General features: G+C 44.1%; 6 protein-coding genes and 1 pseudogene across 12 annotated transcripts; 4 read left to right on the top strand and 3 right to left on the bottom strand.

The window, feature by feature from the left end:
- The first annotated feature begins 1,360 nt into the window (after positions 1 to 1,360).
- Positions 1,361 to 32,917, top strand: GCK (glucokinase). Of its 2 annotated transcripts, XM_061592366.1 has the most exons (10): positions 1,362 to 1,682; positions 11,467 to 11,629; positions 15,139 to 15,293; positions 17,891 to 18,010; positions 19,559 to 19,654; positions 21,044 to 21,143; positions 23,418 to 23,601; positions 24,573 to 24,728; positions 26,372 to 26,605; positions 30,962 to 32,917. In XM_061592366.1, the coding sequence occupies exons 1-10, from the start codon at positions 1,620 to 1,622 to the stop codon at positions 31,104 to 31,106; spliced, it is 1,416 nt and encodes a 471-aa protein (XP_061448350.1). In that variant the 5' UTR covers positions 1,362 to 1,619; the 3' UTR covers positions 31,107 to 32,917. The 2 variants fall into 2 exon arrangements, with proteins under 2 accessions (XP_061448351.1, XP_061448350.1); XM_061592367.1 differs by lacking the exon at positions 26,372 to 26,605 and having other exon boundaries at positions 1,361 to 1,682.
- A 3,586-nt stretch (positions 32,918 to 36,503) lies between these two features.
- MYL7 (myosin light chain 7) lies at positions 36,504 to 45,352 on the top strand. The gene is made up of 6 exons (XM_061592514.1): positions 36,504 to 36,608; positions 38,233 to 38,308; positions 41,039 to 41,143; positions 42,527 to 42,605; positions 43,135 to 43,183; positions 45,251 to 45,352. Exons 1-6 carry the CDS (start codon positions 36,573 to 36,575, stop codon positions 45,350 to 45,352), a joined length of 447 nt encoding a protein of 148 aa, XP_061448498.1. The 5' UTR covers positions 36,504 to 36,572.
- An 8,923-nt stretch (positions 45,353 to 54,275) lies between these two features.
- POLD2 (DNA polymerase delta 2, accessory subunit) lies at positions 54,276 to 85,806 on the top strand. The gene is made up of 11 exons (XM_061593479.1): positions 54,276 to 54,385; positions 56,521 to 56,785; positions 62,643 to 62,764; positions 69,380 to 69,503; positions 71,062 to 71,176; positions 73,532 to 73,730; positions 75,793 to 75,873; positions 78,161 to 78,318; positions 78,977 to 79,104; positions 81,561 to 81,662; positions 85,439 to 85,806. Exons 2-11 carry the CDS (start codon positions 56,566 to 56,568, stop codon positions 85,606 to 85,608), a joined length of 1,419 nt encoding a protein of 472 aa, XP_061449463.1. The 5' UTR covers positions 54,276 to 54,385; positions 56,521 to 56,565; the 3' UTR covers positions 85,609 to 85,806.
- An 11-nt stretch (positions 85,807 to 85,817) lies between these two features.
- AEBP1 (AE binding protein 1) lies at positions 85,818 to 172,345 on the bottom strand. Of its 3 annotated transcripts, none has more exons than XM_061593477.1 (23): positions 172,249 to 172,345; positions 146,827 to 148,169; positions 130,816 to 131,211; positions 128,553 to 128,618; positions 127,998 to 128,069; positions 126,035 to 126,106; positions 122,392 to 122,478; positions 120,416 to 120,493; positions 118,359 to 118,454; positions 116,915 to 117,001; positions 114,497 to 114,568; positions 113,068 to 113,177; positions 106,162 to 106,301; positions 105,196 to 105,280; positions 102,720 to 102,864; positions 101,749 to 101,840; positions 99,027 to 99,150; positions 95,076 to 95,272; positions 93,606 to 93,785; positions 92,114 to 92,453; positions 90,093 to 90,232; positions 89,087 to 89,186; positions 85,818 to 88,059 (listed from the first exon to the last, which is right to left on the bottom strand). In XM_061593477.1, exons 2-23 carry the CDS (start codon positions 147,086 to 147,088, stop codon positions 87,428 to 87,430), a joined length of 3,573 nt encoding a protein of 1,190 aa, XP_061449461.1. In that variant the 5' UTR covers positions 147,089 to 148,169; positions 172,249 to 172,345; the 3' UTR covers positions 85,818 to 87,427. The 3 variants fall into 3 exon arrangements, with proteins under 3 accessions (XP_061449461.1, XP_061449459.1, XP_061449460.1); XM_061593475.1 differs by having other exon boundaries at positions 120,416 to 120,496; XM_061593476.1 differs by having other exon boundaries at positions 120,416 to 120,496; positions 172,288 to 172,323.
- Positions 172,346 to 203,175: 30,830 nt separating this feature from the next.
- CAPG (capping actin protein, gelsolin like) lies at positions 203,176 to 218,626 on the top strand. 4 transcript variants are annotated; one of them, XM_061592567.1, is made up of 10 exons: positions 203,176 to 203,380; positions 207,098 to 207,135; positions 208,142 to 208,314; positions 211,195 to 211,349; positions 212,217 to 212,384; positions 213,243 to 213,392; positions 214,626 to 214,718; positions 215,496 to 215,628; positions 215,917 to 216,005; positions 218,464 to 218,626. In XM_061592567.1, the coding sequence occupies exons 2-10, from the start codon at positions 207,113 to 207,115 to the stop codon at positions 218,527 to 218,529; spliced, it is 1,050 nt and encodes a 349-aa protein (XP_061448551.1). In that variant the 5' UTR covers positions 203,176 to 203,380; positions 207,098 to 207,112; the 3' UTR covers positions 218,530 to 218,626. The 4 variants fall into 4 exon arrangements, with proteins under 4 accessions (XP_061448551.1, XP_061448552.1, XP_061448553.1 ...); XM_061592568.1 differs by having other exon boundaries at positions 207,101 to 207,135; XM_061592569.1 differs by having other exon boundaries at positions 203,176 to 203,363.
- On the bottom strand, positions 218,144 to 218,262 carry LOC133368891 (5S ribosomal RNA; annotated as a pseudogene).
- Positions 218,627 to 223,177: 4,551 nt separating the features above from the next.
- LOC133368430 (matrix metalloproteinase-17-like) lies at positions 223,178 to 240,831 on the bottom strand. Its single transcript, XM_061592664.1, has 10 exons — positions 240,640 to 240,831; positions 238,418 to 238,550; positions 235,937 to 236,105; positions 233,594 to 233,877; positions 231,542 to 231,718; positions 228,056 to 228,146; positions 226,095 to 226,177; positions 225,048 to 225,200; positions 224,293 to 224,550; positions 223,178 to 223,496 (listed from the first exon to the last, which is right to left on the bottom strand). Exons 1-10 carry the CDS (start codon positions 240,829 to 240,831, stop codon positions 223,198 to 223,200), a joined length of 1,839 nt encoding a protein of 612 aa, XP_061448648.1. The 3' UTR covers positions 223,178 to 223,197.
- Between the last annotated feature and the right edge of the window lie 18,755 nt (positions 240,832 to 259,586).

Here is a 259,586-nt window from a genome sequence, read left to right on the forward strand (position 1 = left end):
AACAAACCTGTGAGGTAGGTTAGGCTAAGGGACAGTGGTCAGCTCAAGGTCACCCAGTGAGTTTTGTAGCCAAGTGGGGATTTGAACCTGGATATCTTCCCAGTCCTAATCCAATGCTCAGGGGATCTGCAGGAGTGGTCAGTTAAAAAAAACAACCAGTTGTAGTCAATGCTAGTTGTACTCGCAGTAGACCTGTTGAAATTAATGGACATAACCAACCTAGGTCCATCAATTTCAATGGGTCTGTGCTAGGGATCGGTGAGAATTTAGATTCAGTTCACATTTCATACCGATTTATCAAATTCACACTTTCTGAAACAATATGAGAACACAGGCCATCCTTTGAAATGCACAGTTATTTGAATTTTGCAATGTAGTCTGCCAATCAATGTTTACAAAAATGCATATATGCAGGGAAGGTGTGCATAAAAATAAATATATGAGTGAAAATAACATGCAAATATGAATTACATAACGAGAAATGGCTTGCAAAAATGTGTACATTAGTCAAAACTGCCTAAAACTTGTTTATTAGGATAAAACACTGGAGAATTTTCATGAGGATTTTTTAAAAAAAATCTATATATATTAGGGATGGAAAGATCTGTCAGTTTCTCATTTTTCCAATGTTAAATTCAGTTCTCTACATTTTTTTTAAATCCTCCTGAAAATTCTCCACCATTTTAGTGCAAATTTCCCCAAATAAGCACATTTTTGTAGGCAGTTTGACAAAGGTATGCATTTTTGCAAGCCATTTCTCATCATTTCATGCCTTTCTGCATGTTACTTTCACTCATGTATTCATTTCTAGGCACACTTTCCCCTAATACATGTATTTTTGTAAATATTGCTTAATTGGCAAACTGCATCCCAAAATTCTAATAAATGCGAATTTCGAAGGATGGCTGTGTTTCGGTGCTCATATCGTTTTGAAAATTGCAAATTTGATAAATTCTGCTTGAAATGCAAACTGAATCGAAATGCTTGGAGGTCCATAAACACCCTTTCGGCATCACAGCAGGGAACCTGTGGGAGCAGTTATTTTTTTTTAAATGAACTGAACTGAAATTGTTTTTTAAAAAATTAAGAAATAGAGGGTCCTACATAAAACCTTTTGGCATCATAGCTTCACACTGAGGGATTCATAGGAACGGCTGGATGCAGGTTGCTGGGCTGCAGACAAGCTACCCCTGCTCTCCCTTACCACAACATCACATGACCAAAATCAGCCACAGGTTACTTGGTATGCTGTCACGCCTGACATCTTGTGGCTTTTCGAGACACAACTGAAGCCATCCAGAATTCCTAAGAGGACTAAAGTCTGAGGCACTTGGAATGCCCTTCCACCGTTTGCATCATTTTCGTTAGCGTTGCTGAGCACTGGCCTTCATTTTTCTCTGCTGGGCAGAGTTGCTGGATCTACTTCCTCTACTGGTGAACCTTTAATCTTTTTGGATTGGAAACGTTGCCCTCAATATCAACAACGCTCAGCCTTGAGCTTAAGCAAACACACAACAAAAAAGAGACAGGAGACTCAGTCTGTCTTGTCAGCTTCAGACCAGGTGGCCGACTGCAGACAGGCAGCGAGCAGGTTTCCTCAGGGAGGAAACCCAGAATCAATGGACAATTTGGAGGGTTCACAGTTGTCAGTGATGAAGAAAGTATTTGACAGCTTGCAACTGGTAAGAGCTGCGCAGCACTCTCTGCTGAGATCTTTTCCCAATAGTCTTCTGCTATGTTTTAAAAAATGATTACTAGGTAGACCATTCTCTGTGTTTCTAATCGCTTCCTTAATTTAAGGTTCTCTGGGGGGAAATGCCAGTTTGTTTAGTGTACAACTCCCCCTTCCCCACAAAGCCCAAGCCTCTTATATCCCTCATCTTGATTCTGTTGCTAATCCCTGCCAGTTTCTCTGTGCTTCCTTTGCAAAAGGAGAGTTAAGAAAATTTTGGAAATATAGGAATATCTGTGGCTATGGGCTAAAGTCAGAGGAAGTAGCCACGACACACGGGGTGTCTCAGGTCATGGCAGAATTCTTCAGGCAAATGCCCAGATTAGTGGCATAGGAATAATGCACAAATATGCAGTCAGTCCATACCATCTGCACTGTACGGTCCCCACAAGTCAGTGTGATTGCAAGCTCAGCAGTGCCTGTGTTGAGTGCCCTCAGCATCAGGTTGTGCTCTTCCCAATGGGGGCTTAATATTGTAAAAAGGTTCTTCAGATATTGCATATGGATAATTGGCAATAGGGTTTTTTTTACTTACTGTTTTTTCCCCAGAAAGTGTAAATTCAGATTAATCAGAATAAAATATGGTTGGTGTTTTGATGGCAATGATGTTGTGTGGATGCTGCAAAAAATTTGTATGCATGAGGAGCACCCATCCCATAATAAAACCCTTCTGGAAGCACCCATTGATTCTGATTTTAAAAGGGCAATTTATTCTACATCCCTTCCTCTTGCTTCCTTTTGTTTTGAACCTGTGGGAACTGGGCATACAGGCACAGTGTATGTTTGCAATGAGCCAGAACGGGCCATGTTTCCATTTGTGTTGTGTTAGCCACTTAAGAATGAATGTTAGGGAGTATTCATCAACCATGCAGCTGTCCCTTTCCTGTACTACAACATTCAGAACTGATCATCATCAGAGACTGGATACTTGAGTGGGGAAAGTATTGCCTCAGGCTCAAAGTGTCTTAAAAGCTCAGAAACCTAAACGTTTTACTTCCCATTTTAAAGTTGTGAAATGGATTCTTACAGCTTCATGTAATGAAGAATAAAGCAGATGCAATTATTATTACTATTATTGGGCTGTATCCATTGAATTTAATCTCTGAGCAGAGGTTACTTGTTTGTTGTTACTGTTTGTTGTTGTTGTTGTTGTTAATACCGCCTTTCATTTTGAGAAGAAATACCAAGATAGTTCACAGGCATCACTGCTGATGTCTGAAATGGTGATAATAATGATAATAATAGCATACATATCTCTTTAGAGCATGACTGGGAAATCTCCAGCCCAGATGTTGTTAGGCCAGGGATGTAGTCATCCAGGGTCTCAGGGGTCTTTTTTGGGAGCAGGGCATCCTGCATCCTATGAGCAAATCAGCATTAAAGGGCTGTGTGTTATCCACTGAGAAGAGTCTTCTAACATGCTTCCTTGTCCTTTACTGCTGTTTGGAGCCAATCTGAGCGAAAAGAGGTGAGTCAGCCACTGACAAGACTCTTCTCAGTAGCTAACACTTTCCCATTTCATGCTGATTGGCTCCTAGGGATGTTTGTTGCTGTGGGAGAAGGCATATAACAAGGATCTCATTCTCAAGCCAACAGCAAACAAACAAACAAAAAACTACCAAAGCCCGGAACGACCCTTTTTCGGGCCTTCTGCCAGTTTCCACTGGAACCCCTTCCGCCAGACTGGGCTTCCCGGTGGACCCTTGGCTGAGCAGGAAGCTGTCCCAGCTCCACTGCGGCTGAGCCAGGGTGAGGGGCTTTTGCTGGCAGGCCCAGTGGAGCCCGGTAGAGTCGGGACCCTGCCAGCTCAGCCAGGGGTCCACCACATCCAACTCCCCTCAGCCCAGTGTAAATATGAGTTGGATTGTGCCCTTATTTGGATGGTTTTTAGTTCAACTCTTTCATCTCTCTAACAAGCATGTTTTCCATGTGCACAGTAATCAGATGAATAGTGGGCAGATGAACTTATCACAGATCACCACATGCTCAAAATACATTTAAAACACATTCAACACACACTGAAAGCATGTTATGGCCCTCAAAGAATCATGGAAACTGTAGTTTGTTAAGGGAGCTGGGAAGTTGTAGCTCTATGAGGGTAAAACCACAGTTCCCAGAATTCTCTGAGAGAAATCATATGCTTTAAATGTGCATTAAATGTATGGTGTGGATCTGCCCACATCATTTTATCAACACCTTAATTTTTTTAACCCATCTTTGAATTAGTGCTAAGCTGGGGGGGGGGGTTCCAGCTTTTGAAAAATATTTAAATATTCATGAAATAGTACTTATATGAAAGAGTATTATGGTGCTATAATGCTAATTTTAAAAATAACTTTAAAACAAACACAAAAGTATTTCAGACCAATGCCATTTGAGCTATCTGGGACTACACACGTCTGATCAACATTTCTAATCCAAAACAAATGTTAAACGGTTCATGTTTAACTTGACCATTTCATAGGCAGTAATGGGCAATCATGCTTCAGTTGGTAAGCTCCTCTTCCTGACCGGTCATGTCTGCTGGTGTGGATGAAGCATCACAAGATACACAAACAGAAAAAGTGCATATCCCCAACAATTTGTATTGCAGTTTTACTTGTAGTTTACAGCAGAAGAGCAATGAACAGTAGCGCTAGGAGCCTCCCCATCTGGAAGCAGCCAAAGCTAGCTTTGGAAATGTGTGTGTCAATGTCATCTCAATTTCAGCTATCCAGTGCAGAACACAGAAGCAGATGGGGAACTGCTGAGCAAAGCTGAGGTCAAGTTGACAGGGATTTCACAGTGACAGTGACCCAGATCTTAAGACATAATTTAACATTTTTGTCTGAATCAACCCACAGAGGAAGACAAATACAGGAGATATACAGACATGCTATTTCACACAGAAAGTACTCACAATTCTTAGCTAGTCTGTCCTACGTTTCATTAGTATCAGCCTGTGCTAAGCGCATTATGTGTATGCACAGGACTAAACCAAGCTTTGGGTATGTCACCACATGACATGCCCCGAAACAGTATGAGGGACCCGTCAGAAGCCAAATCTAAGCAGGATTCAGTCTGAAGATGTGCATGCATAGCACATCGCTAGTTCAGCAGAGATTAATAAGGGCAGGTAGTTAGCAAGGAGGACTGATTGACAACAGTGGCTTCCTTGGATTGAGGTCGTCTTATGACTAGACATCAGGCGTGGTCTTCCAAGGAAGTGCCATGTAGCTCAGTGCTGAAGGTCCCAAGTTCAGTTCCTGGCATCTTCGTTTAAAAGGTTCTTGCTGTAGGTGATAGAAAGATCCCTGCCTAAATCTCTGGAGAACCACTGCCAATCAGAGTAGACAGAACTAGGCTGGAAGGACAAACAGCCTGGCCCAGTCAGTTTAAGGCAATTTCCAGTGTTCTTTTTCTAAATATACCCAGTCCAATCACCCCCATTTAAAAGAAAGAAAAAAGAAGGGGATTAGAAAAGTGGGAGAGGAAAATAGAAATAAATAGAGAAGGGAGAAAAGAGGGAGAGAAGAAGAAAGGAAGACTCAGGAGGGAACAGGGGTATAGTTGCTCAGGGTCTCGGGAGGGCTTAGACCCCTTACTTTTGGGGGGAGCAACGTCCCAATCAGGTCCCTATGTCTCCATTGTCCTACAAGCCAATCAGCATTAAAGGGGGAGTGTACTAGCCACTGAGAAGGGTTTTCTAATATACTTCCTTGTCTTTTCCTGTTGATTGGAGCCAATCAGAGTGAAAGGAGGTGAGTCGGCCACTGTGAAGACTCTTTTCAGTAGTTAGTGCTCTCCCCTTTCATATGTTTATATACCGCTTAATACTAAGATCCAGCAAAGTTCTTATATCCTGGAGACTACAGTTTGGCTGCATACACACCATACATTTAAAGCACATTAACCACCCCCAAAGAATCCAAGAATGACAGTTTGTTAAGGATGTTGGGAATTGTAGCTCTCTGTGGAGGAGTAAACTACAGTTCCTAGGATTCTGTTGGGGAAGCCATGTGCTTTAAATGTACTTTGAATGTATGATGTGTGTATGCAGCCATAGTTAAGTGTGCTGGGAATTATAGCTCTGTAAGGGGGAAACTACAGTTCCAGGATTCATTGGGAGAAGCCATGTGCTTTAAATATGCTTTAAAAGTATGCTGTGTAGTAGTACACAAAGGTCTCACTCTTTTGCACCCATGTGCTATGTCTGAAAGAAAGGCAAAACTCCCTTAGGAAAACGTAGCATGATATGCAGTTAGCAAGTGTTGCTAATACTAATGGAACTAAGATGCCTAGGAATGAATGTGAAAACATTCCTTTTACGCAAGGTTTTGGATGACACCATCCTGGAGGTAATGAAAGGTCGTATGCTAAGTGACCTAACTGACCCCATCCCCTGGCCTTTTGGCTACCAAAAAATTAAAATTCCAAAACTAGTGTCAATATTGAGAGTTGAACTATATTTAGTTCCAGTTGATCAAGGTTTTAACAAGCAAGCCAGTCAATAAAATCCCCCTTTTTAGATCTGGCATCTAACCAGAAACTAAAAATAGAAAACCAAGGTCTTTTTGTTGCTAATTTAGGAACACACACGGGACCTAGATTTAGAGGAAAAGAAGGTGGGGTAATGGTTTAAATCCACATATCTGAGCTGCAATTCTTGGAACTGTGTGCGGACTCAGAGAGTGCATAAGGACAGAGTCTTCCAGATGCTATGCTGACTTACTCCTTATGAACTATCCTGTTTGGTAACACATATAGTTGTGCATAGCATCAGTGAGTATATGCAGGCAAACAAGAGAGGTAAAAAACCTTGAACACACTTGCACATTCTTAAATGCAGATAAAGCATAATCTTATATTTGGTAATGCTGGATGTTTTGTGTGTGTTGTTATTATTGCAAACCATTTATTATAGTGATATTCCTCTAAAACACAGGGTTGCATCTCACTAAGTTATACTCAAAGTAGACCCATTGAAATTAATGCACCTACATTAGTCATATCATGTATGTTAACCTCGGATCTATTCTAAGTAGGACCAGCATTGGCTACAACCCATCTGAAACCCCTAGCTCAGTGTTGTCTACACAGACTAGGGTTGCCAGGTTCAGGGCCTGAGACTGATCCTGTATCTTTAGGAGAAGAGAAAGTCAGCCAAGTCCAGGTGTTCTTGCAACACTGTAATGGGAAAAACCACAAGGTGGAATTCTCCCTTCCCCCTGCACAACTTTTAAAGATACAGAAGACCTCTTGGTTGCCAGGCCCAGCAGGGGGAAGGGAGAATTCCACCTTGTGGTTTTTCCCATTATGGTGTTGCAAGAACACCTGCACTTGGCTGACTTTCTCTTCTCCTAAAGATACAGGATCAGTCTCAGGTCCTGAGCCTGGCAACCCTAGGTAGGAGTCTTTCCCAGCCTGACCTGGAGGTTCCAGGGATTGAATCTGGAACCTTTTGTGTGCAAAGCATGTGCTCTACCAATGATCTTAGGAACATAAGAGCCCTGCTGGATCAGGCCAATGCCCATCTAGTCCAGCATCCTAAGAACATAAGAACATAAGAAGAGCCTGCTGGATCAGGCCAGTGGCCCATCTAGTCCAGCATCCTGTTCTCACAGTGACCAACCAGGTGCCTGGGGGAAGCCCGCAAGCAGGACCCGAGTGCAAGATCACTCTCCCCTCCTGAGGCTTCCGGCAACTGGTTTTCAGAAGCATGCTGCCTCTGACTAGGGTGGCACAGCACAGTCATCACGGCTAGTAGCCATTGATAGCCCTGTCCTCCATGAATTTGTCTAATCTTCTTTTAAAGCCATCCAAGCTGGTGGCCATTACTGCATCTTGTGGGAGCAAATTCCATAGTTTAACTATGTGCTGAGTAAAGAAGTACTTCCTTTTGTCTGTCCTGAATCTTCCAACATTCAGCTTCTTTGAATGTCCACGAGTTCTAGTATTATGAGAGAGGAAGAAGAACTTTTCTCTATCCACTTTCTCAATGCCATGCATAATTTTATATACTTCTATCATGTCTCCTCTGACCCACCTTTTCTCTAAACTAAAAAGCCCCAAATGCTACAACCTTTCCTCGTAAGGGAGTCGCTCCATCCCCTTGATCATTCTGGTTGCCCTCTTCTGAACCTTTTCCAACTCTAGAATATCCTGTTTGAGATGAGGCGACCAGAACTGTACACAGTATTCCAAATGCGGCCGCACCATAGATTTATACAACGGCATTATGATATCGGCTGTTTTATTTTCAGTACCTTTCCTAATTATCGCTAGCATGGAATTTGCCTTTTTCACAGCTGCCGCACACTGGGTCGACATTTTCATTGTGCTGTCCACTACAACCCCGAGGTCTCTCTCCTGGTCGGTCACCGCCAGTTCAGACCCCATGAGCGTATATGTGAAATTCAGATTTTTTGCTCCAATATGCATAATTTTACACTTGTTTATATTGAATTGCATTTGCCATTTTTCCGCCCATTCACTCAGTTTGGAGAGGTCTTTTTGGAGCTCTTCGCAATCCCTTTTTGTTTTAACAACCCTGAACAATTTAGTGTCGTCAGCAAACTTGGCCACTTCACTGCTCACTCCTAATTCTAGGTCATTAATGAACAAGTTGAAAAGTACAGGTCCCAATACCGATCCTTGAGGGACTCCACTTTCTACAGCCCTCCATTGGGAGAACTGTCCGTTTATTCCTACTCTCTGCTTTCTGCTTCTTAACCAATTCCTTATCCACAAGAGGACCTCTCCTCTTATTCCATGACTGCTAAGCTTCCTCAGAAGCCTTTGGTGAGGTACCTTGTCAAACGCTTTTTGAAAGTCTAAGTACACTATGTCCACTGGATCACCTCTATCTATATGCTTGTTGACACTCTCAAAGAATTCTAATAGGTTACTGAGACAGGACTTTCCCTTGCAGAAGCCATGCTGGCTCTGCTTCAGCAAGGCTTGTTCTTCTATGTGCTTAGTTAATCTAGCTTTAATTATACTTTCTACCAGTTTTCCAGGGACAGAAGTTAAGCTAACTTGCCTGTAATTTCCGGGATCCCCTCTGGATCCCTTTTTGAAGATTGGCGTTACATTTGCCACTTTCCAGTCCTCAGGCACGGAGGAGGACCCAAGGGACAAGTTACATATTTTAGTTAGCAGATCAGCAATTTCACCTTTGAGTTCTTTGAGAACTCTCGGGTGGATGCCATCCGGGCCCGGTGATTTGTCAGTTTTTATATTGTCCATTAAGCTTAGAACTTCCTCTCTCGTTACCACTATTTGTCTCAGTTCCTCAGAATCCCTTCTTTCCTGTTCTCGCAGTAGCCAATCAGATGACTATGAGAAGCCTGAAAGCAGGGCTTGAGCGCAACAGCATTCTCCCCACTTGTGATTCCCAGCAGCTGGTATTCAGAGGCATATGGACCCTGACTGAACATAGCCACTGTGGCTAGTAGCCATTGATCTTCAGAGCAGGAAGTGGGTCTGAGTAATTCCTTGGGGGAAGGCTGAGTATACGCATATGCCATTTTGACCAGACCCCGTATGATTGTTAATGGCAATTAAATTAACTGAATTGTTTTTACAATCTAGTATGCTGTTGGTTGTAGTTTGTGTTATTATGTGGTCTTTTATTTCATAACATCTAATATTATGTTTCGTATTTGTGGTCAGTTGACTGTAAATAAAGATTTGACTTGACACACATGCACACTAGGGATGTCAATTTTAGTTCTCTCAGTTTCTCATTTTTCTAATCTTAAATTCAGTTCTCCACATTTCTGCAGCAATTTACATTGTTTTTTTAAAAAATCCTCATGAAAATTCCTTAGCATTTTAGTGCATACTTTCCACAATAAATACATTTTTGTATGCAGCTCTGACTAATGTACACATTTTTGCAAGCAAATTTATCTTAATATAATGCATTTTTGTATGTTATTTTCACCAATATATTCATTTTGTGCATACTTTCCCCTAACGTATACATTTTTGTAAACATTGCTTGGTTGGCGAACTGCATTGCAAAATTTGGATAAGTGCAAATTTCAAAGGATGGCTGTGTTTCACTTTTTATATTGTTTCAGAAAGTGCAAATTTGATAAATTCGGCTTTAAATGTAAACTGAATCAAATTTCACCACCATCCCTAATGCGCACATGCACATTCACATCACACCAACTGGAAGCTGGCTTGAGCTAGTAAGAAGACGCTTTATGCCATCTCAAACCATTGGTCCATGTAGCTCAGTACAGAAAGATACACTATGGATAAGGAACCTGTGCCTCTCCAGTTGTTGGAGTATAACATCCCTGACCACTGGCCATGCTGGCTCGGGCTGATGGACATTGACCACCATCTGAAAGGCCACAGGTTCAGCAGTTTCTCAGCCTACCTGGAAATGCCAGGAATTGAAGCTGTGACCTTCTGCATGCAAAACATGCTTTACCACTGAATTACATCTCTTCCCCAAAGAACTTAGATCAGTATACATGGATTGTTTGTATTCTCACAAACAGTTCTGAGAGCTGGTGAAGCTCAGAGATAGTGACTGACTCATGGCCTCCCAGTAAACTTTGTGGCTAAATCACAAACTGAGGTTTGATCTACCCAGTAAAATACAAAAGTGATTTACTATGGGCAGGCACCAGACAATAAAGGTTGTCTCTGGGAACAGTTGGAGAAAATGTAATTGCATCTTACAAGCACAATCCTATGCATGTCTACTCAGACGTTAGCCCTATTGAATTTAATGGGACTTACTCCCAGATAAATGTTATAGGATTATAGCCTTATTGAGCAATCCTATGTATCTTTACTCAAAAGTAAACTCTATTTAGTTCAAAAGGGCTTACTCCTGAGTAAGTTGGTATAGGATTGCAGACTTAATTACATTTTGGTTCCTGTGGGGACATGGAAAACTGTATTAGTGCTATTTTGTGATGTAGGAAATAATTTTTTAAAAATGAAAGGGATGAGCACTGAACAGTTAAGCTGTAATGAAGAGATTACTACATCAGTGATGTTGCTGTGCTGCTAAACAAGAAGCCATAAAATGGGCAGAAGCTGCAAGGAGGAAGCTACAATAAAGTAGTACAATAAAGGCACAATAGCCTTGAAAATCCTCAGCAGAGTGTTGCAAATCTACTAGACCGGACAGTCTAGTGCTGCACTTTCTTTTCAGACTAGAAAAAAAAATCACCACAATCAGGTCTGAAAGCACTGGGATGCCAAGGGCAAGCAATGCCAGGGACTGGATTCTCCGTTAAAAAATATATGAGTGAACACAGAAATTCCAGACTGAACTGCAACCCCAATCTCTATGACTATGGAAGCTGCTGTCCTTTACTATCCTAGGGGCTATAGGACAGATAAAAAGTTAGCTAAAGTCTGAGAAGTGACGGCATTTTTAGATCAGCAGAAATGCTGGCATGTTGATTTCTGTGTAAACAACCAGTGGAGGCCACTGGTGATAGGTATATAGCACACTGACCTTTCATTCATGAGGACATTCAGATAATTCCTTACATAATTCTAGCAGAAATTTAGTTTTGGGCAAGAGCTAAAGGAATCACTGTAGCATGAATGGTGGCATCAAAGTCGCAAATGTATCAGAGAAGGAAGGGCAACTCAACAAAAATATCTTCTGCATTTTTGAAAGAATTTGAAGGATGTATAAATGAGGAGGAAAGTGCCCCATTTTCACACCACTTCCCCGCCTTCTTGGACATTTCCTTGGGTCTCCTGTCTTGTAGGTGGAGCAGATCCTCTCAGAATTCCAGCTACAGGAACAGGATCTGAAGAAGGTGATGCATCGGATGGAGAAGGAAATGGACCGGGGGTTGAAGCTGGAGACACATGAGGAAGCCTCTGTAAAGATGCTCCCCACTTACGTACGCTCTACACCTGAGGGATCAGGTAAGCAACGATGGAAAGAAAATGGTGGTGGTGTAATTGATGTGACTAAGAAGTATATTCCATAAACCCACCAGCTGAAGACCAGTGTATTAGTACAGGGTGGAGAACCTGTGGCCTTCCAGAGATGTTGTTAAACTCAACTCCCATAGTCCCAGGAAACAGCCAACATGTCTGATGGTCCAGGATGATGGGAGTTGTAGCCCAACAGCATCTAAGTGGCCATCACTGTACTTAGTAAGGAGATGTGGCTCACCAGGTAGGACAGAGCTGCTGTGCTTGCATCTTGGCAGGTGGGTCCCTGTTGCTTACCAGGAGAGAGAGGGCATGGCAGTGAGGAGGTTCACACAGTGCAAATGCATTGGCAGGAGCGTCAGATTGACTCTGCCAGTGCAATTGCACTGCGCCAACCTCCCCGCTGCCTCCATTCTCCTTCCTGGAAAGCAACAGTGAGTGACCCACCTGCTAGAAAGCCATCGTATAGTGGATCCCTTACTCCTATAGGTTTGAGAAGGCTATTGTCAAAGTTAGACTGCTATTGTAACAACGAAGGCCTGCAAATCAATTACAGGAAAACAAAAATAATGGTTTTCGGCAAGAGATATCAAAAGCATAAATGGTCTATTGGGAACCATCCAATAGACCAATGTAGATCATTTAAGTATCTTGGAATTAACTTTCAAGACACCTTAGCTTGGAAAACTCATTTGTCAGCCATTAAATTGTCGGCCGCTAAAGCGATAGGATCCTTATTAAAATTTTATAGGACGGAGGGGGGGCATATGGTGGCCCCAGTTCTAAAAATTTTTCAAAATAAGATTTTGCCCCAGATTACATATGGGGCGCCAATTTGGGGTTGGTCAGTACCTTCCTTTTCTGTGTTAGATGCTATCCAAAATAATTTCATTAGACGTCTTTTAAATCTTCCGCCGGGTACTCCATCTGCGATTTTGAGAGCCGAAACTGGTTCACTCCCAGTTAGCGCTTATATACATAAATCTTTATTATGCTACTGGGCTAATTTAGCAAACTCGTCTTCAAGGATACTGGTAAGATCTTGTTTTGATGTGGCAGTAGTGAGTAACTACTGGTCCTCCAAATTTCGGTTGGTCCTTTCACAATATCATATTTCCATACATACAATTTCTGAGCTTTATAGGTATAATATACATGACCATATAGTGAATCATTGCATGTGGCTGGACGGCTTGTCAATTTTAAACTCGAAGTTTTCTAGATGGTACAGTTCACTTAATTCTGATCATAAACTGGCAAGTTATTTAACATATCAATTCCCGGTAAAATTAAGATATTCATTTACTGCGTTGAGATTTCAAACTATGACAACTGCATGGTTAGCAGGGCGTTATCAACATACCTCATATGAACAACGCTTATGTATATGCCAAACCGGGAAAGTGGAAGATCTATCTCATTATTTATTTGATTGCCCGATCTACTCCCATCCTAGAGCTGTGTTCCTTAATATCTTAATAAATCGCCAAGGGCCTGGCTTTGACAATCATTTTATTCCATTTCTTTTAGGAGATAATGATTATAGGATTTCTTATTATGTGGCTAGATTTGCCTTCGCTGCTCAAAACTTGAGGGCTAAATATTTAACTACAATGGATTTACAGGCTGCTTAAGGCTTACTGGTTTTAATGTCCTATTTGGTTTTATTTTCCATTGCAAATTTTAATTGTGATGTTATTGCTCTGTTGGTGTTTTACTTTGTATGTATGTTGCGATGGCCTAAGGCCTGCAATAAAGTGATGATGATGGTGATGATAGTGGATCTACCTCATCTGATGAGCCACTGCTGCTAACACATCTTCTGAATTTGGACACCCTGACTCTGATCCAATGTTTGCCATAACTGGGCAGTTCCCATTATAGCTTGTTCACCCCTTAGTATAATATACTGGTTGTTAAACTGCAGATTAAGCATTTGCATCAGTATTGTAAGCTATGCATGAATATTGCTAAACAAAGCATCTTATTTAACTTTGTCCCTCCCACACCCAACTTTATCAAGCAAAACATCCTATCTTCCTCACTTTTTACTAGCAGGCTATACTTGTTAACCAGGTGGCTCAAGATATAGGAAACGGGCTGGGGAGTTCCCTGTTACTTAATCACTGTTTCTGATAGGGTGTAATCATTTCAGTCTGTCTGAGACATGGGCAAACAGCTGGCAAACATTCTCTTTTGTTGATAAGTGCATTGATTGTTTTAAGGGCCAAATTGCATGTAATACAGTAGATCATGAGTGGATCTCATGGTAATTTGTTTGTTGAAACATCTGAGTAGCTTGGAGAGCTGCTAATTTTAACAGGGAAATGGTACTTCAGTGGGTGTGTTAACTCTTTCCCCCTTTTCTTTGATCAAAATCACCCCTCCCCCAAAAACCTGCTGTTAGTCTCAGGGGTGTGTGGTGAAGACAGATACCCGTACAATACCTGCTTCCCACCCACTGTGGGCAGGTCTAATAGCAGCTTGACTGTGAAAGTGTGGAACTCTACTTACTTATGAGCTGTTGTTAACCAGGGGAAAAAATTAACCAATTTTCTCTCTTGCAAATATTCTTTCAACATGTGTAGGGGCCAGGGGTGGGGTTGCACATACTAACTCTAATGCTGACACCTGATCTTCACATAGCAGGGAAAGGAAACCTGTGGCTGTGCAGATGTTGGCCTCCAGCTCCCATAATCCCCAGCTAGCATAGCCAATGGCTGTAGTCCAATATCATTTGGAGGGCCACAGATTCTGTATCCTTGATATAGAGTCTAAGCTCTGTGGGACTTATTTCAAGTTCTGAGTAAACATTTATAGAATTATCCTCTGAATATCTTTAAGAATATCCTCAACAATACTCAAGTCTTGTGAAATGACTAAGTTGACCCTTTCAAGAATGATTTAGGCTGTGTACCCAATGTATTTTTAAATCACTCCCCCAAAGAATTCTGGGAACTCTAGTCTGTTAAGGGTGATGGGAATTGTGTCTCTGTGAAGGATAAACTACAGTTCCCAGAATTCATGTGGAGAAAATGTGCTTTACATGTATGGCGTGCATGCAGCCATAGTGGTCAAGAGGATAGGTTAGTGTGTTTTTATTTCTGAAGCCTGCAGTTTTAAGTCTCATGACTGATGATGATTATTAAAATTTCTATCCCGTTCTTCCTTCCAAAGGAGGAATGGACAGCTACTTCCACTTAGTGGGTGGCTAATTCTTTTGGCCTGGATGAGGTTAAAACAAAATCAACAGATTTTGAAGGTTAAAAAACCAAAGAAGGTCAAAACAAACTTTTTCTTATGCCTTTATCTTTAGGAGACAGAAACAAGGCAGACACCCCATCACCATGGGCTAGAAAGGGAGGCACTCCGACATTAATCACCCTGTCTCTTAATTACAATCTTGCCGTTGAGTTCTTCTAGGAGCTGTGTACAAGGCAGCCAGTCCAGATGGTTTTCCAAAGGCAAAACTGACATGTCACCCTCTGGGATTGCAGAGGTTGGCGATTTCCTGTCTTTGGATCTGGGGGGCACCAATTTGCGAGTCATGCTGGTAAAAGTGGGGGAAGGTGAAGAAAGACAATGGAATGTGAAGACAAACCACCAAATGTATTCTATACCAGAGGATGCCATGACAGGGACAGCTGAAATGGTGAGTCAGATGAGAAGGTCAAATTAACCTAGTTATGTGTCGCATCATTTTTCTTAGGTATTCAGAAATGGGAGTTTGCCCTTGGGAGGGAGGGAGGAAAGCCCCATCATCAGAGGAAGTGTGGTCCACAGGGCAAAATGTTCAGATCCCCTCAAATGATGGCTATTTCCATTCAGAAGATTACAGAAAAGTCTCCCGATGTTTTGTAGCTGTGCTGGACAATTTGCATTCCCTTTGTCTAATCCCAAACTGTGATCCAATATTGCAAGGCAAATTCACAGCCGACTCCATGCATCCTCCATGAGTCCCTATTCTTGTGATTTTAATATTTTTAAATTGTTTTTAACATTGATGTTAAATGTTGATGCCATGCACCAAGTACATGTTGCAGAATAGAACACCCCCCCCCAAAAAGTCACTACTAGTCTGGAGGGACCCTCAGTTTCCAAAGCCTACGTAGTATTTGTATGAGTTATAACATAGAGGGTAGAGTGCCATCTAGTGGGAGGGAAAATTGATGGGACCAGCATCTTAAATAAGGTAACCCCACTTATCTGGGACACTGGAGTAAGCCCCATTAAATTCAACAGGACTTACTTATGAGAAGGCATGGCTAGGATTGAAGTGCAAGTTTGACTGCAAGAAGGGGAGAGTGCTTTAATCAAGGGACCCAATCTTCCTTTGCAAAGCTTCCTTGTTAACTATTTTTTTGTTTTTAACCTGTGGATAGAAAACCACCACCGCACCCTGCAAAAACGGGACTATCAGGTCTTCTGCTTTCCATTACGACACGTTTCGCCCATGTGTTCCATTCTGAGAAACTTTGGGTGGTGTTCAGTGGAAGTCAACAGAATCATCAGAATACTTTTTTGCTGTCTTTATATTGCTGGATTTGATAGTTTTCAATTGTTCTGTTACTTTTCTTGTATTTTAAATAAGTTGCGTGCTGCTTTGGGGACCAAAAAGTGTCATAAAAATACAAAAATAACAGCAACAGAGAGCTGACTATGAAGTCTCTGATGTTTTGTTCTCTGTGTGGCATTTTTAGGGGAAATATGTCCTTGGGAATGTTGCCTTGCATGTTAGCTAGGGATGGGGAGGTATTTGGTTTGGTTTGCATATTAATTTATTTATTATTATGTTTATATTTTCCTCCAAGGAGCTCAAGGTGGCGTACATGGGAGCAGGGTGCCAGCAGGTCCCCTTTGTCTTCAGAATCCTCTGAGCCAATCAACATGAAAGGGGAGTGTATTAGCCACTGAGAAGAGTCTTCTAACATGCTTCCTTGTACTTTCCTGCTGATTTGACCCAATCAGAGTGAAAGGAGATGAGTCAGCCACTGACAAGACTCTTTGCAGTAGCTAACACTCTCGCCTTACATGTGGATTAGCTCCTAGGGACGTCTGTTGTTGTGGCAGAAGGCATTAACAAGAATCACATTCTCAGCGAAAAAAGAGAGTGTGTGGCTGTGAAAGGACCCTGCACTTCTGAATTTGCCACTGCACTACTGCCTCCCTCTCCCTTATCCTCACAACAACCTTGTGAGGTATGTTAGGTTGAAAGACTGTGAATGAACCCCTCTAATTTGCAATTTCCATAAAATACACAAACCAAAACAGAGCTATCCATCGAAATTCACACTTTTCCAAATTCAGTTCTCCAACCAAATAAGAACATAAGAAGAGCCTGCTGGATCAGGCCAGTGGCCCATCTAGTCCAGCATCGTGTTCACACAGTATACAATCAGTGTACAAAAATGCATGTGTTTGGGGAAAGTGTGGCTAAAATGCATACATTAATGAAAATAAGACCAAAAATGCATTTTATTGAGGGGAAATTGTTTGCAAAAATGTGTATATTAAGCAAGACGGTATACAAAATGTGTAAAATAGCAGAAATGTGCACTAGATGGCTGAGGATTTTCATGAGGCTTTTCTAAAAAATGAATAAATAAATGGCAAACTCATGTGGAAATATGGAGAACAGAACTTAAGAGTAGGGATGGGAGAGATTCAGTTCACATTTCAAGCCACATCTAACAAATTCGCACTTTCTGAAACAATATGAGAACTGAAACACAGTCATCCTTCGAAGTTCACACGTATTTGAATGTTGTGATGCAGATTGCCAACCAATGTTTACAAAAATGCATGTATTAGGGGAAAGTGCGTATTAAAGTGACTATTTGGGTGAAAATAACATACCTAAATTCATCATATGATGAGAAATTGCTTGAAAAAAATGTGTACATGAGACAAAACTGCCTACAAATATGTGTTTGTTAGGAGAACACACTAAAATGCTGGAAATTTTCATTAGGATTTTAAAAAAATCACAGATTGCTGCAAAAATGTGGAGAACTGAATTTAAGACTGGAAAAATGAGAAATTGAGAACTGAAATTGACAGATTTTTTCATCCCTACCTAAGAGTGGAAGAATTAAACACTAAGAAAAACCAGAATTGACAGATTCATCCATTCCTATACGTTACTCAAGAACTTCATTGGGGAAGGTTGCTATCGAAGGCAGATTGCTGGGCATTTTTTCCTTCCATTCTTGAAAACAGCAATGGGTTTTTTTTGTGTTTCTTCCCCAGCTCTTTGATTACATCTCAGAATGCATCTCTGATTTCCTAGACAAACACCAGATGAAGCACAGAAAGTTACCTCTGGGCTTCACGTTTTCCTTCCCTGTTCGACACGAAGACCTTGACAAGGTGGGATTTCAGAAGTGGATCCCTTCAGTGGTGTTTCTTTTTTCCTGCATGTGTTGCTCATTTATCACAGTAGGCCATAGAATGTAAGAGAGCAGGTGGTTCCTTCTCTTGCAGCATTATAACAATATGGAGCCTCAAGTCAGAGGTGATGCTCAGAGGAAAGCCTGCAAAGAAAAATGCTGTGGCAGTTTAGAAGATGATCAATTACTCTGTGCTGTCATATTAGATCTTCCGTGTTGGGGGCAGAGATGTCTGGATCCAATGGCTCCTTGGGGATACTGGTAGTGTGGTGATATGTGTGTGTGGGTCCACCTCCTCCTGCTCCTCCTCCAAGGAGGCCCCAGATTCCAGGTGTGGGCAGGGCTGAATCCTGGCACCATTACAGGAGTAAGCTAGAATAACACTAAGGCTACATTCACACCATAAAGTTATTCTGCTATTATTCCGCTTTAAACAGTCATGGCTTCCCCCAAAGAATCTTGGGAACTGTAGTTTGTGAAGGGTGCTGAGAGTTGTTAGGAGTCTCCTATTCTCCCCACAGAGTTACAATCGCAGACTGGTTTAACAGTTAGTCCCACTTCCCAGAGAACTGTGCTAATTGTAACTGTATGAGGGGGAAAGGGATCTCCTAACTACTCTCAGCAACCTTCACAAACTACGCTTCCTAGGATCCTTTGGGGGAAGCCATGCCTGTATAGAATAACAGTGGGATAGATGTATGGTGTGAATGTCATCTAAGAGATCTGGATGGCAGCCCACTGTGACCTCCTGGGCAATAGTACTGCTGCTGTTAGTCCACAGTAGGGTACCACAGGCTTGCATATGTAAGTCATCCATATGGCTCAGTCAAGTTAAACAAAGCATTCCTGAGGCTGATTTTATTTTATACTAGCAGCCATTTACCGGGCATTGCTCAAGAATGATAAGAACCCTCCCCCCAAAAAAATCAATGCAGTTTGGAAATCAATAGTTAAAATCATTGCACTTTTGAAAGGTCAGTCCACCACCTTGGTTTAAAATGGCACCCAACTGTATACAAACATAGACAAAAATCTGCTCCTTGATTTCAGGAATTATTCATGCGTTACGTTGGTTGTGTTATTTTAAGAGGTGTCCTACTGCATAGCAAGTGAACAACTTTCCAAAACATATAGTAGTATCAGTGAGGTCACATCCACACCACACATTTAAATTATTCTTACACCACTTTAACAGTCATGACTTCCTGGCAACTGTAGTCTGTTAAGGGTGCTAGGAACTGTAGCTCTGTGAGGGGTAAACTACAATTTGAGGGTTTCTTCGGGGAAAACCATAAGATGTATAATTGTGCTTGAAATGTATGGTGTGGATGTGACCGGACAGTTGTTTGCAATAATTCCAGATTCTGGGTGAGTGCTTGTCCATGTCTGTCTGTCTGTCTCCCAATTGCTATGGTTCTGTGCCCTTGCACAGATTTTTTTAAAAACCACATTGGAGATCATTTTAGCCTAAGATATTATGCTCATTTTGGAACGTCTGGTCTGATGCTTTCCCTCTCTTGGTGAATAGGGGATCCTGTTGAACTGGACTAAAGGCTTCAAAGCATCAGGAGCTGAAGGAAACAACGTAGTTGGGCTTTTGAGAGATGCTATCAAACGGCGAGGGGTGAGATGGAAATAAGTTTATGCTGTTCAGTACATTACTTCTCCTTGATTGCTTAGCAGAATGTAGGAAGCTGCCTTATACCAGGCCAGTCTATTTGCCCATCTAACTCAGTCAATGGCATCACTAGCGGGGTGCGGGGAGTGCGGACTGCATCCGGGTGACACTGTGAGGGGGGTGAAACCCAGAGCCACCCTGTCACGGGGCAGGGTGCCCACGCCGTTGCCCGGCAAAGGAGCCGAGAAGCTCTCCGGGTCGGCGTCGGAGCAGCCAACTCCTCCTCGGAGGCAGGCAGGCGGGTGGGTGAGACCGGGAGCAGCTCGGCGGGGTGAGGGAGGCGCGCCAGCATTCCCAGGCACCAGGTGACACCAACCCTAGTGACGCCACTGAACTCAGTGTTGTATGCTCTGACTGGCAGCATTTCAACAGGGTCTCAGGCAGAAGGTGTTTCCCATCACGTGCTACCTGATCCTTTTAATGAAGCCTTGGCAAAGGCAAGGGTGTTGTTAGGTACTTAAAGGACTCAGGGCACAGGCTCATGATGCAAATCTGCATATGCATATGGTTAAGGGCCGTAACTCATCAGGAGAGCATCTGCAGAAGGTCCCAAGGTTCAATCCTCAGCATCTCCAGGTAGGGCCAGGAGTGAAAGACCCTGCCTGAAATCCTGGAGAGATGCTGCCAGTCAGTCTTGGCAATATCTAGGTAGATGGGTCCACAAAGGCATCTTCCATGTGTTCCTGTGCAATGTATATGTATAGATACTTCTGAGCAAATTAAAATGGTGGGTGGATGGGGTCTCACTAGCACTATGCTCTGGGCTAGGAGTGGGGAAACATTTTGGCTTGGGGGGATCTTTATCTATCTGGTCCCACCTCCGCAGGTCAACTTTGACAGGAGGGCAGGACAATGGCTGTGCAGGTAGGAATGGAAGCACTGCAATACATTGCCTCCAACCTCCAGACTTGTTCCGGAATGATACTGCGGTCAATGGTATCAAAAGGCACAGAAACATCAAGGAGAATCATCAGAAGTAGCATCTCATCTGTCTCTATTCCATTAAAAGACCAAGGCTGTTTCAGTACTCTGCTTAGGCCTGAAGCCAGAGTGAAATGGGTCTAGTTAGTCTCAGGGTACCATCAGACACATTTCTCTTGTGCAAAGCATCAGAGAGGGTTCAAGAAGACAGTTTTAAGTTCTCAAGCCAAGTTTAGATGTTAATTGTTCTACCTTTCTTTTATGTGTTTTATCCATGGCCGTGTTTCTTAGTTCCAGCTCTCCCAGAGTATTTGTTATTATGGTATTCTATTGTGGGATTGTATGTGCTTCTTTTTGTTGGGTTTCTTCTCCTGAGGAGCTTTTGATCATAGTGCCTCTTTCAACCCTGTGTAGGACTTTGAAATTGATGTGGTTGCAATGGTCAATGACACAGTGGCAACAATGATATCCTGCTACTATGAGGATCATCGATGTGAAGTTGGCATGATAGTAGGTAAGTCACTGGTCTTTAATATACTTCACCTTGGGTGCAACTGCTGCAAAGTGGAGTGTTGATCCTTGTTTATCCATATTTGGTACAGCTTTATATGGAACATAGGAATGTACATTACAGGTCAGACTATTTGTACAATCTAGTCCAGTATTGTCTACTCTGACTGGTAGCAGCTCTCCAGGCTGTCAGGCAGAGACTTATTCCCATCACTTGCAACCTGATCCTTTCAACTGAAGATTCTGGGAATTGAACCTGGAACCTTCTACATGCAAGGTAGCTGCTCTGCCACTGAACTGTGGTTTCTCCCCAAGGCCATTGTTTGTAACATTTTGGACATTGTAACTATTAGTATTGATAATGGCCTTAGATATCAGCGGATGGGGCGAAATTGAAAAGATGCTACGAGAATACATTTTATATCACTACACCACATTTATCAACACAAGCTTCCATACTGACATCATTTCTTGTTAATTTACTTCCAACATTGGAGAAGGTTTTAAAGATAGGTATTTAAATATGCAGTTGTATGATTAAGGCATAAATGGTCCTGTTTCAGTTGATTAAGTATTGGGTAGGGGACAAAGGGGTGTTTCAATCGTGCCTGGTGGCTCCATGTCAGTGGGACAGTGGAATCTTCTCTAGATTTTAGTCCAAATTTTCAAGGAGCTGTCCAAGGTGCTCAGCACCTCTTACAGCTGTCTGAAAGTTCAGACTAAAACCTGGAGCAGATTCCACTGCTCCACTGTCATAGAGCTACCAACCGCCACTGGGGTGTTTATGCATAGGAAGTCAATGAGTGCTTATGTACAAGAGGCAAAACTACTCTTTGCACTACTGCCTTCTGCAATGTGATTGCAAAATCCCTACATGGGTTAGAACATACAACTGAATATTGCTAACATTTACATGTGACATAAATAGTACAGCTCAATATCTGGTTAAAAAAGAGGCAAGCCCAAGATATTTTGCTGTATGAAGCAAAGGACAAGATGGTGCCTTCTTTTATTCCATGTACAGAAGTTAAATGGACTGGTAGTTGAGTCTCATTTGAACACTGGAGACGAAACAGCATCCTCCACTTATACCTAAGGACAGCAGGCTGGCTTAGAGTGTTTTAGCAGGCTGTGTGTAGGGAAAGGGGGAAACATATGATTCAGTTTGCATTCAAAGGTGAACCTACCAAGTTTGCACTTTCCAAAACAATATGTGAGCCGAAACACAGACATCCTTTGAAATTCGCACTTCTCTGAATTTTGCAGTGCCGTTCTCCAGCCAAGTCGTGTGTTCAAAAATCCATATACTCACGTTGTGTGTGCATGAAAATGCATATGTAAGGGAAAATAGCATACAGCAATGCATTATATTAGGAGAAATTACTTTGCAAAAATGTATATTGGACAAAATTGGATACAAAAATGTGTATATAAGGAGAAATGTGCACTACAATGTGATGAAGTTTCATGAGGACTTTTTAAAAAAAAAATCACAAACTGATGTGGAAAACTCAGCTTAAGATTGGAAAAATGAGAAATGGAGAGAAACTAATATTGACAGATTCTCCCATCTTCCAGTACCTCACTGCCACTTCCCTATCATCTGCCACCTAAGGCGGCTGCTTCACTCTGTCTAATGGTAGGGCTGGCCCTGGATTAAAAGTTATGTAGTCATTCATAGTTCATTCTCTTTCAGTACATAGCTTTCAGTTGGATTCCTGCTGCCCTACTTAGTAAAGAGCTGTAGCATGTTTTACTCCGTATTAATTCAATTGCATCTTCAGATATTATGCTGTGATGCTGATGCCCACAATATTTCAGATATCTCTGATAAATAAAAGAGCATAGCAAGATTGTCTCTGCACACAAGATATTGAATGCATAGCTTAGGGTGCCGATTTAGATATTCGGAATGATGCAGGGGGAAGGGTTTAAAACCCTCTCGCCCAGCACAACTGCTACAATCAAAATTAGAGTCCCCAGCTGCAGTTTTGAAGATTTGGTTTTTAAAATTTACAATATCCAATTATTGATATTTCACATAATGTTATATCTGTTTGACCCCTGCTGGAAAACCCACAGAGAACAACAGTGAAAGTTGTTGTTATTACTGTTATTTGAACTGCTTCCTATGAAGCATCACTAAGCAATTTCTCAATACAATAAAAACATTTACAACATAATTGCATCTAAAAACAGTTAATTGCTAAAGTTTACTCTATGACATTTGTGCAGTGCCCGAACATGGTGAATTTTCTCTCTATTTCCATTCTGCCAGGCACAGGCTGTAACGCTTGCTACATGGAAGAGATGGAGAATGTAGAGCTAGTAGAAGGGGATGAAGGTCGGATGTGTGTGAACACCGAATGGGGAGCCTTTGGGGAATCAGGAGAGCTGGATGAATTCCTCCTGGAGTATGATCGTGTGGTGGATGAGACCTCGCTTAACCCCGGTCAGCAGCTGTAAGGAATCTGACTGATAAAATTAACATAATTGCTTATTGTTTTCGTTGGTTTCACACTTCTCTTGTTTGATGAGAGAGAGAGAGGATGCATTTGAGCCATCCCCAACCTGGTGCCTCCAGATGTTGTTGGATTCCAACTACCATCAGTCCCAGTCAGCATGGCCACTGGTAAGGGATGATGGTTATTGGAATCCAAAACATCGTGAGGACACCAGGCTGAGGAAGCCTGGTCTAGCCCTATTAGCCAGGCACAGCTCTTCCTTCCTTCCTTCCTTCCTTCCTTCCTTCCTTCCTTCCTTCCTTCCTTCCTTCCTTCCTTCCTTCCTTCCTTCCTTCCTTCCTTCCTTCCTTCCTTCCTTCCTTCCTTCTATATCCTACCTTTCCTCCCCAAAGGCAGCATGAATCAAGTGCAATCACAGGGGAAATTCCATATGAGAAACTTGACTTCTGTTAGCACTAAATTTAAGCATTCGTGGAAATCAGTTGGCATGCATGTCAAACACTGGAGAATCTCTTGGGATGGGAACATGACTTGAAATTGAGGGATAGGGGCTACATTTCATCCCTGGAGTTCCTTTCTTGTCTCTGCAGCAGCACAAAAGGCCTGAGTAAAGGATGTATCATAGTTGTGAGATCCTCGGAGATGCAGCTGACTCATACTCTCCTGCACATATTTGCTGCTGAGAAAAAATGTGCAGAGTCCAGCAAAGAAGGAGAGGTGGTTGTTTTTCCTGCAGCTCAGAGAAAATAGCTTCTATTGCTGAGCAATCAATCTTGAAATGCGACAGCGTTTTGCTAAAACAAGCCACAATTATTTCATCTAACAAGTCCTGTCATCTATCCAAATGACATGTAGACACAGTCACACACCAATGAACTAATATCCCTTTCCGTCTCTCTCTCTCTCACACACACACACGCACACCCCTATGTCCTACTACACCAATTGACCTCTCTCCCTTTCCCCAGGTATGAGAAGATCATAGGAGGGAAATACATGGGAGAGATTGTACGGTTGGTGCTGCTGAAACTAGTTAATGAAAACTTGCTGTTCAATGGAGAAGCGACAGAGAAGCTGAAAACCAGAGGCTCTTTTGAAACTCGTTTTATCTCACAAATTGAAAGGTAGCGTATTTCTTTTCTTTCTTTTTTTACAGTTAAACATTCGTAAGACTTTCCAAGGACAAGAAAAACCATGCACAAACACAATCAAGCCTGATTTCTGAACACAGAATACTGGATAGTATCAGTGTATCTGTTAGGAGTGAAAATTAGCAATGTTCATTTGTTTAAGCAGTTTTAAAATAGCTTGCATTTCCCCCCCTTTAAACGCTTTGCAGTTTTGTGTGCTGCTTTTTACCCCATCCCATTTTGCCACACAAGCCAAAAGGTGACTTTCTTTTCTATTTGCTGTTGTGGGACTTTAGATGGAAGTCTGGAGTTCTTTTGAGTCTGTCCTTATAATAACACAAATGCCTACCTAAGCCAGCACAAAAGGCCTGTTCAGCACAGGCGTATGTGAGGCATGGTGGTAAGGAGTGTTGTCCAGAAGAGCAAAGAAGACAGAGGCACGGAAACATACCAGACATTAGATACCATTGCTTCAATAGACAGCATTTTCTTTCTTTCTTTTTCTTTTATTACACACTTGGTAAGAAATGTTGGGTAAAACAAAATTTGAGATATTTGTGTTTTTTAACCTGCCCAGAGCTGGGGTCAAGGAGTAGGCATTGTAGGGCATTACCGCTGCCCTCATCCCTGCAAGGGGCCCGTTTGCAGTCTCTGGAGCCTCCTTGCCCTGCTGCTGCTCGTCCTTGCCACTTGTTCACTTGCCCTCTCTAAGCATCCCAGAGATAACAGAATGAAGAGATGAAGAAGCCTCTTCCACTTCTTTCTGGGCAGTTATGTAGACGGAGGCCAGAGGAAGAAGGCTAGTGAGTGGGCAAGAGGTTCCTCTCATAATCACCCCAGATAAATGTGTCAATTAATTTGCACCTCACGCCAAATTGCACCCAATTTACATTCACTGGTGAAACTCCTCCTGTGGCGTAATTTAAACCAATCTCCACTATGGTGATTGTAACATGTGCCTAGGAATGAACAGATCTGTCAATTACGGTTCTCTCAGTTTCTCATTTTTCCAATCTTAAATTCAGTTCTCCATATTTCAGCACCAATTTGCTTTTTTTAATAAAAAAAGTCCTCATGAAAATTCTTCAGCATTTTAGTGTGAATTTCTTCTACTAAACACATATTTTATGTAGTTTTGACTAGTGTACACATTTTGCAAGTAATTTCTCATAATATAATGCGTTTTTGTATGTTATTTTCACTAAAATATTCATTTTATGCACATTTCCCCCTAATATATGCATTTTTAAATATTCTTTGGATGGGGAACTCCATCGCAAAATTTGGATAAGTGTGAATGTTGACGGATAGCTCTGTTTCAGTTCTCACAGTTGATAGATTCATCTTTAAATGAAAACTTAATTGAATTCCTCTCCCATCCCTTCATGTGCCTCACCAGAACTTGCTCTCCTTCTGCCAGAAGGTGAGCAAATTGCACTAGGATCTGGTCCACAGCCACCATGTCCCCCATCCCCCCCGTGTTATGCAAGCATAATTTTAATCACTTATATGAGATGAAGTATATAGATTAGCTTTGGCCTCCTCCTTCCGATTTTCCATTGATCCCTGGGGTGAGAAACAATGCCAGCCACCTCCTTGAGAGCAGAAGTAAGAGCTCTTGTGCTTGTCGTTCCCAGTGACCCTGGTGACCGTAAACAGATTTACAACATCCTGACATCCTTTGGGCTATTGCCCTCTGTAACAGACTGTGACATTGCCCGTATGGTATGTGAGAGAGTTTCCACGCGGGCTGCAGAGATGTGCTCAGCCGGGCTGGCTGGCGTCATTAATCGCATGAGACACAGCCGGAGTGAGGACACGTTGAAGATCACAGTGGGCATCGACGGTTCTGTCTACAAGTTCCACCCCAGGTGAGGCCTATGAAGCTGTGGCAGCATGAGTCTTTTAGAGAAACATGGACCTTCTGAATGATTCACCAACAGATGTTGAACTATCAGCCTGCTTCATCACAGTTCAAGGACACATTCTAGCAGAAATGGAATTATCTGTCAGTTTCGGTTCCCTCAGTTTCTCCTTTTTCTAATCTTAAATTCAGTTCCCCACATTTCTGCGGCAATTTGTGATTGTTTTTAATCCTCATGAGGCAGTAGTAGTAGAAACTTTATTGTACATAGCCAAAGGCCTTAACAATATATACAAGTATTGGTTAAAAGGCCCTTCTGATCAGAGCACATGTTAAAAATAAAACATTCGTTACAAGACATTCATTAAAAAAGAAGAAACACTCGGACCTTAGGGTAAGATTTTATATTACCACTAAATTCTTAATGTAGCGGTCCCTCAACTTCTTGGCTGCCAGTGCAAACTGGGCTACCAAGTATGTGATAAATAAATATTTATCGGCTAAAAGTTCCACAACCACTTCTTGGGGCGTTCGATCGGAAAGCAGCCAAATAATATATGATAGATATTTCCCCCTGGGGTCCAAATACAGGGGGCAATTTCTCCTTTTTCTAATCTTAAATTCAGTTCCCCACATTGCTGAAGCAATCTATGATTTCTTTTAATCCTCATTAAAATTATTTGGCATTTTAGTTCAAATTTATGCAGTTTTGAATAATGTACACATTTCTTTTACTAATGTACACGTTTATCCTAACAGAATGCAATTTAACAAGAAAAAGAAAAGCATCCTAAAAGCAGTTAAAAACATTCCGAAAACACAATTTAATTAAAAATGCTCTAAAACACAGGTTGAAATATTCTAGAACACAGTTAAAATATTCTAAGTTAAAAGTGTTATTTCATCGGTGATCTTTGGGTTGCCTGGAACAGCCCCCTTCAGCCATCAACAGGAATGTTTTCAAATTCCTCCCGAAATTCAGTAGTAATGGAGAGAGATGCAGCTCACTATTATTGGCTGTTCTGTGATGCTTTCCCAGTGTTACCACTTTATAGCCATCTGGAGGGGCTACTGTCTATAGGGCAACAGAAGCAGGAGAACCCTTCTACCTCCAGAACATTTGTGGTATGAAAATTTCCAGGATTGCAGCAGGAAGTTATGGGACATGAACTGATTGGAAACAAAACAGTAGGCCCATCCCAAGACTTTGTGCAGGCGCAAACAGGGCTGAAACCAGAATTGCATAGAATTGCCCTGAGATCATCATTGTAAGAAACGTGGTTTTAGCGTGGTTTTCCTTAAGGGAAAAACCCCCTATGAGACCCCAAAAATGGTCTCCTGTGGAAGACCCACGACAGAGACAAGTGTGAATCAGTTTTAAAAGCTTTTATTTTCGTACTTGCAAGGACGGGTGTCCTACCAGAAGGCAGACACACCCAAATGACATTGGTACAAATCTTTTATCCCCTAGCCCGATGCTTCATGCCCTCCCCTGTTTTCCCCATTGGTCAGGTACTTCCAGGGTTCACAGCCTATCAGATCCGCCTGTCCCTGTCACATGAAACTCCTCCCCTGTTTACATCTCCCACTCCTCAGTTTTAGGCTACCTTATACCCTTATTTATTATTTCCCATATATGGTATTTTACTTCCCTCCCCTCCTCATTAACTAAGCATAAAAACTCCCTTTACATCAAACAAAGCAATGAAGGGCTAAAAACATCAGCTGAATTAGTCAAGTGTAAATCCCCTGTCTATTTTAAAGTGGAACTTGACCACAAACTGTCTGTTCTGGCTGCTTTGTTTGAACTTCAGACAGATGTCCTATTCTAAGAAAAAAAGCCCCTTTTCTCTATCTACGTTCTCCAGCTTCTATAGAATTATCTACTGCAAACAGTCTATTAACCTATTAACCATTTATTCTTAACAATAAAAATCACACATTTTATTTATCCTTAGAATATTCTGAAAAAGCAACATATTATATGCATTTCCCACATCATGAGCGCAAAACATGATGAATGCTAAAAGAAAGAACAAAGGAAAGAGTGTCTGGATGGGCCCATACAGTATAGCAGTGCTACATGACACATAAATGTGTCATTTAAACCCTGGTGGCTGCTTTTTCTAGGGAAAAGCAGCTTCAAAATAAAAGCCTGCCCGGGGAGGGGTTGGGGGAGGGAAAGGGTGATTCACTCTTCCCCCACCTACTGTTTTTATGCTGCAACTCCCCTCAGTTGCTTCCTCCTACAGGGGGTTCCAGATGTGTGTTTCCCTTTGCAAATAAATTCCTGGACCTCTCAGGGGCAGGGATGCATTTGGGGAGGGGGGAGTTACAGCGGAAAAGCAGCTGGCAGAGAAAAGGCTAAGGGTGCATTTGCGTATAAGATTTAGTTTGACTTTCGTACAATCTGTTTGAAGGGATCGCCAAAGACATATGATGATGGCATCTCTGGAGGGAGGGGACGGGTGGCAGAGAAATTTGCCCGTGTTTTTATTAGGCCTCATATAATAGGATTGTCATTCATTAAGTAGCATCGTGCTGTGGCAGTAACAAAGTTCATGCTGCTAAGACAGGAGGTTAGAGACAATAGCTGGAAAAGGAAACTCCCTGAGTTTATATTCAGAGCCCAGACTGAAGCTTAAGCCTGCGGACTGGGCTCTTAGACACCATGACGGGCACGTCCGCATGACGTGGCAGCATTCAGCACTGGAAACATGGAAGGAATCCCTTTAAAGAAGGGGCACAACCCTCACTGGACATCAGCATTGATGTATAACCACACACACACACACATATTGATTTGTTGGGGGAGAAATGGACCATAGTGCAGTGGGAGAGCATCCACTTTGCATGCAGGTAAGGCTGGAAGAGACCCCTGTTTGAGGATGCTTCCAGATGACCTGTTTATTGAGCATTGATCCTGATTTGTTTGCAGGGAGGTTAGACAATGTGTCAAACAAGTGTTATCCAACACTTTTCAGTGCATTTTCCCATCACTTTCCTTAACAAAAAAGTCCAATCTTTGGAGTTGTTTCACAAGCCCTTCCAATCAACTGTCATTACGCAACTTGAATTTGCCAGTATGTGACTGAGGCTATTTTTGAGTGGCATTCGGTCTAGAAGAGCCCTGACATGCTGGAGAGCTGCTGCCAGTCAGTGTAGACAATACTGAGCTAGATGGACCAATGGTCTGACTCAGTATAAAGCAGCTAATTATATTCACTATGTTCCTAGTTTACAACAGTTCCTGCCAGCTAGATGCTGTTTGCCCAGATCCCTGCTTCCTGCACACACCAGCAAAGGAAAAAAAGCATTCATTATTTTATTTATTTATTTGGTGAGATCTACCTACTGCTGGGGTTGAGTGCAGGTGGACCTTGCTGAGGTACCGGGGCCCCAGCAGCTGCCCTAAAATGCCAAGTGCTGACTCCAGGTCTGCTTGGCGGAGGGCATGAGAGGGCCTCCGGAGAAGATAATCGAGGTCCATAGGGATGGGAGAGGAGAAATCCCAGGCTATGGTCTGAAGGCACATGAGGCCAGCACCCTGCTGAAGCTAAGCAGGGTCAGGTCTGGTCAGTGCCTGGATGGGAGACCACCTGGGAACCATATGTAAGCTGCCTTGGGTTTTTATCATGAAAAGAAAGGCGGGGTATCAATGTAACAATTGCTTACTTAATTAATTAAAATTCTATTTGCATTTAAAAGATAAACATACCGAATTCACACTTTCATAAGCAAGATCTTTCAAAATTAGCACTTGTCCAAATTTTGCCATGCAATTGTCCAGTCAAGTAATGTGTACAAAAATGCATATATTAAAGTATTCATTAAAAAAAAGCATATGTGTATATTAGGCGAAATTGAATACAAATATTTGCACTAAATTTGCACTAAAATGCTGATGAATTTTCATGAGGACTTAAAAAAAACGCAAACTGATGTGGAAATGCGGAAAACTAAATTTAGGACTGCAAAAACAAGAAACTGAGAGAACCAAAACTGATACATTTGCCCATCCCTAAGGTCCAGGCAGACTGATTTGAAAGAGAGGCGATCCTTCAGGCACAATACCTTCCTTCTCAATCTGGAGGGCCAGTGTGGTGTAGTGCTTAGAGTGTCGGACTGGGACCTGAGAGACCAGGGTTCAAATCCCTGCATGGCCACAAAGTTCACTGGGTGACCTGGGGCCAGTCAATGTCTCTCAGTTTACCCCATCCTCACAAGTTTGTGATGATAAAATTGGGAGGGGAAGAACCATGTTTGTATAGCGCCTTGAGCTCCTTGGAGGAAATACGGGATATAAACATAGTAATAAATCATCTCTCTCTCTTTTTCTCTGTCTCTCTCCTTTTTCACCCAGCTTCAAAGATCGGTTCCATGCAACAGTCAGGCAACTTACACCAGGCTGCGACATCACCTTCTTGCAGTCAGAGGAAGGCAGTGGCAGGGGAGCAGCTCTCGTCTCGGCGGTAGCCTGCAAGATGGCCTGCATGATCAGCCACTGAAATGGCACTGGCAAAGGACCACAAAAGAGAAGCCCCCTACCTGGGAAGTGCCCCCTACCTGGGAAGTGCCCCCTCCATCTAGTGCCAGGCTGAGTTGTTTTAGGGTGTGCCAAAGAGCAGGACCAGCAGAAGGAAGGTTTTCGTGGGAGGCGGGGGAGGGAACGGAGCAATGTTGGGTTCTTCCGAACCTCTGCCTGTACACACAACATCATAACCATGGAAAACCACTCTCTCTCCTTTCTGTCCTTAAAACCTTCTCCTCTACCGCAAGCTCTGGGGAGGGATTCAATGTATGCCATCAGCAGCTTCATATAGTTCAGTGGGGGGTTGGTGGTGGTGGTGGCAGCAGGCTGAGACAAGAAGTCAGGAGGAGAATAAGTTTTGCTCTCTTTTTTTTTCTTTGCTCAAGAAGCAGGGATCTGGGCAAAATGAGCATCTCCAAATGGCATGTTTGGCACAAAATCTTGTAAAGTACTGTTTCTTCCTCAATAAATCAGGTTCAGAGGGGACTCAAAAGTGATAAAAGTTGCCCTTGTCAGCCGCTCGTGGCAGAATATGATCACCATTGGCAGGGAAGGAAATTGAGTAGACATGTTCTCCATCACTGCCCTCTGGTTTCGAAGATACACAGACAGTTTCACTGGCTGTTCCTCCATGTGAATGTACACATCAGCTTGAGCCCAAACTGGTATCCTCGCAAGCAGAAAAGCCCATGTGAAAAATAAGGTTTTCATTTTATTTCTGATCCTTTCCAGCTTCTCCAGATTTAGGATATCAGGCATGAATCAGAGCTTGCAATCTGGTCTAAATACCCACTGCCAGTTCAGTACAACACAGATATATATCTGAGACAATCACGTCTTTTAAGAATTAGTCATCATTAATACAGAGGGCGCTTGCAACTGAGCAGGGCCTAAGAGAGCAAGAGAAGACCACAAACCATTTTATGACAAGAGAGTGACCTGTTTTGGTGACACCTCACCTTGCCTCGATTCCACTCCTTTCAGTTCCCTAATTCTAGAAACCAAGAAATATGCATACCACAATGCTCCCTTCACAAATCCAGGATTCTCAGACAATAGATCTAAAAGGGAGAATGGATGCACACAAGTGTAATTTCCTTCTTCATATGCCCAGATAGGTTAGTATTTGGGTCAGGAGAAAGTGAGAGTGACAATATTTGCTGGAACACTCCCCACCTATCTGTGATCAGCCCACTTGTGTGCATGGGACCCCCCCCCAAAAAAAGTGTTAAATCTGTCACAGTGTGGAAGGTAAGTTGCAAATCCATGTGTGTCTTGAAGGAGAAAAGTAACAATTGGGCGGTGCCAAACAGATTTAATCTGGAAGCTCCTGAGATTCACCGAAGGCTGGTTCACATGTTACCATGGAGTAAAGCAAATGAAAAACTACAATTGCTCCATACAATGCTACAGTATAAAGATAAAAGATTTTAAAATCTCTGCTATAGGAGTACACACTTGTGTGTTGAGATCTGTACAATGCACCTCTGTTTCCCTAGCATGCTCAAAATGCGGGAAGTTGAGCTGGCACCCACAGATGTGTGATATCCTTTGCACATGACATCCGTACAGAGGCCCACACATTCTGTTTTTAAAATGTAACATCTGGGACATCCCTTAGCTGCGGAAAGGTTCATCCCCCTGATCCTGATTTCAGCTCATACAGTTGTTTAACCCAGATTCTCTTCCCACTATCATAATATTGTCTATTTCATACTTTTTTTGGTCTTTTTCTCTCTCTCCTGCTATCCTGCTTATGGATCCAGGGGCCCTTTTATATTAAAAATAAGAAGAATAAAAAATTTAAACCTTTGTAAAACTTGCCCGTTGCATTTCTTCTGTTTATCAAACCTCGTTCATGCGTTACAGTTTTGGAGTACAGTACACTGTAGAACAGAGAACAGGAACCTGTGGCCCTCCAGGTATTCTGATGGTCCTCTCCTACCCAATTTTAACCTCACAACAACCCTATGAGGTAGGTTAGGCTGAGAGACAGTGACTAACCCAAGGTCACCCAGTGAGCTTCACGGCCAAGTGGGGATTTGAACCCTGGCTTCCCACATCCCAGTCCAACACTCTAACAACTACACCACACTGGCTCTTATCAGTGTAACTGATACAGAATTGGTATAATTGGTCTGAATGCCTGGCTGCCGTAAGTGTTCTAAAAAGTGGCAATGAATCTGTATGCCCTTTTTCATGATGTTGTCTTGATTTGGTATGAGTTCTAGCCCCAGAACCTTTATTGTAGAGAATGCAGAGTTTTAGTTAATGCAGTTCAGCCCATCATGCCATAGCAGTTGAAAAAGCTTCACCTTCCAGAATTGTACTTCTGCGTAAGTACACACATCAAAAAGCCCTGTCTCACCCAGAAGCAAACTTTCAGGGAGCACAAGCCAAGTGTAGAACAGCAGCAACAAACGTCTCCTGCTCCAAAAGATTCATTTTGAAATTAGCAATGTATTTTAATTTCAGGATTTATAGGGCCTAAATAGACTCCAAAATGATGTCAGAATGCCCCATCCATGTATCCTCTGTACATATAAATTCCTGTTCTTTGGCAATGTTTAAATGCCCCCTTCTAACTATAAACCAGCTTTGTGGATGTACATGAGCAGCCAAGACAAAGGAAGAGAGATGATGAGCCTTCACATCCTCTTACAAAGTAACATATGAATTTTGGGTCTAAATCTCCCTTAAACAGAAATCAACACACTTCATGGGACTGGAGCCAATTAAAAGGGGGTGGGAGAATGTATCACTGGTCATGCTGAAGCCAATGGATTTAGGTGTTTGGGTTGCTGGAATATATCTTATTTCTATGATAGTGTCACATGGTAAAGAATAGGAATGGGGAAAAATTCAATTGAGTTTGCATTTAAAGGAGAATTTACTTAATTTGCACTTTTGAAGACAATATGTGAACCAAAACATAGCCACCCTTTGAAAATCTTATGTCTCCGAATTTTGCAATGCAGTTCTCCAGCAAAGTGAAGCGGATAAAGAGGCATCTACTAGGGTAAAGTGTTCATAAAAATGCATATGTTAATGAATACAACATACAAAAATGAGCTATAGCAGGGGAAATTGCTTTGCAAAAATAGGCAAAATTGCATTCAGCGCTCTGTAAATTAAGAAAAATTTGCACTAAAATGCTGATGCATTTTCATGAGGACCTTAAAAAAAAAATCATAAACTGATGTGGAAATTTGATGAACTGAACTTAACGATTGGAAAAATGTGAAACCAAGAGAAACCAAAACGGACAGATTCGCTCATCCCTAGCACGGCAAAAAGAAAAGAGGTCACACATACACAGGCCTAAATAATGATCATCCTGACACTACTGCACAGAGAAAGAATATGGAAGGCTCCATTTAGAACACTCAGCTCAGGAGCGCCTGCTTCCTCGATCAGCAAATCCTACAACACACTATGCCATCCAGACCTTATCAGTTCTCATGGTATCAACCCTGGGGACTGCCAAGTTTGGCTCTCTCCTGCTACCAGGCTCCTGATTTAGCTCACCAAGTGATAAGTCTGTGGATATAGTCTGAGCTGACGTTTGACGCCATCCAGACCTTCTTTGTTCTTCAGGAAGACATCCAGAATGGTGAGTACCTGGCATCTCTCTCTCTTTCTCTCTCTCTCTCTGCTTTGCAAATTCTTTGTAGCAATGGGTATTTGGGTGATTGTGCATAAAGGCTGAACTGTTTCTCTGTCCCACTCCCACGGGGGTGGGAAATAAGCTAAGTGAAGCATACAGTATGTTCATCCTTCCATAGGAGAGAGAGCAATGGTTCAACCTATATGCTAACCAAAAGGACTGGAGAAAGGGGCTTGTGGACTGGGAAGATCTAAAATACACGTGGTGACAGTGAACATTCATTTTCATTCAGAGTGATACAGCTTTGGAGAAGCAGAAGCAACTGTACCAAAACAATAATCAAATTGAACACCACACAGGTTGTCTTGTTAAGAATCAAGAATGTATTGGATGTGATAGGGCCCTGCACAAGTGCTTCATCAACTGTTTCTATTTACCAAGGACAATCCTTTTCTGGTACCTGTCCCTGGTAGCCCACTGTCCTGCTTGTGTCCTGTTTTGCCTTTTGGGAAGATATTGCAGGATACCTGCTTTTAAAATTAAATTAGTGTGTGTATACATTTGCACCAAATATCTCTAGGTTTCACCTCCCTCTCACAGTTCTCTGAATAGGCTGGTGGATTAGATGGTTCTTCACCAGGGATGGGGAATCTGTGGCCCTCTAGATGTTGTTGGATTCATCAGCCCGAGCCAGCAAGGCCCATGGTCAGTTATGATGGGAGCTGTAGTCCAACAACATCTGGAGGGTTACAGGTTTCCCATCCCTAATCTAAATACTTGCAGACAGACCCACATGCCAGGACACTGCTCCATCTCCCACCCTTTACTCCTCCTTTTGATTTAACACTTATTGTTAATTGTTGCTAAAGTTACAGTTCTAAACACACTTACTAGAGAAAGCCCCACTGAACCCAGTTATTCTGAGTTAATATGCATCTGATTGCACTGTAAGTGTTTTTGATCTACAGCAATCCTGTTACAACTACAATCTGATCCACTATGGGGTTAAACATTCTATTGAAAATTCTTAAGTTTGTATGTGTGTGTTTTAAATAAGTAAGTGTTATAGTTCGCTAACATGCTCAGCTTCAGAAGTCAGTGCAGGACAGGCTACAGCAGAATAAATAAATGCAATGGACAGTTAGTAAATCTAAAAATTCCTTGATTTGACCTGTGTCATCGATACTGACCCCACTCCAACTCTCCAAGTCTGCTAAGTTTGGTTAAACATAATAAGCATTATGATTGACATAGTCCTAATGTGTCAGGCATATTAGACCCAGGGCTTGTCTGACCATTTGGCAGAGTGAGACAGCTAGCCTCAGTAAGCAGGTTTGGGGGTGCCATGAGAAGACTGAAAATTGTTGCAGTTATTTCATTTATCACATTTTTCCCACCGTGGAAACCCTCTGGGATTTTCTGCCTCTTCAACCACCAACATTTCTTATTCTAGCATATCACAAGTGCACTGACACACACACACCAGACCTGTGTCTTGAAGCACATTTTGCAGGTTTCATCACTAATAATGCATTCATGGTGGTTTTATACTCTGTTTGATTAGCTGTGCTGCGGTACTTCCCATCCAAAAGAGCTCCAAATCAACTTTAATTGTGCAACCAGAATTTGCTGATTTGTGACTGAATCCCACCTAAAACTAGTGACAGTCTGGAAGCTCCCAAGGGCCCCTTCATTCTCATTGGTTGGGGGCCAGGGCAGCAAGAGCTCTGGTGCTATTGTAATTGGCTTCTTTTCTTTCAGGCCAGCAGAAAAGCCGGGACCAGAAGCAAAGCTTCTGCAAAGCATGCTCAGCGGGGCTCTTCCAATGTTTTCTCCATGTTTGAGCAGTCGCAGATCCAGGAGTTCAAGGAGGTGAGGGGCTCACAGACTGTTTTCCCGTTCAGCCAAGGAAATGAATTCAAGCTGGCATCCAGTGGGAATGCCACTGAAAGGTGGACTCTGAAGGTTGGATCCAGGTTAAGGCTGCCATCCTATACCCACTTCTTTGAGAATTAGTCTACACTGACTGGCAGCAACTCTCCAAGGCATGATGGGAGTCTTTCCCAGCTGACAACCTGGAGAGGTTGGGGATTGAAACTGGACAGTTCTGCATTCAAAACTCTTCCACTGAGCTACAGTGGGAAAGAGATGGGGGATCTCTTTGGGTCGGTTGTTTGCACGATGTAGAACTCTGGAAGATCAGTGCTCTAAATTGCCGCCACAAGTACAAGAGGCTCCCCCTGCAGTCTAGGAATGGGGGAGAAATTGGGTTCAGTTTGCATTTAAAGGCAAACTTACCTAATGCTCACTTCCTGAAACAATATGTGAACCAAATACAGCTCCCCTTCACAATTCTCACTGCTCCAAATTTTGCAATGAAGTTCTCTGCCAAGCAAACTGTAAAAAAAAGAAAAGAAAGCATTTACTAGAGTAAAATGTGCATCAAAATACATGTTTGTGAAAATAACATACAAAAATGCATTATACTTAGAAAGAAATTGCTTGCAAAAATGTGTCCATTAGGCAAAACTGCAATTAAAAAGTGTACATTACAATTCACATTAAAATGCTGGAGAATTTTCATGGTTTGGAAAAAAAAGAATAAATCACAAACAGATGTGGAAATGTGGAGACCTTAGAAATGAGAAATTGAGAAAAGCCAAAACTGACAGATTTGCACATCTCTACTGCGGACAGTCGCCCTTCAACTGCCCCTGCATAGACCTGTAAAATCACTTAAATCATCTGGGGAAATTCTACTTGTGGCATCGCACCCTACAGCATATCATAGGGTGGTGATCTGAAAACTGGCATTTCCTCGTATTTCCACTGTACTATGGAATGACCATGTCCTTCTATCATATGTGGGCAGGAACCATCAGTTGCTTCAGATGCCTTGTACAGACATATCTTTTTTGCCCAGGCTTTCCCTGACCCATAAGACTAGACTCTGTTTTACAGATTGGATTTCTTGAATTCCTCTTTTTATTTGTATTCCTTCACATAGCTCGTGGTGAAACTACGGAATTTGCTCCCACAGGAAGCAGTGATGGCCACCAACTTGGATGGCTTTACAAGAGGATTAGACAAATTCATGGAGGATAAGGCTATCAATGACTAATAAGCTTTCAGGTCCTGCTAGCAAGCTGACCATAGGCATCACTGATGGTGGGGAGAATGAGCTAGCCAATGCAGATTTTGTCGAGCCGATGTAGATTTTAAGGTTTGAATTATAGGCTCAGAAAATGCAAAAGAAAAGGAAAAACTGATTTGTATAACTTGTGAAAATAGGCAGAGTGGCTGCTCAGCTCATGAAGCAGCACAATCCGTTTCCCCTGCTCTAGAGAGATAACAGCAAGGCTGGACATGTGGTTCAATTAAAGGTGAATAGGAGGGGGACTGGAACATATTTGTGTGAGTGTGTATGTTATTATAGTGGCAGAAAGGAATTAGATGAGAGAGAAAGAGGATTTAACTTTACTTGTCTTTTCCCAAGGCATTCAGCTGCATTGACCAGAATCGAGATGGCATTATCAGTAAATCAGACTTGAAAGAGACGTATGCTCAACTGGGTGAGTGTCTCCAGTGGTTATATACTTGCACTCTGCACAAGCACAGGGGATTCTTCTCTATCAGACAATTAACAAGCACAAGGAAAAACAAGTAGCCAGGCCCAGAGTAAGGGTTTTGAGGGCCTAAGGGTAGTAGGGTGGATGGGCCTAAGTACTGTTTATTTATTTCAGCTATTTATATCCCAATTAATCACCAAAGTTTCTAAGATTACACAAAGCGTACAGCAGATAAAATCAATTAAAATTAATCATACAAACAGAAAACTTGTTTAAAATGCCTGTTGAAATAGAACGGTCTTCGTCAAGTGCCTGAACAGGGAAGGGGCCTGTCTGACCTCAGCTGGGATGGAGTTCCACATAAATGGGCCCACAGTACTGAATACATGGCTCCTGGTGGATGTGAGCCGTGCATCTGAGTCATCATGGGGGACCACTGTGTATGCACTAGATATAAACTTCAGATGCAAATTATTCTCTAAACCAGGGGTTCCCAAACTTTGGTCTATGGACTACTTGTGGTCTGTGACCTTCATTCAGGTGGTCTGTGGCATGTTGGTGGATCTGTGGTTGAAGACAGAAGAAAGCACATCCATTGTATTAAATATTCATATTGATTTTTAATTGTATTTTTATTGCTGCTTTTATTTCTTATATAGTATTTCATTGTTACCATTTGAACTCTGTGGAGTGCAAGTCGCAATACAATAAAATACAATATTTAAGAAATAGAATAAGCAATAAAATACAATTAAAAATTATATTGTGTCTAGCATAGCACATTACAATTGCTACAACAGGCAAAAAGAATCATTAAGTTGTCCACTGAGACCCTCAGCAATTTTCAAGGGGTCTCAAGTTTGGGAACCACTGCACTACAAATATTTTTTCCTTATTTTCCTGGCTTTGGCTCTCGCAAAGTCATGAAAGATGTTGTTCCTCCAAGGGGCTCAAGATGGCACACACGCATGGATTTCTCCCCCCTCCACCATCCTGTCAACAACAGCCCTGTGGGGGAGATAAGACTAAGGGGGACAGAGTCACTGTCCCAAGGTCATCTAGTATGAGCTTCACGGCTGAGCTGGGAAACTGAGGGCATAACAAAAAAACAGAAACCTGAGAGTCTAAAGCTATAGCCTTATTTGCCTAAATCATGATAATTCAGCCCTGCAGGTGGCTGTGCCATGGCTGTGCCATGGTATGAGATGCTCAAATTGAAAAGACAGTTTACTAGCTTCTAACAGAGATTCTCTCCTCCTGAGCTGGCAAGCTGGATCCAGTTAAACAATTCTCTACTCTTTTAGCCATGAAAGCTTTCTGAAAATGTAAACTCTCCAGCTAGGGATACTAGGTGGTCTCGTAATGTGGAAAGTGACATTATAAAAGACTTAAGATCTACTAGTGAAGGCCTAGAATATAGGAACCTGCTTTATATCTGCTCAATTTGTCCCTCTAGCACAACATTGCCTATATTCTCACTAGCACGAGCTCTCTAAGGTCTCAGGCAGAGAGAAATTTTCTCCATCGCCATCTTCACCATTTAAAAACAAGAAAGGAAAGTACAAACTGGACATGTCAGAGATGGACCCTGAGACTTCCTACCTGCAGAACATGAATTCTGTTACCAAGCTATGGTGCCTCATTGCCTCAGGTTCGTTCCTTGAAGACAGTCTTCTCCAGGCTGGTGCCTTCCAGAAGTTTTAGAGTTCATCTCTCATTACTGGCACTGAAGTCGAAAACCTTTGGAGGACACCATACCAAGTTGGGGCTGCTTTAGGGAAGCTAAGGTTGCTGTCTACTAGGAGCAAATTTTAAAACAGGAAAGGGTTGTCATTCAGTGGTAGAGCATCTGCTGACACCCCCAAGTTCAACCACCAGCATTACCAGGTAGGTCTGGGAGAGACCCTTTCCTGGAACCTTGGAGAGCCGCTGCTAGTCAGTGCAGACAATACTGAGCTAGATGGACCAATGGTTTAACTCAAGATAAGGCAGTTTCCTATGTCTGAAAATTCACAATGACCTTCCTAATGGAATGCAGCAGGGAAAGAGCCCATCTGCTAATCTGCAGAGCTGCTGGTGACATAGCACGCGTGTTATTTCTGGAGCCCAGAGCACTTCACTATTCTTCAGCTCCAGATGGTGTCATTTTTGATAAACAGCTCGTCAGTTTCAGAAGAGGCCTTTGCAGTACATAGGGGGATGGTGGTGGCAGTGATTGTGGTGTTGGTGTTGCGTGGGCAGTGTACAGTTTCAATTTTGGAGAGCTGCTCCTTCTAGCCCAGAAAAAGAAGCCCACAAACTAAAAAATGCCAGTGGCAAAGATGTTTAAGGGAAGGCATGTATTCAAATGGCATGATCTCCAAAGTGGATACTCTGGGAAAGTCTGTTGAATGTAGTACTGGGCCAATATTGCTGCCCGAGCTTTTGGGGAGGGGCATTCATAGGGGAAGGGGCAAAAATGATATGCCTCCAAAGACAGGGTGGTGGTGGATGAAATTTCCCCCAAGGTTTCAGTGTGGGGATGTTTGGCTTATCTTGGGAACTAGACCAGTCTTGTCTACCTACTGTCCTCTACATGTTGCTGGACTATGACTACCATCGTCCATACTGAAAGCAGGAATGCGTATATAACTGCCTGGAGGCCATCATTAGCACCAATCTTCATGAACGCACAATAAAAAGGACATTTTGGAGTGTCCCATGGAGTTTACTGGGGCCCTGCTTTCTCTATAGGGAAACTGAACGTGAAGGATGAAGAACTGGAAGAGATGCTGAAGGAAGGGAAAGGGCCGATTAACTTCACTGTCTTCTTAACACTCTTTGGGGAGAAACTGAATGGTGAGTTGCTGCTGCCATGGCCAAGGACCTTGTTCACTAACCCTCAGGCTAGCTCTTGCTTTGGGCCAAAACTCCTGAACATACTGCGATAAGTGACAAGAAAACTGATTTATCTCTAAGGATGCTTCCAGTCTGTCACTACCTTCAGGTGGGATTCAATCATATAACAACAAATTCAGGTTGTGCAAGCAGGATTTGAGCACAATAACATTCTCCCCCCAAAGGCGAAACTCTTTTATATGCTTGCTGCATACTCCTCAGTAACAACCTATACAGTAAGGGTTATATTTAAGTAAGTCCTACCCACTGAGATGAACAAACCTAAGTTAGTCCTGTCTATTAACTTCAATAGGGTCAACTCTGAGCAGGACTAGCACTGAATAGCACACTTAATTTGGAGGTCTTGTGCAACAAATCCACTACTCTCCCACCCCCTCAAAAAAAACTGATAAGGAAAGTGACAGGAAATGCACTGGAAAGTGTAGGATAAGATTTTCCTGATGCAACGTCATCTAACTTCCCGGCAACTAATTAGAATGAATGCTCAATAAATAGATGATGTCATCTAACCACCTGCAACCTTTGTGCAAACAAATCAGGATGAATGCTCAATGAACAGGCCATCTGGAAACAACCTGAGAAAGGGATGCTGGCTTTTGGGAGGAACTGGCCATTCAGCTGAAGAGGCTGCATCCGCCAATGTTGTCTGTCTACTAGTGGAAGGGCTCTTGTGCTGGCTTTAATGTTGCACCATAGGAGGAGTCCAATGCAACAGTTGCGCTAGGGGAAACTCACTGTGCAACAGATTGCCACAATCTCTTGCTCAACAAAGTTATCAGCAACCTGCTTGTGCATTTTCTTGTGCAACCATGTCCCCCTGGTGCAAGAAAATTCACCAGCAGAACACGTATACCACTAATAAGTTACTTTAACTTAGTGCTGCATTGAAGACAACCCAATGAGTTATTCTGGAAAAGAATGCCAATATGGTTGCTCCCACAGTATGATGAATATTGCTGCTCATGAGATTCCCATATGTATTTAATACAGTACTCAGTCAAGGACAATGTGCCATGGAAACTGACATTGGGACTGACAAGAAGTTCTTGAGAAAAGACAAAACTGAATCAGTTCCATTGGTCAGTTCCCTTAATTTTAAGGTGTAATTTTAAGGAGCTAAGTTGTGATGCTTTTTTGTCTTAGAAATCTCTCCCTCCCGAGAGGCCCGGCGATTGTTTGGTTTAGTTCTGTTGAATTCCCATTTCCTCCCTGGAACTTCACAACTTTCAGACGCCCTGCCCCCCCCCCCCAGCCAACCACAAGAGGGCCTGTCCTCAGTTTGAGAATCCTTGCTTGTAAGTGAGCAATTGTTCTCTTCCACAGGCACTGATCCAGAAGAATCCATCCTTGCTGCCTTCAAGTTATTTGACCCCAGTGGAACTGGCTATGTGAACAAAGATGAGTAAGTATATTCAGTATGATTCAGCTCCTGGGTACAGCCAACTGGATTCTGATGACTGGCTTAACCAATGGGAAAGGGTTGTGGCTCAGTGGTAGAGCATCTGCTTTGCATGCAGAAGGTCTCAAGTTCAGTCCCTGGCACCTCCAGGTAAGGCTGGGAGAGAGACCCCTCTGTGAAATCCTGGACAGCTGCTGCTGGTCAGAGTGTAGACAATCCTGACCTAGATGGCCCAATGACCTGACTCAGTATAAGGCAACTTCCTATGTTTTTTCTATAGTCACTGCAGGCCCTTGTTTGCCTAGCAGAGAAAATGTTAGGGAAGGACCATGGTGCAGTGGTAGAGCACATAGTTTGCATGCAAAAGTTCCCAGATTCAGAGAGCTGGAGAGCTGTCAATTCGTGTAGACAATACTGAGCTAGGTGGACCAATCACGTGACTCAGTATAAGACAGCTTCCTATGTTCATATTAGGGATCTGCATGTTGTGCTTGAATTAACAGTGGCTTTTTATTTCTAATTTGGTTTCCAGGTTTAAACAACTCCTGATAACTCAGGCTGACAAGTTCTCTCCTGAGGAGGTGAGGTGACTCTTCTAGTGTACCACAGTTTGGCATGTGTACCATACCTTCCCTCCTTAAACCTAAATTTCCCTTTAGCAGGAATCTTCTTCTTTCACAGGCTTCAAATCTGGGAGTTACCTTTTGACAGATGCATTTGATATAGGGCTATGTTTTGAAATTTGTAGGACTGGCGCAGAATGGCAAATCATTCCAGTGAGTTTCAACAGCCCTTTGGAAGAAGGGCCAATCTTTTCCATTTGGCTGCTTGGGGATGGTCTCTAGGGGAAAAAAAAAAAAGCTTGGACAGGACAATCAATTGTCCTCGAGGGACAGACAGAAGGAAGGAACAGAGGGAGAAGTCAGCCCTGCCTCAGCAAGGTCTGAGGAAAAGGGAACACCAGAGAGAAAGGGGAGAAGAGATGAAGGGTCTGGGACTGTTAACCCCTGTAGTGAGTTAGGGAGGGGGAGGTGTACAGGATAGAGGGAAACTTTGCATTAACACAGAGAGGTGTCCTGTGATGAAAGGAGGTACCCAAGTCGCTGAGTAGGAGCCCCACCAGGAGGATCTCTGAACAAGGGCCACATGGGGTTCTGAGGACCCTCAGGATTGTAGGCAGGGTGAATGCGGACCGCAATGGATTCCAATAGTCGTTCCCTGCCATTCGTTTTTGTCTGCCCCATCAAGGACTCTCTCTTTAGCCATGTCTTTTTTTTTTAACCTCGGTATTAGGGATGGAAATATTTGTCAATTTTGGTTCTCTCTGTTTCTCATTTTTCCAATTTTAAATTGAGTTCTCTACATTTCTGCAGCAATTTGCGATCTTTTAAAACAAAATCCTCATTAAAATTCTCTAGCATTTTAGTGCAAATTTCTGCTACTTATCACATTTTGTAATGTACACATTTTTGCAAGCCATTTCTCCTAATATAATGCATTTCTGCATGTAACTGTCACACATATATTCATTTATATGCACACATTCCCCTAATATATGCATTTTTGTAAACATTGTTTGGTTGGAGAACTGCATTGCACAATTCAGATGTGTGCAAATCTTGAAGGATGGCTGTGTTTCAATTCTCATATTGTTTTGGAAAGTGCAAATTTGATAGATTCAGCTTCAAATACGAACTGAATAATCAAAATTCTCACCCATCCTTAGTTTTCATAATGTCAAAATGGTTGCACATTGAGAGGTTGATAATAGCTGGAAGTGAACATTTTGGCTTTTATCCTCACCCTTTCAGATGCTTTCAGATATTCCTTTCTGCACTTGCAATTCACAAACAATGAAAAAAACGTTCCCGTTCCAAAAGGTAGAATGGGGTTCTTTATGTAATAAGAGATGGGGACCGGGGGAGGGGACACACAGAGCTGGAGCAGTCTTCCCCAATCTGGGCCCCAGCAGAGGTTTGGGAGGCCCAGAGGTTTTGGACTGCAATTCCCATCAGCCCCAGCCAGCATGGCAAATGGTCAGGGATGATGGGACCTTGACTATTACTATTTTGTTTTTGGTTTTTATTGTTGAAGTTTGACTTGTGTAAGAAACTTTTAGAAAATGCTGAAAAATGTGCATGTCAGGATAAATTTGCTGTAAAGCACTGATGAATTTTTATGAGGACTTTTAAAAAAAATCACAAAGTGGAAACATGGAAAACTGAATTTAAGATTGGAAAAATGAAAAACATGAAAACCCAGAATTAACAGGTTCTCCCATCCCTAGTCATAGGGCAATCCTAATTCCTAACCATGTCTACTCCGAGGTAATTCCTGTTGTATTCAGTGGAGCTTCCTCCCAGGTAAGTGGGGTGAGAATTGCACCCTCAGGCTCTCAACTTGCTTTCATGCATTTTCTAGCATTTTTAGGGAAGATACTTTATTAGCATGCTTTTAGCTACAATATCTTGAAAGCTGTACATTTATTCCACTTTATGAATGATTTTTTTTTTAAAAATCACATGACTCAAGGAGGTGGGGAAGCCACAAATATGGTATTCCAAAGCTCAAAAGACTTGGCAGCCTTGGGTCATTAGGCCAATTGACTGCTACATTCTTACCCGCATTTTGTGTTCCTTCCTTTCTAGGTAGAGCAAATGTTTGCAGTAGCTCCCATAGATGTGGCGGGAAACATTGACTACAAATCTTTGTGTTACATCATCACCCATGGCGATGAGAAGGAAGACTGAAGAAATGTGGGGAAATTACAAGGTTGTGGTGACAACTACCACTGCATTGCAAACAACTGTGCAATAAAAGACCGACTGAGAAACGAATAAAACTCTTGCTGAGATAGTGAAATGAGGGAATACCCATGTGTGAAGCCAAATAAGAACATTTTTAGAGCAGTGAGACAGAACTAGAAGCACCTTTACTGAGTTCATTCTGAATCAGCACCAGCTGGTGCCACCTTCCTCATACCGGCATCGTGGCAGCTTACCTGGATGAGGTGGAAAGGGTAGCAGCGAGTTTGGAGCTGTGTAGACATACTGGCTCCAGCCCCATCCATGTAAGTTGTAGTGGTGCTAGCGCTGGAAAGGTAGCTCCACAGCTCTGCCTCATCATGCATAGGTTTCAGCACCTTGGGCAGCTCTTTGAAAGCTCGGACTAAAATCCAAGGCGGATTCACTACCCCACTGATATTGGAACCACCACTGCATTGGCTACTACTACTTTAAATACCACTAGCTAAGAATCATGTCCAGCTTTTCCATCCATAGTTCTATTATAGTACTTCCCAGTAAAAAGAGCCAATAGCTAGTGTGACTGGGCAAAATCATTCAGCCTGGAATGGAAAGCCTTTACTGTAGGGATGGGGAACCTGTGGCCCTCCAGATGTTGTTGGACTCCAGCTCCCATCAGTCCCATCCCGCAGGGCTAATGGCCAGGCACTATGGGACCTGAAGGGCCACAGGTTGCCCATCCCTGCTTTACTGCTTAGGGAGATATTTCAATCTGTACCTCTGGCAGCTCTCTGCATAGGTGGATGTGCATACAGAGCTGTGGGTTCTTGGTTCCAGCCCTGGCAAATTCTGGTTCAGAATGCTGGAGGTTTGTGAGTTGGGTGATTCTTGAGCCGAGAGTGGCCCCCTTGTATGTTTGTGTCCTTTTCTTGTTGTACACAGAAAGCAGCCATGATAAATAAAGTGAGGCAGGCTAATCAAAGCCCTTTATTCACTGTAATATATGTCCACGTACCCACACATAAAAAAGTCAAAGGGGCATCCCAGCACAGGAAATCAGCAGAACAGGTAGCGATCACTTAAGTAACCTGGGCTGATTTCCAGAACAATTACCCAGCTGTGTAATAATTAGTCAGACCTAGTGTACAAAACAAAACAGCATAATTAGCATCCTCCGTGGTGCAGAGTGGTAAGTGGTGGTAACGCAGCCGAAGCTCTGCTCATGGCCAGAGTTCGATTCCAACGGAAGGAGGAAGTCGAATCTCCGGTAAAAGGGATCAAGGTCCACTCAGCCTTCCATCCATCCGTGGTTGGTAAAATGAGTACCCGGCCTACGCTGGGGGGGTAAAGAAAGGCCGGGGAAGGAACTGGCAATCCCACCCCATATATACGGTCTGCCTAGTAAACGTCGCAAGACATCACCCTAAGAGTCGGAAACGACTCGCACTATAAGTGCGGGGTCACCTTTACCTTTTTTAGCAAACTGGGAAATGATATCTCCTCTTGCAGGCCCATGTTAGGACATACTGATCCCAGATGCAAACTCCAGCACACATACATTATTATTATTATTATTAATAATATTATTAAATTTTATTCATTTATATTTATTTATTATTAAATTTTATTTATACCCCACCTTTTGGGCAAAGGCCCTCAAGGCGGCTTACAAAGAAAAATAAACACAGGTATAAAATACAATAAAAATACAATAAAAACAATATAATTTACAAAAATTAAATTAAATAACAAATAACATTATCATAATGTTGTTAATTAAAAGCAGGGAGAGCCCAGGGTTCTGTGATGGATACATACATGTGATGGATGCTGAGTAAGGGGGATTATGAGACGGCTAGTTGCTACTGTGTCTGTGGAGCGGGTAGCCAAAACAGTGCCCTCCAAAAGTCACTGGACTACAGCTCCCATCATCCCTGACCATTGGCTATACTGGCTAGGGTTGATGTGAATGGTAGTCCATGTTGATTATCCCTGCTGTAGAGGTCTAGTGATGCAGTGCAGCCCTCCCTAGGGCTCCTTCACCCATCAGCTGAGAAGCTGGTGCCTGGGATGTATGCGTGTCAGCTACAGGAGGAAAATCTTTCTCTCGCTGCCCAACCTCCATCCCGTTCCTTAAAGAGTACCAGTTTAGCACACTTATTTGAAAGAAAGTCCCAGAGGAGTGAATGGGACTTCTTTCCAAAGAAACATACACAGGATCAGGTTGTAAGGGTACGCCTTCCTCTCCCTCCTTCAGTTGTGTATCTTGAGAAATCTGGACCAAAACGATTTGTACCTCTGGCCCCTTTCATGCTCTCCATCCTTCTTCCCGGTGGTTCGTGGCAGAGCACATGTTCTGCATGAAGAAGGTCCCAGGTTCAGGGTTGCTTGTATCCGACTGATTTTTACTCAGAGTAAAACCATTTAAATGTTGGGGCTTAAAGTTAGTCATGGCCATCAACGCTCATAGGTCTACTCCGAGTAGCACTAGCAGTGGATACAGACCTCAGACTTTATATAGGACTTGGAAAGGCCCAAATCTGAAATCCTGGGGAGCTGCAACCCGACATTGCAGTTGAGCCTATACTGGTGACCATTGGTCTTCATCTGGTGGTTGAGGTTGAGCTAGATAGACCAGTGATATGACTAGGTATAAGGTAGCTCTTGACACCCCACCACCACTGTGCAGCACACAATATTCAGGACAGCCTGAGGACATATTTTGAATGTCAAAACTTGGTTGCTAAAGCAAAGGTTAAGTAAAACCTCAACTATGATGGTGACAGCTTGTGCTACCCCATAAAATAACAAGAGTAGATGAACATTACCTGGCAGTGTTGAACTGCTTGTTGTCTATGCAGGAAAGGACGTGGCAGATAATGAAATTGGCTGGAATATGCAAGCAGGCTTTATAACTGCATTGCACAAAGCAGTACTATTTCGACTCATCCCCTTGTGTGAAAATGCTCAGCAAGATTCAAATGTTTCTGCAAAGGGGAAATTCAAGGTGCTTATGTTCCCAGCTGCACTTGGCAAGCCTACTTTAGCTTCAGCATCTCTTACTGAGGAATGTGGGCATTTCTGCAAATCAGAAGAGGTGGCTCCACAGCTGTGACGTAGTGGCAGCAGCTTCACAATAGCAAATCAGAGATTTGCAAAGACAGCCAGTTCACCGGCTGCCTTCAATGTTTGCCGCCTCTGTAGGAAACAAAGCATGTAGTTAAACTACAGAATTTGCGACTACTAGAGGTGGTGATGGCTCATGCCACCATAGATAGCTATAAAAAGAGATTAGACAAACTCATGGGACGATATAAGGTTATCAGTGGCTACTATGCGTAACTACAGTACTACACTATGCTTGATGGCTATATATCCATCTCCAGAATCAGAAGCAGCATGCCTCCGAGTACCAGTGTCTGGGGACCAGAAGCTGGAGAGGGCTATTGCCTTCTGTCCTACTTGTGGGCTTTCCATAGGCATCTTGGTGGCCACTGTGGGAAATCAGATCCTGGGCTAGATAAGCCTTTGTTCTGATCCAGCAGGGCTCTTCTTACATTTTGAAGATCTCTTGGTTACAGTGTATCTCAAGCCCTCAAAGGATCCAGTCTTCCATCTTCCATTATCTACTTTCTTCTTTTCCTTTACTAGGAAGTCTGTGGTCCACCAACTTGTTTTATAATTAGAAGTCAAGACTATGCAATCTGGATTTGTTAAGGCAGCTTTCTCTAGCCTGGTGCTCTCCAGATGTTTTGGATTACAACTCCCGTCCTCCATGGTCATTGGCTATAATGGCTGATGGGAGCTGGAGCCCAACAAACTCTGGAGGGCATCTGGTTGGAGAAGACTGTCTTAAGGCATAACCAATCAGCCTTAAGTGAGTCTGCATTCTTTCTGAAGAAGCGCCCTCTCTCCAAACTTGGTAAATGTGATTTAAAATGAAGTTCAGTGTAAGCAAGTGTAAAGTGATGCACATTGGAGAAAAAAAAATCCTAACATCACAGGCACACTAACGGGGTCTGAGCTGGTGGAGACTGAGCAGGAAAGATCTTGGCCTCGTGGTGGAAAGCTAAATGACAATGTTGTAACAGCTTGCAACAACTGTGGAAAAGGTGAATTCCATGTTAGGGATTATTAGGAAAGGGACTGCAAACAAAACTGACAATATCATAAATAATGCTGTTCTGCAAATCTATGATGTGACAGCACTTGGAATCCTGTATACAGTTCGGGTCACCTCACTTCAAAAAGGATAGCTATAGAAAAGGGCAACCAAAATAATCAGGGGACTGAAGCTGATGATGAAACACATTTCAGGCTTTTTTGTTCACAAAAAAGGAGCAGGGCAGAGCAATCCCAAGTATAGGAAGCCAGCAGAATTTACATTGGTTTAAACCATCAACCTGAGCCTTGGGGTCAATATCTCACCCAGGGGCACTTTTCATTCTGCAGTTTACACATAAGTAGACCTACAGGGTAGTCCTTCCAGGACATTGTCACAAACTGTCAGCCTTTCAGCAGCAGCGGGCATGCAGGTGGGTAAGCAACGGCGGCGGCAGCAGCAAGAAGAACACAGTAAGGTAAGCGGCTGGAGGCGGGGCTGTGGTGAGTGCTTGGGAGGAGTTTAGCTGCCTGGGAGTGGGGGGATCTATGGTGACCCATACGGGGTAGCTTTGGTGACCTGTAGGGGGGTTGAGGGAGGCTCTGGCCACTTGTGTGGGGTAGGGTTGGGGTGGAGTTGGTGAGGGGGTGGAGGGAGGGACACATGGCAGATGCAGTGGTGGGTGTGGGGAGGGCTAGGGGCACATGGCAGAGGGGGTGGGGGAGGGCTTGAGGTGCTGTAGGGTGGGATGTAGGCAGAGTTGGCAAGCAAAATGACAAGGGGCAGCATCCCCTAGTACATGCATATGCATGAGAGACAAGAGGCATCCAATCCCCACTCAAATTTAACTTCCAGAGATCCTGGCAAGAGATCTCAGAAGAATATAAAAACCAGTGATTTGCACTAACAACACTGAAATAAGGCGTCATCAACACGCCAAAACAAAATATTGACAGTGATTGGTAATTGCCAGGGACTGAATCCAGAAAATAGGGACAATTGGGGCTTGTGCAATGTAATTGTGTGGTTGGAAAGAGAAGTATCATGAGAGAAAGCTTTCCATAAAGGTCTTCTGGCAAAGATTTGTACAAGCTATCCTGGAAAGAAAGAAAAATTTCAAACTGGGCAAGGCAACAGCTTTCATTTGAACAGGCAACAAGTGTTTTACCACATTCTTCATTGCAAAGCAGGAGCCTGAGCCTGAAAAGGCCTATTTTCACATGAAGGCATTTTGACACATGAAGCTTATGCTGGACTGGGTCGAGCTGCTGCTAATTCAGTGTTGCATGGTACCTCTGTGTGTGTCATTTGACTGCACCGTGAAAAGACAACACAGTTTGGGGCCAGTAGCCTAGACTGTGGCCTGGTTCATACAGTTTGCCTTAATGAGAATGAGCAAGTCTGTGGGTTTCCTCAAACAGAGACGGGGAACTGATGGCCCTTCAGGTGTACAACTCTCATTATTTCTGACCATTGGCCATGCTGCCTGGGGCTGATGGAAGTTGGAGTCCAACAATATCTGGAGGGCACAGGTTCCCCTTCCCTGCTTTAGGAACTAAAGTGCAGTTTATTCCACACAGAGACCTGAAGATTTGCCTTTAGTTAGGAAGGGGAGGGACTGAGGCATATGACTCTCTCCCATATGTCTCTCGCATTCTAGGAATGATCTTTGTACATCTCAACCATTAACTCTTGTTGAGGAAACATCCCGAACCATTAGCAATCATATTCCGTAACAAAGAATATGATGGGCATTTCTTGAGCAGAGAACTGTACTGCAGTATTTGGAGAGGTGCAAAATCTGAAGGATAATTAGGTTCCAACCCACATACTACTCCAGGAGATGCAAGTTTAGTCCATTGCAATATTTCCCCAGATAATACAGGCATAGCTTAAAAAACACTTTAAGAAAAATGGTTTGCATCTCAGGACCAATTGTTAACTGTGGAATTCAATTAACTGCACATGTTTTGTTTTGTAAAAAATAGCAACAAGGAAGCCCCAGGACCATGGACAGCGAACATTTGACAATTTCTCTCCCTGGTATGAAATCGTCCTAGCAAAGCCTCTCCAGTTGTGTTCTGGTCCGATGCCAGATCCCACAGATGAGACAAAGCTGGTCAGACATTACAGAACCACAGATAGCTCCAAGTGAGCAATTTGCTCCAAGGAAGGTTGAGTAGACTGAGCCTTTTTATGTTCCTGCTCTCAGGCTACCTCTCCCAAGCTCTACCTCCTTGTGCGCTAACTCTAGGTTCTTAAAAGGCCAATGGTCTGGCCTGAAGATGGGGATTGCTCCTCTGTGCCCTAGTGTCTCATCTGGTATGCTGCTGCCCAGTGAGGTCCTGGTGGAGCTGTTTGGTTCCTTAGCCTCAGGGAAAGTGTGAGGGTCCCTGCTGCAGACCTACAGTTACAGGGGGTTCTTCTAGGGGCTTGCGTGCCTCAACCTCAGTTGTCTCCTGATCTCCCAAAGCAGGCTCAGAGCCCTGCCCCTAGTGTGGTTCTTTGGCTGGAAAGTCTATAGTCTCTGACTCTTGATTCTTGACTCCTACTGGACATGTTACCTTACCTGGCAGGGCCAGTGGTGGCTGGTGTCCATTGGGACTGGTGAGGCAGGAGTCAGGGAGCCCAACAGTAGGCAGAGCCAGAGTCAAGGACAGGCAGAGCCAACTAATTCTAGTTTTGCCCCCATCCTCCTCCCTGCTGAGTTCTACCAAGGCAACCCTGAGACTAAGGAGGAGGAGAAAGCTGACAGCCTGGGCTACCCCTAGACTGGTTGTAAATAAGGAGGTGGGGGCTGGCTGAGGGCAGGTGGGGGCCAGCTGAGGGCAGACTGAGCATGGTAGGGCAGTACCCCACTTGCCCTATTGAACCAGCTTCCACCGCATAGGACTTCAATGCTAGTCCTACTCAGAGTAGATCCATTGAAGTTAATAGACATAATTAACTTAGGTTCGTTAATGTCAGTGGGTTTCCTCTCTGAGCAGGACTTAGGTGAATACAACCCTTCAACATCTTGTTTGCCCTTGGCTGCGTACACACCATACATTTAAAGCACATTCCCCTCCCTACCCCCCCCTGCAAGAATCCTGGCAAAGGTAATTTACCTCTCACAGAGCTACAGTTCTCAGCACTCTTAACTAATTACAGTTCCAAGGATTCTTTTTTTTGTGGAGGAATGTGCTTTATCTTTGGAAAGACATTCTAGAAAACAAGCCTTATTCAGTTTAGGGGTGTAATTGCCTTCCAATTGGTTATCAACGGTTCAAAATATGCCTATGGTATGTGAAATTGCAGGCTACAATGGCACCAAAGACAAACTGTATCAACCCTCCACCCACAGATCAATTTCTATGGACTAGCGCAGGGTGGGGTGGGGTGAGAGTTGAACTCTGCAAAGCAACTCTAACAGAAATGACTGCCCTAGATCACTGTTTTGTTCCTATCTTTGTTTTTAAGGATGTCTTACTCACATTTGTTAGTAAAAAGAAAAGAAATGCATAAAAAAGGGACATAAATTTGCATAAACTCTACATACATGAATGTATATGTTTAAATGCAAATTTAGAAACAATTGCTACAATTTAAATAGAAATACATCACATCATAGAGGGGAAGACTGTGACTACAGATGAGGGAGAAATTTGATTCAGTTCGCATTTAAAGCCAAACTTATCAAATTCACACTTTCTGAGACAATATGAGCAATGAGACACAGGCATCCTTTAAAATTCACACTTATCTGAATTTTGTGATGCAACCAAGCAATGTTTTCTTAAAAATGCATATTAGGAAAGTGTGCACAAAATGAATAGAAAATAACATACAAAATGCATTATGTTAGGATAAATTGCTTGCAAAAATGTTTACATCAGTCAAAACTGCCTACAAAAATGTATTTATTAGGAGAAATTCTCACAAAAATGCTGAAGAATTTTCATGAGGATTTTTTAAAAAAAATTACAAATTGCTGCAGAAATGCAGTGAACCAAATTTAAGATGAGAAAAATGAGAAACCAAGAGAACTGAAACTGACAGATCATTCCATCCCTAAATGTGACCAGATGACCTATGTGTCTGCCAGTAGTGGCCCATACGGTAGGGCAGGGCTGCCCGTTTGGTACTGGTGTCATGGCAACTTACCTGGGACAGGGCAGTGGTAATGTTGGGGCTCTTCAGGAGCTCCAGATTGCCTCTGCCAGGGCATCCTCACAGCCTCAAACTGCCTTATCCATTCAGATAAGCTGCAGCTACACTATACCTGTGTTGGGAGCTCCACCCCACCCCATGGTTGGCTACTGGGTGTACTCAGTCTGCCTTCCAGGTGCTGCCAACTCCAAGGCCCCTCCTTGCCCTTCTTATGGTTATTCACCTTTAAACTGGACTTGAACTACATTACAGGGCTGTTGGGCTCTCTCAGCCACAGCCTTAAGCCCAGTCCAGACTACAACGGGGAGATAGTAGAACTATGATCAGTGGCTGCATGTGCATTGACAGGGAATTTTAAAGAAATGTTTCAAAACAAAACACGTTTCCCACACAAAATAAGATCTGAGTTTGAAAGAGCACAAATTCCTTCTTTTGCTTGTTTTTGGAGGACTTGGGTGGGGTTGGGGAGGACACGCTAAAGTCACAGCTTCTCGATCACAGCTATACAAAAATCTGAAATTCTCAATGGTCTCCTGTGGTCACTTGCCCCTCTAACAAGAAGGATGGCATCAAAAGTAATCAGGAATTCTTGTTCCAAACAAAGGAGTTACCAGCCTGTACCTTCTTTCTTTCTTTTTTAAGTCTATGGGGAAGAAAGACAGCCGCCGCCCCCTCGTACGTCACTTCCCGTCGGCGTTTCTGTGTTTGGCGCGTTTTCCCCCTCCCTGCTAGGCTAGTCTTCTGGGGTTTCTCTCTCCAGTGGAGATGATTTTGCCCTGCGTGGTGAGGTGAGCGGATAATAAATGCGCTGCTGGATTTTAATATTTGCAGAGAAGGATTTGTTTTTCTCCTGGTGGGATCAAGGGAGGAAGGGGGGGGGAGAGAAAGATGCTGTGCTTTGGTGCCCGGGTGGATTTTGGAGGCTTAATGCAAGGGCACCGGCAGTGGATCGTCTTGGAGTTGCCGCCTTTTGTTTTTGGCAGGCCTCCTGTGGCTTTAGCAGCTGCTTAAATGCTCCTGTATGGCGGGGGTTGCATGACAGGCAGAAAGCCTGCCGGTGAAGCCTTTAGCAGCAATGCACGCGAAGCAGTGAGTAAAAGGCTGGCGGGCTTCTGCCTGTCATTCATTTGTTGTGCAGCAGCCCTGCGTGGCCAGCAGAAACGTTGCAGGTGAAGATTTTTGGATGTGAAAGTGGTGAGGTGAATGGTTTTTCATTCTGCATGACAGGCAGAAATCTTGCAGGGGAAAGTTTTTTCTAGCATGGATATAAAGTGCCCAATGCAAATCCTGGTTACTGGGGAGGGACAGAGGGGCAATTCTCACATAAAGCAATCTTCTGCATGACTGTCCTGATTGGGGCTGATGGGAGTTGTAGTTTAAAACATCTGGAGGGCACCGGGTTTGACAAGGGCTGCCATAAAGAATCTCAAGTAGCAGGTACTGGACTGGAACCTCTGCTTGAGACTCAGGAGAGCTGCTTCCAGTCACAGACCAAGCCATGCTATGCAAGATAAATGAACCAATGGCTTAGCTGAGTATAATGCATGTTTATATAGTCTTTTCTCTTGGCTGGTTGTCTCTACGCATTGGTGCCCCTCAGTGGGGGGAAATCCAGACACAATATGTATGTATGTTTGTTTGTTTCAGGTTTAAGTTAGTATAGAATATCACTTTCCACTTAAAAGTTCAGAGGCGATTCACAAGCAAGTAAAAATATAGTATTAAAATTTCCGAAATATGTTAAAAACAGATTTAACACTATAATATCATTGGTGCTGCCCAAATACCAGGGAAAATAAAAACATCTTTGATTTAGGGAAAATACTGCAACAATGACAAAGCTGGTGCTAGGCAGATCTCCCTGGAGAGAGCAGTGCTGCTGCAGAGAAAGCTTGTTCTCTTGTCATCCACTGAACCTCCCTTGGAGGTGGCATGCAGGGAAGGGCCTCATAGCATGATTTTGAGGTCCAGGCAGATTCATATGGAGAAAGGCAGTCCTTTTTAGGATTATTATGTTCTTATCCTAATCTTCCTCCAAAGCATAGTTCTTCCCCATCTCCTGCTTTTATTCTCACAACAATCCTGTGAGGTAAATTAGGTTGAGAGATAGTGACTGGCACAAAGTCACTGGCTGAGCTTCATAGCTAAGGCTGCAATCTAATATGTGTCTACTCAGAAGTAAACTCCATTGGATTCAATGAGACTTAGTCTCAGGTAAGTACGTATTGGATTGCAGTCTAAGTTGGATTTAAAGCTGGGTCATTCTCATCCTTGTATGTCAGTAACCATGATACTACACTGGCTCACCACATGTATAGACACAGACCACACTCACGCCGTACATTTATTCCACTATTATTCCACTTTAAATAGTCATGGCTTTCCTTGAAGAAACCTGGGAAGTGTAGTCTATTAAGTGTAGTTAGGAGACTCCTGTTCCCCTCATCGAGCTACAATATTCAGAGTTCTCTCAGAAGAAGGATTGATTGTTAAACTACTCTGGCAACTGTAGTTCTGCAAGAAGAATAGGGCTCTCCTAATAGCTCTCAGCACCCTTCACAAACTTCACTTGCTAGGATTCTTTGGGGGAAGCCATGATTGTTTAAAGTGGAATCATGGTGGAATAAATGTATGGTGTGAATGTGACCACACAATCTTTTCTCTTTCTGTTTGATGTATCCGATATTGGGTATGGATAACCTGTTGGACTGCAGTTCCCACCAGCATGGCAATGACCAGGAATGCTGCTGGACTTTCCATCTCCCATCACTTGGAGTGCTGCAGTGTTCCCTACTCCTAAACTAAACCATTGCATAGATATACTTTTATGCACACCACAGAGATATATGTGTATGGTTATGTGGTATAATAGTTGAATCAAAAGCAATCAATAATGACTAATTATTTTCCCCATCTCCTGCAGAAGTCTGCTATTTAGGCTGCGGGGTCTGTAGCCCTTCTGCAGACCATGTTCTCGGAGCAGGCTGTCCAATCTGCGCAGAGCCTCCTGACCTGTCCGTCTGCTGTGGCCTCTACCTTTGACCGGGTACCCATCTCCACCTATACCAACTGCTCCCAGAACTTCAGACTTGGGGAGCGGACTTTCAGTCGGCAGTATGCCCACATCTATGCCACACGCCTCATTCAGATGAGACCATTATTGGTGGAGAGAGCCAGGCGCAAATGGGGTAAGTTTGCCAACAAAATAGGGTCTTCTTATTGTGATATCTGAACAGAATTTGGTTCTTGTGTGTGTGGCAAAGAAAAGACTCTAAGGCCACATCCACACTATGCATTTAAAGCACTATTATATCACTTTAACAGTCATGGCTTCCCTCAAAGGATCCTGGGAACTATAGGTGTGGAGCAGCCTTTCCCAACCAGTGTGCCTCCAGATGTTGTTGGACCACAATTCCCATCTTCCTGACCATTGGCAATGCTGGCTGAGGCTGATGGGAGTTGTGGTCCAACAACATCTGGAGGCACACTGGTTGGGAAAGGCTGGTGTGGAGAGTTGTTAGGAGACCCCTCACAGAACTACCATTCCCAGAGTCCTCAGGGAAGAGGGGTTGATTGTTAAACCACTCTGGGAAGTGTGGCTCTGTAAGGGTAATAGGGGTCTTGTAACAGCACTTTTACAGGCTGCAGTTCCCGCAGTTTTTGGGGGGAGGCTATGACTGTTTAAAGTGGTATAATAATAGTGCTTTAACTGTACAGTGCGGATGTAGTCTAAATACACATACACGCAAACACGATTAGCATCAGAAAATAGCACTATCATTTATGGTACAGTGGATATGCTAATTGAGCAGCAGCGAGGCTTGGGTAGACCTGGCCTCTGAGAAACTTGTATTCCAGGTCAACCCCTCTGCTGTTTCTGAGTGGATAGACCTGCTGTCTACCTAAGCCAGGTGCCATCACCACACCTTCACCTGGCATCTGGACAACATCTTTCCACCCACTGGTGAAATCCTAAATTATTTACCAGGCTCTCTTCATTTCTTAATTAATTGCTCTGCTGCTACAATCAGCTTCATAGTCCACCCCTGCATTTTCCTTAAAAAAACAACAACAACAACTCAACACACCAGGATAACAAAAGTGGACTACGCTTTAAGGTTATCATCCACTTCCTCCCCCTCCACGCAAAATTGATATAACAGAGCTGGTTAATTTTACCTGTATTAGGACCATACAAAATGTCACAAAATTGTGACATGCTTTCGAGTTCTCCAGAACTCTTCATCAGGCAAGATGTTACAGAAAGCAGAGGATGAGGTTGTTTTTTTGTACAAAAATTAGACCTGATATTGTAGCCAGGAAGTAACTTGTTTTTTTAATAAACATGTTTTGGAATCAGGCTGTGAACTGGTTAAAATCCACATATTTTAGCATTACCTGGGCAATGGGTCAGACAATGAATCTCGTCCCTGAATTATTACTTTGTTCCTGTCAGGAAAAATGACAGGAACTCTTGCTCTGTAGCCAAGGGATTGCAATGTTTAGAACTCCTGCTGTGTTGGAAAACGGCTGATGTTGCCAAGTGGCAGCTTGGAAAGTTGTGCTAACAACTTTAAAAGATGACAGTAAATGATAAAAAGTGATAGTAAAAAAGATGAGCTTCCATGAGAGAAGTTGCATTGAAGTAGTGAGGTGTATCAGATGCCACAATTCCTTTGCTTAAAACATAAGCAAAGAACTATTAACTTGTCTTTCTAATAGACAGGGCCATCCACTTGCTAACTCCCACTCCCGCAGCAGATCAAACTCTTCAGCCTGGTGAACATGTGAACTGCCAAAGGTTCCTGCAGCTAATTCATGCAAGCAAACTAATTCCTGCCCTTGACTTGAGGAAACAGCCCAGGCTACTGGCTGTGATAGAGTTGCAAGCATCCTTAGAAATAATCTAGTCCAATACCCCACTCAGTACAGAATCTGCAATGCACAGTGCCTCTACAGCATCCTTGACAGAAAGTTGTCAGGCCTCTGTGTAAATAACTGCAGTGAAGGAGAACTTGCTACTTCCTGAGGAAGGACATTAAGGGTGTGGGTGAAGGTCTGAGTTTCTGGCATAAGTTATAATTGGAACACCAATAGCAGGGAAAGAGGACCTTGCTTATTAATCGGTAGAAGTCACAGGATGGAACATGTGAGGCTCCAACTGTGTCAAGCCTGTGTGCTGCTGGCGAGCAGGATCATGCCTGTCTTGCCTACTGTGTGTTGGCTGAACTGACATCCTTGTCATGAATGTAGCATCAGAAAAGGGTCTAATGTGCAAACGCCTGATCTGTGCTATCTTTACCTTTTTTCACTTTGTACTCTATGCTCATACTCTGGACAAGAGGCTACTGTAAGGACAGAATATGGAGAAACTGATTGGTTTCCCATCAGGAAGGATGTGAGAGGGGTGTATTTTATCACCCTATTTATTTAATCTGTACGCAGAACATATACAGAAAGCGGGTTTGGATCAAGATGAAGGAGGTGTGAAAATTGGAGGGAGAAATACCAATAATTTAAGATATGCAGATGATACCATACTACTAGTGGAAACTAGTAATGATCTGAAACGAACGCTGATGACAGTTAAAGAGGAAAGCACAGAAGCAGGACTGGCTTACTTTAGTCAAGAAGACTAAAGTAATAAAAACAGAAGATTTATGTAACTTAAAAGTTGATAACTAGGACATTGAACTTGTCAAGGATTATCAATATCTTGGACAGTCATTAACCAAAATGAAGACAATAGTCAAGAAGTCAGAAGAAGGCTAGGACTGGGTAGGGCAGCTATGAGAGAACTAGAAAAGACCCTCAAATGCAAAGATGTATCACTGAACACCAAAGTGAGGATCATTCAGACCATGGTATTCCCAATCTCTATGTATGGATGTGAAAGTTGGACAGTGAAAAAAGTGGGTAAGAGAAGAATCAACTTATTTGCAATGTGATGTTGGAGGAGAGTTTTGCAGATACCATGGACCAAAAAAAAGACAAATAATTGGGTGTTAGAACAAATTCAACCAGAACTATCACTAGAAGCTAAAATGATGAAACTGATCATACTTTGGACCTATAATGAGAAGACATGGTTCACTAGAAAAGACAATAATGCTGGGAAAGACAGAAGGGAGTAGAAAAAGAGGAAGACCAAACAAGAGATGGACTCCATAAAGGAAGCCACAGACCTGAACTTACAAAATCTGAACAAGGTGGTTTACAACAGGTGCTATTGGAGGTCACTGATTCATAGGGTCGCCATAAGTCATAATCAACTTGAAGACATATAACACACACACACACAGACTATGCTCATTGGAAGTATTCCATGTTATGTTCAAAGCGTGCATGACAGCTGTGACTGGTAGGAGAAAGGCTTGGGATCCTACTCCATTGCTGCATGTAGGCTCTGCTGCTGGAGTCCTGTGTGAACCACCCTGCAGTCCTAGTCTGTCTTAAGAACATAAGAAAAGCCGGGCTGGGTCTGGTGAAAAGCCCATGTAGTCCAGCATCCTCACAGCAGCCAAGCAGATGCCCATGGGAAATCCGCAAGCAGGACCTGAGTGCAAAAGCAACTCTCCCCACCTGCGATTCCCAGTGACAGCTTTGCAGAGGCACACTGCCTCCAACAGTGGTGATAGAACATAGCCATTGTGGCTAGTAGCCATTGTTAGCTTTATCTTCCATAAAATTGTCTAATGCTCTTGTAAAGTCATCCAAGTTGGTGGCCGTTACTACATTTTGCGGGAGCAAATTCCATAGTTTAACTGTGCACTATGTGAAAAACTACTTTCTTTTGTTGGTCCTGAATCTTCCAACAACTTATCTGCAGTTGTTGCCTGGCTTCTAAATCCTTCCTCCTTTTCTTTAAGATCAGGAAACTTGAGCAAGTCAGTAGAGACTTTCAGAATGTTAACTTGTTGAATTTTGAATGCTTCCAGATTTCAGCTAGAAGGATACTTAAAAAAAAAGAATCTTAAATCTGTCTGTGAATTGGAGGACAATGATTCTGAGTATCATCTTGTTAAATTAACTGTTTTTGCTTTTACTTTTACTGAACCAAAAAAAAAAAAAAATGCTCCAGAACCCTGAATCTAGCAGCATCTGTAAAAGAGAATGTTGAAAGGTAGCTTGAATTAGGAGACCTTCATTTCAGAGTTGTGCAGGAAGATTCAAACTTAGAAGACTTTGGGATGATACAAAAAATAAAAATTGGTGACGTCTTTGAAGATTAACAGATTTACTGCAGACTTCATCCAGTCCACTTCAGAGATAGTCAATTTCATCAGATAAATAATGTATTCTTGGTGAACAGTTTTATATTTGTGAATGCAGACACGCATAAGGAATAATGGGTCAGGCATCTGATGAAGTGGGCTGTAGCTTATTAAAGTTTATTATGTCACAATAAACCTTTAGTCTTTCAGGTTCCACTGGGCTCTCTCTCCCTCTGTCTGTCTCTCATGTTGCTGTGACAGACCAAGAGTGCAATCCTATGCAAGTTTACTCGAAAGTACATCCTGCTGTGCCCAGTGAGGCTTGCTCCCACATAAGCATGGATAGGATTGCAGCCTAACACAGTTTCCTCAATGGAGAAAGCGTAGTATTTTTTTCTTTGCCTTGTATTAACACCTCTCCCCCAATTAAAATATATTTCTGCATTGCCATTAAAAGTGTAGCAAACCTTTTTACAAACATCCCTTTAAAAGTGCATTTGCTGCATGTGATACCATTTCAGTGGATGGGGTAAAGTTTTCATTGCATGCCAAAAGATTGGGGGGGGGAAGCATCATGTAAAATATTAGATAGGGTTTGATGCAGTTTTCACTGGTAGTCACTAGAGTGCACTATTTGCCCTCGTTTCCATGAAGTAATTTTCAACAAGGAATTTTAAAGTTAAAGTTGCCTGGTCTACATATGAAATGCAATGGAGTTTCTGCTGGTGGTTCTGGGCTAAACATCAAACTTGACTGAGTAAAGATATTTTGATCCAGATGTTCAAGGGGGGTGGAATTCATGGGGCAATCTTCCATGACACTTTTAATCATCTCAAAGCAAATGTGATCAAAAGAGACATCATGTGTAGTGAAGCTGTTCCCTAATTAAATCATTTTGGACAGTAAATGTTGACTGCTATTTATCACGTGGTAGGCTAGAGCAGACAGATGCCCTATATGCAGACCAGGGCTACAGTTTGATGGTACACTTAAATTATAACACTGTATTGTCATCCAAGTCTCTCCCATGGATCTCCCCATCATTTGAAATCAGGTGGCTGGCAGCAGGACCTTTTCAGTTTTGTCCCCCACTCCTCTGGCTATGGAATACGCTCCGTAAGGAGGCTCTGCTGTTGCCCATCATGTCATTTTGGCACCAGGGAAATACATTTCTTTTTTGCCCAGTCTTTTAAAGAGATGATACTTATTTACTGTGTGATTTTTTTAGCTGCTTTGCTGAAGCTGAACTGTTATGCTGTTGCTCTGTTTCTGGTTTTGTATTTTACACTACTGTTCTTACGATGTGCTAGTTTCATTTAAAATCCTGTTGTGTGGGCCTTGAAAGAAATGGGGGGGGAGGTACAGCACTCTGCCCCCCCCGTGTGCCCCTCTTTTTGTGTTGTAGCCTCATCATCACCCAGGCAGAGCAATCCTCAGTTTTGGTTTGGTTTTTTTTTTGCCAGGGTTGTGGGGGAGTGACTGCCACATCCCAAGCCTCTCTGGCTTGCACTGACGAGGCAGATGGGGGTGGGACACAGCTTCTGTTAAATTTACATGGCCTTGGTCCAAAGCCACTGGTGTCTTGGTCCAAAACACCCCTTTTCAGAGTGTTTAGCTTGCTACTGCTGGTGGGAGAACCACCAACGGTAGCTTTCCACTCACATGGTGGTGCAATTCTCAACTAATGGAGGCCAGCAGAGAGGCAACTGTGCACAGTCCTAATTCCCTATCCCCTTCCCTGCCCCCCAGACATCAATTTGAGTGGGTTGAGATTGGCCTCTTACGCCCTGTAAGAAATGCACATGTCTAATCGGTCATCTTCCTCTTGCAGGGAACAACATTACAGTGAAGAAGCTGTGTGACCTGCAGATAGCAGAGAAATGCTGTGTGGTGGGGACACTCTTCAAGTCTATGCAGCTTCAGCCCTCTATCCTGCGAGAAATCAGCGAAGAGGTAATGGGAGGGTGACTGAGCTTGCAAGGTTGTACGTAAGACCGTAGGAAGAAGCTGCCTTATACCAAGTCAGACTGTTGGTCCAACTAGCTCTACAGTGTCTGTTCTAACTTGTAGCAACTCTCTAAGGCTTTAAGAATCCTTCCCAGTCCCATTACCTGAGATCCACCTTTTTTTCCTATATGTAAGCGACGGATGTTGTACGCAGGCGATATCACAAAGTTTATATGCAGAAGTGGATTAAAGTGCTGTCTTACCCTAGCAAAGCTAATTTACTTTTTAGAAGAAGTTGACTTTTTGCAGTTAAGAAAGTGTCAGGGAAATGCATTGAAAAGTGTGGGATGAATGAATGCTAGAAGGAAGGCATATAAACACCCTGCAGGCAAATTAAGATGAATGCAGGATGAAATGTCGAAAGGAATAAAAAGAAGATACGCTCCAAGCCTTTTCAATGGGAGGTGCCTGAGATCTTCTGCATGTAAAGCAGATGCTGTACGATCGACCTATGGCCGCTTTGTGAGATTTACAGGTGGCAGCTAGTTCCTTTACACAGCCAACATCATAGTATGCAAGACTATAGTGAAAAGCAGACTGTCTGCCACAACCAGGAATTGCTTCTTCTCAGGCTGCGAACACACTAGTCGCCAGATGAAAGGATTTCCATTAGCCCAGGGCCAGCTCCAGGCATGCTGGGGCCCTTGGGCTCCAGCCTGCCCTGGGCCCCAGCACACGCTGCCATGGATCGTACCGCCTGCCCGTTCCTTTGCTCCGCCTATCTTTCTGTCCTGTGTTTTGTGGCTGTGCGCGTGACGCTGCCCTTAACCAGGATGGCGGCTGAGGTTTCCCTAAGGGGCTGGAGCCTCCACCGCCATTTTGGTTAATGGCACGCATGTGTGCTACGCACACGCAGGGCTGCCATCAACCAAGATGGCGGTGGATGCTTCAGCCTCTTAGGGAAACCTCAGCCGCCATCCTGGTTAAGGGCAGCGCTGCACGCACAGTCATAAAACACAGGGAAGGTAGGCAGAGCAAGGGGATGGGCGGGTGATGCTCTCTGCAGCAGTGATTCTGCTGTGGATCGCAGAAGGGGAGTGCTACTCCCCCACCCTAAAGAGGGCCCCTCAGCCAGGTCACAACCTAGCTGTCCTTTAGAGCTGGCCCTGCATTAGCCACACTTGGAGGGGGAACAGGTAGATCTGCCGATCAATTACAAAACCTCTTTGAAGCTGAAATTTAAAAACAAACGCACCCACCAGGTTTTACAGTAAAAAAGGTCAGGGTTTGACTAGCATTGTGTGCCCCGTTTTCAGAAGAGAGAGGTGGAGACGCACTGGAACCGGCAGAACAGCGAGTGTGTTGATACTTTCAGTTTCCTTTTTGGGGTGTGTGCTAAAGCATCTACTTGCTGGTTGTCTAGAGAGGAATTTACAGATGAGGTGCCTCCAGACTGTCACAATTTGGTGGGAGGGATCCAAGTGCATACCGGGAAATTTAGGTTTGCACAGTATGAATGCTTGTTGTTGTGTCACTTCCTCACAAATGCTCAGTAAAGAGCAGACTAATCTCTGCACAAACTTTGTGCAAGCAAATCAGGATGAAGGCTCCATAAGCAGGTTATCTGGAGGAGGCCTTGGTGTATCTGCAGGCAGTACAAATCTGATCAGACTACCCCTTGCACTTAAAAAGGTCACTTGGCAATATAAAAACATTTTATGATTCATTTCTTAACATTTTGTCCCACCAGTGTTACGATTAACTCACAATCCTTAGAACTTTTGTTCCGTAACTTGAGACTTTCTTTTAGGCTTCTTGGCCTTACGGCAGACCATCTTGGTAAATCATGACTGTTCCCATTTGTCTTTGAAACTTTTACATCATTGACAGTGAAACAAAAAAACACTCCTTCAAACAGGATTATAGATTTGTTGGGGATATGGAAGCAAGTGAATCATCCTGAAGTGTTTATTTAAAGAGATTTCTTGGCATGAGACGTTTTCTGTCTTTTTAAATAATTTGTTCCTGTACATGCACAGATCAAAATATTAAGTTAAATTATGCCTTCACCTGGAAGTCTTTGCTTCAAAGTAAAAACAAAACCCACTTTGCTTGCTGTTGTTTTTTTTACTTGTATGTTTAAAAAGGATTTTTAAGCTGCTTTTTAAAACTGCTGAAGACAGCTTGACAAGTTTAAGCAGGTGAAGTTTTTTCCAGTTGTGAATGCAACGGGTGCAAAAAGCAAAGCTTAATTTCTGAGTGTTGGGCTGCTTGTTAAAAGGCACAGGGGCACGCTGCTAAAAAACCCCCAAAGATGTCAACCCTCATCCAGGCAGGAGCGTCCCCTAAAGTTGACTGAACACTGTGGTTCACTCTGGGACTGGAGGAAAGAATCCTGCAAGGGAAGAATTATTAGCCAGGACATTTCAGGAACATAGGTCAGGCTATTTGTCCCTCCAATCCTGGCTTATCTTTCCTATCACCTGCTGCCTGATCCTGCTACCTGCATAAAGCAGGTAGACCTGTTACCTGATCCTCTTAACTGGAGATGCCAGGGATTGAACTTGGGACCATGGGTGTGCAAAGCAGGTGCCCTACCACTGAACTAGGCTCCTGCTTCTATCTTTATTACTATAGTTAATATGATTATATCCCACTTTTCTACTAAGAAGCTCAGGGTGGCGTACATGGTTCTCTCCCTCTCTATTTTATCCTCACAGCAACCCTGTCAGGTAGGTTAGGCTGAGCTACAGCTGAGCTACAGGAAGGGCCATAGCTCAGTGATATACAGCATCTGCTTTGCATGCAGAAGGCATTAGGTTCGATTCCTGCTTTCTCCAGTTAGGGCTGGGAATCTCTTGCATCTGGATTCCTGCATTGCGCAGGGGGTTGGACTTGATGGTCTTATAGGCCCCTTCCAACTCTACTATTCTATGATTCTGTGAAACCCTGGAGAGCCGCTGCCGGTCAGTGTGGGCAGTACTGAGCTAGATGGACCAATGGCCTGCCTCTGTATGAGGCAGGTTCCTGTGTTTCCTATGACTGCCCCAAGATTATTCTCCCAGCAGTCCTGTGAGGTTGGGGAGGCTGAGAGACAGGGACGGCCCAAAGGTCACTCAGGGAGTGTCATCACTGAGTGTGGATTTTAACCCTGGTCTCCCAGGTCCTAGTCCAACACTCTAACCACTACACCACACTGGCTGTCTTTTGTACAGGTAGCTCTCTTGGCTTTTGCTGCCTGTTGATCCTGTTTGCCCCCTGTGTACCATTTGGCCTACTGGGAATTGGAACGGAGAGGAACGTAGGAAGTGTTCTGTATCCTCAACCCTGACTGGCAGCGAATCTCTGGGGTTTCAGGCAGGGGTCTCTCCCAGTGCTACCTGGAGATGGTGGGGATTGAACCTGGGACCTTCTGCATGCAAAGCAGATGCTCTCCCACTAAGCTACAACTCTTCCCCCAATCATTCCCTATGTGGCTTGCAGCTGACCCATCTTGCTGAACCAGCATGCCTGGCTGGCACCCTCGGGGGGGGATCCCCATCTGCAAGCCTCCTTACTTCTGCTGGCAGCGTGGCTGGAATCTTTAGCAAGAAATGATGTCTTAGCTAGCTTTGGAAAGACAGTTGAGTAATAAGTTTAACTCGCCCCAATAATGAACTCCATTCAAGCAGCACTGCATGATTGCAAACACATGCGCTGGAGCCAAACCACCAAACATTAGCTGGAGGAAGTCACTGACCAGATGAGTAACGTCACTTTTGGATACATTTCTTAACACTCTTTATACTTGCCGCAGTCCTGAATGCTAACAACCGTTCGAAGGAAACAACATATGAATTATTGTTTGCACATTGTTTGCCTTTTGGAAAATCAGTGCTGTTTCTCACAGTGACTTTTCCCTCCTGGCATTTTGTTGTTGATGTTGTTTAGTATGAGTCTTGCTACATTGGTAATGTCTGGGGAAAATAAGCCCACATGGCTCGCTCTTAAGACAATCTGCATAGCATTTCAGCACATCAAGTCTCCATAGTAAACAAGCAAGCAAACGAACCTTGGGCGCTTAAACCTGCACTGATTGCCTGCTTTGTATATTGCTCTTTGTGAAGGATTTATATGGGCTGTCTCTCAGTAGTACAGCACAGAAAGTTCCTACTAATTTTGACAGCAGCAGCAGCAAACATATTTTAAACAGGAACACAGTGCTATAACAGTAGAGGTTTAAATCTCTCTGCCCAGCTCAGCATCCTGATGGGGATGCAAATTGCCTCTTTCGTAGTCATCAGATCGATCATTTGATATGGGGGGGAGGGGGTAATAATCCCCCCTTCTCAGTTGATTTGCACAAATCGGCTACGGAAGAGGGGCTGTGTGCCTTTTTGTATGTCTTATATATGTGCGCGCGTGTGAGAGTTTGTGAGGAAGAGTATGTGGTGGCCACACTCAACACTGGCATGTGGCCCCGGGAGGGTTGGCAAAAATGTGGCCCTCAGGTGAAAATGAAGAAAAGGTTATCCATCCCTGGCGTAGACAATTCAGAGCTGCATGGACCAATGATCCGGCTCTGGATAAGGCAACTTCCTGTGTTTCTGTTTTTGTGGGACCAGGGCAAAGATACCTTTCTACAATGACTGCAGGAGTGTTCCTGTGGGGAAGAGGACACTTCCTGTTGGGTGCATACTAGCATCATGGGTGTTTGCAGAGCTTGGAAAAGTTACTTTTTTTGAACTACAACTCCCATCAGCCCGATCCAGTGGCCATGCTGGTTGGGGCTGATGGGAGTTGTAGTTCAAAAAAAGTAACTTTTCCAAGCTCTGGGTGTTGGTTGCCTCTGTGTGTATAAGCTAGGCCCCATCTGCACTGTGCATCTAAAGCAGTGTCATGCCACTTTAAACAGTCATGGCTTCCCCCAAAGAATCCTGGGGACTGTAATTAGTGAAGGGTGCTGAGAGGGGTAAAGAGTGCTACCCTGGACTCCTTTGGGAGGACGGGTAGGATATAAAATAAAGAAAGAAATATTCTCCTCACAGAGCTACCATTCCCAGAGTGGTTTAACAATCAATCCCTCTTCCTAAGGAACTCTGGGAATTATCTGATTCTTTAGGTGAAGCCATGATTATGGAAGTATCACAGTGCTTTAAATGTTTAACACAGCTGGGGCCCTTATTCTGGTGTCCCTTCAGTAGGGAGTGGCAGGTTCCAGGGAGGGAGCGGACCAGAATTTTGGTAGGGAGTAGTCAAGGCTTCCCAGACTGGGCTAGGAACTCCACAGTGTTTGCTGAAGAGGATGAATAGAGTTCAAGGACACATTCTAGCTATCCAAAAGCACTCGAGGGTGCAGGACTGGTGAGGGGCGTGGCCTGGGAAGGAGGCATGGCCTAGGGTGAATCCTGAGGATTGGATAGTGAAGCCTGGAGGGCTACATTTGGCACTCGGTTCACCCACCTGAGGTCTGCAGCGTGGCATTGCTGTGGCTCCTCATCCTTTTTTAAAAAATTAATATTTAGTGAATTCCAATGTTACGTTAGTATGATAAAGTGGGGGGGGGGGAGGAAGAGGAGGCCAGGCAGATGAAGTGAAAATCTTTTGGTCTCTGCCAGAAGAGCTCTCCGTGTGGTGCAGTTCTCAGTTTTGGGATCTGCCCTTACTTTTAAGTTGCTTTCTGAATCCATCTAAAAATAGACTTAATGTCATAACCACAGTGACTTCATGGAAGCTCTTGCAAAGGCTGTTTAAAAGGTATTTCACATCTGTGTCCATATTCTGCTGTTTTTAAAAAAAATGTAAATAGCATAAAATGAATAGTCCAGAATACTGCATGCTCTAATCTTGTCAGCCGGGACAAGAATCCCAACTGCACAATAAGAAATCTCTCGGCTTGCGTCAAAGCTTTCTGCCTGCCACAAGGGAGCTACAAAATGTAGAGATTTTAAATTTAAAATATACATATCCTGCCTTTCTGAGGCTAATAAAACCAGAAAGAATAACACAATACATAAAACAGCAGCAAAGCCACTTGAAATCAAAATGCCATATTGAAATGGCATAAGCAATCGCATAAGAGAATCCACGTCAAGGGCTTTCCAAAGTAAGGCTCGGCACCTCTGTGGACGCCCAAATGGGAAGAGCAGTTTTACACCTCCTCCAGAAGGTGTTCTAGAGTTTCAAGGCAACCGTGATGAAGGCCATGATCCTTGCCACTGATGATCTTATCTGCTGAAGTGAGACTCTTGGAGCAAGGCCCATCCTTCAGAATGCACTTGCTGAAGGGTCATACGCAGGGGGAGGTGGACTCCCAAAGTCTGTGGGCCCTGGACTATGAAGGGCTTTAAATGGAAGTACTTTGGTTATTCTTGGGCTACCACAAAGCAGTCTTCCTACTGGAGATTAGTATTACATAAGAGCACAGGAAGCAGTTTTATTCTGAGTCAAATCATTGGTTCATCTAGCGATGCCTCTCCAGGGTTTCAGGTAGGAGTCATTTACCAGTCCTATCTGGACACACTGGGGATTGAACCCAGGACCTTCTGCATGCAAACCAGACAATCTATCACAGAGCTACGGCCCTGACACTTGTGTAGCCGCTGCCACTTCCTAACAGCAGGGTGTTGCTTTCCTTGACAGCACAATCTGCCGCCACAGCCTCCCCGCGCCAAGTACATCCACCACGATGATGAGCTGATCTTGGAAGACGAGCTGCAGCGAATCAAACTGGAGGGAGCCATACAAATCAACAAGCTGGTGACGGGTAGGTTGCCTGAGGCAGAGCAGCCACAGTCGTGGGACCAGGGCTTGGTGTTCAAAGCAAGCTGTGCAGCAGCCTACACAGCAGCGTGTAGGAGGACAGAATTTGGCGCTAACCCTACTCCCTTTCCAAACTGTCTAGCTGGCTTCTTGGAATTCCTAGGGCTAATTGAGGCAAAGCCCAAAATGGCACTGCTACCCACCCACCCCTGTTCCAATCCCAAATACAGAGTCTGAGCAGTCTGGCAGTTGAATCTTATTTCAGCGCTGATCCTGCTATATCCGAGAGCAGCAGCAGATAGCTTAGGGGACTTGGAGTGGTGGTTGTGGGCTGCTCCCATCCTTTGCATCTTCTGCCATAGACAACTGTCTCACTCCGTCTCATGGTGGAGCCGGCCCTCGAAATCACATGTTAGAGAGCAACACAGGGTTCCCCAGCCAGCTTTTATCTGGTAAGGCAAATGCAGTTGATGCATAGGAGATGCTTGCTGGGTAAACAGGTAGAAGAGGGCTTTGATTAACGCTTTTCTGCCCGCTGATTCTCTTTTTCCCTAAAACCCCTTTAAAATGATCTCTTCCCCCCACTGCCACAGCTCTGAAATAGGAAGGAAGTCTGACTAGCAGGTGAAATAGACTTGGGAGGGAGAGGCACAATTGTAGGGGAAACTGATGGGCAAGGGGGGGGGATTAAGCAGCTGCCCACCCATTGATGGTGCCAGCCTCAGCATTCAGGTTATCTCAGCGAATGCAGGTTTGGAGCCGTGTGTGCCAGTACAATACAAAGTACTGCCCTAAGAGTTCTTTGAATTTTAAAGAGATTGTGAGGTGGAGAAGTAACATCTGAGACAAGTAAAGGAGGAATTGGGTGAATAAAAGTAAAGTGTTATTAGCTGTGACCAATGAGAAACTGAAATTCAGATGTCTTGTACAGAAATCCCTTCCCACCATATTTTGGTTTGTGAACCTTGAACAGCAACTGCCTGCCAGCATTCAAGCATTCAAGCATAAGGACTAGCCACTTGTTCTACCAAACAACCAGATTATGCAATTGTCTGAATCCTGGACATTCAGACATAGTCAAAGAGATGCACATTCTAGGTCTGGTCTCTTTGTACTATCTTCTGGAAAGAAGCAGTAGATGTTCTTAGCAAAAGCTTTTGGAAAGGATAGCAGAGCTTGTGCAGCTATAACTAAGCAGCTCTCTGTGGAAAACAAAACTTAAAAAGCTGTTGGACATGGAAGGCCCTTGAGTGCTTGGAGAGATCAGAATAAGACCATGATGATACAAAACAGGTGTGGGGAACCTTTGGCCCTCCAGGTGTTGTTGAACTACAACCCTTATCATCTCTCGCCATTGACCGTACTTGCTAATGGCTGATGGGAGTTGTAGTTCAGCAACATTTGGAGAGGCCAAAAGGTCGCCACCACCATTGATTTAAAAGGTTAATGTGAGTCCGATTATATCATGAATACTGAATGTCTTGAGTGTTGTACAGGAAATATTAGCATGGAAAGCTTAGCACTGAACTGTTGTAATCCTTCCTCTTTCTTCTGTGGTCCAGGGACCATACTTGCTGTCTACGGCTCAGAGAGGGATGATGGCAAGTTCCTTGTTGAGGACCACTGCTTTGCAGATATGCCTACCCAGCTGCCCATGATGGGGCCTAGCACAGACAGGTGAGACCACCCAGAAGCTTGTCTTTGGAACGTATGAGAAGAGCCGCATTACTGTTACTTTGGGAATCTGGATCTGGATCAGAGCAAGGAGCCAGCCAGCCAGCATCTTGTTTCAGACAGTGGCATGGAACGTTCTCCCATGTTCGCTCACCCAGAAGGCTTTCTCCTTCCCGTGGTTAAGTTATTGGGGGAAGAGAGCTTCTGTTTCCCTTTGATGAGCCTCTTCTGCTATTATTGGTGAAGAGCTTCATGCAATTGCTATGTGGATCTGAAACAAGCATTGGCTTTGTTCTCCTGGAGGTAGTTTTGATCACTTACTGGAGATGCTTTGGCCAACTTTCCACCCTTTCCACATTCTTCTGTTCTTGTCATTTGATTTATTACCCACCCTTCACCATAGGGTCCCAGGGCAGGTCACAGCAATTGAAAACATTTAAACAGTTGTAAACAAATTGCCACCCACTGCTGGCATGCAGTCTCCAGAGACTGGCCATAATGGAAAGTGGCCCTCAGGCTAAAAAAGATGACCTGCCGCAGACTTAGATCAGAATCCTGGAGATGTCAATTCTTTTTCTGGTGTTCCAGTCCAGGTCTTGGGGCAATCTATAAATGGGGAGTTGTCTAAAATTCTGCCTTTTGGTGGTGGGGAGAGGAAGAAACACCTTCACATTCTGCAGCCAGTCATCCCTGGATCTGCAGTCGAAGTAACCTAGGCCAAAAGAGGTAGATGGGTGGTACAGTTAATTTTTCTAAATTTATTTGGGGATGGGTGCAGGTAGGTATGTACTGAATGAGGTTCAATCTTGATGATCTTTGGGGAGGAGCAGAAAGAGGCTCAGGGTGGAGGAGACAAGGGTCTGTGCAATTTTTAAGGAAAGCTTTTAAAACTGTACATCACTGCTTTTCCATGCTTTAAAATTGATTGTGGAATTTCTGATCTCCTGCTGCTGTCCTTCCAACTGTGTCTTTACTACATTCCAGAATTCTAAATTTGGATTTTTAATGTAATGCAAATTTGTAATGTTTTTAATATGTTCTTCAGACTCTGTAAGCCATTTCAGAGGCTGTGTTTGGACGGGAAAATGGGATATAAATAGAAATAATCAAATTAAGGTAATCGGATCCCATCCAGAAATAGATGTACATAGGGAATTCCTTTGCTAGGCTGACCTTGGATATTTTAGTTACCAATAGGGGTAATTTTATGGCTTCATGATGAAAGTAACTTTATCTGCCCCATCAATACTCAAGGCTGCCAGTTTATTTCCCAGGTCACTTTCAGTTCAATCTGCCCATGTTCTAACCCTGTTCATTTAGTTTACAGGTAGCCAACGTGGTGCCCTCCCAATGTTTTGAACTGCAGCCCCCGTAATCCTTGTTCATTGGCTGTGCTGCTGGAGCTGATGGAAGTTGTAGTCCACAGCATCTGGAGGACACCACATTGGCTACTCCTGGTTTAGCTTCTGCATGAACCAAGATTTTTAGTTTAGTGGCACCAGTAATCTGGAACACTGTCCTATTGAAATCAGACAGACGCCTACCATCTTAATAATTCAGCACCTCTTGGAAGACATTTGTTTTAGAGAATATGAATTTGATTCTGTGTTAGTCGTTTGTTCTTTATTTTATTATTTTATAGGTTTATGATCATTTAATAATTTTATTGTAGACAACCTTGATTCTTTTGAGTTAGTGGTTTATAAATATTCTTATAAATAAATAAACTCTCAACTTATGAAAACGTCACAAAGAGGCATTGCTGTGCTTGTTAAGTTTCTGAGTTTGGGTTTTTAATGTAAGCCAAGTTTTTTATGCTTGTAATATGTTTTTAGGACTATATGGGGAGTTTGTTTTGTGATTTCTTGTGATTTTGAAAGCAAACAGATAATTTTTTCCTCCCCATCTAGTGACACTCCAGAAGCCAAACACAGGCCCTTTGTGTTCTGTTATTATAATTTGCATTTCATTTATACAAAAATCTGTATCCCACTTCTCCCCTTCCCCAAAAAGTGTCATTTATAGTGATTAGGAAATTTGCAAACAGACACAAAAGCAAAACAACAATAATCCATGATTAAAATTACCAGACTAAAAGCAGCATCCAGGGCAGCCCCCCCCCCCAAGAGCCAAAACTAGCAATAAGCTGTGTTAAGCAACAACACAATCAGAATCTTGTTGAAAAAGAAATGTCTTCAGTTGCCAATGGAACACAAACAGAGAGAGGAAGATAACCTAACATCTCAGCCTTCCTAGTACCTCCCATTTTTGGACTATAAGGGCCTAGAGAGCAAGGCATCCATTTTATGGCATGACACGAGGATCTGGCACTCAGCAGTTTGTGTCTTGTTCCTGCAGGTTTGTCTTGCTGGTGTCTGGCCTTGGCCTTGGTGGCAAGAGCGGAGAGAGTCTTCTGGGCATGCAGCTCCTGGTGGACATGGTGACTGGGCAGCTGGGTGCTGAGGGAGAGCAGTGCAGTGCAGCCCTCATCTCCAGAGTCATTCTGGCGGGCAATTTGCTCAGCCAGAATACTCAGAGCAGAGACACCATTAACAAGGTGAAGGCCCTGGATACCTTTTGTCAACTGGACTCTTTTACACTTTGTATCTTGCTTTTCTTCCACCATGGAAGACGGGTGCGTGCGTGTGTGTATCTTAGGCTGTTTAGCCCAACCTCTTGCTCGATGCAGGCAACCCAAGGCGTAGAGCATCTCTAACAGATGATTGTCCAGACTGTTGGCTCTAATGGCTTGTAGACCAGTTAGAGTTTTAGTAAATTACCCTGCTCAGCATTTTAGATTCTCCTGTGTTTAGATACTCTGTGTGTGGTGTTGGAGGAGAGCTTTGCGCATACCATGGACTACAAAAAAGACAAATAATTGGGTGTTAGAACAAATTGAACCAGAACTATCAGTAGAAGCTAAAAAGATGAACCTGAGGTTATCATAGTTTGGACACATCATGAGAAGACACGATTCACTAGGAAAGACAATAATGCTGGGAAAAACAGAAGGGAGTCAAAAAAGAGGAAGGCCAAACAAGAGATGGATTGACTCCATAAAGGAAGCCACAGACCTGAACTTATAATCTGAACAGGGTGGTTCACAACAGATGCTATTGGAGGTCACTGATTCATAGGGTCGCCATAAGTCGTGATCTACTTGAAGGCACATAACAACAAGCTTGCTCAGCTCTCTGTGCAGCATGGGTATGATTTTACCTGAGAAAGCAAGCTTTTATCTTGCTTTGAATCACTGAGCCTTAGACTTGGTTTCAAAATAGCAAAAGGCTACTTTATTAATAGAAAAACTTACTGGATAGGAAAAATTCTGTCTAGCTAACTAAGCTGGAGGATGCAGTGACTATGCCTGGACAATGACCCCATGCTAGAGGAGAGGAGACAAAGAGAATACGGCTCCTTCTCCTTTGGTGGCCAGTAGAGAGAGTAAACAGGAACGCGAGTCAGAGGTGAGAACAGCTTCCTGAGAGAGATCAGTTACCACAGAAGCAAGACAGATAGAAAAGATGAGTACAGGTCAGTGGCAGTTTAGTCAGCTAGGAGGACTGTCTCTCTCCCCATGCAAACAGAACCAAACGGGAGTTGCTCTTGTCACACTTCTAACACAGCCTCTACCTAAAGTGCTCCAGTGAAGGAAAGCCCACCACTTCTCTAAGTAATTGGTTTCATTGTTGAACTCTTCTTGCCATCAAGAAGTTTCTCCTAATGTTCAACCAAGTTCTACCTTCCAGTAACATCAGCCCACTAAACCTAGTTCTGTCCTCTGGGACAGGAGAGAATAAGTCTGTGCCCTCCTCTCTTTGTGTGTCCTTGTTTTTAGTTCTGTTTAATTTGGTGGAGGATATTTGGAGTTTATTTATGCATTTAGTTTCACCTCTCCTTCCTAAACTAGAGATAGCCATCAATAACAGAGTTATTCTACTCAGAGCTTGGAAAAGCTACTTTTTTGAACTACAACTCCCATCAGCTCCAGCTAGCATGGCCACTGGATTGGGCTGATGGGAGTTGTAGTTCAAAAAAGTAACTTTTCCAACCTCTGATTCTACTAGATCTCCAAGCTGCTCAGAAGACTTCGCACTTTCATTTTTAACCTCCATGGGAAAAAAATGTCAAGCCCTTTTTTTTGTTAGTACTGCCATGTACGGACTGCTGGTTATATCATTGCCAATATTTGATTGCACTGGAAATGTTTAGCATATCTGATTCTGGTGCGTATATTTTAACTAACTGATACCAACTGATATATTTTAATGATTGATTGTTTGTTTTATAATGAATTTAAAGTGCATGACAGATGCTCTTGGAGGTCACTGATTCAAAGGGTCGCCATAAGTCGTAATCGACTTGAAGGCACATGACAACAAAATATCCATAGTAATAATTTATTTATGTATTTATTTGGATTGTCATATTATGTTTTGAAATGAATTAGCATTTAGATTGTTATAATATTGTATTGATTTGTGATTTTTGCGCCGTGAGCCGCTTTAGGCACAGTTATGTGGGAAAGTGGCATAGAAATAGAAGAATAGTTTTCCTGGTTAAATCTTCCCTTCTCTTCCTTTCTTCTTTGGCTGATCTTTTTGCGTGATCTCATTCAGGCAAAGTACCTAACCAAGAAGACTCAGGCTGCCAGCGTGGAGGCTGTGAAAATGCTGGATGAAATCCTGCTGCAATTGAGCGTGAGTGCCATTTTCAGAAGCAAGATGAGGGTGGGTGGAGGTCTCTCTCTCGATCTAGGGCAAGCACATTCTTGCTTTGCTAACCGTTCCTTGGTCAAGGTACAAAAATAATCTGAGCTTCTGGTGCTGCTCAGGTATTAACATTAAACAAACTGAGCAAAAAGGAACCATAGCCTAGCAAACAAGACTAGTGTGAAACAGCAGGTTGGGCTCAAACCTAAAATCATACGCACGTTGCCAAATATCTGATAGGAATAATTTATTGTATCAAATAAGATAGAAATAAATAATAAATATGTAATTAGTAAACTTGATAAAATCACTGAATGCAAAGCATGCAACTTATTAAAACTATACCGGACATCAAATTGTAACCTAATCTGAGCTTCTGCAAGTTGTTGTTAAGGTATTAATGCTAAGCAAACCAGTATTAAACACCTTTTAAGACAAGCATTTTGAAGCCAACCAGATGTATTTGTTATAAATATTTCTGTGCTTCTTTTTAGCTCCGTGTAGGGTCTCTAAAGTGGCTCGCAATCATATCAAAACAGTAACTAAAAATCAATTTAAATAGCATACAAAAAATGGCAGTATCCTAAACTTTGAGGAAGCAGATGGCATCAGATGCACATCTAATCAAAACGGTTTTCATCATCTTTCTAAAGCAGGCATGGGGAACGGGTGACCCTCCAGATATTGTTGGACTCTAGCTCCCATGGACCCCAGCTGACATAGCCAATGATCAGGAAGGGAAGATGGGATTTTGTAGTCCAGCAAAATCTGGAGGGCCACTGGCTCCTCATCCCTGTTCTAGAGACAAAGAGGGAAGGGGCTGAATGAGTCTCCTGCGGGTAGGAGTTGCAAAGCCTAGGAACTCCTACCAGCGAGAAGGCCCGAGTACTTGCCAGGCACACCTTGGATGGTGGCAGGAAGCAAAGCAGAACCTCCTGAGGAGGTCTTGTGAGCAGAATCTTGCAGGAGCGGGTGGTCCTTCAGGTATCCATCAGCCATACCACATGCAGCAGAGATGGGGAGCTTGTGCAGCCCTCCAGATGTTGGATTTCAACTCCCATTGCTCCTGACCATTGGCCATGCTGGCTGGGGCTGGTGGGAGTACAAAATCATTGGAAACGCCATAGGAGCCCCACCCCTGGTAATAGGACTGTAAAGGTAATATGTAGTACTTTGAAATGGTCTTAGAGACAAACTGGGAGCTAGTGCACATTAAGTAGTGACATAGTTGCATGCTCCAAATAATGGGCCCTTGTTAACAGCATCAGCTGCAGTTGGCTGCAATTTCCAACCCACCTTCAACAGCAGCCCTGCCACTGGAAGTCTTCAAATTGCCCTGCTACAGCAGAATGGTGGGAAGCAATTTGGGAAATAACACTATCTGAACGACTGACCCAACACTGTAAAGTTCTTAGAGAGGAAGCAGAAAACGATCATTCTGATTAGTATGGTTCCCCTTCTTTAGCTATATGAGTGGTTCCCAGAGGTTAGAGGGGCCCCCTTACTCAGATAACCATGTGGAAAAGCTATGTAAAAATATCACTGTAGAATTAAAAGTGTTATAACACGGTGAACTAGTATACCCTGTAAGTGGGAAATTAATCAAACAACGCATTATATGCGACTGTCAGTTAAATAACTGTTAAGTATTCAATGTTTAATGTATCTGTTGAAAATAATAAAAACATTTTTTTAAACAGCCCTGCATGTAGAACACAGTGCAGTAATCTGGAGTGATGCAGGCTATAATGAAGAGGTGCATTTGCTAAACGGGCTGTAGCGCTCGTTGGCCCTTGGCTGGCAGGACTTCCGGGTTGCATGATTTACTTTATGTGTCTGTGTCCTTTTTGCTAGAACTCTGATATCCACTATACAGAGCCAGGCACATCATAGTGGCCCCGAGGGGAGGGGCAACGTAGAAATGAGGAATAGGGTCTCTCTGAGCACATGGACAGCCCAGGAATCTGTTTACAGTATCAGAACTGAGCTTGCAGTCCTGTTGTACAAACTCCACTCCTGTTTTTCTCCCCAAGCTGCTTCCTTCATTTTTTGCAGCCAATTTAGAAGCAGGCTGGGGACAGCCTCTTTCTTGTTGCTATTGTTAAACAATTGGGGCTCATCATCCTTGCTGATCTACCACGACTCGGAAATCTACCGGTGGATCCCAGTCTATCTACTGCCCACCTCTGTTATAGGCTACCTTATTTCCTTGTTGCTTCTACCCAATGAGGGTACTCTTCCTGGGGCTGACTGCCTGCTGGCTTTGCTCTTACAGATGTCTGTGCCTGTAGATGTGATGCCTGGTGAGTTTGATCCCACCAACTACACTTTGCCCCAGCAGCCGCTGCATCGCTGCATGTTTCCCCTGTCGAGCGCCTACTCCACACTGCAGCTGGTTACCAACCCTTACCAGGCTAACGTTGATGGTGTCAGGTAAAGGCGGCTTCTCTAGCTTCTTAAGATGCAGCAGTAGCACTGCCCTATCATTTCCAGAGTGCTTTTAGGGGTTCAAAGCAGACCATGGAAGGGATGTTTCCAGCTTCTCCACTGCCCCCTGCCTTTGAAAGCCTTATAAGAAGTTGCTACCAGACTGGGACTCTGAGCAACAAACATCATGGGATCTCTAGTGGGTTGCTAGGAACCAAGTGAAACTGTCAAAATTAGCTTCCTGTAGTGCAATGTTGTATGCACGATGTTGCACAAACTCACTATGGTGTGTGTGTGTTTGAAAAGTAGGAGATGTATTCCCTGCTCTTGCTGAGAAGCTGTATTTTGGGACCAAGAGGCATATATTCTACTCTGGTCTTCTGAGTAAGGTGGCACATGGCCTGGCCTTAGCTTGGGAAAGGAGGGGCAGTGTGATGTACACTGGGAAAACCTGGGTTCAAATTCTATGTTCTACTGAATGGCCTTGAGCCAGTTACTAGCTCTCAACCTACCTAGTAGGGTGATAAAGGATGGGGAAATCAAGAAGCTATATATATCACCCTGATTCCTTGAAGAAATAAACTGTATAAACAAATCCTTTAGTGTTCTAGGATTTGGTCTCATCATTCAGTTTTAAACAGTTTTGCTTCCTTCCTCATTTTAGGTTTTTAGGAACCTCTGGACAAAACATCAGTGACATCTTCAAGTATAGCAGCATGTCTGACTATCTAGAAATTTTGGAATGGACGTTGCGGATTGGGCATATCAGTCCTACAGCCCCAGACACACTTGGTAATTTCATCAAGGAACTCTCTTGTTTTGACACTAAGGGCCTTTCCATTCATTGGAAGGGTCAGGGCAACTCCCAGGCCTATTGCTTTCTTGCAGAAAGGTTGTGAGTTGGTAGGTGTGTATTCTAGGCGCTGGTTAGCACAGCAGGAATGACAGAGTGATGTGTGTGCCCATGCACATCTGTTATTGGCAAAGTTCTCACAGCCATGATCTGTGTCATTGTCTTCTGCCATTATCTTATGCTTAGAAGCATCTGGGCATTAAGCATTGCATAATAATGTGAATATTGTACTTAGGAAAGTAATGAATGTGTCTCCTTGTTCACTTGGAGTATACTAGTAAAGAACCCTACTGTTTTTGTTTTGCTTCTTAAAGCCTCTTGCTGCTGTTGGTTACCCCTAGATCTGCTACATAGTCCCAGGCTATAGTCTGAAGGCACATGAGGCCAGCACCCTGCTGAAGCTAAGCAGGGTCAGGTCTGGTCAGTGCCTGGATGGGACACCGCCTGGGAACCATATGTAAGCTGCCTTGGGTTTTTATCATGAAAAGAAAGGCGGGGTATAAATGTAATAAATAATACCGATTGGAACTGTTAAAAGGCAAATATAGCGTGGATGGTTGCTGAATCGTTTGATTATAATCCTAATAAGACATTTTCCTTGGAACATGATGGAACTGATGACATCAATACATGTGCAAAATCTTTTTTTTAAAAAAGGAAAGTAATGATTGTGTAGATACCGATTCTTTCGTATTGGGTTGAGATGCACAACTTTGCACTTCTCACTTCAGGGGATGCTTAGGAATTGCACTAAGGACAGCCTGCTTTATGTCATTTACATTTGTTTGCCTATGAAGGAATGTGATCCTTGGGCTGAAAAGGGTTCCTCGCTCCTGGTCTACCCTGACACAGTGACTTTCCAGGGTTTCAGGCACGAGTCTCTCCCAGCTCTAATTGGAGATGTTGGGGGTTGAACCTGGGATCTTCCAAATGCAAGGCAGATGCTCTGTCACTGAGCTATGGCTATTCCCCTAATAGATATAGAAATAGCTGCCTTATATTGCACAGCCATGATCCATCTAGCTCAGTATTGTCTACACTGACTGGCAGTGGCTCTCCCAAGATTTCAGACATGCCACTCTCCCAGCCCTACCCGGAGATGTTGACGATTGAACTTCGGACTTTCTGCATGCAAAGCGGATGCTCTGCCATTGAGCTGCCGCTGTTCTCCCCCCTGTTCCAGATGGGAAGGACTGTGGCTGAGAGAAAGTGGCTGGACTAATAAGGCCATTGTCTCATGGCAGAGAGAAATTTCAAGCCAGGGAATTTTGGATTCATAGCTCCATCTTGGTCATATTGCTGCACCAGGCTTTGCAGAGCATGGTCCCGGTTAAAGAGAGAGGAAAGCAAATCATCTTGAGGATTTCTATAGCTGTGCATAATACTTTCCATTCTGTCCAGGTTTATCCTGCCTGCGTTCCAGATTTCATTGTACACTCTTAACTCCTTTTTAAAGCTAGCTGTTCTAGTGCAACTTTAAAGCATGCTTCCTACTTCGGTATCCTAAAGGGAGGGGTGAAGAAGTTAAACCTGCTCTCTTACTATCTTAACCACACTCTACTCCAGCCTTTCCTAACCTGGTGCTCTCCAGATATTGTTTGACTTCCAGCCCCAGCTAACGTAGCCAATGGTCAGGGATGATGGGTGTTGTGGTCTAACACTTGGATGTCACAGGTTCCCCATTCCCACTCAGACCTGGCTACCTTAAGAGCCCTCCTGCTTCCATGCAAACCTGCCTAGGTTTTAAGATCTGCCTTGGTGCGCTGCTCACTGCACTTTCGTCCTGGGCCACGAGGCAGGAGAGCAGAAGAGCACAAGGCCCTCTCAGTGGTGACACCACACTGCTGGAATACTCATCTGGTGGAGATCCGGTTGGTGTCCTTATTGTCCTTTTCATGTAATGTTTTTATTTCAATGCCTTTATATTGTCCAATTTCAGCTATACTTTTATATTGATTGCTTTTTTAAAGGTTCTGATCTCTTGATCTGTGTGTTTAACGCATACGTGGTTATTCTTTCATAAACATGAACTACTCTGGGTGCTCTGTCAGCAGAAGAGTAGGATATACTATTAAATGACACAATATAATGGTTGTCTTCCTCCTCCCCAATTTAGGATATATTATAGAAATCGAATAAAACATGCTTAAAAAGTGGGCAAGGTGGCAGACACTGGTCTACTAGGGGCACCTTTCACACATGTTCTTTTCTCTACCCCAAATGCATGATTGTGGCCTGTGCCTATTGAGGGTAAGGTCTTGCCAGCAAGTGCGCTTTAGATCGCACCACTTGTATCCTCCCTTTAATAAGCCCCCATTTTTCACCTTCCTCTCTGTGTTAATTCTGCCTGCTGGTGGCCCATTCCTTTAAAGGCATCTGTTTGCTTGTCTTTCAGGCTGTTACCCGTTTTACAAGACCGATCCCTTCATCTTCACCGACTGCCCTCACGTCTATTTCTGTGGGAATGCACCTTACTTCAAATCCAAGGTTGCCAAAGGTAAGAGTAAAAAGCAGAAACCTATAATGTAAAAAAAGGGGCAGGTTCCCTTTGGCCTCTTCCGGGCTGCCTCAAGATTCTGTAGATTCGCTTTTTTCCAGCATACTGCTTGTGCACTTACCTTGAGCAAGATCCGTCTGTCCCATTTAGAGCCTTGGCAGGGAGTTGGGTGTCGGGGGAGAATGTAAGGAGATGGACATGTCATTTGAGTTTCTGATCTTGCTGTCTGGCTTCATTGTTCCACAACATAATGAGAAGGCACGGTATAAGCTACAGGTGTGCACTGACCACAAAATTTAGTTTGGACCCCAACTCATTGCTCTGGAAAACAGCCCAATTCAGTCCAAAGTGCTTGGAGGAGCCTGATTTGGTTTGAGTCCAAATCCCAATTCAAAGAAAAGCTTGCCTCCCCCATTTGCTATTATGGGGGAATTTAAAAGACTATAACTTGTTTTCTTTTTAAAAAAAAATATATATTTTATTGATTTTCAACCAACTGGTTCACACAAGAAGTAATATACAACAAGGAAACAGATCCCTACCCCGACAATCATCAGCTATAACTTGTTTTCCTTTTAACAGAATTGGATGAAATTTGCACCCCTCTTGAATAGATGATCTGCTTCAGACAAATAGGTCTGGTTGGTTGGTTGGCGTTTAAAAAATAAAAAAGAAACAATCTATACCTTTTAATATTTTTAGCAGAATTGGATAAAATTTTCAGGTATGATAGCCCAGTGTGTGGGGATGAATCCTGCCAAATTTCAGTAGGATAGATGCAGGGTATGTGTGCTAAGTGCCCTTGTTTTATAAAGAAAAGTTGACTTTTAGGGGGGTAAGACCTGATTCACTAGAAAAGACAATAATGCTGGGGAAAACAGAAGGAAGTAGAAAGACCAAACAAGTGGTGGATTGAGTCCATAAAGAAAGCTACAGGCCTCAACTTACAAGATCTGAACAGGGTAGTTTATCACAGATGCTATTGGAGGTCACTGATTTATAGGGTTGCCATAAGTCTTAATCTTTGATTTTGTTGTACAGTGATTTTACAAGGAAAATGGCATACATTATAGACATGGCCCTAGGAACATAACAGCCCCAGACAGCACGGCAAATAGTCGGGGATGATGGGAGATATTGTCCAACAACATCTGGTGGAACACATGTTCTCTGACCTTAGGTGTAAATTCTATAGCTGGTGCAGCCTGCTAAAAGCAGTGGATTTTTTAGTGGGTTTTGAAAGCAAGTGCTGGTGCCTACTGTACTATGCTGATCTGGATATAGCTACCTGCTCCAGGGGACTGAGGTGGTGGCAAGCTTTGGGGAATGTATTAGAGTGTTCCTGGTGCACAGCAAGCTAGGTGGCTGTTGCTAATCACCAAAGTTCACAGTGTAGGTCTCTGCTGTAGTCATGGGGAAAGCAGTGCCTGTGGATTCCTCCCAAGTTTCCGTCAAAGTCTCTGTATAGACCTCTGTCTCCCACGTGGCTGCCCCTTTGGTGGTGGCTCTCGACTTTATGGAGGGTGCATGGTGTTGCTGAACAAGAAGGGGAAAGCTGTGGTTGGGAGAAGAGGGGTAGGAGCACTTGTGGCATTGTGTAGGTGGTTGTGCATCTGTTGGCGCAGGTGAACTCTCTGCCGCATCCTTAACCTCCAGCGCATGTGCTCCCTCGGCGTCATGGGCGGGCCAGGGATAGGCCTGTTCCCATTCTTAGTCATCTGTTGGGTGGGTTTCCAATTGGACTGGAACAAGATGAAGTTGCACTTGATGTTTCTGATGTCATAGGAGGCACTGCATTCTTTTGACACTGGGATTGTACCCCTCAGCTCTGGCTACTCTGTATTCAGTATTCGCCAGGGTTCAGGATGCGCCAGTAATCCACACCACTTGCTGAAACAGACAAGGGCACGCAACATTTGATGCTGATGCTATACAACAGAAGAACTACAGCTCCAATGCAGAGCACATACTTTGCATGCAGAAAGTCCCAATCCCTGGCATCTCTAGTCAAAAAGGATCTTGGGTAACAGATAATGACAGACGTGTCTTTCTGCCTAAGGCCCTGGATTACTGCTGCCAATCAAGAGTTGGCAATACTGACCTAAAATGACAAATCATCTGACATGGCAGAAGGCAGGTTTCTATGCTTCTGTTATATAGCTTTATCACTACATATAGGCAGAGAATTGATTATTTTTTGGGGGGGAGATCCAAGGTGGGGTTGAGGAACCATAACTTCAAATGTTTAACTAGACTTCATTTCTCATCAGCACCAGCCTGCATGACCAGTTGTGAGGAATTATGGGAGATGTAGACCAACCACATCTGGAAAGTGGCAGGGTTTGATTGGAATCCACACCTGTCTGTCAAAAAAGAGCTCGACCTCTCCCCATCCTGGTATTTCTGTATACGGCAAGCTTTGGGGAAGAGGTTTCAGTTTTTGCAGACATATTGTAATGTTTTTTAATGTCCAAGTCTCGAAAGAGTTCAAAAATAGCTATAGAAATCTCCACTTGGGTTTGGGGTGCTTCAGAGAAATCCCATTTTGGTTCAGATAAGCTCCAAAGTGGCTCGCTTTGCTTCAGGATTTGTCCAAATTGTTGTGCGCGGTATAAATTCTAGAGGGATGGAGAAAGAGTCCTCATCCAGTACTGCTTCTGTAAAGAGCCACACTTGGAAGTCCTATCCATAGCCTAGTAAAACCCACAGTTGATCAAAGAAGGAAACAGAATTCATCCAGGATCTAGCCACGTATTCACACCTCCTTGCAAAACATTACGGTAAACCTTTGCCAGCTATACTTCACCTTATGTTTGGGACAGTGGCTTTGTTGCACACAGAGGCTTTTTATATGTGATAGTGCCATGACAAAAGAAAAGAAAGGGGAAGGGCTAAAATAGACACTTGCTAAATCACAGGACATTTTTAGCATCCCAAGAAAGGCACATGATTAGTTTATAAATTCTTGCTGACTTGAGACCTTTTCAAAGCTCCTTCATGCTTAGTGTGTTCTGCAGTAACTTTTTTTTTTTTTACAGCATCAGACGTGTTGGCCCTTGTTCACTCTTGTGTAACTTAAGACTAAACAAATATATTCTGGGACTATTTAGGCCTGGGATGCCCTACCAAGAAAGGAATGGGTTGGCCAGACTGCGCCAAGCGCAAAGTCCTCTTGTAATACTGAGCCCTGTTGGAAATTTGCCTAGGCAAAAAACTCCGGTCTTAGCCACTCTGTATATTGTTCTTGATCCAGTTGTACTTCTGGGCAGTTGTCTGTTAATTGTTTTCTTCGCAAAAGCGACTTACAACAAGACAACACTAAAACCAATTACAATAAACAAACCAATAAACCTAAAAACTCGTCTGTACAAATAAAAGGCAGGTCTTGCCAAACCTGGTGCACTACTTAACTGATGTACATGCCCAATAGGATTTGGGTGAGCATTGAGATGTGGATGAGGTTCTTGTTTCTATTTAATGCCTCCGTCTCTATTGATTCCCCCCCCCCCGCTTTACATGGCCAATGCTTAACATTCATAAGGATGCTGCTGTTATACTAGGTCAGACTGTCAATCCTGACCAATACTGTCTGACTGCTAGGTGCTTTCCAGGACCTCAGGCAGGGTTCTTGCCCATTGTCTGCTACCCAGTCCTCAAATGGAGATCCCTGGGACTAGACCTGGTACCTTTGGCATGGAAAGTATGACCTATGGACCCTTCCCCATGAATCATACCATGCCCTTCTGATTGTTAGTTTTTCCTTTCCTGCCTTGCAGGTGATGATGGTCAGAAGGTCTTGTTGGTGACCCTTCCTGATTTCAGCACGACACAGACTGCTTGCTTGATCAATCTGCGTGACCTCACCTGCCAGCCGGTCAGTTTCTCTGCCTTCAGTGCCAATGACGATGATGGGGAAGAAGAGACAGTAATGGAGACTGGCCACTGAGAGGCATGTGATACTGCCTTCTTCTCTAGAACTTAGAGCCATTGTCTGCTCCCCATCCCTGGGCATTTCCTGGGTATTTGAACCTTTGACTCAGACAGAGGAATACAATAAAATAGAACACCTGCTTCCTCTTTGTGCCTTGGTAGTTGGCTCTCTAGAATTATTTTATACATATGATTAAAAAACAAATGCAGAAATCGAGCTGCTACTTTTTCATATATAACTCACTTTATTCATATAACAAGAACTGTTGGAAGGTCAAAGGAACTTGAGGGGGCACTGGACCTGCCTCCTGGGCACCTATGGCCTGGGCGCCCTGCAAAGAAACCCTCTCTTGGCTATTGAAGTTGACAGGCTCATTGGTGGGAGAACCACAGCACTATGGTTAGAACAAGGATGGGGAACCTGTAGCCCTCCAGCTGTTGTTGAATTCCAATTCCCATCATCCCTGACCACTAGGCTTGCTGGCTGGAGCTGATGGGAGTTGCAAGTCCAACAAGGGCTGGAATGCCAGACGTTACCCACCTGAGGGTTAGGAACTTGCTGGAATAGCAGTGAGAAGATCAGACTCTGCCCTTCAGTAAAGAATCTGGTGATTCCCATGGAATCTAGGACATCTCTTTGAAAGCTATGAAGCTTCTAGGCCTCATGATTATGGAGAGAAAAACCATGGAAAAAACATTTTAGAACTTAAGCTTGGCTGGCACTTGTGCTTAAGGTTGTTCCTCTGGCACTTGTGCATGTATTGGCATTTTAAGGATTCTTTCAAACGCCTAACAAACTGGAACAAGATCTCTAAATTGTACATGTGCCTTTTCTAAATAAAAAAAAAATCCAAAGACTGCAATCCAGCACAGTGCAGTGGTTACTTATAACCTACTGATTTTTAAAGGGACATATGCATATGGAACTGTGTACTGGATTGTAGCTCTAGTGTATAAAACTGAAGATACATAGTGCCACTTAATGTGCTTAATTATCCCAATGAATTCAGAATGGAGGGCACGGAATTCCAGCTCCCTGAATGTTGGTCAGGTTTGCAACTTCCTTCCCTTTTCCTATTTCTCAAATCTTATGCTACACTATTAAACAGGGTTAGCTACAGAAATGCCCTGCAGAGGTTGTTGGAGTCCAACTTCCATCAGCCCCAGCCAACATGGGCAAAGATTATAGGAGTTGTAGTCCAACAACAAGCAAGGACACTTGTACACTGGCTACCCCTGCTTGTAAAGTGTCCTGTTAAGAACCGAGCAGTAGGTTGGAGGAGAGAACACCAAACACGTCTGAGCTTCATGTAGTCAGCCAGGGGAGAGGCTGCTGTTCTTGGCCTGTTTTCTGTTGCAGAACCAAGCTTAGATACTCAGCCTGCTCACCTTAATATCCCATTTGGCAAGAGGTAGGTTGTAGGATTGGAACAATACCCCTTTAAAGCCAGCTGAGCGTTACAACTAAGGAGTTGTGCATATGAGAGTGGACATAAGGCAGGGCTTGGGACCATGTGGCCTCCATGCATTGTTGGGCTGCAATTTCCAGCAGCCCCAGGCAGCATGACTAATGGTCAGGGATGATGGGAGGTGTTGTCCAACAACATCTGGCAGAGCACAGGTTCCCTGACCCTGGGTGTAAATTCTACGGCTGGTGCAGCCTGCTAGAAGCAGTGGATTTCTTAGTGGGTTCTGAAAGCAGGTGCTGGTGCCTACTGTACTATGCTGATCTGGATATAGCCACCTGCTCCAGGGAATTGGGGTGGGGGCAAGCTTTGGAGCAATGTCTTAAGAGTGCTCCTGGCCCACAGTCATAGCAAGCTGGCTGGCTGTTGCTAATCACCAAAGTTCACGGTGTAGGTTTCTGCTGTAGTCATGGGGAAAGGAGTGCCTGTGGTCTCCTCCAAAGTCTCGCCCTCAGTCACGCCATCTGTCATAGTCTCGCCCTCAGTCACGCCATCTGTCATAGTCTCGCCCTCAGTCACGCCATCTGTCATAGTCTCCCACTCTGTCACAGTCTCTGTGTAGACCTCTGTCTCCCAGGTGGTTGCAGCTTCAGTAGTAGGGGGCTCTCGACTCCATGGAGGGAGTGTGGTGCTGCTGAACAAGAAAGGGAAAGCTGTGGTTGGGAGAGGAGTGGTAGGAGCATTTGTGGCGGCGTTACGTAGGCGGTTGCGCATCTGTTGGCGCAGGCGAGCTCTCTGCCGCATCCTCAGCCTCAAGCGCATGCGCTCCCTGGGCGTCAAGGGCCGTCCAGAGAGAGGCCTGCCAATGGGCCTGTTCCCATTCATAGCCATGATCTCTCGGATGCGTTTCCAGTTGGACCGCGACAAGATGAAGTTGCACTGGGTGGCTCCAATGTCATAAAAGACGTTGCAAGTTTTGACGCTGGGATTGAAGTCCTCAGCTCTGGCTATGACGCGGTATTCGCCAGGGTTCAGGATGCGCCAGTAATCCCCACCACTTGCTGAAACAGAAAAGGGCACACAACATTTGACACTGATGCTGAACAAAAGAAGCAATCAAAAGGCAGAGCACCTACTTTGCATGCAGATGGTCCCAGGTTCAATCCCTGACATCTCTAGTTAACAAGGATTTGGGCAGTAGGTAATGATATACTTGTCTTTCTGCCTTAGGCCCTAGATTACTGTTGCCAATCAGAACTGGCAATACAGCTAAAAAAAAATATTCCTGCCCTATTAGAAGGTAGCTTTCTATTACGCCTATTAGATAGATTTTGCATTTCATCTTCCAACAGAGGCAGATAATTGGGGGTGGGTGGGTCCAAGGGAGGGGTCCAGAACCTGTGTCCTTCCAAATGCTATTGGACTTCAATTCCCATCAGCCCCAGTCAGCATGACCAATGGTCAGAAATTAGGGGAGTTGTAGTCCAACAACCGCTTGGAGGGTAGCAGGGTCTAACAGCATTTAAAATGGAGAAAGGCACATCTGTTAGCCACATCTGTTAGCTGTAGTCCTGCATAGAGCTGCTTTCTTCATGCCTGATGCTATTTTATTTAGTAATGTGCATGATTGAACTTGTGTTTTTCAAAGGTGGGCGACTATTTGGCATAGGCAGGGATAACTTTAAAGCAGGCTTTGTTCCTGAGATGTTTTGACAACGCTAAACTCAAGCTCTGGCAAATGCTTTACAAGTCGCGTATGAATAAGTCACAGGAATGAATGTATTGGCCAGGGCCCACCTGTGCTCAGGCCAGTAATTCTTAGTACTAGCAGCCATGATGAACAACACACTTGCAAGCCTCTTGAGCTTTACAAAGCATTTGAGCCAGTACTTTAGAATTGAGAAAGATGAATTGGATAACTATTTCCTCTTGCCCATCATGTTGAGCTTCCTTCCTCTCCATTTACTGGGATGTCAAGCACCTATATCTCTGCTGGCCTTTCTGGAGACCATTTGAAACATGATAGGTTCATTTACTTAATCGTCTGTCCTTTACAAAATGAATACACTTTCAATATTCAAGACATACCTGTTTGCACATCATGGTTGATCCCCCCAACAGAGATGGTGGCATTTGCAATGGGGTCTCCCCGCTGGTCCGTCACCACCCCCTTAATGCCCCGGTGTATCTGCAAGGAGGAAATTTCAGGCAGCAGGATTATTTTAAAGTCCCTTATATTCTGCCTTTGCTATAACATTACATTTTTTAAAATCTCCAATACAAAATAAAAATTGTGTTTTTATGCAGCATTAAAATAACTCCAGAAGCTGTTATGAAAGAACAAAATTCCACCAAAAGTAGGAGAGTTTTCACCTGGCACCTGAAACATACTGAAGTTGGCACCAGGTAGATGTATTTGTGGAGGGAATTCCACAGTCGGTGCCACAACAGAAAAGGCCTATCCCTGAGCCCCCCTGGCGCACGGTCCCTGCTGATCATCTTAAAAAAAATAAGCAGGTTTATATGGGAGAAGGTGGTCTTCCAAATAAGCTGCTCCTAGTCCGTTAAGGGCAGCGTTAGCGACTCTGGCTGTCAAGATGCATTAGACTACAACTTCCCATCATGCCTGACAATGGGCCATGCTGTCTGAAGCTAATGGAAATTGTGCAACATCTGAAGGGCTGCTGGTTTCCCATCCTTGATTTAAGGCTGTATGTCAAAGCCAGCTTTGAAGTTGGCCACTGTACCCCCTCCTCACATGTCACTCGCGTGGAGGATCGTGCTGGCTGGTTCCACCCAAACGTGAGGTATGTTAGCTCAGTCTGTCTGTGTGTTGAGTGTTGATGTCTGAAGGGGAAATCCTACATGTGACAGGTGCTCACATACAGGTGCTCAACATGATCGGAGCCCTCAGTCAGTCAGGCTTCCCTCTTTAGACACCTGTATTCAAAAGTGGGCAGGCCTTGCCAGGGTGCACAAAGTCAGGGGTGGGTGAGTAGCACAGCCTTGCTCCCTCCTGCACATGCCAGTGCTCGCAGAAGTAAAACACAAGGCTTGTTACCATAATTCACTGCAGCCATGAACCAAACCTCACCTGCTCCATGAACGTCAATAACGATTCCTTGTTGTTTTCCCACTCCTGCGGCAGTTCACTTTCATGGGGGAACTTGTCGCACCCTGGGTAGATGGAGAGCTCCAGGCAGTTGGAGTGGAGGTAGCTGAAATCATTCATGGCTGGAAGAACAGAGGGAAGAGGATAGTATCTCTACCCACTCTCAACCAATGCTTAATTAGCTTATGGAATTCACTGCTCCACAGTGGAAGCCAGTCCATTAGGGCAAGTGGGGCATGTCCTGCCAATCTCATCCAGTCCTCACCTGTCCGACCTTATTTATAAGCAGTGCAGACGGAGGCTTCGTCCCCCTCATTCTCAGTGTTGCACTTATAGGACACAGCAGGGAGGAGGATGGGGACAAAGCTAGGATTGGGACAAAGCTAGGATTGGGCCACATTTACACTATTGTACCACTTTATAAAGTCATGGCTTTCCCCCAAAGCATCGTGGGAAGTGTAGTTTGATAAGAGGAGACCCTCTATTCCCCTCACAGAGCTACAGTTCCTAGAGTGGTTTAACAATCAATCCCACTTCCTAGGGAACTCTGGGAAACTAGCTTGGCGTGGGAATCAGGACGCTGAACTAGACGGACAATTGTTCTGATCCAGCCTGCTTTGCTGTTGAATACATCAGCTGCCAATCTGGTGCCCACCTGATGTTTTTGGACTAAAACTCCCATTACTCCCTGGGTTACAGGCCAAACCACCTGCAGCAAAGGCTGCAGTAGATGATAGTAAAGAAGCAATCAGCTTTCCTTCTGATTGTAAGCTGCCTTGGATATTTCCATAATGAAGTCAGGTATTAAAGATGTCCAAAACTAACTGACCAAATAATGCAGCCTGCATAAATATTTTGAAAAATCTAACATAAAAAAGTACAGGCCTGATCATCTCCTGGGCAACAGGGAATGAGAAAAGTCTGCTAGAGGAGGGACCATTGTTCAGCATTGGCAGAGCACCTGCTTTGCCTGCAGAAGGTCCCAGGTTCAGTCACTGGAATCTTCAGTTGAAAAGGATCAGCTAGCAGGTGATGTGAAAGACCTCTGCTGGAGTCCCTAGAGAGCTGCTGCCAGTCAGAGTAGCCATTACTAGGCTAGATGGATAAATAGTCTGAACTGATTTAAGGCTGCTTCCCATGCAAGGTTCTGACAGTTATGCCAGACGGATCCCATGCTAAGTGTGTGCATTCATTTCTAAAATGTATTAAAAAAACAACTGCACCCTTATTCACTTCTATGAGAAAAATTTGAAAATCCTTTTAGAAATGTAGGAATACAGGAAGCTGCCTTATGATGAGTCAGACCTTTGGTCCACCTAGCTCAGCATTGTCGTCACTGACTGGCAGCAGCTCTCCAAGGTTGCAAACTGAGGACATTCCCAGCACTACCTGGAAATGCCAGGGATTCAACCAGAGACTTTCTGCATGCAAAGCAGGTGCTCTTCCACCTAAGGCCCTTCCTCAATTTTTTCCTTTTTCTTCTCTTTTTTTGTGTGCTTATGTTGCCCATTCATTTGTCATAGGAGGGGATCCTGGCACTGACAAGAGGCATTGCTTCGTCTTGCTTAGCAACTTGCTACTTTTGTAGGGTTGGAGATCTTGGAGTGTTCTGTAAAGTGGTAAGATATGTAAAACAGTCCCATCCGTGTCATTAAACAATGGGAAAGTTTAGAGAATATCACCCCCTTTTTAACTGCTTATAAAATGGGGAAACATTGTCTACTCTGTCTGAAGCATGGCAGGCCTGATGCTTTAGGGGTTTAGTAAAACACCTGAAAATTTCATGCCATTTGGATGGGAAACACCTAAGTTATAGGCATTAGAAGGCAGGCTGGGTTTCGACTCAACGGTGAAACAAAATGAGTAAGACAATAACGAATGGGAAATAAAATCGAACCTTTTTCAAATGCACGTCCCTATCATCCCCAGTGACTCCTATGCCAGTTCATACCCTTGTGTTGGCTTCCACTCAGTCCACCCCACTTCCACTCTTCAACACTTACTGCCCACCCGTGGATGCCACTTGGCACCATTGACGATCCCCATCCCACTGGTCATATCCTCAGTCTGGCAACCACCCCGGAAGGTCTCAGTCATAGTGAGGTGGGTGGAGGCATAGGAAATAGCCAGCCAGCGGAAAATGGCATGGTCCGGAGTCTCCCTGGTTTCCGGGTTCTCCTCTTCATAGTCATCCAAGGCCGGAGGAGCCACTTGATTCTCGCTGGCAGGGCGAGCCATGTCATAGGGATAGGAGACTAGTTTCTCCCCGCCGTGGAAGTTGGCGCCAAGGACAAAAGGGTTCTTTTCCATCCAGACCATGATGGCTCTCACCTCCACTGCCACCTGGGGAAGGAAGGGGACACAGCAGGGTTAGGTGTGCTGGAAAGAGTCAAGATGGGGCCAATGGGTGCACAAATAGGAGGTGCAGTGGTAGAACATATGCTTTGCATGCAGAAGGTCTCAATCCTGCTATCTACAGTTAAAATTATCAGGTAGCGAAGCCTCTGCCAGAGACCATGGGGAACCACTGCCAGCTCCAGAAGACAATGCTATCTGTTATAATACTGTTTTACTGGTTTTCATGTTGCATCTTTGTAAACTGCTTAGAGATTTTTTAAATACCAAGCGGTTTAGAAATGCAAGCAAGCAAGCAAGCAATGGCTCAGATGGAAAAATGGTCTGACCTGGGATAAGGTAGCTCCCTATTAATTAATTTGCTTGGTTTAAAACCTGCACCCCAACAAGCCCCTAGGCAGCTTGCAAAACATTAAAATTAGAGGAAGAAAACAAACACAAATTAAAGCAAATCCTGAAAACAAGAACATTAACTCACCCAATATAAAAGCAGTGAGCAGAATTATGAGAAGCACCATTTTTCAGTGAGCACTGATTTACCCTGACTGTTCTTGAAATAACAGCTTTTTAATTTTTTCACATGCAGCTTCCATTTGAAGAATAAGAATTTCCGTACAGAACAGGGACATTTCTGGTTTAAATGACAGCAACAACAAAATAATTGGGGATTTGTGCTGCCTCTGTAAAAGTCACACCTGATCTGACCACCAAAAGGTTCCCCATCTCAGTGTAGTTGTTTTCTTATTTTTTAAAGATCATTGGTCTGGTTTATATGTAATGCTGAGCCAAACCATGGCTGAGCATTAACAAGCAAATTTGCAGATTCCCAAATAGAAGACTACAGCCTCTTTCCTTCTCTGGTCATTCTGCTGATTCATAGTTTGACTTAGTGGGTCATCTGAACCCAGGCTCATGGTTTAGCTCTCCCCAGATGAACCATGAGCTGTAAACCAAGGTTTGTCAGAATGTTCCCTGAATGTATGTTTGCTAAGCAAGGCCATGCAATGCCTTTGAAGACTAATTCAATAAACTGAAATCAATCCACCTAGTGGGAGTCACACCCTCAAAAGAGTCTCACTGTAGCCCTTTGCAGGATACAAGTGCCAGGGCAAGCTTGCAAGGAAGCAAGGGAATACTTACCGTAGCATCCTCTGCCAGATAGTGCTCAGGGATGGGCATATGGTGGTTGGGGACTTTGTGTGGTACCAATTTCCTCTCTTCTGCAGTCCAGAGGATGCTGTTGAGATCAGGGAAGTTCTCAAAGATATCATACCCTTCCTCATTCCAGTGTCCCAGGGCCCAGTTCCCCATCTCAGAGCCCTGCAAAGGGAAAGATTAGGTGCTCTCATGGTAATTGAAACTGGTGACAAAACATGGGTTTGGGTATTTTTTAGAATGCCTAAATCACAAGGATGGGAGAGAAATCTGATTCAGTTCGCATTTAGAGTCGAATCTATCAAATTCACATTTTCCAAAACAATATGAGAACCAAAACACAGCTCTCCTTAAAAATCTGCACTTATCCGGATTTTGCGATGCAGTTCTCCAACCAAGCAATGTCTATATAAATGCATATATTAGGGGGAAATGTGCATGAAACTATCAGTGAAAATAACATAAAAAACGCATTATATGATCAGAAATTGCTTGCAAAAATGTGTACATTAGTCAAAACTGCATACAAAACTATGTTTATCGGGAGAAATTCACACCAAACTTTTCATGAGGATTTTTAAAAAAACAAATCCACAAATTTCTGCAGAAATGTGGAAGAACTGAGTAAGACTGGAAAAATAAGAAACTTGAAAGAACCGAAACTGACATCCTTCTGTCTCTAGAAGGCATAGCAGCATCTGCCTCTTCCTCAGCTCCAAGGTTGGAGGGGAAGCCTGGGAACCATTTGGGCATTTTGCTGCAGAGTTGCCCAACATGCCGGAGTTGGCCAAACTACTGAGCTCCCTGCCATCCTTGGGGCGCTGCTGTGCAGAGCCAAACCAGATCCACCACCATTTTGGCTTGGCTAGCAAGGGCAGTTCAAAAAATGTGGATCTCTGATCACAAGGCTTCTAGTAAAGAAAATAAACAAACATTCCCCTTTTTTCTATCTATTGTTTTTAAAGCTCTATAGCCCTTCTGGCTGTCGACTTTCCTCCCCTCTCTTCAGAGTCGGGACTGGGGAGAGATTCAATTCAGTTTCCAGTTTGCATTGAAAGGTGAATCTACCTAATTTATACTTTTGGAAAGTAGATGTGAACTGAAATAGAGCAATTCTTTGAATTTGCAGTTCTCCGAATTTTGCAATGTAGTACTCCAGTCAAGTAATGCATACAAAAATGCATTATATTAGTGAAAACGGCCTTGCAAAAATATGTGTATTAGGCAGAACTGCATACAAAAACTGTATTAGGAGAAATTTGCACTAAAATGCTGATGAATTTTCATGAGGACTTTTTAAAAAAAAAAAATCACAAACTGATGTGGAAATCTGGAAAACTAAATATAGAATTGGAAAAATAAGAAACTGAGAGAAACCAACATTGAGAGATTCACCCATCTCTGCTTCAGTGTCTCTCAACGCACTCTGCAAAGCCTGACCCTTTCCAGTCTCACCATTTGGCTGGCAATCTCATAGCCATCGGGATTGAGTGAGGGGACAAGGTGAATGCGGGTCTCGGTCACCAGGTTCCGCACACGAGGGTTCCCATCCTTGTATTCCTTGCACATAAACTGCATCAGCATTAGCAGCAACTCACGGCCCAGCACCTCATTCCCATGGATTCCTGCCGTATAGCGGAACTCCGGCTCTCCTGCAAGAAGGCAACAAAAGATGCAGGTTGCCATGTTGCTCTATTAGAAGAGGCACCATCTAAACTAATTAAGGTTGCTTCCACACTCTAAAGCTATGATCTTTTTGTTACACAGAATCCAGATTATGTTGTTGCCAAGCTGTTGCATTTCAACCAGGGTCAACCTCCCATCTTTTTTCATTCATGGTGGCCTTCGGGGAAATAGAGAGGTGCTAGCCTCTGCAAGACGAATGTCTAGGGGTGCAGTGTTTAGCTGGTTAATCAGATTAAGAAAAAAAACCCAAAACACCAGTTTGATCAGACAAAATGGTGCTCTTGACTAATCAGTCAGCATATTTTAATTTTGAAAAGATGTGTAGGAAAGTAACGTAGTAAAGTACCTATACAAGTGGTGCCATCTTCAAACAGGCATTCCCTCTTGTGTGATTATGAATGAGGAATACTGAAGACACTGCCTCACTGCAATTCATGCATGCATCATCAAAAGACAACATGCACTCTTTCCCCCTTATATAATTGTCTTCTCATATGCACGTGTGCAAATTTACACTATTCATTAATTTATTGATTGCCTAAAACTCACATTATTAATTGAATTAAGATTAAAGAACACAAGAACATAAGAAGAGCCTGCTGCTGGATCAGGCCTTTGGCCCATCTAGTCCAGCATTCTGTTCTCACCAACCAGATGCTTATGGGAAGCCTGCAAGCAGGACCTGAGTACAAGAGCACTCTCCCCTCCTGCAGTTTCCAGCAACTGGTATTCAGAAGCATTCCACCTCTGACTGTGGAGGGAGATTATAGCCATTGTAGCTAGTAGCCACTGATAGTCTTATCTCCATGTATTTGTCTAATCCTCTTTTAAAGCCTTCCAAATTGGTGGCCATTGCTGCCACCTGTGAGATTTTTTTAATCTGGTGACAGCCCAACTCATGTCTCTTGTCCTCAAGAGAAGCCTGGAAGCCTTGAGATTTGGGCCTCTGCTTCAGCCTCTCTCGAAGTACTGGAATATTCCATGTTTACAATGGCATCAGTCAAAATGCTGAATGACATTCAGAGATGCCAGGCGCTTTATACGCCTTTTGGGTCTGCTGTTTTCCAAATCAGAGCATTAAGTTGAAGAGACCAGACAATCTAGGATGTTGGCTTAGGAAAAATCCTGAAATAACAAATTTGTTCCAAAGGGGTTGTGGAAAGGAGGAGAAGGCTTTTTTTTCCACACCAGTATTTATGAAAGACTAACTAGGTGGATGTTGGTAAGCATAAGGGTTGTTTTAAGCCGAACATCAGGCCCAGACATTGTCATGGAAATGTTGACACAGGTGAAAGCCAAGCAAATAATCCAAGCAAGGCAGTTAATCCAACTCAAGCATGCTAGACCAATTGGATAGAGAACAGACCTTGTCAAAGTAATGTTCTCTCATTTTTTTGGAAGAGAGACAGTAAGTTTTGTTCACAAAAGAGTTAGGTTAACATAATACACTTACACAGTTCAATTCCCAAGATTTGCTGTGCCAGTGAGTTAACACTGGGGAACAGGGCATGTCAGCAGATGCTCCAACTCAGCCTAACAAAAACATGACTTTGCACTGGGCTTGCAGACGTGTTTGCTCATCTGAATACGTGCCTCCCTCAAAACCCCAGAGGCAGCACTGCAGGCAGACTGAGCACTACAGCCATTAAATTATTGCACTCTGTGCAGGTCCATCTTGTCTTCCCTTTGCCTCCTGCTCTGAGGCCTGAGAGAAGAACCAAGGATCTTTTGAAGAAGCTGAGGAACAGGATGGACACTTCATATTTCCGGGACTGGGTCAGCAGTGGGTCAGCCACCTTGGCTAGTGAAAAAGTGCAAACAAACGTCACACCCTTTTTTCCTATTGTGTGGGCAGCAGGTGTCCAATCACTGGAAAAAAAGGGTCTAAATACTGTGGTGTATACTGTGGTGTATGTCTTAGTAACTTCTCAACTCGACTACTCTAATGCACTCCATATGGGGCTGCCATTGAAGACATTTTGGAAACTTCATTTGGTCCAGAATGTGACAATCATATTGCTGTAAGTCACAGAGAGAATATACCTGTTCTCCAGGTTGCTGATTTGTTTTGAGTTAACTCATGGTGCTGTTGGACACCTTTAAAGCCCTTTATGGTCTGAGCCAAGATTACTTGAAGAAGTGTTTTCTTCCTTGTATTCCCCCCACCCCCATCTTGCCTTCTTTGAGTCCTCGGAACAAAAGCCTCTTGGCATCCATCACTGAATGGCCTTTTTAAGTTGTGGCCCAAAAGTTCTGGAATCAGACAGAAAGGTTAGGGCAGCCTTTCCCAGCTAGTGGCCACCAGATGTTTTTGGACCACAATTCCCATCTTTCCTGACCATTGGCAATGCTGGCTGAGGCTGATGGGAATTGTGGTCCAACAACATCTGGTGGCCCACTAGTTGGGAAAGGCTGGGTTAGGGTGACCAAATCAAAAGACTGGCCCTTTTAAATGAGCAGGCAAGACCTCTCTCTTTATGGGAACCTCTTATAACTAAGATGTTGTTTTCATGCTAGCTCTGGGTTGTAGTCAACTAGGCCCTACTCAGAGTTGACCCAGTGAAATTAACAAACCTAGGTTAGTCATACATTAACTTTAATGGCTCTACTTGAGTAGAACTAGCATTGAGTACTACCCTCTGTTTGTAATCTGTTACCATTATCATATTTATTATAATTTTAATTATACATCATGTTTCATTCTTGAGTCGGAAAGATCCTTGGAGGCCATCTAGCTCAGCCTCTGGCTCAATGCAAGAGTTGAACTGCAGGATGCAACCCTGACTGCTGGCCATCCAGCCTGTGCTTAAACACCTCCAGTGAAGGAGAACCCACCACCTCCTGGGGCAGTTTGTTTCACTGTCAAACAACTCACACCATCAGGAAATTTTCCCTAGTGTTTACCTGAAATCTGTTTCCTTGCAGTTTCCACTCATTAGTTCTAGTCCTGCTCTCTAAAACAAAGAACAAAGTCTGCTCCATCTTCTTCATGTCAGCCCTTTAGATATTGTTGCATGTACCCCAATCTCCAAATGGTGCATGATTTCCAGAGGCTCCTGCACTTACCCAGGGTTTGGTTGCCTTGGAATGAAGGTTACTGGAGATGCGGTGTCTTCATGATATATAGTTTATTTACACATATATATAGCTTGAACATAAGATGGAGGGGTTCTCAGCATCTTGCTTTCCCATTAGATTTCTAGGGAGTCCCCAAAGCCATAGCTTGGGGTTCAGCACAGAGAGGAAATCCATGTGTCTTTTCAAACTTCCAGCCCCACCTCAGACCCACTAAAAATACATATGCCACTTCTTGGCTCCAGGTCGGGGGAGGGGGGAGGAGGAGAATCACTTCCCTGCCAGAGTTCCTATAGCAACAAGATTCTCTGGACTGCATCTTTAGACATGTAGATCACCCATCAAGCAAACAAAGAAACTGGCTTGGCCAGAACTATTACCTTATGAAAGGCACTGGTTTAACTAGTTCAACAGATCCCTCTAGTACAAACTGCATCTTTGACAGACACAGGATTATAGGCTGGAAAGGGACTCACAAATATCATCCAGACCAATCCCACAATCCCATAACAATATTTTTTCTGAAAGCTGGGCTAAAGAAATTACCAGATGAACAAACAAACAAACCTGTTGATGGGCATTTTTAGGCCATTTCTTTGGGCCTGGCCTAGAGCCAAGTGTGTGTGTGTGGGGGGTGCCTCTCACCTAGTTCATGCTCTCCTGGATTATCAGAGATCACCATGGCGTAGATCTTAAGTCCTCGGGAACTTTTGCCAATGTTGTAGATGCGGGTGATGGTGGGACACTCTTCATTCACCACCTTCATAAGCTGGAGGGGGAGAAAGCATTGCAACTAGCTGCCCACTCAACCAAAGGTCCTCATACAAAAAAGAAGATGAGGAGCAGGATGGACAATGGAAGTAAGGAGAGATTAGGGCTTGGGGAGGGCAGCTTCGTGTAAAGAGCAGCTTTTGCAAAGCGATGCTAAGAATACCTTTCCTCCTCAAACATGCTTTTTTTTTTTGTTTGCGGGGAGGACTGCTAAATATGATAGAGGGCACCTCCAGACTGAGTATTTTGCAGGAGGGATTCAAGTGCATATGAAGAAATTTAGGTTTGTACAGTTAAAGTGGATTAAAGTACTCTGACACCTGGGCGCAACAAATCCACTTTAAAAACTAAAGTGACTTTTTGGTAACAGGGAAATGCATTGAAAAGTGTGGGATAAACAAGTAATTAACAGGAAGATGTACAAACTCCCTGCAAACAAATCAGAACCAACGCTCAATAAAAACTAGATGTGATCTAACTTTCACGTGAGCTTTGTGCAAGCAAATTAAGATGAATGCAGCGTATAACACAGTAGGTGATCGCTTTTAATTTGAATATCAGTCTCCAGAAATGTGACTGTCTGTTTCAGTGTTCAGATTGCAAATGGGGCTTGGCCCCCTTACCTTTTATAATGCTCCCCCCGGCTATAGTTTTATGAAAGCTACAGGCAGAGGGATACACATTATTTGGCTAAAACTGTGAGGAGTTGACAGGATGGGGCTTGTGTGGTTCATGAACTTTATAATGATCTTTCCTCCATCTTTTTGAGTATTGGCTTATTAGAATAACCAGCGGACGTTTTTCCCCAGTGCTGTTACTGGAAGTGTTTTTTGAACAGATGAGATAATTATCAAGTGCAACAATTTTTTTGTTTTAAATTTTTAAATTGTGTCTTAAATTGTTTTTAAAAGATGTGTTTTAAATTTGTATATTTGTTTTTAATGTTTTTAGTTACTGTAAACTGCCCAGAGAAAGATCCTCCGTGGCACCGAGTGGTAAGCGGCAGTAACGCAGCCGAAGCTCTGCTCACGGCTGGAGTTCGATTCCAATGAAAGGAGGAAGTCTAATCTCTGGTAAAAGGGGTCGAGGTCCACTCAGCCTTCCATCCATCCATGGTCAGTAAAATGAGTACCCAGTGTATGCTGGGGGGTAAAGAAAGGCCGGGGACGGAACTGGCAATCCCACCCCATATATACAGTCTGCCTAGTAAACATCGCAAGATGTCACCCTAAGAGTTGGAAATGACTCGCACTACAAGTGCGGGGACACCTTTACCTTTACCCCGCCCAGAGAGCTTTGGCTATGGGGCAGTATATAAATGCAATGAATAAATAAATAAACCTTTCATTAGGATGGCCAGGTGCAAAACAGGACAGGGCCTCTACATCTTTAATAGTTGTGCAGGAGCAGTAGAGACTGGTGCATTAGGGCAAACGGGGCACTGCCCCACCAACCTGTCTGCCCTCAGCTATCCGCCACCTGCCTGCCTTCTTCCTCGAAACCAGTCCAGAGGGTGGCACTGGCTGTCAGCTGCCTTCTCCTTAGGCTCACTGTTGTCTTTGTAGAAGTCAACAGAGAGCAGGATGGGGCCAAATCTAGAATTAGTTGGCTCTGCCTGTCATTGGCTCTGGCTCCACCTTCTAATGGCTTCCCAATCTTCTGCCCTACCAGTCCCAATGGGTGCAGCTGCCACTGTCTAGGAGAGGGAATTTCAGAAGGGATGGTTTGCATGACAAACGGCCTCTGCTGAAATTCCCTCTGCCACACAAAACTGCAGGAGCCCATGGGGATTTTTTCCACTTGGCTACCCTAGCATTCATTTTAGCCATAGAGAAAGTTTCAGACAGCCTTCCTGGGAGAATGGCATCTCCTATACCAAGGATTAAGTGTGGGGGATCTACTTTGTTTTTAACTGGAAACCCCAGATCAACCAACTGTAGCCAAGTGCAAAGATGAACACTTAGGGATGAAAGAATTCTGAGCCCAGGAATTTGTTTCAAACACCAGGACCAAACCGAGTTCACATCCCCTACCACTCAACCCTCACCACTGCCCTCCTAGGTCACATCCACACCATATATTTAAAACACATGGCTTCTCCCAGAGAATCCTGGGAACTGTAGTTTCTTAAGTGCTGGGAACTGTGAGGGGTAAATGACAGTTCCCAGCATTCTTTGTGGGGGAAGTCATGTGTTTTAAAAGTGCTTGAAAGGTATGGTGTGGAAGAACAGCTAGTTAACTACCATAACATCATTTCAGCAGTATAGTGGGGGGGGAGAGTCATTTTGTTGTTATTGTTATGAAATTAGAAGTTGCAAATTCTTGCTGAAGCACTTTGAAACACCCAGAGATCTACCAATAAAACCTGATCTATTTTCTGTTCTACACTTAAAAAAAAAAAGCCCAACCCAGCAAGCTTGATAGAGAGACTTTGAGCACTCTGTTCTGCTCAACTTAAGAGTAGCAACAGCCACTAGGAGCAGCTCTGGCATAGAAACATTGCCTCATTAGCTTCCTTTCTAGCTTATACCTAACCAAAGGCTCTTGAAATCAACAAACAGCAAGGCTGAGGCTCTCCTCAAACATATGTATTCACCTGTCTCATGTCCTTGTAGTTGTGATGCCGGAAGTCCAGGTTATCTATTGATGTCATCACCTCATTCTGAAGGCTGTAATAGCTGTGGAGGCCTTCAAAAAAGTTAAAGGGGTAGAGGTGGAATTGATCAAATGGTTTACTATTCAGGGTATTTATATATACTGCTTTTCAGGCTGACAAAGCAGTTTAGATAAAATTATTAAAACAATAAGCATCAATAACATTTTTGCAACAAAACAGAAAAGGCTGACTGTTTTGAAGAAGTTTATTTATTACATTTATATACCATCCCATAGCCGAAGCTCTCTGGGCGGTTTACAGAAGTTGTATCTGGGAGCTGCCTTTCCTTCTCCTCTATCCCCTTCAGGGCAACATGATTTAACACTCAGGCCTCATCCACACTGAAGCACTATGGCCACATCCATACCAGACATTTATCCCACTTTAAACAGTCATGGCTTCCCTTAAAGAATTCTGGGAAGTGTAGCTTCTGCAAGAGTGCTGCGTGTTATTAGGAGGCTCCTATTCTCCTGACAGTGCTCCAATGGCCAGTTTAACAGTCAGTCCCTCTTCCCAGAGAATTCTGGGAACTGAGGCTCTGTGAGGGGAATAGGGGTCTCCCAACAACTCTCATCACCCTTCACAAACTACACTTCCCAGGATTCTTTAGGGAAAGCCATGACTGTTCAAGTGGTATCTCAGGCCACATCCACACCGGACATTTATTCTGCTTTAAAAAGTCATGGCTTTTGGGCACAGGTTCTCTTCATGGGCTTCCCATAGGCATCTCATTGGCCACTGTGAGAACAGGATGTTGAATTAGTCGGGCCAGCAGGGCTTTTCTTAATGTACTTATGATAGTTAGCTGCCCTGGAACCCTTTGTTTAAGGGTATTTTAGATAAATACAAAAAACAATATATATATCGGCCACTGCAACTCTGTCCTATCCTGTACCCCAATGCTTGCTTACTTGAGAGAGGGCAGCCCAGAACTTCCAGTCTCATGCATAGGCTACCGTTCCAAGTCAGTGGGTAGACACGAATGAAACGGGCAACTTTTGGCTCTGGGAATTCAGTCATCACTGGGGTATCCTTGTCAACATTTCCATAGAAAAGCTGTAAAAGAGAGCGGGAACAAGAGAGTGAGAGAAAGAGGCTGTTTACAATTGTAACAAGCAAGAAACAAATGGGGCCAGTTATGACCAAGAAAACCCAGTTTTTTTTCCTACAACTGTATCCTTGTGCCTCTCATTTTTCCATCCCCTGGGGTCCTCCAGATGTAAGTGCTTGACCGCTGCTTATGCTCTAACGCAGAGGTAGACAGAAAGCAGGCTGAAATCTCCTAGTATAACTCTGGGTGATTTGCTGTTGAGAAGCAAGGCTTTCCTTTATAACAAGCATGGCATTTTATTTTGAAATAAAGTTTAAAATACAGATAACAAAAACTTAATGATCTTGTTGTATGGCAAGTATGGGGGACCCCCTTGTCCATAGGCCATGCTGACTGGGGCTGACAGGGGTTGGAGTCCAACAATACTTGGAAGGCCACAGGTTCCCCATTCCTGTTGTGCAGCAAAGGTTTCTGGCTTCCAACTGTTTAACAACTAGAGGCCCCCCACCCTAAAAAAAACCCCAACAATTAGGATGTTGACATGATGAAAGCCTGGGGGCAAGGGAGAGAAAACTAGATATGGATTTATAAACAGAAATACTGTGAGCTCAGTTCTGGTGCCGAACACAAATATCTGGGCTGAGCATGAGGTCAAAGGTGTCCTGTTCTAGAATTTAAGGATAAGACTACATGTTATGCTAAATGGGTAAGGCTCCAGCCACTCAGCTATGTCTTAGATTTTTTTCTTAAATTAATTACAGACAGAGGAAGGTCCCCGATTCTCATCTGGATCACAACACACAGGAAGGAAAGGCATATTTATTTCTGCCAACCTGCCATTATCTGGACAAAAACTGTCAATGGGAGCTCTTCTTTCTAATCTTGATAACCACACAAGTGGATGGGGTTTTGCCCAGATCGTGGCTGAGGAAGGAAGGTATAAATCTCCCCTCCCCACATACTGCAATCCAGATTTATAACAGAAGTATGTAGAACCTCAAATTAGGACTCAACTGAAATATATGAAATATATTTCCATCTGGAATTTGGAATGGAAAGATCTGTCAATTTCGGTTCTCTCACTTTCTCATTTTTTCACTCTTAATTTCAGCTTCACATTTCTGCAGCAAGTTTACAACTTTTTTTTTTAAAGTCCTCATGAAATTCTCCAGCATTTTAGTGTAAATTTCTCCTAATAAACACATTTTTGTAGGCGGTTTTGACTAATGTGCACATTTTTGCAAGCAATTTATAATCATATGATACATTTTTATATTTTATTTTCACTCATACAGTATATTCACTCATATATTCACCCTAATACATGCATTTTTGTAAACACTGTTTGGTTGACAAACTGCATCGCAAAAGCTGAATAAGTGTGAATTTCAAAGGATGGCTGTGTTTCAGTTCTCATATTGTTTCAGAAAGTGTGGATTTTATAGATTCAGCTTGAAATGCGAATTGAGTTGAATTTCTCCCCCATTTCTATCTGGAACATACACGGTTATCTTTTCAGTACCAACAGAAACCTTTTAAATGAATTTTCAATATAGTTTATGCTGCTTTCAACTTTATTTATTTATTTATTTTATTCAATTTTTATACTGCCCACAGCCAGAAGGCTCTCTGGGCGGTGCACAACAGTAAGTAAAATACAATAAAATCACATAAAAAACACTAAAAGGCAAACATATTAAACAATCTGGTACATATTAAAATCTAATAAAATATATTAAAATGCCTGGGAAAATAAAAAGGTTTTGACCTCGCGCCGGAAAGATAGAAGTGTAGGCGCCAGGCGTACCTCGTCAGGGAAACTGTTCCATAATTCCGTAATTCCATTTAATGTTGTTCAGTTGCATTTTTATTTTGCATTATTAGGCCCTATCATTTTATCTGGAAACCACCCTGGAAACTAATGTTCAAAGGTAGTAGAGAAATTCATAAATAAACACAAATGTAAAGGGATGGATTGATTTAACATTCATCTTACCTACCCAGATGTTCTCAGCCCCTTTATTTTGAAAAATTCTAAACATCAAAGCAGATTCTTGCTACTCATTCAACATCAGCCAAACCCTGAACATGCTCCACTATCCTTGTGGGCAGCTCACAATGCCCCAGAGGAAAGCATCTACAGACAACTATTATTAAAGTTGCAGCTGCATCACATCTCATTCAGCATCAGCCAAACCCTGAACATGCTCCACTATCCTTGTGGGCAGCTCACAATGCCCCAGAGGAAAGCATCTACAGACAACTATTATTAAAGTTGCAGCTGCATCACATCAGGCACCAAGGGGACTTTCCCATCAGGCCAAATGAGCACTTACCATTTCCTCGTATCCATTACTGTACATAAGCCAGTTCTGGCTGTCATTGCTGAAGCCCACATAGAAGGTGGTGACAAAGTCATCACTGTTGAAGAGAAAAAGAAAAGAAAAAAGCTGTAGAGTGGGGACTAAGGGGCCAGGCAAGTGAAACATTCAACATCCTGATTTTTTAATTTTCTTTTTAAAAAAAGCACAATTCTAGTCCTTATATAGGAAGGTTTAAAAGTATGTGGGTGATGCCTGGTAAGAATACAGAAGTTAGGGAAGACTCTGAAGGCCCCCAAGGATCAGAAGGCGGGTTTTTTTTTGTTACTATTATCCTGAGTGTCTTCTTGCTCCTGTTCATGATTATAGCAGGAGTAGTGTCTGTAAAGTTATGCAAAGTAACTGCTTAATAATATGCAGCTCTCTGGCTCCAGCTTTTTAAATTACAGATTTTTTGGGGGGGGGATCTGAGCACAGAGTAAACACAACCCTAATTTCTTCCCTTTGGGGCCATTCACTTCCCCCATCGTGCTGATGCTGCTCCCCTGGCCAGACCCACACACAGGGATTTCAGTTTCTCATTTTTCCAGTCTTGAATTCACTTTTCTGTATTTCCACATCTGTTCATGATTTTTTTTAAAAAAAATCCTCCTGAAAATTCATCAGCATTTTAGTGTGAATTTCTCCTGATATACACGCTTATATGCAGCTTTGCCCAAAATACACATTTTTGCAAAGCATATTTTCTCGTGCCCTAACATAATGCATTTACTGTAAGCTATTTGCACTAATATATGCATTTGTGTGCACTCTTTACCCTAGTATGTGCATTTTTGCTTGGCTGGAGAACTGCACTGCAAAATCTAGAGAAGTGTGAATTTTGAAGGCTGGTTGCTTTTTGGTTCGTTGTATTGTTTTGGGATGTGCAAATTTGGTAGGTTTGCCTTTAAACAGAATCTCCCCTGCCCTACCCACACATACTGGATGAGAGAATCGCGGCCCTGGATTATGACCCCTGTGAACTTGGTGGTTCGCCTGGTGTCCACCTGAATCCACTGTATGCGGCTGTCGTCTTCTGCGCACCAAGCACCGTCAAAATAATCGTCCTCGTTAGACCCTGCCTGGAAAGGAAGACAGAGAGGAAAGGAGAAGGAAGTAGCATCCATTCATAAGGGCTGGACCAAAAGCCAAAATCACTCAACTTTTGGTGAAGTTCTTAGGGGTGGAGTGGCAGTTTGGGGGGCAGATTTTTCAAATAATTTCAGGCAGGGCTGCTCAACTTTGGTAGTGAGCGGCAGCAGGTTCCTCTTTTCAAAATATTTTTTACTGCTACCCACAGCGGCAACAGTGGATCTCTTCTCGGTGGCTGCCGTTACACATACACAGAATACCACTGGAATGATGCTACATCCCAACATACCATTAGGGGAGTTCATATCGGAGGGAGGGGGAAACTAGCAGCAAAAGCAAGGACAGCTCCAATGTTGTGTCACTGCAGGCAAAATATATACAATTTAAAATTAAGAAGGGGGAAGAGGAGGGAATCACCACTGAATACCACTACAGGGAGCACCTCCCCTCCCCACATTTTTTTTTAAAAAATGGCTCCCCAAAAATCAATGGAATTCCCCCCCTCTCCAAATTCATCACTTAGCAAAGCGTACTGGGTGGGCATTTTGTTTCATCCCTTCTAGATAGTGATTAAGAGCACTGGACCTGGGAGACCAGGGTTCAAATCCTTGCTCAGTCATGAAATTCAAATGATGACCTTGACCCAGTCATTGTCTTTCAGCCTAACCTAGTTCACAGGACTGTTGTGAGAATTAAATATCCATGTACGCCACCTTAAGCTCCTTGGAGGAAAGGTGGCTGACAAATGTAGTAAATAAATAGATACATAATTGACATACCTCCTCTAGGATGCACACCTTAACATGGAGAGGGGGTTTGAGAGTGTTGAAGAAGCTGACAGCAATGCCGTCAGGAGTCTAGACCAAGGGGCTAAACTCTTAGCAGGGTCACCCAAGGCAGAGTGGTCAAAGCTGAGACACCAGACTAAGATGCATCCAGACTCAGAGGAAGTCAATGGTAAACCACCTCTGAATAGCTCTTACCATGAAGACCCTATCCAAACTTCAACACGAGATAGTGCTGGAAGATGTGACCCCCCAGGTTAGATGGCACTCAGCAAGCTACTGGGGAAGAACAAAGGACAAGTACGAGTAGCGCTGTGATTAATGACACAACTGGGTCAAAGCTAAACGGAAGCCCATAGGCTGATGCGCACAGATGCGAAAGGAGAGTCTGGAGTTGTACGACGTACACAATAGGAACATGGAATGTGAGAAGCATGAACCAGGGAAAGTTAGAAATTGTCAAGCAAGAAATGGAAAGCATCAACATTACAATACCTGGCGTGACTGAATTAAAATGGACGGCAACGGGACATTTTTAATCAGGTAACTACAGGACATTTTATGCAGGAATGAGAAATTAAGAAGAAACGGGGTTGCTTTAATAGTAAGAAGTGATGTAGCAAAAGCAATTAGGAGCTATAATGCAAGGACTGAGCAAGTGATATCAATGAGATTAAATGGGAAACCTATTAATATGACCAACATCCAAGTCTATGCTCCAATGGCAGACACAGAAGAATTGGAGAGATTTTATGCAGAAGTTCAGGAATAAATAGATCACACACCAAAACAAGATGTGCTGATAATCATGGGGGACTGGAATGCAAAAGTAGGGAACAGAGAAGAACTAGAAATTGTGGGGAAATGGGGCTTAGGAGATAGAAATGAAGCAGGAGAAAGCCATCGAATTCTGTGGAGCCAATAATGTGTTTCTTGCAAACATTTTTTGAGCACCCAAAAAGACAACTGTACACGTGGACATCACCAAATGGTCACTATAAGAATCAAATTGATTATATAATTGATAGCAGAAGATGGAGAAGTTCCATACTTTCTGCAAAAACAAGACCAGGAACAGACTGTCGTACAGATCATGAACTGAAAATCAGAGTAACGCTAAAGAACAACAACAAAGCAATCATCATGCCAAAATACAATTTAAATAACTTCCCAGAAGAATATGCAGATCAAATAAGGATCAGATTTGAGGCTTTAAACCTGGTTGACAGAGACCCAGAAGAGCTATGGATTGAAGTTAGAGACATTATCAGGGAAGAATGCAAAAAGACAATACCTCTTGTTAAAGAGAGAGAAAGACCTCAATGGATGAAACATGATCAGAACCCTAAATGCAATAATACAGCAACTAGTACGTAGGGACAAAGAAAACTATTACAATAGTTATTGTATAGAAATAGAAGAGGACAACAAAAAAGGTAGAACAAGAGCCCTATTCCAAAAGATTAGAGAAATTAAAGGGAAATTCAAACCAAGAGTAGGGATCTTGAATAATCAACAGGGGAACACACTGACTGACCATGATGAAATAAAAGGAAGATGGAAGCAATACACTGAAGTACTATATAAAAAAGATGCAAAGATTACAAATTCATTCATGGAGGAACCGTATGATGAAGAACCAGAACAAGAAGTTACTGAGGCTGAATCTGTCCAAATTTTGATAAAAAATTGTCAACAAATATGGAAAAGAAAACAATGACCCACAGACTGGAAGCGTTCAATATATACCCCAATCCCAAAGAAAGAGGATCCCAGGGAATGCAGTAATTATCAAAATATTGACTTAATATCCCATGCAAGTAAAGTAATGCTCAAGATTCTACAACAAAGGCTCTTACCATATATGGAGCGAGAAATGCCAGATGTCCAAGATGGATTTAGAAAAGGAAGAGGTACCAGAGATCGTATCACAAGCATACTTTGGATAATGGAACGGACCAAGGAATTTCAGAAGGAAATCACCCTGAGTTTTATAGATTACAGCAAAGCCTTTGATTGTGTAGATCAAGAAAAACTATGGAATGCTTTAAAAGAAATGGGGGTGCCACAGCATCTGATTGTCCCGATGTGCAACCTATCCTCTGGACAAGGACAGAGTCTGGAGAAACTGATTGGTTCTCAATCGCAAAGGGTGTGAGACAGAGGTGTATTTTATCACCCTATTTGTTTAATCTATATGCAGAACATATCGTACGGAAAGCAGGATTGGACCAGGACGAAGGAGGTGTGAAAATTGGAGGGAGAAATATCAGTCATTTAAGATATGCAGACAATACCATACTACTAGCAGAAACCAGTAAGGATTTTAAATGAATGCTGATGAAAGTTAAAGAGGAAAGCACAAAAGCAGGACTACAGAGTTAACAATGAGGACATTGAACTTGTCAAGGATTATGAATACCTTGGCATAGTCATTAACCAAAATGGAGACAATAGTCAAGAAATTAGAAGAAGTCTAGGACTGGGGACGGCAGCTATGAGAGAACTAGAAAAGGTCCTCAAATGCAAAGATGTATCACTGAACACTAAAGTTGGGATCATTCAGACCATGGTATTCCCGATCTCTATGTACAGATGGGAAAGTTGGACAGTAAAAAAAGTGGATAAAAGAAAAATCAACTCATTTGAAATGTGGTGTTGGAGGAGAGCTTTGCAGATACCATGGACCTCGAAAAGGCAAATAATTGGGTGTTAGAACAAATTAAACCAGAACTATGACTAGAAGCTAAAATGGTAAAACTGTGGTTATCATACTTTGGACACATAACGAGAACACATAATTCGCTAGAATGATGCTGGGAAAAACAGAAGGGAATAGAAGAAGAGGAAGACCAAATAAGAAATGGATTGATTCCATCAAGGAAGCCACAGACCTGAACTTACAAGATCTGAACAGGGTAGTTTACAACAGATGCTATTGGAGGTCACTGATTCACAGGGTCGCCATAAATTGAAATCGATTTCAAGGCACATAACAACAACAACCATCGACATAACAAGAATGCAGGAAACTGCCTCTTATCGAGTCAGAGCCCTGATCCATCTAGCTCAGTTTTGGGTTTCAGACAGGGTTCCTTCCCCCATCCCTACCCTGTAGATGTCATGGATTGCTCTACCACTGAGCCACGGGCCCTCCCCTTAGACTAGGAGTGCAGGCCATCAATCACCTGACATCACTATCACATCAGGTGACTCGTTTTAACTTTGTAGCGTGGCAGGCCATACTAGAAAGGAAAATCCAAGCCCAGCCAAGCTTGGCATTGACTTCAAGCTCTGCTTCCTGCTGGGAACGGCTGGCTATGGAATTCCCCATGGGGAACTCGACAGCACAGCCAATCCCAGCTGGCTTGCTCGCATCACCAATCAGCTACTTGACGCCAGCAAATGGGAGCCCACTTTAAAGGCTTCTCATGGCGCATTGGCAGCTGTGTCTCCATCTGCCACTCACCTGACATCACATATGACGTCTAATGCAGACCAGGTGGGTGCAGCTTGGAGGAATTGGCTTCATGGGCCAAATGGGATTCGTTCCTCACCCCTGGCATAAATAGACACCCATTTAAGGTGCTGGTATTAACCTACAAAGGTCTGTCTAAACCATCTGGTGCCTGTGGTATCTGAAGGACCTTGGAAGGTTGCCCAGAAGGAAATATGCCTCACCCCTGCTATACAGCACCTAGGTGAGTTCCTTATAAATAAAAAAAATTTTTTCAATTAATTTTTATTCTAATTTTCAAAACCAAAATAATACAAAAAGAAAACAACACAAATCAATAACTAATACAATACAAAAAAAATACATATATATAAAAATATTGACTTCCGATTTGTCATAGTTCAGCTATAAATCTATAATATATAACAAACCTATCTCTTAATAGATTATAAAATCACCTTCCTCCAGCGGTTATCTTAGTTGGTTTCAAATCTCATTAACATCATATCATTTTAATATTCCACAAAAAGTCAAAGGGAAATTTCCAATACTTGAGATATATATCAATCAATTTTTTTTCTAAATAAACATGCCAATTAATCCAGCTCATCAAATCTACTAAATCCAGTAATTTCAAAACACTATAATTCAACTATAAATCTATAATATATAACAGACCTATCTCTTAATAGATTATAAAATCACCTTCCTCCAGCAGTTATCTTAGTTGGTTTCAAATCTCATTAACATCATATCATTTTAATCTTCCACAAAAAGTCAAAGAGAAGTTTCCAATCCTTGAGATATATGTCAATCAATTTTTTTTTCTAAATAAACATGTCAATTAATCCAACTCATCAAATCTACTGAGTCCAGTAGTTTCAAATCGCTCTTCTGTCATTATCCATATTGGGTCCATCTTCCATCTTTACGCACCCAAAAATCTTGCTGTCATAGTCATATAATAAAAGTATGATAGGAATTTCCTCCATCACAGATATTTTCTTACCATCAAATCCAAATGTAACACTGAAGTATTGTTTCAAAGCCGCATCTCTGCTCCTCTTTTCCACATGATACACTAGTACATTTCTTGAAGGTTTTTCCATTGACACAAAACAGGGATTAATTCTATTAACTTTCTCCATTTCAAGTTCCATCAAATCCTTCCAGTCCAGGAATTTTTTTGAACCGATAATATCTTTATCTCCAATCTCTTCAATTCCTTCAGAGACAGCGCTGTATTCCAAACTGTAATATTTATCTCCAGGATCCGTCACAACCAGGAAATCCAAATCTTTTTTCATGTCCATATTTAAGCCAATCTCCATAGATTGAACCTTGGCTTTAATTTCTCTTTCATCCTTTTTTTGTTTTCCAGATCTATCTTTATTCTCCTTTCTCATAGAATCCTGAACTTCCCAGGTGGATCCCTCCGCCTGTGCTGCCTCTGAGACGGGCTCCCATCTTGGATGAAACTTATCCAGTTTTAAATTCAGTCAGAAGGGTTTTTTCTGACTGGGGATGATTTCTTCCGGATAAGGAAGAAGCGTGAGATCTGCCACATAGTTTTGTTTTGATTGTTGGAGCCTGGAATTCGTCAGAATTGTCTGTCTTCCAGCAGTTCAGACAGAGCGAGGATTTTATGCTAGCTCAGCTGGATAAGTGACCCATTTTTTTTAACGGACTAGCAGGCAAACCTCCTGTCTACATTTATCATTTTCTTATCTATATAGCTAAAGAGATTTGTCAAAGTAACAGCAATTAAGATAACCTAGATGAGGTAAGCCTTCTTTATTTACGGAACTAAGGGGGAAGAAAATATAAATAGCTTATCTTTTTTTATTATTATTATTGCAAAAAGCTGACATGGAAAATTGCGTTTTAAAGATTACAACGGATGAGAGCTTTCTGATTGGGAGAGATAAGAAATCTTTTTGATTTACAAGACTTTTGTGTAATATATATAAGGGACTATTTTTTCTGATCTACTTTTTTTTTTTTGTTGACAAATCTGCTCATTCTCTCTGCTACTAGTTATTTGAACGCTGTGAACTAAAAGCTGTTTTTGCACTTCTGGACATTTAAGAGATAAGGACTGTCTAGCGTGTGACGTTAGTTGGTTGGAAAGATTAACTCCTTTGTAACTGGATAAAGAAATAAACTGCTCTTTGCTTGGGACATTGAAAATTGAAGGAGTTTTGTTCTTTTGGTTTTAAGAATGGCAATTAAGAAGATCATGGATGTACAAGAAGGGACTTTATTTCTAGACATGCTTCAGAAAATAATGGATGGGATTAACTCAATAAAACAAGAACTGAGAAATAATAGACAAGCGTGGAGAACTGAATTTCATGAAATGAGACAGGACCTTATAAATAAAATTAGAACAAAACAGTAATAGCAGCTATTATGAATAACATCATCATTTCACATCCGAGCATTCAAGACGACGATCTGGCAGCCCCGGGAAAGGAACAGAACTGAAATGGGCCCCCAAAAAGATGCCATTACCTGCATGTTGAGGCGCCCACGCTGAGCTCCCAAGCCATGACGCAGCATTGAGGAGGCTAAGATCTGATCGTCCTCAATTCGATGGGATTCCATTCCAATGGGAGGGCACTCTGCAAGGCAGAAAGGGCAAGGCAGTTGGCATATGCACATCCGCCACTTGATGGCTGCAGCATCAAGCAATGACACAGACATGACAGACTAATCATCACATACAGCTTTAGTGTTAATTCATGATATCATAAGCGTTGGAGAAGGAGCCTTTTAAGCTATTTAGCCCATTCTCTTGCTTGATGCAGGAAATCTAGAGGTAGAGCATCCACAATAGGTGGATACATTGCGTCAAGCAAGTGTTATCCAACACTTTCCAGTGTATTTTCCCCATCACTTTCCTTACTGCAAAAAGTCCAGTCTTTGGGGGAAGAAATTCCCCCAAACTGGTTTGAACCTTGCAAGAGGTTCAAACCAGCTTTAATTGTGCGACATCCCTTCAGATATTGGAAGAGTGTTATCCTGTTCCCTCCTCAACTTTCTCTTTTCCAGGCTAAATGTATCCAGACTGTTGCTTCAACCTGTCACCAAAAACGCAACATTTTTAATGGGTGTGTTTGTGTGTGTTACACATTCATGCGAGAGTAATCAGATGACAAGATACTGAGCAATGAACATCAAACATTCCAAAATGTCACAGACCCCAAAAAGGGGTCACTCTGATGCAATATTAATCTTACCTTTGCTCTTTTATGCCCATACTCTATCATCAAAACAAGGATAACTGTTTTGCTCCCTCCCTGATGGTCTTCCGGAAATTTGTTAATACTATTTTGTTCTGGAGAGCCTTTGGTTGGGACTGACGGGTCAGCCTGACACTGTTTTAAGGTTTTTATCTTTTACGTTCTTTTATTCTCACTTTCTTATATGTGTATGCACATATATACATGTATGTATGTTTGTATGTGTATGCATAATGCATTTTTATGTATTTTAATAGTGTTTTATGCATTTTAATTTGCTGTAATGTTTTGTGTTTTTATTGTGTATTTTATTATATATGTGTGCAATTTTATTGTAGCCGCCCTGAGTGCCCTATTGTAGGGTAGAAGAGCAGGATAGAAATATTTTAAATAATAACAACAACACAACAACAACAACAGCCTGACAGTATGGGTTCATGTCAGGGTGGCAGTGGAATCCGCTTTTGGTCTGAACTTTCAAGGAGCAGTCTAAGGCGCAAGCACCTTGGACTAAAACCAGCACCTTGGACAGCTCCTTGAAAGTTTGGACTAAACCCCAGAGTAGATTCCATTGTCCCACTGCCATGGAGCCACCAGCTGCCGCTGCTGCCTGGGCAAACAGGCTACCCCTCTCCTATGCTCATCAGCCCAACCACAACATCTCAACCTTTAAAAAAAATCCCACTTCATCAACTCACTTATTTTCTCTTCTGGAGTCCACTCGTCTTCATCCGTTTCCCATTTTTTCCCTCCTGTTTTCTTTGGCTTCCCTGCACATGGAGAAGATACAGAGGACAAAGTTTAGGGACAGAAAAAGACATACAAGGAGGGGGAGACAAAAGAGGTTTCGCAAATGACACGTGGTGCAGGGAAAGCAGAGAGAGGCATCTGAGATGTTTTTCTCTATCTCATATCTTTTTATCACCCAAAGGAAGTACTTCTTCGTAACACATCATTTATGGCAGGGATGGCGAACCTGTGTGCCACCTGGATTCCAACTCCCATCAGCCCCAGCTGGCATGGACTTGCTCAGATGTGATGGGAGTTAAAAGCATACGAAGAGCCCTGATGGATCAGGCCAAAGGGCCATTTAATCTACCGCCCTGTTCTCACAGTTCTCATCAGATGCATCAAGGAAGCCCATAAACAGGACATGAGCACCACAGCGCTCCTCAGAAAATGGTATTCAGCAGTATCTTGCCTCTGATACTGCAGACAGTACAGAGCCACCATGACTAGGAGCCACTGATCCTCCACGAATTTGTCTAATCTTCCTTTAAAGCTGCCCAAGCTGGCAGCCATCACTACATTTTGCAGCAGCGTGTTTCACAGCTTAACTATGTGCTAGGAGAAGCTGCAGTCCAACAACATCTGGATGGCATCAGGTTCCCCATCCATGATTGATGGAACTCACTGCCACAAGGTGTAGTGGATGCCAATGTTAATCACATTCAAGGAGGGGCTATCAACAGCAATTAGCAGTGATAGCTATATAGATCTTCCAGGCTCAGAGGCAGTATACCTCTGCATACCAGACGCTGGGGTTCAACAGCCAGAAAGGACTATTGTCACTAGTAAGGTACGTTACATGGATCTGCGACTAATTCACAAAGACAAAGGACAGACTATGGTTGCATCATGAGAAACGTGTGCCAAAATGAATGGGCTGCGTAAACCTCAAAAAACAGCAGGATCTGCAATAACTGTTCATATTACCAGGCCCAGTTTAAAGTGTTGGTATTTACCTTTTAGGCCTTTAATGTCCTGGGACCCAGCTATCTGTTGGAGTGCCTCCTCTCGCATCTACTGGCCTGGGACCTGAAGTTGGTGGGATGGGGGTGGGGAGGCTTCTTGTTGTCTGACTGGCGGATGTAGCTTGCTGTGCAGTGACACAAGGTACAGCCTTCTCTGTAGTGGCACCTCTATGCAACTCAACTCTCTCCCCCTGGAGGCTGGATGGTGACAACAGTGATGGGATGCCCCTGCCTCTGGAGGAACTTAATTGGTTGTTTATTCTGTTTTTGGATTTTATGCGGCATCACGGTTTTATAGTATGTTCTGAATTGCCCTGTTATCACTTTGTACGATGAAGGGCAGTTTAGAAACCTCGCATATAAATAAATGACGGTGCTTGGTGCTAGGAGGCCATATCCAAGCTGCCCATCAAGATGCTCTAAACGAGGCAAACACAACATCACAATAACTGGATTACGTAGCATGTCCCAGGCTATGGTCTCAAGGCACATAAGGCCAGCTCCCTACTGAAGCTAAGCAGGGTCAGGTCTGGTCAGTGTCTGGATGGGAGACCGCCTGGGAAACATATGTAAGCTGTCTTGGGTTTCTATCATGGAAAGAAAAGGCGGGGTAATAAATAAATGTAATAAATAAATAATAATAATAATAATAGCATGTGGTTTGTAACTGGGGATTGTCACTGTTAAAATCAGTTCTGACAATCTCACGCCTTTTGATCAGAACAAAACCACTGTATGAGCAAAAAATCCAACACAGTTGTCATAAGAAGCTCTGACTTGTCTTTGCTCTGCTCCTCATGGAAGATTTTCTGGTAGCGGTTTCTCTTTGCGCACATTAGATCATTGATATCAATGAATAAAGGACTTTCAAACACACACACACAGGAAAATACCCTTGAAATGAATGTGTTGCCCGCTGAACCTTAACCACATATTTCACACTATGCACATGTGTTGGTAACTTACTGGCAGGATTATAAGCAGCTCCCTGTCAGGGTTCTCAGCACAGGCCTGCAGCAGGGTAGCTCCTCATCCCAGGAAGGGAGGGGGGAGGGGATGTCTGGAGGTTGAATTGTTCTTAAGGGAACAGTGCCCAATTAATTCACTGCACCGGGACGCAGCACCAAACCGAATACCCTTGAAGTACACTTTGTTGTTGTTATGTGCCTTCAAGTCGATTACTCATGGCGACCCTATGAATTGGCGACCTCCAATAGCTTCTGTTGTGAACCACACTAGGTAAACTTTTTTTAAAAAGGAAATCAATTTTTGACAGTGCGTGTGGATGCTTTCCTCCAGCTTCCCCTCCTCACCCCATGTATTGGTGCAGCTCTCCTCTTTCGGGATCCAAAGGCTACCCACCTTTCCGTTCTTTGCTTTTCTCCTCTGTCCATTTGTCTTCGTCTGTATCACCATCCTCCTCCTCCTTGCTGCCCTTCTTGGGCTTATCTGATGCACAGCAAAAGAGGAGCAAGGTTATTATCAAGACAAACCCCTTTGCATTCTGAATACTGCAGGTACACTTTCGTGCAAGCTTGCTGGTGGAGGGTGAACTACCAGGGGTGCTAAATGGCAAGCAGGAGAGGTGCTCCTATGGAAATGCCAGAATCGCGGCCTGTGCTTGATAGGGAGGTGGAAGCCGGGATCACACAGTGTGTAATTGCACTGTAGCAATGGGGTAGGCAGAATCACAGGGGTGCCCAACACAGGATCTGCCATACCTCGGAGGCAAGCATGCACTTTATAATAAAATCCCCATTCCTGTAGGCCAGGGGTGAGAAACCTCAGGCCCAGGGAGGCAAATGTGGCCCTTCAGGTCCCTCTAGCTGGCCCTCAGAACTCTCCCCAGGCTACACCCCTTGAGCTCCATCCACACTCCTCACAAGCTCTGCTTCACACCTTGAATGTTTTTGCTTGTGGCTGGAATGTGTCCTGCACTCTCATCACGCCTCTTGCTTGTATGGGTGGAGGACAGAGAGTGTAGAAACTAGCCTACAGTTCAAAGGTGAAATGTACATTTGTTGCTTCACCCGCTTTTGCCTTTGGTCCCCCACCACCACCACTGGCATGTGGCCCTCGGAAGGTTGCCCGGAAGGGAGAGTGGCCCTCAGGCTGAAAAAGGTTCCCTTTTGGTAGCCTCATCTCAACAAGGATATTATAGAGTTGGAAAAGGTTCAGAAGAGGGCAACCAGAATGATCAAGGGGATGGAGCGACTCCCTTATGAGGAAAGGTTGCAGCATTTGGCGCTTTTTAGTTTAGAGAAAAGGCAGGTCAGAGGAGACATGAAAGAAGTGTATAAAATTATGCATGGCATTGAGAAAGCGGATAGAGAAAAGTTTTTCTCCCTCTCTCATAATACTAGAACTCGTGGACATTCAAAGAAGCTGAATGTTGGGAGATTCAGGACAGACAAAAGGAAGTACTTCTTTCCTCAGCGCATAGTTAAACTGTGGAATTTGCTCCCACAAGATGCAGTAATGGCCACCAGCTTGGACGGCTTTAAAAGAAGATTAGACAAATTCATGGAGGACAGGGCTATCAATGGCTACTAGCCATGATGGCTGTGCTGTGCCACCCTAGTCAGAGGCAGCATGCTTCTCAAAACCAGTTGCCGGAAGCCTCAGGAGGGGAGAGTGTTCTTGCACTCGGGTCCTGCTTGCAGGCTTCCCCCAGGCACCTGGTTGGCCATTGTGAGAACAGGATGCTGGACTAGATGGGCCACTGGCCTGATCCAGCAGGCTCTTCTTATGTTCTTATGTTCTCTGCTGCATGCCCAGTCCTACCACCCGCCTTCTATCACCTTACTTAGTCTGAGTTTCTCTTCATCTGTCTCCATCTCATCTTCCTCGTCTTTTTTGCTGGGAAAGTTTTTGGGCTTCTGGTGTGGCAAACCATAATCCACTGGAGGGGAGGAGAGAATGAGGATTGGTGAGAAGACAGCTGTGCTCCCATTGCAGTTTTCTGCCAGCCCTACACAACTGGAGCCCTTCACAACTGAGGTGCTCCAGCATTATGATTACCATACCCATAGTGCTTTCCAGCATCTACGAACCATGCTCCGGTCTGAAGGTAGGGATGGGCAAATATGTCAGTTTCTCTCTCTCGCAGTTTCTCATTTTTCCAATCTTAAGTTCGGTTCTCCACATCAGTTTGTGTTGTTGTTTTTGAAAAGTCCTCATGATAATAATAATAGTAGTTTATTCGGTCAATGACCAGCATTGGTCCTCACAATAAGTCATCACCATTTTAGTGGGAATTTCCCCTAATATACACGTGTGTGTGCAATTTTCCCTAATATACACACTTTTTGCAGAGCAATTTTCCCTAATATAATGCACTCTGTTATTTTCACTATGTATTTTTATGCACACTTTACTGCAGTATATGCATTTTGTACAGATTACTCGCCTGGAGAACTGCACTGCAAAATTTGGGAAAGTGTGATTTTGAAGGTTGGCTGTATTTATCTTCTTGTATTCTTTTGGAAAGTGAGGATGAGGAACGTTTGCCTTTAAATGCAAATTGAACCAAATTTCTCCCCCATCCCTATGTAAAAGCACATGTTATAGCAATCTACAGCTTAGAAAATAGGAAAGTGGTGATGGGGGGGGAGAAATGACATGACAGAGGTGCATAAAATTATGCGTAGTATGAAGAAAGTGGATTTGAGGAAGCTTTGTTTTGGATCTGCATCATGTACCGTTACATTTTTTGGTTCGCTTCCACTATTCAATCCCTGTCAAATACACCCCTCCTGGAGCAAATATGTGTTCTTCTTGCCAGTAGTGATATTTTCTTAACATCACAAGTGGCAAACTTTGCTCTGGCTGCTGGAAAAATCAGAGCTAGACATTACAAACAATTTACAGCTGACTAGGAGCTTCCCTAATCCTAATCCAGTTCCCTGTAGTGTCTAAAATTTTTAAACTTAATATATGGAACTGACGGCAATGGAGTCTTACCCAGGAATATAAATTCAAATATGTAATTATGTCATGTATGTAGTTTTAATATGTACATATTGCCTAACTGGTTTCATATCTTACATTTTAATATTTTGTGTTAGCCCTTGCTGTTTTATCTTTTATAATTAGTACTTGTATTTGCTTCTTCTTCTTTTCGTGGTGGCCGATGGCTATGAGCAATAAAGACTATTCAATTCAATTACATTTTTTGGAGGAGCCATTTCACTGAGCCCTCCTTGTTTTGTCTAAAGCTGTTTGCTCTCTCTGGAGCTCCAATAACTGTTATTTATGTTAAAGCATTAATACTCTGCTTTTCCTCTCCAAAAAAGAGTTTCTCAAAGCAGATTGTGGATACAATTGCAAACATAAAAAAGCAACCCTTATCCCAGCCAAAAGCAACATAAGTTATCAAACCAAAACAGCAGCAAAACTAAACAAAAACAAAAGAGCAACAGCATTCGTAATTCATAGCTTAGAACAGCAACCATATCAAAAGCTTGTTTTAAAAGGAATGATTTCAACAGCTGGCAGAGAGGCAGATTTAACTAAGCAGGACCTTTAGTCTTGGAAGCAGCAGCGTTGTGAGGAGGGCCCAAGGCTTGGGTCTTTTGCACAGGGCATCAGATCTCCTTCCTCCTTTTTAAAACACTTTTATTTCATTTTAACTTTGCTTGCAGGGCAGCTTTTCCTCTGAAAGTTGGCCTAAATCTTCACTGATGCATATAAAATACCATATGCAAATTCTATGCCATAGCCCTGTAAGCCGGGTCTTATGAGGATCTAGCAACACCCTGGCTTGGAAGCGAAGAAGAGGTATACTAGGCCGCAAAGTGGCTGTTCCAAGCAGATTTCTGCTTTGCTTGTCTGTCCCAGAGAAGGGCATGTGATAATACTCACCATCTCCATAATCAGGCAGCTCTAACCCTTCTTCGTAATGACTCTCGAAGGGTGCAGTAGGCGGCTCCTCCGGCTTCTCTGCTGAGCAAAACAGAAATGGCAGTAAGACTCTCACATCCCTGTGATAGCGTGACTGCCCACAGGCCCTATGGAGGAGGGCAGGGGCCAGTGGCAGCTGGTGGTTCCATGTCAGCGGGCCAGTGCAATCCGTTCCAGATTTTAGTCTGAACTCCCAAGGAACTGTCCAAGGTGCTACAGCAGGTGCTCAAAAGGCTGCAAAATTTGGTTTGAAGACTGATTTCTCCAGGCAAAACAACTTTTTGTTGGCTAACTGGGACTTGCTGAAGTAAGATGAGTCTGCTTTGCCATCCTCTTTTATCGGTGCTTTTATTCAAAAACGGAACTAATTCATGCTAAATGGTAAAAATGAGGAAGGAACAGGAAACCATACTTTATTTATTTATTATTTAATTTGTATCCCACCCTTCCTCCCAGCAGGAGCCCAGGGCGGCCCTTTGTGCCCCTTTGTAGCTAGAAGGGCCACAAACACACATGCTTGCCTAAGCAGGACTCAAAATATGCCACCTGTATAGATATGACTTCTTTGTATTCTCACAGGCCTGACTTGCACATAACACTAAGCCATGGTTGGTTTAAACTGTATTTAAAGTGTCATTTGTTTGAACTTCTGGATTCAGTCCTGCAAATTAACCATGGTTTCTTTTCTACAAACATCAGGAACCACCCTATTTCTGTGACTGCCATTTGTTTTAAATGCTTTTAAATTGTTGTAGCCTGCCCTGGGACCTGCTGATGACAAATAAATTTAGTAGTAGCAGTAGTAATAGTAGCAGCAGCAATGATTGTATTGCTTGACCATGGTTTGTTTGGCAGCCCCACCCCAGATGCTCACCAAACTACAGAGGCACAAGGCAAGAGTAGCTGGGAAACAAAGCAAGCTTTAGAGAAACAAGCCATGGCTTTTTTGCTTCTCTGAGAGACAACTTATGGCTTGTTAAACAAACCATAGTTCAAAACAAACGATGGCTTAGCATTATGAGTTAGTGCAGCAAAGATCAAACAGTTCTCAATCTGTATATAATGTTAAGCCAAACCACGTCTAAGCATGAATATACGAATGTGCAGGCACTCACAGCAGAATCATAGCTGCTCTGCTCCTCCCACAGTCCTCCTGCAGCCACACTGCTTGGACAGAAGTCATGGTTTAGCTTAGTGTTGCATCCAAACTTGGACTTAAAGTTTGTTCCACTCCAGACAAATCATAACACGTAGCCAAAGTTTGTTCTTGGCTTAACACTTGTTTGTTTGGGTGAGAAGGAGTCTTTCCCAACCCTACCTGGAGATGTTGGTGATTGAACCTGGGACTTTCAGCATATAAAGCATGTGCCCTACCACTAAGCCTGGGGTGGGGAACCTGCAGCTCTCCAAGTATTTATTATTGGATAAAAACTCCCATCATCCCTGACCACTGGCCATGTTGGATGGCAGTGCATGAAGGCATTGCTCTTCTCCAAGTTCTGGAGAGGGCAAGGCTAATGAGATATTCCTGATGACGCCATTAAAGTCTGTCTAGCAAAAGGCTGAGGAAAAGTGAGTTTCTAAGCCCCAAATCTGGAAGTCGAGTTCTGGCAGGAGACACGTCCTACCTGAAAATGATGGGGACTGAACCTGGGACCTTCAGCATGTAAATCATGTGCTCTACCACTGAGCCAGTTTCTAAGCACCAAATCTGGAAGCCCAGTGATCTGACATGAGGCATGCCTCCAGCAGGCACAAGAGAAAAAGATCCCCCAGTTTGGAACTTCAGATCGTTTCATCTGCCTTTGCTCTCTGGGAATGTTTTCCATTTCTTTCCCTCCTTGTCTCCTTCCTCCCCTGCCTCCACCTCCTCATCTCCCTCTACTTTCCAACGTTCTGGCAAAATGCAAGCGAGCCAAAGGAAACGAACTGCATACTTGGCTTCTCCTCCGTCTCTGGCCTGGGTCTCTCCGGTTTCCTTCTTGGTGGTTTGTTGGGTTTGTGCTGACGTCTGACGTATTCAACTGCAGGGGTGAAAAAGGAGGGTTTTATCACTTGGGAAGAGACCTGTGTGTGTGTTTGCAGAGACAGATAGGAGGACTTGGGGGGGGGCTCTTCCTCCATGTCACCCCAATGGTGTTTCCGTGTAGGGGAGTGTTTCTCAAAGCAGCAAGGAGGGGGCAGTTCTCGCTATAGCAGGGATGGGCAACCTGTGGCCCACCTACCTTGCTGGGCTACACCTCCTATCAGCCTCAGCCAACATGGCCAATGGTCAGAGATGATGGGAGTTTTAGTCCAGCAACATCTGGAGGGCTTCAGGTTCCCCGCCCATCCCGTAGGAGTGTGGGACACCAATGGGAAGAGGGATTGTGACATCTATGAAATAGATTCTCTCTAGTCCATGACAGCTTCTTATACTGTAATAAGGGTCAAAGCAGATGTGCGTCATTAGCAACTGCATCAGGATTTTACAAAGCATAATAACGGGGACTCCTTAACGCAGCTGATCAGCTATGTCAGGGAGCCCTGCAAGCAAAGCAACAATCAGGGGCTCACTTTACGCTCCAGATTCTTTCTTTGCACCTATGTCCTTAGCTATCCCGCTCATGCCAGGTCAGCATAGTTAGGGTCGCAGACAAAATTGGAGTCTGCACCAGGCCCAATTAGGTCTGCAGGCCAGAGGTTCCTGACCCCTGGCTTAGGTACCCCAAGGTGTTGTTTGCATTCTTGCTACAAGCACGGAAAAGGAGAAGTGGGGGTCACTCCTGCATGGGTAGTTGTGTCATGCTCAAGGTGAAGTGGAGCAGGACGAAGCAGCCCAAGGGCAGGGCTGGCCCTACCATGAGGCAGAGTGAGGCAATCAACTCAGGCAGCAAGGATGAGGTACGGGGAGTAGACAGAACCGTGGGGGGGCTACTTGTCCTGCCCTGCGCCCTCTAAGCTTGCACTTAGGTACAACGGAGAAAGTGTTGAAGTAAGATTCAACAGCCAGTCTGGCTGGGTTTTGCACATGGCATTAGGGGAGGTACAGTCTTGTGCACCATCTCAGGCAGCAAAATTCCTTGGGCTGGACCTGCCTAAGGGCCAGACTAGGAACATAGGAAGCCGCCTTATACTGTGTCAGACCATTGATCTGTCTAGCTCACTGGCTGGCAGCGGCTCTCCGGGCTTTCAGGCAGGGAATTCCTCCCAGCCCTACCGAGAGACGCCAGAGATTGAACCTGGGACCTTCTGCATGCAAGGCAGATGCTCTGCCACTGAGCTATGGCCCTTCCCCCACTAGAAGCAACCCGTTGTCACATAGTTCACCCTGATGCAGCTCTTAAAAAAAAAAAGCTGCCGCAGGAAGGTCATGCTGAATCAGGACCAGAGCAGGGGTGGGAGATGGAGAAGGAGACTTTAACCTTTAGCTCCCAATTCAGTCCCGAATAGAATCAGACCCCATTTGCTGTTTGCAAGGGGAGAATTGGTGCAGGCTGACCACGGCTACAAGCCACAATGCTCTCCCTCCATGGTCAGAGCCACTGTGCCTCTGAATACCAGTTGCTGGAACTTAACAAGTGGGAAGAGAGCTCTTCCACACCGGTCCTGCTTGCAAGCTTCCCATGCGCATCTGGCTGGCCAGTGTGAGAACAGGAAGCGGGACTAGATGGGCCACTGGCCTCATCCAGCAGGGTTCTTTTATGTTCTTAGGTTGCGTAGGAACTATACAAGAGAGTGAAGTAACGTGGGTGGGGGCAGGAGGAGGACAAACAGAGCCATCGTAAAAGGATATGGTTCTTGGGGGGGGGGAGATGCAGGTATACCCAAATGAGGTCTCTGGCTTGGAGCAGAGATAAGCACAGATCAAGTGAGTTCTGAAGTGCAGCACTGTTTCAAAAGTCTGAGCAGCACGGCTGGGGAAGACAAAAACAGCAACAACTAGCGGAGAGGAAGCAGAAGCGGAGCAATCGCCACCAGTTCAGGCTTCGGAAACACGAAGAACAGCACTAGGAAGAAAGACACAGACTTGGAATGTGGAGGGGAGGGAGCCGTTAGAGACAGCAAAGATCTGACTTTCTAATGCAGCCTGATCCAAGTCAGTGCCCTCTGGATGTCTTGGGCACTTTTATCCAAAAAATCTGGAGGGTGGCAGGCTGGGAGAGGCTGTCCCAAGGCATTGCTTTTCACCTATGGTGAGTCCCTGCTGGATCCCAGCGCAACCCACACAGCTTGGCTCCTGTCATGCAGTCGCTGCCTTTTTCCACCTCCTCCCCCCCCCACCTTCACCACCACCGATTTTCCTACAGCAATATTAGGAACTGCCTCTGGTTTTGCACAGGAGGGAAAATGTGCAGTAAAAATAATGGTGATGATGATGATAGGTGAGAGAACATAAAGTCCCAATTGTCTCGATTTGTTGTGCATAAACAGATGGTTAGACTCTCTCCAGGAGGTACCTAACGGGGCTGCCAGTGACACTCCTCGTATAATAATAACCGAACCAGAGAAGTGATCACCCAGCTGAGCAGGGCAGCTTTCCATTTGGGGTCCTAATGCAGGGCAGCTCTGTTTGCTTTGGCAAAATCCTTCCCATCTGTCAAACATTATGTAGAAAGGACTCGGCATTTTCCACTCCCATGGGCCAAAAAGAGCCAGAGCACATGATGGGGAAATGGAGGTGGAGGTGGGGTGAGGGGAATCTGCTCCTGAGCTGTTCCTCCTGTGATTTTTTTCTGGGGGGGGGATTGCACAAAACTAAAGGCATATCAGGGCAATCCAGCAATGCAATAAATTACTATACAAGGAGAAGAGCTGCAACAAAAGGTTGCAGTGTGGAAGTGCTTCTGTTGAAGGTTGTAGTGTGGGAGTGCTTCTGTTCAGGATTCTAGACACCTCTATTGCCCCATGCACACCCCAGCTAGGTTTTTTGGTTTCCCATCTACCCCTTCCACCACCCAGCGTTGAAGGAGATTATAATTCCACCTGACATACAGGGGTAAGGTTCTATCTCCATGAAATATTTCCAAGCTTTAGAGCCAAACTAGAAGCATACAATCTCTCTTTTGGGAGTGGCACTGTGGTCATGCAGACGACATGTCTAAGCAGTCTTCTTCTGAAGTGTAGACTGACAGCAGGAAAGAGGTAATATGTAGGGCAAATGCGCCCTATGCACAGGTGCTGCAGGGTGTAGAAGCACCAAAAAATGGTGCTCTCTCTTTACTCTTTCAAAAACTCAATGCAAATGTGCTGCTGGCTTCACTGACAGATGCTGGTTGTGGACACGCATCCTAAATCCTTACTTGTGTGAGGATGAAGGAGCAAAAAAGGTAGACATGAATAGCTGGCTTGCTCCATGCAGAAGGAACAGAAGCAAGAAGGAGATTTGAGAGCACAGAATAACCGATGAGACACAAGACACGGGTGCACAAGACCATTTCATAGCCACAGAGACAGGGCAACCAAGAATCAACGGTCCTGGAGCCACAGACCCTCGCTGCGTGCCCCTCCCCACCCATAACAACAGGATACATCCACCCCCTAAGCAGAGGGACTGTTGCTACATGTAGGCAGGGCAAGTCGGCAGTAGCAGCACCGTACAGTCCTCGTAGTCCTCGCGCTCAATCTGCTCATTGTAATCCAGTGTCGGCGGCTCTGCTTCTCCGGGGGACTCTAGAAAAAGCGAAGTAGTACAGTCATTTCTTGGGTCTGGGACCTGCCCAGAAAGTAGCGGCTTTTGAGGGCAAGGCCTGTTTGATTAAATGGATTTCAGCAAGCCTTTAAGTAGATACTTTATCCCAATCTTCATCTATATTGGAATTTTTTAAAGATGGTTTTAAGATGTTTTGTTTTTAAGGCTTTTTTTTAGTGTTTTTTCACTTGTTGTTTGCTGACCTGGGCTCCCTTTGGGAGGAAGGGTGGGATATTTATTATCATCATCATCATTTGAGTCACTTCAGCTGTACTCAAGAACCCAGATGGCCTTGTAGCCCAGTAAAGATTGTGATTGCCTTCTAAGGATCCTGAATGCCAGCTATCAATTCTTCTTATGCTGAGGAAGCTACTGCCAGGAGCCACTAGGCTAGAACAAGGAGTCCACAGATCTGCATGCTGGTGCCCTGTGTGTTGAGCAAATGTGTTGAGCAAGAACCAAGGAAACAGGAACCCAAGTCTATGATGGATCTCTGAAAGAGATGGGCATATTTAGCCTGGAGAAGAGACGATTAAGGGGTGAGCCAAAAGCTCTCTTTAAATATCTGATGGGCTGTCATGCAGAAGACAGAGCAGACTTGTTCTCTACTGCTCCAGAAGGCAGGACTAAAGCCAACGGGTGGAAATTTCAGGGAAGGAGATTTCAGCTACATGCTAGAAGAACTTCTGAATGGTAAGGGGTGTTTGACAGTGGTAAGGCTGCCTTAGGAGGTGGTGGGCTCTTCTTGGTGGTAGATATTTAAGCAGAGGCTGGTGGCAATCTGTTAGGGATGCTGTAGCTGCCTCCTGCATTGCAGATCCTTCAATGAATGGGGGGGATGGACTACATGACCTCCGAGGTACCTTTTAATTCTATTATTCTAGGTTGGAGCATTCTCTGGGCAGCTAAAGGTTCCTAGGCTCTGGAAAAACTTGTCCACCCAGGCTGCTTCTCCTTGACATGGAAGGGCTCCAGTCCTCTATATGTTATTGGACTCCAACTCCCATTAGCCCAGCTGGCAGGACTAATGGTCAGGGATAATGAAAGTTGTAGTCCAGTAACTGCAAGTTCCCCACCTTCGTTACAATGGCTTCCAAGTGAAACTGGAAAGTTGCCTGTCAATAACAATCTCCACTGGCTTGCGATTCCTGGCTCTCCCTCCATACCTGCCTATCTGCTGACAACTACAGAGTAGTGAAACTATTTTCTGCTCCTTGTATTGAGTTTCAGTGAACACAGTGGATAATGCTGGACTGGGCACTGAATTAGGGCTACCAATGGCTACTAGCCATGATGGTTACACTCTGCCTCCTGGAGGCAGTATGCTTCTGAATACCAATTGCTGGAAACCACAGGAGGGCAGAGTGTTTGTGTACTCAGGTCCTGCCTGCAGATTTCCCATAGGCATCTAGTTGGCCACTGTGAGAATCGGATGCTGGACTAGATGGGTCACTAGGCTGATCTAGCAGGCTCTTCTTATGTTCTTATGTTTTAATTCTTTTTAAATTCTCTGAAGTTTACAGCATGCTGACTTTTTCCTCAGATATTAGGAGGCAGTGGCTGCATTGCCATCTGTAGGAAAATTTAGAGGAGTAAAGGGCTGGCCAACGTTAGGAGCAGAAAAATATCTACTGCAAAAGTGTTCGGAGGACAAAGGTGTTTTGGCGTGACCTATACTATGGAGTGATCACAGTGTGCAAGTCTGGCCTGTACATGCACACACGCCTGTCTAGGTTGATAGGTCTAGCATCCCCAGAATTTCATTCAGCCTGGGCCCTCCATATTCTTTAACCTGTGCCTAGACTGGGCTGTGGTTTAAGAATAGCAAAAATCTGGGCAAACAGCCAATCCCAGACATGAGTGTTTGCTCACCTGGCCGGCTTTCGTGGCTTCCATCGTCTCTTCCAGGCTCCTGTGGGTCAGTTGGGGGTTCATAGAAATCAGCTGAAGAAATGTCAAATAAATAAGATCAGCAAGGTTAATAGTATTTACTTATTAAACTTGTATCCTGCCCTTCCTCCCAAAGGAGCTCTTGGCAGCAAACACATTGATAGTAGAATACAATTAAAACTTCTAGAAACAGTTTAAAAATAACCTTCTAAAAAACAGTCAAAAATATCTAAAAGGTTGGCCCATCATGGAGAGACACTCCTGTTTGTGCTCTGCAAGTACAAGCACTCTCTAAGGCACTCATCCTACCTTACAGCTTCCTTGTCCCACTCGCATTTAACCCTGGTCCATCATCACTCCTCCCCTGCAGAATTACCCTGGTCCATGTCACTTCCTGATATGTTCCTATGTGCTGCCATGGTCAAAGGTACACAGCCCTCCTGGCTGTTCCCTTCCCTTGACTTTCATGTCCCTCTTCCCCATAATGCCAGAAGCACCCACAGGGGCCCCACTCCCCACATCCTGATTTGCTCTTACTGCGATGCCTAGTTGGATCCTCTTTCTCGTCCCATCGTGGTTCTGTTGGCTCCTCTGGGAAAAGAGCTGCAGGATAAAAGAGCAGGGTCAGAGATGATGAAGAAGCGAAGACCCAACAGTTGGGGAGAATGGAGTGGGAGAGGGAAGGAAGAAGAACTGGCTGAACAAAAACAAACAAAAGTGAAGACTTTCAATCAACTGCAAGGGAGCAGCATCTCTTCAGGCAAAATTCTTGGAGCCAAATCAGACACCAAGGTAGCTCCTCATCTGTGCGTTTAAGTGCAGAGTTGGTTGGGTTTTTTTACACAAATTGCCAGCATGGGGGACACAATCCTGATCACAGCCTTAGTGGGAGGTGGAGCTTTATCTCTTTACCTCTGCTGTAGTCCCACCTGGATCAGCCCCACCGTACCGGCAATTTGCATAGGGGGAAAAAATTCCCATTGAAAAAAATGGAAGTTTCCCTCCCACACACACACAATGCAAACTGAAGGCCTCTGATCCATATTAGAAACACAGCAGGGAGTAAAAGGCTCTCTTGCTTCACCATGTTGGGCCCTAATCCCGATCAGGGGGCCTGCACTGGCATTTTGTGGAGGGGAGAAACAAAAATTTGCACTTAAAGGCTTAGACATGGAGTTAACGTAAAGTGCTATTTGGCTCTTAGAATGGGGCCTTCTACCACGGTCATCTACAAGGGGGGAGGCAAGGGGGCAGTGTCCTCAGATTAACTATAACCTCCACATTCCCAGCTTTCATTTAAAAAGATAGCATGAGTAGAACCTGATATATGAGGCAGAAATTATTTTTCTCATTTGTTTTGTGAGAAACTAGACTTTCAATTGTGTTTGCTTGCAATATTTACTTTGCTCCCCCCTCAACCCCAGAAAAATTCCTGCAGATGCCCATGCCTCCCTCCTGCAAAGGGCTGAGAGAAGGCATTCAGCCCCTAGGAGAAAAGTTCCTAGTCCTCAGCAAATGCAGAAAGCAGTCTCTCCGTGACAGACCAAGGGTGTGGTTGATTGAAGCTGCAACATATTAGTTTAGAAGCACAAAAGGATGGTGAAAATCTTTGCATGGTTGAGAGAGAAATAGCGCCAGTAACAATGCGGGTGATTTAAGTTGGACTTGCTTATGAAGGAGAAGGGTTTCTTTTAATATCAGAACAGCAAGCTGGAAATGTTTAGAGAGGGTAAGATATCAGTGACGATTAGCAGCTTCCTTGGCAGACAAGGAAGAACTAAAATATCTAAAAAGGAAGAGGAAGACCACCACTTGACTGCGTTCCCCATAAAAATATATACTATGCATACCAATCTAAATTATGGACAAAGAAAGGCAGCTGAGCAATCGTTCTCAAGTCTAATAAATACAAAGAATGCATCTTTATCCTACAGATTGAAACCATCAGGTAATTAACAAATTATAACTATGAGTAAACAATAACCGGCCAAGCCCCACAACTATTGCTGTTTACATTGCAGCTTTGTCTGTTATCTGTCATTAGCTGGATGGCATTCAGTCCGTTAAATACTACAATTCAATATTGTGGCCGTGGGGGATTATGACCCTCCAGATGTGGTTGTACTTCAACTCCCATCAGCCCCAGCCAGCATGGCCCATGATCAGGATGATGGGAGTTGGAGTACAATACCTGCTTGGGGCAGGGGAGGCATAGGTTCCCCGTCTCTGACTGATTGTAAATCAGTTTAGTGGCAATGGCTTGCCCTAAAGAATCCTGGGAATTGTAGTTTATTCAATATTTCTGTTTCTCCCAGGCCAAAACTACAGCTACAAAAAGGAACAGAAGTTCCTATATTCGATATGCCCCCTATCAGATAGTAGTAGTAATAGTAGTAATTTTATTTTGGTCAAACATCAGCAAATATAAAATAGAAAGCATCAGAAATGCAGTGTACAGAAAGCAGAAGCAGAATAAAAAAACTGCAGCACTGATAAACTTTATTTCAGTTTATCCGTTCTGTTAACCACGTCCCCTTTTCCTGTATTATCTGATGCCTCGCTTATACCACACAACATCTCCAGGGAGCAGTTAAAGCCATGCTGCTGATGTCTAACCTGCAGTCCACTTTAAAACAATGTGTTCCCCACCCCCCACAGTGCTCCAGTGACCGCCGGGCAGCTGGATCTGAGTGCTGCCACCACATTAACTTTCCCCAGTGCCCCCGACACAGCATTGCTCTAGGGCATGATGGGAAATTTAATGTGATATGACTGATGAAAGTGAGGAACAGGAACTTACATTCCCCGCCTTCTTCGTTCACTCGGGCCTGCTCATTTTCCCGCTCATAAGGAAATTGGGGCAAATCGGGCAGTCCATAGCCATCTTCCTCCCTGGGTGGGGGTGGAATCAGTGGCCTTTCTGGAAAGTGGTAGATCTCCTCTTCCTCGTGCGGTTGGAGAGGTGGTGAAGGCCTCTCCGTCTTCTTTCCTCCTGATGGTTTTTTGGTGGCTTTAGGAGATTTTTCCTTCGGTTTCTTTGTTGCCTTTGGACGTTTCTCCTTGGGCTTTTTGGTGGGTTTGGGGGGCTTCTCCTTCTTGGGGCCTTTGGGAGGCCTCTCTTTAGGCTTCTTCGTTGGCTTAGGTGCTTTCTCCTTTTTCCCTTTCTTGGGCTTCTCCCTCACTGGCTGTTGTGCTCCTGCAGGAAAAGAAATATAGTCAGTCCCTTACAAGGATGTGTGAATCTGTCCATTTCCATTTCTCTTTTTCCTGTTCTTAAGTCCAGTTCTCCTCAATTCCACATCAGTTTACAATTAAAAAAAAAACCCTCATGAAGATTCATCAGCATTTTAGTGCAAAGTTCTCCTAGCGCACACATTTTTGAATGCAATTTTACCTAATATAGACAATTTTGCATACCAATTCCCCCCATAAAGCATTTGTGTATGCGACTGTCATTAATATGTGCATTTCTATGCATACTTTACCCTAGTATATGCAATTCGCTACACTACGTGGCTGAAGAACTGCATTTCAAAATTCAGAGAAGTGAAAATTTCAAAGGACTGCTGTGTTTTGGTTTGCATATTGTTTTGGAAAGTGCACATTAGGTAGGTTTGCCTTTAAATGCAAACTGAATTGAATTTCTTCCCCATCCATAGACCCTTGTGGGTCCCCAATCAAGTACAAGTGGCGTAGGAATAGCTGACGCATTGGAAATATACCAGTCACTTACTCCCACTCAGCTAACTTCCTGGTATCTTTTAATTGTTTTAACTGGTCATAACCTCAGTTCACTGTGGTTATTCAAATCCAGACCATCCAATATTTTGGACATACCATTTTGATGTGCCCGTCAAACAATGTGCATTACATATTTCTATGCTGGGCCATAATGAATCCTCCCACAAGGCATTTCAAACCACTGAAATCTACACTCTAGAAAAGCTTGTATACAAATGTGAAAACTGATGCTCCCAAGTCAAACCCCAATTGTTGCCTATTACTGTATTAATATAATAGGCCTTATAGAAAGAAAGCAAACTTAGCAACAGTGATGCACGCAGCAGTTACATTTGCGCTACGTTGCTGTAATGCGCTCTGTGTGTGTTGCCCTTGAAGACAGCTCAGAAACGGCAGCTGAATGCAGCAACTAGAATACTTGCAGGAGCTGAATACTCAGAGCATGCTACACTTAATCTATATTGGCTACCTATTCTACCTATTTCTGGGCTAAATTCAAACTGCTGGTTTTGGACTTCAAAGACCCAGATCATTTGGGGCCATGTAATCTGTATGAGCTGGCTCAAGCATTAAGATTAGCACTGGAGGCCCTGTCTCTTGCCCATCTGTGAGAGCTGTTAAACTGGTGGGTACTAGGGACAGGGCCTTCTCAATGGTGGTCCCACCCCTTTGGAACTCCAGGGAAATGCAGATAACTCATCACTGCTGTTCGTTGAAAAAACTCTGAAAACACATTTATTCAAGTCTTCATTTGGCTAAACTGTGGTGCGTTTGAGGAAAACCTTCAGTTGCTGCTGGGATTATTGTTTGTTTATTTGTTGTTCCCCTTGTGAGGGCAGTGAGCCCTGAGTGGTGGGATAAAAATATTTTAAATAAATAAATAAATCATAATACTTGTCTATTAATATAACATAGCATTTTTCACTCTCATTATTACTACTACTACTATTATTATTATTTCCCACCCTTCCTCCCAGTAGGAGCCCAGGGTGGCAAACAAAAAGACTAAAAACATTATACCATGTGCCAAATGGGACTAAGATGCAAATCTGATAGACTCATATTTAGGTGCATGCCCCACTGAACCCAGCAGCATTTACTTTCAAGTAAGCATGCATAGGATGGAGCATCCCACGGAATCTGCTTCATAAAAATCGTATGAGTGAGGTCAGGTTCATTCAAACAGAGGGCAAACTGAGGCTGTGAGATAAGGGACCCCTCCAGACAACGTGAGCACAAACCTTCCACAGAGGTTCAATTATATCCTGCCTTTACTGAGCATTCGTTCTGATTTGTTTGTATAATATGACAACGAACATTTATCCTGGTTTGCTTGAGGGATGTTTATACATCTTCTTGTAAATCATTCATTCATTCCACACTTTTTAATGCCATTCCCCCATTAATTTCCTAACAGCAATAAGTCCATTTCTTGCTGAAGGTGGATTTGTTGCACTAGTGCAACAGAGCACTTTAATCCACTTTAATTGCACAAGCCTAAATTTTCCAGTATGCATTTGAATCCCTCCCACAAAATACTGACAGCCTGGGGGCCCAAAGGGACTCACTCAAAGCAAAGAAGGGTTGGACTCAGATCTTCTGGATCAGTGGTCCCCAAACTTTTTTCCCCCATGGACCACTTGAAAATTGCTGAGGGTGTTGGTGGACCACTTAATTGTTTTTCTGCCTATGGTAGCAATTGTAATGCACTGTGCTAGACACTGTATGATTTTTAACAGTATTTTTACAGACATTCCACGGACCACTGGTTGCTGTCTGGATCACACCCTAACTTTATAGCTAGTCATGAACAGCTCTCACTGCAATCGTATAAGAGTCTACTCAGAAGTCCCATTATGTTTAATGGGACTCACTCCCAGTTACGTGTGTATAGGATTTCAGCCTATACATTGAAGTCAATCTCTTTGTCTCAGTACAATGAAGATTCCAGAGTAAGTCTCAAATATCAGAACAAAACCTCAGAGATAAACTAGTCAATTTTAAACTTGAAGTTATGGAATACACCAAGGTATGTGACTGAATAAAGTATTTTGAGGCCTTGCCTACTATGCTCTTGAGATGCACTTTTGGATTTTTAAAGGACTACTGGCATGTATGGGTAGTGCTGTTCATTACGGGTACAGAACATGTTGGGAGAATCCATGCCCTTCCTCAGCTACTGATGGCTCCCAAAGCATTTGTTACCCTCCGTATTCTGCACAAACAATTTCAAGTCATCAAACTGCTGCAATGTCTTAGGCTGCGTACACACCATACATTTAGAACGCATCCCACCCCACCCCAAACAATCATGGGAACTGTAGTTTACTCCTCACAGAGCTACAATTCCCAAGCTACAATTCCCAATCTACCCTTAACAAACTATAGTTCCCAGAATTTTTGGGGGGGTACTTTAAATGTATGTTGTGTACACAGCCTTAGTTTTTACAAACGACACTACTGTACCTCAAACATTTCTAAGTTCAAATAATGGCTAGATCCACAGGTAATGGGTGCTCAAATAGAACAGATCACGACATCCTTGGGCCTTTGGTCATACATGCAAACCCTGTCCACATACATCTGTGCACACACAGGCTCCGGGTTGGGAAAAGAGGAAACGGGTGTAATCCCTCCAGACATTCACTGAACATGATAAAAGAACTTCTGGGCTCATTGCTCTATCATTCTTGCCATTCTAGCAGTAATGGGAAAACTGAGGAGCAATAGCTTTTCACCATGAATGTGCCAGACTGATTACTGGGGCAGCCTGTGGTGCACATACTACACTGCTCTGAAAGGAGTTGCACTGACTGCCGATAAGCTACCAGGCCAGGCTTAAAGTTTTGACATTGCCCAATGAAGGAATGCCTTTCTCCTTATTGCCTCACTTATAGCATCTTGCCTACCTCCTCAAAACTGAGTAGGAGCATTGTGCCCATCCATACTATAGTGAGTCATAAGAACGTGTGAACAGCCCTGCTGGATCAGACTAAAGGCCCATCTAGTCCAGCAGCCCGTTCTCATAATGGCCAACCAGAGGCCTATGGGAAGCCTGCATGCAGGACCCGAGTACAACAGCAGTCTCCCCTCCTGTGGTTTCCAGCAGCTAGTATTCAGAGGCACACCACCTGACAGTGGAGGAGGAGCATAGCCATAATGGCTAGTAGCCATTTATAGCCTTATCCTCCATGTGCAGTATCTTATGGAGCTTGTTTATGTCCTGGATTCCACACCGACTCTTCTGCAAGCTTTTCTTTCCAGGCTCTTTTCCCTGACACATGAAGTTCAGGAGTATTGGTCACAGGCAGAGTGCCTTACTCTATGAGTCAGAGGCCCTGGAAGGCTAATGAGTAAGGGCTATGTCACCTCACTGCCCCACAGACAGCCGCAGCCTCATTCCAAAGTTCTGAGCAGCTGCAATTCCATCGCCTGTGGGAGTGAGGATACAGCAGAGCTCTGGCCTGTGGCGCCTGCACCCTCTGGGCAAGGAGTTGTAAACCAACCCAGCATTTGTGCCAGGAACAGAATACTTTCCCTGCTCCCACTGGGGCCATCTCTTGTTCCTGGGAGAGAAGCAAACTGCTGGGATTCACAGATCATCTCTATAGAGTGCCTGACCTCTCCCACAGACAGGGAAGAGAGGCACAAATCCCTGTTCTGCCTTTATCCTTCCTCTACAAAAACTAGTCAACAGCCTTGCTGGAAAGAAGGAGCAACAACCTCCTTCTCCGGTCACCAAAAATTACTCTCACAGCCATGAAGCCTCTCTTTTTCTTCTCCATTTGCCAGGGCTGACCCACGTTTTGCAGCCTGAGGCGAAGGACAAGATGGCGCCCTCCCTCCCATTCTACCTATAGAATGCAAGTGGACTGGCAGTTGCTCCAACACTGTCAACCAGGATAGTGTCCTCCACAGCAACTGAGGGCAGCAGACTAGCTTAGGGAGAATAGCAGGGAAATGCCACCCCACCCCCAGTATCCATTCCCTGAGGCAGATGCCTCACTCTACCCAACTGCAGTGTTGGCCCTGCCATTTGCTGCCCCTCCCATTCATTTTGTATTGATCTCCAGCAGCTACTACAGATATCAAGGAGCGTGAGCAGTGCATGGGTGCTGCTATTATATTTTCCTTGAATATCCTGAATAACTACATGTTTGGCTTTCAATTAAAAAAAAAAAGACTTTTGGAGCTTGGAGCACTAGCTGGCCTCTGGTTTGTTTGTGGTCCCCAGTGGACACTCTTGTGTTGTTCTTTTCGGATCCACCACTTAGCAGTCCTATCAAGAAAATGTCATTTATAGGCCTGTTTTCCTGCCTGCAGAGATGTCGCATACCCGTGGCTATAGTAAAGCCAGGAACTAACAGGAGACTGGACAGAGACATAGCTCTTCCAAGTGTTCTTCCTGCAGCCAAGGAAGGAAATCTTGTCGGAGGCTGCAGTGGGAGCCAAACCACATTCCAAAGGACTGGAGAACAGAAATCTGAATGGAACAGAGAAGTTCACTGGGGGGCAACCAGGGCTGTGGAGTCGGTACGCCAAACCTTCAACTCCGACTCCAACTCCTCTATTTTTCCACTGTCTGACTCCGACTCCAACTCCTCTATTTTTCTACTGTCCAACTCCAACTCCACCCAAAATTGCTTCTTGTCAATCAAAATTTATTTGGAAGTCAGAGTCAGTACATTTCTAGCGACTCCGACTCCGACTCCACCCAAAATTGCTCCCGACTCCACCCAAAATTGCTCCCGACTCCACCCAAAATTGCTCCCGACTCCGACTCCATGACTCCGACTCCACAGCCCTGGGGGCAACTCTACATTTAAAAGCAGCGCATACAAAAATGCCAGCATTCTCCTGTCCCTCACAGGGCAGGGTCCTATGATTCAGGTTGTGTAGGGCCACATTCACACTGTACTTTTATTTCACTGTTATTAACAGTCATGGCTTCCCCAAAAGAATCCTGAGAAGTGTAGTTTGTTGAAGGGTGCTGAGAGTTGTTAGGAGACTCCTATTCTCACAGAGCTACAGTTTTCGGAGTGGTTTAACAGTCAGTCCCTCTTCCCAGAGAAGTCTGGGAATTGCAGGCCTGTGAGAGGAGTCTCCTAACAAAGCTCAGTACCCTTAACAAATTACAGTTCCTGGGATTCTTTGGAGGAAGCCGTAACTGTTTAAAGTGGAATTCTAGTGGAATAAATGTATGGTGTGAACATGGTCTAGTTCTGCACATAAATTTGCTAAACTAATTGATAGGCTCCTACAGAGCAGACAGCTCCACTACTAGATAATGATGACCCCTTAAGACAAACACTGAAAGGGCAGATAAAAGTATCAGTGAATTATATTTAAACAGGAATGCATTGGAAAGAAGAAACTAGGAATGCAACCATATCATGACCACATCCAGAAGGCTCCATTTTTAGGGCCTGTCTTTGGAGGCTGGTACATGGAATTCTGGAGCCTTTCTTATAAACACGTTTCTAGTCAAGATTATCTCTGCGTAAGGGGGAAGGAGGGGAAATACGTACATTGTCATGTCAGAATTATGGCACAAGCGCCAGTTCTGTTGCCAGAACACATCAAGAAGTCAGCACACAACTCTTACAGGAAATTATCTCTGCATGTGGAAAGCGTCATCGAGTCTGTAAGGCCCACAGCAAAGCTAAGCATAGAGGCCTGGTAAAGTAGCCTAGAGATCTGCTAGTGTGAGCCCATGTGATGTGGTGCAGCAGCTAGAGTGTCAGAGTAGGACTAGGGAGGCCCAGGTTCAAATCCCCACTGGCTTGTATCCAATGCTAGCCTTACTCCAAGTAGACGCATTGAACTTGCTACCTGGCCAAGTTCAAGGTTCTGGTTTTGGTGTACAAAGCCCTATTACAGCTTGAGACCAGGATACCCGAAAGCCTGTCTTATCCCTTATATACCCAGTTGATCACTGCGTTCTGTAGGTGAGGCCCTTCTGCAGATCTTATCAGGAAGTCCGTTCTGCACAACATAGGAAACGGACCTTTAGTGTGGCGGCACCTAACCTGTGGAATTCCCTCCCCTTAAATATTAGACAGGCACCATCTCTGTTATCTTTTCGGCGTCTATTGAAGACCCTCCTCTTTCAAAAAGCCTTTTAAGTTGAGACCTATCCCAGTCTGTGTCTGTGTTGGAATTGCTTTTTAATATGTTCTTAAACCTTTTTAAAAAATGTTTTTAATCTTAGACGATGTTTTTAAACCTTTTTTTAAGAAACGTTTTTAAAGATGTTTTGTTTTAATGTGTTTTAAAGTTTGTTTTTATGATGTTTTAAAGTTTTCAGTGCTTTTGTTTCCCACCCTGGGCTCCTGAGGGGAGGAAGGGCGGGATTATAAGTCAAATAATAAATAAATAAATAAACTTAATGACCATGACCAACTTGGGCTCATTAGTTCCAATGGGTCTACTTGGAGTAAAACTTACTTGGCTCTAACCCACTATCTCTCAGATTCACTTAACTCAGGAAGGCCAGCCCTACCATTAGGCAGAGTGAGGCAATCACTTATAGCTGCAGATGATGGCAGGCCACAACAGCAGGTCCTCTGCTGAGCCCCCCCACATGTATCTGTTATCGGGGTGCAGGACAGGCCATTGAGCACCTGTGTGTGTCACACAGCCTGTTCTGCATCCCCATAACTAACCTGCTGTCCTCAGTTGCCAATATCGAAATAAGGTTCAACCACCAGCCAGCTGGCTGTTGTACAAAGAACGGAGGAGACACTATCTTGTCCTTCACTACACGCAGCAAAATGTCTTGGCCTGACCCTGCTCACAGGATTGTTGTTAGGATAAAATGTAGAGAGGGGAATCATGTATGCTGTCTTGTTCCTTGAAGAAAAGGTGGGGCATACATGTAACATTTATTTACTTATTTGTTAAATTTCTATCCAGCCCTTCCTCGCAGAAGGAGCCCAGGGCAACAAACAAGCGATAAAACACTAAAAACATCTTATAAACAATTCCAACTAGGGTTGCCAGGTCAGAAGCATCCCAAACTCTGAGATTTCAAGGGTAAGCCCTGGTGATGTCACGGGGGCAAGTTGTAGTGATGTCACAGTCCAAGTGATGTCATTGAGCATGATACATTAAGCATCAACCACAGTTGCTTGGAGTATACAATTCAAACAAAAACATTTCTCTGACTGGAAATTAAGATAGAAATCTTAGCTAAAAGATAGAGCCTGGGTAGGGAGCAATTTAATCTAGCCTACTTGCTTCTGACAAGAAGGATTTAAGTGCCCTCAGGGTCGGCCAGTCACCAGAAGGCCATTGTAGGAAGAAAGGAGCCTAGTGTTGTGGAGATGTTAGATAGGAGCACTCAGGAGTAAAGACAGATGCCCCTGAAGGCTGCAATTCTAAACACACTTACTAAGCCCCATATAACTCAATAGGACTTACTTCTGAATAGTTATGGTTTGGATTGTGCTGTTGGTAAAGCTTGACTAGGGTTCCTCTACAAAGATATCCATATTAAAGCAGGGTCGCCAACCCCCTGCCTGGAATGCCCTGCCTGTACCTTTTCACATGGCTCCTCCAAACTTCTTTAGAACTCACTCTGACAGCCAACCCAATTCCAGTGAATAATAATTGAAAGAAAGAAAACACACATGGTTTGATCTACTTTCACAGGCAGCAGCTTGGAAACAACAACAATTGCAGCCACACTTCCCAGTATGTGAATTCTCTTTTACCACTATTGGGCAAGAAACAAACTGTCATGCAACCAACCAGGTGCATCATCAGTGGGTTTAAGGGGGTTGAGCTGACCACATAGAACCACTGTTGTTGCTTCTATAGATGTAAGGGAGTGAGGTTAATGGTAAATGAAATGGAAACAGAAAAAGAAAAGACAGTGATGATTTCCTAAACGCAATACCATACCAATCATAACAAAATTCCTATGAGTAAGACAGAAAACTCTGCATCCTCACAACCAGTCAGGATTCCTAACCAAAAACCAAAACTAAAAATATCCTGACAGCCAGTCAGCCAAGCTCACAGAAATTCCCATGCACCACAACCTGACCCAGAGGCTGCAGTTAGTGCAGAATGCTATGGCATGATTGCTGACAAGAGTGAGACCCTATCAGCACATAATACCTCTGCACTGGTTGCCGATTTGCTACCAGGCCAAGTTCAAGGTGTGCTTTCCATGTTACAGGTGCCACACAGTACTTCTTCTGCTCTTGTAAGAAATCAGTCCTTTAGTGTGGCAGCACCTACACACTGGAACTCCCTGCCTATTGACATTAGGCAGACACCTTCATTGTACTCTTTTTAGCACCTGCTGAAAACATTTTTGTTTAGGCAAAGCTACCCAGGCAGGTAGAATCTATTGTGTTTTTTATCTGTTTTTAACTCATTGTCAGCTTTATTATTCTGAATGTTTTTAAATACCTGTCTTTAACTGTTTTTGCGAATAATTTTATTGTTTTAATTCCTTCTATAAACTACTTTGAGATTTTTACTCAATAAAGCAGTATATAAATGTTGTAAATAAAATACACAAATAAATGTTGGAGTCATTGTGGCCCTTGGGTCTCTTTCCACTTTTAGGAACAAAGGAATCTACCTTATACCAACTCAGGCCATTTGATACCATCAAGCTCAGTACTGATAACATGGATTAGCATTGGCTCTCCAGGATTCCAGGCAATGGTCTTTTCCGAAATTGAATTCTGGACCTTTGCATGCAAAGCATATGCGCTGCCACTGACCTACAGCCCTTTCCCTGTTTAAAAAGGTCTCTTTTTAAATTGTTCTTTTCAATTCATTAATGAATGCACAGCATACCTAGGGCAGATCCACATCATTCATTTAAAGCACATTAAACACACATTTGAAGCACAAGAATCCCACCACAGGATCATGGGAACTGTAGTTTGTTAATGGTAGTGGGAACAATGACTGTGAGGGGGAAAGTACACTTCCCTGATTCTTTAGGGGAACTCATGCACTTTAAAAGCGAGTTGAATGTGCTTTAAATGTATTGCATGGATCTACTTAATAAACATTGCCTGCATGTAAATCGTTTTATTTAATTTTTTAAAATAGAAATGAGCTATAAAGTTTACTGGGTGACCATGGACTACTCACCATCTCTCAGCCTAATCTGCCCCTCAGGATAAAAACAACAGAGGAGAACCATGACCACCAAAGGAAGAAGGGCACACTTAAAATGTAGAAGAAGTAATAATGTACAACCATAGTGTGAAATCAAATACTTATAGGGACACAGTATGAAGAAATATTTATATAAGCATGACTGTCAAAGATGTTTATTATTTACACAACCTGTAAAGATATTTGTAGTGCAATCCTATGATTATTACTCAGAAGCAAGTCCCAATGTATTCAATGGGACTTATTCAAACAGGGAAGCATGCACAGAACTGCAGCCTCAAGTGATAAGGAACACCAGAGCTTGGAAAAGTTACTTTTTTGAACTATAACTCCCATCAGCCCAATCCAGTGGCCATGCTGGCTGGGGCTGATGGGAGTTGTAGTTTACAAAAGTAACTTTTCCAAGCTCTGCACTCACCCGACCCAAAATTCAGAATCATGCCACTTTAACCTGTTTTGCAACTGTTTATACTTTTTATGGTTATTGGATTTTAAAGGGATTTATTTCTTGTTGTGAGCTGCCTTGGTTTCCAAGTGGCAATCCTACCTCACAGGGTTGTTGGGAAGACTCCATATACACACATACACTGGAGATGTAAAAATACATAGACCCCATATAATAGTTTATTGTCAAAACCAGTTGGTTATTGCAGAACATTTTTTAAAAATCAGTACTAGTTTCCTACATAATAAAAGCAGTGATACCTACGTAAGCCTTGCCTAATTGCTTTAAAAAAAGGATTGGAGTGGGAGAGAAAGATTTATAACACAAGCACAATCCTTTGCTATGTTCACTCAAAAGTCCCATTAATTTACAGCACAATCCTAATCATGCCTACTCAAAAGTAAGTCCTATTGAATTCAATGGAGTTTACTCCGGGTATGTGGGATAAGCATTGCAGCTTTACTCCCAGAACAGCAAGTATTGGATTAAAGCTTCATATTGGAAAGGTTTTCAAAACATTGCCCTCTTCAACAGCCCAGGAAAAATTAAATTTGTTGGACTCTTGCACACAAGAGAAAACAAGACTTTTGGTATTCCTGAAAGCTATATACTTACTCAATTTATGAGATTTTCAGATAAACAGGATAAAACAACAGTTTTCTACCTTTGCAGTGGGGTCTAGGCCCAGAAATCCCTTGTCAATCACAATCCTGACTTCACTTATTGGCTACAAACCTGAAAGGGTGGGATTAGAGCAGGCAGCTAAGAGATCATCCCACAGAAGGTGCGGGGAGGGGCTGACGTTTTGGTGTATATCTCATGAACCAGACCACCTAGAAACTTAATATTTTTAAAAATGAAAGCTGAGAGTCTGGAGATTCAGCTGACTCACCCAGAGAGAATCCCAAAAATGCAGAGTTTCCAGGCAAAAACAGAACACCTGGCAACCCTAACTCCAACACAGATGCAGCCTAAGATAAGGTCTCTGCTTAAAAGGCTGGTTGAAAGAGGGTCTTCAACAGGTACCAAAAAGACAACAGAGCCTGTCTAACATTTAAGGGGAGAAAATTCCAAGGGGTAGATGCCAAAACACTGTTTCCTACATTGTGAAGAACAGACCTCCTGATGAGATGGTATCTGCAGGAGGCCCTCACCTGCAGGGCGCAGTGATCAACTGGGTATAAAAGGGGGGAGAGATGATCTTTCAGGTATCCTAGTCTCAAGCTGTATAGGGCTTTATGGGATCTCATCAATATTAGGGTCAATTTCTCCTGACATTCTTGCAAGGTAGCTGTCAGGTTCTTGCAGCAAAATGCATGCAAACCTTAAGCAAACCCCTTGATAGTAAGAACATTTGGTAACTAGCTAACTTGAATTTAAATTCAGTACTTGTAGTCTCTGCTCCCATTCTAGTGACATACGACAAAACAACCATCAGCATCAAAGGACACATGAAGCTTATTTAATAAGAACCAGATAAACCCTGCAGGCCTCGCAAGGATAAGCTGCGTATACAGAGACCTGCTTTGGGGGCAGTTCACACTTGGCGGTTGGGAGCACTTTGGGCATATTTTTACCTAGCTAAAATATGCACTATTTCCCCCTGACAGAATCCCATGGCATCATATGAAGGCATATGACGCAGCAACTTTCTAGCCTAAGCTGATCAGACTCTGGTCATTGTTCTGGATGGGGCACTGCCTGTTAAACCTACGCTTACTGCTTTGAATTCCAGGAGGAATGTAAATTACTAAATTTTAAAAATAGGCCCAGGTGAGGAAGCAAACATGCCTTTCTCAGCTACTCCATCTTATGTACGTCAATAAATCCAACATTCTACACAATTCAAGATGTAAATAATAGATCAATAAGGTTATGCATGAGGACCTGTCTGTCCCCTCCTGGGAATCAATATTAATACAGAGATGAATTACCCTGAGTGGTGGAACTAAGAAATATATGCACACACCCCTGGTCAAAAATCATTGCACAAATTGCAGGCAAGAACTATAATGTCTAGTGAGGAAAGACTTTATACCTTTTTCCCACTATAGTCCTACTTTCCAATTACTTTTAAAAATGTGTTCCAAGGTCTACACATAACATGGGTAGCTTTAATATCACAGATTTTCTTTGAAAATGCTGTACGTGCACACTTTGGCCCCCTTTTGTTCTATAGCCACATTCTGTTAAAATAAAATAAATATTAAATTTTGGCACAAATAACTTGCCTCCTGGACTGGTACAATTTTTGTTCTAGTCCAGTCCCTGTGCCTTTAAAAGCTGTGTGGCAGGCAGCAATTCAACAGGATAAGCTTTCCTCCAGCATGCAGACACACTGATGGGAAAGCTTCACTCACTAAATTTCTGCTCATCAGAAGTCTAGGAAACTTGTCAGTGGAAAAAAAAAATTGGCAACGTTACTTGGGGTTGAAAATACCAGTACCACGATGAGGCTTGCAACAGAACTGACAGAGCTTCCAAAAGTGACACCTTGTGTGGAAGCCAATGACTGCAGGTGGAATCAGAGCCATGCCCATATCTTTCCACACACAAAGTGGGGGATCAGCCTATATCAATCAGCCTGTGAGAACCACCATCCTGCTCTCAAGCATGGGCTTGGCCCCTTGCATCATACCCCTGCAGGAATTATTGGTTTTTTAGGACTCTGTCCCCAATGTGGTGGGAGAAAAGTGTGCGGTTTGTAAATCTGCAGCAAGGATCTCAATGCGCCAGAACTTGAGATTGGCCCCACAGCAGGACAAACTTCTCAAGCAGATACACTCTTTGGGTGAAAAGAGCAAAGAGTCTCATGGCATATTCACCCCTAGTCCTCATACCAAACTACCACAACCCAGCCTAATTATTGCTGTTGTTGTTATCTATATTTATTAGTCGCTTTCCTTGCAAATCAACCCAAAGCCATTTACAACAGTAAGATTAAAACCAATTATAACAAACCCATTAAAACAACAAACGCAACGCAACCTAAAACAGATTAGTACAAATACAGACAGGTCTTGAAAGAGCTGCCACATTAAAAGAGGTCGTTGATACCTAAAGCCCTTCAAATTGAGGGCCAAAAACCAAGTTAAAAAGGAAGTTTTTTGTCTAGCACCCAAAAATAGATAATGATGGTGCACTGGGGAGAACACTCCACAAGCAGAGAGCCCCCACTGAAAAGACCCATTCTCTTGTCACCACCCTCCACCCTCCACACCTCCCTCAGAGGGGGCACACAGAGAAGGACCTCAGATGAAGAACACAGGGTCCCAAGCACATGCCATTGAAACCACTGACTATTGCTTCCCTGTTTTACCTCTCTTTCGGCTACCTTTCCCTTTCTCTGTTATTCCCTGTTCTCATAGTCCTCTTATAAAGCTTTTTCCAAAGGAGCAGCTGAGTTAACCTGCTGCAGCAAAAGCACACAAAGTCTAGCACATTTATTTTGGCATAAGCTTTCATGGACTCAAGCCTACTTCATCAGATGCCTTCAGTGTTATCCTGCCTTGCAGACTAAAATGTGTTAGACTTTGAGGTGCCGCAGGATTCTGTAATGTGTGATGTACATATATTGTTTATCATTTCAAATTTCTAACTTGCCCTTCTTCCCCAAAGGGGAGTCCAATAACAAAATGACATAAAAACCATTTAAAACAGCTCTACATTGCAGCCAGAAGTATAATATGAGCAGTGGAAAAAACTTCATAGAACTATCGGCCAAGAAGCCTGGATAAATGGAGGGGGGAATCTTTATATTTCTTGAGAGCAACTAAAGAAGGGGACTGCCTAATTTGCCTTGGGAGAAAGTTCCATAACCTCGGTGCCACTACCAAAAATGCCCTGTCTGTATTCTACATATACTCCTACTGATGGGATGACAAACAAGGTCTCTCCCCTAGATCACAGATTTTGGGTTGGATGGTACAGACAAAGGCATTCTTTTTTGTACCTGGGTCTCAAGTCATTTAGTTAGTTGTATACTACAACTAACACCATGAATTGCGCTTGGTAGCTCACAAACAGCCAGTGCAGCGTCTGGAGGATAGGAGTGATATGCTTTACCTAACTTTGCTTAGGGCTCTCTAGACTGGTGGGATTTTTTGCAGGTTTATTCTACAACATGGCATTGGCACAATAGTGGTACATTAGCGGTGGATTTATACACCACACATCATTCCGCTTTATTAGTTGTTCTGTGATACTTCTCCAATGTTTCCAAAACCCCAGAACATTAGTGGTGCATTAAAAGTTACAAGATTTCAGTAGGAAGTTATACGACATTTACTGACTGAAAACAAAGCAGTATGTTCTCCGCAAACCTTCTGCAGGTGCAAACAATATTGAAAGTAAATAAATAAATAAAGTAGGACTGTGTATAACCACCCCAATAGCATCATGAGCACAAATCATCATGAATGCAGTTTAAAGGATGTCTGGATGGGCCCACAGAATAGCCACAGAGGGTGTTTTTTTTGCCTTACATTGACCCCTCATTTATATACACACACAGAGCCAGTCTTTATGCATACCTCCAACTGAGACTAACACTGAAGAAATAGACTCTTGCTTGTGGAACCATATACCACAATTACCCTGTTAAGCCTTGAAGATGCCACAAGACTCCACTGTGTTTGCTGAGGCAAACTAACGAAGCTACTCTGCCTCTCTCTAGTGAGTCACACAAGGCAATTCCAAAATGTTGGACCAAAAGACCCAAATGCAAGGGGACAACCTAAGTGCCAGTAATGTCTCTGAGATGGAGGTAGAGGTGGGACACTCAAGACTCAGGCAAATGTCCTGTTGAAGCACTTTTTTGGCCAGTAAGTGATCTTAATATCCCATCTACACTCAGAGTAGACCCAAGGGGAGGAGAGAGGAAAGGGCCTTACTAGCATCATCTAGCAACAGTGGCATTACCTTGCAGCAGCGATGACTTCCTGTTAATTCAACTTCTTAAATTACTGCACCATTGCCTAGCCTAGCAGCACAAGATATGAGGTTGCCTCCTACCGAGTCAGATCACTGGTCCATCCAGCCCAGTATGGTCTACTCAAACAGACAGCCACACAGGAATACAGGAAGCCACCTCCTATCAAGCGACACCATTGGTCTGTCTTGCTCAGCATTGTCTACACTGACTGGCAGCAGCTCTCCAGGTTTTCAGTGAAGGGCGCCTCTCTCCCAGCTCTACCTGGGAATATGGAGAATTGGACCTGGGTCCTTCTGCAGGCAAAACAAATGCTCTACCTCTGAGCCACAGCTCTTCCAGGCAGCTCTACAGGGTCTCACGCAGAGAGACTTTCCCCATCAGCTACTGCCTGAAATCCTTTTAGCCAGAGATGACGGGATCAAACCCACAACCTTCTGAATGCAAAAGCACATGTTCTGCCACTGAGCTATGGCCCTTCCCCAAGAAGAGAGTTAGGGCAACCTCCCCAACATTAACTTATTACTGAATTATACCATGGCTCTTACCTTCTTCCAGTTCGGTGGGGGCTTTGTCCTTTTCTGCAGGGTTCAGCCTTCCTTGGTGTTCAGGAATCTCCTTGCCCAAGGTCACTTTCTCCCCCTCCCGGCCTTCTGGGTCCTCTTCATCCACCTCCCCTAAGAAGCCTTTCAAGAACTCCTCGATTTCATGGTCGGTCAGCACCGACTGTGCCTCCACCCGGGCAGGGCTGGGAGGGCACAGAAGCCCCACCAGTAGGCAGAGCAGCGGCAGCGGGCAACCAGTTCCCATCACTGCTGACAGGCAGACCGTCCGGTGTATTTGAGGTTGGGTCTATTTGGGGAGGGCACAGAGAAATCGTTAGATAACTGTTCTCATCCGTTGCAGGGTCCTCTGGACTACTGGAGAAGGAGGGTCCAGCGTGGGATGGTGGACTGCTCCTCTCTAAGGAGGGAGGGGAACCACAGGCAATTTCGCTTTTAAATTGAGGAGGGTCAAGTCAAGCAGGCTGCTTTGCTGGTGGGAAGGGCTGTCTGGAAGAAGGAGAGGGAGCTTGCTGGGGGGGCTGAAAGGGGGGAGACTGGCAGCAGCTTTTCGGGGGTGGGGGATTTGAGGGAAGTGGAAAGAGGAGGGTTAAACCAAGGGGCTCCCCCCTGGCTGCAGTAAGGGATCGGCCCGTCAGCGGCTCCCCTCTGAGCGGAATAGGGGTTTGCCAGTCCGAGAAGAGGAACTCTCAGCTGGGGAAAAGCGCTGTGCCGGCGGCGAAGGAGCGGCGTCTAATCGAGACCCGAAGCGCCTGCGGTTTCCGTGACGGCGTTTGAAGCCGCCGCGGAGGAGGCAGCGAGCCAGCGAAGACGAGCCAGCCAGGCAGACACGAGGAGGAAGAGGCGCTCCGCCACCCCACCGACGGCAGCGACCAAAGCCCAGGCGGTCCTTAGGCGAGCAGCAAAGAGGTGGGGGACGAAGATGGCCCGGATCGCCCTCCGGCGGCTGCTGTTCCCTCTCAGCGTCTGGCAAGACTCGTCTCCGCCGCTTTCCTGCCCGCCCCTGCGGAGATCGCTGGAAAAACTAAACGGGGGGGGGGAGTGAGCGGAGCTCTCTTGATCGCGGAGCTCTCTTGTTCGCGGTTTCTCCGGCTTTTCTCGAACCTCCAGCGACTCCTTTTGATCCTGGGCTGGGGAGGGGGAGGAGGAGGAGGAGGGGGGGGAGGCAGGGGCTGGATTGCTACAGGCAGGGAGAGATGGGGGGAAGGGGAGTGGGGGTGATGATGGCGGGGGTGTCGTCGCAAGGCAGTGAGGGTGAGGGGGGCTGCGCGTGGCTGCTGTTGCTCGTGGAGATGGCTGGGCTTGCTGTGTTGCCCCGTCTCCTCTTTCTGAAAAAAATATTTAAAAAAATTTAAAAGTGGGAGTGAAAACGCTTCTGACAGCAGCCGCAGGGAACCTCCTAACCCAGTGAAAAGAAAACCGAGTCGGATCTCCACCCCCAGCCCTTCTCTCTCCTCCTCCCTCCTCCTCATCCCATTTCCAGAAAAGTTGGGTGGATCTGAGGCTGCTTTGATCAGTGCATAGAGAGAACAAGGGCACCATAATAAACAGGATCCCTGCGGGCGGAAGGGGGGCGTCGCTCTCTTCCTTTAAGATCTGCGGCCCCCGCAAGATCACCAAGACCTGAGGATCACCAAGTGGCCATTTAAGGCTCGTGTTGGTGGGTACCACAATTTATTATTATCCTTGGAGGAAATGCAATTTTTCTTCCAGGGAGCTCAAGGTGGCTTACGGGGTATTCCCTCGCCTCCATTTTATCTTATAACAACCCTGTGAGGTAGGTTAGGCTGAGAGACAATGAGTGATCTAAACTCGCCCAAGGAGGTGCACAGCTGATGGGGGTTTGTACCCCAGTTTCCCACCCTAACCACTACACCACATTGGCTCTCACAGTGCCAAGGCCAAGAGATTGTGCTGAGGCAGTGTGGCACAGTGGTTAGAGTGTCAGATTAGGACCTGGGAGACCTGGGCTCAAATCCCCACTCAGCTATGAAGCTCACTGGTTGGCCTTGGGCCAGTCACTGCCTCATTATAACCTACCTCACAGGGTTGTTATGAGGATAGAATGTGGAGGGTAAGAACCATGTACCTCATTGAGCTACTTGCAGGAAAGGCCGGGTATAAACGTAATAATTAATACATAAATGGTAACACTCCCCACAAGACAAGGTGCACAGTACCCATGGTTGGTCAAGGTGTTTTGGCACCTGAGGCACAAATGTTCACAAGTGCTTCCCCCCAATAAATCAAGTGTATTAATTTATAAATTAACTAGTTCACAAATTGGCTGCTTGAGGCAGCTGTCAGCTTCCATGAACCCTGCACAATGATTTTTCCACAGCCTTCAAAGCAGGGGTCTTGATTGGCCTGAAAAGCATCTCACAGTTTCCTGTTTGATTCAAAGCTCAGAAGCAGGCTGAATGCATTACCTGGGATTTTGAACATCTCAGTTGGAAATGGACACCTGGGCCCAGTTATTAAATTATGGGGGAAAGGTAGGGGCCCTTTAATGACCACCCCTGTGTATTTCTAAATATAGTAGGTAAGGGGATTGGGACAAAGCATAAGCAGACCAATCCCCCAACCACAAGAACATAAACTGCTTCAGTCATGTCAGAGTATTTGTCCATCTAGCCCAGCAATATTGCCTGCTCTGACTGGCAGCAGCTTTTCAAGGTCTCAGGCAGACCAAGGTCTTTTCCATCCTTTCCCTAATCTTTTTAACTGGAGAATTGAAGCTGGGACCTTCTGTGCTCATTGCAATTCATCCAGGCATTGCCTAGACATATGCACCAAGATCTGATTTGAGGCCACCACTAGGAATGGGGGAGAAATTCAGTTCACATTTAAAGGCAATACATGAACTGCAACAGCCTTCCTTTGAAATGTGCACATCTCTGAATTTTGCAGTGCAGTTCTCCAGCGAATTAATGTGAACAAAAATGCATTTTCTAGGATAAACTGTGCATAAAAATGCATATATTGGTGAAAATAACATACAAAAATACATTATATTTGGGGAAACCGCTTTGCAAAAATGTGTATACTAGACAAAATTGCATACAAAAATGTATTTATTAGGAGAAATTAGCACTAAAATGCTGACATATTTTCATGAGGTTTTTTAAAAATGCAAATTCCTGCAGAAATGTGGAGGCCTGAACTTAAGATTGGAAAGATGAGAATCAAAACTGACAGATGTATCCATTCCTCTTGCACCCATTACATTCTGCTATCCCCTAGGGGTCTTCCTTTACTTAACCATGGGCATCTGGTTCATCACTTAACAGGCATTGTGCAACACATCCTGTCTCCTTCCAAGACAGAATCAGCCACATCGCTATAATTTTGAAGCCCACATCCATTTGCAAAGACTTTGCTTTACTGTGCATTTTGGCCACACTAAGACCACAGGCTGCCATTTTCTTACACACTCTGTCACTAATTGCACGGTTGGACAAAACTACAATTAGAGATGGCATGCACAGAGCTCAGAGCTACATTCCTTGCCAGTGTGGGCATCTATGGCAAAGCTTGTGGCTCCTGGTGGGAGAACACTGGCTACAGAGAAAATTAATTGGGATTCCTGAGCATTAAATAAGAAGCTCCAGTAAGGCTAATGATGGCCTGTGGGATAAAAATCAGGAATGAACTACATCTAGCTCCTGTTTTTAAGCCCTGATGGCCAATCCCACCCCCCTGCAAAACAGTACTGGAAGGGGCTGATTTGCAGCAGAGAAGCAGCAGGTGGGAGGGGAAGCACTTAACCCATCTTTTGCCTCCTGATTTTCCTCTGTAGTTTCTCTATCACCCACATTCTCGATGCTGGTGGTGTTCCCATCCTATATCTGCAGTACAAAACACCTCTGGAACTATGATAGGGAGGGAAGAGGAGCTGGAGGGAAACTGCAGAAGTTAGGGTCCAAGTCGTAAAGATTGTAGCATTGGAAAGGGCCTTGTGCAGTTCAAGGTTTATAATGGATGCAACCAAGGGTAGCGAACCTCAGGCTAGGGGGCCAAATACAGCTCTCCAGGCCTCTCTATCTGGCCCTTGTGACATTCTCAAGACCACTCTGCCTTTCCCCAGGTTACACCCCCTGAGTGTTCTTGCCTGGCTGGAAGATGTCCTTGCAAAGCGCTAATCTCTTTTGCTTGCCTGAATGTAGGATGAAGGTGTGTTTTGCACAACAGTCAGCATCACAGTTTCTCTGCCCACTTTTGCTTCTGACCCCACCCACTACTGACATGTGGCCCATGGGAGGTTGCCAAAGAAGGGATGTGGCCCTTAGGGTGAAAACATTTCCCCACCCCAAACCACAGCATCTCTGACAGATTAAATACCTCCAGCAAAGCAGAAGCCGTCACCTCCCAAGGCAGCCTGTTCTACTGTTCAAACAGTCCTACCATTAGGAAATGTCTCCTAATCTTTAGCCAAAATCGGCTTCCTTGCAATTTCTACCCATTATTCGTTCTAGTCTTGCCCTTCAGAGCAACAGAGAACAAGGCTTAGGCACATGCACTTGTGCCTTCTTTTCCTGCACAATAAGGTCAGAAACATTTGTTTCCAGTTTTAATTAGCTGCAGTTTGTCACCTCATCTGAATTGGAAACTTTAGTTAGTCTTAACCATGGTTTGCCTGGACAAGCTTCAAACCATGGTTTCCGATCTTGGGTTGTTTGGAGAAATCATAGTTAAAACTAACCACAGTTCCCAGTTTGGATTAAACAATGAAATGTGGTTAGTTGAACATGGAAGTGGATGCTTCAGATCTCATGGCTACACTGAAGAAGGAGGGGATAGCAGGCTTGTGCACATAATGCTAAATGATGATTTAGCTCTGAGTCCAAATCAGCCACTGACTACTACTCTTCCTATCACCAAATGTTCTGTCAGCCTCATTCCTTGGATTCATTGCAGCAGCAACACCATATCTGGAAGCTAATTCTTGGACTTAAGACAGTTTAGATTCTGTTTCATGCCTGAGGAATAACCATTCCTTGACTACTTTAAAATTATATACACAGAAATCTAAAACAACAAAATCAACAGACATAAGAACATAAGAAGAGCCTGCTGGATCAGGCCAGTGGCCCATCTAGTCCAGCATCCTGTTCTCACAGTGGCCAACCAGGTGCCTGGGGGAAGCCCGCAAGCAGGACCCGAGTGCAAGAACACTCTCCCCTCCTGAGGCTTCCGGCAACTGGTTTTCAGAAGCATGCTGCCTCTGACTAGGGTGGCAGAGCACAGCCATCATGGCTAGTAGCCATTGATAGCCCTGTCCTCCATGAATTTGTCTAATCTTCTTTTAAAGCCGTCCAAGCTGGTGGCCATTACTGCATCTTGTGGGAGCAAATTCCATAGTTTAACTATGCGCTGAGTAAAGAAGTACTTCCTTTTGTCTGTCCTGAATCTTCCAACATTCAGCTTCTTTGAATGTCCACGAGTTCTAGTATTATGAGAGAGGGAGAAGAACTTTTCTCTATCCACTTTCTCAATGCCATGCATAATTTTATACACTTCTATCATGTCTCCTCTGACCCGCCTTTTCTCTAAACTAAAAAGCCCCAAATGCTGCAACCTTTCCTCGTAAGGGAGTCGCTCCATCCCCTTGATCATTCTGGTTGCCCTCTTCTGAACCTTTTCCAACTCTATAATAACCTTTTTGAGATGAGGCGACCAGAACTGTACACAGTATTCCAAATGCGGCCACACCATAGATTTATACAATGGCATTATGATATCGGCTGTTTTATTTTCAATACCTTTCCTAATTATCGCTAGCATGGAATTTGCCTTTTTCACAGCTGCCGCACACTGGGTCGACATTTTCATCGTGCTGTCCACTACAACCCCGAGGTCTCTCTCCTGGTCGGTCACCGCCAGTTCAGACCCCATGAGCGTATATGTGAAATTCAGATTTTTTGCTCCAATATGCATAATTTTACACTTGTTTATATTGAATTGCATTTGCCATTTTTCTGCCCATTCACTCAGTTTGGAGAGGTCTTTTTGGAGCTCTTCGCAATCCCTTTTTGTTTTAACAACCCTGAACAATTTAGTGTCATCAGCAAACTTGGCCACTTCACTGCTCACTCCTAATTCTAGGTCATTAATGAACAAGTTGAAAAGTACAGGTCCCAATACCGATCCTTGAGGGACTCCACTTTCTACAGCCCTCCATTGGGAGAACTGTCCGTTTATTCCTACTCTCTGCTTTCTGCTTCTTAACCAATTTCTTATCCACAAGAGGACCTCTCCTTTTATTCCATGACTGCTAAGCTTCCTCAGAAGCCTTTGGTGAGGTACCTTGTCAAATGCTTTTTGAAAGTCTAAGTACACTATGTCCACTGGATCACCTCTATCTATATGCTTGTTGACACTCTCAAAGAATTCTAATAGGTTACTGAGACAGGACTTTCCCTTGCAGAAGCCATGCTGGCTCTGCTTCAGCAAGGCTTGTTCTTCTATGTGCTTAGTTAATCTAGCTTTAATAATACTTTCTACCAGTTTTCCAGGGACAGAAGTTAAGCTAACTGGCCTGTAATTTCCGGGATCCCCTCTGGATCCCTTTTTGAAGATTGGCGTTACATTTGCCACTTTCCAGTCCTCAGGCACGGAGGAGGACCCAAGGGACAAGTTACATATTTTAGTTAGCAGATCAGCAATTTCACTTTTGAGTTCTTTGAGAACTCTCGGGTGGATGCCATCCGGGCCCGGTGATTTGTCAGTTTTTATATTGTCCATTAAGACAATGATAGGTTATGAATATCCAATGTTTTGTAAAATTATGAAGTCGTAAAGTTTCATTAAATGAGCCCAGCTACAAATATGCCTACAGCCAGAGGGAACTATATTTGCAGGGATACATTTTTATGTGTATAATGACCTTCTGTCCAGGCAGGCAATAGGCCCCTTGACATTTTTCTATACAGAGGTAATTTCCTTGGCTTCCCGAAGTTCATGCTCATGATAAAATATGCTCTGACATGCCACACTTTACAAGTGATACTGGACACAATTTTCCTCCATGGACTGTAACAGCCTGTAGGAAAAACATTCTAGTCCCAGCCATAACAAGATAAGAAGAGATCTGCGTTCACTTAGCAGCCAGTCACATGCTTGCAGAAAGCCCAGGCTTGCAGAAAGGCAATTGCTCTCCTTCGCTGTTGCTCCTCAGCAACTGGTTATTCTGAACACGGAGGTTCCATTAGCCATCATGGCTTATAGCCATTGATAGATCTAGCCTGCATAGATTTGCCTACTACTCTTTTAACCACAACTAAGCTAGTAGCCATGTTTGTTTTATTTATTTGTTTCACAAAATTTATATACCACTTGATTATAAATAGAACCTCTAAGCAAAACAAAAAACAAAAACACAGCCATTAAAACTGTCAATAAAAGGCAGAGTTAAAAATGAGGGGTGGTTTTCAGTGCAGGGTAGACCCATTGAAGTTAATAAGCATGACTAACTTACTACTTTGAGTACTCAGGAATTAAAAAGAAATCAAAATAATAATAATCATCTGCCATAAGCTAAAAATAGATTAAAACACAGGCTGTCCTCTGCATGGCTGGGTAGGCTTGACTGAACAAAAATGTTTTTAGCAGGTGCTGAAAAGAACACAATGAAGGCGCCTGCCTGATGTCAATAGGCAGGGAGTTCCAAATTGTAGGTGCTGCCATGCTAAAAGTTTGATTTCTTACAAGTGTAGAATAAATATGTGGCACCTGTAACAGTGCCAGTTCTGCAAATTGAAATGGTTGAATGGGCATATATAGGGTAGGGTGATCCCTTAAGCAGATTGGTCCTAAGCTGGTAAGTGCTTTATATATTACCAGTAACACCTTGAACTTGGCCCGGTAACAAATCCGCAACCAGTACAGATCTCTGAGCAGACATCATCATATCTTGTGGCAGTGAGTTCCATAGCTTAGTAATGCATCGTGTGAAGAACTGCTTCCTTTTGTCTGCCCTAAATCCTGCTCTGGTCATGTGCAACCAGTCCTGCACAATACTATGGATCCTCATCTGCACCAGAAGATCCACTTAGCCATCTCTGGTGCGTCCAGATGAACATCATATTGTGGATCTTCATCAGCTGCAGCCTCCACATGCACTTCTTGTCAGACTGGGACATATTTTTAAATTGCTAGGCAGTAGCCCTGAAGTATCAATCTGCAAAATACATAGAATGTAATGATCCCATGAAGTGAGACCTACTCTAATAGCTTGGGCAATATCTTAGATAAGATGTGGGGGGGGGAGGATAATGATAGTTTATTGAATCATTTAAACAGATGCAATTTGATCAGTGCTGGCCCAAGACATTTCACTGCCTGATGCAAAGGACAAGATGGCGCCACCCTTAATTCCATGTACAAAAGCTGACAAGACTGGCAGTTGATTCTTACTTCAACAGTGGCAAAGAGACAGAGGCAGCAGGGTAGCTTAGGAGGCGTATGGCCGGCCATGTGGCGCACATATCTCTGTTCACACCTTGCCCCTCAACATCTGCCACATGAGGCAGCTGCCTCACTTTGCCTAACGGTAGGGCTGCCCTGAGTTAGATCTATTGGAGTTTGGTATACATAGAGTAGAGAAATGAATAGTCTGGGAAGACTGTTGGCTGAAAGAACAAAAGGTTTATTACTCCTGGCCAATAAAGCCATTCTGAGTACAGATACACACGTGGCTATTATGAAGTCAGGAGGTTAACCATCACACACACTTAACTATCCAAAGAAAGAGGAAGGAAGTAAAACCTGAGAAAAACAAGTGATTCCTTGAGACTGAGACTGATCCTGTATCTTTAGGAGAAGAGAAAGTCAGCCAAGTGCAGGTGTTCTTGCAACACTGTAATGAGAAAAACCACAAGGTGGAATTCTTCCTTTCTCCTGCACAACTTTTAAAGACACAGAAGACCTCTTGGTTGCCAGGCCCAGCCTCCAAGAGGTCTTCTGTATCTTTAAAAGTTGTGCTGGGAGAAGGGAGAATTCCACCTTGTGGTTTTTCTCATTACAGTGTTGCAAGAACACCTGCACGTGGCTGACTTTCTCTTCTCCTAAAGATACAGGATCAGTCTCAGGCCAGGGAACCTGGCAACCCTATTCCTAAAGAAGAAATCAGCAAGGGAAGAATAGGTTGCCTGTCTGTCTATTGCTTCCCACCAGTTCAGATTGCTTGTTCCAAGCAGGGGCAGTTTTACTCCCAACAAAATCATGTTAAACTCAGGATTTAATTGGTCGGTAGGGGGAGGGTCTTCTCATTAGATGGTAATACATAGTTGACTTCGAAATGTGATAAGTGAGCCTTGCTGCATTTGGGGGCCCTTCTGCTCATTCTGCTGGACTTGCGGCCCAGTCTTGCCCTGATTGTGCCACTCAACAGATGCAGACACAAACTTGCTTGTGAGCTACCAGCCTGGAGGCCAAATGACACAGGGAGCCTCACTATTTTCTAGTAGGATCAGGGCCTCAATCATCTTGGAAGCTGCAAGTCCCAAGTTTGTCAACGATCAAGGAGTTTAACAGGAAGCCTCCTCCGAGACTGTGTTGTTTTTTTAAAGTTTTCCCTGTTGTTAGTATTAATGGCTAATGACAAATAGATTCAGGCTGTAATTAGAAGCAGGAAGCAGATAGTGTGTATCAATCTAAGCAAATCCTCCCAACTTTGCCCAGACTTGCAACGCAGTGAACATGAACATGAACAATTCACAATGAGATTTGTTGGATGAGATGACCTCATGGACCAAAAATGTAACTTAGCTGGGGACAAATGTATTCACTACAAAGAAGGCAACAGATGGATACCGTGAGTTTTTTAAATGGTGCCTTTTGAAAGATATCACCAATAGCTAAGGCTTCCAGGGCAAATGTTTTGCCCTTGATATTCTCACTTATAGAGCAGAGCAACTGCAGCATGAACAGATCAGCCTGCTTCTGCTCCGTGTCAGTTTTGCATGTGTACATTCATAAAGCTGTTTCCATATTAATATGCAAAAAGACACAACCAAAAAACCCCAACCTATACAAAATTTGTAATTAAATATGCATTTTTCTCACAAAATGCACATTTCTCTCAAAATATATGCTCTTTGTTTTCTTTCTTATTACTAAGAATCAAAACATTTGTCCTAGGTACATTGAACTTCTGAGGGCTTTTTTCTCCATTAAAGCAGGGGTGAGGAACCTACAGCCCTCCAGATGTTTGCTGCACAACAGCTCTCATTATCCCGGATTGCTGGCCGTGCCTCCTGGGGCTTAAGGGAGCTGGAGCCTGTCTGGTTCCCAGGGACCTCTGTTGTGGTGGAATGCGGACTCGGAGATGACATGGCGAGCAAAGGAGGTAAAGGAAAGTGGAAAGGGGGCGTGGCTATGAGGGGCATGGCATGACTGTCAGGAAGGGACCCTGCATTTCTGAATTTACCACGACACTACGGGACCTTTAAAAGGCCACACGTCTCCATGTTCCTCAGAGGCAAACAATACGGACAACATTGAATGGCATCTGAAAGGCAAAGACAGGAGTCAGGAAGGCCAAGATTGGGAGCAAGTCTCTCATTTCTAAATGCATTTTGTCCCATAAATATGCATTTTTATGAGCAGATAATTCCATTAGGAAATTCGGTAGCGTGAAGTCTGAAGGACTACTGCATCCCAATCTGCACATTACTCCAGGAAGTGCAGATGAGGTCACTTTGTTTCGGAATTTGCAAAGAACAAATTGCTCAAGCATCCCTAGTGGTAGGGGACATGCTTTGCAGGCAGAAGGATCCAGGTCCAGTCCCTGGTTTCTCCGGTGAAAATGATCAGGAAGCAGGTGATGGGAAAAGACCTCTGGCTGAGACCTTGGAGAGCCGCTGCCAGTCAGAGTAGGTAATACTGAGCAAGATGAACAAGTAGTCTGATCTTATGAAAGACATTTTCTTATGCCCTTTCCGAACAGCAAATCCTCTCCTGGAGAGGCAATCATGATTGGAATTGCTGTCAGGGTGGAAGAGGAGAACCAGAGCTTGGAAGATTTCTTTTTAAAAGGAATAATTACAATTACTGTTACATGCCCCCCAACACACACATGTCATCATCGTCTCTCACCTCCACAGTTCTTTGTCTCCATTCCACTGCTGCCTCCTTCTCCTCCTTCATCCTTGTCCTTGCCCTCCAGCTCCTTTCTCCCTCCATTCTTCTCCATCACTGTCCATTTTTTTAACAATTGTTCTTTCCACTCCACCCTCGTCTCGCTCTCCACCTCCTCCCTCGTCGCCTCCCAAACACCCACAGAGCATGAGGGAAGAACGACGTTGTGCAGACACCCAGTTTGAGGCACATGGTTTTCATCCACGAATCAGAGGAGCAGAAGATTTCCCCTGCTCTCCCCAGTAATGCCCCAATGTAATGCTGGTAACATTACAATTACTCCTCAAAAATAATAAAATTACTCCTCGTTCTATTACAATCAAAATGTAAAAAAATTACCTGTTCCTCAAAAAAGTAATACTGTAAATTACAAATAATTTGGTTTTTGTAACTAATTACTTCTAAACTCTGGAGAGAATAACTGCTGAACAGATTGACCCACAAGAAACAGCCTTTTCGGTGCATGTTTTTAAAAAAGGCCTGGAGAAGAACTTGCTTGTGTCTTGAACTGGTATTAGGGATGGAAGGATCTGTCCAATTCCATTCTCAGTTTCTCAGTTCTCCAATCTTAAATTCAGTTCTCCACGTTTCTGCAGCAATTTGCTAAAAAAAAAATCCTCATGAAAATCCTTCAGGAGTTTAGCACGAATTTCTCCTAACATACACATTTTCTGTTTGCCGTTTTGATGAATGTACATATTTTTGCAACCAATTTCTCCTAATGCATTTTTGAATGTTATTTTCACAAGTATATTCATTATATTGCACACTTTCCCCTAATTTACGTATTTTTGTAAAGCTTATGTGGTTGGCGAACTACATTGCAAAATTCGGATGCGTGAGAATTTTGAAGGATGGCTCTGTTTCTCTTCTCATATTGTTTTGGAAAATGTGGATTTGAGAGAATCAGCTTTAAATGCAAACTGAATCAGATTTCTCCCCCCATCCCTAATTGGCATACCAATGCTGGTAGAGAAGGGGTGGGAGACCTCAGGGCCAGGGGGCCAAATGTGGCCCTCTAGGTCTCCCTATCTGGCCCGTAGAACTCTCCCCAAGCTACACCCTCTTTCCTCAGGCCACACCCTTTAGTGGCCCTGCTTTGCACCCTCTTTGGATGTTTTTGCTCAGCTGGACCATGTCCTTGAACTCTGATATTGCCTCTTGCTTGTCTAGATGAAGAATATTAGGAACACAGGAAGCTGCCTTATACCGAGTCAGAAGACTGGTCCTTCTAGTTCAGTATTCTCTACACTGACTGGTAACAGTTCTCCAGGATTTCCGAGAGGGGGTATTCCAAGCCCTAATGGGCGATGCTAGAAGTTGGATCTGGGACCTTCTGCAAGCAAAGCAGATGCTCTACTACTGAGCTACATCTCTTCCTCAAAGAGGGAATAGAGAGGAGTGTGTGAGTGTATGCAGAAAGTGCATAAAAGTTACAATTACATTCACTGCTTCGCCCATTTTTACTTCTGGCCCCACCCCTCACCGGCATCTGTTAATCTGGGCTTTGCTAGCTCTGCCTACCCAGCAATTGTGGTAAATTTAATGCAGTCCACAGAGCAGCCATGTTGGATTAAGACGGATGACATTTTGTCATGTCTGTGTTATTTTTGCGTACGCTTCTTGGACCTTTGTGCAAACCTGCTGCTGTAGTTGCTCCGAGCTGAGACCCTGGCATCGTGATAAGAGTCACAGCAAACAGCCAAAACATGAAACCAAAACAACAGTTTAAGCATCACATGTTTATTACTGGTTAAGTGTCACTCCCTGCCCCAATGGGATGCTGCTGAGCAAATCTGAACGTTGTTGGCAAGTAAAAAGTTCCTAAGAGTATTTTTCCATGGCAGAGTTACAAGGCCAAGTAGCTCACAAGGCTGGAGTGGACGTGTACTCCTCAAGGACACGTTGCCAGGACAACCAGCTGTCTTATCAGTATATAGCTGGAAACTGAAACTGGCAGAGTGTGGGGGTCGAGGAGGTTGTACAGAGAGAGCTTGTGATATATTGTCAGTAAAGTGACTCTTAAAACTTATTGCTTGTCCGGCTCATTGCTTCAACTGGCATCTAGCCTGTCACTATACTGTTCTGCATCCTGGGCATCTGCTTGCGCCAGATCCAACATCCAACAAGTGGTAGCAGAGGATGGTTACCTGGTGCTGATGGTTACCTGGTGCTGAGGATTGCAGAAAAGCGGCAGAGAAAAGCCAGAACTGCAGACCAGCGAGTAAAACAGCAGAGAGACGGAGAAACCGAAAGCTGAGCTGAAAGCTGTGAGAGAGCCGTGGGAAAAAAAAAACCTGACTGAAGGACAGAGGTGAGAAGCTCTAATTACAAAGGCGGTGAACTGTGAAAAGTGAAAGTATGTCTGTTACGTTATCGGCCGGGATTCCCTTGGAAAGGCTGACAGGGAAAAATTATGGCACTTGGAAACAGAGAATGCAGGCTTTTCTAGTGAAAGAAGACCTGTGGAAAGCTATCGCAGAAGACCCACCTGCCGGGGTGCCTATTCCAGCAGATTGGAGAAGGCTGGATGAGAGGGCAAAGGCGTTAATTGTTCTTGCTATTGATGATTCTCAATTACTGCATGTGCGTGATCCAACAACGGCAAAGGAAACCTGGGAAACTTTAAGAAATATTCATGTGAAAAAGACTGCTAGTTCTAAAATATATCTTGCCAGAAGATTATATCAGATGCGCTTATCTGGAGATACAACAATGTCAGAGCACTTATTGGAGATGAATAGACTATTTGTTGACTTAACAGAATGTGACGTGGAACATTCTCAAATGCAAAAAGTTTATATTGTGTTATCAAGTCTGGATTCAAGTTATGATGCTCTGGTGAGTTCTATGGAAGCGATGAATGACGCAAACCTAACCATGGATTATATTGAAGGAAAACTATTACAAGAATTTCAAAGAAGGCAAGAAATGGCAAAGCAGGAAAGGACTGAGTCTAAACACAACTTGGGAAAGCTGAACAACAAAGCAGCGGAGGAGAGACTGTATGGACAAAAGGCGTGTTATTTTTGTGGTTCCAGGCAACATCTTCAAAGGAATTGTGAAGCAAGAAGAAGAGAAAGAGGAAGAAAACCACTTGTACAGGTGATATGTGCTAGCCGAAACATGCAAAGTAAAGCTAATAACAATAAATGTGATGATGTATGGGCTCTTGACAGTGGGGCTACAAATAGCATAATCAAAGATAAATCAATGTTTCATACATATTGTGACGTAGAGGATTATGTGATAATGGCTGATGGATCTAAGAAACTGATCAAAAGTAGGGGTACAGTGAAATTAGCAGGTTTTAATATGATTATGACAGACGTGCTGTTTATTCCAGACATTGAAAATAACATAATGTCAGTTTCTAAACTTAATGGAATGGGGTTCAATGTGTTGTTTCAAAGGGGCTCATGTCAAGTCATGAAAGGGAACAAAATATTCATGAAAGGAATAGTAAGGAATTCATTGTTCTTCTTACACTTGATACAAACAAATCATGTACTCATGTGTGCTAATGAGAAACCCCACAATGATTGTGTACATTGATGGCACAGAAAATTGGGACATATAGGATATGAAAATGTGGTGAAAACAACTGAGAACAGTAATGATATTACATTGAGAAACTGTGGTAAATATGTAGACTGCAATGCATGTCATCAAACCAAGGCAATTGTAGCAGCAAGGAACACTAAAGCCAAGCCTAGTACAAATGCACCCACAGTACATGACAGAGAAACAGGGGTAAAAGAATACCTTGGTAAAAGTGACAAGCAAATGTTGAGACGTTCTGGAAGGGCAAATGTGAGTGTGCTAACTGACAGATTTAGGATTGCCACAATAAAGGGGAATGAAGCACAAACACACAGGGAAATGGATGCTGACACATTATACTTGGAGTGTGTAAAACCCAAAGAGATAAACTGATGTTTGTAAAACCTCTGTAAAATAAAGGAACAAAGAAATGTAGATGTACACTGAACTGAACATGTAAACTGAAAAATGTATCATGTGGAGAAATGTGATTTAAGTGAATACATGAAATGTAAATGTAAATGTAATGACAAATGGAAGCAAAAATGTGAACAAATGTAAAAGGTGCTGCTTATGGAAAAATAGGTGGGGGGTGTTGGCAAGTAAAAAGTTCCTAAGAGTATTTTTCCATGGCAGAGTTACAAGGCCAAGTAGCTCACAAGGCTGGAGTGGACGTGCACTCCTCAAGGACACGTTGCCAGGACAACCAGCTGTCTTATCAGTATATAGCTGGAAACTGAAACTGGCAGAGTGTGGGGGTCGAGGAGGTTGTACAGAGAGAACTTGTGATATATTGTCAGTAAAGTGACTCTTAAAACTTATTGCTTGTCCGGCTCATTGCTTCAACTGGCATCTAGCCTGTCACTATACTGTTCTGCATCCTGGGCATCTGCTTGCGCCAGATCCAACATCCAACAAACGTTGATTGGGAGACGCAATGAGCATTAGTGCATTGGTCATGATTTGACTTGGTACGCACTGGCATTGACTGGATCCCCAAATAAACAGCATGTGGCCCCCAGAAGGTTGCTTAGAATGGAATGTGGTCCTCTGGCTGGAGAAGGTCTCCTGCCCCTCTGCTGTATAGAAACTAGTGGATTTCTTGTTCCTGCTTCCAGGTGAAGGAGCAGTGAGGCTTATGTGGACTTGGGAAGTACTGCAGTGAGCCTGTAAGACGAGGTAAGCATCTGTTGCTGCAAATGGGCCCATTCACAACTTCTGAACGAGCATTATTAACATTCTACATGTTTCTGATGTTTTCCTTGCAGCCATGACAGTTAGGACCATAATTTTTAAGAAATTAGAAACAGACGCTAGACGTTAACCAAGAGGTCTGTCCTGACCTCACGTATAGTCTTGTATGTACACAAGCAATGCAGAGAGAATGAGCAGGAGAATGCTCAAACTTTGACAAAGTTTCCTTGTCCCAAGGCATCATGTCAAGGCTGGCTCCAGGTTTGAGGGGCCCCTCTGGCTGGCCTTCGGCTATATCACTGGTGCCCCAGACATGAGCAGCAAGGGCTGGGTCGGCATTACAGTGGAGGCTGGTCCATTCTGACAAGTGGGGCACTGCCCCCCCCAGTCTGTCCTTAGCCAGACCCACCATGTCTGCCTTCTTACTTAAGAAACAGTCCATGTGGTGACACTGGTGTTCAGCTTCTTCCTCCTCAGGCTCAGTTAGGGATGGAAAGGTCTGTCAATTTCTGTTCTCTCCCTTTCTCATGGTTCCAAACGTAAATTCAGTTGTCCACATTTCTATAGCAACCGGCGATTAAAAACAACAACTCCCCATGAAAATTCTTCAGCATGCTAGCGCAAATTTCTCCCAATAGACAGACTTTTGTAGGGAGTTTTGCCAAATGTACACATTTTTGTAAGCAACTTCTTGTCATTATTTCACTCATAAATTCATTTTTATGCACGCTTTCCCCTAATAGATGCATTTTTGTAAACATTGTTTGGTTGCAAAATTCAGATAAGTGTGAATTTCTGGTGTGTTTCAGTTCTTATATTGTTTTGGAAAGTTTGAATTTGATAGATTCGGCTTGAAACACAAACTGTTCCTTCCCCTGCACCAGCTCAGAAAATCTGGCTTTTTAAAACACAATGAAAGAGCTACTTAATTTCTCCAGCCAGGTATAGATGATTCCGGGCTCCTCCAGACAACTTATTTATTTAGCATTCATCCTGCTTTGTTTGCAAAATAGGCCCCATCCACACCATACATTTAAAGCACTACGATACCTCTTTAACAGTCATAGCTTCCCCCTAAAGAATCCTGGAAGCTGTAGTTTGTTAAGGATACTGAGAGTTGTTGGGAGACCCCTATTTCCCTCCCAATTCCCAGAGTTCCCTGGAAAGAGGGATTGGTTGTTAATCCACTCTGGAAATTGTAGCTCTGTGAGGTGAATAGGGGTCTCTGGGCACTCTTTACAAACTACAGTTCCCAGGATTCTTTGGGGGAAGCCATGACAGTTTAAAGCGGCATGATAGTGCTTTGAATGTAGGGTGTAGTTGTAGCCTGAATCTGGTCTTTATTGAGCATTCATTCTGGTTTGTTTCTGAGGTTGTTATATGACAACGGGCATTCATCCTGCATTCATTCTGATTTGGTGGCAGAGTGTTTATATGTCTTCCCATTGGACATGCTTTTCGATGCATTCCCCCATCATTTTCCAAACCACAAAAAGTGCAATTCTTTTTTAAATGGTTGTGCTAGTGCAACAGAGCCCTTTAATCCAATTTAACTGTGCAAACCAAATGTTCCAGTGTGTGCTTGAATCCTCCAACAAAATCATGACAGTCTGGAAGTGCCCTTACCTACTGTTCTTAGAATGATCCTGAGAGGCTACAAATTGAGACTGAAGCTTACAGACTTTATCTTTTCTCCCATAATTCATGCTCGCTGGGGCTGCTGGGAGTTGCTATCCAGAACATCTGGAGTGCATCAGATTGGGTGAAAGCTGGCCTTGCTAATTCTGGTTCCTGAAATCTGAAATGAAATACATTTTTCTATAGCACTTATAAGTCTTCAGCCACCCCCTCTGGTCTTTCCTAGGTCATGGTATCCTCCACAGTAGGGATGGAAAGATCTGTCAGTTTTGGTTCTCCTAGTTTCTCATGTTTCCAATCTTAGATTCAGTTCTCCATATTCCTACAGTTTCTTTTTTAAAATCCTCATGAAAATTCCCCAGCATTTCAGTGTGAGGGTCTCCGAATAAACACATATTTGTAGGCAGTTTTGAGTAATATACACATTTTTGCAAGCAATTTCTCATCAAACAATGCATTTTTTTAATGTTTTCAGTCCTATATTCATTTTTATGCACACTTTCCCTTAACATAATGCATTTTTGTAAACACTGTTTGATTGGTGAACTGCATTGCAAAATTTGAATGAGTGTCAGTTTCGAAGGATGGCTGTGTTTCTGTTCTCACACTTCCAGTTCTCATACTGTTTTGCAAAGTGTGAATTTGATAGATTCGGCTTGAAATGCAAACAGAATTGAATCTCTCGCCCATCTCTGCCCCACAGTAACTGTTTTCTTTAGGGCCAACGTTCAGAAAAGCTCTCTCCATTTCTTTGGTTGAGATTCTCCTACAGAGCATGTAATAAATGGCTGCAACTCCCTCGTTGTCAGGGAAGGAGAGGTCTTCTCTCCACTTTAAGACCCATCTGTCAACCAAGGAAAGGAAACACTAGAATTAACCTGTCAGATTAGCAAAGGAAATCTTCAATGCTCCCTGTCAGCTTAATGAACACTTCTCTCAACAAGGAGGATGTATTACTCACTCACCAGCCATTCATCCGTGATAAGGAATTTGTAATTCCTTATGCCATTGCATAAGCTTCACTCTTATATTACAGTTCAGAGTAGAGGGTCTCCATATACCCAATGGCATATTCAGGAATGTGCTACCTCCATTGTTGAAGGCAGTGTTTATTTATGTTATTTATTTATTATTGCATCTATATCCCACCTAAGGAGCCCAAGGTGGCATACATGGCTCTCCCTTTCTCCTTATTATCCTCACAACAACAATGTGAGGTAGGCTAGGCTGAGATTCCATGACTGGCCCAGGGCCACCCTGAGAGCTTTATGGCTGAGCGGAGATTTGAACCCTGGTCTCCCAAATCCTAGTACGACACTCTAACCACTACACCACACTGGATCTCTGTATGCCTCTGAATGCCAGTTGTTGGGCATCATAGGTGGAGACAGCACTGTGGTGCTCAGGCTCTGCCTGTGGGCTTTCCATAGGCATCTGGTTGGCCACTGTGAGAACAGGATGCTGAATTAAATGGAGCGTTGGCCTGATCCATGAAAGCTCTTCTTATGTTCTTATGAGTGGGCAGAAGGTTGATCTGGATCAACTGGAGATCTGGTAGATCTCGGGTGATTTGCACTAAATTGGCAAGGATTTGTCTCTCTAAATTGTTTAACAACAGAAGCAACAACATGACCTACACACACATACTCTCTGTCATCCTAAATTACAGACTGAAATGAAGAAAGCTTGGAGTAAACAGGAGTGTTTTTTGTGTGTGAAAGGACTTTGAGTCCTAGTCATTCCTGGTACTCACAACTAATTCTGGACTTAGAATGCTGTGACTTTACGTTTTCCTGGCTTTTGTATTTGGCTCCTGTTGGTAAACCTCAAAGTTGTAATAAAAACCAAAGTTTGAAATCTGCCCACCCCCTGGCGTAGCATCCCTAACTATGTGATGATGGAAATATATTTGACTACTTATCACATACCCCTATGTTCAGAACTGTTACAACATCATCATCACCATAACAATAAGTGAGACCTGTAACTAAATGTTGCAGCATAGAGTGCCACGGGTCAGGGTTCTAGCCACTCCATTCCATTTCCCCTTCCCCCCATTTTTCTGTTCTCACCCCCCCCAACAGTCACTCAGCATTCCGTGGTCACCAAACATGCCCAGTTCTCATTTGGCTGTTTCCCCTTGCCTGGCCCACTTTAAGGTTTTTCCCTAAAGGGTTGTGGGGTGTGTGTTTTTTGGCAACTATTGGGGTTCTTCCAGGCCTGCTGATATCTTCTTCTTCGACATGCATGGTACCATTTTAGCCTCTGGCCTCATCCACCACTGGTATGTGGCCCTCAGAAGGAGGTTGCCACAAGGGGCAAGCGGCCCTCAGCCTGAGAAAGGTTCCCAGTCCCTGACCAAGAGGCTCCTTAGTTACTGCTTATTCCTTGGCTGCTATTTACTGCTTATCCTTGGCTGGCACCTGCCAAAGCACATTGTCTGCAAAGGGCCACCACCAAGAAGCCTCTGACCTGGAAGCCTGAAAGAGAGACCAGGTGGTGGCAGCTGTTTCGCCGTCTTGTCGCTACCATTGTTCACTTGCTTGCCTCTTCTGGGCCCAAAGGAAAGAGAAGCAATCAGGCTTCCAGGTCAGGGGCTTCTTGAGCAGTCAGGGGCAGGGAACTGTTTTCAGGCTGAGGGCCACTTTCCCCTTGTGGGCAACCTCTTCCCGAGGGCCACGTACCAGTGGTGGATGAGGCCAGAGGCAAAAGTGAATGGAGCAAGATATGTCATATCATTCCAGCCATGCAAAAGCCAAAAGGGTTGTATGTATGCACACGTGCACACGTGCGCACACACACCTCTAGCAAGGCAAGTAAAAGGCATTATTACAGTTTAAGGACCCATTCTAGCCAGGCAAAAGCCAGGCATGGAGGAAGGCCAGTGAGGAGTATGGCTTGGGGAGAAGGTGGCCTGGGGAAGGTAGCAAGGGCCAGATACAGGGGCCTGGAGGGCCACATCCCCACCCCTGCTCTTGGTGGTGGCCCCCCTGCAGGGGAATGGGTCTTGACAAGTGCCCAATCATGCCAACCCCTGATGCTAGCTCACTCTGAATAAATAATTATATGAATGAGCATCCTCATTCATTATACCTGTAAACCTGACAAGCAAAATTAAATCACTGACTGGACAGATGGGTCACTGTATGCATGCAGTGCACTGTTGCTTACCAACGTGATATGCTGAATGCTGGTGAGTACCCATAGGTTTGCTAGTATGCGTATGTGGTTGTTATTATCATCATCATCATTTATTACCCATCCTTCATCCAAAGGTCCCAGGGTGGATTACAACAATTTTTAAATAGAGTATTAAAAAAAATAAAAACAACCCAAAATCACAAAATAAGGTGGGTCCTAAAAATATATAGTACACCTTAGATGTCAAAGGCCAGGGTGAAAAGATGCATCTTCAGCATTTGCCTAAAATTGTACAGTGAATTTGCCAGATGCACCTCGGTGGGGAAGGAGTTCCACAACTTAGGGGCCACCACAGAGAATGCCCTCTCCAAGGCCGCCACCACCCCAAGCTTCCGAGGGTGGCAGAACTACCAAAAGGGCCCCTGTTGACATAGGCATCCCAGTATCCAAATGCTAATGCATAGGTACTGTCCCAAGAAGATGACACACAACATCCAATTGAGACATGGGCAAATGTCAGATAGAAAACACAGGAATCTACCTTATTCAAGTCAGGTCATAGGTCTATCTAGTTTAGTATTGTCTACAGTGACTGGCAGCAGCACTGCAGGGTTTCAGACAGAAGACATTCCCAGCCCTCCTTGAGATGCCAGGGATTGTGGGGTCTGTTCTGTTTTTTACTGGAATACCAAAGTCCATCAGCCAAGTGCAGCCAGACGCAAAGTCATGGTTGGGAGGGAGTGGAGCCAGATGTAACACGGCGGCTGAATGCGTGGAACTAATTATCTCCTGTACCCCATGAGCCACGTACTGGGATGATCCACAGATTCAAGTACAAAATGTACTTCTGATGCAATGAACATGTGATACACTCCATACAGATCACGAATTTTCACAGCTTCATTGTGGGGGGGCGAGGGGAGACCCTTCTTGCTTTCATTAAACTATTGAGAGTCAGACACCGTTCCCAATCTATTGCTAATAATTCAGTGATCTAGCAGCAAATCATGATCTACGTTCTGCCTTGATAGCCATGGCTCAGTTTGCAATCCCCCCCCTCAACACACTTTCTGCAAAAGAGTGTCTCTGATTTCCCCTAGTTTGGAGGCTGTGGTCTTCATCTTTTATAACATTGTTGACATCTGGTATCAGTCTTCCTTAATATCCCTGTGGTTACATTATTAATATTCAGGGGAGCTTTCCATTAACTTCTTTCTGTGTCCCATTTGGAGCTGAACTATCAATTATTTGACAGAGTTATGGTTTCCTTCCTGTCAACTACATTGCACTGATCTTCACATCTGTGTGAACCTATAAGGAAAGCCACATCAGAGCCTTGGCACAGAAACTATATTCTGTAGGGTTTGGAATGACATAGCGCCACCTTGCGATGTCCGGTTGACATACCTACCCGTTTTATCTAAATGGGAAAGAGAAGGAAAGGAAATAGACTTTCCAATATACAAAGACATTAGAAAAATCCCATGTTTGTAGATCACTCACTAACCCAAACCAACTGAAAATATGGAGAAGTAATTCAGTGTGTGTGTGTGTGTGCGCACATATCACACATGTCCATGCAATGTACTGTATGTCTATTCTCCAAGAGTCAGTTTGGCCCCACCCATAAAGAAAGCATTGCATCTGAATCTAATATGAAGAGCCATGCTACAATCATGTTTTGCAAACTGGAGAAATGGCTCTTTCCTTTGGCTTGAAATGGACATGCCATTGAAGCTGCACAAGGAGCACTGACACTTACTTTATTTGACTGCTTCTGTCAAAAAAGACTAGACTGTAGACTAGATTGATTTGAGATTTCAGCCTATTTTATGATATTTTGTGGTATTATTTATTGATATTGTTGTAGTTTGTTTTTATCATATTATTTTGTTCTTGCTATGGAAGCCCCTTTGAGGTCACCTGTTGATGAAAAGCGGCATACAAATAATAAACAAATAAATAAATAAAAGCTATCTTGCAATGCAGCTTGAGTTGCACCCAACTGTCAGAGAGTGCTGGGACCAGATTTGCCTGGCAGAGTTGCTAACAGATTTCAGGAGTAGGAGAAGGGTGCTTTTGGTTGTTGTTTAATTATTCTAAGGGTGCTGAAAGTGCTTTTTAATTACCATACACTCTATATGTATTTGCTTCTGCAACCGCACCCAGTGCTTGAAAAGAACAAAGTATGCTGAATTAGTTCAAAAATCTCTGAAAGACACGAGAAAGTAGTTCCCATAATTGTGAACTGAATGTGAATTAAGTTTGATGTGGAGCCGAACTTTGAACGATTTCTAGTCTATCTTAGGGATGGAGGAGAAATTCAATGCAGTTCACATTTGAAGCTGAATCAATCAAATTTGCATTTTCCAAAACAATCTGCAAACCAAAACATAGTCATCCATTGAAATTTGCACTTATCTAAATTTTGCAGTGCAGTTTGCCAAACAATGTCTAAAAATGCATATATTAAAGGAAAAAACATACAAAAATGCATTATATTAGGAGAAACCGCTTGCAAAATGTGTACATTAGTCAGAACTGCCTACAAAAATAGGAGAAATTCACAGTAAAATGTTGAAAAAGTTTCATGAGGATATTTTAAAAATACACAGACACAAACTGTCTTTTAAAACTTCCTTTTAAAAATGAACTTTCCCAGCTCTGACCTCACCATAGAGGGGATGACCTGATCCCTATTTCTTCATCCACCCAGATGGAGGCATTTCTTGGGGAGTGGATTGCAAAAAGAAAAAGAAAAACGTAGCTACCTTCCTGTGAGTTATGCTTCCCTGATCCGGTTAGGGAAAGTCTTTTCCAATTCCTTCAAAGTATTTCCTGCCATCATGCAGGATGACATCATGAACAGACTGAGCAAGCTACAAAGTGAACTAGTTGGTAAACAGTAATGTTAATATTGAAGAGCATGAAGCAATGCAGAAAATTCAGGTCATGCTGACAGAAGCCATGAAAAAGGCCCAGGGGGAGGGGAGTGTTACAAGAGTTCACCCACCAATAACATGTCCCAATGTTATGTTTGCCATAGAGACAGGCCTCACAGGGTGTTAATGGGGGAAAGAGCACAAGGTTAAGTGACATACGAAGTCACAGCAATCAACCCAAGGGATGTTGCTCACTGGCAGCGCATGTGCTTTGCATGCAAAAGGTCCCAGTTCAACTCCTGGCCTCCTTAGTCCAAATAGGACTAGGAAAGATTCCCCCTCTGGAAGGCTGGAGAGCTGCTGCCAGTCAGTGTAAACCAGCCTGAGGGCCACATTCGCTTCTGGGCAACCTTCCAGGGGCCACATGCCAGTGGTGGGCAGGGCCAGATGCAAACATGGGCAGAGTAACGAATGCAGATTTCACCTTTGTACAGGAGGTTAGTTTCTGTGCACACTCTTACCACAGTCCTCCCTGCAGGGGAGCAAGAGTTCCATAACACACTTCAGCCAGGCAAAAAACACTCAAGCAGGATGCAAAGCAGGGCCGGTCAAGGGTATGGCTGGGGAGGGGGTGTGGCTAAGAGAGAGTCCCAAGAGCCGGAAAGAGAGGCTTGGAGGGCCACATTTGGCCCCCGGGCCTGAAGTTCCCCACACTTGATGTAGACAATACTGAGTAAGATGGATTAACAGACTCCATATAAGGCAGCTTCCTGTCACCTGAGCATGACTAAACAGCCCTCAGATGGACGCACCCATAGTTTCACTGTAATTGACTGACCAACTGAGTGACAAACGTCTAGACTGGACACGTGTGATGAGGTTGCACAAGCAAACACGAACAACCACTTGGGGAAAAGGAGGAGCAAGAGCCTCACCGCATCCACTGAATTAAAAGGGATCTTCACATCCCACCTCCTCTTCACAGCATGACCCCCCCCCGATGAAGGAAATTAGGGCCATGCCAATGGGGGCTGGTTTCCATGGGGGCTGGTGGGGCAAAAAGCAGAAGGCCCAGCAGAAAACAGAGCCAATGACAGGCAGAGCCAACAAGTTCTGGTTTTGTTCCCATCCTCCTCCCTGCTGAGATCCAAAAGGGTGACACTGAGTCTGAGGAAGCTGATAGCCAGGGTTACCCCTGGACACGTTATAGTAAAAAGGCAGGCAGGTGCAAGTTGGCTGACGATAGTCTGGGATTGGCAGAGCAGTGCCACGCTAGCCCCAGCGAACCAGCCACCACTGGGCCATGCAGGGATGCCGTAGACAGAACATGACAATGCACCCCTTCCCTTTGCCAGCCGTGATGTGCAGTTAAGAATGTGGAAGCCAGGACTCTGCTCTGTGGGGCCAGGCCTAATCAAGGATCAAGCTGGGATGTTGCTGATCTGTGCGCAGGGCTGCATGCTAAGTGGTCCAAAGGCAACAAAAGTCTTTTGTCAGCATGTTGTATAAAAATTGTTTACCAAACCAGAAAATTTGGAGGTGGAAATGACTGAAAGAACTGGCTTCCTTAAGTTCAAGGCACTGCAATGCAAGAGCAGACAAAGCTTGCATAATGAGGCATTGAAAGATTTCAGAGACGTTTGCACTTGAGATCCATTCACATACAACAGTAAGCCAAAAGCCTGGGCTTAATCAACCATCAACTCGGGCTTAATCAGCCATGCATAATCAGCACACAGGCAGCCTGATCAACCATTTGCACTTAAGCCACATTCACATGTAACAGTAAGCCAAGAACCTTGGTTTAATACAGTACTGGCTTAATCAACCGTGCATAATGAGCATGCAAAGGCAGGCAGCCTGATCATACCTGCTCTTCGGCTCTTCTGGTACAAATGGGTCAACATACCAAGAAAGGTTGGGGACTGAATGTGGCCCTCAGGACTGTCTCCAGGCTACAGTCTTTCCCTGGCCACACTGCTTACTAGCCCTGCTCTTCCTGCTCTTTTAAGTGCTTTTGCTTGGCTGCAATGTGTCCTTGAACTATGATAACGTACGTTGTTTGGTGAGAGAGAGAGAGAGATCTGTAGAAGCCTCTCACTTTTGTGTGGCTGGAATATAGCCCACTGTAGAAAGTAAAAGTCCATATGTTGCTCCATCCACTTTTTCCTTTCTCTTCCCCCCCCCCAGTATGGGGAAATGTGGCATGCAGCTCCCACAAGGTTTCCAAAGAGACAAGCGCGGCCCTTGGGCTGAAAGCGGCTCACCACTCCTGGATTGTGGTTTGTTTACTGCCCCTAATGAGGCAGTGGACATAAACCAAAGCCACACCACAGATGAAGGCTGGTACAGGGGCGCCAACAGGATTTTCTGGGCCAGGTATACTGCATGTAGATTGGCCCACTGCTGCACCCCCAAAGAAGACATGGGGATGGGGCCTTTGCATGCATAGCTGTATGTCCAAAGGCTTGCACAGAACCTGGATCCCTGATCGCACAGGATTCCAGGTCAGGAAGAAGCCAAGGCTTATCCTTGCAGATGTTAGCCATGTACGCATTGATGCCAGGGGAGGAACTATTCAGCACGTGCAGAATGAAGCTACTTAGTGCACCCCCATTTCCTCATATTTTGGGAGAGCACATATGATGTTCAGGGCTATATAGTGATCCTTTTGCATTGGCAGCTAAAATAATTCAGGCAAATGCTTTGAATAAGGTCGCTGCCAACTGTTTAGATCGGGGCAGGGGAACCCGCGGCTCTCCAGATGCTGCTGGACTTCATCTTCCAACAAGCCTTTTAAGTAGAGACCTTTCCCTGACTGCATTTGTACTATCTGCTGGTCGTTGACCGTAATAAACTTATTTATTTGCATTTGTACTGGAATTGTTTTTAGGTGTTTAACTGCTTTATCACTTGTGTGTATGCCACTCTGGGCTCATTTGGGAGGATACATATTTAAATAATATTGAAATAACAACAACAATAACTCCCATAATGGCTGGCCATTGGCCATGCTGCCTGGGGCTGATGGGAGTTGCAGTCCAGCAACATCTGGAGGGCCAAAGTTTCCCCACCCTCAGTTAGGTGATTCCTTGGTTTGATATTTTCCTCTATACTGTATTTATGTAGTCATCACCCTGTAGCTAAATGCAACAAAAGTGACCTGAGAAATAGCAGCCAAAATGAAATGCTATCAGAGGCACAACCACTCATTGGACATGGCATGGCATGTTGGAGTTCCTTCCCAACCCCCCATAATGTGCAGTAAGTTCACTTACCCCAATGCATGATGTCATCATGTGTTTCAGGCCACATTAAAATTCAGGGTCCAGGACCCAGGTTTGAGCTGGCTGTTCATCCGGTTGGGTTAAGTGCAGGGTTGCCAGGTTCATGGCCTGAGACTGATCCTGTATCATTAGGAGAAGAGAAGGTCAGCCAAGTGCAGGTGTTCTTGCAACACTGTAATGAGAAAAACCACAAGGTGGGATCCTCCCTTCCCCCGGTACTGGATCCTTGCCCCTCTTGGCTAATAAAAGCTAGCAGGGATGGAACAGTTGGCTGGACCAAGGAAGTGATTAATGCCTCCTTACGAGAGGGAGTGGTCCCTGGCTGTCTGAAAGAGGCGGCGGTGAGACCACTCCTGAAAAAACCTTCCTTGGACCCAGAGGATTTCAGCAGCTACAGACCAGTGGCAAATGTTCCATTCCTGGGCAAGATCTTGGAACGAGTGGTTGCTGACCAGCTCCAGGCACTATTGGAGGAAACCGATTATCTAGATCCATTTCAATCGGGTTTCAGGCCGGGTTTTGGCACTGAGACGGCCTTGGTCGCCCTGTTTGATGACCTATGTCGGGAGAAAGACAGAGGGAGTGTGACTCTGCTGATTCTCCTTGATCTCTCAGCGGCTTTTGATACCATCGACCATGGTATTCTTCTGGAGAGGCTTGTGGAGTTGGGAGTCGGAGGCACTGCTTGGCAGTGGTTCCGCTCCTACTTAGCGGGTCGTCTCCAAAAGATAGTGCTTGGGGAACATTGCTCGATACCGTGGGTTCTCCAATGTGGGGTCCCGCAGAGTTCAGTTTTGTCTCCCATGCTTTTTAACATCTATATGAAGCCGCTGGGTGCGGTCATCAGGAGTTTTGGAGTGCGTTGTCATCAGTACGCTGATGACACGCAGCTCTACTTCTCCTTTTCATCTTCTTCAGGTGAGGCAGTCGATGTGCTGAACCGTTGCCTGGCCGCGACAATGGACTGGATGAGAACTAACAAACTGAGACTCAATCCTGATAAGACTGAGATGCTGTTGGTGGATGGTTTCTCTGACCAGATGGTGGATATATACCCTGTCCTGGATGGGGTTACACTCCCCCTAAAGGAGCAGGTTCGTAGTCTGGGAGTCGTTTTAGACTCTTCCCTCTCACTCGCGGCTCATGTAGCCTCGGTGGCCCGGAATGCGTTCTACCAACTTTGGTTGGTAGCCCAACTACGTCCCTATCTGAGTAAGGAAGACCTCACATCAGTGGTACATGCTCTGGTAACCTCGCGTCTGGACTACTGCAATGCACTTTATGTAGGGCTACCTTTGAAGACGGTTCGGAAGCTACAGCTAGTGCAAAATGCGGCGGCCAGACTGCTAACAAGAACCAAGCGGTCTGAGCATATAACACCTGTTCTGGCTCACCTGCACTGGCTTCCCATATGCTTCTGGGCAAGATTCAAAGTGTTGGTACTAACCTATAAAGCCTTATATGGCGCAGGACCACGATATCTGTCGGAACGCCTCTCCCGATATGAACCCGCCCGTTCACTACGGACTACTACGAAGGCCCTCCTCCGGGTCCCAACCCATAGGGAGGCCCGGAGGGTGGTGACAAGATCTAGGGCCTTCTCAGTGGTGGCCCCTGAACTATGGAATAGTCTCCCCGAGGAGGTGCGCTTGGCGCCGACATTATCATCTTTTCGGCGCCAAGTTAAAACCTTCCTCTTCTCTGAGGCATTTTAATTTAAGTTAAGTTAATTTTAAATTGTTGTAATCTGATTTCAGTTTGTACAGTTTTTATATACTTTGTTTTATGAGATTGTGTAATTTTATTGTATTTTTTGATGTTCACCGCCCAGAGATCTATTGCTACTCGGGCGGTATATAAGTTAAATAAATAAATAAATAAATAAATAAAGATACCGAAGACCTCTTGGAGGCCGATCCTGGCAACCAAGAGGTCTTCTGTATCTTTAAAAGGTGTGCAGGAGGATAAGATGGCTGCCTGAGGGGGGAAGATGTTACTTTCATCTCTCCAAGATAAGCTTACTTAAGTGTTATACAAACACAGCTGAAAAATCTTCAACTCCCAGGCTGTCTCTTTTTTTAGTACATATACATCATCCTGATATCTGGATATTTGACTGCTGGCCTGATAAGCTCCTGTGAGAGGGGTAAGATATCTTTCATCTTCTCTCTGCAGATGCCATATGAGCTACATAACGCTATGTATGCAGAGATCGTTAATATTTAACCACTCGCAATCAAGAAAGCAAACTTTAAATAACTTATTAATTGTACCCACCGTGATGACATCGAGGATGATGAGAAAGATGGACATGTAATTTAATCCTTTTGTTATCTCTGGACTACTCCTACTCCTGACTCCCCGCTGCTACTTCAGCCTTAACCCTCCCTTAATACAATTTCTTAAAGATAAAGACTCTGTAACATGGTTTATACCAGAAAAGCTTAAAGAGAGCAAGGAATACCTTTGGAGGGAGATTTACTGCCAACCACAATCATGGCAAAACAGTCTTCCATGGGAGCTGCGTGAACAGCATTTGCAAAATGTTTGAAATGTTCCCCTTTTCAAACTAGGCACCATGATGCCCAAGAAGTTGGAAAAGGTTACCCTTGGGGGCGGGGAAATTAATGCATCAAGCTAAGTTTAAATGGCTTTAAAGGACTAGTCAAGCCTTTAAAAAACATTGAGGTTGTAAGCCAGTGTTTTTGAGATTGCAGATGGGGGTCTCCCTGCACATAAAAAACTAGATATTTAGGGGAAATGGTTCCAGCATACCCTGTTCACTGGCATGCTAGCTTTTTATGTGCAAGGATTTATTTTTTATGAAGTGGTCTAACCCTGACATAAGTTTGCCACCTCAGTGAGACTGTACCCATACTGTCATGCTGTGCTAATAAATTGCTCTCTCTTGTAACAAGCACTTTGTTCTCACTTTAATCCCTTTATTTTGAGGGGAAATTAATATGTTTTGCAAGGGAAGAAAAACAAAAGCCTCCCCTTAGAGAGGGCAGGGCTTGTGACGTTCAAACAATCGTCACCCCTCTTTTTGGCACATCGCATTGCATCCCTCCCCAATCCTCAGAGCAGATTCTCTGATTTTTTTAATTCAAATAATGCTTTCTTTTTCTTTCTTTTTTAAAAAAAGACAACGATAAACAGCTGGGAAAGAGTGTGCAGATACACAAATAATTCTGGGATAAAGGCACATCGAATCTCTGGGCTGCCATCCAGCATCAGAGACCACAAAAGAACATGTGCTGGGTTTTTGAAGCACTTGGAGAAGCAGTGATGGGGAGGGAATTAGTGGTGCTTATCCCTCCCCCCCCCAGCTGCTTTTCATTTCTGCTTTCTTTCCTCCCAACCATGCTCTAATTGCACTACTGTTTGCCAGTACTGTAAGCTGACCTGGGCATATATAACACGCATGTGGCAGTTGAAGCAATGGCAATCACACAGCACCTGCAATCTCCAGATTTCTGAATGGGTGGGGAGGGGCGTGGTGGAATGGGAATAGGACTGGTGCAGATTCACTTATGCATTACCTAAACAACCTTTTCTTCAATGCCTGAATTATGGGAGAAAAGGTAGGGGGGACCTTAATGAAATCCACTACCCCCACCCTCTGACTGACCTCGTACCTTTTTAGCAAAATCATTTCCCTCTCCGCCCCTATCTGGGAAGCAGCTTCAGGGCACTTCAACATGGCAGTTTATTGTGGACTCATCCATGCAAGGTTTGTGCAGCATGCACACAATCTTGTCCTCAACAAATGGCTGCTCCATGATATTTCCCTATCTGATCCAGATTTACCATTTCCACAGGAAATCCACTAAGCTATAAACCCTGTGGAAATGGTAAATCCAGATTAAGGGGTGATGGTGGGATATGTGCTAGCATTTTGATGAGGATGACATTGTGTGGACACTGGGAGAAGCTTGCATGGATGAGCAGCTCCGAGTCCACAATAAACCACCGTCAGGGGAGGCTAGTCCATCAGAGCATGAGGGGCACTGCCCCGCCAACCTCAGTCTGTCCTTAGCCAAACCTATCATGTCTGCCTCTTTCTTACAACCAATCCAGGTGGTGACACTGCCAGTCAACTTCTGCCCCTAGTCTCAATGTTGCTCCCTATAGAACTCATCAGGGAGGAAGATTCAGATAAAACTAGAATGAATTGGCTCTGCCTGCCATTGGCTCTAGAACCTCCTACTGTTGGGCTCCCTACCCTCCGCCCTACCAGTCCCAATGGGCACCAGCCACTGCTGATTGCAGTGTGGAAGCTCCCATAAGATATAAGGGGATCACCCTCCTTCTTCCGCGCCCCCCAGCAATTTGAGCACTACTTTTCTTGACCAGAAAAGAAGTTTATTTCAGCCCAACAACCATTTTCCCGATAATAACTGTTGTGAGCAGTTATAAAGAAAGTCTGCAGTTCTGGGGCTGTGAGATCTACAATACAAAACATCTCATAAAATAAAAATAACATATAGTCAATAAGTTTTACCGCTGACAGCTAGTCTGAAATACAAAACATATTTAAAAAAAAGCACAGCATTAATGCATTTTATTGCTCGTGACGAGAGGCCAATTTTTAAAAAGTGAACCACAGATTAACTTCTAGTTTTTGATTAATAAATTAAGGGTGCCGCTATGTTCTAGGAGAGTGTGGGTGCTTCCACGCTATCGCTATTTTGGGGTAGGATTCAATCACGTACTAGCAAATCCAGGTTGTACAATTAAAGCTGATTGGGAGATCTTGCACAACAAACCCACTTCCCTAAAAGATCAGATTTTTTGCAATAAGGAAAGTGATGGGGAAATTCACTAGAAAAGGATAAGATAATGTTTGCCTCTCTGCAAACAAATCAGAATGAATGCTCATTAAATAGCCAATTGCAGTTTGGGGATGGGGGAGAAATTTGATTCAGTTCACATTTAAGGCTGAATTTATCAAATTTGCACATTCTGAAACAATACAAGAACCAAAACACAGCCATCCTTCAAAATTCACATTTATCCAAATTTTGTAATGAAGTTCTCCAACCAAGCAATGCTTACAAAAATGCACATGTTAGTATACACAAAATGAATATATTGGTGAAAACAACACACAAAAATGTATTATATTAGCATTGCTTGTAAAAACAAAAAATTGCTTGCAAAAATGTAAACGTTAATCAAAATTGCATACAAAAATGTATTTATTGGGAGAAAATTGTGCTAAAATGCTTAAGAATTTTCATGGGGATTAAAAAAAAAGTTTCACAAATTGCTGCAGAAATGTGGAGAATTGAATTTAAGATCAGAAAAACAAGAAACTGAGAGAACCAAAACTGACAGATCATTCTATCCTTACAGTAGTGTAACTTCCCTGCAAGGATGAATGCTCAATAAAAAGATTGTCTGGAAGAACCCTGTGGCAGCTTTTGCAAAGAAAGCTGTGTGTAATGGTATGTGCCCAGCTGCTGCAGCCCTGATTTAAGAAACAAAGTTGAATAGTATTGTTGTTGTTGTTATGTGCCTTCAAGCTGATCATGACTTATGGCGACCCTATGAATCAGCGACCTCCAATAGCATCTGTTATAAATCACCCTGTTCAGATCTTGTAAGTGCAGGTCTGTGGCTTCTTTTATGGAATCAATCCATCTCTTGTTTGGCCTTCCTCTTTTTCTACTCCCTTCTGTTTTTCCCAGCATTATTATCTTTTCTAGTGAATCATGCCTCTCATTACGTGTCCAAAGTATGATAATCTCAATTTCATCATTTTAGCTTCTAGTGATAGTTCTGGTTTAATTTGTTCTAACACCCAATTGTTTGTTTTCTTCGCAGTCCATGGTATGCACAAAGCTCTCCTCCAACACCACATTTCAAATGAGTTGATTTTTCTCTTATCTGAATAGTATATTTCTCTATAAAATGAGGATTTGCTGAATCTGAATGACCCCATACCTATATACTGGCTTATATATGTAGGAACTCAAGGCCAAATTACACATAGTGCACGTGACTCACATGTTATAAAAAAGCATGCTTAACCTGGGCAGTTTTATATTTGAGAAAAAGCAACAGCGGGGCCCTAATCCAGAAGGTGCTCTTGATCCAGATCCGGGCTCTGCAGCTGCTTTAACTCCAAAATAAAACCAGCCAGGTTAAGCATGCTTGTTTAAACTCAACCCATGTAGCTTGGCCCTCATATTGTGCCTTGACAGCCTGCTTGCTTGCCTCTTTCAGGGCTTCCTTTGAACAGGTTTGGGCCCCTCCAGATTGGTGTTTTTTTATGGGTGTATTCTGCAACATGCCACTGATGCAGTAATAGTGCGTTAGTGATGGATTTATCCTGGACTGTCCACACATCATTCTGCTTTGTTAGTTGTTTTGCAATGGTTCCCCAATGTTACTGCATTACTGCCATCTGGAGGTGTACTCCTGCACTACAGTGCAATAAAAGCAGGACTAAAAAACAACAACACCGCGGCGTAGAATGTTTGGGGTATGGAGAGAGTTAGAGGATTTCAGCAGGAAGTTACGGGATCTGCACTCACTGGAAGAGAAGCTGCCCACCCTGAAACATTTACAAACAGTATTGAAAGCAGGATTGTTTATGACTGCCCCAATACCATCATAAGCACAAATCCTCCTGAATGCACAATTGAAAGGACATCTGGAAGGTCTCTTTCCTGCATTCATCTTTGGCCATTTTTGCTAAGGTGGCTCTGTGTCTTCCTTTACTGAGGACAGTCCTCTCTTAGAAGGGCTGTCCAGGTTAAACAGAAAGAACTCTTAAGAAGAGAGAGCAGGTGGAGTCTTGAAGTTGCCTATCAACAGTCATGACGCTAGATTACATCTGGTCTTTATTGAGCATCCGTTCTGATTTGTTTACAGGGCAATTATATGGCAATGAGCATTTATCTTGATTCACTTGTGCAGGGTTTAACATGCTCCCGTTAATAATTCGTTCATTGCACACTTTCCAATGCATTTCCCAATCACTTTCCTAACTTCAAATAGACCAATTGTTTTTGTTTTAGTGGATTTGCTGCACTAGGGTGACAGAGCACTTCAATTGCACACACCTAAATTTCCCAGTATGCCCTCGAATACCTCCCACAATATACTGACAGTGCATAGAAACCCTCTGTATTGTAGAATGAGTTGTGCATCAACAGGTAAAGAAGACACCTTTCTACCTAAGGCAAACCAGCAGAAACAGCATAAAAAGAAGTTTGCCGTTACAATGGGCTGAGAGAGAAAGTGCTGAGAATTTCTTGTTGTGGTTAGCTGAAACTCGGAGGTGCAGCTTACTGCATGGGGAAGGTCCATAGCTCAGTGGTAGAGCATTTGCCTTGCATGCAGAAGGTCCCTGGCTCAATCCTGGGCATCTCCAGGTAGGACTGGGAATGTCCCCTGCCTGAACCCCTGGAGAACTGCTGCCAGTCAGTGTAGATAAAACTGAACTACATGGACCATTGGTCTGACTCAGTATTAGGCAGCTTCCTATGTTCTTTGTGGTAGTGATGAGAACAGGAGCCCGCGTTTGCCCTCCACTCCTGCTTCACTTGTATATTTATAAAAGAAGGAAATATGATAACAGCTTGGCTTTCCAAAGCTCACCCTTAACCAGAAGAAGCTAATCCCTGTAGCACTGCCCTCAGTGGGGGTTGGTGGCTCTGATGTCAGTGGGGCAGTGAACCCATTTTGGGTTTCAGTCCAAACTTTCAATGAGTTGTCCAAGGAATTTATCTCTACACCATTGGGCACAAGAAATCTTCATCTGCTCAAGTCATCACCAGCTACACAGCTGTTCAGAAAAATAAACTCAGCAAACATATTCAAAATCTGGTGCCACACATTAAGAAGGGTATATACAAACTGAAGTGGGTTCATAGGTGTAAGGGGAAACAAGTCCTAGGAAGGAACAGAATATATTTAGCTTGGAGAAGAACAGGGATGGATCTCTCTATTTCAGTTCTCCCTGTTTCTCATTTTTCCAATCTTAAATTCAGTTCTCTACATTTCTGGAGCAAGTGTTTTTTTAAATCCTCATGTATGAATGTTGTGTCACTCCAAGCTGGGGGGGGATTTTAAATGACAATTTCACTCAGAGCCAGGTGCCCAGCACAAGAGGCTTAAGGCAGGTATCAACATTGATGGGCCCTGCAGGGGAGCTGAGGCCGCAGCATCTGCCCAAGAGTGCCAGGTGTTGATGTCAGGAAAACACTACCTGTATCTGCTGAAGTGGACTGATGCCAAAATCAATCTCCTTGTTTTTCAGGTGTCACAACAAGGCTTGCTGTGGTTTGCACAAGAGAGGGCAAACCTATTTCTCTGTCAGTGCTTATACCAGAAGTGTCCATTTGAAGATGCAACCCAGCTGTCAACAGAGGGGGAAAAAATGATGGAGAGTGAAGGGGGAGAGGGAAACAACTTTTTTTCCCAGCAATGCATAAAAAAGCCAGACACTTCTGGCTTTACATTACATATAAAAGAATTCCTTCCCTGATTCCCTGCCAGGGAGCTAGAATGTAAATAATAGATATCAGGGCAATAGGAACAGAACCCAGGTCCCTTCCAGTCCCCCAGAGGAATATGGTGCCAAACTGGAGCATCAGCTAAAGCAATCAGAAGGGCAGCCACGATTCAGGGCTCCATCCCTGCAAAAGGCACTGACAGTTTAAATAAAGAACAATAGTAGGAGTGAGAGTCCAGAAGGCTCTCTGGGTGTGAATGGCAGTCCATTCAGGCCTGCCGGCTTTCTTTCCTCTGAGCTGCGAGGTAGAGAGAGTTTGGCTCTGGCCTGAGGCACCAGGAGAGGAGGAGGGATGTTTTGGCTTTGAGCCTGGTTTTAATCTTTGGCTTAGCATTAGCACAGGGTCCAACTGGAACAGCTCCACCACTCCCTTTGGGGAATTTGGGAATGTTGTCCCAAACTGCAAACCCCTTCAGGCAGGCCTCTCTGATAAGGAGCAGATTCACCCTGCTCACAACAATGAAAGAAGCCATGTTCGGTCTGTCAGAGAAATCCCAAGATCCACAATCAGGCAAAAACGTTATTAGGATCAACCAAATTGTCACAAACAGAGTGAGCAAGGTTTCAAATTCTCCAGGGCTCTTAATCAAGGCTGGATGTTAAGCAAACTGGGAGTGAGGGTATGGCAGAAAGAGAAACAAACCTTTCATGACACTAAGAAAACACTTCCAGAATCGATTGAAGTAGATTGATGCCACCATCAATCTCCTTGTCTTTCAGGTGTCACTACGAGGCTTGCTGTGATTTGCACAAGAGAGGGCAAACCTATTTCTCTTTCAGTGTTTACACCAGTGTCAAGCCTATGCAAGCCACAGAGCCTGCATTTAGTCACACAAGATGATGTGTAGGCTACAGCAGACTCACCACACAATCCTTTCATGTCTCCTCTGAAGTAAGTCCCATTGGGTGTTATTCAATGCTAGTCTTACTCAGAACAGACCCACTGAAGTTAATGGACATGACTAGCTAGGATGACCATTAATTTCAATGAAACTACTCTCAATAGGAATACAACAACCCAATGAGTTCCATGGGCCTTACTCTAAGGTAAGTGTGTTTAAGACTGCAGACAGCCAGTTTATTCAGTATTCATTGTGATTGGCTTGCACACAGCATACGCAGTGGTTAGACTAGGTCCAGTCTTTACTGAGCATTCGTTCTCATTTGTTTGCTGGGAGATTATACTACAACAAGCATTCCTCCTGATTTGCTTGTGGGGTGTTTACACATTTTCCCATTAATCACTCGTTCATTCTACATTTCTTTCAGTACATTTCCCAGTCACTTTATTATGTGCAAAGAGTTGTTTTTTTAAAAAACAGGTGGATTTGTTGTGCTAGGGTGACAGACATATTTGCTTTCCGCAGTGTTGCCAGCCTCTTCTGTTACAACCTCGAGGAGGAACCTGCTGATAAATTATTGTTGGGAGCCTTGCCCTCAGAGGCGTTCTGTTTATTCCAATCTGCTCCAAAAGTCAGCAGGCCAAGAATTTCAGCTGTTTATTTTGTCATGCAATAAACACAAAAAGAAAGATGATCAGCTCAAGGCATTTTTGCTGAGCCACTGTGGTGTAGTGGTTGAGGTACTGAACCTGGACCAAACCTCAGCAAGACAGTGGAAGTAAAAGAGGGTCAGGATGGTGCAGTGGTTAGAGCAGATTACCCAACCCAGTGCTCTCCAGATGTTGCTGGAAACCAGTTATCAGCCCCAGCCAGCACAGCCAATGATGAGAGATGACTGCCTATTTACTACTGAGCAAGATTCAAAATCCTTGTATTAATTTACAAAGCCCTCAACAATTTACGCCCAGGGTCTTGAACCCTAATATCTGAGCTTAATCACTGAGATAATCTGTAAGAGTGTCATTGATCATCCCCCAAGTTGGTGAGGCTCATTTGACATTGACACGAAACCGAACCTCTAGGGTTTATCCATAAAGTGATTTACTGTGTATCTGGTGCTACTTACACCCTCTTTTAATTTGCATGGTTCACATGATGTTGCAGGCAAGTAGAAGCTATCATGCAGTTTTCCCCTTTAAATCCATATTAACCCAATCCTGAAAAAACATCTCCACCGTATCTCTAGGGCTTGCAGATGCTTTGTTCCAATGCTGTTAAGTGGATGTGTCAATCGTTCCCCTCTTCAAGCCCACTCCCTCCTCCTCCCTTTGTTCATTTCATATCCTCTGGGCTGAAGAGCAACTTCCGTCACTCTCTCCCATTTTCAAAGTAAGCCCTGGACAAGAAAGGGTGTGTGTGGAGAGAGAACATGGGTGGGTGGGTGGGGGGAATTAAAGTCTAAATCATTCACAGCAGGAGCCACTTTGGAAAACAACAACAACCTCTGTCCCTGTCTCCATGTTATTATTTTGATCAAGTGAGTTTATTACTTGCAAGTGATGGGCTCTGTTTCCAGAGTATCTAATCCCCCTTTCCCCCAGCCTTTCCCCCAATATGCTTTCATTGTGAGAAGGGTTCTAGTCAGTTTCATTGTTTCTTGTCAATTGCACGCTGGTTTCAGCCTTGAAGCCAGAACAACCGGGAGGGAGTAAACATGTAAAATAAAAGCGACACTAATCCTTCCCAGAGGATCCTACCAGCATCCTACCTGTGTGAATGGAAAACAGCAGATTGGAAGCTACCATTGAGCAAGAAGTGTGGACCTTGAACATCTGTTACACTGGTAAAAGCAGTGTCTTTAGTACGAAGTTAGGCTTCCATGTGGATAAGACCTTAGTGACATTGGCCAAGTGCTGTGGAATGCTCTTCCAACAAGAGATTCAACAGGCGCCTTCCGTTTTGTCCTTCAGACGTTTGCTGAAAACCAGGCATCCTCCAGGCTTCTGCAGACAATTAAGAAAAGTATTTTCCATTATATTTAGGTGGTGATCTATAACTTTACATTTTATTATTTATTTATTTCTTTGTTATCACACCGTTCCCACCAAAAGGAGCCCACATTTTTAATTGTTATAATTGTTATACACCACTTTGATCTTTTTCTTATGAAATTGCAATATACAAGTGTTTTTACAAATAAACAAGTTGATCCCAGCAACATCTGGTGGGCACTAGGTTGGGGAAGTCCAGGCTAGAGTGTTAAACATGCTCCTTGGAGGAAAATTGGGATACAAATGTAATAAATAGCGCATTCCAATTTATTTGGGAATTTACATTCCAACTTTTCACCAGTGCTTCAAAGGTAGCTTACAAAAGCAAAGTAAAGCAATAAAACCTGAGGGTCCACTGATCTCCACATGTGCTTGCCCGTGCACTGAAACATCCAGCTGTTGCTAGACTGCATTCCCCATCAGCTCCAGCCAGCATGGCCGACGCTGAGAAATGATAAAGTCCATCTCCCACTTCTGCACTAAGATCTTCATCAGAAGCTCCCCTTCAGGTGGGACTTCCTGGGTCATTTTGAGTCTTCCCTTGTACAACTCAATTTCTCTCTTGCCCTCTTTAATCACAGCTCTGAACAGTGGGAGATGGGAGCAGGCTCATATCTCAATGCTTCAAATGATGCCTCCACATTTTGCTTCATAACTTCAGCTCTAAAGGGACTAGTGATCTTTTTGGGGGAGGGGCTAATAAAAGCTCAAAGTCTGGACCCCCAGCTGGCTCTGGGCCCAGTACAGTAGCATCCCCCTTCCCTCAGCAGTCCTGATCAAGAAAGCTCTACCTGGTGAAATCCCTCACATATTCACTTCTTAAACTTAAAAGAGCCCTCACAGGGTCTCCTGATCTGTCAGCTGTATTCCGTTCTTCACGCAGGCCCCCACATTTCCTATGGAAATTTACACTTGGAATTGACAGATGTTTTTCAGTACCTAAAAATATAAAGATGCACTTTGTTCACTGCAGGAAGCAGAGTGTTTTTGTTTTTACACCAACAATTCACATTGTTCTTTGGCAGGGCTGTAATGTCACGGGACTCCTCTGCCACCCAGAAAACAAACAACAACAATATTGCTTGTCTATAAACAGTTCATCGACACCGTGAGCTGTTTGCTTGTCTCATCAAACATCTGTGCTGGTGCTTATTTATCCAATGAGGAAGACAACACAAAGACTAGGCTCAAGGGACAATGTGGGGAAGGGGAAGGGAGAGGAGAGAGACGCAGCATGCAATTATAAGAGCCAACACAGAGAGAAATATACTCTCTTTTATAGCAGCTCTTAGAGCATTCCCATTTCTTTGAACATGGAAAAAATGTTATATGGACTGGTAACACACCATGGCCTTAGTGCAGGGCCAGGGCCTGAGGTGGAGAACAAGATGGAGGCCAGTCCCAGGTACAGAAGCCAGTTGGACTGGCAGTGAGCTCTTACTTCAACACTGGTGACGGCATAACCTCCACCACCTGAAAGCAGCAGGCTCAGGGGCCACTTGGTACACGCAGCTCCGTCCTCTGCCACCTCACTGCCAGTCACCACCCCAGCATCTCTCTCTGGAGGCAGCTGCCTCGCTCTGCCTAATGGCTCCACTTGCACCATACATTTAAGGCAGTATCAATCCACTTTAAACAGTTATGGCTTCCCCAAAGAATCTTGGGAACTGTAGCTTATAAAGGGTGATGAGAGTCGTTAGGAGATCCCCTGTTCCCCTCACAGAGCTACAATTCCCACAGTGTTTGGACAAACAATCCCTCTTCCCAGGGAATTCTGGGAATTGTAGCTCTGTGAGGGCAATAGGGGTCTCCTAGCAACAGGTGCAGCCTGTGGAGAGTGTCAAGGACCAAACAGAGAGACTGTGAGGGTTGTCCTTTTTGGCCACCAGGACTGAGGTTGCCCACCCCTGTTGTATGACTTCCAGTGGTGGAGTGGCAAATTCAGAAGTGCAAAGTCCCTTCATGATAGTCACCCCACACTCCCTCACAGCCATACCTCTTTTTTCACTCTCCCATCTCCGTTGCTCTCCCTGTGGACTCCCAAGTCCACACTCCACTACAACAGATGCCCCTAGGAGCCAATCAGAATAAAAGGGGAGGCTGTGTGTTAGCTACTGAGAAGAGTCTTCTCAGTGGCTGACTCAGTTCCTTTCACTCTGATTGTTTCCAAATAGCACAAAAGGACAAGGACTCTTCTCAGTGACTAACACTCAGCCTATCATGATGATGGGCCCTGGGCTCCTACTGGGAGGAAGGGGAGGATATAAATTTAATACATACATACATACATAGCAAAATGGCTGAGACCCTGCTCCCAAAAAAGTAACGAATCTATGACCCCAGAGTACTACATCCCTGATGACTTCATTTCTTTCAAATGGTCTTACTGGGGCCTCCCTATTTAGATGGTAATATGTATCATTTCACTTACTTCAAAATGTGGTAAACCAGCCCTGTTGCATTTAGGAGCTCTCCTGCTCATCTTGCTGAGCGGGGCCCCGGACATCCGTGCTAAAGTCCTGCCCTGATTGCACCACTTTTTTTAAGGTATAAGGGGCCTGCTAGGAATTAATAGAGGAGTCCTAGGCCAGACTCTCATGGACACATTTGTGGAATTCTGCATATCCACAAAGCGGGGGAAATTGCAAAGAACTGTTGATGACTCAGTCGCATGTCTCACCAATCCATGTAGAACATTTTTCCATGTATGCAGTCATGGAAATTAGAAGCAAAAAAAGAAAAAGGAAAAAAGTCTGCTCTACAAAAAAATGAAAAGAGGAACATTTCTGAGTCAAGTCTCACAGCCAGTGGTTGAATAAGTGGACAGGTCTTGATTGGAAATGCTAATGGCTACTTGGAATGGGCGTGCTGGCTAGCTGCTCTGCTGCTCCTGGTGCAGTGCTGGTATTAGTGGCAACAGCAGTGCAATCTCCTCTCTCCCATCCCAATCCTGCTGTTTGCTTTCACAACAGCATGGTTCTGGCTTAGACATATCTTCCTGCAACCTCACAATGCCCTGAGCCTTCTTGATTCAAAGCCAGCTAGACCTTTGGAGGACAAAATATGCAAATATGGTTCTTCTTGCTAGAGAATGGGAGGTTTTAGAAGCAAAGTTATAGGAACACAGGAAGCTGCCATAGATACTGAGTCAGACCATTGGTCCATCTAGCTCAGTGTTGTCTGCACTGACTGGCAGGGGCTCTTCAAGATTTCAGGCATGAGTCTCTCCCACCCCTACCTGGAGATGCCAGGGATTGAACTTGGAGGCCTGGCCTGGCAACCAAGAGGTCTTCTGTATCTTTAAAAGTTGTGCAGGGGGAAGGGAGAATTCCACCTTGTGGTTTTTCCCATTACAGTGTTGCAAGAACACCTGCACTTGGCTGACTTTCTCTTCTCCTAAAGATACAGGATCAGTCTCAGGGAGTGAACCTGGCAACCCTATCTCCCAGTCAGCCTTTGCAAAGGTGTTTCCAGCTGTGCATTGGATCCAGGCTTCTCTGCATCAAAGGGCTGAGGACAAAACTGTAACTCATAACTGCACAAGTGTGACCTCCATATCAGTTCTCCTGGATGATTCACAGTGATGCCCGCCATCCAGGAGAGCTGATAGGGAGGTCAGTAGTTCCTGGTTTGGCCAGCAGGCAGGCCACCCCTTGGATGGAGGTCAAGGTGTTGAAGCAGTACCATGGCTAACACCCCTGTAGCTGATGCCAAACACCCTAGTCATCTCAGCAACGTCCTGTAGCAACTGACTGAGCTTTATGCAAGTCTATATAGTCATTGAGTAGGGGCCCCACCGCCTGTGTACTGCCTCCACCACCTGTGTACTGCCTCCATTTAAAGGGCTAGTGACTTCTTCTCTGGGCCATTTAAAGGGCTCCTTCAAGGTAATCTGATTTCCAGCTGTAGGGATCTCTCAAGGAGACTGTGGACTAGCTGATGGAAGGGGAGGTGGAATCTGATACTCATGGGCCCATGTGACCAGGATGGGATCCATCTCTTCCTGGGAGCTGCAGTTGTCAGAGAACTCTGCCAGAGGAGTTGTGGACTGGCACCATGACATGTATTTATTTTGAAGATTTATATCCCAACATTCGGTCAAATTATTCTCAAGGCAACTTAGAAGTGACAGGTAATAATACTGCAAAATCTCTCTTTCTCTCTCTCTCTCTCTCTCTCTCACACACACACACACACACACATCTGTAGTCCTCTGTCTGTCTAACATGCTCCCCCTGCTATCCCACGAAACTGGCACTTGGAGCTGTCCTTTCTGGCAGGGATTGAGAGAGCATGCTCCCTGCAGCTGCTTCTTCTCTGGCAGATGGATAGGGCCGCTTCCCCCTTCTCCTCACTTACATGTTCAGGGAGTGCAAGGGAGGGGGAACGCTGGCTAAAATGACGGGAGGGGAGCCATCAGCTCATTTCCTTTGGTTGCAAAAGAAGGATAATCAGGATCACGCTGCGTGATGGCAAGTGGGAAGGGCCATAGCTCAGTAGGAGAGGACCTGCTTTGCCTGCAGAAGGTCGCAGGTTCAATCCCCGGCATCTCCACACAGGGCTAGGAGAGGGCCCTGCCTGAAACCCTGAAGAGTTGCCTGCCTGTCAGCGGAGACAATACTAAGCTATATGGACCAACAGTTTTACTCAGTATCTACGGCAGCTTCCTATGTTCCAATTTCAGCCTGCAGCTTCTTGGAGAGGCCGCTCGTATCTCAGCCCTGCAGCCACTGCAGTTTCATGCTCATGGTTCACTCCTGCTTTCAATCAAGGTTGGTGGCATCTTTGCTTGAGCCACATGAAAAGCTCCCATGCCCCTTTCCCTCCTAACCAGGACGCCGAGTTGCATGTGATGTGGGAAGAGAAGCATCACTCTGTGATCTTGTTGTATATCCTCCCCTTCCCCCCTTAGACTGCTAGAGAGAAGCAGATCCCCCAGCAGAATTCATGTTCAAGTCCTGGCGGGGTATATTTTCTTGTTTGTGGTTCCTCTTCTAGAGGAGAGCTACAGATGTTGGGAAATCAGGTTGGTCCATCCTGGCCAGACTAGACTACTTGTCATCTAATTTCCTGCCTTTCTCATCTAAGTAGCTTCCCCCTCCACTCCAGATGTTCCTCCTCCCAGCCTGCACCTGGGCCTATGAGAACCCAGACCCACTTCACTGCTGCCGTTCTGTCCCCATCTGGTTCCTATTAGCCTGCCAGATGTTGTACTTTCAAGAACGACGAGAGAACCCTCCCTTGCCAATTGTTTCTCAGCCGATGCATCAGTCAATGGCCATTTCTCACAATAGCTACAGAGCCTCCACATTCAGAAGGATTATGCCGTTACCAGATTCTCTGGACAGGCAACAACAGGGTAGCCATTATTTAAATTGCAGGGATTGGGAGCCTGTGGCCTTCCACACATCGGGAGGGCCATAGGCTCCCCACACATGATTTAATGTATTCATCACATTTTTATCCCACCCTTCTTCCAATGAACTCAGCTTCCATTTTCTCCTCAGAACAATCCTGTGAAGTAAGCTAGGCTGAGAGAGAGAGAGAGAGAGAGAGAGAGAGAGAGAGACTGACCCAAGGCCATTCATTGAATTTCATGGCCAAACAGGGATAAGAACATAAGAAGAGCCTCCTGGATCAGGCCAATGGCCCATCTAGTCCAGCATCCTGGACCTGATATCTATCGTATTTAGCAGAGACTCATTCAGTATGAAATCTCCATCTTGGAACTAAATGCACACCTCATGGCTATAACATCCAGCCTAATTTGGTGGCCCATCTAGTTCAGCATCCTGTTCTCACAGTGGCAAACCAGATGCCTGTGGAAAGTCCAAAAGCAGGACCTGAGCACAAGAGCACTCTGCCCTCTTGCAGTTTCTAGCAACTGGTATGCAGAAACATGCCTTCGACCTTGGAGGCAGACAATAGCCATCATGGCTAGCAGCTTTTGATAGCATTAACCTCCATGAAAGGATTTCAATCAGGGATTTCAACCAGGTTCTGCTAGAGCTTGGAAGATTACTTTTAAAAAGTAATAAATTACAGTTACAGTTACATGGCCCCAAAAAAGTAGTAATTACCATTATCTTTACAATTGCTCTGAAAGTAACTGATTACTTTACTTTTCCTCCAAAGTAATCACTACAATTACATTTCAGTTACTTTAAAAAAAGCCTACAAGGTGCTGGCCTTGGCTGCTGCCTAAAACATTAAAAATAAACAAACACATACAAAGGTAGTAGGATAATTATTTTTATTCATAAGATAGCAATGGTGGTCTCTCCGCTGGTAAGGGTGGTGGGGAGGGAGGCTGAGGCCACTACTCAGATCTTTGCACGTCAAACCAAGTGCAACCCCCCCCCTCAGCCAGCCAGCATAATCTCTCTCACTTAACCACCTCCCAGACCCTGCCCTGCCACCAACTTAGGGACACTCACTCAAGCAAACATTTTCCCCTGAGATGCAAAAAAGTTTAAATACTGCGAATGCAGCCCAGTAGCCAGAGAGGGTGGTGGAGGCCACTTTGTGTGCCAAGTGCAAACACAGTATTCACACACACACACACATACGTTGTCATCTTTCACCTCCACAGTTCTTTATCTCCATTCTGCTGCTGCCTCCTTCTCCTCCTTTATCCATGTTCTTGACCTCCGGATCCTTTTTCCCTCCACTCCATTCTTCACCACCACTATCCATTTTTTTAAATAATTGTTTTCTCCACTCCACCCCGTCTTACTCTCTGCCTCCTCCCTCGTCGCCTCCTACCCATCCACAACGCATGAGGAAAGAGCAACACTGCGCAGAAGCCCAGTTTGAGGCACATGATTTTCATCTACAAATCAGAGGAGCAGAAAATTCCCCCTGCTCCCCCCCAAGTAATGCCCAAAAGTAATTCTGGAAATGTTACAATTACTCCACAAAAGTAGTAAAATTACTCCTAGTTCTATTACAATCAAAATGTAAAGGAATTACCCACTCGTTCCTCAAAAAAGTAATGAATTACAAGTAATTCGTTACTTGTAACTAGTTACTTCCGAGCTCTGGGTTCTGCCCAGTCCTAGTCCAATACTCTAACCTCTACACCACATTGGTTCTTGCTTTCATGCCCTCCTTGAGAACCTTCAGGATAATCTGGCTAGCTGCTGCTGGAAAGAGAATCCTAGACTAAATGGGAACATAGAATTTTAGAGTTGGAAGGGACCTTGGAAGTCATCTACTCTATCCCTATGCTAAAAGCAGAATTCCAGCCTCTCCTTAAACACCATGAACAAGGCAGAGCCCACCACATCCTAACACAGACTCTTCCACTGTTGAACAACTCTGATCATTAAGAAGTTTCTCCTAACATTTAGTCAAAATCAGCTTTTCTTTCATTTCCACCCCTTCATTCTAGTCCTGCCCTCTAGAGCAGCAGAGAAACAAGTCTGCTTCATCTTCTACAGGACAGTTTGTCAGATATTTGAGGGCACCTATCATGCCTCCCCTTAATCTTCTCTTCTCCAGCCTAAACATGCCCAGCTCTTTCAACCAATTCTCATAGGACTTGATTTCTAGACAACAGGATACACTCTAGTTTGCCAATGTCCTTTTTAATATGTGGTGCCAAGAACAGGACTTGGTACTCCAGATGAAGCCTGTCCAGAACAGAATAAATCAGAACAATTAATTCTTACAATGGACTTTTTATGTGATTTGGCATGGCAAGCCTTATATTCTTACCTCTGCCTCCTCAGCTCCAACACAGGTGTACCCCATCCACTGGAATAGAAATCTTTCAAGATGCTGTACTTGCACCCAGCTCCCAGTTCAGTTCTAACAGTGCATATGTGTGTATGTAAAATATATTATTAGTATTAATATCATTAATTAGATTTATATCCCACTCTTTCTCCCAAAAGGAGCTCAGGGTGGCAAAAAATAGTGTGGAAACGGTCTTGGAGGAAAAGGGTGAATAGTAGGGGTGTACATTGGATTTGGACAAATCCTGAGACAAGGCAGGGTGCCTCAGAGGGATTTTTGGATTGTCAGAGCCAAAGTGAGACAAGGTGGCACATGTTGAAGCAGTGACCCCAGAAGTGTTTTGTGCTTCTTGGTGATTCAGACATCAAAAAAAGAAATGCTGAAGACAAGCTTCTGCTGAAAACAAAAATAATGTCCCTAAACTTACCATAATGGCATGATGGAGAAAGGGGGAGCCTTCAACTGTCTATGAACTGTTTTTCAGCCCAAGGGCCACATTCCCTTCTGGGCAACCTTCTGGGAGCCACATGTTCAGTGGTGGGCCTTGTCAGAACCAAAAGTGGGTAGAGCAACAAATGTAGATTTAACCTTTGTAAAGAAGTCTAGTTTTACCCACACTCACAAGCTTCTTCCTATCTTCTAGGCAAGTAAGAGGCATTATCAGAGTTCAAAGACACATTCCACCCAATCAAAAGCGCTCTAGGAGAGTCTAAAGCAAGGCTGGTGAGGGGTGAGGCTAGAGATGGGGTGAGGCCTATTGAGAGTCCCGAGGACCAGACAGAAAGGCCCAGAGGGCCACATTTGAGATTCCCCATCCCTAATCTAGAGTCTAGGTTCTTAAACTGTGCAGATAGATTCAAGCATCCTTAGGAGTTTTTTATATTCTTGAAAGGGAATTGTAGGATTCTCACAGGACATTCATTTGACTGGTGGCCTGAGACTAGCTTCTGCTGGGGTTGCCAGCATGGCACTCATAAGCACAATGTGGCTCTTGAGAACCTCTCCCAATGCCCGAGGAGCCTGTTCTTCCCTATGATGATGCTGGAACCTTTAAGAAGAAGCAGTAATAACACCAAGAGCGGACTTTTCCCATCACCACCCCCACAGAACCATTAATAGTCAACATGGCCTTTAGAAAATGGCACCAAGATACTTTCCCCCCATTAATAAGGAATGATTGATTGAAAAATGGCATATAATTTAGATATGCACGTTATATTAAGAGTGAATTTGGTGGAAAATTTGGTGAATTTGGTCCACATTTGGCCAACCAGATTCCAGTATGAAGCCCACAATCAGGGCATGAGGGCAATAGCCATCCCCAAGAGTAGCTCCCTGGCAATTGCTACTCAGTGCTGAGCTCCAGGGGGTGTCCTCAAGGGGTTAGAGTCTCAGTCTGAGGAAGGAGAAACCAAAACACTTACCCAAGAGAGCAGAGGTGAAGGTACAGTGTAGTCTCAGGAGCCAGAGGTCAAGCACAGAGAATTAATCTAGGTCCAAAACACGATCTAGAAACAAAGTCAGGAAACAATACAAGGAGCCAGAGGGAGGACCCTAAACCATACCCTAACCACAGTTGCTGGCAGTGAAGGGGCAGCAGGGATTGCTTACTCGTGAGCACACCCCTTACTCACAAGTAGATCAATGACACTGGGTCCATAAATACATACTGTGTCATTGCTCTACAGCCTGGACCTAAAGCTCTTGATGCTGCCACTCTCAAAGACCAGAGTGGTGGTGGCGGCTCAGTCTCCTCCTCTGTCAGGTCCAGGGGTTCTTCATCAGGTATCAACCCAGAGAGCCCCTCAAGGTAATCTTCAGCATGGGATTCAGGGGGCCCTGCCTGCTCCTCTTCCTTGACCTGTGGGGTGTCTGGTTCATCCTCCAAGGACTCAGTGTCCAGCAGCAGGTCAAGGCTAAGGTCAACTTGAAGAGAAGACTTCATGGAACAACAAAGTTTTAGAGCTATTAAGTGATGCAGGAGCCCTTTAGAGAGGAAGGAATGGATTTTTTATAATAACTGACAATAGACTTTTGTGGATTCTTATTCTTTTTATTAAACCTGTCACTAATAAATTAAAATCTATTTTGTTAACAATAAATGAGTATAACTGGAAGAACCTTGAATCTGATTCTGTCCAGGTATGCTCTGCAAAGAGCCACCCTAGCTGGATTAGATTTTTATTGATTTGTAGAAATTTGAGGCACCTATACTTTGCAGAGGGAGCCTGTTAAGTTCCAAATAAAGATTTTTTACCCACATAGAAGGTCCAGCCTCTGACAACATCCAGTGGCACACTGCCTCTGAAGATGGAGGCTCCATTTAGCCACTGTGAATCATAGTTACTAACATGTCTGTCTGTCTTCCTAGGCAAGGAGACCAGACACAAGGAGAAAAGGGCTCCTGTGTCACTTAACAGCTCTAAAATTTTGCTATTCCATGTTCTCTTGAAGTTGACCCATATTGTATTTCTGTTCGTGTGTGTGAACAATCTGTATTTTAATAGGTTCCCTGTATTGATTTGTATGTTTTCATGTGCATTGGTTTTCAATTTTGTATGCCACATAGATGTATGATTATGCTATGTAAAAAATGAACAAATAAATACAGTGTGTGTGTGTGTGCGTGTGCGACTTGCATTAATATAAGTGTATGTTTTTATACTGTCATCATCACCGTGATGCCATCATTCTAATGCTGCAATTGGCTGTTCATGAACATCTGTGCAATGCAAGGATGGATTGGCATGCTCCAGGAACCAAATATAGAATACATTCAGGAGGATGTCCAAGTTTCAAAAACTTGAAGAAACACTGATCCCGTTCACACAATCCTCTGCACATGTGAACATGATCGGTCAGGGTGGCCACGCATGCACTGAAGCTAATCATCATTGGTGTACTCTTCCACTCATCCAGTTCCACATTCAGAAGCTGCTCACAGCAAGCCATGTTAGAGCCTACATTTCAGGACTGGAGAGAGGAGGGACACAGCGGGTATAAGTCAGGGGTTCCCAAACAGTGGTCTGTAGACCAGCGGTGGCCCACAAGCTTCATTCTCGTGGCCCACGGTGTGTCTGTGGATTTGTGGTTGAAGATGGGAGGTGGCACATCCATCGCATTGAATATTCATATTGATCTTTAGTTGCATTTTGATTGCTGCTTTTATTTCTTATATTGTCTTTGGTTGTGTTACGCTTTGAACTTTATGGAATTACAACAGGCATTAAGTGGTCTGCCAAGACCCTCAGTGGTCCATGGGAAAAAGTTTAGGAACCGCCAGTATATATGAAGAGCAGTCTTCACCCACAAAAGGGACTGAGTTTTCTTCTATGACATCCATCACACAGACAGCCCTGATATTATCAGGCAATATCCATTTTGCTAGCCAGGCTCTTCTCTGGAGGGCGAGGGGGACACCTTGTGGTCACACGATAGTAGCACAGCCACGATTGTCTATGGAAAGGGCTGCATTTGGTACCTGATTTGTGTACAAGGAAGTTCATACTCAAGTTGAGGGTGCCAGTACGTTTTCTTGTTGTCCTGATATGCACATCACCCCACTTGAGAACATAGATAGCTGCCTTATACAGCGTCAGACCGTTGATCCATCTAGCTAAGTATTGCCTTCACTGCCTGACAGCAGATGTCCAGGATTTCAGACAGGGGAACGTTCCCAGTCCTACCTGGAGATGTCAGGGATTGAACCTGGGACCTTCTAACATGCTAAAACGGATGCTCTGCCACTGAGTTACAGCCATTCCCTACTCCCCATTCTCTGTGCCAAATTGCTTCCACCTGAGCAGCTTTTTCCGAAGTCTGTGCTTCCGTAAACATTTTATTTATATTTTATGTAAACATTTATAGAAGACCCTTCATCCAATTTGGCATCCTGTTTATACAATCAAATAGAAGAACAGCAACAAAACTAAAAGATTAAACACCCTTAAAAGCAGAGTAACATTTCCACAGGTTAAAAAGCCTGGGTAAAAGTAAAATGGGGCAATTGCAGGGGTCTATTCATTTGAATTCGGTCTGTACTTCATTTTCCATATTTACTGCTGACATGGACCACAGCCTGACATGAACTGGTCGTCACTGGTACGCTAGTCGAAAAACTGGCTAAGAAGAGAGAAGTTATCTTTTTGTCTGTAGTTTGCTTAAACTTTAAAGATGCTTTCTAAACCTTTTATGCAGTTGATGATTTGTATAAGCACCATTGCCCACTTCTGTTGTAGAGACTGGCTTCAGCTCAGGTCTTAACCCAATAAGAGTGCAGGGTCTTCTTTCATCACCCTCTTTTATTTATTTATTTATTACATTTATATACCGCCCCATAGCCAAAGCTCTCTGGGAGGTTTACAAAAATTAAAGAACATAGAAAGCTGCCTTATACAGAGTCAGACCATTGATCCATTCAGCCCAGTATTGCCTTCACTGCCTGACAGCAGCTGTCCAGGATTTCAGACAGGGGAACGTTCTTACTACAAAAACTGCAAGCAAAGCAAGGGATGACAGACCACTTATTCTGTTCCATGCCAGTTTTACAGGCATTCAACCCTAAATCTGTTCCTTCCATCCCATTTTCCGCAGCTTAAAAATTGGGGGAGGGAGGACTCATACAAATTGTATACACTTGCTTGTAAAATACAAGTCATGTCCCTTAATAACAGTGGGGCTACATTTCCTGTGCATTTTACCCCTAAAATATTATTTTTGTATGCATTTTTGAACTGAGAGTGCATTGCAGAATTCAGATAATTGCATGGCTTACTCCTCCATCCCTAATTTAACATCCTCTCTGATATTCAAAAATTGACACTGCATTGTAAATCATGGTCTTAATAAAGATAGTTACATTTTTCCCCTCAATGTACTTGACTATCAATCCGTCAGTCAGTCAACTTTATTGCCTGAGCCATAGGCCATTGCAAGTACAGAAACAAAATTGAAGGATAAGATTTTCACCATAAAACTACTTAAGGCATATATGCTATACAAAGGCAAAAGAACTAATGTACTTACAAACCTAACCTTAAGATTACACTGTTTACATTATTTAAAATCCATTAAAATGTAACTGCTTCAAAGTTAAGAATTAACAATAAAGCTAAAACAACTGATATTATTATTATTATTATTTATTGTATTTATATATCGCCCCATAGCCGAAGCTCTCTGGGCAGTTTACAATAACTAAAAACATTAAAAACAAATATACAATATGAATGTTAGATCAGAGCGTCCCCGTGACAATTTACTGCATAATCAGAAATATTTTTTTTCTCAGATCTTTAGTGCTGCCAGGGCAAAAAGAGAGACCATACGAGTTACAAAAGTATCTGTGTCAGAGAGAAGATAGAAAATCTTTGCTGTACAACAGCAGGCGGCTGATTCTGTAGCTCCTCTCTTCAAATTTCTCCAAATGTCCTATAACAGCCTTCTGTTGAGAAGTAGCATGTGAGCTTTCTAAGTTGCACAAATCTTTGTCATGATCTGGATATTTAAAAAATAGTAATGAAGAAGGCGAGGTGGGGGAAAATCTCCCTCCGTGTGTTTTCTGTAGATTCTGTACTAGGGGGTCCTCCACAATCCCTTCCAGCTCTATAATTCTATCGGTCTTCTGGAGCACTGAATTCAGGCTCTACTCAGCTGTTGGTAAGGATGAAATGATCTGTCCTTTTTGGTTCTGTCTCGTTCTCGTTCTCCAAATTTCTGCAGCAATCTGAGATACTTTTTTTAATCCTCATGAAAATTCTGCAGCATTTTAGTGGGAATTCCTTCTAATTTTTGTATGCAGTTTGAACTAAAGTATACATTTTAGCAAGCAATTTATCCTAATATAATGCATTTTATATGTTGTTTTCACTAATTAATTTTAGTGCACACTTTCCCCTAACATTTGCATTTTTGAAAACATTGGTTGGTTTGAATTTGGCACTGTGGCAAGATACCACAGTTTACCCTAAATGTGGCTTAGTGGAGTCACGCCAGAAACCAAATTTCATGCTGAATCCTGTGCATGCCAGGTCACTCTCACAGCTGCCTCCTCCTTGGGGGATGATGTCGCTAGTGGTCAACATGGATTGCATTCAGCCTGTAGCCACCAAAGCATGAGATGGTGGGAAGTGCTGGCCCTTAAGACAATCAGGAACAATGTTGGCACAGAGTCATTATATCCCACGTTACTCACATGCAAAAGTCATCCAGCTTTTATCCCTCTTGCTCAGCTTGGCAGCAGAAACAAGCTGTAGGTGCCTTAAATGTAAAATAAAACTTAACTTACATTCGCTCAGATAAACAATTACTGTTAAAAATTTGAGGTTTCCTTGGCATAGAGCTGTGCATAGATATGCCTCCGAGAAGATTCTGTTCCTAGATACCATTGCAAGCAAAACAGATTAGCATCTGGACCTTCACGGTGTTAAGTTACACACAAGCAGTAAGATTTCTTTCAGCAGCTATCAGAGATCATAGAAATTGGCTGGCTGTTGTTATAAGGCATCCTGGGGATAAAAACAAAGACTCTGGGAGCAGTATCTGGACTGTACCCTACTACCAGTGGTGGCTGGTGGCTTCTTGTCAGTAGAGCAGTGGAATCCACTCAGGGTTTTAGTCCAAACTTTCAAGGAACCATCAGGTATTCTGGCCCTGTTAACTACCAGCCACTTATTGATTACAGCAAGTAATTGGGGTGCCCTTAGACAGCTCCTTTAAAGTTTCGACTAAAACCAGGAGTGGATTCCACTGACCCACTGACATGGAGCCAACAGCTGCCACTGCTTACTATTCCCTGTACCAGCAGGATAGCTTTCAGACAGAGATAGTTGCTGGCCTAGTCTCCTGCCCAGTCTCCCTGCCATGTGGCAAATGCAACCCCTACTATGTCCAAGATGCTACTGCTGTCCTTCAAACCCACCTGGGGCAAGTGAGCGAAGGAGCCAACATGGATCTGGCTCCATATAACTCAGAGGTGGGCCAGACAGAGAGGCTGGGAGCAGCAAATATGGTCCCTGGCCTGGAGGGTCTCCACTCCTGATTTAGTCAATGGAAAACTAGTTGAAGTACAAGTTCCCCTCTATTTGGCACTGGTTAGGCCTCATCTCGAGTGCTTCTGGTCTCCACCCTTCAAGAAGCATGCAGACAAACTGGAACAGGTTCAGAGGAGGGCAACAAGGATGATTAGGGGACTGGAAAGAAAGTCCTATGAGGAGAGACTGAAAGAACTGGGCATGTTTAGCCTTGAGAAGAGAAGACTATGATAGCACTCTTCAAATACTTGAAAGGTTGTCACACAGAGGAGGGCCTGGATCTGTTCTCGATCATCCCAGAGTGCAGGTCACGGAATAATGGGCTCAAGTTGCAGGAAGCCAGATTTAGGCTGAACATCGGGAAAAAACTGTTAGAGCGGTACAACCATGGAACCTATTACCTAGTGAGGTGGTGGGCTCTCCTACACTGGAGGCATTCAAGACACGGCTGGACAGCCATCTGTCAGGTATGCTTTAACTTGGATTCCTACACTGAGCAGGGGGGTTGGACTCAATAACCTTATAGGCCCCTCCCAACTCTACAATTCTATGATTTAATGCTTCTAAACAGCAACTGGTACCCTTGGCAAGAAAATATCTGTTATTACATCAGCTGCATGGGAAGGCAGTAGCATTCTCCGTGTTCAGTGGATTGCTGGCAAAAAGGCAAGCGGTTAAAGAAGCAAGCAAAGGAAACCAACAGCTGGGAGGGCAACAACAGGGGAATGAGCCACAGCTCAGTGGTAGAACATCCGCTTTGCATGCTGAAGGTCCCAGGTTCAATCCAGGTAGGGCTGGAAAGGTCCCCTGCCTTAAACCCCAAAGAGCTGCTGCCAATCAGTGTAGAGATTTCTGAACTAGATGAACCAGTGCTCTGACTCAGTAAGGCAGCTACCTATGTTCCTATGAACCTCTGTAATGTTTGCCCCGAGCCAGGCTAGTTGCTGGTCTTGTGCCTGCTCTGCAGGCATAGATCGGGTCAGACTGCCACCTAATAGGCAATTGCTTAGGGGCAACAGAAATGGAGCAGCTCCAAGCTGATTGGGAACATCTTCCATGGAGAGCACAATCCCCTTGATGGTGTCCTGTATCCTTGGGCCAGCTCTTATCTCTCTGCCTTTCTGATTGCGGCTTCTCCTTCCATCTTTCCGTACAAGTGAACTGAATTAAAGGCCTTCCTGTTAGCACTGAGAAAGGTGACCCCACTCAGGAAAATGTATGAATAGGACCACATGCTGGTGCCAGAATTTTGGGGGCCCTTGGCACAGTGATAGTGATGGGCCTAATGCCCCCCAAAATAACACCCCCACCCAAGGGTCATAACCAGGCTATACATCAGGGGCATTACATTTGGTTACTTAAAATGGCAAGTGGACACCACAGATGGGAACTGAGTTTGACTTCCATTCAAAAGCAGCACTGCCACCCACTGCTGAAAGGCATCTGGGGGCCTAGCGAGGAGGGCAGTGAGTGGTGGTGCAGCCTGATAAGGCCATGGAAGGGTACCTGGAAGCCCCCAGGGCCCTTTCCCCGTGCCTGACCTGACCGGTTGCTGGCACCATACCTCACACTAGGGATGGGCAAGGAATTTAATTCATTTCGCATTTCAAGCCAAATTAATCAAATCCACACTTTCCAAAACAATAAGAGAACCAAAACACAGCCATCCTTTGAAGTTTGCACTTATTTGAATGTTCGCCAACCAAACAATGTTTATAAAAATGCATATGTTAGGGGAAAGTGTGCATAAAATGAATATATGAGTGAAAATAATATACAAAAATGCATTACATGACGAGAAACCGCTTGCAAAAATGTGTGCATTAGTCAAAACTGCCCACAAAAATGTGTTTTTAGGAGAAATTTGCACTAAAATGCTGGAGAATTTTCATGAGGATTTTGTTTTTTAAAAATTGCAAATTGCTGCAGAAATGTGGAGAACTGAATTTAAGGCTGAAAAACGGAAAAACTGAGAGAAACAAAAGACTGATCTTTCCATCCCTACCTAACACACATACAACGAGATGCAGGGAAGTAAAATTATTGGGTTGTAGCCAACTAAGTTTTACTCAGAGCAGTTCCATTTAAATGAACGGAGCTCAATTACTCCTGTCCATTTATTTCAAAGGGTCTGCTCTTAGTAGGCTACAATCTATTGTTTTTGTACAGAACAGCAAAATAGCTTGGGCCAGCCCTGGGCAGCAAATGCTGCTGCGGTGGTGATCCCAGAAGATAAGTGATACAACAGTCGATGCCTTCCGTGGGACCAGTTTTTGTTACCATACCTTGAATTGTATTGTGCAAGCAGGAACTACGGAAACATAAGCCAACTTTTAAGAGGTGGTGAAGGAGACCTGGCAGAGTCTTTGGTCAGACCCTCCATAAATATTTTCATGTTTCCTATGGTGGCTTGTAAGAACATAAGAAGATCCCTGCTGGATAAGGACAGTAGCCCATCTAGTCCAGCACTGTATTCTCACAGTGGCCCATGCGGACCCCACAAGCAGAACCTGAGCACAATATCGCTCTCCCTGGAGAAGAGAAGACTGAGGGGAGATAGGATAGCGCCCTTCAAGTACACGAAAGGTTGTCACATAGAGGAGGGCCTGGATCTCTTCTCGACAGTCCCAGAGTGCAGGACACGGAATAATGGGCTCAAGTTGCAGGAAGCCAGATTTCAACTGGACATCAGGAAAAACTTCCTAACTGTTAGAGCCATACGACAATGGAACCAATTACCTAGAAAGGTAGTAGGTCTCCGACACCGGAGGCATTCAAAAGGCAGCTGGACAGCCATCTGTCGGGAATGCTTTGATTTGGATTCCTGCATTGAGCAAGGGGGTTGGACTCAATGGCCTTGTAGGCCCCTTCCAACTCTACTATTCTATAATTCTGTGATTCCCTTCCTGTGGTTCCCAGCAACTGGTATTCAGAAGCATACTGCCTCCAACAGTGGAGGTAGAACATAGCCATCAGGGTTGTCTCATAAAATAATGCAGGTGTGCCAAATGCACTAGAAGGTAATGGCACTTAGCAAGAAGACCTGAAATGTGAGCCGATTGTGTTTCTGCTCTTGGCTTGGCAAGAGGTGTCTCATTTCCCTGCATAAAAATTGCAGGATGTTTGTAAGTGTTCCACTTTGGTGACCTGCATAAGAGGCGAAGCCAGCCTCCGCTCGAGCAAAAAACAAGACTTCGCGAAGGTGCACTGTTTAGGGGCCACTTACAATTGATTGTCAAATTGATTGTCAAAGTGATTGCGATAGGGTCAAAGGGCAACAGCAATGCTAGCAGTGCACAAGACACATGACAGGAAGAGCAGGGCAATGGCAGATCGGAAGTGAAGTGACTCACTCATTCCTCTGGTCTGCATTTTTTCTTTCCCCCACAGCCACAAAAGAAGTGAAGCAATGAAAAGCTTGAATAGAGAGGCCAGGAAAGGCCACGCCCAGGAAAACTAATTTTACATCCCCTGTTGTGAAAAGATTTGCTTTAGCAGAGGCTGCCGGTGAGTGACCTGCCTTGGTGAGTGAGCGCCCAGCTGTTCTCCTGTATCGTTCAGGTGTTTAAAACTTGATGGGGCTGAAAGGCTGGCTTTGTGGGGGAGTCTGAGGAAAAGATCAGGCTGGCGGGCAAAGATCTTTGCAAATAGCCTGGCTAAAGGCATGCAGCCAGTTCCTGGTAACTGCGTTTAGTCAGTCTCCTCCTGCTTTACTGACATTTCAGTTGTACCTGTACACCAGAAAGACTTCCCTCTTTTAGTATAGCCCAGTCAGTGTGCTGTGAGGGAAAGGTGCGTGTGTGCGTGCACATGTGCGCACGCACGCATGGGGGCTTTCATTTGCACATCCCCAACTCCTTTCATTTTTAGCCAGATCATTCCTCTCCCCTTTAGCCTTCTAAAAACAGTACCTAATGGGGCCATCACAAAAAGCAAGGGGGTTGCCACCTTCTGTCATCTCCTACCCCTCACAATTCAAGGACTGGCACAGCTTTCACCTGTATTTCCATCTTTGGGGCTGGTTGAATAATCACAGCTTTCCCATCTTCACAGCAAATCAAAACAAATGGAGACCTGCAACAAGATGTTGCAGTACACCCCCAGCTCCTAAAAGCAGTGCCCCTGTTCAGGACTCCAGCCACCTTTGGACAGCAGCCTCACAGCCCTGTTCAAGACTTACAGGTGGGGTGGGCATGGGCTTTGGGGCATTTCAGGAAGGGGGAAAGGGAAAAGCGACCACCCACATTTGTTCCTACCTCCTGAGGCCTTTTCTTGCAGTATTAACAGGATCAGGTAGCAAATGAACAGAAAGATCTTTCTCTGTCTGAAACTTCAAGGAGCAACTGCCAGTCAGAGTAGATAGCACTGGTCCGGATCACGGGTGGTGGCAGCCAAATGCAGCCTTCTTGGCTTCGCTATTTGCCTTCAGGACGTCTCCCTAAGATCATACCCTCGCACCCAGGTCACACCACCACTGCCCTTTCTGCCTCTGGCCACCCCCGTTTTTACGCATGGCCCTGCCCACCTCCAATATGCGGCCCCTGGGACATTCCACATGGGGGGATATGGCCCTTGGGCTGAGAAAAGTTCTAACCCCAGATTAAGACGGACAAATCATCTGATCTGGTACAAAGACAACATCCCATGTCTCTATAGCATCAGGGTGATCAGTTTGGGGTTGCTAGCTTGGAACCTGACCATTTCATAGCTCCAGAGCTGTGGCGATTCCGAGGCACAGGAACCGGGAAAGGTATCCCTTTTTCTTTTCCTTCCTTCTGAAGCACCCTGTAAAATGCAGGGTGGGGTGAATCTTGCAACACACATCTCCCCAATCCTGATCCTCACCCCCAGAATCCTTACTATAAACTGCTAAGGGCTTGAGCAGCCGCCGACTGATTCCGTCTCTCCCACCCCAGTTCCCCACGACCCGCTTAACTGACATCTCAGCGTTCCATATATCCTGGAAGCCCCAAAGTCATTGTCAGGCAGAATTTGGGTCATTTTCCTTTTAATTTACAAACATTTCTCTTTTCTGCCTACCTGAGGAGTGGACAGAACTCCAAAGGCACCACACTTTGATGTCCTCACATTGACGCAAGAACTAGTATTTTGTTATTTAAATTTTTGTAAACTATATTGTTCTTTTCTGATGTGTGTTTTGTATTTGTGTGTTGTTGTTTTTTGCAAGCCGCCTTGGGGGCCTTTTTTGGCCAAAAGGCGGCATAGAAATAAACCGTAACGGAACACGGAGGAACCACTTTTGGGTGCCCCTCCTTTGCTTCCAAAACTGATCAGCACTCAACTCATCCAAGTCCACTATTAGAAGAAATAACACACGTATCTGTGGCATCTGCTTGGAAAAAATATGTTTCCCCACCCCCACCCCCCATGTGATAAGGAGATAATCATTCAGATTTTTCCAGGGGTGTGCGAGATGGCATGCTTCATGAAAGCAGTTTGCTCAGAGATGAATTACTCTTTCACCTGCTGATAGTACAAAAGAAATCTGATTTTATCTGTAAATATTTGAGAACAGGCTTAAAATAAGTTTGTTGATTGTGTTGCAAACTTTCCCAGAGGGAGAGGAGCTGGTACTCAAGTAAAATACATTCAAGGATGTGCAGATTAAGGTTAAAACAACAAAGAATCTGATGCTGCTTACACAGCAACGCATACATTTAAAGCACCGCTCAAGAATCCTGAGTGCTGGGAATTGTAGCTCTGTAGAGGAGTAAACTACAGTTCCCAGGATTCTTTGGGAGAAAACGTGCTTTAAATGTATGGTGTGTATGCAGCCTTAGAGCACCCTAAAGACTAACAAATTTATTGTATCATGTATGGAGTACAGTCCATTTATATCAGTGAGGTCCAAAGCAGATACGATTCCATTGACTCAATTAGCAATTGCATAGATAGTTAGTTTAGTTTTTAATGTACATAGGAATATAGGAAGCTGCTTTATAATGAGCTGGAGCACCGGTCCATCTAGCTCACTATTGTCTGCACTGACTGACAGCGGTTCTTTCAGGGAGGAGTCTCTCCATCCTGGAGATGCTGGGGATTGAACCTGGGACCTTCTTCATGCTGAGCAGATGCTCTACCACTGAGCTACAGCCCTTCCCCGAATAGGTGTGGAAGCTATCTAGACTGTGTTTAAGGTACACAGCGCACAGTTAATCTACTGTGCCTGAATGCAGCCTACGTGGCATGAGATCTGCCACTGATCTAGGTCCCTATCCCAGATGTGAACTGACTTGCTTAAGAAATGGGGAAGTTAGCATCAGCTGGCCTGGTTGTCTTCCCCCATTGCAGTAGATTGGCATCTTTCCCCATCCGAAGCTATTAATGTGGCAATGCATGACATGTGACTGAGATAAATGGTTCTGAGCTTAAAATGTATAAAGAAACTAAAAGCTGGCTGGTCAACGGCCATTTTCAGCAAATGATCAGCCTTGGGCGGCTGTCAATTCTGTAACGAAATTGCTGCAATGGGCTGAGGGCGAACGTTTAAGAACTTAAGAAGAGCCCTGCTGAATCAGAACAAGGTCTGTTTACCATCCTCTTGCTTCCCACAGCAGCCAACCAGATGCCTCCAGGAAGTTTCAAGTGGACCATAAAGGCAATATATCAGCCCCCATTGTTGTACCCCAGGAAACCGGTGTTCAGAGCAGCATTGCCCCTGATCCTAGAGATTCCATTTAGCCACTGTAGCTAATGGGCACTGATAAAGCTGACCACTGTCATCCATGCTCTCGTAACCTCCAAGCTGGACTACTGCGATGCATTCTATGTGGGGCTGTCCTTGAGGTTGGCCTGGAAACTGTTGCTAGTGCAAAATATAATGGCTTGACTGTTCACTGGGGCAGAATATCACCATCATATTACACTGCTGCTGAAATATTTGCGCTGGCTGCCAGTTAGCTACTGGGCTAAATTCAAGGTGCTAGTACTCATGTACAAAGCCTGATACAACTCAGGACCAGGATACCTGAAAGATTGTTCCTTATATACCCAATTGATCAGTGTGCTCTGCAGCTTTATTTCAGATATTTAATACATGTTGCCACCCAATAAGATCATAAAGTCTAACATCTAAAATTACCCAACTGCACCACTGATGGACAGTCAACCTGGGGGCTTCTACATTCAAAGCATGTACTTAGCCCTGCGCTAGAGCCCCTCTGTCAGTGTGTTGATGGCTCTATTCAATGTTTAATAACCCTGAGATTTTTGTTTCTCAGCAGATCGCTGGAACCATGTACACAGCAATCCCCAAAAGGTAATGAACTGTTTTTTGTTGAGCTTTTTCCAGTAAGGAAAGTGATGGGGAAAATTCACTGCAAAGTGTGGGATAACACTTGCTTTCATCCAATGTTATCTAACCTCCCCAGAAACAAAGCAGAATAAATGCTCATTTATAGCCAACATCGTCTAATCTCCCTGCAAACAAATCAGGATGACTGCTCAATAAACACATTCTCTGGAAGCCCCCATAGTTTGTTCTGCAGTGTACAGTTTGATGCCTGCAACGTAATTGATTCTACTCCTGTGCTACCATTTTGCATCTGAGACCCCATCTGTACCATACATTTAAAGCACTGTTATATAGCACATTAAAAAGTCATGGCTTCCCCACAAAAATCCTGGGAACTATAGTTTGTCAAGGGTGCTGAGAGTTGTTAGGAGACTCCCATTCCCCTCACAGAGCTACAATTCTCAATTCCTCTTCCCAGGGAATTCTGGGAATTGTAGCTCTGTGACGGCACTTGAGGTCTCCTAACATTTCTTATCACCCTTAACAAACTACAACTTCCAGGATTCTTTGGGGGCGGCCATGACTGTTTAAAGTGGTATAATAGTGCTTTACATGTATGGTGCGGTTGTGGGCTGACTCCCGTTGATGGACCTTGGGGTTCTAATAAAACAAAGCAGATCCCACACTCCTCGTGTAAACAGTCTGGTCTCTCGTTTTTCCCCTGTTATTCTCTCCCCTTACGTGGATTCACCTTCTGCCCCAAGGGCAGGGAAATGATGGTTCTCCAGGGATTGACTGACTCCCAACTCACACAGCCCCAGCCAGCCTGCCCAATGGTCAGGAATGATTGGAGCTGTAGTCTAAGAACATATAGAGCGCCACAGGTCCCACCCATTGATTGATCCCTTTTCATCTTCTCCTCTTTGAAGTCTCTTTTCTCTTCCACTCCTTCCTGCCTCTTCCTTTGGGTTCATCCTGTCCCGTCCCTCCTCCTTTCCAATTCATTTCCTTCTTCCTTTTCCCCTTGTAGTGGCTCGCCTTTTGATGCTTCGGTGAAGGAGCCGGGCCTACACATTTGGCGAGTGGAGAAGATGAAGCCTGTGCCTGTTCCAGAAGAGATGAAAGGCATATTCTATTCTGGGGATTCTTACCTGGTCCTTCACAATGGAGCTGATGAACAATCCAGTGTGCATATCTGGATTGGTAAGCAACAATACCTGGCAGAGTCAAGAGGAAATCTCTATATGTAGAACCCATCTGTGGGTCGATTCAGTAAGCAAACATCCTCCATCAACACCTTCTCCTGAGCAAAGACAAGAATAAAAAAGGGAAAGCTACAGCCATCGAGTTATGAAAAAAAAGTGATCTTACGACCTGGTGACATGTCACCAGTAGTGTAGTGGCAAATTCAGAAATGCAGGGTCCCTTCATAATAGTCACAGCTGCACCCCCTTCTACGATTATAAAATAATCTGGCTGGGTTTGAATGCTGCTTTCTGATTCTCTATCATTGTCACCATTCCACTGTCCTTTCTCGCTGTCAGATATATTGCTTGAATTACTGAATTCAGTATCTACACGTTTGTCTCCGGCTGCTGCCAAACTGCTTGATGATGTGGGTGGTTTACTGTCATCAGGATTCACTGCCTCTTCTGCAATTACAGAACTCTCACTCTCCACAACTTGGCTTTTTAAAGTAGGAACTCCTTTCACTCTGATTAGCTCCAATCAGCAGGAAATGACAAGGAATCAAGTTAGAAGACAGTTCTCAGTGGCTAACACACTCCTCCTCCATGCTGATTGACTCATAGGATGCTGGAGATATAGGGATCCTGCTGGGACCTGGCTCCCCAAAAAGGAAGGAGTCTAAGATGCCCTAACACCCTGGACGACTACATCCCTGCATGTCACACAAGTTGTGCATACTGGAGTTTTAGGGAAATCTATTGTTCTTGTTGTTGCAATGATGTGGCCAGCAACATATCCTCTCGACCCTTGCCCTTCTTGGCTTATTAAAGCTTGCTGAGGGGGTTTGACCGAGTGGATCCAGGGTGAGGTCAATGCGTTGTTGCAGGAGGAAGTGGTTCCAGCCACCCTGAAAGAAGCAGGACCCATTGGTTTGTGAGAAGTACCGCCCTTTTCCAATTCCCCGCTTTTTAGGGAAAGTGATTGAGATGTTTGTGGCGCAGCAGTTGCAAGTACTCTTGGATGAAACAGATTACCTTGACCCATTCCAGTCTGGGTTCCAGCCTGGTTATGGGACTGAATTGGCCATGGTCTCCCTGATGGATGATCTTTATCAGGAAAAGGACTGGGGGAGTGAGACCCTGTTACTCTTACTTGATCTCTCAGTGGCTTTTCATACCATTGACCATGGTATTCTTCTGGGCCGACTTGGTGAGATGGGTATCGGAGACACTGTTTTACAATGATTCCGATCTTATTTCCAGGGTCATTTTCAGAGAATAGCACTGGGCGATTGTCTTTCAGCCCCCTGGTAATTGTGCTGTGGGCTGCTGCAGGGTGTCATCTTGTCCCTAATGCTGTTTAACATCTATATGAAGCCCTTGGGAGCGGTCATCAGGAGATTTGGGGTGAGGTGTCAGCAGTATGCTGACGATACCCAGCTCTGTTTCTCCGTAACATCTGAATCAAAAGAGGCCATGCAAGCCTTGGATCACTGCCTGGACTTGGTGGTGGGCTGGATTATGGTCAATAAACTGAGTCTGAATCCTAGCAAGATGGAGGTGCTGTGGGTTGGTGGTACCTAAGTTTGGATAATTGGTCAGTTGCCTGCTTTGGATGGGGTTGTACTCCCTCTGAAAAAGCAGGTTCGTAGTCTGGGGGTGATCCTGGATCCATCTTTGTTGCTCAAGGCCCAGGTGACTTCACTGGCTAGGAGTGCCTTTTACCAGGTTTGGCTGGTAAGACAGCTGCAGCCATTTCTGGACCGGGATAGCCTGACCACTGTTGTCCATGCACTGGTAACCTCCAGGCTGGATGATGATTATGACGATATCCCACCCTTCCTCCCAGTAGGAGCCTAGGGCAGCAAACAAAAACACTACAAAAAGCTCTAAAACATAAAAGCTGTAAATACTGTAATGCGCTCTATGTGGGGCTGCCCTTGAGGATGGTCCAGAAGCTTCAGCTGGTACACAATGTGGCGGTGAGACTGCTCACTGGGGCAGGGTACCACCAACACATCACCCCGCTGCTGAAAGAATTGCACTGGCTGCCCATTACCTACTGGGCTAAATTCAAGGTTCTAGTTTTGGTGTACAAAGCCCTATACAGCTTGGGACCAGCATACCTGAAAGACCATCTTATCCCTTATATACCCAGTTGATCACTACGCTTTGTAGATGAGGGCCCCCTGCAGATACCATCTTATCAGGAGGTCCATTCCGCACAACATAGGAAGCAGACCTTCAGTGTGGTTGCACTTACCCTTTGGAATTTCCTCCCCTTAAATATTAAACAGGCTGTTATCTTTTCGGCACCTACTGAAGACCTTCCTCTTTCAACAAGCCTTTTAAGTAGAGACCTTATCCCAGTCTACATCTGGGTTGGAATTGCTTTTTAAGATGTTTGTAAAGCTTTTTTTTAAAAAGATGCTTTTAAAAATGTTTTGTTTTAATATATTTTAAAGTCTGTTTTTTAAGATGTTTTAGAGTATTTTCAGTGTTTTTGTTTGCTGCCCTGGGCTCCTACTGGGAAGAAGAGCGGGATATAAATTTAATAAATAAATAAATAAATATTATTTCAATTTATTATCCACCCTTCACCCTAAGGGCCCAGGGCAGGTTACAACAACCTACTGCCAGTCAGTGCAGACAGTACTGAGCTAAAGATGGCCCAACGGTCTGAGTAAGCAGCTTCCTATGTTCTTTTGTTGAGGTGCACATACTTTCCTCCTGGAGAAATCCAGTGGCCCTGGTTTGGTTCTCTTTCTGTTGGCACTCACCATCTGAGTTCACTGTTAGAGGGGACTGAAATACACTAGCTGTCCCCGGTGTATATCCATCAGAAGTGGAGTTGGGATGATTCCTGTCTAGTAACTGCTCTCTCCCTGTCACCCAGGCCAGAACTCTTCCCGAGATGAGCAGGGAGCCTGTGCTCTGCTCTCCACCAACCTCAACTTCTTCCTGAAGGAAAAGCCTATCCAGTACCGGGAAGTGCAGGGCAATGAGTCCGACATATTCATGGAGTACTTCCCCCATGGTATCAAATACCAGGTGAGAGCTGACCAGTTTCTCAAGCTGCTGATCATGCTGCTTTGATCCACTACGAGCACTATTGCTAATCATTAGGACTAACACCCTATTAAAGAAAGCTTAGTCAACAACTCATGTGACCAGTTGATCTAGCCTGTCTGCATGAAGTTGCATATGAGAAACAGTAATTTGGTCTAACCTACCTCGTAGGGTTGTTGTAAGGATAAAATGAGGGAGGCAAGAGAGCCATATCTGCCACCTCCCACAGGCAGGTTATAAAGATATTAAAGAACAAGTTGGGTTGTATAAAATCAAAATAAGTAAATAATGAATTTCACAAACACAATTCATATAACAAAGCTTATAGGCATAAAAATGGAAAGTAAGCAATTTGATGTGTCTCTATACTGGAGCAGCCTTTGATCACCTGGCACACTCCAGATCTTTTGGACTACAACTCCCATCAGCCCCAGGCTGAGGCTGATGGGAGCTGTAGGACATAATGCCTGGAGACGCCAGGTTGACAAAGGTTGCCGTAGAGGGAATGACAAACACCAAATGCAGGTTGACCATAAATTGGTCTTCTTCAGCGGCCTAGCAATATCACAAAAATCACAATTTCTCTTATAAACATACTGGGGCAGGGGGAGCCAAATCTGGAAAAAACAGTGTGTGTGTGTGTGTGTGGGAGAAATAGTGCAACAATAGTGTCACTTGTAACCAAAATTGATTGTGTAAAGGGATTAAAAACTGGCATTAGACATGGCTGAGAATTTAAAAATATATAAAAAGCTTATCTCAAGGATCCTATCCCCACTACCATCCCAGAGCCCCCCATCTTCTTCCAGCTTCCTTGTAGCCTCAACCCCTTTTGTCTGTGCTCTGCAGGAGGGAGGCGTGGAATCTGCCTTTAACAGAACCCAGGCCAGCCAGCAACCCAGCCCCATCCGCAAACTCTACCAAGTGAAAGGGAAAAAGAATATCCGGGCCACCGAAAGGGAACTGAGCTGGGCTAGTTTTAACACTGGTGACTGCTTCATCCTTGACCTAGGAGAGGTGAGCTTGAAACAGGAGGGGATACATCTTTTGACCCGTCTCCTATTTATAATTGCTGTGGTTGTTTTCATGGGATTGTTTTATTGCACATTGCAGTGATGGACGTTTTATATTTGATTGTTTTAATGGGGTTGTTTTATTGCATATTTTAATTATGGTTGTTTGTTTACATTTTAATGTTTGTATCATTGTGGTTCATACATGTAAACTGCTTAGAACCCTACTTTGGCATTAAGCAGTATATAAATTGAATGACGATGATGTGGCGAAGATAAGGGGAGCATGTATGTTAGGAAAGAGGGAGTGTATGGTCTGCTAAGCCATTGTGTTAGCACTTATGTAAAAAGGCAGTAATTTCTGTCACATCCTGTGTTCATCACAATCCGTTCTGTTTCCTTTACACTGAAACCTGCACTGTTTGTCTTGCTGTTTGCTATGGCTGAAACGAATGTAATTAATTATACAATTAATTATGTGATCAGTTTCAACGCATTTCAATGGAAGGGACATGTCAAAGGCAATGAAGAAATAACACAATTGTTTGGATAACGTTTGCGGACTAAAAAAATGTTAGCGAATACTTCCCATGTTCACTTGCGTGATTTCTGTTCCTGACCTCTGATGAACATGCACATTGCTTCAATTTCCACTTCTGTCTCTGACACAATTCTCCAGCATTCCTAGTTGTGAGAGTGTGCATCTGCTCCACATGCATTCAGTGGAAAGGAAGCTGCTCTGGACAAAGTAGAACACTGTAGCGAGTGATGGATGTGGGAAGTGCATAGAGGAGCTATACGGTGCATGGTGTTCTTGCCATAAATGGTATTGAGGGTTTCTCCTTTTGGTGTCTCCTTGCAGACCATCTTTACCTGGTGTGGGAGCAAATCCAACATCTTGGAGCGCAACAAAGCCCGAGATTTAGCAACAGCAATTCGGGATAGCGAGAGAAAAGGGAAAGCCAAAGTGGAGATCATTGCAGATGGTGAAGAGCCAGCTGAGATGATAGCAGTAAGTTTCTTGCAAGGGAGGAAGACGTGCCAGGGATGGAACTGTCTATCAAGTGGATGGGCGTTACTGAATTTTTCACTGTTGACTTGGAGGCTACACAGTGGAACCTGTGGTGGTTTGATGGGATATTAAAGCCCCCTAGGATGGGGGTCTGGGATACAGGTTGCCTTGCCACTCATAAAGTTCTTATTGAAAGGATCTAGGAAGTGGACTCCAAAGAGGGGAACACAAAACAGATATTGAGGTACCCTTAAAGGCCTGTTCATCACTTCATTACTGCAACAACTGGCAATGATTTTCACGACTGTGGACTGACCATAGGAGATATGGAGTTGCCTTATTTGTCCGCTATCCCAGTTTTGTCTTCTCTGACTTACAGCATCTTTCCAAGGCCTGAAGCAGCGAAGGGTCTTTTCTATTACCTGCTACCGTTGGGGTGGGGAGCCTGTGGTCCTCCAGGTGTTCTTGGACTACAATTCCCATCATCCTTGACCATAGGCCCTTTGGGCTGAGGATGATGGGAGTTGGATCCCTGCTTAAACAAACAAGACTAGAGATGCAGTGGACTGAACCTTCTGCATGCAGAAGATGTGCTCCATAACATTAGGAAGCTGCCTCATGCTGGGTCAACCCATTCGTCCATGTAGCTCAGTCCTGTCTACTCTGACTGGCAACTCTCCAGGATCTCAGCCTCTCCATCCTGCCAGGGATTGAACTGAAGATCATGGCGTAGTGGTCAGAGTGCTGGACTAGGACCTGGGAGACCAGGGTTCAAATCCCCACTCCGCCATGAAGCTTGCTGGGTGACCTTGGGCCAGTCACAGCCTCTCAGCCTAACCTACCTCACAGGGTTTTTGTGAGGATAAAATGGAGAGGGCGGAGAACCATACGTGCCACCTTCAGCTCCTTGCAGGAAAGGTGGGATGTAAATGTAATAAATAAATAAACAAACAAATAAATAAATAAGACCTTCTGCCTGCAAAGCATGCATTCTGCCACTGAGTCTTCTCCTTTCATACTTGGCAAGCAAGTATGGACAGTGCTCTATAAAGAAAGAAGCAATCATGGCGACAACTATGGGAATTCCTGTCTGTGGCCGCTGTGACAGCACTGTCACCACATTGGACCTGGGCTTACATTAAAGCCTGGGGGGCACAGAGGTGGGGTTCTGAGCCCAGAAATGAAACTGCTGGAAGGATGCTATCAGCATTACTTGTTGTTGTCTTTTTCCAGGTCCTGGGTCCTAAACCAGCTCTGAAAGAGGGCAGCCCTGAGGAAGATGTTGTGGCTGATCAGAAGAATGCCGTTGCAGCTGTCCTTTATAAGGTAGCATCCCCAAGATAAGAGCAAAGGAGCACAGGAAGCTGACTTATACCTAGTCAGACCATCTAGCTCGGTGTTGTCTACACTGGCTGGCAGCAGCTCTCCAGGGATTCAGATGAGGGGGTGTTCCCAGCCCTACCTGGAGATCTCAGGGATTGAACCTGGGGCCTTTGGCTGGCAAAGTATGTGCTCTACCACTGAGTTGCGGCCTGTCCTGTTTATAGGAAGAGCAGAGGCCTGACGAACAAGATTGGCTCTGGGTTTTAGCAGATCCCCAGCAAACTGCCTTCTCCAGGCAAGCAAAAGGCGTGATTGGCATTCAAGGTCACATGCCAGCCAGGCAAAAATGCTCGTGGCGTGAAGCAGGGCCCATGAGGGGGGTGGCCTGGGGAAAGGAGGGGTGGCCTGGAGAGAGTTCCGAGGACCAGAGATAGAGGCCTGGAGGGCAGAATTTCTCCACCCCTGCCCTAAATTATATTATTAATATCTCTGGCCTGTAGTAGATGTAGATTTTCACTTGTATATCCAGGGCATCTTAGCACATGGGGGATGCTACAATATTCCGACACCCCAGGCACCATTTTGTATCTAGCTCCACCCCCACCACAACCCCAGGTGCCATTTTGCACTTGGCTGTGTTTGGTGGACTTCAAGGTTCTAGTGATAAATAAAATAGATCCAACTATCTTGAAGTCTGCCCTACATACTGGTAGACTTCTCCTCTATAACTTGGGAGATCTCAAGTTAATGAAGGCCCCTGCTCCTCTTCTCAATCTTCAGGTGTCGGATATGACGGGGAAAATGAGCCTGACTAAGGTCTCAGAGTCCAGTCCATTCCGTCAGGACCAGTTAATCACAGATGATTGCTTCATCCTGGACAATGGGCAATGTGGCAAAATCTATGTTTGGAAAGGTAACATTCACATACAACACACTGCTGGGAGAACAATGTGGTCAAATTGACCTTGATTTCCATTGTCAGAAGAAAATAATGCATGGTATTCTTGACTGTTTGGCTTAACCTTTCCATGGACCACATTATGAGAACCTCTGGTCTAGATGGTTCAGATTTAAGAGAATATCCTCTTCCTAAGAATACTGGTTTTCCACACTCCTTCCCAGAAAACACCTGCTCTACCCTGCTTTCTGAGCATCACTCTCGGTTCTTCCAATCTGTCCTTTTCCATCCTTCCTTGAGCAGGCCTCAAAGCAAATGAGCAGGAACAGCAGGCAGCCCTGAAGGTGGCCGAGGACTTCATCTCCCGAATGAAATATCCCCTGAACACACAGGTAAGCAAACAGAGGCTGCCTGCTAGTCAAAGTTTTTGGAAGGCTCTGATAAAGGAAGAAAATACCTAAAAACTTAGAAGAGCTGGGAACGTTGCAAGAGCTTATCCCAATCAGCATCTGTATTGGAATTGTTTTTAAAGATGTTTGAAAAGATGTTTTTAGTGCTTTTTCATTTGTTTGCCGCCTTGGGCTCCCTTTGGGAGGAAAGGCAGGATATAAATTTAAATAACGACCACTTAAGAGCAGCCCTGCTGGAATAGACCAAATGTCCATCTATCTTAGGCATCCTGCATTTCCCACAGTAGCCAACCAGACGCCTCTTGGATGCCCACCAGCAGGACACAAAAACAACAGCCCTCTCCTATTGCTACTTCCAGCAGCTGGTGAACATGGAGATTCCTTTTAGCTACCACAGTAATAGACACTGATAGAATGTGTCCATGAATTTGTCTAATATCTTAATCAAGATAGTGGCTAGCACCACACCTTGTGGCAGTCAATTCCATAAGTCAATTACGTGTTGTGTGAAGTACTTCCTTTTGTCTGTCTTGAATTTCCTACCAATCGTTTTCACTGGATGGCTCCAGATTCTGAGGCATATTCAGGCATTTGCTGAACCCATGAACTCTGTATTCATCGACAGCAGGCAGAGGTGCTGCCCCAAACATCCCCATGCACATCGCCCTGCACACTCAATTCTGACCTTTGTCATGCTGAACAAGGAAAATCTGCAGATGGCTTAAATGTGAGTCAAATCCTCTGCATGATCAGAGGGTCTGTTACATGAGGCATTCCACTCACATTCAAGAAAACATGAGTAAAAGCCTCATGGAGAAGGTCAGGGATTGTGCTTACAGGCAACAGCAGCTGGTGGCTCTGGAATCTGCTCTGGGTTTTAGTCCAAACTTTCAAGGAGCTGTCCAAGGTGCTTTGAAAGTTTGGACTGAAACCCAGGGCAGATTCTACTGTCCCACTGACATGGAGCCACCAGCTGCCACTGACCACTTCTTGGGAGTTCCAACTAAAATCCGGATTCCACTGCCCCACTGACATGGAGCCACCAGCCCCCCTGCTTGCAGGGCGAGGTGCACAGAGATGTTGGGAACTGGATTTGCATGTGTGCCTGCACCCACAGACACAGATTTCACATATTCAGGCAAATGCCTGAATTCACCTCTAGTATTACGAGAGGAGAAAACTTTTTCCATAGCCCTCTCTCTTTCATTGTGGATAATCCCATCATGTCCTACTGTTTACACCAGCTTTTCCCAACCTGGTACCCTCAAGATTAAGACATCTTAATCTTGAAGACCACCACTCCCATCAGGCCACACTATTCCGAATAAGGCTGCATCATGGATTCATATGATGACATTGGGCATCTTGTTTTCAGTTTCTTTCGTAATTGTCCCTCACATGGAGTTTGCTCTTTTTGTTGTCATTGCACAGTGAGCTGATGTTTTCATTGAACAGCACCCTCCTTTTTTCTGGTTAGTTATCACCAGTTCAGCCCCTATCAGTGTGAAATTAGGGTGTTTTTTGGGCTCCCAGATCCCAGGCCTGGCATGAGTGCCTGGCATGAGTGCCTGGCATCCTCAGGAAGCAGCCAGGGTCCTGGCATGGTCCACCATGGATGCCTGTTCTGGGCTCTCCCCTTAAAAAAGCAAACACTGATCTGACGCTCCAAACAGTAGCTGCCATTTTCATTTCCCACAATGCTCTAGGTATGATGCTACAGCAAGGACATTGAGGGAATTTTAAAATGGCAGCCAGTCACCACAAATTGACACTGCTTGGAGCACTGCTGCTGTCCACTGCAACGAGGTGAGATTGCCAGAGGGCAATTTGTTCTCAAACCTGGAACCAGCTCTGCTCGATCCTTTGGCATGTCCAAGGAAAAGAGGGAAGGGACTGGAACAGTGTATATGCTGATGCAGTGGTTACACCAGCCTCCCCAAATTTGGTGCCCTCCAAATGTTTTGAACATCAGCTCCCATTTGTTGTTGTTATATGCCTTCAAGTCGATTATGACTTAAGGTGACCCTATGAATCTTTATATATATATATATATATATATATATTCATAGGGTTTTCATGGCAAGAGGTATTCAGAGGTGGTTTACCATTACCTTCCTCTAAGCCGACGGCACCTGGTATTCCCAGGCGGTCTCCCATCCAGTTACTAACCAGGCCTGACCCTGCTCAGCTTCTGAGATCAGACGAGATTGGGCGTGTTCAGGGTAGTATGGCCGTAGGCTCAGCTCCCATTAGCCCAAGCCAATATGACCCATGGTCAGGGATGGGGGTCTAGGCCAGCCACATCTGGGGGGCACTAAGTTTGGGGAAGTCTAGATTACAGCTTGGAGATGCTGCTAGTCTTCTTCCAACTGAATGGGGCATCATAGATGTGTGTCTACCACTGGTGTCCTTGTCTCACCCACCTTTATCCTGGTTCCAGGTGGAAATCTTGCCCCAAGGCCGCGAAAGCCCTCTCTTCAAACAATACTTCATAAGCTGGAAGTGAAACAGAATCTACACCCTCAGCTAGCAATATTCTGTGCACGTGCCTTACCCTGTATCAATAATTATGCCTTATTAAACAGGAGTCACTCCTAATCGTCTTCTTTTGACCGATGTTACTTTTTTGCTGATTCACTGCATTTCATAGACAGAAAAAGTGGAGGGACTGTAGCTCAGTGGGAGAGCTCACACTTTGCATGCAGAAAGTCCTAGGTTCAATCCCAGGCACCTCCACCTAAAAAACCTCTCCGGTAGCAGGAGATGTGAAAGACCCTCTTGTGCCAAGCAACTGCTAGTCAGAGTAGAGAATTCTGGACAAGACGAGCCAATGGACTGACTCAGCATAACTTAAGGCACCTTTTCTGTGCTTCATATGTTCAAAAAAGAATGTTTTCTCTAAGCTTGGTGTGTTTTAAAGAGGGCACTTGGACAAATGGGAAATGATTTCCATTTCCTTGCTACAGCTAAGTACCACCAAGGAATCCAGAAGCACAGATGGGGGAGAAATTTGATTCAGTTTGCATTCAGAGACAAATCTACTTAATTCACACTTTCTGAAACAATATGAGACATAGCCACCCTTCAAAATTCACAGTTCTCCAAATTTTGCAGAGCAGTTCTCCAGCCAAGTAGCATGTACAAAAATGCATATATTGGGGGAAAGTGTGCACAAAAATGCATGTATCAGTGAAAATAACACACAAAAATGCATCATGCTAGGAGAAATTGGTCTGCAAAAATGTGTATGAAGCAAAATTGCACACAAAAAAGTATATGTTAAGAATAAGATCAATTAGCACTAAAGCACTGATGAACTTTCATGAGGATGTTTTTTTAAATTTAATTTTAACGGATGGAAATGTGGACAAACTGAGGGTAGAGCCATGCTTACTGGTGTGCTGGTTCCAGTGCGCCTCCACCTCAGTTTTCTGAAAATGGGAGCACATAATGCTAGTCAAACTCCACCCCTTTTTATTCTAAAACCTGGTTGGATCAGCTTGACTGCATTTTTTTAAAAAATTCAGCTTCAGGGAAGTTTCACAACTGATTGCTAGATCAACCTGTTGCCCCTCTAGGTGAGGCCAATGAAAATGCTTTGCTGTAGATTCAGACAGAGACAGTGATTGACCCAACGCTTTGCTATGGGCAGGGGTGTAGTGGTCCAGGGTCTCAGGGAGTCTTAGACCCTGTACTTTCTTGACAGCAGGGTTCCAATGTCTTCAGCATCCTATATGCCAATCAGCAAGAAAGGGAAGTGTGTTGGGCGCTGAAAAGAATCTTCTAACATGCTTTCTTGTCCTTTCCTCCTGATTGTAGCCAATCAGAGGGAAAGGAAGTAAGTCAGCCACTGAGAAGACTCTTCTCAGTAATTAAGACACTCCCCTTTCATGCTGATCGGTTCCTATGGTTGTTGTGGGAGAATCTGCACGTGGGAAGAACTGAGGAGTATGGAGATGACAATGGAGAGCAAGCAAGGGGGCGTAGGTGTGAGGGGACGTAGCGTGACTATCGTGAAAGGACCCTGCACTTCTGAATTTGTCACTACACTACTGGCTAAGGGTGGTCCTGAAAATTCTGAAGTCAGCATTGGGGAAGGGAGCTGTGTCCACTTGAGGACAGAGTCACTTCAAAACATAGCCAGAAAAACCATTCTCACTGCTTTTGAAGCGACTCTTGTGCCCACAACCTGAGAGAAACCAAAACAGACAAATTTGCCCATCACTATCTAGAAGCCAACCTAGCATCTCAGCTCTGTTAACTAGGGGAGCTTCCAGATGACCTGTTCATTGAGTATCCATCCCAATTTGTTTGCAGGCAGTTTTATTTAGTGAGCATTCACTCTGTTTTGTTTGCAGGGAAGTTAGATGCTGCTGCATCAAAGCAAGCATTATCCCACACTTTCCAGTGCAGTTGCCCACCACTTTCCTTATCGCAAAATGTCCAGTATTTTTGGGAAGCAGGATTACTGCACAAGACCTCACATTCAGCTATAATTGCACTTCCTGAATTTGCCTGTATGTAATTGAATCCTACTTGAAAATAGCAAGTCTGGAAGCCCTCCAAGAGTTCTGACTCCAGCACATGGGAAGCAATTAGGGTTGGAAAAAGCCGCACCATGGAAGTCACACCCGAAGGTTATGGAAACTGAGGACACACACCCTATGCTGGCTCCAGGATTTGCAGGGCCCTCCATCGGACCCCCCCCCCAGTAAGTCTACCTCCACACACCCACTGTCACCAGCTACAGCTATGCCTCCTCCTCTTCCTCTTCCATGCTTCCACCTGTTTGCTTGCCAGACAGAGAAGTTTGCGAGGAATTGCAAGTCACAACAGTGCTATTAAGTCAGGTCTTGCTTGTGGTCTCCCCATAGGTCAGGTGTAGGGAACCTTTGGCCCTCCGGATGTTTCTGAACTACAGCTCCCATCAGCCCCAGCAAACATGGCCAATGGCCAGGTAAGATGGCCAAAGTTTCCCCACACCTGCCACAGGCATATGGTTGGCCACTGCTAAGAACAGAGTGCTGGTCCAGATGGGCTTTTTGCCTGATCCAGCAGGACTCTTTCTATGTTCTTATGTCTCTACATTCCCTGCCATTAGGAGCGTTAATTTTTAATCTTCTGTTATCTACTACATCTTTCTGCCAAACTGAAATGAACAAAACCGAACAACATAATTTAGTATTTGTTTTAATAACTGTCAATATATTCCCATAGCCTTTTATGTCCATTTTGTGCCTCTGTCAAGGTGGAACCCAGGTTAGGTGCCCCTATTGCCCCACCCTATATAAGAAAAGTGAGCAACAGGCAAGCTATAGAGAACATGTCTGTGTGAGGTTCTTTTGGGGGGGGGGTGACCCTTAATCTATATTTACAGTTGGCTGCTCTTATAGTCTCAATTTACAACAGAAAGTTTGGAATGTCTGGTGGCGGGGTGCTGACTGGTGCTCCCTCCCTCTCAGATTCCTGCTTTGAAAACAGCAAATCCTGCATTTGCTCTCTCCCCCCCTTAGGCAGACCCATTCTTTCAAGAGCCTCCCTCTGTGGTCTTCTGCCTACAATGACACATTGTCAATCAGCTGGGCAGGCCCCGGCAAGCAATTCTGGATCATTCCACAGCTGCGCTAATGGCGCAACCACAGAAAGAGGCCTGCTGTTGAGCTGCTCCTCCGAGTGAAAAGTGACTCGCGGTTTCCTTTCCAAAACTGCAAATTCTATCCCTGCTATCAGTCACTCACACTGAGGGTAGAAACACACTCACTGTTCTGCCTGTTCCAGTGCATCTCCACCTCTCTCTTCTGAAAAAGGGGGCACATAATCCTAGTCAAGCCCTGCCCCTTTTTACTGTAAAACCTGGTGGGAGCAGCTTGAGTGCATTTAAAAAAAAAATTCAGCTTCAAAGAGATTTTGCAACTGATCAGCAGATCAACCCGTTCCCTCCAGGTGTGGCTAATGGAAACACCTGGCACTAATATGGTTCACAGGTTCACAGCCTGAAGCGCTTGGTGATTATTGCATCACAGAAAGAATCCACAAGGCCATCTTCTTGCCTGTGGAGAGACAAAAGGAATCCTCTGAAAGCCTGGCTGGGCTCTAAGGCAAGTATGGGGAATCTTTGGCCCTCCAGATGTTTATTATTATTATTATTAATAATAATAATAATTTATTTTTATTTGTTGCTTACTACAAAACTTTTGTCTCCAAGTGACTTACAATTTAAAAAAAGCATCCAATATAACATTTAAAAACCACCAAAGATAAAAGAACATTATTAACTAAAAGTGCTCATTCTGCAATAACATAAAAAGGGACACATCCTATCCCACCCAACTAAAAGATGAGAACCAATGAGGAGCAAAATTCCTGGGTAAATAATAACGTCTTCATCTTACTCCTAAAGATTGACAGTGATGGTGCCAGGCACACCTCTCTGGGAAAGCATTCCACAGTGGCTTAACTACAGCTGCTGTCAGCCCCAGCCAGCATGGCCAATAGCCAACGATGATAGGAGATTCAGTTGAGCAACATCTGGAGGGCCAAAGGTTTCCCCACACCTCCAGCATTCATTCTGATTTGGTTATGGGGCGGTCCTATGACAATGAGCATTCATCCTGATTTGCTTGCAGGGTGTTCACATGTCTTCCCATTAATCATTTGTTCATCCCACACTTTTCAGTGCATTTCCCTGTCACTTTCCAAACCGCAAAAAGTCCACTGTTGTTGTTAAGCGGATTTGTTGCACTTGGGCGACAGAGCACTTTAATCCACTTTAAATGCACAAGCCCCAATTGCCAGGTAGGTGCCTGAATCCCTCCAGCAAAATATTGACAGTCTGAGGCACTCTATGAGCAGCATTTCTGGAGTTCCATGTAGGATGATCATAGATCTCCTGCTAAGCCTTTTGTATCGGCTACTGTGGAGGGAACCTACTTCCTGTTGTACTTTATTAGCACCAAAAGCTTGCCATTTGAAGAACTCCCGCCCACCATAAACAGAGCCGCTGCAACTACCACCAAAGGACTCAGCCTTGCAACTCTGTTGCTCACCACATCCTGTTTTGTTGGGGATTTTTGTTTCTTTCCTTTCCAGCACGCCTCGGATGTGCAATGTGGCAATTTGGGTGCCACAAATGATGCTTGTGGAGCAAGCGCTCGGGCAATGTTCCTTGTCCTTCCTAGGCAATTCCTTGCAGGGCCAGGAGAGCGAACAGCAAGCAGTGGAGCCAGCTATGTGAAACAGCTCGAAAGGCAGAGCAAAAACACACACAGGGCTCAGCCTCCAGCTGCGGGCCCTGCAAGTCTGGCTGGTGTTCGGCTTCTGATGCAGGGCTGGTGGGCAGGCTCCTGGGAGGGTACAGTTCCCCCATGCAATCCAGCCAATCCTTGGCTATGGAACGAGGGTAGCCAATCAGGGGCTTGAGGTTGTGCTGGTCAAATTTCCAATACTCTCTGCCTTTGAAGGCATATAGTGTCCCTGCAGCAAAACAAAAGCATGGCGGGGGGTAGGGGGAAAATCAGCGATAAATAAACAGGGTATTCGAGAGAACAGGACAAAGGGACCCTCCAGACTTTTTTTTTGGTGGGTGTATATTTTGCAACATGTCATTGATGCAATAATAGCACATTAATGGTGGATTGATACTGGACCATCCGTACGCCATTTTGCTTCATTAATTGTTCAGCAATGCTTCTTCAATGTTCCTGTATTATTGCCGTCTGGAGGAGCACTCCTGCACTATAGTGCAACAAAAGTCGGACAAAAAATAAAGTGGAGTATTTGTGGTACAAGAAAATGGCAGGATAGTTAATCAGGAAGAAGGTGAAACACAAGTCCTAGCCTGATATAAACAGATATGGGACTCATTTAAGGTTTGTGCAAATTTGTAAAAGCAGTCCGAAGTTGGGAGATGCAACTTTGAAGGATGGTTCCCAAGATGACCACAGGCAAAATGTAATGTAGAAATCCTTCTCCTTGCCTGCACCTAGGATTTGATGTTATCATGCATTGTTCTGTATGACTATACAGTTTAGACATGCTTATGCTGCATAGGTTGTTTTGGAATATTATTTGCTTCTTATAATAAAAGGGCCCCACTTTCTGACAGTTATGTATTAAGAATAGGGTAGTTTGGGGGGGGAGTCTGAAGGTGTTTTCACTGTTTGGGAGCCCCTAGTCAGGACTGCAGGCAACTCCAGATAAGTATGAATGCAATGAAAAAAGCAAACTCATTGTAAGGGTAGTAAAGTACAAGACTGACACACAAACTCACCATCACTCTCACTCAGCACAGCATCTATAGAGGTGGGGAAGTGCTCCCAGGGTGCTCTGTGGACAGGGAAGCCTTCTTCCATGTGAACTGTCACTTCATCATAGCACCAGTGGAGATTTCCCTTGAAGAAATAGGTTTTCCTGTCTATGGGCCATGAGAAAGCACCATCGATGCCCCCTTGTGGCAGCCCAAAGTCTGTGACAGGGCGCGGGTAACCCTCTTCCACACCATTGTCCTTAAACACCCAGTACAGAGGTCCTTGAAGAGGAAGGAGAAAGAGAGGGCATAATCAATAGAGAGCCAGTGCGGTGTAGTGGTTAGAGCGTTGGACTATGACCTGAGAGACCAGGGTTTGAATTCCCATTCAGCCATGAAGCTTGCTAGGTGACCTTGGGCCAGTCAGTGTCTCTCAGCCTAATCTACCTCACAGGGTTGTTGTGAGGATAAAATGGGAAGGGGGACAACCATATATGCCACCTTGAGCTCCTTGGAGAAAATGTGGTGGAGAAAATGTGGGATCTAAATGTAATAATAAATTTAAAAAATACCCCAGCAAACCCAACAAAGACACTTGTAACACCTTAAAAGCTAACAACTGACATATGACACCCTTCACCAACCTGGTGCCCTCCAGATGTTTCGGAATTACAACTCCTATCAGTTGGAAACAGGGTGTAAGGTGGACCCAGTTTGGTCTGATCCAAGATGTTCTTACGCAGCCCCCCCACATTGCTTCACATACATGACCCCCTTACCACTGAAGAAGAGGATGCGATGATCTGAGTGTCTCTCATAAACGGCGTCTACTTTGCGGAAAGAGGAAGGCAGGCCTCGCCAGAAGCCAGTGATCAAAGCCGGGCGCAGAGAGGCGAGGTGCCGGCCCTGAGTGAGACGCCAGAAATACTGACCTGCCACATGCAGAGGAGAGGGGGAAAAGATGTCAGATCTCAGCAAGGAGAAGCAGCTTGCTTCTGTCTGCATAGCCCCATCCCAGGCCGTTTCTTGGTCACTCCGGGAGTGTGATGGAAAGTTTGGAATGGGCATACTACTCTTTCCCCAAAGAGCTCAAAAGTGGCTTACGTACAATTTCCAGGCAGTCTCCCAGAAACAGTCACACACAATCAAGATTGCCACAGACTGCAAGACAGCAGTCAGTCTCTCCTCAAATACACAACACATTTCTACAGATAACAGAGTCCCTTGTGTCCAAAGCAAGGAAAGGCATAATCCAGGCTTTTTCTAATATAGAGCAGGAGCACTGGAATTGGTCTGAATTAGACCACTGGTCCATCTAGCTTAGGACTGCCTATACCTGGCGTAGCCAACATGGTGCCCTCCAAATTTATTTCATTTATTTAGTATTTATTATTAAATTTATATCCTGCCGTTCCTCCCAAGGGGAGCCCAGCACGGTACTAAAGGGATGCTGTTTAGCTTCAGATGTTGCTGGAGTTTTTGCCCCAATGTGCATCATTTTGGACTAGAAACCCTTTTGTCTATTTAAGGACAGGGATGTGGAACCTATGGCCTTCCAGATGTTGCTGGACTACAACTTTCAGCATCCCAAACTCTAGGCCATACTTGCTGGGGCTGATGGGAACTGTAGTCCAGCAACATTTGGAGTGATCACATTGGCCAGCCCAGTCTATACTGACTGTGACTGGCTCTCTAGGATTCCAGACAGGAATCTTTTCTAGCCCTTCCTGAAGATGCTAGGGATGGAACCTAGAAATTTTTACATGCAAAGCATGTGCTCTCTACCAGGGGCCAGAAGACACAGCTCTAGATACAAAACCACAGACCTTTGAAAAAGAATGTTTCCCCTCTGATCTGAGTGGCAGCATCAATGTTGGAGGTGCAGCGATCGGGGAATTCCTTCCCTGACCTGAAACAAAGAAGTGGAAAAGAAAGATAGCAGCCCACACAATATGACTCCTCAAGTGCTGTGTTTATTTATTTGTTTAAGGAAGAAGGGCTGGCTTCTCATTCTCCAGTCACATCCACATCCCTCCCACAGACAAGCTCCTGAATCTGCAGCCACTTTCAATAGAAGCATGTAAATAGCTTTTATTCCATCAAAATAATAATGAACAGTAGCAGCAGCAGTAGTAATGAATTATATTTATACCCCACCTTTCCTCCTAGGATCTCTAGGGTTATACATTGCTCTCCCCCTTCCATTTTATGCTCACAACAACCCTGTGAGGCAGGATAGACTGAGAGATAGTGACTGGCACATGGAGAAAGATATTTCACCCACACCTACACTTTTTATTGTATTTTTAAAATATCCAGACCAATTACTGTATTTTTAAAATATCCAGACCAAGAGCTGTATCCAGTGTTCTCTGTCCACAAGTGCAAGGGCTATTGCGCTAGTGGATGAGTGAACTTTAATTTTGTGCAAGAGAGGAATCCAACACAACAGTTGCATTAGGGAAAATTTTGTGTAGCAGATTGTGCAACAACCTGCTTAGGCATTCTCTTGCACAACAACGTTCCACTGGCACAAAACATTTTGCCAGCGGAACAATTTACCGCTAAGTGACTTTAACTTAGCGCTGCCCTGGATAAAACCCCAGGAAAGAATTTTGAGCAATAAAAAGGGATGCAGCAGCATCTTGCTCTTCTAAGCCACAAGGCTACAAAAGGATTGGCGAACTTCCCAAGCAAGTCTAAGACCTGACCATGGGGGAGGGGGAGGGGGAGGGGGGAAGGAGGAGATTGGAAGGGGAGGGGGGATTGGAAGGGAGGGGTGAAGGAAGAGGAAGCGAAGGGGGAAGAGGGAGGGGATAGGAGGGAGGAGGAGGGGAGGCCAGGAGGCCAGGTTTGATCATTTGCATGCTTACTGAGTTCAATGGGATTTACTCCCGTGCAATTATGCTTGAAAATGATATGGACTGCCTTCAAGTCGATTCTGACTTATGGCAACCCTATGAATAGGGTTTTCATGGTAAGTGGTATTCAGAGGGGGTTTACCATTGCCTTCCTCTGAGGCTGAGAGGCAATGACTGGCCCAAGGTCACCCAGTGAGCTTCCTGGCTGTGTGGGGATTTGAACCCTGGTCTCCCAGGTCATAGTCCTAGGATAGGTAAAACTGACCATGGGGGAGGAGGAGGGGGAGAGGGGAAGGCGGAGGGGAGGGGAAGGAGGGGGAAGGAGGGGATTGGAAGAGGATGGGGGAGGTGAAGGAAAGGGGAGGCAAGGGGCAAAAGGGAGGTGATGGGGAGGAGGGGGAGGAGGGGAGGGCAGGTTTCATCATTTGCATGCTTATTGAGTTCAGTGGGATTTACTCCCGTGCAAACATGCTTGAAAATGAAATGGACTGCCTTCAAGTAGATTCTGACTTATGGGCGACCCTATGAACAGGGTTTTCATGGTAAGCAGTATTCAGAGGTGGTTTACCATTGCCTTCCTCTGAGGCTGAGAGGCAGGGACTGGCCCAAGGTCACCCCATGAGCTCCATGGCTGTGTGGGGATTCGAACCCGGGTCTCCCTGGTCATAGTCCAACACTCTAACCTTTATCAGCCCAAGGGCCATGTTCCCTTCTGGACAATCTTCCAGGGCACCTGAAATTGCTTGAGGAGGCATATACAGGATGTGGATTAGCCATCCATGCATTATACAATCATTGGATCCTGCAGCTGTATAGCTGCGGGAACAGCACCTCCAGAGTCAAGTGGGGTGCAACATATGCATATGCCATAGAGAACCCTCCATTTACCCCTCCCCAAATCCATTGTACAAAGGGGACCTTCTAACCTGAGGGCCGGGAAATCATGTGGCAAGGAAAGACGATCTGGGAGCAGTGAGGTTACCTCTGGTTTCTCTGTGAAACGAAGAACTCGACTCCCTGAATTTTTTTTTAAAAGAAGAGAGAAAATATTAATGAATGCATATAAAAACACTATTTGTTTATTATTGCATTTATATTCCACCTTTCTGCAAGGAGCGCAAGTGGCGTATGTGACTCTCCATATTATCCTCACAACAACCCTGTGAGGTTGGATAGGATGAGGGTTGGTGACTGGCTTAAGGTCACCCAGTGAGTATCATGGCCAAGCTTACCACTAGACCACACTAGCATAAGGTGTCTGGAGTGGATAGCCTGCTGCCTGCAAGCCCCATGGAGCCCTCGGCCTAAAATCGTGTGATCCTCAGCATCATTCAGCTCTTGAGAAGCTGCAGCTCCACTCTATCTCTCCAAACTTCTCTGGAAACTGTTTCCTCTTTCACTCTGCACATGTGCAAGAGATAGAGAAGGGATGGAGCGGCAAAGAGAGAAAATGAGCTGTACCCGTCTTCACTAATCTGGTGATCTCCAGAAGTTTCGGACTACAAGTCCCATCAGTCTCAGCCAGCAGAAATGTGCTGGTTAAGGCTGCTGCAGTTGTAAACTAAAACACTTTGAGGGCACCAGGTTGGTGAAGGTTGAGCTATGCAATCCTGCAATGCTGCAGACTCCGCCTACTCTAGCTGCCCCCACCATTGACTGAGTTTGATTGATTGGCTGCGGCTCATGATTGTCTTTTCCCATGGTTCAAAGTACCTTCAGAGGAAAAAGGATTCCCATCCCCCAATTTATGCACTATATTTCATGGAGCCAGGAAAATACAAAGGGGGCCAATGCAAACAGATGAGGCCTATTAGACTATTTCATTGCTGCCTGCCCAGGTGGAGACAGACTGTTGCTAAAATCATCTAAAATTTAGCCATTGTAAAAACCTGTGCTTAAACTGCTCCAAATTCTGACACAGTAATACTGCCACTAATAAAAACAGGATTCTTGCAGCAGACTTCTAAACTTTACAAGTACACAGGAAATAGGAAACTAAGATAGACCATTGGTCTCTTTAGCTCAATATTGCCTACACTGACTGGCAGCAGCTCTCCAGGGTTTCAAACAGGGTTCTTTCCCAGCCATACTATGCCGGGCATTGAACCTGGGAGGCAGATGCTCTGCTACTGAGCTACAGGTAGGTTCTGATGTCACCGTAGGAAACATGTTTCATTTCATTTGCCAAAGCACTGGAAGTCACCTCTGACACACAAGCATGGCTCCCCTTTCACACATTTCCAAGGACATCCTTGTAAAAGAACAAAAAATTCATTTTCAAAATGTTGCTGCCTTATCCAGATTCGGGACTAGGTTTTTTTTAGCCCTGTGCAGTTTGCTCTTTTCTGAGATTCATAGAAAGGGCTATTAGGGTTGTCTGACCATTAAAGGACAGCTCAAGCAATCCTAAAAGTCCTTTCCATGCATCTTAGGAAAAAATGGTAAGTCTATTAATCCAGTTTAGCTTTGTTAGAAATTGCCCAGCTGGAGCAAGCACTGACATAGATTGACAGAAGCGAGACCTGCAAGATTAACAGCTCTTTGGCCCTAGACTTTTTTAAGACGCCTATTTGACACACTGCAATTTATTACCTAGAGCAGGGGTGGAGGGGTTTCAGGCTTGTCAGATCTACTTCATTCCCTCCTAGAACCCCAAGATTTATTTATTTAGGTATTTACATACCAATTTATTGCCAAAGCTCTGAGTGGTGTATCTAAAAGTTATAAAAAGCACACAACAGATTGTTGTTGTTATGTGCCTTCAAGTCGATTACGACTAATGGCGACCCTATGAATCAGCAACCTCCAGTAGCATCTGTCGTGAACCACCCTGTTCAGATCTTGTAAGTTCAGGTCTGTGGCTTCCTTTATGGAATCAATCCATCTCTCATTTGGCCTTCCTCTTTTTCTACTCCTTTCTGTTTTTCCCAGCATTATTCTCTTATCTTCTCATGATGTGTCCAAAGTATGATAACCTCAGTTTCATCATATTAGCTTCTAATGGTAGTTCTGGTTTAATTTGTTCTAACACCCAATAATTTGTCTTTTTCGCAGTCCATGGTATGCACAAAGCTCTCCTCCAACACCATATTTCCAAAACCCCATGATTTCGAAAACCCTATGAACACAACGGATAAAATCAATTGAAATTAACCAGAAAACCTCCTTTGAATTCCTGCTGAAAAAGGTCTTTGTCAGGTGCCTGAAGTTCAGCAGGAAGGGAGCGTGTCTAATCTCAGCCAGAAGGGAGTTTCAAATAATCAGGCCTGCAATACTGAATGCATGGCTAGATAAAAGCTAAACTGCGGCTTCCCTGGAGATCTTAGTGATCAGACAGGGATATAAGGAATCAGGTGGTCCTTGAGGTATCCTGAACCCAAACTGTTAAGGGCCTTCTAAATTAATACAGGAACCTTAAACTTGGCCTGGTGACATAGATCTACCAACCACAGCCAACTGACATACACTTAGAAATAAAGAACAGGGTGCCTCTGAGCACATTCTGGGCCTAGGGATTTTTTTTAGGGGAAGAGACATACCTCTGTGGTAAGAGCATCTGCTTTGACATCTCCAGTTAGGGCTGGGAGAAGCTACTTGTCTGAAATTCTGGACAGCCACTGCCAGTCAGCGTAGATAGACAATACTGAACTAGATGGACCAAGAGTCTGTCTTAGTATAAGGTAGCTTTCTATGTTGTCAGTACCAGAAATGACCTGAGCTCACAGTCCTTTCCTGGTTAGCTTTCTCCATTTCAACACTCTAACTTAGGTGGAAAAACTCATTTTGCTTTGCAAAGTATTAAACAACTAGGAGTAAGAAATCTGTACCAATCTACTGCAAATCACCCAGAAATCTACCAGTAGATCCCAATCTACCTTCTGCCTACGGATGGGGGAGAAATTTGATTCAGCTCACATTTAAAGCTGGATCTATCAAATTTGCACTTTCTGAAATAACATGAGAACTGATATATAGCCATCCTTTGGAATTTGCACTTATCTGAATTTTGCAATGTAGTTCTCCAACTAAGCAGCGTTTGAAAAAATGCATATATTAGGGGACAGCGTGCATAAAAATAAATATATTAGTGAAAATGACATACAAAAATGCATTCTATTAGGAGAAATGGCTTGCAAAAATGTGTGCATTAGTCAAAACTGTATACAAAAATGTGTTTATCAAGAAAAGTTTGCACTAAAATGCTGAGGAATTTTCATGAGGATGTTTTTTTTTAAATTTGCAAATTGCTGCAGAAATGTGGAGAACCAAATTTAAGACCGGAAAAATTAGAAACTGAGAGAACTGAAAGTGACAGATCCTTCCATCCCCTCTCCTGCCCAACCCTAATGTAGAAAGACTTAGATGATGGCCACCCTGTTGTAGATCCTGAGCTATCCCACCTCTGCACGTACCATAAAGCTTCTGGATCTCAGTAAGGTCATCCACGTGCAGCTGGTATTGCAGTGGGTCTCCCACCGGTCCCTGGTAATAGGGGCGCATGATGGAGTGCTTGGAAGGTGAATGTGCAAGCCCAAGGCTGTGGCCAAACTCATGAACAGCCACAGCAAAAAGGTCAGTACCAAAGTCATCTGCCAAAAGATGAGAGTGGCTCATCAAGAGCTGGATACAAGATAAGAGAAGGAATTACAGAAACATTGCTAGGGCAAAACAACCATAGATCTGTAAGAAATAAAAGTCAGTTTAGTCCGATAGCTTTGCAGAAGGCAATGCATCCACCCATCATGACCCATAATTGATCTGTGGGCAAATTTAGATCTTTGACTGAGTGCCGTCAGCACCACCCCATGTGGTCACTTCTCTCGCCCTCTCTCCCAGACCCCCCAAGAGACAGAAAGAGAGAAAACACACACACACATTTCCAGTAAAATTAATCTGAGCCCTGAAAATCACAGAGAGCTGAAAGAGAAAGTGGGAAAGAGTGTCACTCTTCCAATTTCCTCCTTTATCTCTATGTAGTTTTCAAGGGAGAAAAAAGTAACCATCCCCACCACCTCATGACCAAGGGAGCAGTCAGGAGGGGAGGGGGGCTCAAAGGCTTCATGAGCACTAGTGGAAAACCGCAAGGGTACCATTGTGCCCATGGGCACTACATTTGCAATTCCTGATCTATGTAATCCGGTCAGGCGTGCAAAACAAGAGTACATAAACTGCAGAAAAAGTGTCTGCACAGCAATTGCTCCCAATGGCGCATGCAAGTCAGTCCAACTATATACTAAAGCCCCTCCCCTTACCAACGCAATGGGAGCCAACAGTTATCATTTCAGCACCAAGTTAAAAATTAATCTGTTTGCTCAAAGATTTTAAAATAGGTGTTTTTTTAAAGTAGGTGACTGTTCAGCCTGCTCTGCTGTTTTAAGCTGCTTCCATTTAATTTATTTTTAATTAACTCATTCTAGTGTATTAAATTTGGTTATACGATTTATTTTATATGGAGTCCCACCCTGGTATTAGCACTGATGAAGGATGAGATACAAGTCTTAATCATCACATTCATAATTATCATTGCCCTTCCTCCCAATTCTCCAACTGTGGCCATTAGCTAGACCACAAGCATGACACAAACGACACTCTCTAAACCAGGGATGAGAAACTGGATCCACCCGGTGGATCTGATCCTCATCTTCCCTACCCCCATGGGCCAAGTTTAACAGGTGGCCAGGGCTGCCTACCTATCAATTATGTCACAATGACATCAGCTGATCGTCAGCATTTGCAAAGCCCAGTGTGCAGCACTTTGCAAGCCCCAACCATCAGCTAACAATGACTTAATCTTCCCAAACGAAATTGGGAAGACAAATTTCTCCTCTAGTTGTGGTGATGGCCTTGCCACTGCTGTCTTGGGCTGCATTTAGACATGGGTTTATTGTGTTAGTTTTACTGATTATAATGGTAGCGCTTCTGTCCTGATTTCTAACATTCCTTTCATGCTGCAGTACCTCTTGCATTTTGGAACAGTGGCTCGTTCGGCTGATATACTGCCACGTTGCATGAAATTTCATTCACACCAGTGGATGTGGTATGACACAACAATGAACATCATTGGACATGTTGCTAGTACTCCCCCACCCTTTCTGCACATGCACACTTCTGTCCCCCCGATTCACCCATGAAAACTGCAGGAAAGATCTGTATGCTGGTATTCCGCCCCCAATATTGTCACTTGACTCCTGTAATGTTCTGTGTTAATGGGGTTGCAAATGGATGTTTTTCTGGAAGCAATTAACATGGAAATGAGTGCTAGACATCTACTAGATTCTGCTAGATTTTCAGAAGTGGCTTTTATGAAAGATAAAACAAAATGCGTAAATTATCAGGGAAGAAAACGTCGGGAAAATGGAATAAACTGCTGTCTGAATGCAGCCTTGGCCTCATGTTTTCCTCCTTTTTATAGTAGCACACTCCTTAACTCTTCCATCCTACCCCACCAATGAAAGTCAACTCACCTGGTGAACGGAATGCCCATTCCTCATCGCCATCAAAGTGGACATTGCCAGCCCGCTGAGGGTCTCCAGGAAAGAAGGCATGGGCCACCATTCCACCTGGTCCATCAAAAGGGTAGTCATCATGGTGGTCCAGCCGGAGAAACTCCACAGAGATGTCTGCAGTGTGGCTGCCCACCTCATGGAAGTTCAAGGGTGTTGCTTCACTCCATACCTTGAGAGCATAATACATCAATACGCGCATGGTCTCTCGGCTGAGATGGGCTTCCCGTGGGTAGGTCTTCACCCTGTGATATAGACAATTTACATATGAGGAGCAACAGGTTCCCTACCCTATTCTGCCTTGATCAATCATTGAAAGGAACATGAGACCCATTGAAAGGACCCTTCTGGGGAAGGCCCATTGGCAGAGGGCTGTTGCTCAGTGGTAGAGCATCTGCTATGCCTGCAGAAGGTCCCAGGTGCAGCCCCCAGGTAGGGCTGGGAGACAACCCTGCCTAAAATCCTGCAGAGCCACTGCCAGTCAGTGTAGACAATACTGAGCTAAATGGACCAGCGGTCTGACTCAGAATATGGCATATTTCTCTGTTCCTAGTCCAGCATCTTGTTCCCATCAAGATGCAAACTGCACATCCAGAAATCAACCAGGGCCAGTGTGGACAGAAGTAACTGTAAACTGGACAATTGTAATGGAAAAGCTTATCATGTGACAGTTCCAACACAGAGTGGTAGCCATTCATTACATCAAAGCATGTGGTATGTCTCACAGAGAGAGAAAGAGAGAGACTTGGGACTTACGCAGGATCTGAATACTCCTCCCTCCTGCCATGGGGGCTGGATTGCATCACCACAAAACTAATTCCTTGCCATTTGAATGTGTATTTTGTTAATGTTTACAGAGCTGCAGTAATTGCCAAGCAACATGTTTAATGCACAAATGAATGAAGAATGAATGAATGTACACACACACACAAGGGATGGGTGAGAATTTTGATTCAATTTGGATTTCAAGCCAAATCAATCAAACTTGCACTTTCTAAAACAATATGAGAACCAAAGCACAGCCATCCTTTGAAATTTGCACTTATTCAAATTTTGCAATGCAGTTCGCCAACCGCTATTTATAAAAATGCATATGTTAGGGGGAAACATGCATAACAATGAATATATGAGTGAAAATGACATACAAAAATACATTATATGACGAGAAACTGCTTGCAAAAATGTGTACATTAATCAAATAAAAATGTGTTTATTAAGATAAATTCACACTAAAACATGGAGAATTTTCATGAGGAATAAAAATGTGCAAATTGCTACAGAAATGTGGAGAACTGAATTTAAGATTGGAAAAATGAGAAACAGGGAGAACCAAAATTGACAGATCTCTCTCTCTCTCTCTCTCTCTCTCTCTCTCTCTCACTCACTCACTCACTCACTCCACACACACAACACACACACAGAGCAGGGCAGTCAGATGTAAAAGAAGACAGAACTCCTGCATCTTTAATATTTTTATTTTATTTATTTATTATATTTATACCCCGCCTTCCTCCCAGGAGGAGTTGAGTAGAAGACAGTACTGTTTTTGTAAACTGCTTAGAGGTTCTGATTACAGCCAAGTATATAGTCTGTTAAATAAAATAAATAACAATAATTTCAGGAAGCATAGCTTCCATGCAAACTTGAAATACATGCCTTCTATCACATTTCTGGCAGTTTGTTTGTGTTTTATCATTGAAATGTAATCATTTGCATTTGTTGCATTCATTTTAAGGGCACCTCCAGACTGTCAATATTTTGTGGGTTCAATTACATATCAGAACTTTAGGCTTGGGCGTTTAAAGTGGATTAAAGGACTCTGCTGCCCTAAGGCAAAAACAACACTTTAAATTGGACTTTTTGCAATTTGGAACGTGACAGGAAAAGTGTGGGATGAACGAATGACGAATGGGAAGACATATAAACACCCCTCAAGTAAACCAGAGTGAATGAAGGACGAATGCTCATTGTCATATGACTGCCCTGCAAACAAATCAAAACAAAGACTCAGTAAAGACTGCATATGGTCTAACCTCCATGTAAGCTTTGTGCAAGCAATACTCAATAACAGGATGCTGGATGAGACAGGCCTCTGGTCTGATCCAGCTCATCCGATATTCTTACCCTATGCTGTGAAACGAGCAACCATTCCCCAGCCCTCTTTCCTTGTCCAGCACATGTCGGCCTATGCACTCCAGATCACGGATGCTAGAGAGCTGCTGCTGCTGGTAAATATTGGCTTAAATTGCTTCTGGAATCCAGATATGGCCTATCTTTGCAACAATTCTGCATACGGCTACCTACTTCCAGGAAATGTTCCTTTTACTCCAAACCGATCCAGCACTCCGCCTGTTCCGACTCGTCTGCCTTTTCCTCCTCCTGCTTCTCCTCAAAGGAAGTCTTTCTGGGAAGGTGCTGATAACATCGGGAAGTGAACAACGAGGAATACGGATCAAAGCCAGTGTGGTATCATCTGTTTGCATTCAAGGGAAGGGGGGGAAATCAAACCAAATTCAGTGGTGTAGTTTGCCATAATATAAAACGCTGGTAGGTAATGTGGTGCCTTCCAGATGTTAGACTACAACTCCCATCCTGCCTAATCATTGGTCATGCTGGCTGGGGCTGATAGGAGTGAGCTCATCTGGAAGTCATAATGTTGGCTACTCTGGGGCTAATGTTTAGCGAGGCAGGGAACCAGTGTCTCTGGACTTTACCACATCAGACTCCAGGTGAATGCTCATGTGACACCACACAAAACAACAATTCCTGTATATAGAAAGTTAGCATGTCAGGGAGAAGGGCACACCTGAACCTCTGCCCCGTGCCTAGAATGCTAGTTTTCTATAAGGAAGACATTTAATTTATTATATTCTGATAATGAGAATATTTCTCATGTGAATGCCCCTCTAAAATCTGAAGTGGTACAGTGCAAACACAGAGCTGGCTTGCATTCAACATTAAACCATAGTTAAACATAATCTATGGTTTAACACGAATGAGCAACAGGCTCCTACAGTAAGCTCGTACACAGCTCACTTGCTCCTCCCTTGCTCCTGCTGCGCTACCAGGAAATAACCCTGAGTATGGCATGTTGTGTCATCCGAACCTGGGTTTGTGGTTTGTTTCTTCCAAAGTGATAAGACAAAGACAAAACTTGAATAAAGGGAGGAGGCGGGAGTGGGTGGAGAGAGGGGAACGATTGACACCCACCTAAAAACATTGGAGCGAAGTGTCTGCCAGCACTAGAGATATGGAGTGAAGATTTTTTTCTTCCCTTTTCGTATTATCAGTGGATTGGGTTAGTATGGATTTACAAGAGGAAAACTGCGTGACAGCTTCTGTTTGCCGGTAACATCATGTGAACCATGCAAATTTAAAGGAGATGTGAGTAGTACCAAACACACAGTAAACCACCATGTAGATGATCCTTTGGTTTGGGACTCACTGGAGATTTTTCAATCCAACTTTACAGCTGTTTATTATCTACTTATTGGTTTACTAACAATATCTATAAGATGCCAGATGACCAAGTTCTCTGGGCAGCTTACAAAAAAAATCTATGAATAACAAAATATAAATAAAATCAGGGTAACAGGATCTCTCAGCAACACGGAAAAATAATACGAACTGATTTTAGATTTGAAAATTAGGAATTTAAAAGAGTGGGGGAATGGGGAGGAGAAGGTTTTCATCTGGCACCAAAAAGACTATGAAGTAGACACTTTTTAGGATGTTCACCTCTGCCAACAATGATAATGATGATATCCAACAAAGTTGTCCTGTTTGCACAAGGACTTGCACTTGTGCAACAGAATGTCCCCTCCCTCTCCTCCCCTTGCATACCCCCAAATCTGTTCTGAGGGTTTCTCCAAACCTCCAGAGCAGATTGGGGGTGGGGGGCCACAGGGAAGGAAGGGGAAGATCTGTTGTGCAAGCAGAAGTCCTTACACAAACAGGATAACTTTGTTAGACATAACCCATAAATAATAGTGTATTATCTATTATTTATATTATTTCAAATTTATAACCCACCCTTTCTCCCAGGGTGTCTCAGAAGAATAAGATTACATAAAACAACCCTAAACAATGTTGTAATATCTTATGATACGTGAAACAGGACAAGAAGAATTCACCAGGAACTTTCCAGTAGGGGATGTACATGTAAAATGATAAGGCAGCCTTGACAAATAAGCCCACAAAAGTCACTAACCCCTTAGTAAAAAAAAAAAAAAGAACTCACTAGCCTGCTGGGGGCTGGCAGAAGAGGAGTGGCCCTTTAAGAGGAAGGGTCATTCAGCTCAGTGGGAGAGCACATGAGTTGCATGAAGAAGGTCTCGTGTTCAATCCCTGGCATCTCCAGGTAGAGCTGGGAGGGACTCTTGTCTGAAACTCTAGAGAGCTGATGCTAGTCAGTGCAGATGATACTGAGCTAGATGGACCAAGTGTCTGACTTGCTACAAGGCAGCTTCCTCTGTTCCTATGGACAGAGAGCTCCATCCCTCCTATAGCAGCCCACCATATTTCTATGCTAGGCACGGAAGAGGAAGCTTCCCTCCCCTGGCAGCCCACTTGGTTTCTATGCTGGGGAGACGGGAGGAACGGAGCACTCCAGCCTGCCTGCATGGAACTTCATGTACTTGCCTGCATGCAGTTACTGGCTACCAGGTTAGCATTTAAATACAAGGCTAGTATAAAGGTAGCTGGTGAAAACGAACATGAACTAGAATCCTCAGAGTTGTGGGTGGCGTTGTGTGTGTGTGTGTGTGTGTGTGTGTTTTACTGTACCTGGGATCCCAGTCTCCTCAATGCCAGCAAAACGCTGCATTGTGCAGATGGCACTTGTCACTGCCTCCCAAGTTTGCTGCTGGCCTGTTACTGGATCAGCTGGAGGCAGGTATCCGTACTGAGTCAGCCACTCCTGGGCAAAATGTGACAGGTAAAGAACATCGGTCAATCTAGCCTTTCCTTTCCTTCTAAGATCTCAAATCCTGTAATTTGAGGTCCTATAACTTTGTATTATATGGTTGCTTTGTGGGTTTCCTCATCTAGCACCAAGATAAATAGTTGTGTCATATAAAGCATGAAAAAAAATATGATGAGCAAGAACCAGACACTTGGACCAGCTATTTTATTATTATTATTATATTATTATTGTTGTTGTTGTTGTTGTTGTTATTATTTAGTTGCTTGATACCTGAAGGTCTCCAAGCAACTTACAACAATATTAAAAACAAAAATATACTGTAAAAACAAAATAATAAAACAACATTCACAAATACCTTCCATATCTTCTACTGGTGTTGGGAAGATAAATATATTAATGATCACAATGGATTAAGCTGCTATGCTGTGCATTTGCAATAATAAAATATGGAATTATGATCACGCTGGTTTAAATTGTTTGAATCAGGTTTCTAGTGCTCATTATTAGAAACACATTTTCTGTGTGTTCACTTATAAGTCTGTTCCTTCCTGTTTCCACACTAGTTTGCAATTTTTCTCTTTGCATTGTTTGTAATGTATTATTGTGTTATTTTTAATGCATTTTTTCACAAAATATTATTTTTAATCTGCATTTTACCCTAAAAGACACATTTATGTTCACATTTTTAAGCCAGGAACTACAGCACAAAATTCAGAGAAGTGTGAAAATGAAAGGATAATTACATTCAGATCCACATATTAGTTCAGGAAGTACGAATCCGGTCAATTTGCTTAAAAATGTATATCGAACAAAATCCTTAAGCATCCCTACTGCAAGATAATGTGGGTGGGGGAGAATCCATTTTGCCTGGCAGCAACATGTGTGCAAAAGAAGTTTTTAGATTTGCCTGGAATATTTTAGATTTTCAAGGTCCTGTTGGTGTTAAGGAACCAGACTGCCTGCAAGCTTGCTTCACTGCCCCCATAATCCCTGCTCAACCTGTACATTTGAAAATGAAGAACTTTGTATATTTTCCCAAGTCTCTCTCTTCCAATGGAAGTTGAACATAGGCTATTCTTTGACGCTTGGGAAAGTGGTTAGGCAGAAAACAATATGGATTTCTCCACATCACAGAAGTTACATGTCTTTTGAAAGGTATGGCTACCTAGGGACCCTCCAGACATCCTTTTTCTTGTACACTCATTATGATTTGTGCTCACGATTGCAGCAGGATGGTTATCTGTGATTCCACTTTCAATACTATTTGTGCCTGCAAATGTTTGGGGGCAGACATACTGCTTCATTTCTAATCAGTGCATGTCACATAACTTCCTACTGAAATCTGGTTACTTTTTATACCACAAATGTTTTAGTTTATTTTTTTGTCCCGCTTGTGTTGTGCCATAACGCTAGAGTGCCCCTCCAGCCAGCAATAGCGTAATAACATCTGGGAAGCTTTGCAGAACTGACTATGTGTGGATGGTCCAGTATATCCCACCACTATTGCACTATTAAAGGAGCGTCTCCCCAATATCAACCATCTTGGGCACTACAATTGACAGGGAAGGCCCTGTTGGTGGTTGCACCTCTGGCTGCTGCTCACTTGGCATTGCCCTGTAACAGGGCCTTCTCAGTGGTGGTTTCTGAAATGCCCTCCCTGGTGAGATGCACCCACCTCCCTCATTACTGACCTACAGGCAAAATGTAAAAACATTCCTGTTTACCCAGGCGTTTGATAGCTGATAGATACATGCCGTGGCAGCCGTGAAATAAATGTGAAGGTATGTGATTGCTTTAAAATGTTTTTAGATGTTCTAAATGATTTTAAACATTTCAAATTGCTTTTAGATGTTTAAATACGTTTTTATTTTATTAATCAAATCAGAATTGTTTTAAAAATTTTACTTTTGCTGCCCTTGGCTCCTCTGGGAGGAAGGGCGGGATACAACGTTAAGAAAGGAGATGAATAATTGTGTCAATGACGTCACAGGACATGCCTGCAAACCCCATCCCTCCCAACCTGGAGGCCCCCTAGTCTTTGGTACCTTTGATATTACCATGCTCAGGTCAAAGCAAGACTTACCACCATCTCTCCACTGTCATCTGCGGGAGTCGGCCTGGGATGGGCATAGGATGGCAAAGCCAGAAGCAACAGCAGCGTGAGCACAGCCAGGGACCCAGAAGCGGGTAACAGCTTTGTCTCTTGCCTGCCCTCCAGCTGGTGGTGGTGCTTCATGGAGAGATTTTTAGGCAAATGCACTTTTCCAGCCTCCATCCAGTTCACACACACTGCTTTGGGTAAGCGCACCAGTTCTCCCAAGTCTAAAGTAAAAGACTCTAAAAGCAGCCTTCACCATCCAGCCCGCATTGCCAATTTTGCTTGGAAAGCCTTGCTGTCAATTCTGATTCTAGGCTGGGGAACTTGGAAAGTTGCTCCTTCGTTCCTGGAGTTGGGACTTGGGCACCAAGACATTCCTCCAGCTACAAGCATCACCTCCCATTTCGGAGCCTAAATGGAGGAAATGGCTGAAACCAATATAGGTCAGGGTCTTCCTGTGGAGTAATCTGACAAGAATACTAGACCAGGCTATGCCCTTCCTTTTAGCAATTAACATCACCATTCCCAAACTCATCCCTATTTCATCATTGTCATCATCATAAGAAAAATTTGTTACATTTTTATTCTGCCCTTTCTCCAAGAAGCCCAGGGCAGCATACATGATTCCAGCCTTTATCTTCATAACAACCCTGTGAGGTAGGCTAGACAGAGAAAGGCTGGCTGGCTTCTTGGGGGAATAGAACTCAGAACTATCCCACATCAACTCTCACAACGTGTAGATAAAGGCAGAGAGGTGCCGGAGGATTGGAGACGGGCAAACGTCGTCCCGCTCTTTAAAAAGGGTAAAAAAGAAGATCCGGGGAATTACAGGCCGGTCAGTCTGACTTCAATACCGGGAAAGATATTAGAACGGATAATAAAAGAGTCCATTGGCAACTATCTAGATGACAATGCTGTGATTAGTTGGAGCCAGCATGGGTTTGTCAAGAAAAAATCCTGTCAAACTAATCTCATCTCTTTTTTTGATCAGGTCACTAGCTTAGTAGATGGTGGAAATGCTGTAGATGTCATCTATCTAGATTTCAGCAAGGCGTTTGACAAAGTCCCCCACGACCTTTTGATTAGCAAACTAGTCAAATGCGGACTACATGGAAATACTGTCAGGTGGATTCACAACTGGTTGGAAAACCGTACTCAAAGAGTGGTCGTCGGTGGCTCTGCTTCGGACTGGAAGGAGGTCTCGAGTGGAGTGCCACAGGGTTCTGTCCTGGGGCCGATACTCTTCAACATGTTTATCAATGACTTAGATGATGGAGTGGAGGGAAGCCTTATGAAGTTTGCAGATGATACGAAACTAGGAGGGATAACTAACACAATGGAAGACAGGAATAAAATCCAAAGGGACCTGGATAGACTAGAAAATTGGGCTGAAATTAATAAAATGACATTCAATAAAGACAAATGCAGGATTCTGCATTAAGGCCACAAAAACAAAATGCACGGGTACAGGATGGGAAATACCCGGCTTAGCAGTAGTGTGTGTGAGAAGGACCTTGGAATTGTAGTGGATTGCAAGTTGAACATGACCCAGCAGTATGATGCTGTGGCAAAAAAGGCAAACACGGTTTTGGGCTGCATAAACAGAGCTATAGTTTCCAGGTTGAGGGAAGCAATAGTCCCACTATATTCTGCATTAGTCAGGCCTCATCTGGAATACTGCGTTCAGTTCTGGGCGCCTCATTTTAAGAAATATATAGACAAGTTAGAGCGGGTTCAGAAGAGGGCGACGAGGATGATAGCCGGTATGGAGAACAAGTCTTATGAGGAAAGGTTGAAGGAACTTGGCATGTTCAGTCTGATGAAGAGAAGGCTGAGGGGTGACACGATTGCACTCTTTAAGTACCTGAAGGGCTGTCACATAGAGGAGGGTACAGATTTGTTCACTGCTGCCCCAGAGGGTAGGACTAGGTCTAATGGTTTTAAGTTGCAGGAGCGTAGATTCAGATTGGACATTAGAAGGAACTTCTTGACAGTAAAGGCAGTTCGGCAATGGAACCGACTGCCTAGGGAGGTGGTGGGATCCCCTTCGCTGGATGTCTTCAAGCAGAGGCTGGACAGCTATCTGCGGGAGATGCTCTAGCTGTGGATTTCCTGCTGTGAGCAGGGGGTTGGGCTCGATGGCCTACAAGGTCCCTTCCAACTCTATGATTCTATGATTCTATGCACCAGAAAAGCCCTCTGAATTCAATCGAGATGGATAGCAAAAACAACTTCTTGTAAATGCTCTCTCTAACAGTCTGTGGGCACCATTCTGAATCATAAAATATTTTTCCATGTGTAGCCTTGAGAAGAGAAGACTGAGGGGAGATATGACTGAGGGTAGAGCCTGAGGGTAGAGCCTTCTATGTTAATTTTTACCTATGTAGTCCCTTCAGTACCACTCCCTATATATACGTATATATATATTCTATGTATTTTAATTGCATTTTATGTATTTTAATTTATTTTAATCTTTTTGTGATCTTTACTGTGTACAATTTTTATTATGTACATGTTTGATTTTATTGTAAGCCGCCCTGAGTGCCCTTATAGGGTAGAAGGGTGGGATAGAAATATTTCAAATAAATAAATATGATAGCACTCTAAGTACTTGAAAGGTTGACACACAGAGGCGGGCCAGAATCTCTTCTTGATCATCCCAGAGTGCAAGAATAATGGGCTCAAGTTACAGGAAGCCAGATTTCGACTGAACATCAGGAAAAACTTCCTAACAGTTAGAGCGGTATGACAATGTAACTAGTTACCTAGGGAGATGGTGGGCTCTCCAACACTGGAGGCATTCAAGAGACAGTTGGACAGTCATCTGTCAGGTATGCTTTAACTTGGATTCCTGCACTGAGCACGGGGTTGGACTCGACGGCCTTATAAGCTCCTTCCAACTCTACTATTCTATGATTCTATAATTCCAAACCCACTGAAGGGGAAAAAAGCATATTATTACTCACTGTTCAGATGAACCAGATGCCATGCTTAGCGATTCAAGGATGCCATTTAGGCTGCCTCGCATTCAGCTACCTCCATCCGTTCATCAGCGTCTTGCTCAGCTAAGTTTCCAAAGAGGAATCCAGACCACTTCCACTTGTGCTGTCTGCCAAACTAAAGGGAGCATTCCGTACTCAATGCTGGAGTATGTCTGCTACAATCATGTGACATTTTGAGAGACCCTCTTATTAAAAAGAAGATTTATACTTGTCCTGTCCAGAGTCTGACACAGGAGTCGGAGACAAGTCGGGCAATAATTCTTGCTTTATTAGAGTCACCGTTACACCAAAAGCAGTGTGTCTCATAGACCTGGCTTGACTAACTCACTACTGTTGCTAACTATGCTAACTTAGCATTCTCTGCAGTGTATGGAGTAAGTTGACTCTGTTGGAAGTGGGGCAAGAGCAACTCCTGTTTTGTTCTTTTGTATAAGCTCCAGAGGGAAGATGGGGCTAGGGTCCTCCAGATGGATAGGCTTTGTTTACCTTTGATCTGTGATGCTCTGACTGACTTCCTTCTGTCGCTAGACTGTGAAGCCTTTAGGGAAGCTTACCTGCCCCTCCTCCTTCTGCCCTTTCCACTCCTTTGTTCTCTGGCTGTCCAGGAGAGAGGAGACATCCCTTTGTCTCTGCTCTCTCTCCGAGCATGGGGCTGACTCCTACACCTGGGAGTTATGCCTCCAACTTAGCTAGTTAGTTAGAACTAGGTATGCCTTTTCTATCTACTATGTATTTCTATAAATAAAGTAGCCTTTCTTATTTTACTAAGTCTCAGTGATGCTGATGCTGGGTAAAAGCCTGCTTTCTTAGGCAAACGCATGCACACGCTGGCACACTCGCATTTCAACATCTGCTGTTACTCTCTGCTGCTGTGGTGCTGCTTTTAAACTAAATTAAGCAACACAACTACACACAGCGCAACAGACTCAGCACCTCAATCAGAGGGGCGCCGCCTTAAGTAGGAAAGGTCTTCACTCGTAATCTCTGACTCCTTTGAAGACTCTCCCTGTGACCAAACTGCTTCTCGCGTCGTCTTGCACTGGGTGAAAGGGTACGAGCCTCCGCCTGCTCATCGGACACTACAGGCTCACTAGGTGCCGACTCGACTTCAGGGGGCGGGGAGCGAATTGGCGGGGAAATGTCTGAAAGTCCAAGAGGGGCATACTTGGGGGTTGGAGTTGGCGCGCGTGTGAGATTGCTCCCCAACAGCTCTGGCAGCGTGCTTGCAGGTGGCAAGATGCTATCAGGTGGAACAGGCTCTAAGCAGCCCGGGGGAGTGTCCTGAGAGATTGAAGGGTTGCTAATGCTCCTCCCTTCCTCAAGGCTCTCAAAAGTCTCGTCCTCCTCTGTCCACTCGCTTTGAGCATTTGGAGTAACTGGGGCTCAAGCAATACTATCCCTGGATGGAGCTATCTTTCCTTCCAAACTCAGCATGTAGGGAATTCACCGGTGAGCAGCATACATTGTTCCTTTAGAGCAGCGTTTCCCAACTAGTGGGCCACCAGATGTTGTTGGACCACAATTCCCATCTTTCCTGACCATTGGCAATGCTGGCTGAGGCTGATGGGAGTTGTGGTCCAATATCTGGTGGCCCACTAGTTGGGAAAGGCTGCTTTAGAGCCATACTACAGTAGGATGGGGAACCGACGGCCCTCTAGACGTTGCTGGACTACATCTCCCATAATCCCTGTTCCCTGGCCATGCTGGCTGGGGCTGATGGGAATGAGAGTAAAACAATATGTGGAAGACCACAGGTTCTCCAACCTTGGACTAGAATCTAGGAGACCTGGGTACAGATCCCCACTCTGCCACAAAGCTCACTGGGTAATCTTGGGCCACTATTCTTTCAGCCTAACTGATCTCGAAGGGTTGTTGTGAGGATAAAATGAAGGGGGGGAGTCCTTGTACACTGCCTTCAGTTTGTTGGAGGAAGGGTAGGATAAGAAATCAAATCAATCTTCAAGAAAGGCTTTGTGTGCTTTGAGAGCAGATCATGGCAGGGCGCTTCATTTAGTTTGGACTGGGAAAAGTGAAGAAAGAGGAGATTTACAAGGAAAGGAAATGAGAAGGGAAAGCTGCTGAATTGCAAGGAAATTTTAGTCAGGGTTGCCAGCTCAGCTCTTAGCATATTATCCAGTGGCATCAGAACCTTGAGCAGCCCTCAATAACCACACATGATAAAACACCAGGACTCAGCTACAGCAAAACCCTTTGTGTTTTCCATACTCTTTTATGCCTATTAAATGTTGTTAGAACTAACATTAAAAAAGGAACAATGCCTTCATTAAAAAAAATCAACAGTTTCCAAAAGGAACTGCCAATTAACTCCACTTGGTTTTTTATTTTTTTTAGAAAAAGAGTTTGGGTGTGTAACGACTATCGAGTCCACAGGTATACAAGGACAATATGAAGAGAGAACTGTTTGCTTTCGTCACATTCTGCCAGCTGCTGCCATCAGTGTTTCTTAACATTTTTTTTAACTTGTGCCCTCTGCAAAAACATCACACACATCCCCTTCAAATCTGGCTCCCCTAAGGATGTTATTTTAATTTTCAAAAAGATTGAAATATCGTGTCTTTCAATTAGAAATAAAAATTTGGGCTTTATAATAAAAACAAATCTAAGTACTTACATTTTTTAAAAAATATATGTATTGAAATTTTACTTATATTGTACATATTTCTGAAAACATTCACACAAACACACACACCAGATCTTCCTATGGCCCCCTGCAGAGGTGCAACCCACTGTTTGAGAAATACTTGAGCACAGACAGACAAAGAGAAAACCGGGGAGACGGCCGAGACCGCACAGAGCATTGAAACACACGGTGCGGTGAACAGGAAAGCCAAGACCCTTTCATACATGTGTGTGTGTGTGTGTGTGTGTGTGTGTGCGTGCGTGCGCGCGCGCGTGCGCACGCGCATTCTTCCAGACAACCTGTTTATTGAGCATTCATCCTGATTTGTTTGCAGGGAGCTTAGAGATTTGTTGTTTGTTTATTATTTGAGTTATATCCCGTCCTTCTTCCAAGTAGGAGCCCAGGGTGGCATTGTTGGCTTTTTAAGGAGCATTCATTAAACGTTTGGTGGGAGGTTAGGTGGCATTGAGTCTTTTCCAGTGCATTTTTCCATCACTTTCCTTATTGCAAAAAATCCAATCTTTTGGGGAAGTGGTTTTGTTGCACAAGACCTCCTCCTCCCAACTTTTATTGTGCAACCAGAATTTGCTGGTATGTGACTGAATCCCACCCCAAAATAGTGATTGACATTAAGTACACACATGCACAGAATACGAATGAGAATGAATGGTTAGGGCCAGCCCTGCACAGTCTCTGCCACTCCAAAGACAGATGAGCTGGTCCTTGCCAGAAACTGTGAAAGCACCACTTGCCTGCCTCCCAGTATACCAATATTCCTGTCAGTTTTGCTCCCTGACAAAAAGCATCTCTGAGTCCTCATGAGAGGCCACACAGATAGCTGGTTTGGCCCTGTAGCCAATTTTTAGCATGGAGGAATGAATTACTCTTTGACTTCAGAGGTTGTGCCTTTCAGATGTCGTTGGACTACAGCTCCCATCATCCCTGGGCACTGGCTATGCTGGCAGGGGCTAACGGGAACTGGAGTAGTCCAACACCACCTGGAGGGGGTGTAGCCTCTCCCATTCTTAGCTCACTCTGTGATCAGAGCTACCTGCTGGGATCCCTGGGCTGTTAGCATTCTGAAACACCCCTGTTGACAAAGACCAGAAATTCCAGCATGGCTCCATGACCCTTGCATCTAGGAGATCTAAGCAGGAGTTCAGCTCTTACCCTGTCACCACCCGTCTGCCTCAGTCCCCCTTCTGCAAAACAGCCCCGTGTTATTGATTAATCTCCCAGACTTGTTGCAAAGACAAACAAGAGTAGGATTTACATATGCACGAGGATCCATCTCTTTCTGTAGTTGTACACAGAGAGAGGCGCTCTGCCTTCCAGACCAGAAACATCAACCCTGCTATTGGGGGTGTGATAATAATTTTCCACGAATGAAAGCAAGTCAGTCGGGCTCGCCAGCCCCCTCCCCTTATTCCAACAGCCCCCGAATCACTTCTTCCGTTTCTAAGGCATATTGGAAGTTGCTGGGAGTTTATGGGACTTCATCATCTTAGGATCCTAAAGCCGGAGCTCTTACTCACATGTTCAGAGGCGTGCCAATACTCTCCCCTCCTCCTGAGTGGTCCCCAAGAAGAACTTGGCTCCAATGCTGCTTTGCCTGTAATGGGGTGGGGGATCCGCTGGCAGAGCTGATGAGGCTGTCTCCAGTAAGGCTGCTCCAACCACTAATTCCTAGCGTAGGGCTAAGTCTTAGCCGCTAAGACCCCTCCCCATCCCACCCCACTCCACCCAAGCCAAACCCAGCTTGCTTTGCAGGGATTCTAGCTGCTGCTGCTGCTCTAATTGTCTCTGCACAATTTAATAAAGAGCTGCAAGCATCCCCTGGCTTTGCACTTAACTGTTATTGCCTCTCCTCCCTCCGTCTCTGCCTCTCTCTGTTTTTTTTTTAATGCTTTCTTAATAGCCTGCAGAAAGGGATGCTGGAAGATTTGAGAGGAAGCATATTTCAGAGTAATATTGTTAGGGGCTGTTTTCATGTTTTGTTCTGTTCGTTGTGGTTATTTAAATGCACAAGTATTTTATGAATGGAAATTTCTATGGGGGGGGGAGGATTTTTAAAGTAGCAAACAGTGCCAGTTTGTCCTGGATCCTGGAAGGATGCAGTTCATTACTAAAACCATATAGGAAATATTAGAACCTGCCTTAGAGTCACACCATTGGTCCATGTAGTTCAGTGTTCTCTACATACACTGACTGGCAGAAACTGGCCCAGCTTTCAGACAGGAGTCTCTTCCAATTCTACCTGGAGACGCCAGGTATTAAGTCTGGGACTTGCTATACGCAAGGGAAATGCGCTACCACTGCGCTGGGGCCTTTCTCCTATTACAATGACTGGTAACAAAGAGATATTAAAGTCTTCTTCAGCTGCTGCGATGTCAATTTACACACTAAGGCTGTGTACACATTACTGGCTTAAAACACAGCTAGTTTGTTCTTTTTCTCAATTCAGACCAGAGCTTGGAAAAGTTACTTTTTTGAACTACAACTCCCATCAGCCCAATCCAGTGGCCATGCTGGCTGGGGCTGATGGGAGTTGTAGTTCAAAAAAAGTAACTTTTCCAAGCTCTGATTCAGACTGAAGTTGGTTTGGGGAAAAACACATCAAAATGCAGAATTTCATAAGAAATGACAGGATAGCTACAGGATAAATATGGATTGTGGCTAACGTGTGTACCATTGTACACAGCTTCCCAAATCAGCAGTGGGAGTGCATTGGATGCAGAATAAGCAGAAGTGTGTACACAGCTGCAGACGCATGGAGCTCTGCAATCTAGTTCAGATTTTTCTTCAGAAGAGTCAGTCAGTCTCTCTGATTCCTCCCTCCAAACCTATCTTCAAGCTAGGGATGGAAGAGAAATTTGATCAGTTCACATTTAAAGCTGAATGTATCAAATATACACTTTCCGAAACAACATGAGAGCCAAAAGACAGCCATCCTTCAAAATTCACACTTAGCTGAATTTTGCGATGCAGTTCTCCAACCAAGCAATGTTTATAAAAACACATATATTAGGAGAAAGTGTGCATAAAAATGAATAGATGAGTGAAATTAACATACAAAAATGCATTATATTAATAGAAATTGCTGGCAAAAATATGTGCAATAATCAAAACTCATACAAATGTTTATTAGGAGAAATTCATACAAACAGCTGAAGAATTTTCATGAGGATTTTTTTTAATCGCCAATTGTTGCAGAAATGTGGAGAAAATGAATTCAAGATTGGAAAAATGAGAAACTGAGAGAACCAAAATTGACAGATCATTCTGTCCCCATCCAGCAGTGCCCTTCTTATTGTTTAAAATCCTATTTTCTCTCTTTCTTTTACTTTCAGGCTTCAACTACTTTATATCCCCACATATGCAGCCACCCCCACCCTAATGTACCTGCACTGGATGCTCTCTGCAAAGCCAGCTTCAAGAAAAAAGCCAAGTGCAAAGGGGTAACCATCCCAAGGCCTAGAACAGGCCTTACAGCACAGGTCTTCAAAATGGAGGAGCGACGGCTGAGAAGGAGTAGGACTGAGAGGGAGGGGATTGGGGCTAGGGTAGCCAGGTTCTTGGCCTGAGACTGATCCTGTATCTTTAGGAGAAGAGAAAGTCAGCCAAGTGCAAGTGTTCTTGCAACACTGTAATGGGAAAAACCACCAAGGTGGAATTCTCCCTTCCCCTGCACAACTTTTAAAGATACAGAAGACCTCTTGGTTGCCAGGCCCAGCCTCCAAGAGGTCTTCTGTATCTTTAAAAGTTGTGCAGGGGAAATGGAGAATTCCACCTTGCGGTTTTTCCCATTACAGTGTTGCAAGAACACCTGCACTTGGCTGACTTTCTCTTCTCCTAAAGATACAGGATCAGTCTCAGGCCATGGACCTGGCAACCCTAAGTGGAGCCCATGAAGGCCTCCCACCTTCACTGTCAGAGGCAGTATGCCTATGAATACCAGTTGCTAGACTCACAAGTGACGGGAGTGCTGCTGTGCTCAGGTCCTCCTTGTGGGCTTCTCGTTGGCCTCTGGGTAGCCACAGTGAGACCAGGATGCTGCACTAGATGGGCCTTTAGCCTGAGGATATCCTGCAGGGCTCTTCTTATCCCCTGCCAACATGTGACAGATGAAAACTCTTGGGGAAAGAGGAAATATCTGTCTTTTGGCACCAGGCAAAAATATTTCTCTTCTCCCAAGTGTTAGGCTCTTAATTTTGGAGGGTTTTTGATGTAGCCTCTTTGAGGGGATGGGTTGTTCCACCGCCTTTCATATTTATGCTCTGTGCTTTTTAATTTTTTACTTGTATAATGTAATGAATAAATAATAAAATATTTGTGCATATGAGAGACTTGAGCATACAAGAGACTGGGGTGCCGCTTTTAATCTAAAATATGCTCTCATATCGTATGACTAAATGGACCTGCTAAATTGGAAGCAGTATGTGAGATGACATCATTTTCTGGGTGAATTTGGCACACAAGCTATACAGAATCACAAAGGAGCCAGTGGGTTGTCCCTGGATTAAAATAATAGACACACCCTGAACATTAGAATGGATGCCTTGAATGTACTACCTAGATGTCTACATTATCTTATCTAGATGTTGCTGTATTCTAGGAATCTGTCTATTTTTAGAAAGAAAGCTCAGTTATAGGATAATGTATGTACATATGTGTGTGTAATTCTTTTAAGGCTGTGTCCACACCATATATTTAAATCATGCTGTTTTCCCCAAAGAATCCCGAGAACCATAGTTTACCCCTCACAGAGCTATAATTGCCAGCTTTAATAACTGCTTTAATAAACTACAGTTCGCAGGATTCTTTGGAGGAAATAATGTGCTTTAAATGTATGGTATGTAGCATGTGTGTGTGTTATTTGCCTTCAAGTCGATTACAACTTATGGCGACCCTATGAATCAGTGACCTCTAAGAGCATCTGTCGTGAACTGCCCTGTTCAGATCCTGTAAGTTCAGGTCTGTGGCTTCCTTTATGGAATCTATCCATCTCTTGTTCTGCCTTCCTCTTTTTCCACTCCCTTCTGTTTTTCCCAGCATTATTGTCTTTTCTACTGAATCATGTCTTCTCACGATGTGTCCAAAGCATGATACCCTCAGTTTCATCATTTTAGCTTCTAGTGACAGTTCTGGATTAATTTGTTCTAACACCCAATTATTTGTCTTTTTCACAGTCCATGGTATGTGCAAAGCTCTCCTCCAACACCACATTTCAAATGAGTTGATTTTTCTCTTATAGTAGTTTATTAAGGGTGCTGGAAATTATAGCTCTGTGAGGAGCAAACTACAGCGCCCAGGACTCTTTGGGGGAAGCCATGTGCTTTAAATGTATGGTGTGTAGGCAGTCAGTGTTCACATGGAGATGAGATGGTGCTGAATTAGGCTAGCTTCCTAACTCTATACTCTTCATTCTAAACTCTGAGGTTTTTTAAAAAAATCTGTAATGATTTCCAATCCAATTGACTTCACTTTTTGCCTCCTCTGTCCCGTCTGAAAATTAAGCCAGTGGTTGTCTAGTCATACAGCTTTCCCAGTGCTTGGAGTTGTTTGGCATTCCACTCATGCAACCTCAGCATCAGGTGTTACAGGAAGAGGTCTTTGCTTGTCCTTTTGTCCTCTCTCATTCCCTTCAGTTGTTGGCTGCACACATTAATCCCCAGGGACACCATGGCAACAGAGCAGATGCCTTCTGGTGCCCTTGATAGAGACTGCACTGGGGTGTGTACAATTATTTGGAAAGCGATGGGGCCAGTGCTGCTATTTTGGATGATGGGGTCAGTCAGGGCCTCGCTAAGCTCCATAGGAGAACAATGCTGACTGACAAAGCAGCCATTAATCTGCTCAATGGCTGGCTCTGCCCAGCCAGGCCAGAGGTCGTGTCCATGGTTACAGAGACTATGGGGCTCTTATTTCACACTAGGATCTCAACCTTGCTGGGGGGGGGCACAGAACCCACCCCCAAATAATTCTTTAAGCAGATTGCTCAGGAAGCTATCAAATGGGATTTGCCTTTTGCTTCTGGATAGGCCATACCACTAGACAGGGCATGGACACACTGGTAGTCTTCTAAGAGGAAAAGCTACCACAGCAAGAAGGGTCATGGCTATAGGGGTAGGGATGGAGGAGAAATTTGATTTAGTTTGCGTTTAAAGCTGAAGTGATCAAATTTGCACTTTCTGAAACAATATGAGAACCGAAACACAGCCATCCTTTGAAACTCACACTTATCTGAATTTTGCAATGCAGGTTTCCAACTAATGCTTATAAAAATGTATACACACTAGGGGAAGTGTGCACAAAATGAAAATACTGGTGAAAATAACATCTGAAAATGCATTCTATTGGGATAAAGTGTTGGCAAAAAATGTGTGTATTAGTCAAAACTACATACAAAAATGTATTTATGAGGAGAAATACGCACGCAAACAATGAAGACTTTTCATTAGAGTTTTTTTTTGCTAAAAACGTGTAGAACCGAATTTAAGATCAGAAAAATGAGAAACTGAACCAAAATTGACTGATCATTCCATCCATACTACAGAATTAGAATCTTGGACCCTTTCCTTTAATTTTCCATGTCACCATTTTTAAAAAGATTCTTGTTCTTAATCATCCTTGTACTAATCATTTTACTTGTGATGATAAACATACAGATAATAATCTTCCTCAGAAATTATACCCATATGCTCAATCAATGCCGGGGGTCCCCCCGGAACAGACATTACCAGTGGAAGCTGGTCTGTTAGGGCAAATAGGGCACTGGCCCACCAACATCAGTTTGCTGTGAGCCATCCACCACCTGCCTGTCTTCTAACTTACAACCAGTCTAGGAGGTTGCTCTGGCTTTCAGCTTCGTCCTCCTTAAATGTAAATGTACTGCCTTCAAGTCGATTCCGACTTATGGCGACCCTATGAATAGGGTTTTCATGAGGCTAAGAGGCAGTGACTTGCCCAAGGTCACCCAGTGAGCTTCATGGCTATGTGCGGATTCGAACCCTGGTCTCCCAGGTCGTAGTCCAACACCTTAACCACTACACCACACTGGCTCAGTGTAATCTTTGTAGAACTCAACAGGGTGAAGGATGAAGCCAAAACCAGAATTGTTTCTGCCTGCCTGGGCAGGGCTGGCGCCAAAGGGTGGCCAGGACAGGGCGCTCCCCTCCCACAATCCTCGGTAGGGTTGACTCCCAACCCTGCCGCAGATTGCAGAGACGGAGTTCCCAGCCCCCCCCAACCATGTGGGCCCATCCGCTCCACCTCTCTCTCCCCCCTTTCTGTGAATGCCCTGCACGCTGTGCACCCAGCTGCCATCAACCAAGATGGCAGCAGAGGCTTCTCTAAGGGGTTGATGCCCTTACCGCCTTCTTGACTGATGGCACACATGTGTGCACACTCAGCGTAGTATCAACAAAGATTGCAGCAAAAGTATCAGCCCCTTAGAGAAGCCTCCACCACCATCTTGGTTGATGGCAGCTACCTGTGCATCCAGGGTGCAGGGCATTCACAGAAAGAGAGAAGAGGTAGGTGGAGCAGAACCACATGGTCTGTGGGGGGTGAGCTGGGAGCAGGGGCCCCAGGGCAGGCTAGCGCCCAAGGGCCCAGTCACGCCTGACACCAGCCATGCTCCTGGGGATGACCAATAAATAGCCTTCAGTCTCGTACCTTGCTTGTGAGCACGCACAGACTGGTAACTATGGAAAAACAGAGCACTGGACTAGATTTACATTGAATTCTTATCTTCTTATTATATCTTGTACATTGATTTAAAAAAAAATTGCAGGAGAGTAAACTGAATGGACAAGGAAGTGGCAGAATGCCGAGGACATATACAGCATATGAGTCACATCCATTGCACCCATAATATCCTGCTGGTGCATGGCATGTCAATGCTAACAGAGTGCTATTAACAAACTCAGAAACCAGTCTCAGGGGCAGGGGGCTGATATAGCAGATGAGCCACATCTGGTCCCCATCTGGGAATGCCTCCAAAATTCTTGAATCTCATTGTACAAATGAACCACCAGTTGGCACTGCTTTTAAATAAACTGTGCTAGCTGTAGCATATCCCAAACAATTCTTTGATGTTTGGGGAGTAAAAGAGGAAGAGGCATGAACCACAGCAGGAAGGACATTTGTATGTCAGTTTATAGATATTTAATGTGCCTATGTTTGTATGTGTGTGTGAGGGAGAACTTGTGAAAAAAATAAAGGCTGAAGTGCAATGTCTTCCTGCAAGGTCTATTCGATGGCAGACACTACAGACAGGACCTTTTATGTGGTGGTCCCTAGGTTATGGAACACTCTCCCCACAGAAAGGTGAATGGATCACAACTCTTAAGCAGGTTTTCAAAGTGTTGTATCCAACTATGTTCTACTCAGAGTAGACCTATTGAAATCAATGAACCTAAGTTAGACATTGCGACGCCCTTCCCTGGCTCTCCCTGTCAGGTTCCTACCTGCTCGTGGCTACTGCCTGTCATTAGGCACCACTAGGGACTCCACCAGTCCGGACTGTCTTTTTTATGGTTTCCCTCTCCACTCTAGCATAGATCTCAACAGATCCCCCTGCTAGGCAGCACCACCAGTCACGTCCTATAACCAGTATTCCCAGAGACTCTGCCTGAGTCTCCCTCAATTAGGTTACCTCTGTGACTGAGTGCTTAAGCTGTCCCAATCCCTTTGATTTACTCAGACTGCTTATAATTCTGGTTTGCTCTGAATACTTCTGGTGTTATATTTCCCTTCACCGCTGCCACCATTTGTCACTCTTCAGCCTTGGTATTTACCTTACCCTCCCTTCTTGTCTGTGAAACCCCAGCCAAGGATCAGACCTTTGGTAAACCAAAAGTATTTATTGAATAACAAAGATAACAAGATTATTTTAAAAGGCACTTAAGCATATGGTTTTATCTAATACTAATCCGAACTCCACCCCCCTCCTTCTCCACGCTCTCCTGACAAACAACTCTCTAAAACCCACCAAAACAACCCACTCACTTTCATCACCCACCCAGATTTACCTGACATCCCTCCATTTATACTGTCAGCCATTTTAAACATTCAGCCAATCATCCAGCATTCCACTGCCCATTCACTCCCCCCTCCTCTTTCACTCCACTTACCATGTATCTCCTATACAAACAGCACTTACCATATATACACTAATAGAGGAACATCACAGTCATGTCCATTAATTTCAATAGGTCTACTCTGAGTTGGATCTGATTAGCAATGGATACAACTCGAAGTTATTTGTTTTGAGTCCTCTTTTTCTTAATTTGTACCTTTACTTTATGAGCTTAAATCAAAGTAGTTTTAGAATCCACAACATTTTCTAGCCGTTGGAAGCTATACTGCTGTTTTATTTATTTTTAAAGTGACCTGTCATTTTAAAATTACATTTAATAATATTAATAAAGCAAAAAAGAAACCAATGATTTATTTATTTATTATCTGATTATTTGATTTATATCCCACCCTTTCTCCCAGTAGGAGCCCAGGGTGGCAAACAAAAGCACTAAAGACACTTTAAAACATCATAAAAACAGACCCTAAAATACATTAAACAACTATAAAAACATTTTTAGAAAAGCTTTGAAAAACATCTTTTTAAAAAAGGTTTTAAAAACAAGTTTTTAAAGAAGTTTTAAAAACATATTAAAAAGCAATTCCAACACAGACACAGATTGGGATAAGGTCTCAACTTTAAAAGCTTGTTGAAAGAGGAAGGTCTTCAGTAGGTGCCCAAAAGATAACAGAGATGGTGCCTGTCTAATATTTAAGAGGAGGAAATTCCAAAGGGTAGGTGCCACCACACTAAAGGTCTGTTTCCTATGTTGTGTGGAATGGACCTCCTGATAAGATGGAGGCCCTCACCTGCAGAACGCAGTGATCAACTGGGTATATAAGGGATAAGACGGTCTTTCAGGTATCCTGATCCCAAGCTGTATAGGACTTTGTAAACCAAAACTAGAACCTTTCACGTCGCTGGTAGCTAATGGGCAGTCAGTGCAATTATTTCAGCACCGGGGTGACATGTTGGCAATACCCTGCCCCAGTGAGGAGTCTCGCTGCTGCATTTTGCACCAGTTGCAGCTTCTGGACCTTTCTCAAGGGCAGCCCCACATAGAGCACATTACAGTAATCTAGCCTGGAGGTTACCAGTGCATGGACAACAGTGGTCAGGTTATCCCAGTCCAGAAATGGCCGCAGCTGTCTTACCAGCCGACGCTGGTAAAAGGCACTCCTAGCCACTGAGGTCACCTGGGCCTCTAACGACTAAGATGGATCCAGGAGAACCCCCAGACTACGGACCTGCTCTTTCAGAGGGAGTATGACCCCATCCAAAGCAGCCAACTGACCAATTATCTGAACTTGGGAACCACCAACCCACAGCATCTCTGTCTTGCTAGGATTCAGAGTCAGTTTACTGGCCCTCATCCAGCCCACCACCAAGTGCAGGCAGCGGTCCAGGGCTTGCATGACCTCTTCCAATTCAGACGTTAGAGAGAAATAGAGCTGGGTATCATCAACGTACTGCCGACACCTCACCCCAAATGTCCTGATGACCGCTCCCAAGGGCTTCATATAGATGTTAAACAGCATGGGGGACAAGATGGTACCCTGCAGCACCCCACAGCACAATTGCCAGGGGGTCATCTTAATCTGTCCACCACCCCTGCAGGGGAGGATCGGAGCCGTAAATCTAAGCTTCTCCAGGAAGTGGTCTGACCATGACAATTGGGTGACATCCACCTCCCATCTCCAGACCACCCCTTCCTCCATCTGGAGCAAAAACCAAGTTGAGGGTGTGCCCTGCCCTATGTGTCAGGCTGGTGACAACTTGAGACAGCCCCATGGTCATCATGGAGGCTATGAAGTACCGAGACAGAACACTAGAGGGAGCCTCAGCATGGCCATTGAAATCACCCAGGACTGTCGTTCTGGGCTCCTCCAATACCATAGCTGAGATGGCCTCTGCCAACTCAGTCAGAGAAGCTGCTGGGCAGCAGGGAGGATGGTACACCAGCAGCAACCCTAGTTTATTGTCTCTTTGGCCCAACACCAGGTGCAGGCCCTCACAGCCAGCTCTAAGACAAAGTGGTTTCTTGGTGACAGAGGTGGAAGTTCTGTAGACCACAGCAACTCCTTCCCGCCCCCGCCCCGTCCCTGCAGCCTGTGCTGGTATTGCACCAAGTATCCAGGTGGGCAAAGCTGAGTCAGATCAACTCCTCCCAGCTCACACACCCAGGTCTCAGTAATGCACATCAATACAGTACATCCACGATCAAATCATGGATGAGTGTGGTCCACTCTGGTATACAATAGAATTATGGAAGTCTTCATCATATCTAAAAGGTGAGCTATCTTTTAAAATAATTTACACTGCTGCCATTTACAATGAATGGTTTTGTTTTAAATTGCATTGCATTTTTATTATATGTAGCCCCCCCTTTCCATGTGAGCGATACCTAAAAGGCAACCAAGGCTGCATACACACCATACATTTAAAGCACATGACTTCCCCCAAAGAATCCTAGGAAGTGTAGTTTAAGGGGGCTGGGGAACTGCAGCTCTGTGACAGGTAAACTACAGTTCCCGGGATTCTTTGGGGGAAGCAATGTGCTTTAAAAGTACGCAGCTCAAGAAAGAAAGGTGGCTGCTGGCGGAGAAGCTGAGTGCAGCAACAGATGCTAGAATGAGAGAGCTCAAGAGTTGGGAGAGCAGGACTATCTGCGAGGGGGAGGGGAACTAGGAGCATATATACACACAGAAAAAGGTTTCTATGAACAGACCTCAAGTAGCAAAGTTATGACAAATCAGAGTATCAAAAGATGGTTCAGAAATCCCATTTCGGGAGGGGGAGGATCACGCAGAAAAAGGGGAAATAAGACAACCCACATAAAGCTGTCCCAAGCCCAGAGATCTGCAAATCTCATGTTTGTGGTCAACGGGGGTGCAGGGCAAGCAGAAAGCGAGAGGGGCAAGGATGGACAATGGACCCTTCACACAGGAAAGGCTCTAGGGAGAGATGTGAAAACAGGTGGAACAGACTGCCGTGTGTGGCCAACGCAGACGGGTGTCTTGATTCCCACTCAAACCAGTTCAACAGGTAAGTAAAGCAATGGTAGCACCTTCAAGATGTACCAACTTCCTGCAAAAACCAAGGTGCCCCTTTTGCACCCTCTAATAAAAATACCCTGGACTGTGTGGTTCACAATTAGAATTTTATCCCAGATCTTTGAGCCCCCACAATTGAAGAAGAGGGCTCCCCTTGCCCCTGCTAGATTATGCCATTTCATCCCTTAAGAGGATTGCTGCAAGAGCCAGTGTCAGGAAGCCTTGCAACATATATGATTTCGTGGCTGCCTCCTGCAGCAGCTCATTAGGCACTGGCACCAGCTAACCGGGATGGCAGAAGCCTCATGTTGGGGAATTGTCACTCTAATACTAATGCTTCTTTAAATTGGGGAGTACAAGTAGCAAAGCACATCCTTTCTGACAGAAGGTCCCAAGCTCAATTAGTGACAGCTCCAGTTAAAAAGGAGCAGGTCATACGTGATTTATTATAATATTTATAACCCGTCCTCAATTCAAAAATTTCAAGGGGGGGGTATGTCAATCATTAAAATCACATGTCAAACCGGAAGCAGATAAAATTATAATCTTAAAACAGAACCGACCGTCATTACAAAATTAAATTGTAAGGTTAACAATTACCAAAAAACTTGAGTAAATAATCAACCTGGTGCCAGAATGAAAACAGAGATGCCAGTTGGATCTCAAGAAGGGAGAGCATTCCAAGTGGCGTGCCACCACAGAAGAGGTAATGAAAAACCTCATTTGCCTGATGTGAAAAAATTATTTTGCCTGAGACCCCGAAGAACTACTGCTAGTCTCTGTAGATAATACTGTACTAGATGGGCAAATAATTTGACCTGGTTTAAGGCACCTTCCTATGTAAAACTATACTAACATGGATATCAGTTACAATCAGCATCAGAGACCCTTCTCTAAGTACCCTCATCTTTTAAGGTTGGGTGGCTAGCTTGCGAGACTCCCTCTCTAGCCATGATTGTCTAGCACCTTCCTTACTACCCATCAAGAACCAACCCCAGTAAATTCAATAGGGCTTACTTCTATAGTTAGGATTGTGCTGCAAGATGCTTTTAGTTGGGCGACAGCCCTTAAAAAAAGCCCAGCTGTGTTTCCAGGTCAGAATATGGCCACTGTAAATGCAGCCTAAATGTTACAGTGCAAGGAAAACAAGCGAC

This window comes from Rhineura floridana, chromosome 12, assembly GCF_030035675.1.
Source record: "Rhineura floridana isolate rRhiFlo1 chromosome 12, rRhiFlo1.hap2, whole genome shotgun sequence".
Classification (NCBI taxonomy): Eukaryota; Metazoa; Chordata; class Lepidosauria; order Squamata; family Rhineuridae; genus Rhineura; species Rhineura floridana.

What these genes read in the sequence shown, in the direction of transcription:
- GCK (XM_061592366.1), top strand. Translation starts at nt 1,620, where the DNA reads ATGGACAATTTGGAGGGTTCACAGTTGTCAGTGATGAAGAAAGTATTT. An exon ending in ATGCTATCAAACGGCGAGGG is followed by an intron (nt 19,655 to 21,043) that starts GTGAGATGGAAA and finishes AACCCTGTGTAG; the next exon opens with GACTTTGAAATTGATGTGGT. An exon ending in TGAAGTTGGCATGATAGTAG is followed by an intron (nt 21,144 to 23,417) that starts GTAAGTCACTGG and finishes CCATTCTGCCAG; the next exon opens with GCACAGGCTGTAACGCTTGC.
- POLD2 (XM_061593479.1), top strand. Translation starts at nt 56,566, where the DNA reads ATGTTCTCGGAGCAGGCTGTCCAATCTGCGCAGAGCCTCCTGACCTGT. An exon ending in GCAGAGACACCATTAACAAG is followed by an intron (nt 73,731 to 75,792) that starts GTGAAGGCCCTG and finishes GATCTCATTCAG; the next exon opens with GCAAAGTACCTAACCAAGAA. An exon ending in TACAGCCCCAGACACACTTG is followed by an intron (nt 79,105 to 81,560) that starts GTAATTTCATCA and finishes CTTGTCTTTCAG; the next exon opens with GCTGTTACCCGTTTTACAAG.
- MYL7 (XM_061592514.1), top strand. Translation starts at nt 36,573, where the DNA reads ATGTTTGAGCAGTCGCAGATCCAGGAGTTCAAGGAG. An exon ending in AGATCCAGGAGTTCAAGGAG is followed by an intron (nt 36,609 to 38,232) that starts GTGAGGGGCTCA and finishes TCTTTTCCCAAG; the next exon opens with GCATTCAGCTGCATTGACCA. An exon ending in ACAAGTTCTCTCCTGAGGAG is followed by an intron (nt 43,184 to 45,250) that starts GTGAGGTGACTC and finishes CTTCCTTTCTAG; the next exon opens with GTAGAGCAAATGTTTGCAGT.
- CAPG (XM_061592567.1), top strand. Translation starts at nt 207,113, where the DNA reads ATGTACACAGCAATCCCCAAAAG. An exon ending in CAGTGTGCATATCTGGATTG is followed by an intron (nt 208,315 to 211,194) that starts GTAAGCAACAAT and finishes CCTGTCACCCAG; the next exon opens with GCCAGAACTCTTCCCGAGAT. An exon ending in CCCATGGTATCAAATACCAG is followed by an intron (nt 211,350 to 212,216) that starts GTGAGAGCTGAC and finishes TGTGCTCTGCAG; the next exon opens with GAGGGAGGCGTGGAATCTGC.
- AEBP1 (XM_061593475.1), bottom strand. Translation starts at nt 147,088, where the DNA reads ATGGGAACTGGTTGCCCGCTGCCGCTGCTCTGCCTACTGGTGGGGCTT. An exon ending in GGCCGCGATTCTCTCATCCA is followed by an intron (nt 105,281 to 106,161) that starts GTATGTGTGGGT and finishes TCTCTTCAACAG; the next exon opens with TGATGACTTTGTCACCACCT. An exon ending in GTAATGGATACGAGGAAATG is followed by an intron (nt 102,865 to 105,195) that starts GTAAGTGCTCAT and finishes TCTCTTTTACAG; the next exon opens with CTTTTCTATGGAAATGTTGA.
- LOC133368430 (XM_061592664.1), bottom strand. Translation starts at nt 240,831, where the DNA reads ATGGAGGCTGGAAAAGTGCATTTGCCTAAAAATCTCTCCATGAAGCAC. An exon ending in ATGGGCATTCCGTTCACCAG is followed by an intron (nt 231,719 to 233,593) that starts GTGAGTTGACTT and finishes ATCTTTTGGCAG; the next exon opens with ATGACTTTGGTACTGACCTT. An exon ending in TCGCATCCTCTTCTTCAGTG is followed by an intron (nt 224,551 to 225,047) that starts GTAAGGGGGTCA and finishes TTCCTCTTCAAG; the next exon opens with GACCTCTGTACTGGGTGTTT.